The 288,358-nt window shown below is 47.6% G+C and overlaps 1 protein-coding gene and 1 long non-coding RNA gene across 2 annotated transcripts; one reads left to right on the top strand and one right to left on the bottom strand.

Annotated features, from left to right (window-relative positions):
* Positions 1 to 69,480: 69,480 nt before the first annotated feature.
* On the top strand, positions 69,481 to 284,463 carry Vang (Strabismus domain-containing protein Vang). Its single transcript, XM_075693698.1, has 6 exons — positions 69,481 to 70,020; positions 191,092 to 191,163; positions 251,786 to 252,849; positions 261,157 to 261,240; positions 263,072 to 263,270; positions 277,308 to 284,463. The coding sequence occupies exons 3-6, from the start codon at positions 251,845 to 251,847 to the stop codon at positions 277,733 to 277,735; spliced, it is 1,716 nt and encodes a 571-aa protein (XP_075549813.1). The 5' UTR covers positions 69,481 to 70,020; positions 191,092 to 191,163; positions 251,786 to 251,844; the 3' UTR covers positions 277,736 to 284,463.
* Positions 153,556 to 154,808, bottom strand: LOC142582017 (uncharacterized). The gene is made up of 2 exons (XR_012828360.1): positions 154,580 to 154,808; positions 153,556 to 153,657 (listed from the first exon to the last, which is right to left on the bottom strand). It is a non-coding gene; the product is annotated as an uncharacterized LOC142582017 (long non-coding RNA).
* Positions 284,464 to 288,358: the final 3,895 nt, after the last annotated feature.

The raw sequence follows: 288,358 nt of genomic DNA, 5'->3' as shown, positions 1-288,358 counted from the left end.
TGTCTGAAGACACGCTCCACCACTGCATTCGACACTGGGCAAGAAAGACATGCCAGCGCATACAATGCAAGTTCCTGGTAAGGCTTTTCCCCCATGACATACTTAAACTTGAAAATTCCAGCCCAGAACGTCGCAGAATCCTCAGGAAGTTTCATGTCGAAGAAGGCCTCCTCACTCCAAAGATGCATAACAATTCTCCTGCATTGCATTTCAATAATGTCCATGTTTTTTCAACCAAATGTTGAAGAGGAAGTTGCAAAACAGAAAGTCGTGCAGTTTGAGACAAGACTCGTGAAGGGTGAAGTCCACTCATGCCTTGAAAAATGGCTTGATTGGAAGGAAGACGCTTTTCCACTTCCTTCAGCAAGTCACTGAGAAAATCTTGGCAGCGTTACTTCACCCCTTGCACAGCAGCTTCGTTGAGGTTGGTCTCCGGGTGCTTGCAACGGAGGAGTTCACTGACAAACTGAGACCCAAAGTCTGTCACTCCCAAAGAAAGTGTGTGCCCTTGCTTGTTAAAAATTCTTGACTTCAGCGTTCGGTGAAGCAGATCAAGCTTTTTATACATCTTGTCTGGATCAATGTTCACTGACTGGAAGAAGGCATTGACCTTTTCAAATTCTTGGACGATGGGAGACAAAAATATGACATAAATGTAGTTCACATCATCATGGAGCATGTCATGGATCAATCGAGCTTTGAACCTTACTTCTTTAGTACTTTCTTGCATGGCTAACGTAAAGGAAGCCTTCAGCTAATTCCAATGTTCGATAAATCTCTTGATGACACGCCCTCGAACAAGCCATCGTGTGCCAGATAGCTTCAAAAACTGCATGTGGCAAGACTTCTTGTCGCTTTGTGCTTCTACTTCTTGCTCTTTCATGCTTTCAAAAAGTTCCTTGTCATCATGGCTTCGGAGTGTACTGTTTGAACACCATGCTGAGATTTCAGTTAGGAGGTAGCCTAGACTAGAAGGCAACGTTTCACAAGCCCTTTGCACGCAGAGGGCCAATGAATGGCATACACACTTGTTCAGGGTGCAATTAGGCGAATCTTCCTTGATCCGTGACCAAACACTGTTATGTTCACCAACCATTACAGCAGCTCCATCATAGACAGTGCCGACACAATCGCAAAGGCACATCCCATACTCATAAAGGCAATTTCTGACAATCTGAAAAAGCGCCTCACCAGTAGCATGAATCACTGGATAAAGCCCCAGGAATGCAGTCACAACTTCGCCGGATTTTTCGCTAAAATACCGGGCGCAGATTGCGAGCAACTTTTCCACCGTGACATCCGTGGTCTCATTCAGCATCAGAGAGAACTTCTTGCCTATGATATCAGACATAACTTCGTCTCAAAGAGAGGGGGACAAGACAAAGTTGATTAAAGCAGTGCACTTGGTACGGTGAAGACGTAGGTGCTCAAGAAAGCTTCTTTTGCCATTTTTTATCACTTCCCCTAAATAGTCAATCGCCAAGGTAGGGCACTGACAGCAGGTTGCAAGCGCTAACTCCAACTCAGCACGTTTCAGGTCGTCCGAGAGGTTCGGCTTCTTTGGGAAATTCAGCGTCTGAGAAACTGCATGCAGACTTGACAGCTCCTTTGTACTGAGCTCCCTGTGCACGTTTGGTTAGTGTGCCGTGGTGTCGTCAAAGAAATTTTCGACGTAACTTGCAGAATGGAAGCTTGGTACCTTGTGATGTCGCACTTGTCAGCCATGGGAATTCTTTTTCCCAGGATTCGAGGTACTTCCTGTTGTATTCATAGGACTTACGGGCCCTTTTTACTGTCTTGGCACAGTATGGATCACCATCTCCCTTCGGAGTCGACTTGCTTTCACTGCTCATTACGACAGTATGAAGCGGTTGAGTCTAGAAAAAGAATCAGGGCATTTGTGGCAAACGCTACGAAAAAGCAACGCAAGTAAACAATTACCTCCAAACTTACGAAATCGCGATGTGGTTTGCCTGCGAAGTCCCGGGTGGATCTTAGGTCACCGATTTCATGGAGGCTAAACGCTTTTATACTGCGCAACAGCTTTTTGTGAAAGCAAAACGAACGGAGCGTCCGCACGTGTGTTGGCTGGCCACTTGACGCGTTGCCGGTGGCCAACCGTTGCTCATCCCGCGCTTCCCGCGGTAATTTCATTCTTCCGCTAGAACATCCGGTGCCGCCTATTGAAACTTCTTATAACTATGCGTGCGTTGAATCCTGGCGCTAGCATTACACGCTAGCATAAACCTTAGTTACAGTAAGCTTTAGTTCACTGAGCCCTAGCAATAGCACCACAGAACACCTATACAAAATTAGAGAAGGGAAAATGTACCTTCCACAGTGCAACGGAAATAAGAGTAGCGGTGGCGTTGTGAACTGAAGTATGCGACCGAGATATGGCGCTGACAAAATGATCATCATCACTACGTAGTGAGCAATATGGCCGCTGCGGTAGCGGATGGTGGGGTTCGCTGTGCTGCTCGCTCGCTTGTTTTGGGTTTTTGGTACCGCTTTCGGAGCGGTGTTCGTGTGTACGATGCTCTAAAATGACTATCGGTACCTTTATTATATCGCCAGATGACCGAGAGGCCTCAACAGGCAAAAAAACACGTCAGACAAGTAAGCTTACGTTGTTTATTGTCAATCGTGAATGAAGCAGTACATGCCCACAATTTTCGTACAGGTCAGGTGGAGCTAATGCTGTCAGTTACTGAGTTTACAACGTACAGAAACACAGATAGTAATCTATTTAACGGAATTGAAAGCTGAAATCGAGCGAAGTTTTCTCATCGCGTTTGGCGTGCCGCTAAATCAAGGATAACGATATTGTGCTCGCCTGCACTCGTACTTGTGTTGCATACAGTGCTGTTTGACGTGTTCCATACTATATGTATGTTGTCTGCCTTCGATGATTTCAGCTAGATTAAAAAAAGAGACAAAAGAAGTGCTCAGCAAACATGTACTGTCAGTAAGGTAAGCTCGGGCCGCAATATCGCATTGTTTTCATAACACATTGGCGATAGGCGCGAAGTCTAGAGGGAAAAAACGTTATGCTAAATTTTAGAGCAGATATTGTGTGTTCTTGATATTTCTACTGCACATTTGGTGTTCAGCTGCAGCAGTAAAGGCTTTGACACGAGTGGAGTACTCGTAGGAAGGCAAGGAACGTTATGGAGACAGTGCTTACAAGGATCTCTGCCAATATTGTGTGTAAACAAGGACATTAAAGGCCTATTCGATTCAGCAATGTTTCTCTGCACCTTCTGCACCTATTCGTGGTGCACTGTACCTAGACCCTTGATTCCTCGCTGTGCAGCAGTGCACCCTGCACCCCCGGTTTCGATTGAACGGGGTGCAAGGCAAGGTGCCGCCGCGGTGCAGTGCACCCTTGAACCTTGCAGTGAGTGGGTGCCGCCCGGCACACCATGCAGCCCCTGCAGCTTTGCGTTTGTGGTGCCATGCACCTCTTTCTGAATCGAACAAACCATATAAGTATGCCCAATTACTGCTCACGGATCCTTGTAAAATGCAATTTACGGTTCCATGTTGAAAAACGTCTCTGTTTGCGTGTTCAAACGATGCACAAAGGTTATAAGGAGATGAACACGTCAGTTAAGTAACAGAGGTGAGCAAGGGAAGCCTCAGCCTGTAGCCAACGTTTGAAAAATCAAACATATTTGTGAGGGCGGTGACGAAGATAAGTTCCCACGCTGAGGCTTCCCTTGTTCGTCCACTGTTGATTGGCTGAATGTTAAGCCAAACTTCGAGTATACTTCAAGAACTTTTTGTGAACACACTGTCCCCACGTATGTCATCTGCTGTTTGAAGAGAAAGAAAATTTTATTTTATTGGTTATGTTTGAGAAGTGTGGAGTGGGCCAGTTGTGTGAAGCTGCCTGTTCTAGCCATCTCTTATGGTGCAGAGCTAGCCTAGTTACTGATTTTATGCAAATGAAAAATGCAATATCCATATCTAATTCTAACCCTATCACTTATCATCTTAACAATGTTCCCTTAAATTTTATCATGTCCTATATATATATTGGTGTACACATTACAAATAATTTAAATTGGACCAATATAGAGTATGTCATTAACAATGCTATGCACCTGCTCGGGTACTTACAGTGCAACTTTTTCAAAGCGCTGTCTACTTTAAAACTGCACCTTTACAAGACGCTAATATGCTCAAAGCATGAATATGCATCTGCAATATGGGATCCCAGTCGCGTTAGTCTTACTACTTCACTTGAACTAGTACGAAATAACTCTGCTCGTTTCATTCTAATTATAACTGTACTGCGAGTATAACCTTAATGAAGCTAACCAGCACTTATTCCCCTAGCTAGTCGCCATGTTTCTCTATTTCATAAAATTTTCCGTCATACCACACTTCACGAAGACTTCATACCGTGGCCTCAAGTACATTTCAAACTGCATCAATGATCGTAGTAACGCAGGGATTTATTTTTGCTAGACGAAGTCTTTCTTTCAATCTTTCATACCCCGTACATCTCAGGAACGGAACCACCTTCCCTCAAGTATCGTAGCCATCACCGATAACAAACTTTTTTGCAAAACATTAGCTAACATTGTATAATCAGGAGAATCATTGTACTACCAAAACTCAATGCTCTTGTTTGTTTTATTCTACTGCTTTGTAACCACTCCCCTCTTCAATGGCATACGGCCCTGAGCGTACTTTAAATTAAAAAAAATAGAATAATAAATTGAAGAGTGACTGCCAGAGTTTCAGTGAACATGAAGCATCATTTCCTCAAAATTGCATTGAGCGGTTTTGAAGGCTTTAAAATTATTTGCATGTAACCAATTAACGCTGTGAAGGAGCATGTGATACTTGTTAGTAATGCTCGCCAATCTGATTTTCAAATAGCAAAAGCCAGAATTTGTGCATTACCAAGTAGGAGCTTGCTACATGACAAGAAAAGAAACAACTTGGGAGTCAACTTGTTACTACTCCGATTGTAATAAAATGCCCTTAAAATCAAGCAAGCTTGTATCTCAAATTTTAGCATTCCCGCTCAGTACGATACCAAACTGTAGACTGTCTCTTTCCTGATAGGGCTTACAGCCCTCTAGCTGGTAAACTTGCAAACATTTGATGGTGACGCACGTAGTTGAAGAGGACCTGTTGTTATTATGGTGTCCGTTGAGCTTCTTATGGCTTGGCGTGGGCAGCTTGCAAACCAATAATCTCTCTTTTGTCCTTCTTCCTGAAAAGAGAAATCGTGAAGCCATAACAAACATGCAAGCAAAGAATAGTGAAACAAACGTTTGTCCAATAAATGAACAAATCACAGCTCTATTTGAAGTGTTCAGAAACATACCTTGCGAGGATTCTGGCTCTGTCGCGACACATCCACTGTTGACTTGTACGTTCAGAGACAATAGAGTCCAAAGTGGTGATCAAATATGAGCAGCATCTTGGAGGCTGGCGGCAAAAGAAAAAAGCCTCAATTACTATGGTGGAAGCGTGGGTGAGTTTGTGATTCATGTAACAGTGCAAAGAACGCTCCATGACAGAAAAGCACACACACACACACAACACTGTTTTGAGTGTGCATTTCTTTCAATGGTGTCTTTGTGCGGGCTGTGCTTAATGAAGCCTCGATTAAATTTTTGCCTGCTGCTAGGTAATAAACACAGTAATTTAACTATGCATCAAATGATATTAATCCTACTGTATCGCCGGAAGTACACTTGCACTAATGTACTGCGAATTTAATCGCAGTGTATCATTCATGCAGACACAGCCAAAACTATTTATGTTTTATACTGTACTCCATGTTAGAAATTTTAGCAACGTAGCAAAATAACAAGAGCCTTGTTTGAATTGCCTTTGAAGAGCAATAACATTATTATGATTTTCCACTTCGAAAAAAAGATTATACAGGAATCTGTTTTACCCGCTTTGCACCCGAAGAAATTGAAAGTTGAAAATGCGAAGCAGTATTTTTTTACTCACCGGTGCACACACCCAGCGGAGGCAAGGTTAATCCATTTTCTTAAGTAGTTTCCCGACAGTCTGTTCTCGGTTCCAGTGACGAGTTTTCACGGTAGCTAGCACATTTTTTTCAAGCAACCCGTCATTACGCCGGTAGACGCGGCAGATCACTGACGACGGAAGCCGTGTATGTGGCCGTTACACCAGTGAAACGCAGCAGCTGATAAAATTCACCCTCTTTAAACACGACCGCCTGGTAGCGGCTATCGAATGTCGGGTGCATAAACTGGCTGAGATATTATTGTTGGCTAATTAAGACGAACCTGCGTGATGCTGTACAATGGAAACGAGCACACCTTACACCGTTCGCAAATATAACGGCCGTACAATTTGAATCGATAAACCGCACGGACTGCGATCGATACCAGTGGGCTGCTGCTTATCACACGTCAGTGAGGTCTCAAAACCTTTATTCAAGTAATAAAGCACAGGCTTTGATAACATAAATTGAATAAAAACAATTGTCTGTTTATTTTGCTAAAAGTTACATGTTAACTATGTTTGACGGTTATTGTGTGTACATTTATAGATCAAATATTGAGCTGCGTTGAGCGCCTCTAGCAGAAAAAATACAAACTAAACTATGCGAACAAATTACAGTAGCTCCCCTTACGCGCTTATGTTGGAAGGCGCCGCGGTTGATTTTTCGCCCTCTGTGGCGATCGCTAGAACTTCAGAGTGTGCGGGGCCTGGTAGCACAGCAACACAGGGATTTCATGAGGAATATACGAATACAAATATAGGCCTTAGAATCGGGCGGCCACAGGCGCTACCTAGTGTTAAATGTTTGGATGAGCAGCGCCAGTAGACGGTAATTTTGGTAGACTGGTTTTCCCCAGATATCCCCAGATTTTGTCTGGTGCAGTAGTTTGCTGGCCTAGCCACCACGAGCTCTGCATTTTCACCAGATTTCCGAAATCTCGTGGCCAATTTCACCAGATGGCAACGCTGACGCAGGCCCCGCACACTCTCAAGTTCTAGCAATCGCCACAGAGGACGAAAAATAAACCGCGGCGCGTTCCAACATAAGCGCGTAAGGGGAGCTACTGTAATTTAGTCGCATATTTTAATTTGTATTTTTTCTGCTAGGGGCGCTCAACGTGGCTTAATATTTCGAGGGCAGGGAGGCTAGTAGCAAGGTAGCGTTTGAGGAGCGATTGGGAAAAATGGGGGAAATGCGGTGGGCTAGGAAGGTTTTCAGTTACTTATGCACGAGGAATGTTGACGCAAGGTTGAGGAAGCGAACTAGAAAATTGACAAGCAAATACTTGGGCAGCAGTGGAGGGACAAGTAAGGAATCATCCGTCAAGAAAAAGGTTAAGGAGACAGAGAGGGGTATGGGAAAAACAGAGATACAACCAAATCAGCATTAGAGAGATACAGGACGTTTACGCAAGAAATAGCCAAAGAAAATATTTACGATAACCCTAAGGGAAGCTCATTGTTGTTTGACGCCAGGACAGGTGTACTGCGGACTAAAATGTACCGAGCCAGATACCAGGAGATAGATTTGCGGTGCGGGGCGTGTGGAGAGAAGGAGGAAACGGCTGAACACCTGATACTTGCTTCTAAACAACTTCACCCTGCAGTTGAATGTAACGGGGAACTATTCAAAGCTTTGGGTTTTAAAGACAGTGAAAGTAAAATAGACTTTGAACAGGTAGAAATAACTAAACGGAGGCTATCTGATTGGTGGATAATATCAACGCAAAAGTAAAGGAGTAAATACATAAGTATGCGTGCATATATTACCATTCAAGGCTAGGTGGCGCGCGCCGCCACCACCCGATTCAAAGGGTTGAGCCTCTATCACCCATCCATCCATCCATCTATCTATCCATCCATCCATCCATCCATCCATCCATCCACCCATCCATCCATCCATCCACCCATCCATCCATCCATCCATCCATCCATCCATCCATCCATCCATCCATCCATCCATCCTATTTGATCTTTAAATGCACACATAATAACCGTCAAACGTAGTTAACGTGTAACTTTCTGCAAAATAAACAGACAATTGTTTTTATTAAACTTCCGTTATTAAAGCCTGTGCTTTATTAGTTGAATAAAGGTTTTGAGACCTCACTGACGTGTGATAAGCAGCCGCCCACTGGTATCGATTGCAGTCCGTACCGTTTATCGAATGAAATTGTACGGCGGTTATATCTGCGAACGGGCTGGTCGTTGCCTTTGAGCAGCATCACGCAGGTTCGTCTTAATTAGCCAGCAATAATATCTCAGCCAGTTTATGCACCCGACATTCGATAGCCGCTTCCAGACGATCGTGTTTAAAGACGGTGAATTTTATCAGCTGCGGGGTTTCACTGGCGTAATGGGTACATACACGGCTTCCGTCGTCAGTGGTCTGCCGCGTCTTGCCGCGTAATGACGGGTTGCTTCAAAAAAATGTGCTAGCTAGCGTGAAAACTCGTCGCTGGAACCGAGCACAGTCTGTCTGGAAACTACCCAAGGAAGCGGATTAACATTACAGCTTCTGGGTGTGTGCACCGTAGAGTCAAGAAACAGTGCTTCGCATTTTAAACTTTCAATTTCTTCGGGTGCAAGGCGGGCAAAACAGATTGCTGCAGTCATTCTTTTCAATGTGGAAAATCATAATAAAGTTATTGCTCTTCAAAGGCAATGCAAACAAGGCTCTTGTTGTTTTGCCACGTTACTAAAGTTCCTAACACGGAATACAGTATAAAAAATAAATAGTTTCGCTGTGTCTGCATGAATGATACACTGCGATAAATTCGCAGCAAATTAGTGCAAGCGTACTTCCGGTGATACAGTTAGATTATTATATTTTGATACATAATAAAATTACTGTGTTTGTGCACAAAGCACACCCTGCACAAGAACACCATTGCAAGAAATGCACACTAAAACAGTGTTTTGTGTGTTTTCTGTCATGGAGCGTTTTGTGTACTGATTTTAGTCACACATGAATCACAAACTCATCCACGCTTCCACCGTAGTAACTGAGGCTTTCTTCTTTTGCCTCCAAGATGCTGCTCATATTTGATCACCACTTTGGATTCTATTGTCTCTGGACGTACAAGTCACCAGTGAATGTGTCACCACAGAGGGAGAATCCTCGCAAGGTATGTTTCTGAACACTTCAAATAGAGCTGTGATGTGTTCATTTATTGTACAAACTTTTGTTTCACTATTCTTTGCTTGCATGTTTGTCATGGCTTCATGACTTCTCTTTTCGAGAAGAAGGACAAAAGAGATTATTGGTTTGCAAGCTGCCCACGCCAAGCCATAAGGAGTTCAACGGACACCATAATAACAACAGGTCCTCTCGAACTACGTGCCTCACCATCAAAAGTTTGCAAGTTTACCGGCTAGAGGGCTGTAAGCCCTATCAGGAAAGAGACAGTCTACAGTTTTGTATCGTACTGAGCGGGAATGCTAAAATTTGAGATACAAGCTTGCTTGATTTTAAGGGCATTTTATGACAATCGGAATAGTAACAAGTTGACTCCCAAGTTGTTTCTTTTCTTGTCATGTAGCAAGCTCCTACTTGGTAATGCACAAATTCTGGCTTTTGCTATTTGAAAATCAGATTGGCGAGCATTACTAACAAGTATCACATGCTGCTTCATAGCGTTAATTGGTTACATGCAAATAATTTTAAAGCCTTCAAAACCGCTCTATGCAATTTTGAGGAAATGATGCTTCATGTTCACTGAAACTCTGGAAGTCACTCTTCACTTCATTAGTCTATTTTTTTTTATTTAATGTACGCTTAGGGCCGTATGACATTAAAGAGGGGAGTGGTTACAAGCAGTAGTGTAAAACAAACAAACAAACAAACAAGAGCCGTGATTTTTTGGTAATACAATGATTCTCCTGAATGTACTATGTTAGCTAATGTATTGTAAAAAAAAAAAGTTTCTTATCGGTGATGGCTACGATACTTGACAGAAGGTGGTTCCATTCCTGAGATGTACGGGGGATGAAATATTGAAAGAAAGACTTCGTGTAGCAAGAATCAATCCCTGCTTTACTGCGATGATCGATGCAGTTTGAAATGTACTACATGAGGCCATGGTATGAAGTTCAAGTTCAACTTTATTCATCATCAACGATGTCAGTTTTACAAGAATTGTATGCAAAATTAGCACTACACAGGGGGTCCCAAAGTTACAAACTGTCAAGGGGACTCCCATACATGAACGAAATGAAAAAAAAACGATACAAATCAAGCATTGGTTACGGTGGCTTCACAGACAATTTGAAAAAATGAGAAACAGCGCGAAAAAACAAGAATATAAAACTGTTTAGTAAGACAAAAAAATGCGAAGACTTCAGTAGTGATCAAGAAATGCAAATGTACAATACAATAAAAATAGGAGTAATATAACATGTAGTATAATAGCTAAGTCAAGTATGATTACAATCGCAAAAGCAGTGGTTAGGATGAAGAGAGTTGCTGCATAAAGTATTTCTTAACTTGATTCTTGAATATATGCTCTGTGGGGGATGATTTAATGGCATGTGGAATAGAATTCCATAGTTTTATTCCCGCAAATGTGGTAGTGAACTTGCCATAGTTTGTGCGAACTTTATGCAGAAGACGATTATCGAGTGCAGAGAACCTAGTAGTGTTAGTATTTACAAAAGTTTCAATTACAAAGCCATCTATGTGTGCAATATTACGAAATAACTTATAAATCACGATTGTTAACTTTAATTGAAAGAGCTGATGAAGAGGATTAATGTTTAAACTGCTATAAAGTGGCGTTGCATTCGATAGAAAATGGCTGAAAGTCATGAGGCGAATCGCCTGATTCTGCAGGCGTTGAAGTTGGCTGAGGTGAGCGAGGTATGTGTTTCCCCAGGCTGATATGCAGTAAGATAAATGGCGGTCAATGTGTGCATGATAAAGGGAATGGATAATGTGTGGCTGAAAATATGAGCGGGTTTTGATTATGGCGTGCATTCGAAACGATATCTTACGCACAAGTGACTGCGCATGAAGATTGAATTTCAGATGCCAAGAAACTTAGTGCTATCTGATATTGGTATCAAGTTGTTTTCAAGACAAACCGACATAGAGTTCGAAATTAGTGTCGGGAAGGAATGAAAAACCATAAAAACCGTTTTTAGCGGATTAATGCGCAACATGTTTTTTGACACCAGGAAGTTATGTTATGCAGGTCAACGTTAACATTTCTCTGCAGCTCGTCGACATCGTTAGCACAAGTAAAAATAGTCGTGTCATCTGCATATAATATACAGTCCGTAGTGGTCAGAACATTAGGTAGGTCGTTAATAAATAGCAGAAACAGCAGCGGGCCAAGGATCGAGCCCTGAGGAACGCCTTCATATATGCTCTCAGGAGATGAGAGTTTGCCGTCAATCTGAACAACTTGAGTACGATTAGTTAGGTAGCTAGAAATAAGTTGAAGTGGTGGGCCAGTTATGCCTTAATATTCGAGTTTATGTATTAGAATGTTGTGATTAATGGTGTCAAAGGCTTTTGTTAAATCTATAAATACACTTCCAACCAGCAAGCCTTGGTCGATAGCCTTCTTGACTTTATCGGTGAAGGTTAGAAGCGCAAGCTCAGTTGAGCAACCCTGCCGAAAGCCATACTGTTTAGGTGATAGTAGATTAAATTTTGCTAGGTAGGATGATAAACGTGTATGACCTAGTCGTTCAATGATTTTACTTAAAAATGAAATACAAATAGGCCTGTAGTTATTCAGAATTTCACGATTGCCTTTTTTGTAAACAGGTGTTATTTTACCAACTTTCAGAGAACTGGGAAATATGCCTGTTTTAAACATTTTGTTGACAATATCTGCTATGATAGGAGACAGTTCATTGGAAACTAACTTGATACGATATGGGTGAACAGAGTCTAGGCCAGGTCCAGTAGACCTAAGCGAAGATATAGCATGAAGAACTTCCTTTGCATTCGTAGGTCGCAAGTAGAAAGAATGAAGATGACGAGGCAATGTCGGTAATGGGGGATCTGTTTGAGAACCGCAAGTACCACTAAAATACTCACTGAAGGCATTCGCGATATCAGCTGGGTGGCAGTATGTTTGTGCCTCAGTTTTTATTTTTGTTAAATGCTCACGGCATTTATTATTTAAGAATTCGTTGATGACCTGCCAGTGTGCCTCGTATTATTGCCATTATTCAAAATCTTCTTCTGAAAGTAATCTCGTTTAGCACACTTAAGTGCAGCTGCAAGCGTGTTAGAATATTTTTTGAGACGAGATTTAAGTTGACAGTTAAATGGCTCACAAATTACCCTTTTGTGGAGCCGATTTTTCTTCAATATACATCGGAGTAGCGCTTTCGTGACCCAAGGTTTTCGATGAGAACTGAAGAAACGAGTTGTGATAGATGTAGTAGTGCATTCATGAATGCAGCGTGTAACTTCAGCCAAGAACAGATAAGCCTCTTCAGCGGAAGATTCACAGAGTACTGCGGTCGAGTCATTTGACTGTATCATAGAGATAAATTTTTGAGAGTCAAAATGTACTTTCTCTTTCTTTTCAGTCGATTTAGGATTTTTTGTACCTAAAGTCAAAAATATAGGGTAGTGGTAGGTTATGGTGTGCTCGATGACTCCTGCCGTATAATCTGTAGTAAAGTTCGTTAATATGTGATCAATTAACGTATTCGATCCTGTCATCTAGTTGGAGAAGTAACTAGAGAAGCAAGGCCATAGCTAAGAAAACACGCAAGATAATCAGAACATGATGGAATATTAGGGTCGATAATGTTTATGTTGTTGTCACCGCATATAATGACATTTTTGTTTTCGTTCGCAACAGTGTGCAACAACTTTTCAAACTGTACACAAGACTCAGAGTATGACGATGATGGTGAACGATAAATGCACGCTAACACTGTGTTCCGGCCATCAATTGAAAAAACACTCTGATCAAATTCTAACCATATAGACTAGCAGAGCAAATTAGAAAAGGCAAGATCATTGCGGCGTTTGTATGGCAATGACGATTTAATAAATATGGCAGCCGCCACGTGGCGTCGCACGATAGCAGTACTCTGCATTGTACTCTGGTAGAGCATATAAATTTCTATCGTCCAGTGACAATCATGTCTGAAATAGACAGATAAAAGAAGTTGTGATTAATTATGGAAAGAAATGCTATGAGGCTGTCATAGTTTTTTCGTAGACTACGAATATTAAAATGTATTAGCGATAACTTGGGAGTTTCATCACTGAAACATTTTTTAAGGTCCTGACAAGAAAACATTCTTGCGCAAGTTTAAGATATGCAACCGCAAACACTAGTAAGCTAGGTAAAAACAGTAAGATCACCCGCACTAGAGATCCGGTAGACACGGCTGTCATCTGTCTTTCGCGCCTTTATTACCCAGTGGTCCGTCCAGAGGTGTTTCCAGCCTGTTGCTTTTTTCAGCTCAAGAGCTTGTGCGAACAGCCGCTTTCTTTCTTGCGTAAGATGTTCGTTTACATGTAAGAGCTTCTGATCCTTTTGTGGGAACCCAAGGGTCAGAGTGGTCAAGCGAGCCCTGCGTGCCTTTTTCACGAACTCAGTTTTTTTTTTTCTCGGGAGCAAAAGCGTGCAATAATATTTGTTTCTTTTTTAGCTGGTACACGATGTGCAGTATCGACATCCTCAGGAGCGATTTTGCATCCGATAGCATTACCCATAGACTCAACAACCGCAAGACAGCTTTCACCTTCGGTTGCAGGGACACCTTTTATTTCTACGTTATTTAGTCGGGAGTACTGTTCCAGTTCAGAAACCCTGTGTGCCAAGTGGACATTGTCATCTTTCAGAGCCCTGTTTTCAACAGCAAGATCTATATTCTGCTTCTTAACCGTCTCGAAAAGTTCATTAAACATGTTAAGGCTGTCATGCATCACAGCAACCTCAGCGCGTAAAGCGTCCATTTCTTTTGCCAACTCAGCATTGGTAGGCATTGTGTAAACAGCACGCAATTGGGCAGCAGCGGCAGCGGTATGCACAGAGAAAAATATGGTTGGAAAGCAAAGGAAAAAAAAAAAGACCAAACTGTGGCAAAAGTAGAAGTAGATTAGCGACTTGCTCGCGACCGCAACCGCCACTGCCAAAAGTGAGCAACAGCGTCAACGATGTCTGCTTATATGTGGGAGCTTGGCCGTTCGATGGGGGCGAAATGCGAAAACACCCGTCTGCTTAGATTTAGGTGCACGTTAAAGAACCCCAGGTGGTCAAAATTTCCGGAGTCCTCCACTACGGCGCGCCTCATAATCAGAAAGTGGTTTTGGCACGTAAAACCCCAAATATTATTATTAGAGGGCAGACACAGCAGACCAGTCACTGTAGTGACGAGGTGGTCAGCTGGGTACCGCACGAGTAGAGGTGATAGCCTTTCCTTGCTTCGGCTCGTGGATTGTTCCGCACATGCTGTGGCAAAAGTAGAAGTAGATTAGCGACTTGCTCGCGACCGCAACCGTCGCTGCCAAAAGTCGTCGTGAAGTGTGGTATTACGGAAAATTTTACGATATAGCGAAACATGGCGACTAGCTAGGGGAATAAGTGCTGGTTAGCTTCATTAACGTTATACTCGCGGTACAGTTATAATTAGAAATAATGATACGAGCACAGTTATTTTGTATTAGTTCAAGTGAAGTAATAAGACTAACGCGACTGGGCTCCCATATTGCAGATGCATATTCAAGTTTTGAGCGTATTAGCATCTTGTAAAGGTGTAGTTTTAAAGTAGACAGCGCTTTGGAAAAGTTGCACTGTAAGTACCCGAGCAGGCGAATTGCATTGTTAATGACATACGCTAAATTGGTCCAATTTAATTTATTTGTAACGTGTACACCAATATATTTATAGGACATGATGAAATCTAAGGGAGCATTGTTAAGATGGTAAGTGACAGGGTTAGAATTAGATCTGGATATTGCATTTTTCATTTGCAAAAATTAGTAACTAGGCTAGCCCTGCACCGTAAAAAATGGCTAGAACAGGCAACTTCACACAACTGCCCTCAAACATGACGAACCAATTAAATCAATCTTTCTTTCTCTTCAAACAGCGGATGACATACCTGAGGACAGTGTGTTCACAAAAACTTTTTGAAATATACTTGAAGTTTGGCTTAACATGCAGCCAATCAACAGTGGACAAGCAAGGAAAGCCTCATCGTGGGAACTTATCTTCGTCACCGCCCTCACAAATATGTTTGATTTTTGAAACGTTGGCTACAGGCTTAGGCTTCCCTTGCTCACCTCTGTTACTTAACTGACGTGTTCATCTCCTTGTAGCCTTCTTGCATTATTTGAACACGCAAACCGAGATGTTTTTCAACATGAAACCGTAAATTGTCCTTGTATGCACTGTCGTCTCCATAACGTTCCTCGCCTTCCTACGAGTAATACACTTGTGACAAAACCTTTACTGCTGCAGCTGAAAACTAAATGTGCAGTAGAAATATCAAGAACACACAATATGTGACCTAAAATTTAGCATAACGTTTTTTTTTTCCTCTAGACTTCGCGCCTATCGCCAATGTGTTATGAAAACAATGCGACAATGCAACTCGAGCTTACCTTACTGACAGTACATGTTTGCTCAGCACTCCCTATGTTTCTTTTTTAACCTAGCTGAAATGGTTGAAGGCAGACAACATACATATAGTATGGAACATGTCCAACAGCACTGTATGCAACACAAGTACTAGTGTAGGCGAGCACAATATCGTTGTCCTTGCTTTAGCGGCACGCCAAACGCTATTGGAAAACTTCGCTCGAATTCAGCTTTCAATTCCGTTAAATAGATTACTAGCTGTGTTTCTGTATGTTGTAAACTCAGTAACTGACAGCATTAGCTCCATCTGGCCTGTACGAAAATTGTGGTCATGTACTGCTTCATTCACGATTGACAATAAATAATGTAAGCTTACTTGTCTGACGTGTTTTTTTTTTTGCCAGTTGAGGCCTCTCGGTCACCTGGCGATATAATAAAGGTACCGATAGTCATTTTAGAGCATCTTACACACGAACACCGCTCCGAAAGCGGTAGCAAATCACCCAAAACCAGCGAGCGGGCAGCACAGCGAACCCCACCAGCCGCTACCGTAGCGGCCATATTGCTCACTACGTAATGATGATGATAATAGTGCCAGCGCCATCTCCAGGTCTCATACTTTAGTTCGCTACGCCACCGCTACTCTTATTTCCGTTGCACTGTGGAAGGTACAGTTTCCCTTCTCTAAATGTGTATAGGTGTTCTGTGCCTGACGTATGCACACGCGTCTGGCGTGCCGCTAGCTTGTTGCTAGGCCACGCAAGATAAATTAGTCGCAAAGTATAAGTTCATTTACAACCAAAAATGTTTTAGTTTTATTGGGAAACAATAAAAAAACGAAACGTTGTCTGTAAGTTCATTTCACATTCTTTTTTTCGCGATGCTCGCATCAAATAACGGATGGAGTTGAAACTCGGCTTGACGTGTTTCCCGTTGCCAGTTTTTGCTGAGTGTCCCCTCTTGTTGAATTTCTTTCTCTATGCTAAAGCTGTTATGTGCAACGAAGTTATAAGTGCGATTCCGGCATATACGAAGTAAACAAAATAGGAGAGGGCCTGACGTCACGTTTTTGCAGCCAGAAGTGCAGTCATGTTGGTGTGCCATCTCCCTCCGCGCCTCCAATCAGCTCGCCAGAGCAGACAGGCGCGAGCTTTGAACTTGCATTCCTGCGGGCTGCCGGATGTGTGTGCTGCCGACACGCATCGGAAACAATCCTACGATACTTCGGCAACAGTTGTAGTGAAGCAGCTGCGCTCTTGCGTTTCTCGTGGCGCGTTGAATAAGACGATGAAGACCCGCTCTTGTGATTCATTGAGTGTCTCTTTTGTTGGCGTGCACTTACACTCACATGCCCAAAATACAACTTTAAAGCTTACACACCACGCTCCAAAAGTCAGCTTGTCTCGCGAACAGAATGTGCTGCGAGAAAGACACGGGCCGAAAGAACTTGTCTCCCTTTTCAGAGGCCTAGAGCAGCAGCGGGAGATCCAGGAGCGCGGTTGCTATGGCAACGTTGACGTTTGGGGTACCTGTTCAGTGCTCTTTTGCGAAAAACAGAACGTGACTTCCGCCACACTTTCTCCAACGCGTCCGTGCTGGCCGGGGCCTCGCCTGCACTTCCTGCACGGATGGTGGCGATGACGTGAAACGCCCAGGCATGTGAAGGAACTTTGAGGAAGTGAAGGCACGTGCCTGCTCCTTCGCTCCGTCAACAAGCAATGACACATCCACACATGCAAATATACATGTCCCACCAGGCAATAGAAAAAATCTATGGGTACTTTACTGGGCTGAACTGCGATAGGCGAAAGCCTACCTATGACTGCCTCTGTTGCTCTTGTCTGAACCGTTCTGCGAACGGACGCCGCCGTGGCCGCGAGCATGGGATGCAATCACAGCCATACGGCTGCAAGGTTTGTCGCCGAAGTGCGCGCACCCCCACGCGCATGTCCGCGCTCTCCCACGCGACCTCTCGCATAGCGCTACTGGCATGATGCCTCCTCTCCTTGCTCCCCTCGCCGGTGATCACCGCTTTCCTGCGTCCACCATGGACTGCGCTCGGACACTAACGAGCCACTAAAGGCTTACGCCTTAAAAACGATGTGCACAAAACGCGTGCGGTGGATGAAGAGGCGGTGGCGCTGGCACTGTGGCCAATGCGGCTGCCGCACGCCCTTTACACACAAAACGTGTGTGTTCGAGTTCGCGCAGAGGCCCGTAGGAGCCGCCCGGAGCTGCCGTCATAGCTACAGTAAAAATGCAAGCATGCGCGTGAAATGGTAGTTGTGTGCAGCGCGTGTTCGGTACGCGTTGCTTAATATTGCAAAAGCATTCTTTGGCGAGTACCGCAGCTCCATCACACGTGAAGTCGTGCGAAAAGTGTAAAGCCATGTACCTGCAAGAAAATCCGATATTAGCGAAAACATTTCTTCGTTACAATAATGTAAGTTTACATGACTCGCGGCTTTATAAGAATGAGGAACTATTTAAACAAACAAAAATTCACTGACGATTACGATACTCCCAGAAGAGAAATTTGAGCGCAGTATACGTGTTTTCATTCCGAAGTATATCCGCTAACGCAGGCAATCGCGCCAATCGGACAATCGCGAGAGGCAGCGCGTGGGCGACGCGTGGGCGTGATTCAGAGCAGCCCCCGCAGACATGCGTCGCATGCTTTCATATTGCCGGGGGGGGGGGGGGGGGGGGAGGGGGAGGGGGAGGCTGCGGCCCGACTAGCTTTCCGAACCCTCGTTATGTAATAAACGAGAAGAAAGGGGGTTAACCGAGAGGCCCGATATTTATTAGTCATATCATAAGAAGCCAACAAACACTGACACCAAGGACAACATAGGGGAAATTTCTCGTACTTACTAAATGAACGAAATGGATGGATGGATGCAAAACTTTCATGAAGGTCCTGAGGTACGCGACTCAGCGCGCTGCGGGCCGCTCCCACGTTGGGACAGTCAGGCCATGCCCGACCGCCGCCTCGTGGGCCCTCTGGACAGCCCATAGTTGCGCCCCGACATCGGGACTCTTGATAGCGGAGAGCCACTTGTCCTCATTGATTTGTTCTGTGCCTCGTAACGAGGGGCAACGCCAGAGCATATGGCCTAGGCAAGCGATGTCATTGCAGCGCCTGCAAGAGCTGGTGGCATAGGTGTCGGGACAAAGCTTGTGGAATAAAGCTGGGCTGGGATACGAGCCTCTTGGCAATAATCTGAGACTCAATTCATCAAATTATAAATTAATGGAAATGAAAATGAATAAAAAGAACTGACCACGGATGGGGAATGATCCCACTTCTTCGCATTACGCGTGCGATGCTTTTGCCAACTGAGCTACCACGGAACCGTTTGTCCATCCATTTCTGGGCTATTTATGTTTTACTACTAGAACTAACCCTGGGAGTGTTAGCCAGCGCCACCACTCACAGAACTTGGCAGCGGATGTGGAACATCCTTTCTGCCGCAGGCGTAGAGACCACTGTTCCTTCGCGCTGCAGTATTTTCGGCTTTTTCCCGTGTTTTACTGGGTGACGCCGCTCCCATTGCCACGGCAATGGAAGTGGAGTCGGCAGAATGCCGACGCGACGTGACTGCTTCGGCAGGTACCGGCCCGAGGAAGAGAAATTGCCCACCGAGTCAAGCTGCCAGCGAGGACACTGCGCTGTACTCCTGCTCAAGCGATGACGCCTCAGATGACGAAGGCTTCGAAAGAGTGGTACATCGCAAGGCCAAGAGAAGAAACATCTGCGGACGGTCTTCGTCAAGTAAGTCTACCGTCATGCCACAGCGAAGGCCATCTGCGCACACAATTCTTTTTGTGCCGGACACACCTGCCGACAACCTCAACCGCCTTCATAGACAAGCGATTTCCGTTTCTCTGGAGGCTCTTGTCCCAGGAGAAATCAAGGATATCAGAATTAATACTCGAAAGAACGTCCTGGCTATTGAAGTCCACAACCAAAGCGCAATCAATACTTTGATGGCAGTAAAGCTCCTGGGCAACATCAACGTCCACTACCTCATTCCGAAGGACAACGAAACCACGGCTGGTGTCGTTTGTGATATTGGCGCATCGATTAGCGACAGCGACCTGCCAAATTTAATCAAACCTGCCACAGATGGTGTTGCCTTACTACAAGCTCGGCGCCTCGGCAAGTCGACCTGTGTAAGGCTCGTGTTTAAAGGTGACTGCCTACCGTCACATGTAAAGGTCGGACACTTTCGGCATGTGGTACGACCTTTCGTACCCAAACCACTTCAGTGCAGAAGGTGTCAAAGAATTGGACATGTGAGCGCCGTCTGCCGAAATACAGCGACATGCCCACGATGTTCCGAACAACACGACACTGACACTTGCCGTGCAACAGAGCTCAAGTGCCCTAATTGCCAAGGCCCACACGCCGCATCCTCAAAAGACTGTCCAAGCCTAAAGAAAGAGCAGAAAATCTTGCGAAAAATGGCCAGAGACGGATCATCACACAGAGATGCTTCTGCAGCGATAAGGCGACACCGCTCCCGGAAACGAAACTCTACGAAATTCTCTTTCGGTTCAAGGGAAAAGTCTCGTCCGGCAACGCCGTCTCCTGTTCCATCTGTCTCCAATAAGAGCACGAATGTGAACGATAAAAGCGGTCCTGCTATTCCTGCTTCATCTAGTGAGGTGTGGCCAGCACTGCCGAAGACATGCCACGCGCCAGAGCCACAGCACATGACTCGCCACCTAACGTCAAATGTCACTTCAGTTGACCAAATGCGAGACAAGGATTCACAAGTGATTGCTATGCTCAAATCCCTCACGAATGTCATGCGTCTACTACTGACAAACATGGACAATCCGGCTGCTCGTAGCGCACTGCAAGTGCTGGATGCGCTGACTCCAGTACTTGAAAGCATCGCATAGCACCATGGCCCGCCCCTCGCTGCCCTTCCACAAGGAAGTCAAGAAAGCATCTCTATTGCAGTGGAATGCCCGTGGTCTCAAATCGAGAATTTCCGATTTTAGACACTACGTTTTCGAAAACCGATTTCCCATACTTGTAATTTGCGAACTGAACGTGCAGAATGTACTACGCATTTCTGGCTATGAAGCATTCATGTCTCCTACCTCTGGTGATGCGAGCAAGGTAATTGTATATATTAGATGTGATCTGACATACGTGTTGCACCCAGTCCCGCCTCACGACGACAACCAGTACGTTTGTTTAATTGTGAAAACGAACAAGCTTACGTTCACACTAGTCGCTGTTTACCTTGCTCCTTCACGCGGCTTCGACTCTCAACGACTGCACGACGTGCTATCAGCGACACCCGACCCTACGATTCTTACTGGAGATTTTAATGCCCACCATCCGCTTTGGGGGAGCTTGAAGATGGACTCCAGGGGAAGGAGACTAGCATCCTTTGCCACACAGCATGACCTTTACTGCCTCAACGATGGTAGTCCAACATATTTACGCGGGCTTACATACAGTAGCTGCCTAGACTTGACCCTTGTTTCTCGGCGTCTTGAAAGAAACGTGCAATGGTTTCCAGACATTGAATCCCGTGGAAGCGACCACATTCCGACCTACCTGAAGATCAAGGGACTATCTAAATGCCCTTCCACGACACTCCGGAGAATTGACTGGTCGGCGTTTCGGTCGCACATGGAGGAAGTATGTCAGCAAGGGAACCATTCAAGTCTGGAAAGCGAAATTCAAAAAGCCATGCAAGATACTATGCGTGCTTGTAAGCCTTCCCCGAAATACGAAGAATTTGAAGCCGAACTGCAGCGACTACGAGCAGTTCGCCGGCGGGCTGAAAGAAGATACAGGAGAACCAAATCCATCCATGATCTCAGAGAGGCAAGGCGGATGCAAAAGAAGATTCAACGCCGCATTGATGCACTTCAATCTCAAAGATGGAAACGTTTCTGTGAGTCGTTGGATCCACGTCAGCGATTATCTCAGATATGGAGAACTGTGCGTGGACTTCGCGTATCACCGCAACAGCGTGTTCCTTTTAAGTCCCTCGCTTTGTAACAAGGTCGCAGCGAAATAGACATTGCCGAAGAATTTTGCGCAAGACTTGCCAGCTCGCAGCCTCAACGCGCCCTTACACCATGTGCCACTCCTGTGCCACGGGATTCCCGCATGGATGTAATGTTTTCGGTGGAGGAGCTTGAAGCGGCACTAGCGACTTGCAGGCGCTCTTCGTCTACTGGGCCGGACGGCGTTACCTATGCGGCGCTTGCCAATCTTGGACAGAAAGCACGACTCATGCTGCTAAACCTTTACAACGAGTCTTGGCGCAATTGTTTGGCTCCACGTGAATGGAAATGCAGCCGCTTGGTTCCGCTTCTCAAACCTGGCAAATCACCGTTAGATTTGTCATCGTACCGCCCCATCGCTCTGGCCAGTTGCATAGGGAAAATAATGGAAAGAATGATTCTGACTCGCCTGGAATGGTACCTCGAAAGTTACAACGTGTACCCAGATGCTATGGCTGGCTTCCGGCGTGGGCGCTCATCCATAGATAATGTCATCGATTTGGTCACGTATGTTCAACATCAAAAACGGATGAAACGACTCACTGCGGCATTATTCCTTGACGTAAAAGGCGCCTATGATAATGTAGCACATTATGCAATTATAGAGGCCCTGATTAAAGCAGGAATCGGTGGCCGCACTTTTCAGTGGCTATGCAGTTATTTGACCGACAGGCATTTCTTCGTGCTGACCGAGGAAGGCGCCACGACTCAACACCAAACATTCCGTGGAGTACCGCAAGGCGGAGTGTTGAGCCCGACGCTATTCAACCTAGTGCTCGTTGGCCTAGTCAGATGCTTGCCCAACACAGTTCAAGTATCAATCTATGCCGACGACATCTGCATTTGGGCGTCTGCTGTAACACGACTGCAGGTACGAGCACGGCTACAAAAGGCAGCTACCTTAACATCACTGTACTTGCGAAAACAGAACTTAGAGCTGTCTTCAGAGAAATGCTGCCTTGTTACTTTCACTCGGAAGGAAATGAAGCGTTATTCTGTAAGTGTCAACGGACAAGCAGTTGCAAATGCACGTAAACACCGCTTTTTAGGGGTAATTATCGACCGCGACCTATCATGGAGCCCGCACGTTTCGTACCTAAAGAAGAGGCTGCTGACAATAATACATCTCCTCAAATTTCTCGGCGGAAAGTCATGGGGCACATCGGTGCGATCAATGCTGCAGCTTTATAACGCCTTGTTCCTCGGTTTCGCAAGATACAGCCTCCCTGTGCTTGGTAACACCTGCAAAACAAACCTGCGTGTACTCCAGGGACTACAAGCTCTAGGACGTGTCTCGGTCTTCCGAGGTGTGCGTCTACAGCGGCAACGATTGTCATAGCTCGGGATCACCCAATATCAACGTACTTGGTAACCGACGCTCTCAGAGGGCATATTCGCCACGTTGCCCGACTACCTTCTCACCACCTTGCCGCTCTACCCGCAGAAAGGCCACACACAACTATCAGTCGTATGATTGTTGCCAATCGCACCTCATTGCCATTGAACTACATGCCTGCAGCAAGACCATCCTCACCTTTATGGTGCCTGCACAGACCTGAAGTACGCCTCACCATCCCAGGAATCACTAAAAAGGCTAACATGCCGTCGTTTGCCCTGAAGCAGGCCACATTAGAACTTTTACATGCAGTGCACAGTGGCCGCGTACACGTTTACATCGATGGCTCAGTCACATCTGCAAGTTCAGCTGCTGCTGTGGTGATACCAACAAGATCCGTCGAAATACAGCTAAAAACGTCGCATGTATCATCAACGACAGCTGCTGAACTGGTAGCCTTGCGTGCGGCTCTTCATTTCATTCAGGAGGAACCACCCCATGCATGGTCAGTCTTCTGTGATTCCAAGGCAGCCCTACAGAGTGTACTCTCAGCACTGCGCCATGGATCACATGAACAGCTCGTCGCAGAGATCAGAAAAGTACATCATCGCATAGTTGACGAAGGACATGATATCATATATCAGTGGTTGCCTAGTCACTGTGGCATACACGGCAATGATCGAGCAGACGCAGCTGCCCGATCTGCCCATGACGGCGTCAACTGCATTGCCATTCCTCTTTCGAGAGCCGACGCAGCGAAAAAACTTGCCGTACTGGCAAACGACCTGACATTAGCTCAGTGGAATTCATCCGATTTCACAAGTGCACGACTTCACACCCTGGACCCTAATTTACAACTCCGTATTCCGCCCGAGCTTCCACGACGCGACTGTACCCTTCTAGTTCGTCTATGGCTTGGAGTAGCATTTTCAAATGCGTATTCCTTTCTTATGGGAATGTCCGACAACCCACTTTGTAACTTCTCCGGGTGCAACGAAACAATCGCGCACCTTCTTTGTGAGTGCTCTCGTTTCAACCCGCAAAGAGCAGTCCTCTCAGCCACCCTAGACAAACTGGACAAGCGCCCACTGACAGAAAACAAGATCCTTGGATACTGGCCTACGCGAACATCAGCGCAATCGGCTATGAAGGCGCTGCTGCGGTATTTAAAAGACACTGGACTTTCTGACAGATTGTGACGCAGGATTGTACGGTGACACTGCACAACACTAGGAACACCTTTGCGGGCTGCGTGACAGTGCCCACAGAAACAGTTTGTGTGTACGTGCGTGTGTGTGTAGTTTTTTTTTTAATCCTTCTCTCTCTCTCACCTATCGCATCCCCTTACCCCTCCCCCAGTACAGGGTAGCCAACCGGAGATAATCTCTGGTTAACCTCCCTGTCTTTCCTTTGCCTTTCTCTCTCTCTCTCTCTCTCTCTCTCTTTGGGTGAAGGCAACTGCTCAACAAACCCACACATGCTACCTGAAAGCATTGACATTTCGTGGCTTCATATCTTAAAGTTGTTGTATACACAGTAGGTACAGTTACAACTTTTTAATGCTATGTGCATCTTGCAGTTTCTGTGCGTAAATGTTGCTGGAATAATAATTTCTCTAGAATGCACAGTCATCAAGTGTCATTTGCTCTTCTGCCTTACCTTTTCTGGGGCTTCCATTCCTGCCTTAATGCAGCCCTTGTAGTAGCCACATGGTGTATGTTGGTGGTTTTAGCTTTCAATTCTTTTTGCTGACGTGTTTTTTTTTCAGACATGAGGGCTCTCTCTTATGGGGGCTGGGACTTAAGACGTTTCACTGCGGACATCGCACCCAGTATTTTCGGACAGCTTGGGTGGAAACTTCCGCACTCAAGGCCAGTGGCAGAAAATGAGCTTCGGACATGTATGTCTACAGTGTCATGTAAGGTAACTTTAGAGGGCTGTTGTTTGACTAGGCATAAGTGCATTGATTCTTACTCCCAAAATTCATGGTGTTCGGAATGAAGCAAAAATTGATGGACACATTTTAAACAAAAAATTGTCATGCACATAGTGTAGCTGCAGTTGTGTGGACGTAAATTTGTATGTAAAACTCCTTCCACCTCGCAGTTCCATAGAACCGAGTTTCCGTAAACTTCATCCATTAATTGCAGAACTGCTCATATGTGACAGTGCTTCGGATATCAGCAAAAACTGCTGATACTCTTTGTTACTTGCATTGTTTGATTCGATGGTATGGTGTTCCAGAAGCTATTCGAAGCTCTTCCGCATGAGAAAAATGTGACGGCCCGTGCCATTTGCCAAGCAGCAGTCACCTAGTTGAAGAATTGCACATTGCGAACCGGTAAGAAGTTGGCATGCTATGTTATGCTTATTGTTCAGTTAGTATTCGGGAATTTAAACCACACTAATGTTATTAACTAAGTCAGCATTGTGTAGCGTGCTTACATTTCAATAAAATTGACTATTGGTTCTACATAAGAAGTTCGTGCATGGTATGTTTTTATTTTTTGTCTTAGGGTTCTAAACTGTACTTACATCAACTTTCATATGTAGTCTTCAAATACCTATTGACAATGACCAGATAACGTCGAAGGATCAGCTGTGCACGCCATTGCGACATCATACTTTACTGTGGTCATACAGAAACTTGTATACATTATGATATATTCTACTTTAGACATGATAAAGTTTGGGAACACCAAGTAGTGTAAGACATCAGTTATTGCAGTTGTTTTTCGTGTTCAGGGCCGCTTGCTAACAATGCAGAGTAAAAGAAAGATATAGTAAATTAACTTCAAGCATCAAAGGAACATGGAGATGCTTTGGGTGAACCTGAATAGACATTTTAAATTTTAGGGTGAATTATACCGGTCTTCTGGCATTATTCTATGCCTTCACTTTCATATCTTTGGTCCCTTAATTATAATGCTTGTTATTGTTCTATTTGTTTTTATGCCGCTGTTCAGCCTTGTGAGGACAGCCACTGAAAAGCGAGGCTTAAAACAAGCAACTTTGCATCGTTAGTGCTAATTGAGGTTCTATAGAATATTGTAACTTCATAACTAGCATAGAATCAGTTCCTGAAAATTGTGTGCGCACTGCAGAAACTACAGGGCTATAAACATACACTTGACAGCTGTCAGGTCGGAAACAGTATGTTTTTTAATAGTGTCATTGCTATTTTTTAATATGTAGAGATTATTTCTTAATCGTGTTTATATTAAGCATTCAATTCTTATCTGCTGGTCTTACTCTAAATGAGTGCTTCTTTTTCCTTTTTTTGACCGGCGCCGATTCTTCAAAAGCCACTGGGCCTGCCACCAGCTGACATGCCTTTCTTCGTCCTCCTTAGTCTTGTGCCTTAGTCTTAGGGTGCGGATGCGGGGTCAGTTTTTCTAGGCATGCCATTCATAATTATATATATATATATATATATATATATATATATATATATAGAGAGAGAGAGAGAGAGAGAGAGAGAGAGAGATAGATAGATATATAAATTTAGTCAGCCAATGCAAGGCAAGCAGATGTACATAATTTGCAAGAATAAAAATTTGTATTTTGCTGATTTTCTTGCCTCCTAAACATTGTTATAAAATGCTGGTTATCGAAAAGGCGTTCTGGAGTATTTTTTACAAGATGTCTTTCCGGTGTGTTTCATTCAACGCCCTTGTGTGCTGCGTGCATTATTCTTGTGTTAGCAGTACCCAAATTTCTAAAGTGCTGTTCAGTTGCAATGTGTTACGCTGTTGCGAGACTATTCATTCGTGAAGAATTTCATTTTGGTGCAGAAGTGACATGGCTGCCTTATGTAGACATGTTTATGTGTCATACATAGGCTCTCAATGTTATACCTTCGCAGATTTTATTCCAAACTGCAGAATCTATGCAGGTGTTTGCGCAATAACTTTTTGTGACAAGATTACTTTTTGTATGGACAAGATTACTCTTACGTGTATTGCGTCTACAATGCGCATCCGCATATTGGACAACGTGTATATAGTATCTCATTGTACCATAACATAATCACCCGCCACCTACCTTTCCCTGTATTTCCCACTTCCCCTTTCCCCAGTGAGGAGTAGCGGGCTAGAGACACGCTCTCCAGGCCGACCTCTCCTCCTTTCTATCCATTAAAAATCTACTCCTTGCCAAAGCATGCATTTAGTCCATAATAATGAATGTTTTTCAGGTTAGTAGATTCTTGCGTGTTTTAATTTTGAAGTTACAACCAGTCGTATTGAATACATGTACATTCACTAGAAATCCTGAATCATGACACTGGTTCCAAGAAAAGCATATCATTACCAGTGATCTGCATTAGCGCTTGATTAACATAGTTAACCTCTGCTTTTTTTTCCAATGAAGATTGCATACCGGGTGTTTCAGCTAACAGTTTCAAAATCTTTTTTGTAAATTGCCTGTGGCAAATAGCACATTCTAGTCCTTGAGCTGGTCTACTCGAAGAGGCGGACATTGCTTGCACAGAAAGTCTTAATTTATAATCGACTTATCAAGAATTTACTAATTAACTATTTAACTAATTACATTATGGCACATATTGCACTTTACCAATTCTAGCCGGGGAGTTTGCAAGTCCGGTCCACCTGGAAAGTATTCTCAGCATGACATCATTTCCGAGATATTAATTTCCAAACTTTGGGGAGAAACGCATCGGTGTTCCAATTACTTTTGAGCTTCGATGCATGAAACGACGTTTTGTTTGGAAATTAAGTGGAACGACAGTGCATTTTTACTGCAAGTTTGACGACGCATATCTCGTAAATGGCGTCATCCACACAATTCTTTTCAAGTGGATATGCCTTGCAGTCCCGCCCTTTGATATTTATAAATTACAATACGTGCCATAAATAAATTAGCTTAAAGCTTAATTAGTGATTTTCGTTAATTACTCGTTTATACATTTCAATTTCTTGTGCAAGTAATGCCCGCATCTTCGAGTAGACCGCCCATGGACTAGAATTGTGATATCTGCCCCAGGAATTTTTTTTTTAAGTTCGAAAGTGTTCGCTGAAGCACCCGGTATTTTCTCGGGCAAGCAAATTAAGCCTTCATATGCGAGTTCTACACATAGTACAACGGATAGCTTGCCAAGACTTCCCCGAGACGAATACGGAGGGAGCATTAGCTGGGCTTCAGGAGTGCTTGTGGACTTCTAAGGCTATTGTTCAGCTTGTAAAAGCCGGATTGTAGACAACGTTTTGGCTTGAACAAGCCCAAATACAGATGTCTTCTAGATGTGTTTGTGCTACCTGGGCACCTGTAATGCGGGTCATTTTGCCATTTCGTTCTTAAATGTTGAACCATGTTTACGGTCAGGAACCAGCGCTGAGCGTCAAGTCATGCATCAGGTCACAAGTGAAAGCATTGAAAATCATTCTAGGATAGTACAGGAGAGTAAACATCTTATGTGTCTCTGTGTATCTTGTGCTGGCTTTGTCACCAAACGGACAAACCTAACACGCAGGAATAAGAACACCAGTCCAAAGGCATATTCAAGTGAAGTGTCACTGAAATGTGGCAAGAGAGCAACACGATTACATCAACGTAAAGCATGCGTTATTCAATTACGCAGGAAAAAAATGAAAAGCATCAGGTAACGACATTGTTCTCACAACGCAAAACCATGGAACACCAAACTAAAAGTAGGAAAACGTGCGTGCTAGTATTACACGAACCTCACTGCACTACAGAGTAGGCGTACAAAAAAAAAAACGCAATCGGCATATGGATTGCTGAATCAGTGCGATGCAAAGTGCAAAAAAAAGAAAAGAAAGAAAGAAAAAATAGTAAGACAACAATTAAACTCTTTCATCTAAGATATGGTAGCGATTCAGACATTACTTGGCATGTGAACCCAAACACGATTTGTTTACAAAAATTAAACTAGTAAACCTAACATAGGAAACGCACAATAGGTACTATAAAATCTATGGATAAGGATATAAAATGGCTCAGTAAAAAATACGGGCACCAAAAGATTAAGCGGTTGCGACGGCAAAATGTTCTAGGCTGAGTCGCAAGATTGTTCGGGATGTACCCTCCGGAAATATTACGCACAACGTGAACAGAGAGGCAAATGCATGCGCCTATAGAGGCGCTGCCACAGCACTGGCCGCGATCGAAATAGGAGATGAGCCAAGTCTGAACATTGTCGATACGTATCATAGGTGCGAACATCTTATTATTACATGCCTAGCGTTAAACTCTGAGGCATCACTCTGGCGACAACCAGAGGCGTCTCTGCGTGCCATGCGGTGTGCCGCACTAACGTACACATTCCAATCCAGGTGACTAGCGAAGCTGCGAGAAGACACAATTTGCCAGCTTTCACGCTTCCGAAATTTTCCCCTGTACGATTTTCTAAGCATTTCTTACCTGGCACCCTGGCATGAAGCTTTACAAAATAAACAACTGTAAAACAATTCGACCGGGAGGGCCGTTAACGTGGATAAAACGACTTGATGACAGCGGCCACGGATGTGCCACCATCAACCACACGTGCGTTGAAATAATATGCACGCTGTTAGGGCTATAGCGTGGTGTCTGTGCTAGGACACCTCGCCCACAAGAGAGACCTGAAAAACGAACAACTACTCTTTGCAACAGCAAGTTTATTTTCTAAAGTAATGCAGCAGCACGCGATGCACGGCGTCGGACAAACAGCTCGCCGGCTAGATTCATTCGGAAGCACGGGAGATGCCGTGTGAACTATAGGGGGCGGTCGGCACGTGGTAGGCGCAGCTTTGGTTACAGAACGAAAAAGAACACACCTTCATTTTCTTTGTCGCCACGTACTGTTTTCGTAATACGTACTCGGTCTCCATCTGCACGAACGTTGGTCGCCAAGCATGACATTCTTAGAACACATTTGAACATAACAAATTTATTGTGCGTGCACAATAAATTTGTCCACTCGCACTATAGTTGACCGATTCGAATAAAGAACCTCTCGTTCATATCCCAGTTTGATCGTGGGTGCTCTTCATGGGCGCGCGCTCAGCGAAAACAAAATATCCTGAACGCACACGTGACGAAGCTGGGGGCGTCAGGTGATTTCCGTTTACGCTGGCAATCCGAGTCGGACGCTTGTCTGCAACCGCGGCGACGAAGTCCACAGAGTCGTCGCGGCTGAAGTTGCGCTTCACATTCGCTTCCGAAAGTTACTTTTGCAGCCGGATACGGCACAGTGGCAGCACGTTGACCTTGTGTCATTTGACACCGCAGCGATCACAGGCGGAACACGATAGAATCGCACTAATTCGCAATGACACCGCTACCGTTCCAAGCTGCCGCTGGGAGTAACGGCGATTCGCACATACCAGTGCGTAGGGTTACTGCATATGCTACCAATGCTACCTGCGGTAGCATATACAGCAACTATACCAGTGCGAGGAGGCGAGCGGGGCCGGCGCGCTGGCTCGAGGCTACGTTCCTCATCGCTGATAAAACGGTCTTAGATATATCTTTTTATGGTGCCGTATTAGCAGCATTGCTTGTGTTATCAAAATGATGTAACCACTACCCTTCATAAATCCTTTTGGACCGGTGGGCCAGAGGCATTGGTTTGTATGCCACGTGGCTTGTATGCCAGGTGTACGCTCGGTGGCAGTTTCTGGTGGTTGTTTTCGCGCTCGCGCGGTCTATCTAGTATTACGTGGCGTCTTCTAAGTGATAAAGAGTTTTGTGAGATGTATTGAAGTGGTTCAAGTCGGCATATAAAAATAAATAAATAAACTTCCGTATAGAAAGATAAGTTAGTAGATAACAGTAAATTACCTTTCTAGAATACAAAAAATGAAATACATTGTTACCATGAGAGGAAGTTGGATAAGCGAGAGAAAAACACAAAAACTAAAACGTCTGGCGACGCCACCTTCAAGTTCCCGCATCATCTAGCCGTGACGCAATAGACTTTCATGGTGCCTCCACGGGTGTAGTTTACTTTTCTTTGGTCGGTAAATATGAACTGCATTATATTAGTTTCGAGGGCTTTTACGAGAAATACGAAAAATTACTCTAGAAGATCACGACATCAGTAACGTCGCTTTGTCGCAAAATTCAAGAAAAGCGAGTTTGGCCTTCATTTATTCTTCTAGGAACAATCTCGTACCGCGATAAAGAAATATACTTAGCATGAATTATTTCAATCTTAATCTCTTAATTAAGTGTCCCTTAACCCTTTGAGGGTCGATTTTTTTTACCATATGCGACCACCCAGGGTCGATTTTTTTTATTGCACATTTAATTTCTTCAGAGGGACCTATTTCGAAAAAAATTTACCGTAATTTTTCTAGGGTGACCGTAAAGTGAGAAAAAACGTTTTGCGTTGGCATATATGTACGGTTTATTCATGAAAAACAGCAAAAGAATAGCAAATAAAGCTATAAGAATTAAAAAAAATTGGCGCATTGTTGTATGCAATGTCCACACGAGAAAAATACACAAGAAGAATGCGCACACGAAAATTTTTCGCAAGTCTCAAATGTTCCTCTTGCACTAATATTTCTTCAGCGTGTGGTAGTCCTTGAAGCGTGGCTCCACACAGAGCGGTTTGTTGCACTCAGCGCACATGTATTTTGTGTCCTTGCGACGTTTTTGCTGCCGAGTGGTGTTGGCGCAGACGTGGCACCTCCTCTGGGTACTGCTTCCCTGAGCAGCCGTGGGAGTGCCAAAAAAGGAAACGCATGCACGGCGGCATCCTTCGTATGCGGACCCCTGCGAGCAACAAACGAGCGAGTAACAGGCGGTCACCCTTTGAGCGATAAGAACGAGATAGCCATCAGTTTTGCGAGCGAAAGAAGCTGAAACCGCATGCGGAACAAAACCGAAACTAACCGCCGCGCGCCCGCGAGAGCGCCAATGCGCGAGCGGTAGCAGACGCTCCGGAGCAAAAAAAGAACTATACAACGAAAACCGAAAGAGAGAGAAACGAGAAAAAAATTCCATGTATTCCCACATAGTGGCAGCACATGCCAGGCAAAAAAAGTTAGGAAATTAGCGCGCGCTTTAAACGTACAGACGGCGCCGTAAATATACGGCATCGACCATTTTCGGACCTGTTCGCGGTGCCGTATATTTACGGAATCGACTCTCAAAGGGTTAATGCATCCACGTCGACGTGATACCTTGCGCGCGCCCACGGGGCAGAAATGTTGGCGCTTGCGTTACAGGCAATGTCACGCCTCTTTCCCTTTCCTCGTCTTCCGACGAGGCAGAATCAGTCCGACGAGAGGCCAGATGGAGAGGACGACCTCAAACTCGTCGGAAGTCGAAGGAAGACGACCAAGAACCATTCGTGCTGCTTCATAGTGACGCCTGTCTAGACGCATTCGTTGGCTCGGATTTATCGTTCCCACAGAGCGCTTCGCGGCTGCTGAACTTCTATTTGCATCTGTGCGCCTGCTTCCTTTCTTTCTTAGCTTTCTTTTGGCATATGGATTTAGACATACCTTGTCGGCGTTCTTGCAGTCATTTCGCTTCCTCGTCGCATGCGCCGAGCGAGCGTTTAAGCAGCGGCTTATATGAACTGGCCACATAATCGCATCGTACACGAAAGGCTGAACTCGGTTACCCCGAGCTTAGCCGGGCGTTTCGGCGCTTGGCGAAATTCCGAAAGAATGGCCCTCATTACTATTATCCCCGCTGTCTGCTCATTCTAGCGTCTCTGCAACGAGGAAGTTTGAACACGACATGATTAGCTGAAGTCGTAATTAAGAGATCACCATTTAGTTCCAACGCGCAGTCAAGTAGGCAATAACGTGCTAACTCGGGCCGTATGGTACATGTCCGAAGAAAACTGGTGACAGCGCAAACAACGGGACGTTGTTTGCGCTGTCACCAACGGGAGTTTCATAACGTTACCAAACTTCGGGTCACTGTTCTCGACCTTGCGGCTTTAAGAATGTATTCTCTAGTCTAGGCGCTGAATCTGTCTCACAGTCTAATTTTGAGCACCGTCAATTCTAAGATTAATCGCCTCGGTGGAGGACCCATGGCAGTGTTCTGCTTTCCGCTTCTGGCGCAAAAGCGTTTGAGCACGCACATTGCACGCAAACTATATAGAGTTCTTGCTACGCGGCTGTGTTTATGCTCTGGTTTGAGCCGTAAACGTCAAGCGTACGTTATCTAATATTTAGCTGGCCATTTACTAACACCGACGGCTTCCCGTCGGTTTCGTACAGGCACCATCAAGTTGCCGCATCTGCAACGGCACTGGCAGCGCTCATAGCGCCAGCGTTGTGAGACGCCTGGTAGCTCCAAGGGCGCTGTTCCTCCTGCACAGCAGCAGTTGCCTTATCGCGGCTGAGTTGCGCCAATATGTTACACCCGCATATAGTTAGAACATCAATAGTTTAAGCGCAACGTTAAGCCTACCGTTCACTGACAATGATTAGCTCTTCGAGCTAAATTGTCCATTCCTCTTTTTTTTTGTATATGTAGGAAATGTAAACATCGTGTCTCGTTTTGCATGTCGGTGAGGCCTGGATAAACAGGCGTATAAGCGCCTCTTATGTCTGATGAAAATAGAAAAAAAATAACAAGCATTTAGTAATCATTGTCAAAGTACGTAATTAATATACACATTTCAAACTTTCGGCACACAAAACCCATATAGCAAGGGCCACGTTATCTCGCAATAAAACATTTCTGCCAATTTTCTGGCTTTGCCAGTGCAGCGGGGAAATACCGTTAGCGTTTCACAAAACGTTTTCAAAGAGGCAGAAAAGAAGGTTTAGCAAAATTAAATTCTGCTTGAATTATTTTTTTCCAGATGGGGAACAGTAGAAATTAACAGGCAACCTTTACTAGAAGTGAACTTTGTAAGCAAAGTCAAAGAATTATTACTAGAGATAACACATGTCGACAGCTTCCACTATTTGCCCAATGGGAAATGTTCAAAGAGAGAGTAAAAAAAAATGAATCGATTGGCCATTTCATGCGAGCTGTCTCGGACAAAAAATGATGACAGACATCACCTTTATTATCTACTTCACAAGCTGCACGCTTTCGAAATCCACGAGCCAGGGTCGCGTAGTGATTAGATAAATGCAGTTCGAGCACAATTGCAGAAAGGCGAGACGGAAGTGCAGGTATGGACAGTGGTGCGTTCACCGCAAAACTCGTTTCGCAGACGAAAAACCCGCAAGAACAGGGATCTCGGTGGCGAAAAACGATTTGCGCTTTACAAGCAAATATAACAAATTGAGTCAGGTGGTTTCATATAATACGCACACACACAAAAAAATAACTTGCAAGTAAAACCGTATTTGAAGATCATTATAATAGAAATTCACTGCAGATATGCTTCACAACGGTTACGAAGAAAAAGCTGATCAATTCATTTCCCTTGTGCAACACTTACAAGATGATCGAGTAAGCGTTGACGGGCCAATAACTCGGGAAGAAATTAAGTTTGCGATTGGAACTCTGCAGCCCTGCAGAAAAACAATACGCCTGGCTATGATGACCTTAGTGCTGAATTTTATATAAAATTTCACGAATTCCCACGCGCTTTTCTTGAGCAGCTTTGTAAAACAGACTTCAAACATGGTGAGATTCCGCCGTCTTTCTATCAGGCCCACAAAACGTTAATCCAAAAGAGCACTGATAACGAAGTAATTAAGAAAGTAAACGGTTATATACTGGTGTCGTTATGGAACGTCGATTGCAAAACTTTTGCAACAGTACTTACAAATAGGTTGCAGACAGTTATTGCTAAATTAGAAGTTGAACATTAAACATGCTGCATTCTAGGACCCTCTGTACAGACGAATATTCATATAGCATGTTCAGTCCTTGAGTGCATAGAGAGTAGTATAGATCAAGTAACTCTTCAGATTTGCTTCCCCAAAGCCTTAGATAAGGTTCGGCATGATTTTTTTCACGACTGCTGAGGTTCAAATTGAACCTCGGTGTGCGCTTCCTTCTTCTTCTTTGTTCTTTTAAGGGGGATGTTAGGAGGAATCTAGACGGCGAGAAGCCGACCAGAGACCGACCGACCGACCAACCCACGCAAACTTAGACAACTCTAGTGGAATCTCTGCATATTTATTTTAGCTCGGATGTGCGGTGCAGCGGTGGCGTGGAGGTAGAGCATCCGCCTCGCGCGCAAGAGGACCGTGGTTCGAATCCCGGTGCCACGCAATTTTCCACCGGATTAAAATCCGCGTGTTAATAAAATTGCCCAAACAGACCTGGAGTGCGGCCTGATCCTGGTCACCAAAACCGGTAACGCACTCCCTCACCAGAGCAGGACTGGCCACCCTGGTGCAGTACTTGGCCACAACCTCCCATATGAATACAACAATCAAACCCCCGGCCCTCAGTCCCCAACAGCATAGAGTTTCTCACTACATTACCTAGAGGGAAATCTGGCGCTGCTGCGCTGTGGTATGCATGGGAATGCCGGTATATTGTGGATTCGGATTGGCATCGTTCTCGTAGAGACAGGACACCTTGAAGACGCGCTTGGCAAGTACCGTTCCGTCTGTCACAATGATTCATTTTCTACTAGAACAGCACGTGAAAAGCTGTCTTCGCTTTATTATTACGCGAAAACATGTTTTGTTTAACTATGAGAACTTGTTATTGTGTGTACGACTGCATGTTACGTAAAAAGTATCAGCGGGCCGCTAAAGTTGGAGGACAGACGACAAGGTTCGCGCTCGCTTTGAAACAGTTGGTCGTCTGTTCTTGCTTTTCTTCGCTTGGTCATGCATCGTGGGTGAGTAAAGACGTAATATGCGTGAATGGAAACATTTTATGAAGATTTTACTTTGAGAACGCGTTATTTGCGTAGCCATATCCACGTTCTAGACGAAGCCTCTTACAACACCAGCCAACACGAGCCTCGCAGACACATATACCGTCATTCCCATGACGGCACGGTGCCCCCTTAAGAAACTCCCATAGACGGTGGCGCCAGATTACCCTCTAGGTGTTATAGTGAGAAACTCTATGCCCAACAGCTGCGAAGCAACTGACCGAGGCGGCGCAGCAGAGGGCGCTGATAATCCCTGGTTCCGGACAGGCGACCATTGGAATCTGGACCTGGCAACGTTTAACGCTAGCACGTTGTCTAGTGAAGCGAGTCTAGGAGTGCTATTGGAGGAATTAGAGGGCAGTAAATGGGATATAATAGGGCTCAGTGAAGTTAGAAGGACAAAAGAAGCACATACAGTGCGAAAAAGCAGGCACGTCGTGTGCTCCCGGGGCTTAGCGGAGAGATGAGAACAAGGAGTCGGACTCCTAATTAATAAGGATATAGCTGGTAATAGACAGGAATTCTATAGCATTAGTGAGAGGGTGGCACGTCTTGTGAAACTTAATAAGAAGTACAAATTGAAGGTCGTACTGGTCTACACACCTACATCCAGTCATGATGACCAGAAAGTCGAAATCTTCTAAGAAGACGTGGTTGAATCTGCGATGGGTAAAGTGAAAACTTGAATGCCAGGGTAGGCAAGAAGCAGGCTGAAGACAAGGCAGTGGGGGAATATGGCGTAGGCACTAGGAATAGCAGGGGAGAGTTATTAGTAGAGTTTGCGGAACAGAATAATATGCGGATAATGAATACCTTCTTCCGCAAGCGGGATAGCCGAAAGTGGACGTGGAGGAGCCCGAATGGCGAGACTAGAATTGAAATAGACCTTATACTCTGCGCTAACCCTGACATCATACAAGATGTGGACGTGCTCGGTAAGGTGTGCTGCAGTGATCATAGGATGGTAAGAACGCGAATTAGCGTAGACTTGAGGAGGGAACGGAATAAACTGGTACATAAGAAGCCGATGAATGAGTTAGTGGTAAGAGGGAAAATAGAAGAATTCCGGATCAAGCTACAGAACAGGTATTCGGCTTTAACTCCGGAAGAGGACCTTAGTATTGCAGATATGAACGACAATCTTATGGGCATCATTAAGGAGTGTGCAATAAAAGTCGGTGGTAACTCCGTAAGACAGGATACCAGTAAGCTGTCGCAGGAGACGAAAGATCTGATCAAGAAACGCGAATGTATGAAAGACTCTAACCCTACAGCTAGAATAGAACTGGCAGAACTTTCGAAGTTAATGAACAAGCGTAAGACAGCTGACATAAGGAAGTATAATGTGGATAAAATTGAACATGCTCTCAGGAACAGAAGAAGCCTAAAAGCAGTGAAGAAGAAACTAGGAATAGGCAAGAATCATATGTATGCGTTAAGGGACAAAGCCGGCAATATCATTACTAATATGAATGAGATAGTTCAAGTGGCTTAGGAGTTCTATAGAGATTTATACAGTACCAGTGGCACCCACGACGATAATGCAAGAGAGAATAGTCTAGAAGAATTTGAAACGCCACAAGTAAAGCCGGAAGAAGTAAAGAAAGCCTTGGGAGCTATGCAAAGGGGGAAGGCAGCTGCGGAGGATCAGGTAACAGCAGATTTGTTGAAGGATGGTGGGCAGATTGTCTTAGAAAAACTGGCCACCCTGTATACGCAATGCCTCATGACTTCGAGCGTACCGGAATCTTGGAAGAACGCTAACATAATCCTAATCCATACGAAAGGGGATGCCAAAGACTTAAAAAAATTATAGACCGCTCAGTTTACTGTCCGTTACCTACAAATTATTTACTAAGGTAATCGCAAATAGAATCAGGAACACCTTAGACTTCTGTCAACCAAAGGACCAGGGAGGATTCCGTAAAGTGACCGTTACGTGTGGTGGTTCGAAACCAAGGACAGATTGACCAGTTATGCCGAAGTAACCAAGTGTTACCGCTTAGCTCGACGGACAATGCCGCCTCCTCACCCGGCACTCAGTCGGAAGGAGGCCGTAATCCTAAGGCAAACACAGACCGCGTCACTCCTCGCTCACGCAATGCTGCACGTGCTTCACCCAGAGCTCTATCCGAGTGAGCATTGCGGTGTTTGTGCAGCGGGTCCGGCGGACCAATGGCACATCATGTGGGACTGTGCCAGGTTCCCGACGGCAGCTACCTCCAGGACTTACCCGCCCGAACTTCAAGGTGCCCTGCAGTCTGCCCACAAGGGCACCCAAGTATGGGCCGTCCAGCAGGCTCGGGGTGCGCTCGAAAAGCACAAGCCTCATGACCCACTACAAACGGGCCCAACTGGTGTAGTGGAGAGTAGGGTATAACCCCGGGTCGATGCTTGGCCAGCGTCACGACGCGTTAAACCGTCGTTTGCCGGCACTTTATTAAAGTTATCCCTACCTTATCCTACACCATATTCACACTATCAATCAGGTGAGAGAGAAATGTGCTGAATATAACCAACTCTTATATATAGTTTTCATTGATTACGAGAAAGCGTTTGATTCAGTCGAAACCTCAGTAGTCATGGAGGCATTGCGGAATCAGGGTGTAGACGAGTGGTATGTAAAAAAACTGAAAGATATCTATAGCGGCTCCACAGCCACCCTAGTCCTCCATAAAGAAAGCAACAAAATCCCAATAAAGAAAGGCGTCAGGCAGGGAGATACGATCTCTCCAATGCTATCCACGGCGTGTTTACAGGAGGTATTCACAGACCTGGATTGGGAAGAATTGGGGATAAGAGTTAATGGAGAATACCTTAGTAACTTGCGATTCGCTGATGATATTGCCTTGCTTAGTAACTCGGGGGGACCAATTGCAATGCATGCGCACTGATCTGGAGAGGCAAAGCAGAAGTGTGGGTCTAAAAATTAAGCTGCAGAAAACTAAAGTAATGTTTAACAGTCTCGGTAGATAACAGCAGTTTACGATAGGCAGCGAGGCGCTGGAAGTGGTAAGGGATTACATCCACTTAGGACAAGTAGTGACCGCGGATCCGGATGATGAGACTGAAATAATCAGAAGAATAAGAATGGGCTGAGGGTGCGTTTGGCAGGCATTCTCAGATCATGAACAGCAGGTTGCCATTATCCCTCAAGAGAAAAGTGTATAACAGCTGTGTCTTACCAGTGCTCCCGTTTGGGGCAGAAACCTGGAGGCTTACGAAAAGGGCTCTACTTAAATTGAGAACGACGCAACGAGCTATGGAAACGAGAATGATGGGTGTAACATTAAGGGATAAGAAAAGAGCAGATTGGGTGAGGGAACAAACGCGAGTTAATGACATTTTAGTTGAAACCAAGAAAACGAAATGGGCATGGGCAGGACATGTAATGAGGAGGGAAGATAACCGATGGTCATTAAGGGTTACGGACTGGATTCCAAGGGAAGGGAAGCGTAGCAGGGGGCGGCAGAAAGTTAGGTGGGCGGATGAGATTAAGAAGTTTGCAGGGACAACATGGCCACAATTAGTACATGACCAGGGTAGTTGGAGAAGTATGGGAGAGGCCTTTGCCCTGCAGTTGGCGTAACCAGGCTGCTGCTGCTGCCGCCGCCGCCGCCGCGCTGCCGCTGCTGCTGCTGCTGCTGCTGATTATGATGATGATGATGGATGGATGTGTGTTGTGTATTCTGGAGCTACTGCATGTAAGCTTCGCCTCCTTGTTCTCCCGGAGAAGCAGGTCTTGCGACTATGTTTAGGGCTACCTAAATTTGTAACAAATAGTTCTCCATCTCAACGCTGGTATCCCTTCTCTTGTTACGCGTTTCAGGTTGTTAGCTGTACAATAATTTTGAAGGCTATATGAATCCCCTATGAGGTATCACAAACAGTTCACAAACACTTCGCAAAGCCGTCTCATTTGGTTATTGGCGTGTACTGGCCGCGATTCCGAACACATCAAATTATTTTTTGGGGTAAAAGTTAAACGTCTATATTCGTGAGGTAACCCCTGTTTATTGCAACAGCAATTCTATTAAAGTACAGTTCGATATTTTCCGTAAAAATTCAAAGGTACTACGTACCGCATGTTGACCTTCGTCTTAAATGATTACATTTTGTGCATACCGATCAAGACAGTTATTGCCACTGACACTTCTCAATGAAAAGAAAAGTGTGAAATCAGAATAATTTCTCCTATTTTCAACTGGTCGATCTCCCTTCGCCTCTGAGACTTCGTACTTATCTTACTAGCGGAATGTTTAGCTATAAATCTAGCCCTCCGTACAATAAATGCATCAGCACATTCCACAGTGGTCCTGACACATTCTCTGTCTTTGTGCTCCTCCCTCGCTGCCTCTATTGAGCCCCAGCTTTTTGCGAGATTTCAAATCATCAGTTCCCCCTCGTTTAGCTTTCATTTGATTGGTTTGGGTGTCAGGGCATAAGGGCCTATTTTTGAACGAAATGGCAGATTCACTGGCGAGAGCGTCCATGAATGGTCCGGTTATTCAAATCCTACCGGCATCAACTTCCATTACTGGGGTGAATTTCGGAAACAGATGATACTGAGTGAATTTTATGCCCCATTTCCAACACACTCCTCGGATTTTCACCACTTGTCACACCCCCACTGGAACAGTAAGCATCTGTCAAACACGAACACTTCAACTCACAATCACTAGACTACGCTGTCGAATTACATTTCTGAATATTTACCTTGTGGGGTCTCTCACACCCATGCTCTTGGGACAAAGGAACGACAACACAGTAGTGCAAACAATCACAAGGGCATTTATTGCACCTTTCATAGATCAATGCCTGCTAGCCGAGTTGCTACCCACAAAACATGCCGATGGACGCGCGACAAATCTAGAAGTCCGACTTACCGCGACCTGGTAGCGAGCGAATATGTTCGCCCCATGCTGGATCCCAACGCCTGGTCATTCGCGTGTAGGGTCACGCGGACGGTGTCCAAGGCGGCCACGCGAGACGGTCTCGCAGAAGCATAGGTCGGCGCACGGGCAAACGGCATGTCCGTCCCGCTTGTTTCCCGAACCCCAAAGAGAGACAGAGCGCCTTGTCTCCCGGCGCCCGAGTAACCCCGCAGCGGCGCGACACTCGCGCCATCTCTCGCACCGCGCTTGTACCACTCCGACCGCCGCGGGCGCCAGGCCACGCGGCGGGCGAAGCCGCCCTGCAGGAGACGAGCCATGCGGGAAAACTAGATCTCAGGGGAGGCGTGAGAGTCACGCATCCCCACATCCCCCCAACCTTAAATCACTACATATTCCGGCGAGACATGTGGCACGGTCTAACATCAAGCTGTGCTTCGCAAACAAGGTAGAACATTAAACAGTGGTCGCGCCGAAGAAATGTCCGCACGCTGTCCATAACATGCGAGCCGACATTGTCCTTGGGTGCACCGCTGGCGTCCGCCGGTCACAGCGGCAGCTATGCAGACTCGGCGGCACGATTACAGGCCAGGACTCCGGAAACGACGACGCAGTAGTCGGAACGAGCAAGCGACGCTCGCGCCGGCGCGCCCTGCTGGGAAGAGCCGCCGTAGCTGTCGGTGACCGCCGGCTCTTTTGTGCGCCGCCGAGGGTTGTGAACTGGATGCAGGAGGCCGCCGAAGTCGCTGCGCCGAACTGGCCACAGCATCACCATCGCCCGGGGTGACTCGATCGTAGTCCCGGGCAGCAGCGCAGACGATGTGCAGGTGTCAGCAAGCCAGGGGTGACTCCAATCACGCTGCGTACATTTAACACACTCGGCAAACCCTAAAGTAGTGCAAGGGAGAGGAATTATGCATGCGCATCGCCCACGTGGCACGATGTTCAACTCGGCCAGCAAAAGATCGGGCAGCTACTCAGATGCTAAGTTCACGTGAACGAAGCTCGCTTTCTTGAGTCGAACGAGTAATTTCAATTCGTGCGAGGCTAACTAGAATGAGGGAAGCAACTTGCAACACCTCAACGCCACGGTCCACCAGGTTGTGTCCCTTCACGTGCGACAGGCAGCTTCGTAAAGCCTTAGGCCCAAAGCGTCGCTACCCTGACAACAACCGGCATCCAAAAACAACACCCAAAATGAGCGCAAAACAGGCAGCCGCGAGGAGACGTCAGCTCTGTGAGGTGGTCCTACTCCGCTCGGTGCACACAGCATCCGAGTTGACGGCGCCCACCGTCCTAGACGGTGTCGGAGCGCCCGGTGCCAGGCCGCAATACCAGTCAGCCCGCAGTGGCACCCGTGGCCCGCGGCCACCCGGCTCCCAGAGCCGCGACTTCATCCGAGTCAAAGAGATAGAAGAAGCTATTTACATCAGAAATTCGGATCACCCACGAGGCTTCCGAACTCACTCGCTTCAGGCTTGCCACTGCTCCGCGGGCGCTCAGCCTCGCTCTCCCAGGATGCAGACCACGTGGCTCTCGTACTGACGAATGTCATTAAAGAAAAACACTTGCGAAAAAGCTTAGCATGTTGATATGTTCAAACACACTACAGCCACCATCACCTCGCTCAAGAAAGCACGCCGCCGACGCTAGCGATCAAAATCCACGCTAGGCCTACGCTTCGGTTCAAACAAAGGTCTCGAACGAAGCAAACTGTTAAAACTATCGTCCGATGCCCCAAGAGTCCCACGTTGGGCAGCCAGATGTGGGGTCTCTCACACCCATGCTCTTGGGACAAAGGAACGACAACACAGTAGTGCAAACAATCACAAGGGCATTTATTGCACCTTTCATAGATCAATGCCTGCTAGCCGAGTTGCTACCCACAAAACGTGCCGATGGGCGCGCGACAAATCTAGAAGTCCGACTTACCGCGACCTGGTAGCGAGCGAATATGTTCGCCCCATGCTGGATCCCAACGCCTGGTCATTCGCGTGTAGGGTCACGCGGACGGTGTCCAAGGCGGCCACGCGAGACGGTCTCGCAGAAGCATGGGTCGGCGCACGGGCAAACGGCATGTCCGTCCCGCTTGTTTCCCGAACCCCAAAGAGAGACAGAGCGCCTTGTCTCCCGGCGCCCGAGTAACCCCGCAGCGGCGCGACACTCGCGCCATCTCTCGCACCGCGCTTGTACCACTCCGACCGCCGCGGGCGCCAGGCCACGCGGCGGGCGAAGCCGCCCTGCAGGAGACGAGCCATGCGGGAAAACTAGATCTCAGAGGAGGCGTGAGAGTCACGCATCCCCACAACCTACGCAGAGCTAGTCTGGCAATCTCATCGAACTGTTCTATTTGTGGGGAACGTAAAACAATGCGTCAGTTTCAATGTAATGTCAGATTTTCAATTTGCGAAAAAGATCCTTAGAAACACCGTTCCGCGCTGTGTCAAACTAGATGTAAATGTTCCGAATTAACTATCTTTGGTGCCTCGACCAATGGGCACATCGAGAGAAAGGTTGGCAATGCCATCCAGGAGTTTATTGCAGGTCAATGAAATACTGACTTTAAAATCAGACCTTAAAGGGCCCCTGCAACGGTTCGGATAAATTTTGTAGACGCCTAGAGTACAGCATAAGTAGAACATTCGCACCACAATTTAAGTGAAGCGTTACGTAGTAATGGAGCTACAAGCGATCACAAGTTACTCTCCTCCCTAGCCATGCTTTTCCTTCTCAACTCGTTCGCCGAGCGATCGGGGCTAAGCTCCGCCTTCACTGGTTCTGCGTCACGATGCGACGTCACATCGTCCATTTCCGGTTGTTTTGGAGCCCGCCCCCACCCGCGCGAAACCTCTCCGCTAGCCGCTTGGCCGTCGACCCCAAGCGAGAGCTATCGAAGCAGCGTGCGTTGCGAGAATCCTGTCGCAACGCCGAACGTGTCTGGTATTCCGGTAATCACACACTAGCTGAACATTTCGACGGAACGGTGGAGCCATAAACTCAAGTTGATGAAGGAACTTTAGCGTAGACGTACGTGAGCTGCCTGATCGGTCTCCACGGTCCAGCCACCCGTGGCGCAGAGCTTAACCAGCCAAAGAGCTAATATTGCTCTGACCAAGTGTAAAACATTTTAAACATTTACAAAAGCAACGTGTTAACGATTACACTCCTGCGAAAAATTTACACCAGCAGCAAAGAAGAATACATTTTGTTACTGCTACTGTGTGTGTTTGAGCTCTATGCCACCAGGTGGCTGCACCATGCAGACCATTCACAGTTGCGCTTCTGTTCAGCCCCTGAAACTACACACAAGGGGACACCGCAGGCCCTCTCCCTTTGCGCTTGCGTTTACCCTAATACCGGACTCGCGAAACGCTATTGCGTTAGTAATCTTCCGGTGTAAAGTAACGGCCACAATCGCACCAATCCTGGCGCCGATCGGATAGCGGCAGGCCGATGTGCGGCAGCCAGTCCGCTCGTCTACTGGGTTGCAGAGGGACACGATGTCGCAGCTTGACATATTGCCAGTCGCGACGTTTGCAGTCCACAGTGCAACAAAGTCGAATCATAGCGCTAGCAAAAATACAAACCTGACACTGACGGCGGAGCTCTCGTCAAAGACGAAGCACGTTGTAACACAAGCAGACGACACTTGCTGTGTGCCGGAAGTGCTTAAGTGTACTGAAACATTGTTCTTGTGCATTCTCTTTATGTTACTTTCTTTTTATAAAAACAAACTAACTAACATTCCAACTATTACGAACATCATTTGTTTACGATAAGGTTGGAAAAATTATCGATCACGCGTCCTGGTCAGCCAATCGGATAGCTCGCCCCACTGACGTCATATGGGTGATTTCGGTCATATGGGTAGGGGCGGCTTAAAATTCCGCCGAGCAGCGTGCTGCGATTGGCAGCGATGTGCATTTTTAAAACCTTATAATAAATTACACGCTTTACGCGGAGCACTTAGATGTCTCAATTAATGATCAGAAGGACCTACTCTAACGACTCAGTACGTTTGTAGAAAATCGTCAAAATCGTTTCAGGGTCTCTTGACTATCTTGACTATCTCCACGACTGAATGATTGGACACTTCATTGTCAGATTGCCATCGTTATGCCGTAATGGTCGTTTCACCTTCGTCATTCTAACATCATCCTACTCTCGCCATGCCGTCATCACTACGTCATCGTAATCGCATGGTTATGAGCACACCATTGTCATCGCACCGTTTCCCATTGTCATCATTTCAAACATGTCATCTTATTGTCGTCGCCATCGTTGCCATGCAGTTGTTGCCGTACCCTCATCACAGTTGTCGCCATGTACTTGCATTATCCCATTATCCTCATGCTGTAGTCGTCACATTGTCGTGATTATACCATAGTCATCGTTTCAACATTGCCATCTCCTCGTCGCCATGGCGTTGTCGTCATGCTCACGGGCAACCTCGCCAAGCGAGTGCTATAAGAAAGTCAGCTGATACCGGAGACACCATATGTCGCCTATAGCCAAAGCAACGATAGTCTCAGAATGGCCACTGTAGATTTTTTAAATGAATGTGGCTTCAGCAATGTGGTGTGCTGCTATATTGCTTGAATGCTAATCACATTACATCGACAGTCATCATGAAATGGGTTCTGCCATAATTTTTTCTGCAATCAAGCTGCAAGATAACTAAAGAACAATAAGCTGATTTATTGCTAAGGGCATCATCTTCTGTTTCCAATATGTTACAATGAACAATCTAAGATAGTGCTAATGGACTATCACAAATGCAAATTGTACATATAAAATACAAAAAATAACTTGTCTCAAGTAAATATTAAATGAGAAAGCAAGACAAATCCGTCTTCACAGATAAAATACTTAGAATTTCGCCTTAGCAACACTAAAACCCAACACTGAGCTCTATTAACTATAACGATTAATAGAAGGTGGACGACATACTGAGCACTTGTGGATCTGCGTCTGACCGTCAGATATGTGGATACCGGCCTGTACGATGAATTTGAACATAAACGACACCACAGGTTATGCTCTGCCTGACTGCAGTGCATTAAATGTCCAAAAACCAAAATTATAGTCACTGAGCAAAGCCAGCATAAAGATTTATATTACATGCGGGACATACCAAGAGGTTGCAACTCTGTGAAGCTGGCAACTTCAGCATGTGTCGAAGCAGGCCTGCATAAACCACCTGAAACAAAGACGTAAGAGGATAGTTAGATAGGCTCAAAACGCGTGAAGTAGACAAAGAATCCTAATTGCATTAAAAAACTAAATATCTAGAACTACAGCACCATAACAAACATAGCAATGCGACATCAGAATGACACACCAAGCACATGTGGTTCCGTGTGTGGCCTTGTAGCTCCAGCACGGGGTGTGGATACTGGTGTGTATGATGAACCTGAACGTAAAACAGACCAAAGGCATTTAACCATAGCTAATAAATGTGCAAAAAAAGTGGAAACAATGAATGATAGCAACATAATGATGCATATCCCATAAATGACATACCGCGAGTTTGCAATTCCGTGAATGAGCCAGCAGCTTCCGACCTGTGCAAAGCATCTAAAACAAAAACAGCATGGATTAAACTCCACCTGCATAAATAACATAACATTGCATATTAATTACACACCGAGCACATGTGGATACGTGCGTGACCTTGTTGCTTCAGCAAGAGATGTGGATACTGGCCTGTAGGCTGAACCTGAATGTAGAACAGACCATAGGTTATGCTCCACATGAGCATAGTGTAATAAATGTACAAAAACTAATACTAGGAACAGTGAATCACAGCTGCACAAAGATGTATATCACATAGGTGACTAACCTTGAGTTTGCAAGTCTGTGTATAATCTTGGAGCTTCAGCGTGAGTAGCTACACACCTGTGCAAAACATCAGAAACAACAAAGACACCGTGGCTTACGCTCTGTTTGATAGCAGAATGCACAAGCAGACAAAAATTTAGATATGCTAGCTGAGACCAGCAAAACATTGAATGTGCCAATAAACTGCATGCATGACACACAAAGCATTTGTGTCATGTCCTGTTATGTCTTACGCTGATATTCGTTCAAAAAAGGCTCAGTAGCCTGTAAGTGGTCTAAATTTTTTTACAAAAGGTGCAGAAGCTGAGATGTTGGGGCAAGGGGGTATTCTGAAAGTGTCCACGCAGTGGACTGGACACTTAAAGAATATACCCTCTCTCCTATGATCTGTACAATGCGTCTTAGTCATAATACGCAGTGCTCCATTGCACAAGTATGGTACAAAGCAGCATTTAACTGCAATCACGTATGTAAAGACATACCAGGCACTTGTGCTTCTAACTGCCTTCTCTCGAACGGCATAGATGCTGGTCTGTACAGTACAGCTGAAACAGAGAGGCCACTAGTTATGCTTCACCTCAACACAAAATACATATAAAAAGAAAGAAAACGCTATGTGCCAACACAGAGGCATTATTTCACGGCTGGTAAGACAATTAAGAAGCTGCAGGAGAATAATTAGCTTTACATAGTCCGGTAAAGTTGCATTACAAACATTGTGCACCAGTTCGCTAACAACTTTGCCGAGCGAAATTTTTATGTTGGAGCGGCTGTCTTAAAAGGCCAGCTTAGAAACCTCGAAAGAAATGTAATATGGTACTGTAATTTGCTGAACCTGTGGATGACCCTTCCAGTAATCTGACAGTCTTAAGCAGATACTGTCATCACTGCCAGTTCAGAAAATGGATTTCATCCTCATGCTGGAGGCGTATACGGAAAGTTGGGTCAAAATAACTAGTTCCTAAGTCAGGAGCTGTAGGTAAAGTTAACGATTAGCACAATGCTCCACAGTGTGCATAAAGTAAAGGCCTGAGCCAGCAGACTCAGTTCGTCAAGCCGACGTTCAAAGTGAGGCATGGTATGAAAGATCTACAAAAACGGCGCACTAAGCATGTCGTAAAGTTTAACATCCTCAAGAGCCATAAAATTCACAGGCAACAAACTGTTTGTTGATCACAGAACTCAAATAGAACAGCTAAGTAAAAGGAAAAGCAAGTTTAAGTGTGCCTGGCTGAAGATTCGATATGGTGCGACCAGTGGTCCTCAAGCAAAGGTGTACAAAATGGTTTAATTAAATTTTGAGTATGATACCGGTTTAATTGCTACCACAGCGTAAATGACAAAGCAATTTAGGGTGGACGACTATCCTGGCAGTAGAGCATGCGTGCCTTTTGTTATTCTCTGTGTTAACCTGAATAACAAAAGGCAGGCATGTTCTACTCAACATCACAAACAATTTGTAACCCGTACTCATAACGTTGTCTATGCCATTCCACTTTCATGCAGAAGAACGTATGTTGGTCAAACCGGTAGATGCATCAATGAGAGATTAAAAGAGCGTCGATATAACGTCACTAGGGTAATCTCGGGTCATTTGGGTATTCACTGCCGAGATTGTTCCTGCAAGCCCATGTTTGAAAGTACTTCCATTCTCTATATATAGGGCTCATAGCAGGATGACGAGGGAGATTGCGGAGGCCTACGAGATTGCAAAACTAGAGGAAAAGTGCGCAAGCAAGCCTTCGGTATCGCTATCTGAAAAGGAGATACGATTCGTCGGTTTATCTTTGTGACCACTACAGTACATATTTTCCCCATGCCTTGCACACGTGTACGGTTTATCGAAATTCACCACTGAATGTTCTTTTTTTTTTGCTGTTACATTTGTTTCCGCTCGTACGGTATATATTTATCGATGCGTGCGAAAATAACATCTATAGTTGAAAGTGAAGCGCTGTGTCTATGTATCTGTTTCTTCCTACGTCCTAGTACAGTCGCGCTTATACCACTCTACCATGGATTCTAACCAGCTAGCCCGCCAGCGTGTTTTAATCCACGGGAAAGCTGTGATTGCTATGTATGTTGTCACCAGACTGGTCCACATCGCAAAATTCCTGCGCACCACCACAAATGCCGCCCCTCGCAACTTGGCCGAGCGAAAGGTTCGGAGGTGGTTCGTGAACTTCCACTGGCTGAAAGGAGGTGGCAGCGACACCAGGAAGATTCCCTGGGTTAATATGTTCGCCAGCAGCTGCCAATATTGCGCGCACATCGGCCTGCACGGCTTGGCTGACGTGACGGTAGGCAGTCGCTCTAGACATGGAAGCCATGCTGACGTTTACTGCTCGCTTGTATTTCTCGTTGTTCAGATTCTCAATCGGCAGTCAATTGACGTGTGCGTATTGTTTACGCGAGTGACATTGAGAGTATAGCACTGGACTGCACTTTAAAAGCGGCAGACTAACGCTACGAACACGGAGGAATGAAAAATGCGACGATAACTTACTTTCGTATTCGTTTTCCATGGCGCGCTTCCCGCCAACCGTAAGCTCTAAAGAAGGTGAAAAACAAGGCCATCACACGTATGTCCGCAGGCCAGACTGATCAGAAAGAGTTAGCAAATTACAACACTTACCTTCCATTGAAACGCAGGCTTGCTCCACGAGCCCAACCATAAGAACTATTTGAGAGCGCGCGCGAAACCACGAAACTATGTAGGACCTATGCGAACACGGAGCCCACGGGAGAAATGCGAAACCATGGCAACAGAGCAGCCATAGCCGCCATGCCGTATATAATGAACATATAATAAGGTCAAAAATAAAAATCTATTCGGTATTTTAAATACTAGTAATAAATCTTTTGTTTTATTGTGTGTTCCCCGCCTATTTGGAATTAGTTGTGGAGTAAAAGGTAAATTCAAGAAGAACTGAAACCGAAACTGCTGGCCGCTTCTCCGAGAATTTGGCAAGTAGGAAGTATGTAGGCAGGACTGGCGCGCGGATGGTTTCAATGCTCAATAATGTTTACGTTGAACTACATTCGTGCGCCATCGGAGTTGAACCGGTTTAGTGCGCAAGCTTGATGTATACATATGTGGGACTAACGACCAACGTAGCCTATCGCGCGATATTGTTCACGCACGTACGTATTGAGCTTGCTAATTAACGCGCGAACGGCAGAATTCATATGCAAAATTACAGTAAATAAGCGACATTTTCTGTTCTCGCCTCCGTAATGCATATTATGTGGGCAGGGTTACGCAAGTTTAATTTGAGCGCATATGTGTACTAGGATGGCACATGAAATACTCGTGAAATAAGCATATGTATTAATGTGAATATGTATGTATGTATGTATGTATGTATGTATGTATGTATGTATGTATGTATATATATATATATATATATATATATATATATATATATATATATATATATATATATATATATATATATATATATATATATTGAACCCAGGTGCCCATTCATGTAATATTCTGGGACGTTTATTGGACATCCGTTCGCTTAAGTCCATGGCACATCCATATTACTTCCTTTTTTGGACTTGGGACTTCAGTACTTGCTTGGGACGTCCTTAGGACATTTGGTGTTGTCTGGGTATGAGGCACATATATTCAAGTGTACGCTCATTCACTCGTTGATACGACGGGGACAGAGTGGGCGTAATGAAGTATCCGTGCCAGTTGGGGTAGATGTGTGTAGATACTGTGCGTGAAACTATGATAGTAAGCGGCGCTGCTCCCTTTTTCATTGTTAAACGAGCGGTACTCACTCTTGCCGACGTTCCGGAGCTGAAGCACTTTCTGCGAAGGCTAGCGATACAACGCTGGCAGATGAGGAAATTTCTGTATCCTCGAGGAAATCCATGCATCTCGAATTGCCGGTAACACGTACGGACAGTTGCAGCAGCGGGCCGCGAACATGGCCGTACAGATTCATTCCATTCCTTAATATGCCAGTCACTATTCTTGCAGCCAACTGCTGCACACGTCTTCAATCCACATGATTCAATCCAGCATGGTTGGAGCACAGTGCGTTAGCGGAAACTCACTTGCATTTCCGACAGCTGGCCGCACAGACGCAAGGCGGAAGCAGTCCTGGTTTCGTATTCGTCCGCTGTCGCTGAAAGTATACCGCGCCGCCGATAGCGCCGTCTCGCTTCTCTAGAACAAACTGCTCCGCGAAAAGGGTCAATAGACTACGTAAACGTGAGGCATTCAGAAAGAATGACTGAAAATTATCCAGCCGAAGTTGTCTGCCCCGTCCTTTCGCTGAGGAACTGGTACTCCTGCGCGGTAACTGCAGCTCGGAACGCAGGTCACTTCCGTCGTTCTCTCTCCGTTGAGGCTCCAGCGTACGTCTATTTGTCGTACAAAAATCCCTAACGTGACCTGATCCTAGGTGCCTAAGGACAGCATCGTTTAGGGATTTTTAAGAAGACACGATGCTGGCGCCGAGCGACGCCGTGGCGTGTTCGTCCTCGGCGTGATCGTTCTCTGGACCGCGCGTTGTGCAACATTGCTCATGTGATCGTGCGTGCTTTGCTTGTGTGTTGGTTGTAGGTTCAATGTTACTTGGCGGAAAGCCGTGAGTAGTGGCGGTGCGGCAGTGCGGCTTTGGCCTCGGTGAGCTCTGGCACTACAGAATCTGCGTTGTGTGACCCGTGCTTTCTTGAGAACCCGGCGGTGGTGACAATTGAAATATCGAAGTGGCCTAGCGCCTCGGCAGCGAAGTTCTGCGAACCGCGATGTGGCGTCGCCGTGTCCGACTTTGCTTAACCGACACCGAGGGATGTGCTGCTCGCTGCAAGTCATGTAAATGCGACTGCGTCGACCGCCCACTGTTCAGCGCTGAATGTGTGTTTGGTGTGCTGTGCTTGAAACGAGTGGTGCAGCCGTGCAGCGGGGGTGGCGGAGGAGCAGAGTGGCTTATGGTTTGCGCGTTCACAGAAATGTGCTCCCGTCTTGGTCTCATTAGCGGCTGTCGCGGGATTGTGGTGTGCTAGCTCCTTGCCTCGTATGAAGTTTACGGTGCTAACACACAGCATGTTCACGTTTTTCCGCGCTATATGTCATTTGCATGACGGCCGAGTTGAAAACGAGACATATAGTGTTCTTTGCGTTCTTGTATTGTAAGTTACTTTCTATTGTGGAAGTTCTGGGAGTCTTGAAGAAGACCACAGTGTCAACACCGGCTCGCGTCGGGCTCCGTAGTTTCGTGAGTTTTTTATGGTGTTTTCAACAGAAAACGACACGAAACGCTTTCACCAGCTTCCTAACGTTATAAGGACCGCATCGACGCCACCCCCGTGAAAATCCGACCACCGAGGGCCCCAGGAGGATTCTTGAAAGCTTCGTCACCACGGGTGAGCCGCTAACCCTAACCGGCGGCGGCAGCCGCTCGCTTCGCCGCCGGGGATTCCCGCGACGGCACTTGGCCTAACCATAGTGAACGAAGCGACTACGATCGTTGACCCCCTCCATACAACTTCCGGAGGACACGAAGAAGAACGCATGGACCAGACTACCGAACCGGTGAGCCAAGAAACTCTGTGTCATAGCACTGTGAGAGAAGTTCTCAATTGGCAATCCGTACGAACACAAAAGCAACGCAAGCAAGAAGCCTTGGAGAGGCGACGCGGTAGTGTGAAGCCCCAAGACCCCGAAACTACCACTAAGACATCAACAACGCCGAGAGTCGCTAGACCTCCGCCGCTTCCGAAAAATGACTACAAAATAATCATTCGTCCAAACCAAGGTCTGCCATTAAGAAACGTGCTCACTCATACACTTGCACGAGCGATCATCGACGCATGCCACAACGAGTTCAGGGATGACAAATTCATACTGAGAATCAACCCGGGATCCAACATAGCCATCCTATCGACCCAGTACGAAGAGGTCGCCGATAAAGCAAGGCACATCCACACCTTAACGCTCAGTGGCAGAAATCATGCAGTGCGCGCATACACCGCTCAAGGAGAAGGCGCCCTCAGAGGAGTGGTACATGGAATACCGTTACACACAACCACTGAAACCCTCATGGCCCACCTCAGAGTGAGAACACAAGGCGTGGAAATCCTTACAGCCAGGATGATCGGTGCCACTCAAAGTGCAGCGCTTACCTTTATTGGTCCCCATCTACCACGATTTGTGTACTATACTACGGAGGTATACAACACCTTTGAGGAGCTAGCAAGTGCCACGCTCATAGCGCAGAGGGAGCGCCTCAACAAGACTCAACAGGGAAGACACCTTCTTCAACGGCTAGGGTACCCGCTGACACCTCAGTATTGCAAAGAAGAAACACAACTCTTGCCTAACCACATTAGAGAGAACATTGTAGTAGACCCTATCCCCAAGAACATGCACCCCACCCACAATCAGGAGAGAAGAGCAGCGCGTGCCCGCATGTTGCATAAACGTTGTTTCAGAGACCCGGATACGTACTACACGGACGCTAGCCCGTATCCCTCGTCGCCACGTTGCGGGCTCAAATACACAATCGCCGTTGTCAATCAGGGGAACCTGGTAGCCTCAGCCTCCATCCGCGCCACATGCAGCGCAGCAGCAGAAGCAGCAGCAATCGCTCTCGCACTTCGCGACGCCGAGAGCAAGGGAAGGTCCGCCCGTGTCCTTACTGACTCACAAGCGGCTTGTCGTTTATACCTGAATGGAACACTCCCTATACAAGCCATTCGAATCCTGGGTCGCACACTGCAATGGACCCATAGTATCGTCTGGTGCCCCGGGCACGAAGGCCTGCGGGGCAACGAAGAGGCGGACTGCGCAGCTCGAGGTCTCACTAGCCGAGCGGCAGACCACACCGTTCTTCAGCCCCCGACAGACCGACGAGCGACCCACGAGTTATTAACGACAGGTCAACAAATACTACAGGACCAACGGCTCGGAAGAACGCAATACGCTCCCCCACACAAAGCTCTCAATAAACTCCAGGCAAGGGACTGGCGCCGCCTGCAAACTAACACATACCCACACTTGTCTCGTCTACACGCAATCTACCCAGACAGTTATACGTCCCGAACATGTCCCTGGTGTAGCAACCACACAGCGACACTCGCGCACATAACACACGAATGCACCGACCGTCCGGGCGACGCAATTTCGCCACGAGTCACAACACACACACTCACTACGTGGTCTTGGGAGGCGAGACTCTCCGAACTGGACCTGGGAAGCCAACTGGCGACCCTCGACCAGGCCCGGCGAGCCGCGATCGCCAGTGGAGCCCTGTCAGAGGGAACCACCCAGGAATAAACCGCGCAACGGTTTCTGCAATAATAAAGTTTCTCCTCCTCCTCCTCCTCTGGGAGTCTTATTACGCAAGGAGTGCGAACGTAAACATAAACACATGTGTGTGTCTGAAATTTTGAATTACCCATAATACCCTTTACGACTGATAAGTGGGCTACACGGCCTGTGGGAATCAGCTACCGTATGTTGCGACGCTCTTCCGTGTGGTAGACTGATGCATGCTGCGCGTTTATTTCTGTACTGTTGTAAAAACCATTTGTTTATTCAGTCAATATAAATGTACAGCTTCTTCGCCGCAGTACATTTTAGTTACGCGGTGAAGCATACTAAAAGTGAGTGGAGGTCGCTATCAGCAAGCATAGTATGTCCACTTACGCGACCTGAGAGGTGGCGGGTTCGCGAGTGTATGATTAAAGAACTCTTATTATGTCCAGTAACAGTGGCCCCTTTTCACTTTTAGTATGCTTCACTGCAGTACATTGCTTAGGCTTCACCGCGAAATATTAGTGTATTGCGAGAAAGATAATCCTAAAAAGTCTAATTATGCAAAGTTTCTTTTGTAGCTTGCTACACCGCAATACAGGGGTGTAAATAAGCATCGTGCAGCAAAGCATACTAAGAGTGGAAAGGGCACATAGGTTTACACTGTGCTCATTATTTTCAATTGTGACATAATTTGCAAGTGCATCTGTGCTCGTGGTAAGCTTCATTGACAATGCTTTGTACATTACAAATTCATATTGCAGGGAAGCTTACTAAAGCACATTCGCCATTATGGTATGTGTTATTCACCTTCAATGCAGGAGCACAATGCGGATTCTTGCCCCTGCTTTTTCTTGCTTCATTGTTCATAAGTGCACTGGTACTTTACTCTAAACTGGAGGGCTCAAGTTAATATGGAAGCACAATTTTTATTAAAGGGACAAGATGTTGCCGAGATGGTTGCAGCACAGCTTTTTTTTCTTCTAGGCACCTTTTCTACTTGAAGCTTCCATTGCAGTATTTCGAACCTCTTTGAACCAGCACCTATTGTATATAAAAATTGGACACTGATTGGGAACATCACCTAAGTTCATGCCTATCTATAGTAGAAAGATGTAGCACGGCCAGATAAAATAAAAGAAGGGGGTGGACTGTAGCAATACTAAGTGTTAAATGGTGCTTTATCCTTTCCCTTGAGTTTTCTGTTTTTGTGCTTTTTATGGATCCTCCGCAGTAACCACGCGAGTGCCGAACTTAGAGCTTGTTGGTTTCAAGTCTCGTGGTTATTAAGAGAACAGTGTGGTAAACGAACAAGGGCTTGGAGGCATCCGCTCACCTTGCTTGCCTCATGGTGCTGCTTCATAAGCACCGTGAGCATCCAGGCCAACTAGAAAGCGAGGTTTGTTGCAATTGCTTCTGAACTTTATTGCCACCAAACCAACAGTGCTCTCAATGACAGCTTTTGGACAGTAGAATGCTTGCACAAAGCAAAGTCTTAAGAAGGAAGCATTCAGGATGTGCAAAATGGGCTTTCGAAGCTGACAGCATTACTGAAAGGGCTTTGCCCGTCTGCCCTCTTTATGCATACACAAAGATGACTTCCTCTTTAAGGGGGATTGTTTCAGAGGTCGTTACATGGCAACAGTGTTGTGTGTTTAGTAGCTTGTCTTTGCCCACTGTTAATAACCTGTTCCTTCTCCAGTGCCCCTGTGAAGTGCCTACTTTTTGGACACAATGTGCTCTCCATGCATGCGTGCATTTTTAGCTTGTAAAGACGTCTATTACCCCTCGCCTCAAGCAGGTCCTTGCTGACGTCACCCAAGAAGGCATTGGGGAGTATGGCAATGTTCACTTACAAAACACTGTTGATACCAGTGAAACCAAATTAATGGAGCTGCTGTTCTTTTTTGTCCACTCCATTCTTGTTAGTTACAATGAGCAATGTCCGAACAGAAGGCATATGTAGTTGGTCGTGCATAGCCTGCGCACTAAGACTTGTTGGCATGTTATGACCTTAGCACAGTGTTTATATGTAAAAACCTGATGTGTTGATGACTTCCTTCTCTTTATCATACTTTGCCTGATGGAGCCAGCAAGTAGGTCAACCAGATGTTCAACAGGCTTCCCACTAGTTTTCCCAATCTCCTTTACCAAGGTGCTGCTCATAGATATCTGTTTTCTTGACCTTGCACTGCACTTCAACCATGGCCACACCTGCTAAACCTATAGCATGCGATCAAAAAAGTGCTATACATCATGTTGCTCCAAACTCGTGACATGTGCTACCTGACATGTGCTCGTGAGGGTGTTCCTTGAGGAACACCCTCATTTATTTACGCCCTCATCATACTGTTCGAAGCGTCGCATGATAAGTGCTAGAATTAACATCTGCTGGTTTTTCAGTGTTATTCCTGTCCAGCTTGCTGAAAGCTATCCTGAGTGTTTCAAAAGCAAACGATCCCTGCTGGACAAGAAGTGCTTAAAACAAGGGTCGCTATAACCACATATGTCACACGAAATGAAGAAGGCCACTAAGTATACAGGCGGTTTACTTCTTATCCAACAAGCTTGGTTCTCCCTTTGCTAGTGAGTGAACTCAACTTGCCCCGAATACATGGCCTGTGACAAACTATGCCAGATGCTGTGTCCCCTGCAAAGCTGAAGATGTGTATGAGATCCTGACACCCTGCAGCGGCTTCTACACTGGGCAAACAGGCTACTATAAGAACGACTGCCTTTACTAATATGCTAATAACATGAAAACGGACAGAAATTTGGCTATTCATTGGAGCCAGCTGCAGGTGCAAGCCACTCTTCCACCAGATGTCTGTTGTTCACAGAAACTGGAGCTGTACAAATGCAGATAAAAACAATGATGTTTCAAAGTAGTAGAGTTGAACTATATTCTGCACAAGCAGTGCTATCTGCAGCGCTGGTATCTTATAGCCACAATTCATGGCTGCACCACCATACAGAGGCATTATTCTTGAATTATTAACTTCTATTATATTTATGGTGACATATATTGCAATTACATATCATCCACATTGTGTGCAATATGGTTAAATGTCAATTATGATAGCCATTCCTAATCTGAAATGCAACAAAAGAGCAAATATAGGCAACAAATTGCAATTCAAAGAGACAAAAGACAACCAGTGCACAGGATAAGTGACAGACTTTCTTTTATTCAAAAAGAAATGTGACGTGTCATGCCACAAGCAGTGTATAGCAATCTTTCAAGCTTGGGTGACAGAGGCAAAACTTAGCAAAATGCTACAATCACGCTGTAAAACGGCCTTGGACACAAAAAACCGACATCATATAGTACAGAATGAAAGGGCAAGACTCCATCTAAGAACAGTCTATGGCACCACATACTTGAAATGGTGTAAAAAATGTTGACATGCCCTACCCATAAAGAAAAAGCAACAAACACAGAAAACACGCCTTAAAATGCAATGTGCAGAGTCTGAAACCAAGAAAAAACAACTTGAAAAAGGTTTCGCTAAGCGTTTCAACGATTAAAATTGTCAAACTGTATCATAACTTCTTAATGAACCTGCACAGCTGAAAAGGAAGGAAGGAAAGCCCAATAGCAGGGCTGCAGAAAATGTCACCGAATAAATATACCTTGCTTACCAACGATACCTGTGGTTTAGCTGTGGTCTGTGTATAAACTAATTGTGTATAAACTTTTCTTGTTTAGAATGGTTTAGCAGATAGGGAAAAAATGACCATAAGAGCACCAGGTGTATGCATAGCCTACGCACAAAAAGCCACTGCTTTCTTACTTTTTTTTCTCTCTACTATTATTCATGAGTATTTAAGTGCCTTAATAGCACTTTAACATCTTACTGCAAAACACAAAATTGGGCAAGTTGTGGCATAAACAAAATTGCAGTTTCTCATAATGTGAAACAATGATGCAGTAGCTGGTGAAATATGCGCAGGAAGCTTACTTCATGCAGTGTTTGTTGAAGTGAACACTTGCCAATGCAAGTCGGTAATCTCCTTAAAAAAGTAAAATAAGTAAGAGTCGTATTTATTTGTGGGAGTTGTGCCTCAAAGTGTTGAAGTGAAAAGACTTGGCTTTTCTTCCTCCTCTTTGATATTCGGACTTAGCCACTACACCAAAACAATCCTTTAGCTTCTTACTGCTGAATTTGTTTTGGTTTTCTCAAACCTATATTTGGGCTACCCATTGCTAGGTCTCACGCTTTGCTTGAGGAAAACAAGACACCAACAGCTCCATCCAGTAAATCTGAGAAGCCAAGCACTAAAAGAAGATTAATGAAGCAGATGCACCCAATCACTGTCATCACATGTAAGAAGAAAATTTAACATATGACTGCCTTCACAAGTGGGAAGATGATGTGTAAGAACTTGAAGGTGTGGATGCCAGCTCTATATACAGTACGCAGACACTGAGCAGGTGTTAGCCAATCATGGTACCTGTTGGCTAGATCACGCTCTCCGGGATCAGTATTCACCACGACTGTACCTTCAGCAGAGTGGCTGAAATGTAGAATTGTGGACTGCCACTCTTTTGATCGTATGTTTAAATCCTCGCAGAACAATGAGAAATTTATTTGCAATATTCTAACAAGAAATTCGGGAATTCCAGTGACAACACCAGTAGACATCAGAACAACCAGGGGAGTTAGCCCATAGCAGCTATTGCTGTAGAAAAGAAGACTGGCATAAGCACAAGAATTGAGATGGGCATACATGCCTTTGTTCTGGTAGTGTTCCACTACTTTGGTGCTACAGTTAATGATCTCCACTGTCACTGGACATAATAAGAGTGCTTTAATTATACAATAGCGCGCCCGCCGCCTCTCAGGTCGCCTAAGTGGACATACTAAGACATACTAGAGCGGGCACGGAGGCACGATGAGCGGAAGAACCAAAGGCTTACACACCTCTTTTTTCGTCCTGCAGTTCGTCGTTGTCTTCGCGGCCGGCGCATCGGTGGCTGGCCTTCGGGATAACCTTCCACCCTTGGACGAAATTTGTGATGCCGCCTCTGCTCCGGACCCACACCTGCTGGCAACAGCTCACGTGGACCTGACAGTGCGCATAGGGCGCCACCTGCAATTCCGCCAGTGCGCAGCTGCTACGTCAACGTCATCACGTCTGGAAAGGATAAAACCAAGCATCGAACAGTATCTCTCCAGTGGGCACGAGGGCACGATGAGCGGAAGAACCAAAGGCTTACACACCTCTTTTTTTCGTCCTGCAGGTTAGTTGCCTTTCTAAATTACCTTGTCGTAGCTTCAGATCAGATGACCCATTCGCTATCGTGCCTCCGTGCCCTGAAGCCGTCCTATTGCCTTTTTGCTCCTGGCTGCTTCTTCTTTGTGGGGATGTTGAAAGCAACCCTGGCCCCGATAATCTTGCAGTTCTGAAAACGATGAAGGACTTGAATGAGCGCACAAAGAGAATTGAATCAGCGCAAAAAACAATATTGGAAACAGTAGCTGAAGTAAAGCAACAGCAGCAGTCTGTTTCAGAAGCGATGTCCGAAATAAAGGACAGACTAGCGAAAGTCGAAACCCAAACTTCTGTTTTCCAGCAGTGCCAAAAAGCTATGAAAGAGTTGCATGCCACGGTAGAGCGCCTCAAAAAAGGCACGAGTGCGTTTCACTCACGTCTTGATGACGCAGAAGATCGATCTCGAAGAAATAATCTGATCTTTTATGGTATCCCGGACACCGCAGACGAAACTTCATCAGAATCAGAAAATAAGATACTAAACCTGCTGACTAATACATTGAAGGTTAACATAACGGGTTCTGACATATGCCGGGCGCACAGAATTGGTCGTTTTGATTCAGCGAAACTCGACCATTAATAACTAAATTTGAAACCTATGAAACCAGGGAGCTCGTCTCTTCAAAGCGAGGTTTGGTAAAAAACACGGACACAGCAATGAGTGAAGATTTCTGCCAAGCAACTCGTAACATAAGGAAAAAATTAATAGAATATGGCAAATCGAAAAGCACGTTTTTCAAACTACGATATGAAAAACTAATGTTGGATGGGAAATGCTACGCATATGACGAAGCCAGTGAAAGTATTTATGAAATGCGCAGTACGCATACACCTGGCACAACTCTTCGTTCTGGCCGTAAGTTACAGCCAAGTTAGGGCCATCCGAGGGGAGGTGCCTTAAAAAATTGCGGGTGTTCAGTTCTTTTTACTAACATTCGTAGTTTTCTTCCTAAGGAAGATGAATTATGTGCTGTTAGTAACGACTGTAATGCTGACATCATTGTACTCACAGAAACATGGTTAAATAGCAAAATAACAAACCCCGAACTGTTTGAGTGCGAGAACCAATACGTTGTTTACCGAAGTGACCGAACTGGTAGAATTGGTGGTGGCGTTCTGCTCGCCGGTAAAGAATGTATTAATTGTTTTTTTGTGCCCATTGATACCAATTTAGAGCTAATTTGGTGCTGTATAACTATTAGTTTTAAAAAAATAATACTAGGTGTGTGCTACCGATCCCCATCAAGCGACTCATCCTTTTGCGATGACTTATATGATTGTTTAAATAAGATTACCATGCGTTTCCCCGGAACTGAAATTATACTCTTAGGCGATTTTAATTTTCCTAACATTGTCTGGTCACATGTCAATCCATTTTCTAATCCTTCGTCGGCCGAGGCCAATCGGTTCCTTTCCATTTGCTCTGACTTCGGCTTATCGCAGTTCGTCAGACTTCCAACACGTGTAGCACAAAACACATCTTCACTCCTGGACCTGATTCTAACGTCATCGCCCGATAACTTTTCTGCAGTGACACACATGCCCGGACTGAGCGATTATGACATCTTGCATTTGACACTTACAACACAACAAAAAACATACCGACAGCGGAAAAAGTTCCGAGATTATAAAAAAGCTAACTATCAAGCCATCAACAGAGAACTATGCATATTTCTAGACACTTTCCTACCACCTTATCTGCAACGCTCCGTAGAAACTAATTGGTCTATTTTCAAAAATAAAATAAGTGAGCTTATCACCAAACACGTACCCCTTCGATCCGTCTATGCTAACAATAAAGCACCACGGTACAGCACATATCTGAATCGGTTATCGAACAAGAAAAAATGTTTATTCCGTACAGCGAAACATTCCTCAAAACAGACACATTGGCTAGCATATAAACACGCAGCAATTTCATATATTAAAGCCCTAAGGTGAGCCAAATTTTCATTCCTTAATTGTACACTTCCAAATTTATTGAAGACTAATCCAAAGCGCTTCTGGGAAGCCATACGAGGAAACAACCATAAAACTGGAATATCATTGCTAACAACTTCTGGGGACCCAGTACCTGACCTATTGTGTTCTACTGTGCTTAGCAATACCTTCACTCAGTCATTCTCATCACCTCAGACCCCTGATTCGATGCCCGAGATAAAATCAACTAACTACCATTTCATGGATCCCATCGTTTTCGACTCAACTGGTATCAAAGCCATAGTACAAAACTTAAAACCCAAAGCATCATGTGGGGTAGATGAAATTAACACTATATTCTTACAAAACACAGCGGAATACTGTTCAATCCTACTAGTATGCCTTTACTCACAATCTTACAACTCTGGCACCTTACCGTATGATTGGAAAATTGGCAAAGTAATCCCCATGCACAAAACTGGACCAACCCATGATCCACAGAACTATAGACCTATTTCACTTACATCTGTACCATGCAAAGTTATGGAGCATATATAATATACACGCATCTGGTTAATTTTCTTGAAAATAGCAACTTCTTCATATGTGCAGTATGGATTCCGTAAGCACTTTTCCTGTGACACTCAGCTTATCCTCTTCACTAATGCCCTACATGCCAATTTAGATTCTGGTTTTTTAACAGACTGTATATTTCTCGACTTCTCTAAAGCGTTTGACAAAGTGAACCATGCATTGCTTCTTCATAAATTAGATGTTCTAAACATAGACCCCTCCGTAATTAATTGGATTCGCGCGTTTCTGACATCACGTGTTCAATTTGTAACCACTAATGACGCTAACTCACCTTTAGCCCCAGTTGACTCCGGCGTCCCGCAAGGGTCTGTGCTCGGTCCTTTATTATTCCTAATTTATATTAATGACTTGCCCACTCGCGTTTCCTCGAACATTTGTAATTTTGCGGATGACTGCGTCTTGTATCGTAAAATAACTAATTTTTCAGATATTCTTCTAATTCAGGAGGATCTCAATGACATAAATGAGTGGTGTCGTACGTGGCGCATGGAATTAAACATTAGAAAGTGTAAGACTATGAGGATTTCTCGTACTAACGTCATCTGCCCCACCTATACGCTAAATAACACCCCACTAGAATGTGTAACGTCATATCTATACTTGAGGGTTCACATTGCCAGCAATCTATCCTGGAAAACTCACATTGATCACATAACATCTAAGGCCACTCGTACACTGGGATACTTTCGTCGAAAATTTTCTCAAGCACCATCATCACTAAAACTCTTATTGTACACAACTTACATTCGTCCACAACTAGAGTACGCATCATCAGTACGGGACCCTGGTCATGATACCTTCATACAGTCTCTAGAGGCAATACAGAATCGATCAGCCCGTTTCATTCTCACCAACTACCAAAGAACTGCGAGTGTCACTAACATGAAAGCTCTCCTTCACCTCCCGCTGTTATCAACCCGTAGAAAACTATCTCGCATATGTCTTTTCCATAAAATCTACTACCACAACACATATTTACGTTCTATCTTTGTCCAACCACCACCATACATTTCACCTGGCAGAGACCACCGCCGAAAGGTAGACATTCCGCACTGCAACACCGTTGGCTTTTCATATTCATTTCTTCCCCAAACGAGCAAAGATTGGAATAACTTACCCGCATTACTTACAAGCATAATTGACACCAATAACTTTAAAAGCACACTTCAAAGCTTCATTTTATAAATTAATGTTGCGTTTGCTTTTTCTGTATAATAACTGCTTTTATGCCATTGTTTTACAATATGGCTTGTATTTTTATATCGTATGTTCTTTCCTTTCTTTATTTTGTTACGCCATGTATTTTTGCCACGCTTACAAGTTTCTATTTACCATTCTTATTTTGTATACGATGTTTTTTGCCATGTCGTTTGCCTTCCTTCCTTATTTTGTGATTTGCCTCTGTATTTACTTTGCCGCTCCCCTCTGCAATGTACAACCGTACCTTGAGGGTATGATAAATAAATAAATAAATAAATAAATAAATAAATAAATAAATAAATACTATGCTGGCTGATAGTGCCCCCCTCCCACTTTTAGTATGCTTCACCGCGTAACTATGCTGTACTGCGGCGAAGAAGGCGTACATTTGTATTGAGTGAATAAACAAATGGTTTTTACAACAGTACAGAAATAAACGCGCACCATGAATCATTCGACCACACGGAAGAGCGTCGCAACATACGGTAGCTGATTCACACAGGCCGTGTAGTCCACTTATCAGTCGTAAAGGGTATTATGGGTAATTCAAGAAGTATTTTAATGATTGGAAAATGTAGAGAGGTCGGCCGGATAATGGAGCATCTGGCCTGCTACTCTACGTAAGGGAAGGGGAAGAGGGGAAGAAAAAGGGTCACAATGGGGGATGATAATGGGAGGAACGAGGTGAAGGACACATTACACAACTGGTATCACAGGCGTGAGTCCAGGCCCATGTCACCTAGGAAACGTGAAAGTGCACGCATTGTTTCTGTCGTCTGCCAACTCTGTGGCCATGCGCCTAGCAAGAGGCCCTCCGACAGTGGTCCATTGTGTAAATGTCTCAATGTATCTGCCATTGTCAGTCTTTCGCGCGCATACTCAGGGCACACCACGAGCACATGTTCTATAGTCTCTACAGCGCCATACACTGAACAGTCCGGGGAGTCTGTCCGTCCGATAATGTGCAAATATTTGCGAGTGAAGGCGACGCCTAATCGCAGTCTGTGTATCAGGCATGTATGAGGGCGTGGAATTCCACGCAGAATAGGAAATTTCCTATCGGGATCCAGACTTTTAAGGCGGACGTGACGAGCGTCTGGTTGGGCCCAGTATCTTCTCGTCGCACTCCTCATTAATTCCGACAGGAGGCATGTGATGTCCTGTCTGGAGAATGGCACTACAGTTCGCAGGCCATTGCTGAGAGCGCGCCTTGCTGCAGCATCGGCCATCTCATTACCGTTGAGCCCACAGTGTCCCGGGATCCATTGGAACACTATGCGGTGGTGTTTTTCTTGGGCGCATGAAAGTAGCTCGGTGATCTGCAGTGCCATAACCTGATACGCGGTGTGGCGCAGGAAGCATCCCAAAATTTGCAGCGCGTCCGTGAAAATGCACCACTCTTGAGGTCTTTCCCCGCAGTTGTGGCGAATCGTTTCCCGAATAGCCACAAGCTCTGCAGCGGTTGATGTAGAATTGTGGTCTAGTATGAAACCTCGAGTCATCTGTTGGGCTGGTATCACTACAGCTGCTGTCGATGCCTTAGGTGACGCGGAGCCGTCTGTGTAAACATGAACATATGTCTGGTATTCTGACCAGATGTACGCGAGAGCAAGTTGTTTTAGTCCACTGACGGGAACCAATAATTTCTTTAGTATGCCGGGGACATGTACGCATACGGAAGGTTGAACCATCACCCATGGTGGTTTGACGGGGTGATATGGAAGGGCATAGCCTGATGTTATGTGGGGTAGATGGCAGCGGAGTGCACTTGTGAAACTGCTGTCTGGCCGCTCATGTAGAACCGACGTCAGTGCATGGCAATGGTGTCGTGTCAGTAAGCGTAAATACACTCGAAGTGGTTCGTGGGACAGGTATATCGGTAATGGGCATACGTGGGCTTCCTCAATTGTGCCTTTGTTGGAGGCGCGCCGTGGCAACCCGAGGCATATTTTGAGTGCCTGCGCTTGGACGCTCTTTAATGTCCGTAAGCAGGAAATGCTCAAGTTTGAGAGTATCGGAAGGCTGTATCGAATGTAGCCTACGAAAAAAGACTGATAAAGTCTTAGTAATGAGCCTTCCGTGGGGCCCCATTTCATGCCTGTTGCGAAGCGAAGAACATGGCAAAACAGATTAAGTTTTTGCTTCAACATATTAACACGCCTCGTCCATGACAAACCGCGGTCGATGATAACGCCCAAGAATCTTTGGTGGGAGACATAAGGTATTATGACACCGTTAATGGAGACCGGGTAGCGGCAGACGGATTTGCGCGTGAATACAACCACAGCACATTTTTCGGCAGCTAAGCGCAAACCCTGACGCCGTATGTATCGTGAAGTAGATGACACAGCTGGGTAATTCAAAATTTCAGACACACATATGCGTTTATCTAAAAAATTCAAAATTTCAGACACACATATGTGTTTATGTTTACGTTCGCACTCCTTGCGTAATAAGACTCCCAGAACTTCCACAATAGAAAGTAACTTACAATACAAAAACGCAAAGAACACTATATGTCTCGTTTTCAACTCGGCCGTCATGCAAATGACATATAGCGCGGAAAAACGTGAACATGCTGTGTGTTAGCACCGTAAACTTCATACGAGGCAAGGAGCTAGCACACCACAATCCCGCGACAGCCGCTAATGAGACCAAGACGGGAGCACATTTCTGTGAACGCGCAAACCATAAGCCACTCTGCTCCTCCGCCACCCCCGCTGCACGGCTGCACCACTCGTTTCAAGCACAGCACACCAAACACACATTCAGCGCTGAACAGTGGGCGGTCGACTCAGTTGCATTTACATGACTTGCAGCGAGCAGCACATCCCTCGGTGTCCGTTAAGCAAAGTCGGACACGGCGACGCCACATCGCGGTTCGCAGAACTTCGCTGCCGCGGCGCTAGGCCACTTCGATATTTCAATTGTCACCACCGCCGGGTTCTCAAGAAAGCACGGGTCACACAACGCAGATTCTGTAGTGCCAGAGCTCACCGAGGCCAAAGCCGCACTGCCGCACCGCCACTACTCACGGCTTTCCGCCAAGCAACACAGAACCTACAACCAACACACAAGCAACGCACGCACGATCACACGAGCAATTTGAACAACGCGCGGTCCAGAGAACGATCACGCCGAGGACGAACACGCCACGGCGTCGCTCGGCGCCAGCATCGCGCCTTCTCAAAAATCCCTAAACGATGCTGTCCCTAGGCACCTAGGATCAAGTCACGTGAGGGATTTTTGTACGACGAATAGACGCACGCGATGCTCCAATAGGCGTTGTTATCCCTTGTGTATTCGAAAGAAACGGATATTCGACAATTTCGTATAGTGGATTCGCGAAACGAATATGGATCGAATAGCACGGACTATTCGACTTGCATTCCTCCAAATCCCGTATATTCGCATGCCCGTTCCGCACTCCAGCGAATGCCATATCTGCCGTAATTAATAATAATAATAATAATAATAATAATAATAATAATAATAATAATAATAATAATAATAATAATAATAATAATAACAACATCCATTGCGTATAACTCTTCCATGGCCGACAATGTGAACTTGTTTATGCGCCTGGGTCTCCCGTCATTTAAAACTTTGTCCACTCAAACGGTTGGGGTAAGACATTTTGGAACCCCGATATTAAACAGGAATATATTGCTCCCTGTGCCCTATGGAAAACATTGCGTTTTACAGTACCGCACTGCAACACAAGATTTGGTAAAGCTAGTATAGGTATGCTTATGTCCCAAGAATATTCAATGACCTACCTGATCATATCTTTACTGCAACAACAAAACGAAACTTGAAAAAAATTGTTGAATGCACTGTAAGATATGTATAATACAAAAGGATGTTCTGATTTTCTCGTTTCTTGTATTTCTGTTGCCACTGATTTCAGCTGATTTTCTGTTTCATTTTGTTGTGATGAGATTTACTAGCTTTTCATTTCTGTACATGTTGCCATTTTGTCTTTCTTTGCCGACGTGCCGGGCCAAGTTACGTAAGCCACTTCCTTGGCTTTGACGGGCCTGCCTTCTGATGTACGAATATTGTAAGATGGCAATAATAATAATAATAATAATAATAATAATAATAATAATAATAATAATAATAATAATAATAATAATAATAATAGCAGTAGTAGTAGTAGTAGTAGCAGTAGTAGTAGTAGTAGTAGTAGTAGTAGTAGTAGTAGTAGTAGTAGTAGTAGTAGCTGTTGTTTTGCAGGGGCGCTATAACGTAAAACTATTCCAAACTTTTCTATTCCAATTCTGCTATCAGCCCTCCACGATTGGTCAAAAACTTTTTTCGGACACCCCCACTTCACCTGTCTTTCACGCGACGTCACGAAAACCGCGATACCTCCCCATCTGATATGATGTGTACACACTGATTATGCATGGGTTGACAGAAAAAAGAAAAACAGTTATTTCTGATTCGACCCCTTTTCGCTATTAGCCCTAGGCTATTGTTAAAAAGTTTTCGGGCTGCACCCATTTCACCTGCCTGTCACGCGACGTCACAAAACCGCAAGAAATCACCGCGTCAAAGTGACGTGTACGCGATAAAGGTGCATTAATATGCCGAACAAAACTGAATTTTCTTCGGAGTAGCCGCAGGCTGCCCCGTTCCGAAAGGAATAGAAGATGGCTGCCGCCGATCGCTCAGACGCTGGCTACTCGCACCTGCCTGAGAGCATGGGTGTATTTGCGTAGAATAAAACTTCCTGCGTGGCCGTGTAACGTTTTCGAGCACTTTCGGCACGTTTACCCCATCATTCTGCCAACTCTTCTTTGCTGAGGGTCGGTTTTAGCGTCATTCTTGAGCTTCCGTTGCATGCCGCCGCGATTTTCGACCAGCCACCACAAGCTAAGTAAGGGAAAGCCGACCAATCGTAGACGCTGGCACCACCCTCTTCATCCTGTTATCGACTTTCAGTGCTGTGGCTCGGCCCCATCGAATCCCTCTCCACTTGAGCGTTCTCCTCGCCTCTTGTCAGCCAATTAGATATGACAAGCCGCTCAGTGTAGGTAATGTTATTCGTTTTTCAAGCAAATAAAAGTGACCTCCTATGAACGAGAAGAGCGTTTGATTGGTCTGTGCAGACAACCCTGCGGGTGACCGCCCGGTGCTTGCGTTGGCGGTTACGCAAATTTGACGTCAGGAGATTGGAATAGAAACATATTGGAATAGTTTTACGTTATAGGGCCCCAGACAGCCACTGGGTGGGGGGGGGGGGGAGGAGTGGAATGCAATTTCTGTTAGCGTTATCTAACTCATTATCAGCCACACGTAATTTTTAAAAAAAAGTGCCACTGATCGTCTTTATTGTTGATTTCATTTTAGTTTTATTTCCTTACAGGACGCTGATGTGCTTTTGGATAGACGTTTCTAGAATGTTTACATACGGCGGACCCTGTTTATTTTCGCAGTTCACGTTCACATTAATTCTTACCTATATGATTATATTTACCGATTTCTTTAGTCTGTTTAGTTCATTGCCATGCTTGTGATCACGAACTTGATGACTTACGCATACCCTCCCTCAAGTCGATCTCTATTGCTTTGTATTTATTGATATACATTATTTTGGTTACAGCTGCATCTTTCAACATTTCTTTTTGTAACGCGTCCACCGCTCATGTGAAACTCAACTTGCCGGGGCAGTTCAGGCACCTTAAATAGCCGAAACAAATAAAACTCTATCTGCCGATGAATACAAGTCTTCCGAGCATGTTGAGCACGACTACCTTCCTTGCTGTATCGCAGTGGCTCCAAAGCATCCTAGGAACATTTTGCGAGTCGCGTAGATCATTTTGCGCAACAAATGTACGTAATACGCCAGGCGACTTTTGTGCCGGAAACTCTTTGCGGCAGGCACGCATATGTAGCAAGATTTACCCGATACTTGATCTCATACTCACAAGGAGCGCTCCTTCAATTCGCTCGAGAAATGCCCGCTCATACATTGTAAAGAATAATCCCTGCGAAACTTATACCCCTGCTCGTCTAAACCATGGAGGGGCACGCCGAGTATCGCGGCTCTTTACGACCACATGCAGCGCCCGTCGCGACTCTCCCATTTCCCAAAGTCGCCGGTATCAGCGAACTCCGATATAAAACCGGCATCTGTCACGCAATTCCAACGAACCTTATTCTCGTATATCCACGTTGGGCGTAAACCGCCGCCTTCGATGACGTTATTATAATAATTTTCTTCTCAAGAGTAGCCCCTAACTTATCACCCTGTCAGCACCTTAGTCCTGAGAAATTGTCGGACAGGGCGCAGGACGGGCATAAATCAAGACCTGAGCGAACGTGCACGCCTGCCACTGTGTATGAGCACAACGCGGCAGCATTTGCTTCCGCCCCCCCCTCAACCCCCCCCCAAATAAAATAAAAGAAAGAAACGAAAGCAAAACACATACACAGCCGTGTGGACGTCGCAGTAGAGCAAATCCCTGCCATAAATCAAGCTCTTACCCATATGGACTTTTTCCGCTGCCGAAAATCACGCTCATGATGCCGCCTCCTTTCCGCCTGCAGGCCTTCTTCTCCACAGCGCACGTTGCCAGCTGGTGGGAAAGCAGACGCTCATTTCGAGAAAAACGAGAGAGCGCCAACCGAAAAAAAAAAAAAACCGGATGAGGACGACCAATGAGAAAGCACCGACATCGCTTGCGCCGCGCGCGCCCTCTTTGGTAAAGAACGCGAAGCGCAGACGCCGCCGCCGCAGACTTGCAAACAGCGCAAGCGATCGTCGAGCGTGGACCGTCCAGTTTGCATTGGCGGTTGTTGCCTGTCAAGTTTTGGCTTTGTGTTCGTGCGTCGGTGCTGTGATCCTAGCGTGTCGTCAGCGTCGATCGTGGGGTTAGAGCTCGGAGGATGCGAACAAGTGGCTGAGCGGCCGGCGAAAGTCTTGGCAGCGCGCCCGGCGACCGCCGGCGATGCGGCGGCGTCCGTCCGCGGCTTCAAAATGGTCGCTGGCGACCGGACGGCGCCGTTGTTAGGAGCGGAGCGTGCTCTGGATTTCGTCTGATCTGCGCCCGTCGCGTCTGCTCGCAAGAATTTCGTGAGCCTCTGCGGCCGCCGGCGGCAAGTGTGTGCGCGGCGACACCTCTTGGCGTGCACAGCCGTGGATTACGAGTGTGCGCGGAATAGTCGGCTTCATTTGTTGTGTGCGCGCGTCGTCTGCTTTTGGCGCATCGACTCCGAGGTCCGGCGGCGTGATATTTGAACTTCCGACTGCCAGTACCCGATGCCGGCGGGTAAGTTTGTAACGCCTTCTCTGCAGTGTTCGCGTGCTTTCAATTCCCGACGTTCGCTTCTTGAAAGAAGCGCTGTGCTTCCGTTGTCGCTAATTTACGGAGCGCTCCGCGTGCTACCGAACCTGACATTTCTAAGCGCTCAACGCGCGCAGTCTGGGGAAAAAAAAAAGAAAAAAAAAACTAGGCTGACCAATCACACTATCTTTTTATGTCCTTTTCCCTGCGTTCGTTATTGCCCGCTCCTCAAAGCGAGGATCGCACTTTGTTGTCTAACCAGTCTCGTCCTGTTGGTAGGTTGTCTGAGCAGCCACTCGTAATGGCTGACTTGCACGAGTGATACGAATGGGGGGCATTTCCACGGGGGTGGGCGTCAGCCAACGAGATTAGCAAGCGCGGCACGGACTGCAATTGGCGGGTACTTTCGGTGTAATAGCGCGCGTGCAGTTTGGCGCACGCTTCGCATCTGCCGTGCCGGACGCGAGACAGGTGCACGGGCTCTTTCTGCGCGTGATCATCGTCGGGCGAGCTGTGCCCTAGATATAGTTTTTTGTTCCTCACTGGCCGAGCCATTGAGGGCTTCCAAATTATTCTCCTCTAACGCAGGTCCGACAAAAGTTTGTCGCGTAATGCATGTTTCACGTGAGCCGATGCTTTGGGCTGCGCCTTTTCGGTGCTGGTGATTGCCGCACGTGTACCTGTGATTAGCGCGCTTGCGATTTTCGCGTTGGCGAGCGCTTGCAGCGAGAAGCCGTCGAGAAGCCGTCTTGTCGTAGGCTTAATCAGTCCAGTCCACTTCGACAAACGAAACAAAAAAGAAAATCCTTCGCAGGTGCATGCAAAGATTTTGGCAACGAATACACAAAGTGAGCGCAGCTATATCAACCAGAAAAAAATCTAAGGGTTTCTTTAGCAACTGTGCGATTATTATTTTTTTTATATATGGCGTAAACCGATGAAGTAAGAATGGTAAGGAAAACATACCTGAAATTTTACCAAGTGTTTCTCAAACTTCGAAAGCGACTTCAAGATGTTCTGCTATGTCTAGTGCTACTTGTACGCCATACCCGAGATGCACTGAAACGTTTCGTCATCTGCAGTGTACTCGTAAGTTGCACTTGCGGTCTGGTTTGCACACCTTATAGGAAATACCTTTGGATAGAATTCACGAAACTATTTGCTCGTAAGTGTTCTTTGCCATTGGCCGGTCGCCTTTGATAATAATACGTCCAGCATCAGGATTGCCCGAAATTCGCTCTTACGAAGAACTCTGGCGTAAGAGCTATTTGTGAATAGCGACCCTCATGTCTACTTCAGTCTTTGCGAATGCTTCGCTGCATATTATGCGAACACTTCGCTATACCGTAGGCATTTTCGCACGCTTCGCTATTCCTAGCTTAGTACTTATGCCCTCCACTATATCCGAAGCATGATCCCGTAGCCTGCAACGCCTCCGCACGGTTAAACGCTTTACTGTAAACGGTGACACTACTTCCTATACTGAGGTCGTTTGGAAAGTTTCACTATAAACGTGCAGTGTATTCCTTCGTTGTACGGGAGGTCTTGCGCACGCATAATAAATTATTGCGGTATCTACCCAGGACTTAAAAAAAAAGAAGCCCTTCACGCTATCCATTTCAAGCCATTCACTATATCCGAACTGCGTTATATCCGCCGCATGTTCGTGTATATGCTGCACGGGCTCCGCTCTGCTTCCTCGATGACGTCAACGTCGCCACACGTTCCTGCCGATGCACGAAAGCCCTCGTGAAACTGAACTTTTTTTTCTTTCGTATGTGCTGCTCGGGGCAGTGGCTGGCCGCTTTCGCAAATGACATGTCCAACATAATGTTAAGCCATGGCATATGCTGTTGCGAGCAATTCTGGCGTAAGAACGTTTCACTGAATAGGGGCCTCCAATATTCCTATCCCGCAAAGCAGAATAAAAAGTTGGCTTTCTTAAATGTCTTTTTTTTTTATTATTCAGATTTCATTTTTATCATGAAAAAAAGAAAAAAAAAGAAAAAAAAAACACGAGCGGGCACGCCATCCTGATGCGTCTGTCGAGCTCCCGGGGAGCCCTATGATTATTCATCCCCCATGCACACTGCATGTGCGATTTCGCTGGAAAATTCATCTTTCCAGAACGCCGAACTCTCTTACGCACGAAGAATGCGATGGTACACTTCCCGCACCAACGGCGTCGCGTGTGCGAAATGTTGCGCGAAATCGCCCCGTGTCGAAAGGGCCGAGGGCGACGCATACATCCATTCCGCAGTACTTGGCGGAATTCACAGAAAGTCTTGTTTGTATGTGCTGTTTACCACTGGCCGGTCGCCTTCGCTAGTAATAGGACCAGCGCCAGGATCGGTTGCAATTTTCTCTTACTAGCAATTCTAGCGTCAGAGCTTTTTGTACGGGCGCTGGCTTTCTTTCCCGCCGGAGCCTTGCAAGCGTTCAAGTCCTAGTTTCTCTTTCTCTCTCTCTCCGCCATGCCATATTACCGTACGGATAAGTGCCTGACCGTGCATGGTATATTTCTTTTTTATCGTCTGGCAAGACAAAGCATGTACGAGGCCAATCAAAACCTGTCCTTGCGAGAATTCAGCTCGTTCGCCGTATAGGTGATCAACCACTTTCGAAACGAACCGTTTTTAGGGTGACTACCGCACCAGCCGTCGCAGTACAGGGTGCTGCGGTATGCATTGTTGCACTTCTTAGTTAAGGACGATATACACAAGTATATCGACGGCTGTTTCTTTGCTTAGAGGCATGTATGTTAGAGCACGCAAAACGTTTGCTTGCCGCTTGCGTACACAGACTGCTTGGGTACAAGACCGAGCTTGCGTTCCGTATTCTGAAAGTCTCGTCTTTTCTGTCTGCCTCTCCGTAGACAAGGGAGGCAAACAAGATTTTCTGTCTCCGCTAACGCCCCTGCTTTTTCTCCTTTCATCTCTCTCACGCATAGGAACTGTTTATGTGACGAAACCAGATACTAACGTGAAGAGTTTTCTTGTTTTGCTTTCTTTTTTGTCTGTGCGGGTGGAAGCCCTAATTACATTAATGGCATGTCAAGGGCTTATATCATTCGCATATTGTGCAAGAGCATGAAGACGCAGGGGAAGGCAGTCTCACCCACCAACCATGAGCAACGGCACTCGCAGGTTTTCGACTCTCGACGGTCAGTTTCCGTGGGCCCGCGGGCTTATTGTACTTGGCGAGATTGGCCAGTTCGAACGAACTTTAGTTCATTACCTGCTTTTTGCCTGTTAACGGAAGTAGGTAGTTGTTTTATTGGATATTTGTTTTCTTTTTGTTCTTTATCCGCCCTTGTCCTTGCAATATGGGTGATGGGTCCACCCCGTATACCTCGCGAGTTCAGTTCCGAGTTCTCAGATTGCTTTTCTTTCCTTTCTTTTTTCTTTGCATAACAAGACGGGGTCGGTCGAACCCTTTGTACTTGTGCGAGATCAGTGCACATGTTCTTCGAGCGTTCTCAGAATAGCTAAATCTAGTGCGTGACGTAGGTATGCGCAGAGTGTACTTTACTGCAGTCCCTCCTTTTCGCGCAAGTCATCGGACAGAGCAGACGATACACCGTTAGCCCCAAACGCCGAAGCGCCCCACCGCCCACAGCCTTCGTGCTCGGGAATTACGCCGGACACTAACTTGAAACACGACGGAACCGAGTTGCACAAGCTGGAACGAGGCGAGCGTCTCCTCGCGGACGACGAATATTGCACGAAACTATGGTCGGTGTACGCTACGCCGATTGAATCGCAACCGCTGTTCGAACCTGTGACCTTGTGTCTGAGCCCTATTGTGCCACAGCCCTTTGATCCATCACGGAGGGAAGTGCCAATTATGTGACCACGTGCGCTGATGCCGTCACTGTGCACGTTTGGGAAGTGGTGCCAGCTGAAGAGGCTCTGTAGCAACACAGAAGGTGCCTTTCTTGTTTCCAATTTTTAAAAACAAGCTTTCTTTACTTACATCCCTCTCCCGACATGTTCCAAATGCGTTGCTATCCCGACATGTTTTATGATGAGGCTCTAGAGTGATATGCACAGGGGGAATTAACGACAACCTTATGACATAGTCTTATATAAAAATTAAGTTGTGGCGTTTTAAGTACCAAAACCACGATCTGATTATGAGGCACGCCGTCATAGGGAACTCCGGAAAATTTGGACCACTTGGGGTTCGTTAACGTGCACCTAAATCTACCTGAAGTACACGGGTGTTTTCGCGCTGCCGAGATTCGATTCCCCGACCTCGTGCTTAGCTGCCCTACGCTATAGTCAGTAAGCAACCACGGCGGGTTAGTTTTGGGTAGGCATTGCGGCATCTTATGTAGTCCAGTTTGCGTTCTTCAAGTTCTTTCTTGCCTATACATATAAACCACAGTCGGTATCGGTCGAAAGCGTGAAGCCGTAATTTTATAGACACGCTACTTTCTTTAAAATCAAATCCTGGCCGTCCGGCCGACCGGGCCGGTGGGCTAGACCTGCCGGTCCCGACGTGGGACTAGCCGGGTGCGCGACGAGTTCGCGTACTCGCCGGACCTACAATAAAGTTTATTCACTCACTCACTCATTATAGACACGCTACTTGAACTCCGTGGACAACCTATGGGATTTTCCGTCGCAGAGCAAACCGTGTGCAGTGGGAAAAGTCCCTGCAAAGGGCTCCGGGGTAACTTTCACCACCTCGGGTCCTTTATCGTGACACGTATAATTCGTGCATGAAGCGAAAAAATTAACTTTTGGAAAGCAGAGAGCAACGTCGACGTCATACACTGCATACTGACTAATCAGACTCTAAGTAACCACGCCACGCAAGTGACGCATTTTTCCATTTTGCCTAAAGATTCTTCTTTGAGAGAGAGAGAGAGAGAGGGAGAGAGATAGAGAGCTGCAGTACTGCATAAAGGGAATAAACGGGAAAAACAGTATGATCACTAGAAATTGGATGCAAAATACATTGCACTACTTTATAGAAAACACGATAGATACCTAGTCTCACAATAACACTCGCTATATATATATATATATATATATATATATATATATATATATATATATATATATATATATATATATATATATATATATATATATGAGAACTATTGTCGAGGAAGCTTGATATAACCAATGAGGTTTTAAAGACCCCTTGGATATAACTTACATCGAAGTAACTCATTTTAAATAATCTTTTTCTCCTATCCAGGTCCGTGGTGTCACGAGGGCGCAGATACCTAACGATTTTGTCCCAATTCCTTTTGCGCTTCGTCAGTCGTTCGAGCAGCTATGTTATCGCCGGGATCGGCTGGTCGTGAGGGGATGGATTATAAAAGTAAAGCCCCAGAATTTAAGCCAAAGGAATCGCCTTATTGTAGTCAATGGCGTCTCGGAGTTGGCGCAACCGTACACGCAACTGGAAGCTGGCGTGGTCGGCAAACTTGGCGCGTCAGCCGGTGGCCGACCGAGGACGCATCGTGGTGTCGGAGTGGTTCTACACCAGTCCGCGGCAGCAGCGCAGCGGCGGCGGCTGTGTTACTGGCTATGGCGGGCCTTTATTCTCCCAGCCCGCAGTTCCGTGGTCGAACGACTGGCAGCAGCTCGCCGCCGGCTGCGAGGGAACTGGGTTATCGTTAGGCCGGGAACAGCGCGCGGCGCGCCATACCGTTGCTCATATGCGCGTCGTGCACGTCGAAAAGTCGGCTGCCGCCTCGAGATGGGGGGCACGGCGCAGCCGCAACGAGACTGATGGCGGCGGTGGTGGCGATCAGCTGCTGCCGCTGTTGGTCAGCCAGCGGTGGCAGCCGTTCCTAATCGTCCGAGTCTCTCTCTCTCTCTCTCTCTCTCTCTCTCTCGGTGTTGCCGCTCCTTCCGCGGCGTATGCTTGTGCGCCAAGGTGCGACCACTCTCTCTCTCTCTCTAGCCGGAGCGCGTCGTTACCTGGCGCGACTTGATCGATGGCGCCCGGGGCCTTGTTCGGCGCTCCCGTGTGTCGGCTGTAGCGGCGCCGTCTTTTGTTTTCCCTCGCCGCACCGCGTGCGTGCACACTGCCTTCGTGCTCACGCGGTGACCTTAGTCCGAACCCCCCCGCGCCACTGCCTTGGTTGCGCGCGGCGTATTAAAATCGGCCTGCCCGAGCGGTGCGTAGGTTAAGGACGGCGGGAAGTTGTTTTTCGCCTTATTATGTAATAATGCCACCCCGTTGCAGTCGTGGTTTGTTTGACCCAGGTGGTCAGACAGAGTAATCCGCAGTTCCCCACCACGGCCTGCCTCGTATGCAGATCGTGGTTTGTGGCACGTAATACCCCCGAATTGGTGAAAAGGAACTAACAAAAAAAGGTGTGGGTGTTCTCTACCGCTAAATACACGAATCTCATCAAGCACCATTACCGCGCCCACAATCTCGCCGCATGCTGAGTGAAGACGTCAGCCCCGTCCGTGGACGTCTCAATCGACGCGCCTGCGAATATAGAGCTGCGAGGGTTTCGCGATGAGTCGTTGGCCGCCCGCGTTATATACAATGGGCCATTTTCGCGTCGACGGCCACTGGTCAGCGGTCATGTGGGTCACACGAGTGGCGGCCGCCAGGACGCGATGCGTGCGCGCCCACTCTTGCGGTGTCGTTACTGTCGAGTGTACATGGCGAGTGTGTGTGTGTGTGTACGAGTCGTGCGGCGCCTGCCCTAAAAGGCCGCTCGAATGCGTGCTGCACTCGTCGTCATTTTGTTATTTATTGCATCCTCGGTGGGAGGGGGGGGGGGAGTGGAAGGGAACGCTTGTTATACCTAGGAGCGGATAGACTGGCGAGCGCGCGCTGACTGATTGGCCCCGCAAAAAAAAAAAAAGAAAGAAACAAAAGGAACGCTGAAACATCGTCGTAATTATAACGGATTCGCCGCGCGTGTACGGCGACGCATTGTGTCGTGCCATAATGGGACTGCGGCATTAAAGCCTGCGGCATGTCCTGCAGATGCCCTCATCTGTTCAGGATTTACTGCGTTTTGCAGTCACCGACCAGCTTTCGTTGAATATTTTTGCACGATGGCAGGGCGGGGTGGGGTGAGGGGGGGGGGGGGTGTTGAGTGATTGGTTGCCGCAGAAAACGATGCTACAGCAAGACAGACTGTCGTAAATTATGGCTTTCCCAGACGTCAGCGCCGCATATATTGAAGGGTTGACGGAAGGAATTATCAGAACTTGTGTTTCAGAACGAGCGGCTTATATTTTTTTTATTCGAGACGGAATTAGCGCAGCAGAAAGGCAGGAAAGAGGACGACGGACGGACTAGCCCCATAGTTCCATCTGCGGTTTAGTCTGTGTTGCCCCAGAGGGCACCGTGGGGATATATAGTGTCTACATACCCTAAGTGCAAGTTTTCGTCCTTTACCCTGCACCACGGGAATGACAGTCAGAGTGTGTATTTGCCTCAATTTGTCCTTCTCGGTTCATACCGCTTTTGTTGGTTTACCGATTGCTCATTTTCAACATGAGCGCAACCTTTCGCAAGGACTACTCGTGTAATCTGTGTTAAAAATAACTTCAACAAAAAAAAAAAAATCCGACGATTCCTGTAGGTACGGACGGACAGGCTCAGTCACGCGAATGCTGAAGTAACTGTCGGAAACGCGTAAACAAACGTACCGATTGCAGGCATATTTTTTCAAGCGCTCCAAGGGCAACAAAAAAAAATTGATAAGATAATGTATTTAAGGCATCCAGGGAAACGAAGTGCTCGCGTTAATCACAATGTTAATTGATTATTATTATTGTTTCTTTTTTCACGCTGTGGAATGCATTGCCCGAGCATGTTTTCATATCTAATTGTGCGAGGATATTTGAGAGTGAAGTCCAGTCACTCTTTGATGTGTAATTCTTTCGTACTTCGCTTATTGCACGTTAACGCATTCGCGCAAATTGGCGAAACTGCGCAATTTCTTTTTATAAAACCGGCGTGTATAAGGGATGATAATTCCTTCTTTAATTGTTTCCATATTTAGCGTTCTGCAAATATCCGTGATAACTGGGTTGATCCTGTGTGTGTTGGATTACTTATGCTTTGATTAGTACTACTGGTTTATTAACATGGGTACAATGTTGTAATGCATGCTCATGTGCAACCTCACCTGCTTGCTGTACTTGACCGCAGTATGTTATAAATAATAATAAAAAATCAACAAGAAGTTATATTACACAGCCTTACCTTCCTAGCAGTGATGCGTTACGCAGTTACTTCTTGTTATTTTATTTTTGTCGGCCGTGGCTGAACTGCGTGGCACGTTTCTAAGCTATGTACAGCGAATACAAGTAATGTTCGTGTATTTTAACTTCTTTTAGTCCTGTGTTTGCAAGATTATGCGGAACCTTGATGTCTCTGTCCACCTACAGTGCATGTTTCTTTTCACTTTTTTACCATCCCAGTAACAACCCTCGTAGAGGGATGCCAGTAATGAAAAAAATAAATAAATATGCGCGGAGACTAATTGTCTTGGTGTGTTTAGAGAACTATGAGTGCTTGAGAATTTAAAATCATAAAGTGTAATGAATGATGCTGCAAGAACGTTTTAATCTAGAGCCATTTTACCCTAATATTATGTGAAAATGGAAAGCTGGTACTGAAGTCAAGCGGCGTAACAGTGAGTGTTCGCTTTCTTAAGTAGATTCGGATAGTGTTAAACATCCAACAAAGCTTTCTGCCTGGCTATGGGAGGGATGTCGAAGGGACGGCGGGAAATTGTGGCTCGACCGTTTTTGGGGAATTCGGACGCTTCGAGCAAAATGATTTTGGCTGTAGAGCCTAGCTGCCAAAGTCTCCCAAATTTTCCGTAAAATTTACGAATTCGGGCTCGTTCTACGGTTTTGCGAATCTTGCGTCAAGTCGTGCGAAAAGCAAATTCTATTTCCGACAAATTTTCGCTGTCGGTATGCAACCCTACCATAGGATATATTTTAATGGTAGAACGACGCCACATGGGTATGAATAAGCTGTCTCCGACCTTAAGCTGGGAAAATGCGTAACATCACGAGAGAGAGAGAGAGAGAGAGAGAGAGAGAGAGAGAGAGCAAGGACAGGAAAGGTCAACCAGAAGAGCACCCGGTTTGCTACCATGCACTGGGGGCGGGGGAGAAAGGAATAGTAAGAAGAACAAAGGGAGAGAGTAAGCACTGAGTGCGTGTGGGATGAACACTATACACAGGGACACTATCAACAATCTCTTAAACGGATGCAAATTCGCTGAAAAAGTATACGTTGGGATCTGTTACTTGTCAGTCATGGCTGTTCCAAGTCTGTGCCTGCTTGGCGTGCGGGTCTCGGGGCAAATCATTGTTAATAAAGTGCGCATGCATCCCGAAGGCGCGTTCTCAAAGTGAGCTTTAGAAAACAAATGAGTGCTATTCCCCGCTACTCCGTCGGTGTCATCTGTTTCGGGTTTCTTACAAATCTTAAAGTTCGCAGGCTGTCTGGTATATGGTCGAGGGTCGGCTGCCCTTGACGACGCAGAATTGACCTCGCCGTGCGTGCTTTCTGGAAATGCGGCATACAAGAGGACCACGCAGGACGAGGCTCGTCATTCGAAATGAAAATAAGATTGCAAGACCCGCGTGTACTGTCCATAGAGCCGTTGTATATCTCCCGAAGCATATAGCGCCGTGTTTGTGTGTGGTGAAACCTCGAACTTCGAGAAATGGCTTCCGTAAACTTGATGCTCATATATATATATATATATATATATATATATATATTACTCTAGATAGGCATGTCCGCGGCAAGAACCGTTAGTATTTGGTTCGATATATTAACGGCCCTTTCTAGGTATAATAACCGCAGAGGATGGACGACACGGCTTTCGTTTCGTAGGTGCACGGCATATATTTAGAGTGGAAAAAACTTTTATAGCAAAATCAGATATGTCAGCCGTATTTAGTATCGTCTGACCTGCTGTCATATACACAAGCGGGAGTAGGAAAGGACCCAAGAAGAGTGCTGAAAAATAAGGACCGGGAAAGGGGGGTCCGTACACGCAATTTAATAACATAGTCGTCTCCCTAAAGCTTCGAGTCTAGTCCAATCGTCTGCAAATAGCACTCGTAGCTGTTTCTGGCTGCGGCGCGGTCGCGACCAGGACCCATAAATTCTGCATTAATGGCTTGGTAGCCATGGCGTTGGGCTGCGGAGTGAGCGCAGATTGGCCTAGGCCTACAGCACGGGCTCGCTGCTTCAATGTCCGGCCGCTTCGTTCGGATTCAGACTGTGTCAAAAAGGCAAAGAAAACAGCCGATGTAGCTAGTTCCGGGCACATGTTAACAACAGCGGCATAAAATCGCAATCTGCCGCGTCACATCGCATTTCTATAGCGTAAAACGCGCTACGAAGGCGCATCGCATTGATGAGACAGTCGTCTCACGCGGCGCACGTTAACGCTGGCGCATCGCCTTTTTGAGGGAGAGATGAGGGGGGGGGGGGGGGGCGCTGCCGCTGTTCGCTAGCTCTCTCCTCCATTCACAGGCGGAATGCAGATCGCCGGCAGGAGGGTCCGGCTTGTTTCGTCGGACGCGGAGGAATGCTGAACGTGTAAACGCCGTCGCGTCGCATAATTAGCGCGGTACGCTAGAGAACGCGACACGCTATATACTGTCGCATTCACGTGTACGCGGCTAAAGAAGCGGAGGTTGGTCAAGCTTCTCCTGCGCCGTCGCAACGTCCTCCAAAACCTCCTTGTGCCACCAGCACGTGAAATCAATCAATCAATCAATCAATCAATCAATCAATCAATCAATCAATCAATCAATCAATCAATCAATCGAATACTAGAGAGCACTTCTGCAATGCGCGGCCGCGGATGCAACCATGGCAGCATTCGTGCCATCAGCACGCCGATGGCGGTCGCAGCAAGCAGGGGCCAGGATCGAGTCCGAGCGAGAGCCCCTCGGCGGATCACGCGGACTCGCGTGTGCGAACAAGCCGCCGATCGCGGCCTCGTGCGCGTCCTTCTCTTCTGCTCCCGACGCCCGTGCGTGCCCGGCGAGCGTTCTACATACAACGGGGAGTGGAGGAGTCTTGACGGCCGAAACCCGCTCCTCGGCCGGAGAAATAAAGCTCGCGCTATAAAAGGAAAACCGAGAGGTCCCGCACAGCGCGCGTAGCGGTCCGCCCCAGGCTCGCGCGGCTTCCCCCCTGCTCGAAAAAGGATGGCTGTGGACCTTCGCGCTGCGCACAAAGGGGGTCTGGGGCGAACGAGAGGCGGAAAACAAGCGCGGACCACGCGTTGCGGCAGCTGCTGTTTGTGTGGCCCGTAGCGAGCGAGCGCTGCTGCTGCCTCGCTGGCTCACGCGCGGGCATGCCGTCCCGTAGCGTGGCACGTTGTTGTTGTTGCAAGGATCTGCGGGGTCGAACTCTGGACGTCGTCGTCGTCGTGGCCTGCTTACTGCGGCCTGTTTATGGCGTCGAGCCGCTCCCTCCCCCCCCCCCCCTTTCCCGCATGCATGTGCTTCCTCCACTTCTCATTGCGGTGCTTCTTCCTTAGCAGTGAACCGCTACAGCAGCGCGCGCGTGCTTCATTGCCGTCCCGTGTGCAACGCGTGCTGCGCTTTGTTCGGCGCACGAATACGTGGCGCCTGTTCCGAGACAACACGTGGCTCCTACGTGTACGGGCCCTTCTCTCTTTCTGGCCTTCGAGGAACGCTGAATCAATTTAGCCTGTAAAACGCGTTCATTCGAAACTGAATATTAATTAACTGGCCTGAAAGTGATCGGTTATACCAGTGGTGAAAATGGTTAGCGGTCCCTCCCCCCAACGTCTGTCTCTTTAATTATTTACTTCTATATAATTTCGCGCCGAAGCTTCAGTACCCAGAGATCAGTGTGTGGCGCCATTAATTTCCAAATAGTTTCTCTTATTTCGGCGGCGTTCCGGCTTTAGCACATTCTCGAGACTTGCTACGTTTCTGCCATTCGGAAGTCCTTCTTTGCGGACAGACGACTGAAGCTCGTGCTGTCAAAATCCACGGCGTCACAGACGGCTCGGGTGGGAGCACTATAACAGGGTGACTCCGCAAGTCCGTTTTGGCATATTTTCTGGCTTACCCAACCTTCCATTGCGGTAAGAGTGGTCTTCTCGCTATCTCTACCTATCCAACATGCAGGCGTATAGAGGCCCCCACCTCGGTGGGGGAACTGCGGCACAGACACGCTGCACATACTCGGGCATTGTGGAACACCGCCCTCATTCCTTCCTACGGGCATCTAACCTCACCCCAACCGCCAAGTGACCGACGTTAGCTACAAACCACCGAATATCAAGAAGGACTGGCCGCTTACATCGACGCCTCCTTCGCGCATGCAACCAGCAGGTCCCTGGACTGATGGACCCACCAAGATACGAGCTTTCTTTCTTTTATTCGATAAAGTTTAGTCTATTTCCCTTCTAGATATTGCAGAGCCGTAATTCACTAATGCGCGTTATCTAAACATGTATCTCTGTGTGGTCTCTTCAAGCAATACATCTCCGGGAGTTATGAATTACGAGCACTGAATGCAAGAAAGCTTGCAGCGGACGTGCTCTGAATATGCATGGGCGGGAGGCGTTGCCGGACAAGTCCGATGACGGACGGCGCTCTGTACATGCTACGTGCATTGCGCGTCGAACTAGGTCTACCGGCGAGAGCCACGCGTCTGACAGCGCACATGCTCTTGCTGAGTTCTAGCCCCATGGTACTTCAATTTCGGCAGCAGATCTACCGACTTAGTGACGAGGACAGAAGTTGCTCGTAAGGGTTCGATGCCCCCGTGTCTTTTGCAGGCTGCACTGTGCTTGCCGTCGCAAATTGTCGGCCGGCTCGTTCCGCACAGCGTTGGTGAAAATAACGAGTTGGAGAAGTCGCGGGGGTGGTTGATTGTGCGAGACCTACGGAGACACCGTAGGTGCGAGACCTGCTCGCGTCCGCTCTGCTCTGTCCGGCGAAGCTGACGGGCGTCGCTGAATCTTTCTCCGTCGGCGCGAACAGAGGCGACGCGTCGCGTTTTCTGTCTGGGCGCTCGGAGTCGTCGACCGGACCTTCGCGCAATTTGTGCGCCGGCTCAACGCCCGTCGCGTTGACCTCTCCACCCCGTCCCCGCGCGAGGTGGCCACGATGTGTGCGTTTGTTTGCTTCATCTCGCGCCCGACTCCGTCGTCGTCACGACTCCGCCGCTCTTCCGTCACGCTGCGACGGCGTGTGTTTGTGTCTCCGTCGTGAGAGGGGTTCGCACGTCCCCGGAGAGTCCGTGCGGACTGTTTGGACAGAAAACCGGGCAATAGAGGGAGAGAAAGGGGTAAACGACCGCGGCAAAGGAGGCGACCGCGCGCGCCTGCGGCTAAAGTAAGCAGCCAGGCGGACCGACCGCACCGTAATCGGCCCGTCGTCTTCGTCTCGTTTTCCCTGGGCCTTAACGTTTCCCGCTGAGTCTCCGTGTCCACCTCCTTCCATTCTTGCGGGCCTCGCTGTGTGTGTTTTGCCGCCTTTCGTGGAAGGCACGGCGCCGGGGCCAAAGGTCTCGTTCACTTCCCCCCTCCCGCGCCCCCCCCCCCGCCGTCTTCACCAGCGGGTCTTCCCCTTACGGTTTCGCTTTGTTTGTTTGCTCACTCGCTGGCCTGCATGCGCGTCCTTTCCCTCCACCAGCCTCGCTCCTTCTGGATATATCTCACCGTGCGAGCCACGTCTCGGGCTCTACTCGCTCGCTTCCTTCCTCACCTGCCGGTGGTCGTGTGCTCTACGGGGCACGCGCAGTCGTCGGAGAAACCGGAAGAGAAAACAGGGAAAAGAGAGAAAAGAAAACGAGCGGTCGTCCCCCAAGTTTTGATTGATGACCGACCAATGGTGCTGTACCTGGGCATTTCTTTTTTTCTCTCTCTCTCGGCTATCGCTGTCCTTTTGCAGTGCCGTTCCTTTCTCGAGCCTTCCTGTATAGTTAGACCTCCGCAGCGGGCGTGTGCTAGGAACGTCAGGGTCATGACCTTCGGATCGGAGCAGCCGGAGTAAGAGAGGGAAAAGAGAAAAAGAAATGAAGAGAAGAAGAAAAAAGAGGGAGAATTGGAATGTTACGATAGGCTTGGAGCGTGCGCGCTAGGCTATAATGCAGTGACGGCCACCCGTTGTCAGGGCATGCGGCGCGCAGAAGCTGGTCTGTTGCCAGATGTATGCCGAGATTTCGCTCGCTTTCGCGGCCATTTCTTCTCACGGCGCTCTGGCAGCGGGTGATTGGCAGCTCTCTCTCTCCTCTGTTTCTTTCTTCGCGGCTACCGAGTCAATGTCCAGGTCTTGCGCTTACTATTTGTTTATCTCACGGCATGTGTTCGGTTCTGGCTTCTGTTGCGTGCGTAGCTGCGGCTGTGTCGCTTCTGCAAGGGTTCCAGCCAGTGAGGATCCCAGCGACAAGTATCAGGCGGTGGAGTAGGCTGTGCTTTTTCTTTTCTGTTTTTAATCGTTGGATTAGTTATAGTTAAAAAAACAAACGACCAAATAATAACACACGCAATGCTCTACAATAAAGCGACACTAAGGAAGAACGTTATGTTAATGTTCTATGAATAAATCACGCTTGTATAGTAGCAGAGCGACAAGAAAATTATTAAATTCTGCCGCTTGACGTACCAAGACCGCGGTCTCGTTATGAGGCACGCCGTAGTGTGGGGCCCCGGATTAATTTTTTTTTAACTACCTCGGGTTTCTCTGGTTAGCGTAAACCTCTGGCGCACGGTACCCAAGGCACGTTTTGGCGTACCGCGGAGAGCAACCGCCGCGGTCGGGACCGAACCCGTGACCTCAAGCTCACGGTGAGAACAAGCGACGAAGAACGACAGGGACAGAAACGCAGAGGAACGGGACGGACGTTTTGTCACTGCGCGTTGCTGTCACGTTGCTGTCTGGCGCCGCGCCTGTTCTCTTCCGATATTATATGACTGACCGATATTAGCTCAAACTAGTGCGGAAGCTCGGTAAGGCTGGGAAAAGACGCAAAGGCCGTCGACGTGTAGGGGGTGACGCTGCCCCGAGGTTTGCACCAGGTGGCAGTTTGGGCCAGTTGGTACTGGAACTACTAGAACTCTCGTTTGTACCCGTGTCCCCCGTATGCCTCCCAGCCGCTCCCCTGTACTGGTTAGTGCTGCACGTTGCACTCTGAATAGGCGTTAGACCTTCGTTCTGGCCCACTCCTGGGATGCCTTTGTAGAGGGCGTGGTAAAGTAACTCCGTCAATACGATGTATATTGAGAAAACAAGCGGTACAAGTATGTAATGATAATAATGAGAACGACAACAGGTTTCTTTGGCGTTATATGAATGCATGGTTGCCACGGTGCTGAGGTGGAAAAGTGACGACACCAAGTGCTACTTGAATGCAGGCTGACAAGAACTTATCAGGATATTGACGAGAGGACAGCATTCTAGCGGACGGATTTCGGCGCCACAATACGAGTTGTACTGGTACACGGACTGCGCGCTAGAACTTTACGAAATTACAAGTTTGAAACGCGATCACAACGAAAGACAACGACGCTGGAGCCATTGCTGATGATGATAGTTTTTTTCCCACACGCGGTCACGATACTGGCTAATTAAGAGTGTGCGTATATATATATATATATATATATATAATGATATCTGTTAATACAATCGCAGCAGGTCTCCGTTTTTGAGGCTCGGGACTAAAATTCCAAACAACAACACAATACTAATAATCTTAATAATAATGGCAGCCGCTCATGCGCACAAAATACGCGGCGGCTTTTCTTTCGCGTCTCGCGCTATTTCCACAGGCCGACAAAGGAGCGTGCCGAGAACAGAAAGAGAGAGAGAAAGGTAGAGCTTGCATGCGTATAACCCCAGCGGCGACGTCGTTGCCCGATTCATTATTCTATCGCCGCTTCCCTGTTGGCGATTCAGGCGAGGGAAAGTCGTCGGCAGTCGTAAGTTCAGCCAATTATCCGTGCATAGAGAAAGAGAGGATGGTTCGATTATTTTCTATCAGAAGGGCCGCTCTATTCGTAAAAAGAGTATTCCTTTATAAATGAGGCGGGGGGGGGGGGGGTCTCTCTGTCTCCCCTTTTCTTTTTTCTTTTTAGGTGTGCACGTCCAGCTTTGAAGGGTGGACGCGCTGCCGACGGCACGGTTCGAATTATATATATATATATATATATATATATATATATATATATATATATATATATATATATATATATATATATATATATATACACAAGCCGGAAGTTGAACACGGCTGTATGAGGGGTCGGTCATGGACGTTGATTGATGTTGTCGTACTCGTTCTGACAACATAATAGAGCATACCCAGAACAGCGGTGGAATATCCAACATCACGGCTTGGGCACACGGAAAGACGCATGCCTTAATTAGCGGCATTGACATTGCCCGATAGACGTCAGAAACTAGGGATTCACTAAAATTTTTAATCTCACGAGCTAACTCAGTACTAACGCACCTTGCTCGGCTACTCCATTAACGACACCTTTCTTGAATTAGTTATAAACACCTGAGTTTAAACATTACTAATGGCTTCGCACGGAATAAGCACTTCGAGTGCATAACAGCCAAAGCTAATCACATGCTTGATTGCTTAGATCTCTATGTTTCTCTTGCACCAGCTTCTATTAAAAAGCAATTGTATCTCACATACACACGACCCAGCCTGAAATATGCCTCTTAGATCTGAGATCCTGGTCGCGATACATTAACAAACTCACTTGAAAGTGCAAAGAACCATTCGGCCCGTTTCATTCTATTGAAGTATGACCGCATCGCCAGCGTAGCAACACGAAACTTCACCTTAGTGTGCGATCTCTCGCAGGAAACTACCTCGTCCTTGCCTCTTGCACAACATCTACTACCGTAACATTACATGCATCTCTTCTGCTCCTCATGCTTCTTCTCGAACTGATCATCAGCATAAAGTAGGCGTTGCCTGATATAGAACGGTGACATAAGGTAATTGGTTCCTGCCAAAAACATGCCCAGATTGGAATAACCTGCTTGGAGCTTTTGTCAACATCACCACTTCTCATCGTTTTCGCACCGCTGTTACTGATGCCTATCTAACACATACCTTACGTCAAATCCTCTCTCCCACGTGTTATTTATTTGTTGCATATTACTGTGTGCGTGTTCCGCAGCGCTATGATTTACTAAAGTGTCACTGTTTTACATCGTTATCATCGCCTTTGTTCCGTGGTGTCCTTTATCACGCGCATTTTGCAAGCTCTCTCGAAGCTTCCTCCTGCACCAGCGTAGGACGGCTCTGCCGCCGTCGCCGGTCGTGTGTCCCCCTTCCGGAACTCCCTGTACGCCGCTTAACCCTCCCCATCGTTCTTTCTTCTTCCGGGCGGCTGTTTTTCCGCGGATTAGTGCCGCCGGGGAGTCGGCTTTCGTCAAAGCTGAACCGGGGGTTGTCAGAGCTGTCGCGGCAAGGCGCCGCCGTCGCCTGCCGCCTCGTTTGTCTCCCGTCGTCTCGCGGATCCGTCAGCGCTAGGGAACGCCTCGCGAAACGTTCGAGGACCCCGCCGCTGCCACAAGAGGGAGCCCCTTCCCCCTCCTCTCGCCCCCCCCCCCCCGAAACTCATTCTTCCCGGAAAGAAAGAGAATACGATGGCCCGCGGCGAAACCTTTCAAGACGATGGCTTTGTTGCGGCGGTCCCTTTAATGTGGCCTGGCTGCCGCCGAGGAGGAAATGAAGCTCGAGAAACGTATGGGAGATGAAAAGAAAGTCACCGTTCTTCCGCTTGCGTGAAGAGGGGGCAGGTGTTTGCCGAGGGTGTTTGCGCTATATTGGAAGTGTTACTGCGTGAGGCTTGATAGGCTAGTGTGTGTAACGGGCCTGCTGCCGCTTTTTGTCACTCAAGCCCTGCGACGGAGGTTTCTCTCTTTCCCTCTCTTGACATTCACAGTTTTCTGTTGAGCGACGTGCGAGCCTCAGGGACACTACGACAATTGATTGGATTGCTTCTTGCGGCTTCTCTATTCTTCGTTGCTGTCGTGTGTGTGCGTGTGTGCGTGTGCGTGTGTGCGTGCGTGCGTGTGTGTGTGTGTGTGTGTGTGTGTGTGTGTGTGTGTGTGTGTGTGTGTGTGTGTGTGTGTGTGTGTGTGTGTGTGTGTGTGTGTGCGTGTGTGTGCTGGATACTTTATTATCAACTAACGGTTTATATGCCTGACAGCAAGGGCCGGTACCTGCCATTTTGTCCCCTTTTCAATTTAGAGCATTTCGATGTGGAGAAGAAAAGAAAAAAAGCTGAGAACAGCGCGCAGTTCAGAATAACGCAAGAGCTGCTGCGGTGTTTCTGAAAACCTGTTGTTTCGGAAAACAACTTTGCAGACAGTCTGTCATTCCACGGTTTTAGTTGCAGTGCCTAACGTTGGTGGCACATACCCACTCTGTGGGAACGGTTTTATAGTTGTCCGGTACATTCCGCTGGAATGTGGCCTTCTCATCTTTTCCAACCTGACTGCACCCGTCCCAGGACGCAGCTACATAGCAGCTGTCCGGAATGTGCCGTCGCCACTGGAACTGGGCACTTGGGACACGTCCTATGGGCGTCGACCTGTTGTCGTCCGAGTAATGTCAGGGTCGCTCCAGCTCCCTGAGGGAATAATACTTCGTCCGAATGGGTCACAGGGATAGAAGCAGATATGCGGCCGGGGGGCACTGACTGTCGTGTGACGTGGCTTCGATCGTGAAAGATTTCTCTTTTTTTGAGTTCAATATTTCCTGTTTGGCATATTCAAGAGGCGGGGCCACCTGGTCGGTGTAGTCCAGCCTCTCGGCTCGGCAGGCGACATCGTTGCGCGAGGCAAAGTCAATGCCGGTGAAGAAAAGCGCGTTAAAAAAAAAATTCAACGGCGAGGCTTTCGTCTTTCGATTCCTATCGGAACACTCGTGCCCCCCCCCCCTCCCCCTCCGGAGCTCTCGCGCAGGCAGACTTGTCGACGCGCTCAGCGGCGCGTGTTTTATGTGCGCGCCCGTGTGCATATCGGCGAGAGCTGCTTCGAAGCGTGGAGGTGATGGCGGGGTGGGGAAGGGAACGCATTGTTCCCCTCGCCGAGGGTAAGCGCTGCCGATGAGCGCACTGTTGGCCACTGTTCGGCGAGCACCACCGCCGCCGCCACGCACGGCTGAGCCCGTGCGAGTGGCGGCCGACGTCGGGGCCTCCTGCTGCCTTGATCTGCGCCTTTCTCCTGCACGACGTCGATTCGAGAGGCGCGTTGCTTGCCACCGCCTCGTCACGTGGTCGGATGCGCCGTCCCGGTGCTTGACTCGGAAAGTGCCCCGGGTGAGACTCGAGCGAGTGCACTCTGGTATTCGGCGGCATTGACCGTTGATGTGGCGTCGCCTCTGAATTAAAAAAAAAAGAAAGAAACACAGTAAAACCCTCGTTATGACGAAATCGCTGTATTTCGATTGTCGCTTTGTACGAACACTTCTCGCGGACCCCGCCGCAGTTACATGCGTTTTAGGCTTGATTATTCGAAGTGCAGTAGCTACGGGTTCCGCTTATAGTACGAAGTGTGGAGCGGTAAACACGCGTGGGACTGCCTGGTGCAGCATGAATTTGCAGTTCTTCGTTGTGTATGAAGCTGCCGAGGGAACGAGCGCTGCGAAGGCCGCTTCAGCACGTGATGGAAGCTCCTTGCGACTAACTTTATCACGTGGTTGATAACCGACATACCAAACAGCTGTTCGCGGCCTCCAGCAAAATTGTACCACCGTGTAAAGTCGTCGCTGTTGTTGAGCGTAGCTTTATTTCAGCATTCGTTTTACGAGCCCACGTGCTGTTGAAGTGTACACGCCGCTTTACCGTGTCACTTTAACAGCCCCCCACCTTTAACGAAATGTCGCCTATGACGAAGTCAGCTTCCTATACCGATGACTTCGTTATAACGAGGGGTTTACTAAAGCGCCACTTGTATATTTACATGTACTAGGTAGACGGCGAGCCTGACGTATTGGTGCAGTCTTGTATCTTAAGTACCGAAGAATTTCGTCATCGTATTTATCGTCCCCACGGCTCTTCCAGGCTTCACGGACCGTATTGGCACACGGGCAACGTCTCCTTATAGAAGGACGTACATTTCCTAAATGACCCATGCTCGTGCGGCTTAACACTGGGCGCGCCACAGGCGGAGAATGGAAATAACAACAATGGGCAATTTCTTACATGAGCGCATCGTTTAGAAATGACGCTATTAGTATTTGTGAAGGCACAAAGAAGACTAGAAGCCCTCGCTGCCGTGGCGTAGGGGTTCATTCTGCTGCCGAGCATGAGGTCTCGGGTTCGATTATCTGCCACGACCGGCGCACTCCCGTGGGGGCGGATTAAGAAAAAAAGAAAAAAGAACCCGTAAAACTAAATTTGTAAGCGCGCGTAATAGAACCAGAACTGGTGCAAGCACGACATGCAAAGTTCACACTTCAGTACAGTAACATTCGATCGGACCAGGAATGGTTAGGAATAGTAGAAATGTGTATAACAACAGAATAATTTCGGACGAACCCACATACGCCGCTAGCAAACATCTGCTCTCGTCGTGTGCAAACCTTCCCCGTTTGTCGGCGTGTGGTTTATAGCCGCCTCGCGTAACAGCGTTCACGCCTCACGTCTTTCAATGGGCTAGTTCGCAGCGGCCCCGCGCCCTTCTCGTTTTTATCGTATTTTCTTTTTTATAGCAGATCACCGATATGTAGGCGTCGTGCGAAATTTATGGGTTTGTGCGATAGTCGTTGCGGAGCAGCGGTTTCGCGCGCAGTAAAATCTCGCAAGGGGTCAACGTGGGCTCCATGCACGCAAAAAGACTCGACGCGACGTGGACTGTTCGACTAGCGGGCCGACGTTTTTTTTTTGACTGGGCCTCTGATTGCTACCCCTCGGCGTGTCGGTCTTCGCCCGTATACCGAGCAGTTGTATTTCTTGGTCTTTCTCGTTCCTTTTCTTTTTCCCGCTCGCTCTTGCACACTCACACGCGCGGATGACACGGCGGGGTCATCTCATCGTGTGTTAGCGCGCTGTGATGGGCGTTCGCGGAGCGTGTATTTTTGCAGGCCCCTGTATCACACTCCCTCGCGGTTCCCGTGACGGGATTGAGAGCCGCTGACTCGCAACGGGGCACGCCGCTGGCACGGAGGTTGTGCTGCACCCGTGTATGCACACGCACTTCGCCAGGTGCTGCCCACATGGCGAGGTGGCGCGCGGTCTGTGCGAAAGTCGAGCCTCTTCCGGGCAACGGTCACGCGCCGCTTTTGCCCGGTCGCGACGCGGCGAGCCGAACTCCTGTGGGCGGCCCACAAGTGGACGAGGCGAGCAAAGAAATGGCGAGATTCACCCGGATGTAGAATCCTCCCGAGGGACGGAACAGTACGGAATGAGTAGATAGATGCATGCAAAAGGGGTGCTTGAGAATTGGTGGAGGATATGGACATTTTTCGGTTTGTCAAGCGCAACGAGGAGGTTCTGGTTGCATAATTTTCCCGGTATTGAACGGTTAGATGTCGGACCACCTCCTCCTCTTATATCTTAAGCCTCGATTTCGCAATGACAACAAAAAAATGTATGAATGGGTAAAATGAGCCGCAGTTGCTGACCCTCTACGCCCCCTTCCCCCCTTACGGGCACACACACATGCACACACACACACACACACACACACACACACACACACACACACACACACACACACACACACACACACACACACACACACACACACACACACACACACACACACACACTCTTTCTCTCTCTCTCTCTCTTCGCGAGCCCCCTAATAACGACACCCCATTCGACTTCAAATTTCTTACCCCCGCATTCAGAAATGCAACTTAAGTTGAAGCCCATGCTTGACTTGATCTAAGCGATGCCTATCGTGAAGGCGTCGAAATAAACGCAGTGAGCGTCTTTGGGCAATTTAACGCCATGCGTCAGCTAAATCTCAGTGCTCCATCAAGTCCACTGCCACCCCGCAAAATTTGTTTTTGTTTTGTTTTTTTCCTGCTACAGTCGTGACGTTCTGGTGACCTGATCCATACTCCGTTCCCTACATAGCACTCAACGCTGTGGAAGCCACGCAAGAAGCTTGGCCAAGGAAAGTTTGACCAAGCTTATTCGCTGCGCGCCAAACAGCGTTCGCTCGCGCGCGAGCATGCACCTGAGGCTCCTCGCGACGGGTCGCTAATGAAAACCCGAAAAGGACAGCACAAATTAAAATTTTCTAACGGCGCATTACCAGCAGTATACCACAGCGTGTTTGTTTCTAAGGATTCAAACTTGTTTCACTCGATACTGAGCCTACATAAACAGTTACGCACCATAGCGGTTAAAAAAAAAATAAAACCATCGAACTATATTGAAGTGCGAACGAAGCCACTGAACGAAGTCTCTCTGGCCTCCACAGCTTTGACTGCTATGTGTGGAGCCTGCCCAAGACGCCCGTTGCGTTTCCTTCGGCGCCTCCATGCGAGACGTTATTTCGAGCAAATCAAGCAAGTGCTCGAAGTTAAGGCGCATTTCTAAATACTGGGGTGTGGCGTTGTTTGGCGTGTAATGCTGCCTTCTCTTCCTACACGATTATGACGTCAAACAAGAGAATGGAGGAGGCGAAGGATGCGCTACATACAGTATACGTGGCTTCAGAAAGCAGCGCGCTCTGTGCGAAAAATGTGAGGCTGAGAGAAAAAGCAAAGCACAAGCCTGCCGAGGCGAGGACGTTCGTAATAGAGGACATTTAAGTACATTGCAGTGCAAGGCCACCTACACGCGACGTTCAGTGGGTTCTCTTAGTTTCGTTCTGTGCGGAAGGGCAGAAATATTGAAGGCGCACTTGCAGCCAGCGTGCTCTTTGTTGCCGCGTTAGTGCGGGGAGAGCTCCTTCATTTGTGGCGTTCCAGAGTGTTATGCACTCGAGACCCTGCGACAGGCCGTTATCGTTCGCGATGCGTCTTCGCGGTATTTTTGCCAGAGGCCGTACCGTGAGCTCCACTGCTAAACGGAACGCGCGAGTGCGTACCATGCTCGATTTTCCCCCTCCGGCAATTGCCCACCTTCACAGCGGCCGCATGCAGTGGATTGATACAAATTCAGCCGGCATTGGCAACGAGAGCGCCTGCAGCAAAGTGACAACCGCGCATCAAGGTGTTCCCTTTAACGAGGGACCACGCTGTACATGCGTCACATCATTCTGGGCCATGCACGCTGTTCCTATACATACATGCCACGCACACGAGTCTCTGCTTCCGAGCGGCCGTCGTGGATTCCGGCTCTCGAGATGACGCGCGCGCCGCGGAAGGGGGGATACGAGGTTCGCACCCTCCCCGATTGGTCCGATACGGGGTCGGCGGTATGTGCTCGTACGCACAAGCACAGCAGCAGCAGCAGCAGCAGCAGCAGCAGCAGCAGCGACAAAAAGAAGAAAAGCGCCCGCTTTCCGGGGTCGTGCGCTGGCCGGCAGGGATGGTGCTTCTCCTGCTGGCTCCATGCTCCCCGTAATCAACCTGCCACACTGCCACACGCCCCACGGCGTCACGCCATGCGGGACGGATGCGAAGACTTCCGCGGAGGGAGACAGCTTTGTTCCGCGAGGTGGCGTACGAGTCGCCCTCGCGCCATGCGCGCCATCTGTATACGAACGCTCGAAGGCGGCACCTGTGGAGATTCTATTTAGGGCCACGTGGGGTACCCTTTATGTGCTACAGTGGTTGTTGCGGTTGTGTTGTTGTTCTGACATTACGCGTACTTATTGCGAGGAATTCACCATTGACCCGAAGACAGAAATAAATTGTATAAACGAAATTCAAAAACAAAAATACACTTCTTTCTTTTTTCAGTCTCAGACTTTTTTAAAATTCTGGACCGGTCCTTTTCCTGTGCAATACTATGCATTTGCGTCTGCGGCTCCTTGGCATAGCAGCGGAGGTCTTTCAATTATGCTTTTCATGACTCGGTCGATCGGAGGTCGCTGACACGGACGCCTTCGTCTCTCGACATGTTTTAATACTCAGCAAAATGGCGCAGTTCAGAAGCGTAGACTCTTGGGCCAGTTGCATCATGTAGTGTCGTTGTGTGTCGTTTGAGCGTCTGCCCTGTCCACTCCGTTTCTTTCCGCCCGTATGTCCGCTCAACGACACTAAAGGACGCATTGTTTTCTTTATTACAGAGAGACCACCAGCTTTATGAAGGGCGAGCGAGGTAGCGACGTGACATAGCAGCCGTTTATTGGTGAGGGTTAATTATGACGAAAGGCGATGCAGTTAATTCCGGCTATCCCCGTCAAAACTGTTAAATGGACGCTGAAAAGCAGTAAAAAGTGAAAGTGCATTTGTAAAAGAACGCTTCCGAGATACCAAACGTATGAAGCTTTCCGTGAACGCAGGCCTCTTCAGTCAGAAAATGAAGGACGCGTGGCGACGCCACCGTGAAGTTTCCGCACTATAGCTGCATGCTCTGCGCACCGCGTTACACTAAAAGCATTGGCTGTGGACATATTAATCGTTTGTCGATAGCAGGGATTAACCTGCATACTAAAGGAATCGAAGACTGACGCCAGCGAGCTCTGAGAACATTTTCGGCGCAAGAACGGCCAGAACACGCAGCGAAATGCGTGACGTCACAGTGTCGCTGCGGTTTGCGTGCGCAATATTCAAAGATGCAATGTTTATTTTGTCTGCATTCCGTTAGTAACCATTGCAACATTTTTAGGTCTTATGAATTCAGTTTATAAAGAGCAGCTAAACCTATATTAGCGGGTTTAGTGTAGTTCTGCACTGTCACTTCAATTAATGCTTCAAGAACCAAAAAACAAATTCCTTCAAGTTTAGTTTGCCATTGTTCGCGGCTGATTTCTGTACGTAGGTATGGGGCCCTAATTTCTACCTTTCAGCTTCACGACAGCCTTGACAGTATGAACGTATACCGTTGTACGATTATGCCTGCCTTGACTAGTTGCTTGTTTGCTCGGTATAGCGAAGCGCTGCGCCGCCCCACCTCGCTATAGCGACGTCGTTGTCTGGCTTTCAGAATTTCTCAGGGCCAGAACAGCGAAGGAGGGGTCGCCTCGCTCGCTTTCCGACTTTTCATTCACATACACTCAGCGTCTCGCAGACGCAACACAATGGTGACGGCTCAGCCGTCTGATCTGTCGTGGCGCCCTCTGCCGTCGGCGCACAATGGCCGGCGGCTGAATGGCCGGTATATTATGGTGCTCTGTGTAGCGAGCGCAACTGCGCGCCTGCGACAGCGATCCAGCGTCACGTGCGTCTCGTGGCTCGGCGACGTCGGGAGGCGTTGTCGCGCGCGGGAGCTTTTTGTCGCGCGCCACTTTTGCCGTGCTATTGCTGGCGACGGTCCAAATGGCCGGGTAATGAGGTCGCGGTGGCCTATGGTGAGAGCGCGGAGATAAGGAGCGCTGACCGGCAGGCAGTGCGACAGACTCGTCAACTGCGCGCAGAACTGCCCGGAAGGGGGCTTTTATATAGGCCCCGCCCTGTGGTTAGCTAGCCGCATGGCCGCCGTCGAAGGGGCCGCACGAGCTTGTTTCTTTCTTTCTTTCGTTCTCTTTCTTTATTCAGTTTATTATTCTTTCTTTAATTGTTCGGTTGTGTTTCCGTATACGTTTCACTTGTTTCAGAGCAAAAAGAGAGAGAGAAAGAGAACATTGAATAGTGCGCGTGCACTATTCAATGTTCTCTCTCTCTTTTTGCTCTTTCCAACCCCTGTTTCCGCCACACATGTGCAGGGTAGAAAACCGGAAATTTGAGTCTGATTAACCTGTCTGGCTTTCTCTCTCTCTCTCTCTCTCCCGCCCGTTGTGTTTGCGACATTTTAGCTAAAGGAGAACTTAACGCGAGGAGTGTTAGAGCACCAGTTGGCGCTGGAATTCCGATGCATGCACACACTTGACGAGACGTTCGCGCTAGACGAGCCGCCACTGCCATTGGCTCACCGCTACGTCACGTCCCTTACAGCACTGAAAGAAGGGCCAATCGTAGGCGGCTAATTCTTGGGGCCACATTGGCATTACACAGGTTCACGTTGTCCTTCCCTTAGGCCTACAGCGCTGGCTGACTTTACAGTGCTACTTGAGAAAGCGAATGTTTCAGATTTGGAAAAGCCATTTGCGGGCTGGCCGCAGGTTGCTTGCGTTCTGTGTGTCGTTAATTTTTCTCGAAGGTTGTCAATGCCCGACCGAGTGCGGTGGAGCCAAGCTAGAAACCGTAGAGGTAAGTGTTGTTAAAAAGACAAAAAAAAAAAAAATGGACAGGGGTTTGGCCTATACAGTCGAGTTGTGCTGCGTATAAGTTAAACATGCGGTGCGGTCCTGTATGATGTCACAGGGCCTCTAAAGCTATAGCATATACCACAATGCTTCTGAGAAGCTAGCAATGCCTCTAGCTGTAGCCTTGCATTGGAGAACATTTACCCATATACAGCAAACAACGCAAACCACGCCATTTAATTAGGCTGGGTTGACGTGTTTCCACAAAAACGCCTTACCCCTGTTGTCATAGGCCATACTCCAGTAGTGGAGTAGAAATTAGTATGCGGTCTGCCTAGCCCCTCCTTCCTGTGTGTGCGTGACAACTTTATTAGATGTACTGCAAATTGATGGCCTGGGTCAGCAGAGAGACCCTGTCTCTCGATAGCTTCCCGGGCTTGCTGGATGGCCCACATTTGGCCTTGATCTGAGCTAGTCAGTGCGGCTCTTCACCGCGCCTCTAATTCAGCCGGGGGGACTGCAGCTCTCCTCTGAAGTATTTCTCGTAAAAAAGAATTCTGCCTATACTTCACTGGCTGTCGTGTACCATGTTGACCACATTGCCATGTCGATCGGGATGTGTCCCATATTGTATCCGGCGGCCAGTCCACTACGGTGCGGGGCTCCCTGTCTCGTATACTGTCACTCGAGTGGACCGCATACGTACGCTGAATTCCTGGCTACGGTCTCACGGCATGTGAAGAGGCCGACTGCTGCCATCTGAGCACGCGGGAGTGCCGACGGTTGGCGTGTGCAGCACTTGAACGCCGGCGGAGCGTGACGTGCGCAAACGGGTGTCGCTCTCTCTGCGTCCCACGCGACGCGTCGGCGCGCCGCCTGGCGTCCTCTGTCGGTGCGCGTCGCCGAAGGGATTTTCTGTTTGCACAACCCGCGCGGACCCGCAACAGGCCGGCTTACTGACGCGCACGGTTGACAGGTTCTACGGGTGCGCTCTGTTCGTGGCCGAGGCTCTTCGCGATGCAGGCCAGCACGACTGCTCCCCGCGGCCATCGGCCGCGCATTGTGCGAAACAAAAGAGGCTGCTCTCGCGCGTTCCCGAACGCGCAGTACTGCACCGCTTCCCGCGCGCCTCTCGTGCATGGCAGCACGCCTTCTGGGCGCGTGGGAATCGCGCGTCTATAAAAGATATAGGCCACAGCGCTGGTCCGCTGCGCTCGCCGATAAGGCGTCATCCGCGCGCGCGCGCACCGGTTTAGGAAGCTCGGACGCTGATGATGACGATGCGCGCGCATCGCCCGTTCGCTGCAGGCGCGTCCGAGATCAGATGGCTCCTCGAGTTCCGTTTGGGCTGCCGCGCTGTGGTCGTTGCTCTTGGCGAGTGCGCGCTGTTTGCATTGACGTTGCGCGGTGAGAAGTACCTCTTCCCGACCCCCCCCCCCCCCCCTTTTTTTTTTCTTTTCGAGCGCGCACAGGACGGGCCTGCGTGTTTTTATCTTTGACATCTAGCCGAAGGGCTATAGACCGCTGTTGTGGAACGGAAGACACAATGCGCCTCGGCTTCTTTCCTCTTCTTTATCGGCGCGCAGATAGACTGCATATGAAGGAAGTCGTTCTGCGTTCCACATATCGTTCCGCAGCTCATTGTTCGACGGACAGCGGCATCCATTCACTCTGGGCGGACATCGTCGGTCAATTAGCGCGCGCGGTTGGTTAGCGGTTCAAGATACTAAGTGCGACCTTAGCTCGCATGCTTGTTTTCTTTCCTTCCTCCACCGGCCGCATTAGCTCAGCCGCTATGGCGTTGTGCGGCTGAGCTCGAGGTTGCAGGTTCGATTCCCGGCCGTGTACTCCATGGGGCCGGAATTGAAAAACGCTCCTGCATTTGTAGCTGTACGAACGTTTGCCGTACATGGGAAACTTTTTATTTTGAAAGAAATTCACGCGGCCGACATTAATCCGGAGCCTCTCATACAGCGTCACTTTTTAAACGCGAAACATTTCTTGGCCAACATTTGCCGCTTGACAGTATGTATCTATCTAGTCACTTACGTCTTAGTCCTGTCATGGTCGTTCAGTTATCTTGACATGTACCAAAATCGGGATAGTATGATAACGGTTTAGGACGAACGTATACATGATAGGTCGTGACAGGAATGTCACGACAGCCTGTCACGTGGGTCAGGAAACAGCCGCCTACGTCTTGGTGCTCTCGTGGTCGTTTCGTTAACTTGGTAGGCTTCCCGCATACTGTTTTGCCTAACATAGATTCCCACAGGGCGTGGGACCTGGCGGCTTTCTTTTTATTTATCGTTTTGTTTAAACCTTCCGTACGATACCATATGCAGTCGGCTTTCATAACCGGCTACACCCGCCGCCGTACACCTGCACTTAGCTAAGCACGCGTCCTATACGCGGCGTATACATACGAAACGGAAGTCCTGCACGCAGTGCGCTATAGCGAGCACCAGCTCCCCTTGCGGCTTCGGCTAAGCGCTCGTCTTCTCGGAAGCCCTTCTGGCGATGTCTGTCTCCAACGTGCGCGGGCGCCGCCCGTCTACGCTATGCGCCGAGCGCACATATAGCGTGGCACTATGCGCGTAGTATATACGTATTACGCGCGGAGTGCGCGCATAATAAGTTGCAAATCGCGGAGTGCCCGAGAATCTTCTTCGCGGCCAGCTTATACGGGAGCGGCGTGGCAGCGAGCGCCTCTTGCTTCGTCGTCGTCGCGGTGTCATTGCACCCGCTGCTCGCTCGGCCTCATGATAATGCACGCTCACCACCCCCCGTGGGCGCAATGCATGCCGCACCACCGCACGGCAGTGGCGACCGTACGGTGGCGGTGTCCCCGCGCAGTCGGCCGCGCCCCGTCTCGTCTCTTGTTTATGGCCGCGCTTCCCGTTTTGCAACTTTTTCCGGTCGGTCAGCCTTCTCTCTCTCTCTCTTCCACTCCGCTGTGCGCTTCGCTTCTTCGAGTTGTCCTCCGGCCGTTTCATGCGCGTGGCCTCTTCTGTCTTCCGACTGGAGGCCGTCGGTCGTTTTTGATTTCGGATAAATTGCGCACCACGCACAACCGTCATCCGCACGGAAGTGCCACTAGAGCGCTGCCTCACTTTTTTTTCCGAGCTCTACGACCAGTGCCTTCGATTGCGGGGTGAACGCGCTGTTGTGTGGGTGCGCGCATCACTTATTGTTCCTTTCCTTTTCCTCTCAAGTCGAAGTTTATTTGCCTCTAAGCGCCAGTAGATGTGCCAGCCAGTTTAATAAGTACAGTCATTCGTACTTACGACGAGGGCAGAAATTCTCGAAGAAAAAATAAGGATAATCTCCAGAAAACAGTTGAGCATGTAAAGAAAGAAGAATAAATAAAGCAAGCGGGCTCGAATACCTTTGGGAAATCATGACTTAACTCGTGCTTTCGCGATGGTGTAGAAGACGTGATATGTGCATGTTGCTGATGTGCCTATTTTGACACGCTCTTGGACAGACAGTTGAAGTTTTGTAATTGAAACTGCATATTTGGGGCCCTTGGCTAGACCCTGGCTAGCGCTTGACGACTGTGTGCAAAGCACTCGCAAGAGGGTGGACTTATACCCCCACGGCAGTAGCGATGAAGTTGCCCTCGCACCACGTGCGCGTATGAGCCCTACAGGGATGGGCGGTGTGGGTTTTATACAGCTTAATAATCTGCCGCAAGGCTAAGCGCATGGCAACCGGTGCGACCAGTCGCTCGAGCTAACACAAATGGTGCGCGCTCGAAGAACGGCAAAGAGAAGCTGAAGAATGAGGAAGAAGACGAAGGCGGGTCAATATATTGAAGCCCTGTCATTTTCAACCTCATCGTCGCGATCATTTACACTCCGTATCACTTTGCGCCTCTAAAGCGGAGTACAGCTTGCCAGACCTTGTACATAGTCCCCGACAGCCGCTGAATTTTGCTCGCTCTCTCCCCCCGTGAGAGCGGCGAATTAACGCTCGGTTTCGGCAGCGCGTTCGCCGTGTCGTCGAGCTCGATCTTCTGTTATACAATGTGCCTCCTCTGCTAAGACGCTTCCTTTGCTGTTTGAGGGGACGCGAACTGTCAGACGCTGCTGCTATACACGCACTACTGGCTTGCTTGTGTGTAGTGATTTTTAGAAGAAAGGAAGAGAGAAGGGCAGTGCCGTAACTGTCTCTCAAAGGAGGACGCTTGCTTGCTTCGCTCAGTTACGATGGCAAACGTGGTTCGAGAGAACGGTTCATACGGACCTACATAAACGCCCAGGGCTACTAGCTGGTGTGCGGCCTTTCTTATTTTTTGTTGTCGGCGACTGAGCAAGCGCCGCGACTACTCACCACTGGAGCACGCGTAGTCGTCGCCGCGCGTGTTTGGATGCTCTTCGCTCAAGTGGCGGGCGCACGAAGCTTACAGCGCGCGGCGTCCTCTGCTGCCTGAAGGCCTTTCTCTGCTACATAGCCTTCTGTGCAGCTTTTGAGAGAGAAGGATAAGTGTCGCCTCGGCGTCGCGGGTTGGCCGTTGAAGGATGACGGCGCGGGCCATAGTATAGGGCCTCGCCGAAAGCCGGCAGAACCCTCTCAGACGCAGGTGCGTGCGCCTCACCGTCATGCAGTGGGTAGCCGGCTGTTGTATGCAGCTGCTTTCTCCGTCGGGCCCCTATGCTTGCGTCGGGAAGGTGTGCCTGTGGGGGACGCGGGGAGGAAAATCAAGTATCATGTGAGCAGGCAACCGGGACATCACCGCGGGAAGAAATGGCGCGAAGACATGCGCCACGCAGCTGAAACGAGAGAACTCGCCAACCGGAGTCGGCCTCGTGGCCTGTTTCCGAGAGAGGGTGCACTTTCGGGGAAGCCCTTGACGGCTGCGCGCTGTCTGAAACCGCGTGGAAGTGTTTCAGACACTGTACATATATATGAGTGGCTGGATTTGTTTTGCGCATTACGCCTGCATAATGCAAGCACCTTGTCTGCGGTGGTCGTCGCTCGAGTGAACGCTGCGCATTCAAAACGCGGTTGCATAGCAGAGTCGTCTTTAAAAAGTGCCGCGAGGTTGTTCTTGCCTTTCAGGGGGGATGGCGGTCGCGTCCATGGTCCCAATGTTTGTTTTCTTTTTTCCGAGGACGCTCTGTCGTCCAGACGGCGTAGACGATGGCGCAATGGCTGTGCTTCGTTATGAAAAGGAATGAATCGAGGTTCGTCTTGACTGGCGCTATGTAGAGCATGTTTCTGCCTCGCACAGCATGTTTGTTCGGCATATGCGTGGTTATTTAAGCGGACCTTTCCACTGTACTTGGAAACAGGCTCGCATTAAGCAGTGCCCGGTTTTCGGCTCCTCTTGATGCGTTATATATGTGTAGCTGCATCGCCACTGCGGTCCGTACTGCGTTTTGTGCCGCTACAATAAAGCATGCCGTCTCGCTTCACAGGCGCCTCAGGTTGAAATGTTGACCCCAGTCGTCACGTTCGTCACGGGGATATTTACGGCAATGATTTCCGCATGCATGACTAAACAATCCCCCCCCCCCCCCGTGCTCAGGCGGTGTGTTTTCACCGGATCGGCCGCGCTTTCTCTCTCAAGGAGACGCGTGGCCAGTGCGGACAGCGTTGAGCATTTGTGCCGGCCGCTGCCCGTTTATCACGGGGCGCACACCTGTTCGCACGGAGGCTGGCGAAAGCGATCGCTCGTCTTCGAGACGATCCGACGGTGCCGTTGCAGCCGCCGAAAATCGTGTGCACGTGACCGGGGGAAAGTTCGAAGCAACGTGCCGGCGGAGGGAACACCGGGACCTTTGCACTTTGCGCGCCCTCTGCTGCGCCGCGTGCGCACGCCAGAGGTCGCCGACGTCGGGCAGGTGGCGCTTGGATCGGGACTCCCCCGCACCGTGTGTTCGAGCAGCGAAAGTTTTTTTTTGGCGTGCCGATCGGTGGCCTACATACTCCCGGTGCGTGACAGGCGCTAGCACGTTGCCAGCGTTGCCAACCGAGCACAGCGCAAGCGAGACCGCAAGCGTGTCTATCCGGCCGCACTTGAGCGTTCGCGCTGCTCTGTAGACAAACGGATCGGTTCGCGGTTCATCACGTGCTCTGCAGGCTGCAAACTGCCGATCGCGAAGTCCATTACCGCGTTCGGGCGTGCGTTATCGCAACCGATAGGGGTCGAGCCAGAGGTCGGTCGGCCATCATTGTCCGCGTAATTGGCGTTTCCTCTAAGCGCATGTCAACATGCCCAAGCTATATAATTTTAAAGGTATGCGATGATCCAGACCCGGTTGCTATCCGAGAATGGGTTTAGCATGCTTTGGGACGTGCATATTTGGGGCACTAAAGTGTGGCGGCTGGCGCTCCCCTTATTACACTGCCTTACCCGTATTCGCGTAGTGCGCGCCGATGGACGCGCCACTGGTGGCGGCCTTGTGCAGAACACTCGGGAAAGGTGCCAGCCGCGCGGCGTAGTTTGCTGCGTCGTTGATCGTGCTTCTATGTCTTATTCTCGTTTTCAAAGCAAAATAAGCAACACCCTCAGCATGTGGGGGTGACCAAAGCTTCAAGGAATGTCGAAGAAGAATTGTTGCGTGTGGGGGGTGCTCAAATACCGGCAAAAACGTGCCGGTGATACGGTTCTAATAGTTTCTCGCAAAGCATCATCAGCGGCAGCAACGGTAGCAATGGATCGCCGCCGCTCGGCGCGAAATTTCTTCTTCTCATCCTTTCCTTTGTCTGTCAATGTTTTTTTTCCGCTCGGTCATATTTAGACTGGTAAGCGACAAAGTTCGTCTGCAGTGCAGCATGCGGTTTAAAGGCATTTCGCTAAACTTCGGAATGCCGTTTGCCGCTTCTTTACCGCGTCGCGCTAGCTAGGCAGCACGACTGCACGAGCGCATTGTGTTCTATGTTAAAGGGACACTAAAGGTTACCAGAAACTCAAGTTAAAGTGGTAGAGCAATGTTCTAGAACGTCTAAGGCGTCAATATAATCGCGAACAGAGCTTTAGTAACCGAGAAATTGAGGTAAATGCAAGACACGATTTGAGACCCCCCAGCGACATTCCGGTACTAGCCCGATGACGAAAGGACTCCTCATAATTTGCGTTACTAATACTCAACTACTCGTATTAAAAATATCATTTCATTCGATTATAAGACGGAAAAAATGCTACTTGTCTACGTCTATTCGATTCTAAGAAAAAATAACATTTTGATGTTACCCTTCAGTAATATGGTGTTCGAAAGGTTTCGTTTTCGCTCGACTCTGCGCCGCGCACGCTTTGGAGTTTCAGTAGTTTCGTTATCGCGTCGTGCTGTGAGGGTTCTCCTGGCTCGCGAAACTTTCATTTGGAACAAGCAGCGAGAATGCCACGTCCATGTGATGTCGTGGGAAGCCCTCGTTGCTTTCCCGCTCCGGAGAGCCGGTGTCGAGGCCGCCGTCGTAGTACGCAACGACGCCGGCAGTGCGAGCCCTCAGCAGCAGGTCGCGCTCGTCGGTGCTCAAATCGCTGAAGTTGAGCCCACCATCGCGAGCCAATCTGTCGGTGTCAGGGTCCATTGCGACGAGCGTCGAAGTTAGCGTCATAGAATGAAGTACCAGCTCATGGGCGTCTTGCGCTGGAGTTTGAGGTATAGTAGCGGCGCCTGGTGGCGGTGCGGGAAACGACATCTGGGTCGTGCCAGCTTGGGTCGTATTGGGCCCTGGCTGTGGCGAAGCACGTTTGTAGGCCGAGTTTTGCGTCGATTCGCACATTTTTATGCCCTGTTGCGAGTGCGAAAAGGCTCGTCGCTTCTCATAGACTACGCCGACCACGCTGCGAGCTCGCCGCAGCCTATAGTTTAACGAAAACGGACTCTCCGTGTGCCGTGGGACGTAATGTGGGACGTAATTCGTTTCTCCTTCCGCTAGCCACCATACTCCCGCTTTCGCTCTGCTGTCGGCTCTGTCTTGGCTCTGTTTCTGGCCGCGCGTTCGCGTTTTGCGCAGAAAAGCCGTAGCGCCGTCTGCGGACGCCGTTCTACTCACCGATGGCGCAACGTCACTATGAGACCATGATGTCAGTACTCCTCGATCGGAGGGCGGGCGATTTGAACTGCGCTAGAGGTACGCGGACGCTTCAGAACGCATTTTCTCTTAAAATAAGTCTCTCCTTGGCACGAAACAAGCGTTTCGAGGTTTCTGTGATGGTATTTCAACAGTCCACGTTGACTTAATAGTAACCTTTAGTGTCCCTTTAGCTAATGAAGCTTGCAAGAACTGAAATTGTTGGTGTTATGCGGCCTGGTAAATCCTCGCACCAGCTGTCGCGCACTTCATGTTTTTACATCTATTTTATGCGTGGCTTTGCACATGTTTAACTGCTGCTATATAGTTGCTCCATGCATAACTGTTGTCGATTCTTTTGAGCTGCGAAGTTTTCACACTGCCCTGTTTGTAAAGGGTATAAATCACGCTGTATCTTATCGGAATGATACCAAGCGAGTGCTCTTTTAACAGCTTTATTCTTTTCGGTCGAGGGTATCTTCTTAGATGTTGTGATTTTTTTTGGGAAGTATGTTTAGAAGATAGGTAGTTCAGGGCGAGAATTGCTAATAGTTGCTGCATATGGTATTTTTGTACATTTTCGCTGAAACGTTCGGGTCACGTTTGGAAAGCCATTACACTTCGATGCTGTCTGAGCAGACTTAACGCGCCGAGTGATTTGTTTGTTTCACAACGTAGTCCCTATTTGCGTGTGAATTTTGTACTCAATTCTTTCTTATGCTTACGCCGCGGAGGACTAAAACCGGCCTTGCCGTCAGCGCTCATCTACTTTGACTGGCGCTGCTCTGCCTTTTAATATATCGTGTGGCACCTCTCTCTAGTAATATAAAAAAGAAAGTACTGATAAGTTAGTCAGTCTTTAGCGTTGTACGTTTCCAAGCAACTCCCTTGGGGAATTTAAAATTGCAAAACCCGCAGTGGGAACGGCAGTTCATCGGCGTATGCAGGAGAATTGCATCGGCGGTCGCTAATACGCGCTGTTATTAACCCGCGCGCTTGGTGACTTCGTTGGTAGCTGTACGCGTAATTCCATCAATAAATTCGCAATTACTCTTCTTGAGGCAACTTCGACAGCACTTATTCGGTGATGTCACATGTATTCATCGGCAGAAAGATCACAACAGCATGTGCACACATCGCACGGTGCGGATTATAAGATCTAAGTCTTAGATGCACTCTAGCAGCACACTCGTAAACCGTTCTCCAGAGCGAATTGTTCGCGCATCTCCGCGAATCTTCTGCTCAACCGATCGCTTGCGCAAGACGCTACGAGTCTTATCCGAGCGAGCTATATCGCTGCCACTTTGGGCCACTTTTTGCGGTGTAGCTGCTTATTCCTCCTCTCCCTGTACGGGACATGTGCCAGGCGGAAAGAGGTGAACACGAGAGAGAGATTGAGAGAGAAGCTCTATAACGGAAACGTGGCCTTCGAGAGCGCACCTGTGCGACTTTGCCATCTCGGAGGCGCCACGACGGGAGCTATAGGTTGTTTAGCACCCCGGCACGGCGGCGCATCCCAATATGGATGAGCCTGTACGAGTGCGAAGATTGATCAGCTGTGGCGGCAATGGGAAAAGCTGAGCTCGCTACATCTAAATGGGACACTCGTAATAATAGCGCGCGCGAATGTCGCGATGGACGAGGACGACCGTATATAAGCAGGCACGACGTGGCAGTCGTGTACGCCATATATCGGGCGCACCTACGGTCGCACGCGTCGTGGAGCAAATGACCGCAGCGCGCGAGAGAGTCGTTCGTTTGCCGGCAGATCGTGCGTGATGCCTTCCCTCTCTCCCACTTAAAAAAAAAAAAAAATCCGCTTTCGCGACACAGCGTTTTTCGCGCGATCGTGAAAAAATACTGATGGATACACCTGTATGCGCAACCAGTGCCCGCTTTCTGTACACGCGACAGGGCACGTCTAGCGTGTGCGCTTGCTTGCGCCTGAGGACAATTTCTGTCGCGCAGTCGCTCTTTGTGAAGAAAGAATGCTGGTTGTCCGATGCGGATGACGGATCGCGGTGAACGAGGAAGACGGGAAACTTAAAAAAAAAAACTAAAATATAAGAAGGCGGCGCCGCGAAGCGCGCTCCCACTGCATGGAGCTATACAGGGCGCACGTGATGGGAAGTAATAAGTGCAGCCCGCCCACTGAAATTCTCGGTGGGTCCCATTCGCGAACGTGCCTTTAATTCGAGTTAGCCAACAACGCAGCCCGACGTGAGCGTAATCGATAGATCTGAGGTGTCCGGTCGGGGTGCGTGCGTGCGTGCTTGCGCGCCCAGGCGCGAGCGCTCGTTCATATCTGCACCGGCGCATTTGTCGCCGCGGGCCCGAGCCTGTGATGAAAACTGACGGGGTCTGGTCCCGAGATAAGCTTCGCGCCCTCGTTCGAGCTGGTCGGAGCTAATTGTCGAGAACAATGTTACACCCCACGCGCCGCGAGCGTTCCGGCAATTATTGAATTTGCAGTTTTACCCGGGTCGCCGTTTTTTTTTTTTTTTTTTTTTTTTTTTTGCGGCCCACATTGCTTGCGGGCGCGCAGCTGTCGTCAAGGCTTCGCGCCTCCCTGCGTTCGGTCCGTTTAATATCGTGCAGTGCGAGGAACGGGCCCCGATTCGAAGCTTCTCCTTTGCTCCGCGATGGTGAGCGTTAATTGCACACCCGCTTTGAATAAGGGTGGTGAAAGATAATCACACAGCCTGCTGTGTGAGCTACATACGTTGCACACCGTGTCGCGCGATCTTGCGGGTAATCTAGCACGTTCTAGTACGGAGATGCAGGTGATGTGTGCCGCGTTAGGGACGCTGCACGGACGACCACTGTCCTATATCGGAGAAACGTACTTGGGACAGTGGTCCCCACGGACGTTCGCGCTAAACGCAGCCAGGGCACTGGTTTGCTTCCTGCGGTCTGCACGGGCCTGCGAGTTTAGGCTGCGATGTGGTGACGCGTGCCACTTTAGTTTTGTGCGCCGAATTACCGTTTCTGTGCTCGCCTTTCTCCCTCTATAACCATGTCTCTTTAAACCCCTTTACCCTGGTGCAGGGTAGCAAACCGCACTTTTTCTGGTTAACCCCTCCTTTCCTTTGTCTCTCTCTCTCTCTCTCCAGCATTCGCTATATGTCTGTATTGTTTCGTCAAATTACGTATGCTTGTGATCCCCGCCCTCATCTGTCCTCGACTTACCTTGTTTTTTTTGTCTTCGCTAATACCCTGAACGCCTGTTTCTTGTTTATGCCTTGACTGCCAACCTCTTATAAGTCCCACTATATTTGAACCTCAGCCCTCTTGGAAGGGGGACGGTTGTATGTGCGTACAGTGCAGTATGCGCTGTTAAAGGAAGCGCCGTTGATGTGCCGCGCTCGCTTTGGATTCATGCTCCAACGTGCAGGCTGAGCTTACGTCACGTGCACTGCACAGGCGTGCGTAAAGAGAGGCGCCACCACCGACCACGTGCGAGTCACGTGCGGCAACACCGGGCGATATAAATTTAGTGTTTGCGGTGAACAGTTTGCGGTAAAGCCATGGCAAAGAAATAAATTTTCGTGTGCCGTATACATATAATGGGTCCTTTTTTTAACAGTCGATCACTCGACCTGACTGTTCTATTCTAGCAATATTCCAAGCCGAACGTTCTATTTGTTGTTACTTTGCCTGACGTAGTTTAATTACTAACGTAGGGTCCGATGACCAAAGCTGTTGGAATTTCTCGCTGAAGCCGCAGCGCCTATTTGACCGCTGTGCGTGAGCCACAGTGGCCGCGCTCTGCACGAGTTCGGGAACGCGTGGGTGTATACGGCGCATGGAACACTGGTTCGTCTGACCGACGTCTCCAGTTGTTTATAGTTAAAAATTCTGCGGTTTTACGCACAAAAACCACAATTTGATTGCGAGGCACGCCGGAGAGCTCCCGATTAATCTCGACCAGCTGGGGTTTCTTCAACGCGCACTCGATGCAGCTATACACGAGCTCTTATTGTGTCGTCTGCCACCCACCGGCATTGCGGCCGTCGCGGCTGGGGCCTGAACCCGCGAATTCGAGCCCAGCAGCGCGACGTCGTTAGCCACTGCGGGCTCTCCGCGTCGGGTGCCCCAGCAGCGCCTGTTCAGTTTTACCTCGTAAAACTGAAAGCAAGCTGCGCGTCGGGCTTAGAGGCGTGCAGTCGGCAGCGCAGGCATAAGGGGGCGTGTCCGTAGGCACATCGCGGAGACGCGCGCGTCCGACGGTCAGTGCGAACGCGCGTGTATGCCCTGTATGCACGTGTATGCGCCGCGGGGTGTACACTGCAGAAAAGCAATGTTCGCTCGCGCCGCTTCGCTGATTAGCGTGTCTGCGCGTGTGGGCATTCACACACACGTGCTGCACGGCGCGGCTGTGCGCGAAGAACAAAAAAGAAAAAAAAAGGCCGCCATTTATTTTCTCCCTAACCGCGGCGCTGTCGGCACGTGTTGTATATATGTGTGCAGAGGGAAAGACGAAAGAAAGGAGAAAGGCGGGCAGGTCAACCAGAACCACAAAAAGAAATCCGGTTTGCTACCCTTAGCTGTCGGATGGCAGAAAGATAAAAGACTCGCGTAGAGAGGAACACCGCGCACACGCACGCACGCCGATCGTATAACCGTTCACAGCGCACGTTCGCAGCACGTGGTGCCAGTTAAGTAAAGTCGTTTGTGCGTGCTCGTTGCCTTCCAAAAATGTGTGGCGATGCTTTTGTGGCGCACTGCTGCGACGGCTGGTGAGACCGCCGACATGCCTGGATGGTTCGGTCATCAACGCGGAGCCACGGCGGTCAATGTGTAGCCACGGGCGATCCTTATATGTTCGCGCACTGCATGCACGCTAACATTTTTTCAAACATATATACGTGATCTGACGGCACCCGCCGTGGTGGTGTCTGCTGGCTACGGCTTGCTGCTGCTGAGAACCAGGTCGCGTGTTCGATTGCCGGCCGCGAGGGGGGGGGGGGGGGTCGTTTCGATGGAGAACACGCTTGTGCACTCAGACTCCAGTGCACGAAACCCAGGTGGCCGAAAGTACTCCCCCTCTCCCTCCTCCCTCCCGCTATATGGCGCCGTCCAGCTTCGAAACGTTAAAATCCCACAAGATTGCTTGGTACGACGGTTCATCGCTCGCACTCTGCTATGTCCGTGCGCGCGCTGCTGTTTCCACAGTGCCGGGGCGTTTATTTACGCATGGCGAACGCGAAGTGGTCGCATTACGGTCATTTCCGCTGCTGCGCCGTGAAGCTCCAAATTTACTTTTCCGAAAGGCGGAGGACTCTGGCTTGTCGCAAGCATTTGTGTACCCACCGTTGCCGATTGACCGCGGTTGCGCTTTCGTTATAGTGCTCTTTCTCGTAATCGCCTCGTGCTCGTTCTAACGAATCATCCTTGAGTGCGCGAACTTCGTTAATACGGGTGCAGTACAGAAACGCGGCAGTGAGAGCCATGAATGGCCCTTGCTGCGCCGCGGACGATGTATGGGCGCTGTATTTTACGTGCAAAGTTGTTGTATGACAAGTTCCGCAGCGGTTTCTCGTGTGGCCCCGTGCCATGGTGGAGTCTATATCAGATGTAAATACAACGAAACGTCCGTCACAGCCGGGAAAATTTGCTTTGAAATGTCATGACCAATGATTATAAAATCATAATAGCTTGTGTATATCTCGTTGAAATAGAATACAACTTATGTATGCGGTATTTTTTAATTTTTTTTCTTGCCCCAGTAGTCCGTAACTTCTTTTTTGGCTAAAGTCTATGTTATAAGTGCTCCGCGTTGTAGGTCAGCTAAGCGTTAGTGCGGCTATAACGATGAACGCCGACGCCGACTTAATTGCTGCAATGCAGCCTGCGTGGAAGCCGTCAGTAAGGACAACCAGCCACGAGAATTGCTACTGCGTTCACGCGAAGCCGTGAGCCAGCAAGCAGAACCCTAGCACTTCCTAATAATGTGAGAACTCGCTTATACGAGTATACAGCTTCGCTGTCTTTGATGTATCAGTTGTCAGAGCGGCACGTACATCTGTGAACGTGTTTTCTTTTTTTTTTTTTGCCTCCATTCATTTCTTTGATGTCTGCGGTGCAATTGCTTTCTCTTTGGCACCCTTATGCACAGCTAGAAGGATCACTGTGCACTTAATCACGTTGGACATAATGTTTGTATACGTCGGGTATTATAGAGTTGTGGTCTGGAGGCCGCCGAGCTCTTTCAAGCCCCTCTTTCAGCGACAAATCCACCGATCCCCTATACTGGCTTGGCAGTATCCTTGAAGCCTCTCTTGACGCATACTGCATTGTCCGGAAAGCCTAATCCACTGATGAACCTGACGGCCTGTAAAAAGGCGGCTTATGCAACGTATTACTTTAGGATATTATTTTTTTTTTCTATACGGAGAGGTTTGTCGGGGATTATCTGCGCACTAGTGGATGCTGCGGTGCGATGGCGCGTTTGTCCTCGTCGGGCGATTGTTCCGAGCAGATCTGTGGACCGAGTTGGCGTGTATAGGCCTCGCTTGCTTCGTAAGCCGAGAAGACAGCCCCGGCAGCTGCATGCGATGGCGGTCACTTTGCGGGCTCCGCCGGCATCCTCTAATATCCGCTGGTCTAGTATTATTAGGTGAAGAAAAATGCGAAGGTGGGTATCTTTAGGACCGCCTGTCCCAAATCACTTGTTAGGACCACCTGTCCCAAATCCGTTGTAACTTCAAAAGACGGCAAGACAGCAGCGTGCACTAAAGAACGAACGAGAACAGCCCATATTCTGGTGGACGTTAAGAGGAAGAAATGGGAGTTGGTCACTTTGGAGGATCCAGGAGGGAGGGAGTGAGGGAGGCCTAAGTGGAATGACGTCACTGTCGCCCAGTGAAACAGACCTTAGGTTGTGTAGATTCATCTTTGCTCGAGTACTAACGCAGCAGTAAAGAACGGGACAGAAAAGAAGAGGCGGAACTCTATAATCTGATGTCCTCCTTATGTAAACGTCTTTTTTCGGTGTCTGTCAAGTTTTAATGTAATTTTTTCTGCTATAAAAGAGCTACCGTGCTTGAAACATTTCAAAGCACTTGCAGCGGAAAGCCGTTCTGTTAACTCCGGATGTGACAGTTGCGCGTTCACGTAGCACAGTCGCCGGTGAAATGGTTAATAATGTAAAATAAAAAATTAGGCTGTATAAGTAAATTATATCTGTTAATGACTTTGCAAATCGATCATTTTTCACATTATACTCAAACGCCTTTATAACGAAGTGCTTGGGACCTCCGAAATGCTTCGTTATACAGGTCACTTCGTTGTAAAGGTCGCGCACCGCAGCACTCGCAATAGAGCTCGCTTAGCACGGTCAAAAAAGAAAGCCTTTATCTAATGTGAATTCAATCGATACTTAGTGAAGTAAGTCGCGAATTCCTTTTCTTCCTTTTCTGCTAATTTCGTCTGATAGAACAGTTAGCTCGTTAATTCAGCGACTGCAGCGGACCCTGTTCCGCGGCCAAATGCAGGAGCTACGCAAAGTAAAGAGGAGGGCCACCGCTATCGCGCCTCCCTTGCCGTCAAAGTTCTCGGTTCGTTTAGAGGATCTTTGTCACTTTTGCATTCCTTGACACTCGCGTCCTTGCCGCCCTATACACCTGCTGGCTTTGAAGACGTCGACGGCCGTCAGTTGCGACGACCTCATCCCGTCGTCATTGCAACTGCGACGCTTTCGTCAGCAGTCGCATATCCGTTTACGCGCTACGACAAGCAGCGTGCGATCTAAGCGGCTCTTGGAGCAGTTCGGCAGGACCATGTCATACGTTCGCCAAATGCGTCGCTATAGCGGTGCCGTTAGCGCTATAGCGCACAGCGCACGTCGATGACGTCTGCGAAAGGCAGTGGAGGCGCCGTTATACGCGGTGTTCGTTCAAAGCAACTGATCAGCCCTCGGGGACACGTAAATTATTTCGTTGTAGAGGCAAATTTGTTATAGAGGTCTTGGTTGTAGATTCGTTCACAATACGTATCAACGGTAGGAGATCGAATTCTGCCGGGACAATAATCAACCCTTCGTTGTACAGGTTATTTCGCTGTATAGAGGCATTCGACTGTTTTGCGTTAAAAGTACAACAGTCGACAATGATGGCGCATGTGCGCATAAACTTTGCATTGATTGCATTGTTCTGTTTCTTTAGAAAAATATGAGTGCTTGCAAATTTAGAAGCCAAAGCGTGATATATTAGGTCACGTAGACGCTTGAAGCAACGAGCGGCAATATTGGACGAATCCATGTACGCATGCACCAACTCCCATAGTATAGGTGAACCCTCGCAACGCCGAGTTCTCTTTTGTAATTTTTTCATAGGGAACTCAACTTCGAGGACACACAGTACTGCACGTCAAGCTCCCGTGTCACTATAGAGAGGGATGGTGGCAAGGGCTCGAGCTATACTGAAGAAGAGTGCGGTTCTTATTGTAATATACAGTTCGCAATCGCGAAGCACTTCGTGCATTAGAATGGCTAGTAAGGGTATGCGTCGTCCAATCACGATAGCGAACACAGGTACAGATAGCGAAGGCGGTCCGTCGGTGATGTCTTAAGTTCCGCAAGTGTATACGGCCGAGGTGGTCGGTGCTCGAAAATCATTACCTCCGATTTTTTCTTTCTCTCTTTGGTGAGTGAGCGCTGTCCAGAACGAGGTATATTTCTCGTTGGCTACCGGGTATGAACACCTTTATAAAACGGGTGCGCCCTCTAGATTAAAGGGTGCTCCGCCGTGTCAGGTTGGTATACGGGGATAGTTAGGTGAGGCCTTCATTCTACAGCGCATACAGCACGTTAGGGCTGTCGATGATTGTGTACAGCGCGGTGGTGCCGGTGCGTGACATTAGTGATTATACAGTTAGGCCCGTGTCTATGACAGCTAGTGATTTCGGGTTACTGATCGTGAACGGTTAAACACAAGCAGCGGTGTGAAATAGGACGTAATAATGTGTTGTCCAGCGCGCGTCTGCACGATGTGTCATATTTTTCCGTAATTGATTATGTGTACGTTGCACGTTTGATCACGCAGGCAAAAAAAAAAAAAGAAAGAAAGAAAGAAGACTCTGTAGCGAGTTTGAGTTTACGCTGTATGCTCTATAGCGCACTATAGTTCTTGAGCACCTACCTACTCCGTCATGTCGGAGTGCAGGTATACGACATACGCACACGCGCAAGGAAGCTGTAACGCAAACCGTTATGGAAGTGCCGCCCGCGACCGTTCTGGCTGGCATGTGCCTCATTCGAAGCCTTGGGGCTACTTGGGGCCAAACGTGGCCATCATTAGTCTTCGTGATTCCCACCGCCCTTCGCTGCAGATGGAGGAGCCGCCTTTGTTCATTTGCTCGATCGAGGCTGAGAGAGAGGAGGGTTGATCCAGGCCTCTCTGGAGAGAGAGGAAGAGAGAAAGAGAGGTTAAACACAGAAAGAAAAGGAAAACAAAGAATAGTGATGAAGCTTAAGATGGTCGGGCCCGGTTCGCTACCCTAGGCTCGGCAAAGGAAAACGTGCAACTAAATATAACAGATTGAGTCAGTGTGTATGCCTGTCATTATCGGCCGGCCTACTACTTGCTGTCGTATTGAACGACAATGTTGCTACTCTGGACACTGCTCCGAATTCCTCTTTACTGACAGGTACCTTCAGTGCATTTCCGTGTGTTGTGCGGTTACGGTTTGATTGGGGTTTCTTTTGCACGCCGTGGAGCATTCGGTGAAGAGAGACGGGGACGACAAAAGAGACGTTCTGCTCGATCGGAGCTGTTCTACTGGGCGGCCGGCTGTTGCTTGTCGTGCTATTACCGCGGCAGAACTGGTGGAGGTGTCGGGTGCCATCCTCTGCACTAATCTGACCTCCCGACGCGTCAAGTTCCCGGCACCAATTGCACAGTTCTAGAGGAAAACCGGCCACTTCGCCACAGCCTCCGTTTGCAAGGGCTACCTCCTGAATGTGGCCCATTGAGCCCAGTAATAAAATGTCCACCACAGAAGTAAGTGATACTCATGAGGGCGACGGGCAGTCCAGTCCACTTTTACCCCGAGTGTCGTCTGCGCAGCGCGCCTCCGAAGCCATTTCTTGGCGACGTGTTCGAGGACATGGAGGTTTGGCTCGCACACTTCGACCGAGTCGCCGCAGTCAATGAGTGGGGTGACTCTAGGAAACTGCGCTACGCGTACTTTGCCCTTGATGACTACGCTCGCACGTGGTTCGAAAATCGTGAGGGCTCCATCACTGTAGCTCGCAATTAAGGACGCCGACGACAGCCTCCGCGAGACATACAGCAGCCCCGCACTCGCCGTCTCATCGGCTCTGATTGGATGACAGGGTGGCCCCCCGCCCGATTGGCTCAAAACGCAAACGTGGCGTAACTCGGCGACTAGGCGGAATTCGACAGTTTCCCGAATAGCATCTATACTCAACCTAGCCCTGCTGTGTGTGTGTGTATGTGTGTGTGTGTGTGTGTAGTCGCTACTGCGTGTAGGAGCACGATGTTCAGCGACTCGCGAGCGATGGCCTCCGTCTCCGCCTAGGCGGTGTCACGGGCCGCCCGCCCGCCGCGGGCCCACCGCCGTGGCGACGGGCCGCTTTCAGTAGTGCTGCGCTTCTGCGGCCTGACGCTCGTCACTCTCGGGAGGGCTGGAGGACCGCCGAAAGTTCGCGGAGCGGCGCCCGAAATTAACTTTCCAGACCCGTCTCGTAGCGCGGGGCTCTGACGCCGGCTCGAAGCGCCTTAATAGGCGCTCCCGTTGCCTCCGGTTAACTCTCTCCTCTTTACGGCGCCGTTTTCTGTCTATCCCGCCCGCAACCCTGGGTGGCGACAGTTCGCAACGCCTCACCACCGTCATGGCCCTCTTCCGGCACCTCTGCCACTATTCCAGTTTCGTGACTGTTTCCTTCGCCATCTCGTTATTGCTCGTTTCTTGTATTTTTCACTCTCGTCAGTGCTTTTGCTGCTTGCCGTGTCACAAGCCGTCCGTGCGACGCGTCAACGCTCGTCGCCTCGAAGGGTATAGCCCGAACGATCGAAGGAAGTGACGGGGAAAAAACAAAAACAAAGAGGGCTTTTAAAATTTTCCCTCAGGGTCGTCAACCTCCGTATACTTCGCTGTCCGAACTCGCAAGGAGCTTCCAGCACCTTAGCAACGCACGCGCAGATGAATGGCGGTCCCTGCTATGAGTTACACGGGGGGCTAAAAAAGATTTTTTTCTCAGACGTCAGTGGGGCGCTTTGAAAGCCGTCAGCGGAATTTCCTCCCCTGAAGTGCCGAAAGCGGCGCTGAACGGCTCTCCTTGTCGTGTTTTCTTTGGAGCGTGCGTTCGTGTGTGCGGCTGTGTGTCGCGCGAGCTTGCTTCGAGCTTTGCACGAGCGGAGGAACGTCTATGTTCTCGGTACTTCCATACGATTAGTATTATTATTATTGGTATTATTATTATTGCTATTATTATTACTATTACTGTTATCATCACCTTTTTCTCCAGCCTATCTTTATGTTCACCGCAGAAGGAAGGCCACTCCCAAAGATGTCTTAGAGAGACATCTCTCTGTCTCTCAGAGAGAGCGCTAGCTGATCCCAACTTGTGCCTGCTATACTTTCCTCATTTCATCACCCCACCTAATTTCCTGCTGTCCTCGACTACGCTTCCCTTCCCTTGGCAGCCGTTCTGTAGCTCTAATTGGCCCACCAGTTATCTGCCCTACGCATTACATAACCTGCCCATCAGCCTTTTTTTTTTCTCTTTCTGTCAGCTAGAATATCGGCTATCCCAGTTTGACCTCTGATCCACACCGCTCTCTTCCTGTCTCTTACCGTTACCGCTAACATTTTTCGTTCTATCGCTCTTTGCGCGGTCCCTAATTTGTTCTCGCGCTTCTTTGTTAACCTCAAAGTTTCTACCCCATAGGTTAGCATCGGTAGAATGCAATGATTATACTGCTATGCGATTATACGACGCAGTATTGCTTATTGAAGCAGCCACCACATCACCTGTGGGTTCGTTGTAGACGACTTGTGGACCAGCACGTAATATATCCGTTGCCGTGGTGCTTGCGGACTAATGGCGGTCGTATATAGTTACTCGCCGTGATCAACTTGAGTGAGAGATATAAATACTTTAATTAGAAGTGGAGACTTTACCCTTCTGAATCTTTTTTCCGGTGCGGAACAGTTAGTAATGCTACCCAGTGCGACTGCCTGATAAGCATCTTATGCAGTTAAACTGCAACACGTAACTAGTGTTTACTGAGTCGGGAGAATTTTAGTAAATTTTTCTGCACTTGTCTTAGACGCACATTGCTCTTACAAGTGTGGTTCGTTTAACTTCGATCTGGTATCGTGTCAGAATCGCATAAGAACTTTCTGTGTTTCCTTTCTTTCTCTAGATTGCAGCTCTTAGGCGCCCGTTCTTGCGTTGAGCATCGGCGTCCTCGGCGTAACCGAGCGAACAAGCACAACGAAGGATGAAAGAGCGACCGCGGAGCGTAGCGGTGGATGAAAGACGGCGATAGCAAAGAGTGCGAGGAGGAAAGCGGAGGATGAGGGTATGGCGAAAGCGTGCGAAGAAAAGCGTAGTGCCGCGCAAGACGGGCTCTGCGGTGGCGACCGCTACGAGATGGCGCCAGAGTAGCGCGCCGTCGTCTGTTCATGACGCAATAGATAAGGCATGCGGTGAGCGCGTCCACCGATGCCATACACGGAAATGAAGCGCTGCATAAGCGGAGGTCTGTCTGCGGCGGCTGCATGGTTAGGGTGGATAGAAGGGGTGACACCATGCTAGGGTCGCCTTCTAGCCACCCTAGCATGGTGTCAATCGGGCCAACGCGTCACACACGCGCTGCCTCTCGCAATCTCCCGATTAGCGAGGCAGTCGCGCCACACTTCGCTCCGTTTACAACGCGCCGCACGAGACAGATTGTCCGCGCCAGCCAATACGTCGCGAAATGAAAACACGCATAGAGCTGAGCTGAAATTTCTAGTAGAGAGTATCGTAATCGTCGCTGACTTTTTTTTTCTTTTTTTTTAGAGTAAGATTTTAGGGATGCAAAGAGAGGCAATGACAGCAGCTAAGTTTTCGCTATTGGGGATCTCATTAGCACAGTATAAACAGCCAAATAGTCCTTCCTGCCTTACACAAGTACCAAAGTTTGCCGGCGACATGGGCACCAAAATGACTCCACACCGGTGGTGCATGGGTGCCATACGGCTCCCACTTACATACGCCACGACAGTTGCAAGCTCAATATCTGTATCCGAGATCGGGGGCCACGCGCATCGCCCGATCTCGGGGGCAATGTCTCGTCGTTCTGAAGCCCGTAGCACAGGGTGCGGATTTGACTGCGTTTTCGCACTTGCGAATTCGCAGTTACGGCAAATGGGTTGTCGGACCCTCCGGGCCTCCGATTTTTGCTGTGTTCGGAGCGCTGAACTCTGCGAAAACGCAGGTGCGGCAAAGACAGAGAACCAGTCACAACGTGGATCGTAGACACGCCATTGTGGTCTGCCTACTTAACTTTTTGTTTTGGTAAAGTAACGCACTCAAACGCAGACAACTGTCACGCGAAAACAGTTTCTAAGCTGTCTTACTTTGTTTACGCCGAAGCGGACGGACGTGAAGAACAATTCACTCCTCCGGTAGCCGCTCGCAAACGCAAAAATCGCACCTGCCGCGCACGGTGCGTGTGAAAGGGTAAATGCGAAGTTCGCATTTGCGGAAATCGCAGCTACGAGAAAAAAAAAATAACAAACGCAGTGTAAGATCGCACTCATATGCGAAGGGCGCTCGTCTCTTAACGCCGCGCGTTCGTGAACCGCGTGACCGTCGGCTTCCTAACAGCCTTCTTTTTTTCTCCCTCTCTCTATTACGCTAATAAGGCATACGCGAGATGAAAGAAAAGTAACGAAGCGTAAGTAAAGCTCAGGGCGTGCGTACAAACACGGCACCGAAACGAAGCATATCGCTGGTGCCTGCCTGTAATAGGGCGCCCCCCTCCTTTTGTTCCTCCCGTGCAACCACTTAACCCAGGCGGGCGAGTCACGACTTCTGCTTGTTTCTTTCGGCCGGCGCCTGTGGCGCGGCATAAGCCAGATGAAACGACGACGTCGAAGCAGGGAAAGGCTTCCAGGGGCCAGCGTAGTCTATCACCCCAACTCGCATCCCTCCACCCCTGACTTTTCATTTTTCTCGTTCTCTTTATGCCGTCACCGCGCCGCTGCCGGAATTCGTGAGCACGCGCGCAAGGAATTGAATGTAACGCCGCGCGCAGCGTGCTTCCTTCAAGTGCGCAGTGTGAGGCCGTGCTGCGAGAAACGAGCGCGGGTCCTTTCTGTAGAAGTGCGACGCGCAGCCGGAAACCAGCGCCCGCGTATGTGAAGAAGAGCCGCACGTGCGTTACACGCACGGAAGCTGCAGTCGTCCTCCTCTCGTGGTTGTCAGAGCGCGCCCGCCTGCGTGACTCGACTAAAAGCCTCGCGCACCCGCGGTGCCGCGCGCAGAAGCGGGCGCTACCGGCCGGCAGCGCGATTCAGTGTACCTATGTGCACGCATTCTGGTGCGTATTCGTCGTGCGAGCCTGTCGAGGTCCTTGGCTGGCGCCAACGGGCGGCTTCTCCTTTCGGCGTTAGGGTGACGGTTTATCATTACGTATCGCGTGCCTTTCTGCGTGTACCCTAAATGAATTCCGCCCCCCCCCCACCTCTGCGAAGGTACACGATCGCACGAAAAAAGAAAATTGCTTCGGGCGACTGCATTTTATTTTTGCCGATCGCTTGCCTCGGAGACACGAATTCCTGTACTAATCGCGCGTTCCTTTTCATGTTATTGCTTCTTTTTTAATCATTATTCCCCCCCTCTCTCTTTCCCTCTGCTTCTATTTCTTTCTTTATCTCATTCTTTCTTTTTTTTTCGCAGCTAATTGAACATTGCATGGGCTCGAGTCCTGAGTCTTTAATTGGCAATTCATTTCGCAGCCCCGAGGAAATACGCGCGTCGTCTGCGCCGGCATCTTCAGAAGCTCCGAACCCATGCACGTAGGCAACACCGTGAGGAAGGTTCATCGAGTGACCTTTGCCGCAACGCACTGGGCGTATACCCGCTATTCGATTAGGAAAATTTCTATTTATTTTGCCGAAGAAATGGAACCCACTGGTGGCAGGTATATCCCCCTTCAGTCACGGCGCACACGCGCTGCTAGGTTGTGCCTCTCCTGTCCAGCATTAGCGAGAAATGGAACCTCGTGCATTAAGGTGCGCGTAAATTGAACCCCTCGATGACCCAGTGTGGCCCAATTTGGTTGCACTCTGCCGAGTATATACTTATGCACATGACCCCTTTGTGGGAGGGGCTGTATGTACCATGCTTAACGGGGGGGGGGGGGGGGCGTTCGACGTGCAGCGTTCCGTCAGCAATGATGAAAGATTACTTTTTTTTAAAACCATGAAGTGCTTTTAGCTCCCGTTGTCGGCGATCTTCAAGCCACCTTGAGCCAATAGCTACAGCAGTTATACGGACACTCAAACGAGCACATCCGGGCAAGTTGCGAGAAGAAAGCGAGATCATCGGGGCAACCAGTTTTAAACTTAAATAAATGCGCTCTCTCGCCCACAAACCTTTGTACAAGACCGCATTACATACGCTAGTTACTGCCCAAACAAGCTACAAAGATATTCCTAATGTCTGTTCATAATATCCCTCAAGTTGTAACTTCTCGATCGTACGCTGAACTGTGTTTGTCATTTCCAATAGCGAGGTTTAAAGGGCAGATAGAGGGCACTCTACATTTCTTGTTTATCTTTTGGCGCTGAGCGCTGAACAAGGAAAGGCGCTGAGCAAGGGAAAGGAAGCGTAGCAGGGGGCGGCAGAAAGTTAGGTGGGTGGATGAGATTAAGAAGTTTGCAGGGACGACATGGCCACAATTAGTACATGACCGGGGTAGTTGGGGAAGTATGGGAGAGGCCTTTGCCCTGCAGTGGACGTAACCAAGATGATGATGATGATGATGATTATGATGATGATGATGATGATGATGAAGACGATGTATTACGAGGCTTCGGTCATGTTGTACATTCATGTCGATGCGCGTCACCATAAATACACTATACAACATGACCGAAGCATCGTTATATTCCTTTCAGGCCACGCTCTTAGCATCGACTGTCGACAAACGTTTACAGTACGCAAATATATATATATATATATATATATCTATATATATATATATATATATATATACACTCACGACTACCGCATTTTAATAGATGGAGGCGAAATAGAAAATCACGTGGTCAAAATGAATCCGGAGCCCTCGTCTGCGGCATGCCTCTCATAGCCCCCACTGTTTCTTTGGTGCGTAAAAATCAATCGGTCGGTCGCTCGGTCAATAAATAAATATAAATAAATAAATAAATAAATAAATCATCGGCACCATGCCACCGCCTCCTGTTACTTTTGATGGATTTTGCTCCACAAGAACGGCTCACTCGCTAAGGAAAGACTGAAATCTGTGACGTCACACTCACGCATCGGCGCTTATCGCCATCGGTGTGAAGTTCAGCAAATCCTTTCCCCACCCGTAATCAATGCTTTGGCCCTAGAATGCAATTTTCAATTCGCACTGCACCAGTCTGAACGGACTTTTATAGCCTTGATCACTGTCGCCCCTTTTAACGCTGAGCTGGCGTCGTCTTGCCGTCTGTACTAGGAGCTATAGGATAGTTTATTTCGTTTAAGGAGGACACCGCTCCCCCGTCTCCTCCCCTTCCGGGTTTTTAGACCTGGCCTATGCTATCTATAAGCGCGCCATTAAGGACGTCGTGGCGAAAAAAACCGAGCTGCTGATTAATGCGGACGAAATTTTCTTTCTGTACTGCGGGATGCTTGGACGGCGGGAAAAGGAATGTTATTTTATGTTTTTTCCTCACCTTACTTTTTTTTCCCCGCCGTCAAAAACCACAGCAGAGAGAAATCAAATGGCGGTCTCATGCTCATGAATTGCAAAAGAATACACATATGCATGTATATGTATATGTACTAGCGAGTGGGTACAGTGAAGGTTAACAACCTTGTGTATCTGATAAGCTGTTTATTACTTAAATAGATAACTTAACGCGCCTCCTCTAGTCGTTGCATTCTTTCTTTTTTTTCTTTAAATTTACACGAGCTGACCCTTTGCAGTCCACGTTGAATAATACTACCCTCCTTTCCCTCGCACAGTCTTTTATATCCCGGAACGCGTTCTCGCGGAAGGGTGGTCATTAAGGGCGGACTGGCCATCAATTAGAAGACAGAATCCACGTCCGAGAGAGCCCGGGCGACTGTAATTAATTTTACTACCACCTGCGGTGCATGCCTGCACCTTTTGTTCGAGAAGTGTGCGATGGAGCCCCCTCGTAATCCTTTTATGCCTCCTCCGCGGTGGCCGTCACGTGATGAATCGGGGAACCGCCCCTGTCGTAACTTCTGGCCTGCCTCCACCTATAGTCGAGCGCGCGGGCATCGACACGGGGCGACCGCGTAGATGGCGCTATTGTGGGGTTCCGTCGCCTGCGGGACGGTCGACAAACAGATAACTTTGTGTCGAGTTAATCGCGTACGTGACATTCTGCGCAATTATATGGGTACAGCATTGTACGCAGTTCTGTCCGCAAACAGCTACATAACACACACACACACACACACACACACACACACACACACACACACACACACACACACACACACACACACACACACACACACACATATATATATATATATATATATATATATGCATGCAATGCGAGAGAGGCGTTCATTCCGCAGCGGACTGAAGACGCCATTGTTATAACGATGATGATAAATTTTCCTTTCGAACTATGTGTAATGGGCGACCAATAAACACGCCTAAGAAGTAAGAGCGGTGAATTGAGGGAACGCCCTGATGTATGAGTATTATATGCGTTACACGCACTGCCTGTCGCAAAACGCTGCCAGGCCAGAGCGATTCAACCTGGACCGGGCATAGATCTGCAGATAGCGCTGCGCCTATGCGGACGTTTCTTGACGCCCGGAGGCGCTGTGCTTCCTTCGGTCACTCCACCTCTGGCAACGGCATCCCTTCTGCGCAAGGAAGCGGTGGCTGCGCGGTCTTGAGAACGTTCGCGAGACAATGGCGCATTTATTTGCCCCGGCCCCCTCCACCTCAAATCGCATTTATTTGCACTCCGTGATGCGCTGTGGACTCCTAACTTCTCTTTGCCGCGTGTAGAGTGAGTTAAAACACAGTCGGAAGACGAGGAATTTCTAAGGTTGCACGCCCTCGGGTGTTACCTGAGCTGGCTATAGCTTTGTAGCCTGGGCTAGCGCCAACAATCGTATAGTGATAACGCAACAATGATTAACGAGAAACGGGGGTTCGCGAAGTGTAATGGCGACCGTGTGTTTCGGGAAATGAGTTTTGCCGTTTCACTTTGCACAGTCGAGCTGATCGCCGCAAATGAACGAGAGCACCGCTGGGACGAAGAACCGGAAGCAGAGAGAGCGTCAGAGTCTTCCCGCATTGTAGCAAGCCACGTTTAGCGTGATTGCAGCGAGTAACTGGTCGCGGAGGCCGTGCCCGATCTCGGGCGGGCGTCTTCCGAGATGCCTGGAGCGAGGTTTCCCGCGCGCCTTTTTGGAGATCTCGGAGATAACGGTAGAAGTATTCTTTGTCCCCGGGCAGAACTTCCGTCAGCAGCAAGGGCGGATTTAATCAGCTCGAGATATCGATGTTCTCGGTTCATTCATCTTCCTGTACACTTCGACACCATGCACTCAAACGGGAAGCGTGGCTTATATATAACACGCGAATTGCGCAAAAATGGAGAATGTTGAAGCTGCGGGCTATCGGTCGAACGCCGCATTAAAGCTCGCCGGGGTATCTAATAGCTCATCGACATATGATCGCAATTTCCGAACATTAAGTCTCCGAAAATTACCTCATTAGAGTCACGTAATGAGGGACCGAGAGTATACGTATACTTAGACGAGGAGACGCATTTACACGAGTACGCGGTCTGCCGGTTTACATGTTGTGTATTACTACTTTTCCAGGAATGGGACAACTCGGAGAAGCAAATGCTACGTGCCGACAGTGCGCCACGCTCAGAGGCTTGCAGATCTTCGTTCGAGAGACTCGGTTTCGAAACCGGCGCTGGCGGAGCGTTTTGGGAGCGTGTTTGCGCAGGCCTTGAACGTAATACCGCGCGCGTCTCCCGAGGCTTTCTTTCTTTCCAGGCGGCGTCGTAGGAGTCCTCCAGAGTGGGAAATTGATTTTTTTTTTTTTTTTGAGAAATGGTTGGGCGGTTTCAAAGCTGCCCCTTCGCTGCAGGCCATGTGCGCATGCGCATTTGCGGGAAAGAGACGCGCCACCAATCGGTCGGTCGGTCGCTAGCATAGAGTTTCTCACTACATTACGTAGAGGGAAATCTGGCGCTGCTGCGCTGTGGTATGCATGGGAATGCCGGTATGTTGTGACTTCGGATTGGCATCGTTCTCGTAGAGATAGGACACCTTGAAGACGTGCTTGGCAAGTGTCTCAAGTACCGTTCCGTCTGTCACAATGATTCACCTTCTACTAAAACAGCACGTGAAAAGCTGTTTTAGCTTTATTGTTACGCGAAAACATGTTTTCTTTAACTATAAGAACTTGTTATTGCTTGTACGACTACATGTCACGTAGAAAGTATCAGCGGGCCGCTAAAGTTGGAGGACAGACGACAAAGTTCGCGCTCGCTTTGAAACAGTTGGTCGTCTGTTCTTGCTTTTCTTCGCTTGGTCGTGCATTGTGGGCGAGTAAAGATGTAATATGCGTGAATGGAAACGTTTTATGAAGATATTACTTTGAGAACTCGTTATTTGCGTAGCCATATCCTTGTTTTAGACGAAGCCTCTTACAACACCCGCCAACACGAGCCTCGCAGACACACATACCGTTATTCCCATGACGGCATGGTGCTCCCTTAAGAAACTCCCATAGACGGTGGCGCCAGATTACCCTCTAGGTGTTATAGTGAGAAACTCTATGGTCGCTAGAACCGGCGTACGTAATCTCGTTGCTCTTGGGCTTCGGGTGAGATAACAGGGACTCGATAATAATAATATTTGGGGTTTTACGTGCCAAAACCACTTTCTGATATGAGGCACGCCGTAGTGGAGGACTCCGGAAATTTCGACCACCTGGGGTTCTTTAACGTGCACATAAATCTAAGCACACGGGTGTTTTCGCATTTCGCCCCCATCGAAATGCGGCCGCCGTGGCCGGGATTCGATCCCGCGACTTCGTGCTCAGCAGCCCAACACCATAGCCACTGAGCAACCACGACGGGTAGGGACTCGATCGTCTGACAATGTGTACGGCGTCGCTCGCGCGTTCGCGCTCCGGTGTAATTCGCCGCGCGTGCGTTAATTCCCGCCCTCGTCCCCCAACGTCTGCCCTTCTCCTTCTGTGATTTAGCGAAACATCGCCAGCGTGATTATTGTGCGTCACATCATCCGCCCATTTGTGACGCGTATTTAGTATATAGGTACTGAAGCAAACCTTGCCCACCGTTCAGTACAATCGCGGAGCGCCACTTTAATTACCGAATCGTACCTCGTTGGTTAATTTCACGCGGAATATAGCAAAATCAAAGAAAAAAAAAGCTTATTAATCTTTCGGCGAGCTCTTACAGCTTGTTGAGGTCCGAGCTTGCATGGTGCAATTAACATCGGGTTACGATGAGTTCGGTGAAATATGCGGCAAGTTGAAGGTATACTGCAAGAGGTTTCGAACGCGGGACCGAAGTTAAGGAGGAGTTGAAGTTCCTTTAAACCACTTATTAAAAATTTTTGTAATTGGCTTCAAGCGCGCAGTCATCGCTGGGGTGGCAAATCTCTCAACATTTGCATATATTTTCGTTTTGTATCTTTTCCTTTACTTCAGCTTCGAGAGATCCAATAAAAGGCCCCGCCTACCAGAATCAGCCGGATCGGAACGACGGACGGAATAGAGTCGCGCTAAAAAGGAACGTTTACATTCTGTATGCCAACCTGTCCGGCTCTAAAACAATCGTTCGTATGCCGTATATTTTACTGTTGACGCATTACACACACACACACACACACACACACACACACACACACACACACACACACACACACACACACACACACACACACACACACACACACACACACACACACACACACACACACACACACACACACACACACACACACACACACACACACACACACACACACACACACACACACACACACACACACACACACACACACACACACACACACACACACACACACACACACACACACACACACACACACACACACACACACACACACACACACACACACACACACACACACACACACACACACACACACACACACACACACACACACACACACACACACACACACACACACACACACACACACACACACACACACACACACACACACACACACACACACACACACACACACACACACACACACACACACACACACACACACACACACACACACACACACACACACACACACACACACACACACACACACACACACACACACACACACACACACACACACACACACACACACACACACACACACACACACACACACACACACACACACACACACACACACACACACACACACACAGGGGGAGATGAAATACAACAAGAAAACAAAGATGAAACAGGAAACGATTGCGCCAGCCGGAGGTGTTGATAAGACGCTAAAGCACATTAACGTCGGGAACTTAAGTGCGGCTAGCAACTGCAACCGCCTGGCGCGGCGTGCATGCGTATACAGGTGTATATGTGTACGCTGAGTGCTACGTACTTTCTTGCCGTATTTTGCGGATTGTCTTTCTTTGCGGAAGCCCGCCCGTGTAATGCGCGATATATACCGCGTGCAAAGACAGCGAACTGTCGGATGCCGTTCGGCGAATGCAGGGAGGCGGTGTGCCGTCAGGGCGTTCGTTCTGCCACTGCATGCAACACGCAGTTAACGGACCGGTCGTCCCTGTGGACGCCGAAAGCGTTTGTTTCGGAGCAACGTGTTCCGGAGCTCTTCACCACCAGCCGTTGATAGCACTCGCGTTTCCTGTGTAAAATCTAGGAGGAATGAGCTGGAACCGATTAAGTTGCACGGGAAATGCGGCTTCTCGAAGTTACGATCGCTCGTTTATCGCAAACTGGTCTTAAGCTTTAACGGCAGTTCACGTAAGTGTCCGTTTTAAAATGTGATCTCTTCTTTCTTTTTTTTGTCCTCTTTATTCTTGTCCATTTTTTTCTTTTCATTTCTATTTTTTCGCACTGCGGCGGTAAAGTTGGAAGTTTTCTCTTATTGCTTACTTGACGGCGGATCGGCGATTGATCAAGAAATACATCGAAGGGCTGGTAAATTACGTTTCCGGAATGCAAGAAACTCCAGTCTTATCAGGAAGCGAGTTTTGGCAAGCAAGAAAGAAAATAAACGTGAATACGATGAACGGGATTCAATTAGCTTCCGCGCTAGATCGTCGCGACGTCGTGAGGGTTGCACAGCGTCTGCTTGAGGCTAGTTAATAGTTAATCAAATGAACAAAGGTTGGACGGCATCCTAAGAGAAAGAGATTCAACATAGTGAAGCTTAAGAACTCTCTCTCTAGGAAGTCATTGACCGGGGAAGGGGGGAGGGAGGGGCTGGGGAGCTGGCGTACTATAGTGCCCCCTCACCCCACCCCCTGCCTGGTGTCGTCGTAAGCAGCGCTCGACCTGTCCACTTCTTTCCTTGTATACGGCTCTTCTTCGCTGCCCATTTGTTCATTTACAAGTCGTATACCAATTGACTGGCGTTTGTTGTCAATGGAATTCGTTTTAAAGGAGGCTTTACATTTCTCTTTTAATTATTATTATTATTATTATTATTATTATTATTATTATTAAAGATGGTGCCGGCGGCACCTCTTTAGATAGTCATGCGCGAAGATTGAATCTATTTTATCCGCTAATAACAAAATCTGTCCTGCCCAGAAACACACCCATCGACCATTGAAAAAAAAACAAAACAAAAAAAAGGCTTCAGCAGAATTATAGCGTCCATTTATTTAGTTTACTTAGTGCTACTTACCAGTGCTCCAACAAAGCTTCGTTCGTGGGTTGGCTTCACCGAGTGTTCGTGCCGCGGTCAGGCACTGAGCACGCGTGGAATCTTTGCGTGAACACTCGCAGACTTTAATAGCCGCTGCTTAGGCCGAGCGTCGCTCGTGTTATTTCGCTCTCTCTCTTTTTTTTTTTTTCAATTTCCCACCGGCACGCTTCTTCCAACCGTGCGCAGCGACAACTTTATGGGTAGAGCTCGGGGGGCCCGTTTTTTACTGCGACTTCGAGCCGCTCCCGTTCACAGCCGCGCCTCCTGTCGTTGGCGGTTCGCGCGTGCCGGCGCCCCTTTACAGTCACTCGTTCTAGGTCTCGCTCGCAGTATATATATATATATATATATATATATATATATATATATATATATATATATATATATATATAATCTACGCTCTGCAACGCAACGCCGTTACCCAGCCTGTAGTGCGCCTCATAAAAAATTTATAGGCCTGCTTGCGCATTCGTCGAACCTTCCGTTAACCGCCGCTCCACTGCCAATTACCGCGCGAGACCGGAGCTACAGGTGGCGCTCCCAGCGGTCGCCTCGCCGTATGCACGTACTCACGCATTCAAAATGGCGACCTTTCTGTTTTGGTTACGTTGCGTTACGCGCGCGTTGCACGTTAAAAGTCGCACGGTGACACCGTTTAGCGGGCGATCGTACGATAACGTATGGCGCGTATTTCACGCTGCACGTAGTAAAAGAAGACGGGCCGTGAATATTACGCGCGCAACACAATCTCGCGCTCATCGGAGGGTGGTTCGGCGGTCACCTGAAGTAGCGCTCCTACGTATATATATAAAGCGATTACCGCGCGCACACAAATAAACCTTCGATGTAAGCGCGAGCAGTTCGTCCCCGCACAATGAAAGCCGACGTCCTTCGTTAAGGCGGGTTGGCCCGACACGGCGCAGACCCGATGTGTGCGGAAAGAGGGAGCTGTCAGCCCGTACTCTACGCAGTCGGCTCGTCGTGCTGGGCCCTGAGTAGAAGCAGCAGCTCGCCGGTCGTCCACACGGCGAGGTCTCCCGCTAACGACGCTTTACGTTGGCAAGATATAATAATGGCCGCAAGGAGTCCGCGATAAGCAGCGCAAATGGGGAGGGGGGGTGAAACGCCTTCCCATATACGCATGCGCGTCCTGCCGTATAAGTATAAATTTCCCGCGCATTTCGCTTTTGTTTTGTTTTTTATGCGCGTATATATACGTGCCTGCGAAAGGCCGCGCACGTCCGCGCGGTTCTCGTTGCCGCAAACCGCACCGGCCGGTCACACGGTGCTGCCCCCTGGAGGACGGGGCGTTTTTATTTGCATTCCGCGGTCTTCTTCGGTGGCTTCTTTCGTTTATCTCCTGCACTGTCCGCAATGCGGCCCCTCTCTCACACACATGCACACTTAAACCTCCTCACCCTCGTACACCTGTTGCTTCTTTTCTTCGCCCTCGTCGAGGATCCATTGTGGGTTCGTGCTTGCAGCCGGCCATTTACCTTTCTCCGTGCAGCTTTTGTTGTGGACGTTGTTGGCCCGCGGCATATAACGCTTCTCGCGTGCTTCTTTCTCGGCAATAAAAAAGGAAAGATGAATGAACGAGGGAATTTGTATTTTCTGGAGAAATTACGGTCACGTTGATCCATTTTTTCTTGGGGGGGGGGGGGCGGAGACAATGAAATGAGAACGGAAAATGAAGTCGGGAAAAGTAACAACAAAGAGGGGGGGGGGGGGGGGAGGCGATAAACCCAGCCGGGGTGCGAAAAGACGATCCAAACACTCTCTTGATTATTGTGATCGCTCTTCTCTACGCGGTTTTCTTCTTATTATATTTTTTTACCCCTCCACAGCCGCAGAGATCAACACGGTTTTCGTGCCGTTTGCATTGCGTAGAATTTTAAAGGAGCCTGAGCAGCGTGGTGGTCTCATCTACGAACAAGCACCGCTGCTATGAAGGACCGAGCAAATGGGGCTTCTGCAAATCAGCGACCGAAAGTGCGTTATGGCGCTGTGACGCGGCTTCCGAGACCGCATTTGCACGCCTTTTCCGCTGCGATCTCGGAGGCCATGGTTCTGCTGCCGAGTACGAGGTCACATTTTCGTTTGCCGGCCGCGGCGGGCGCATTCCCATGAGGGCGCCAACGTTGTAAACGCGTCTGCATACTCCATTGGGCTTTGGTTTACCCGACAAAGCTTTCGTATCATATTTGATACGCTGAGTTCGATACCTCGTAAGGCTGATCTAGGTGCGTTAATGCTAACGCCAAATCTGTACTAGTGATTCTGTAACAACCTGTAAATTTGCAGTTGGGGATAGCTCAGCAAAGCACTTACTGAATGATTCGTTATACTTCTTATTAATTTACGCAAGTAGCAGTTGTTTGTTTATTTATTTGTTTGTTTATTTGTTTGTTTGTTTGTTTGTTTGTTTGTTTGTATGTATGTATGTATGTATGTCGTACTCTTTATGGTCGGAAGTAAAGGTTATCAAGTGTCATTTTACTTGATGTGGACTGGTGTTAGGGCTTTCTGGTGTTTAAAAGGTTTGGCGTTGTCACTCGTTGCATTCCTTTGGCCCCTGCGCCCTTGTTGATCTGTACTCAAGAATAAATATAGATTCGTTTCAACAAAGTACCCCAGGTGGTCCAAATTTATTCTGAGCCCTCTGCTTTAGCCGTGTCTCGTTCATTGACCGTGTGCCGCTCTGCGACGCCATCTATCGATCACCACAGCCTCCCATCCGCCACGACGCCGTTTGCTTAACTTAACAAAACAATCCCTTCCTGCATTGTCATCTAGGAAACGAATTGCCCTGCAAATCTAAGTACATCTGCGAAGTTGTTTTTTTTTTTTTTCGGGAAGCATTTTCGCTAAAAGTTGGCACACAGGGCATTGGTGGTCGCGAGAGCGTGCTGCAAGTACTTAAAGCTATTCGTCCGTGAGTTGATAGTGCATGAAGCCCATAACATGCTTTGTACACAGGTAAATTTCCATTTGACACTTGGAAGGGCGCTTCATTGCCATGTGTTTGTTATTATTTTCCTTTCTTTCCTTCCTTTCTGTTTTTTGAGCCATCTGAGAGAATGTTAAGCTAGGGGGCATAGCCAAAGAGCACAGTTGGGCTATAGTAGGCACTGTTGCTTCTGCCACGACGCAGTCTCTAGTTCTAAAAAAATTTTAACATCAAAAAGAGAGGAGGCAATACGCATCGCTAGACAGAACTCAAACAAAACTTTGTCATTCGTAATAATGTAATAGGGAGATTGTAAGGTCGCTCTGATTGTTCGTGTTCTTAAGTGTCACGAATCGGCCACGTGCTGTGTGTATAGAGAGGGGGTGCACTCCGCACCCCGCCATTTCAGCGGGGCAACCGTTTCTGTGTTATGTGGGGTCACGGACCGCGCGGTGTTGGGTGACGCGTCGCGGCAGGCGCCAGGAGGGCGAGTCCCGATTCCGGGAAGTCGGTATTGTGCGCACGGTGTTGGCAGTCCGCCGACGGTCACACGTGTCCACACAGACCAGCCTTGAAAGGGACCGCTGTACACGGTATTGTGGATCTGGCGCCCGAGTACCTGACTACGTGGAGGCGCCGCCGAGGTTAAGAAGGGCTTAGCAACCGTGCCGCATGCAGTGAGCATGGACCTAATCTTCTACGCGTCCGGAACGCAATCGCCAGCCTTGTTGTTGGGTGCGACTGCCTGTGTGGTGTCGAAGGCCAGCTTACAGTGCACGCTGTAGGAATGCTGTGCACACGTAAAGAGTGCGTTCGGACGACGGCGTCTTGGAAACACGCACTCGGACAACTTTGTCTTGTAGACAATAAGTTTGAAGGACAAGGAGGGCCATCAGTCTCCCACGCGGACAAACTTTGAGTACGGCCGCACTACGTGGTATCGATGCCCCTGCTTCCGAGACATTTGCGGCCTAGACGCCGTTGGGATTTGAAACGGTCTAGCGATAACTTGTTCGGGCCTGGCGTGTTTTGCTGAGCCCGTCACTAACTACGGAGAAATGAGAGGGCAACGGAGTTTTGGCGAAGAAGGAAAAGAGCTTTGTTTTCCAATATGTTTATTTTTTAATGTAAGCCCATCCCTGTGGGTTGTGGCTTAACAAACGGTTGACTCTGATTGGCAACTGAACCTGTGGGACGGGCCAACGGCCCTACCGCCTTTTTTTCTTTGTATATTTGGGCTATAAAAATCGGGACGACATGCTGTCCCTCAGACTTGGCTGAAATCAGGATTGCTGATAGATCAGTGAGCCTCCGTACTATGTGCGTTAAAACGAGTCTGGGCTCTAACAGTCATTGAGACAGTCGAAGAGTGAGACTTTGTTTCTCAATTGTTCAAGTTTGTAATGTATTTGTTTTACCTGCCATGTATATAGAAAAGTTTACCTATAAATATTTCTTGTACATCTGATCTCATCGCTTCCTGCCTGCGTTTGATCAACAACTGCCGATCATCGTCCTAGAAGCTTCAAGTTCCAGCGGTGAAGCGAGGACAGAGAACGAACGAAACTTTACTGAGATATCCAGCTCGCCCGCGCTTTTCAATCCTTCTGCAGATGGATATATATCTGCACACGTATTGTTTGACCGACACAACACGGCGGATGTTGCCGTATAGGAAGCGGTAGTAAAGCGTGAGCTAACGAGCATTCGCCACTGTGCCAGCCACCAATCCTCACTCTTTGCAGTCGTACCCCCGGTTCAGTGGTTCCGCAAGGTGGAGGTAGGCCGTCTTGTGTGGGGCAACCGAGTAGTGCGGAAAAGCCTACTTCCATCTTTACCCATATACCTCTGCAAAATGGGACTTGGGGTATGTGTGTAAAAGTGCGTCGCACGTGATCACACAGCCCAAACCGTGGTCCTAGCAGGCTGGACATGGCAGTGCTCTGTAGCGCTTCAGTCATATCGCCTGTGCCGGGGGGTTCGAAATCACAGCGACACTTGACCGTCGCCCAGTAAAGATATGGGTTTACACAGTTTATAGTATATTGCCTGTTGACTTCCTGTAGAACGACATGGCTTCTAGCAACGTTCACACACTTCCTAATTAATGGCTCTTTGGCGGGGACATTTTTTTTCTTTCCTTTATTTCTCGTCCTCGTTTCCTCTTCCCTCATTTTCTTTCTTCTATCGTTTTCCATTCCACTAGTGCGGTGCGTCCAACCGGATGTTTATTCAGTTTAACCACCGTATGATAAGTTCGAACAGTATGGCTAGAAAGTACGGGTTAGCTTCTGGGTTACGACGTCACATATAAAACACGCTATGAAAAAGGAAGACACGGCCTCAACGAGCTTCATGTGCCCGCGTGTTGCTATATACTCTGCCAATTCTTCAAAGCTTTAAGTTATGAGAGCCGGCGTTTGTGTTCACTGTGTCTTGCTTTCCGTCTCTCGTAGTGTTTATTCAGTTATCTGTGCCGCCGTTAACCAATAAATTAGCCTCCCTACCTTTCAAATGCGATTCCTATTTCTGTACATCTTATATAGCTTTCCTTTTGGCTATACAATGACGGAATATCTATAGAAATATGAACAGTCTATATAAACCGTATAGTTTTGTTCTTTTCATTGGTGTTTCATTTGTTTCGGTAATCTTTTTTCAGTGTAATAGGAAGTGCAAAGCAGTACGAGCATAAAGGAACGAGTGAATCTTTATTTCAAACAATGAGTAGCCTTGTGGGCGTTTGAAGGAGGGGAAAGGAGAGTGCCAGTGGTGTTCGGGGCCGCTGACAGGGTCCCACGGTTAGAATGGCGTCTCCACGACACAACCTTGGTCCCAGGGTGTGGTCAATGACCGCCTGAGCCTAGCACGTGTTTGTGCGGTAACGGGCGCAGGCTCTCCTAGTCATAGTTCCCTACAAAAAAAAAAAAAAAAAAAAACCCACCAGAGCGAGCACTGGCGCCAGTGCCTGCGGAAGCTGCACGTACGGTGGCTCAGCCAGCACGGGTTAACGGTGGGTGGTTACACAGATTTGCCTCAGCTTCGTCGGCTTCGAACGGCTTTGTGACTGTGCAAGTTGATCATATCCTCAACAAATTACCGCGTTACAATGCAACAGTCCACAATTATTCGTACATGTGCGTAGAAGCTTGATGCATTGACCTCATGAGTTATATATATATATACATATATATATTATATATATATATATATATATATATATATATATATATATATATATATATATATATATATATATATATATATATACTGATTTGTTGGAAATTTGGAATGGTAAAGCGTAATAAATGACACGGCAATGAAGGGTCTAACTCTGCAAGTACGAAGATTATGCTCATCCGTTTGTGACGAAGAAGATCAACGCCTACAACAGCAGCATCGACAACGCTTGTGCCAAGACTCACGCTGAAGCTGTGTGATATACAGCGCGCCGTCCTAAGTCGCCGATCTCTGGCAGTTTGTCCTGCAGGAAAAACATATTGCAATACGAGGTACCGATCTTTTACCGTGGTAGCTTACTACTCCCAGTGCCCGAATTCTCCCTAGCGATTTCTGTAGGCGATTCTGCGCTCGCAGTCACAGTGGGGGGGGGGGGGGGGGGGAGTGTTTTATTTTTCTCGAAGCACGTGACTTCCTCGGCATCTTCTTGGTCGCAGCAACTGGCCTCCGCCGCCGTCTCTTGCCGCCTCTTCCCTCCCCTCTCTCTCTCTCTCTCTCTCTCTCTCTCTCTCTAGCTATAGGGGGTGTCGTCGTGGGCAGGTCGCCCCGCCGGCTCGGCACCCTCGGTGATGGGCGAGACCCCGCGGTTAATCTGGCGTCGACCTCGTTTTTCGGGAGCGACTGCCCCCGTCCCACGACGACTCGCCGGTGTACTTCGCTCGGCGCGGTCACCTCGCGTAGCAGCGACGCTGCTGCCGATGGAGGGCTTCCAGTATCTATCTGCTTCGAGAGTTGTGTCGCAGTATCCATCCAGATGTAAATGGGGACGCACAGTTAGCCTGCTCGCGGCCTAGGACTTTAAGAGTAATAGAGGAAAGGTTAATCGATAAGCATCGCTGCAGAATAGTAAAAGACGGCGTATTGGCAGCGCAAGAACGGGGAAACTGTACACAGTGTTAGGAGGCAGCCGGTTTCTATCATGTTTGGTGGCCTGTTAACGCGAATCGTGTGCCTCACATGCACCTATAGTAAACGCAGAAGAAAAAAGTTAGAATAGTGAGCTCGGTGGCACCACACGCCACCCTGTTTCAAAGTGAATCCTGCCAATCATCCATCCGTCCGTCGAGCATCCGGCCGCGCGCGCGCCGGGAGCGTCGCGTCGCGAGTTCACATATTTAACCTAATTATAAAGTCGAGTACAGAAACCGAAACTTGTCCTCTGTAAGATTTAAACCAGTAAAAAAAAAAAAAACAACAACAAGACGGAAGAAGAGAGGAGAAACGTGGCACGCACAACGACTGGGCGTGTTCCTCTGTTCTTGCGTCTTTTGACTGGTTTTTATCGCAAGCATATCTACCGACCGACCGGTGCAGATCGCGGCTCTTCTGCAATGCTCGTCTTTTGGGTTCCTTCGTGCGAAGGGTGCCTATAGCGTACGCCAGGTATGCGCTGTTTCTCGAGCTTGCAATTTACACGGCGAGAGCTGGTGCGGCCCTTACTTGAATACTTATACAGTCGCCAAATACGGAGCACACGCAACTCGACTCGGTAATCCTCTGTAGCGGAACGTGGATGCCACCGTGCTATGTAGCATGCCAGACGCCCTGCTTTGGCTTGCCTGCCCCGCGATGAAACACACCGTGTGGCGTTGCCCGGTCTTGAAGCTGCTCGGGCGCTATACCGCGCTAATGTTCTAAACTTCGCCCCGGCAACAAGCCAACGCAACTCGAGTCGGCGGTCGCTACGGGATTTCGACCGTGAAGCAGCACGCTCGCGAGGATACAGTTTTTGCCCGAATACGAAATTTCCCCCCGACACAAGCTGCACGTTAGCACAAGCTACCTTAACACGATCCCGATACACTCGGGTGGAGTCGGCTTGCATGCCGCGCTGATATCCGGTCGTCGGATTTACAATAAACGCTATCTAGTCGCACCGAACGGGCGCGTCGAGGCGCGAGTTCTGGCTGCCCCGCGCGTCGACTCGTTAACACGCTTGACAAGGACGTACGTTGCAAACGCGATCGGGTCGAGTCTAGGACAGGCTCGACTTCCCGCTCGAGCCCCTCTCGTAGGGCTTATGCAAGCGAAGCACTTGGCCAGCTGACGTACGCCGACTTCTATAATGAAGCTTTTCCGTGCGATTATATTCTTTCCAAGCACTGCACACCCGATAGGCTATAAGATCGGCGCGTTGTCGCTTGCCTTGCTATACTTTATCCCTCGCTGCTTGTCCGTTCGGACTTTGCGGAGATGCATAATCGACGAGGTATTATCGGGGCCGTGTGATACCACCGTGGGCAGTGCAGGCGGTTCTCCGTGCAGTGGGTGCGCGAATATGTAACACTGCTGCGCTCAGCGGGGTTCCTCGTCTGAGGCACTGGGAAAAGCAGTCCCGCGGGGTCGCTTTGCCAGAGAAGCGGCGCAGCGTGATCGGTTGGCTCGCTCCGGAGCAATGGACGAGGTGTCGAGCGTAATTGAATTGCCGGAAGCTTCTGTAGCGCGGATATTACTTGACCGATGTGGAGGGCGGCGGCTTGGAGTATAAGAATATAGCGCTGCTGCAGCTTCGCAGGACCGTTTGCCCGCTTCAGCCTGTGCAGGGGCTTCGCCTTTTTAGGCTGCAGAATAACAGCTTGGGTCGGACCCGCTGCTCGCATATACGTTTACTGACCGTTCCTGCGCGACACTGCGACCGTCGCAGCTTTGCCCGCCATGTTGTCAACGAAGCCACACAGGTGCCACGTATATCACGCTTGATGCCACGCGATGCCGATTACAAGGACACGATGAAAAAAAAAAAAGAAACCTAATCGCAGCTACGCCAAGTGTATGCCGTATTTAAATTATGTCAGCAGCAGCGGCTGTTACGCTACGACTAGCAGGTACAAGATGCGTCGCCATTCACGTGGTACGATGTAAGACAGACGTATGCATCTAAGTGACGCCTTTTCTGAAATATAATCAGGGGCAGAATGGCACGCAGCTTTTCTTTCGTAAGCGCTCTTTTGCCATGGGCTGGCTGCCTTCGCTGTCAATGTGTACGGCATCAGGACCCGCATTCGCTGAAAGCGTTACGCTATGCTTGTTCGTAAAATTTTATCCAGTGTTGGTGCTGGACAGATCATTAGCGAAGGCAGCCGGCCAACGGAAGACCCCCTTATACGAGGAAAGAAAGGTTGACGAATTCGAGCCCCAGGATTGGATGGAATTTGCTCCAGCGAACAATTTTATCGTAAGAGCCTTTTGGGGATATGGGTCCCAGTAGTGTACGCCAGTCTTTGTTCACACGTCTTCCTTCCTTCGCTCTTTCACGCGGAGCCCCGACTTCGCGCAACTTCAGAACGATTTAAACAACTAGACGTGACCAAAGTTTCGTTGCAACAACAGTCCTGGCTACGCTTCGCGGCATTTGTGCAACGAAGTAGTATTCCGCGAACGCTACCGCCTTGCATCTCGGAAGGTGCACGCGAAGCTTGCGGCGGCGCTGCCGTTCGAGCCGCGAATAAAGAAGCCACGTCGGACGGCCGGGAGGGGCAGCCGCCCAGCTTGGCCGCACATGCCAGCGGCGGGCGCCCTGCATCCGGCGGCGCCTATATTTACGGCCGCTTGCATGCCTGCCCTCCTGGGCTCTGTGTGCGTTGTCGGCCTCCGCGTGGGACGATACGGTGCCTTCTTCGCCGCCGCATCGCAGCGGTGCAGTTGCTTTCACCGCTGCCGAGGCTGTGCGTGCGAGCGCGTGTCTGCGCCGGTGCGTTCTGCCGCGCCCGAACCGATTGCGATTACTAAGGCGTTGCTGCGTGGCGTAATATAAGTCGTGTCGTTTAACGTCTCGAAGCTGCACATTTTGGGCTATCAGACTCGCACGTCGGTGAAGGGCTCCTGATGAATTGCGACCACCTGGGGTTTTTTAACGCGCATCTAAACCGAAGTGCACGATTGTTTTATTTATTTGTTTATTTATTTTTTTCATCTCGCCCCATCGAAACGCGACCGCCAGTTTCGGGAATTGAACGCGCGACCTCGCGATCGGCAGTGCAGCTCCGCGGTCGCCACTGCAACTACTTCGTAACGTTAAAAAAATAAAATCTGGGTTTTAACCTCCAAAAGCAACTCGCGTGCTGTCAGACAAGATGTGGTGAGCAACTGTGAATCGCGAAACCGCGACTTCGTGCTGTTGCCCAACTTCAACGTATATAACGGGCCCATCTGTAAAAGTGCAATGCCGTTGGACAAATGCTTTCTTGGAAGTGGGGTCAGGTGTAAATGAAACGTTTCTTCGCAAGAGTGTATTCCTTCCTTGCCGCACACCGTTCACGACCAGCATGTCTCGGTGATAGCGTAGAACGGAGCTCTGCTCGGGCCACTAAGAAAACGCGAGGAAACAAAAAAAAAAAAAAAAAAAACATGTTGCAACCGAGTCGCCGCTATATCGCGGCCCATTTATCGTTTCTCGCAGATATCGACGCATGTGCGCTTGGCATTAATCATTGCACGAGGGTAAGCGGACGACTACTTGCGGCGTCCTGCTCGAGCAAACGCTCGCATTTCTTATCGGTTGAGGCTGCCTTTGTTTGTTTAATGACTTCACACCGATCGGAAACTAGCCTATCCGCAACAGACAGTCGAGAAATACGCTCACAAACACGTTTCCCAAACGCACAAACGTGCTAAGTTTACGAAGAATAATTTTAAACGAGCGAAAAAACAAACAAACGACTAAACCAGGCAAAGCGGTGCACCCAACACTTCATGTACCCTGTGCAATAGGGGCGCTGCGCATAACAGACGCTGTCCGCGCCTTCCTCAACAACGTAGGGAACTGCAGAGATGGGGGAGCAGTGCATGTAGCCGTTAGGAGGCTCGTGTGCGTCGCGCAGCTTGCGATGTCGGTTGGCTCCCGCCGCACCATGCCGCACCCTTCGCGGTCTCTCGGTGCGGCAGGGCTGCGTTGTGCGCAGGGGTGAAAGGGTGCGTGCAGAGGAAGGGAAGTAGAAAGGGAAAGCGCACTGCTGGGGCCAGCGTGGGCGCCCCACTCGAGACTTGCGCGCGGCCGTCCATTCGTCGGGCTTTCCTTCCCCCCGGTTTTGTTTTTCACGTTCTGGCAGGGCGAAAAGCGCAGATGTGAACCGACCGCACGCGAAATTTTTAAATGGCGCCGGATAAGTGTCTCAAGTGGGACACGTAATGAGACTTTAGTTTGCATAACGTTACGGGGAAAATAGAACGTTGAGACTAGATGCACATGTATGAGATGCACGAAAGGATCGAATGCACATGTATGTACCTTAGTATACAACTGAAATGCGAACTGGTTATCGCTATCGAGAACGCGTCTTCTCGCTTCCGCTTTCGCCAACGTATGAAATAATCAGCAAGATTTCGGCTTCTCCAATTAGTCCGAAGCCCTAATATCATATTCACTAGTCTAAAGTCCTTCAAAGTCCAAGTTATAAGGCTTATTATGTGCTGTTTCTTGGGCTCATAGATAAATAATTCAATAAATGCAATATTTAAGAACGTATGTAAGCAGCGGTGGGTGAGATTATGCGTTCGAGTTATTGCCTGCGAAAGGTGTTCAACATTGCGATTGCTTGCGCGCGTTTCGCTAATCCGCGACTGTGCAAAACACTGTGCGCGAGCGCTTGTCTCTGTGCCATTTTTCCTTCTTATTCTCATGGCGCTCTGTTTTGTCAGTGAGAAAACGCGTCGTTCATGTTTTTACGCAAGGTCCCATGCACGTGGACTTCGTAAGCAGCTCGCACACTGAGCGCGCTGAACGAGCTCGCGAATGCATGCATCGCGACATCAGCGTCTGTATTCACGCCCCCATATCGACGCGCTCTTTCAAGTTCCCCCGAGCTGCGACAGAGGTGCGTAAGGTACGAACCTGAAATGCCGCTACAGTACACAGTATAACACCGCGGGACGACAACGTGCGAAACAGCCCCGAGCGAGGTCTTTCGGTCGTTCAGAAAAAAAAAAAAAAAAAAAAAACAATAAAAAAAAAAACCACTTTACCTGCGTTTCGTCGGCGATCGACAGGATTTATGAGTATCCACGGTCGGGTGTACGCCGTGCTTTACCGCGGAGATTTAGCGGTGCCTGCCCCAGAGGTCGCGGGCGCGATTTCGCAGCGCACGTACAGACGGCGCCCTCTGGGGTTCCGCGACCGGTGGACGCGCGCTCTGCATACAAACGGTCGTCTGGAACGGCGGAAAAAAAAAAGGGGGGGGGGGGGGGGTCCTGCACGCGTCACAGCGCCGCCAAACGAGTTCGAGAACAACTTTGCGCGAGTGACTAGGGGGCCGTTTTGGAAACGATAGTCGTCTAAAAGCGATGGCCTCAAAAGAGGTGTGCGGGGCTCTCTCGAAAATGACGGTGTGCGATTGGAATGCCGATCTGTCGTGAACACTCGGCAGTTTAACCTTAAAGTCTCCTATAGTTCCTGCTCGCTGGCACGTATACGTGTCCCAGTTGACGTCAGCGTGGGCACTGTGGCTAACGAGGTATACAACCAGCAGAAGGCGCAAAGTAGGATAAAGCTGTTGACGGGCTTCCGCATTCATTCCGCTTCGTGCTGGTCTGTTGTAAAGGTCTGTTGTATTCCAGCGGAGAGGGAGAGAAAGCAGTGTTCCCAGATGTTCTTTTGAATCTTTTCGTGGTCTCATAAACAGCGTAGACTGGAAACTCTGCGCAGTCTCTTAAACGTGACAAAGGGATGTGCGACGTATCGCTAGTTGGCTGACGTCATGAACAGATGAGACGATTGAAAAAGAGGACATAAAAAATGACAGACGAGGACGTTATGTGTCTGTTCTTGCCCGAGCCCATGCGTACTTTTCTTTTTCTAGCTTAGTTTCTCCACAGCATGTGTGCAAGTTGCGCTTTGTTTCACCCAAGAGTCGTCTCCCGGATACTCCCGAGTAATTTCTTCCAAATTCTTTTTAAAATAAATTGCGTCTGTTTCGTCTATGATATGACACAAATTGGTTCAGTTACGTATGGGCGAGTCTCTCGTCGATCTTCTGTATCCATTTATTGTCAATGGAAGCATCTGGCTCTAGCTCCAGGAGCCAACACCTTCTGACAATCACGTGATACTACTGCTACTATTAATAATAAGAACAATGAGTAGAGGAAGAACAAGGAAGACAGGAATAACAGTCTACAAAGAGGCCGCATTTCTTTTCGACGACTTCTCGCGCCGCCATTGAGCAGCCCTTACGGTAAGTGTAGCGGCTGCTTTCTCCTCCTCCCTCTGCTGGTGCCTCACATTTTAGCAAACCACACGCGCATGCGCACGCGCGAAGTAATAAGGAGAGGGGAGGTTTGGCGTCTGTGGAAAAATAAAAAGGCCGCATCTGCAAAGTTCGCCGGCTTACGGCGTCAGCCCGAAGCTTTCACTGGCGTGGCCACGATGCGCGGCGGCTACATCACCGAGAGAGAAAATCCGTGCGCGCGGGTGATTGCGCGCTCGCCGTCATGAAGCGAGAGCGAAAGGAGGAAGAGCGTGTCGATGCGCGACCGCGTCGGCCCAGGGCAAAGAGGGAAAAAAAATACGAATAAGAAAAGAAGGAAAGGACTCCGGGTCCGTCACCCTCTCGACGTTCATTCATCATCGGTTCAATCCTCCCCGGCAGAGAAAGAGCCGCGGTTTCGCACGACTGGGCCGACAGAATGCCAGCGCTGCACCGTGGAAAGGGAATCGCTCTATCGCCGATTGAGCTCGCCCCCTGTTGCCAACTGCTCAATCCGCCCGTAGGGAAAGGAGAGCGAATCGCGCGGGCCACAGCGGCGTGACGACGCCGGAGTGATACGATGCCGGTAAACATCAAAAAGAAAAAAAAAGAGGACGCCTTAAGGCTCTGCGGTGTAGCATGCGTACTTGTTTCCGCTATTGCTCGTCATGTTTTGTTCGGCGCATCTGTTGTTTCTCTCGCGATCGGGCGAGCTCAATCGTGTCTCGATGTTCCGCGATGGTTGTTGGGAGCAACATTACCCCGAGGTTGTCGCGCTTTTCCTTCTTCGATTCTTGTTGTCCGTCTAGTTCTTGTTCCTCGTCTTTACTTTGTCCGGGAAGAAAAGGGGAACAGCGCAGTATCCGGCGGCGTGTTTTTCGCCGGCAACTAGCTCGCTCGGTATACGTCGTCGCGCCCCCTGGGAAAGCGCTTCCTGCGGCGCTGTGTATCCGTGCCGTGGCTTCGCACGGAAAACTCCCAAGGAGGGGGAAAGGAGAAAACGGCAATTCGTCTCCAGTACAAACTGCAGCAACCGCCGCGCCTGATGGATGAGGGCGAGCGAAGTCCACGGCATTGTTGCCCCTGCCCGCTTCGCACTGCGCCATTTATTTATTTATTTATTTGTGTGTGTGTGTTTGTTTACTACCGCATGCCCTGATAGCGCTAAGAAAGAGAGAGAGACAGAATGTCCCTAAAACAAATATGGCAATGGTTTAGCCATCCGTATACCATGAGAATGTGTGAAAGTACATTCTCGTGGAAGCAGATTAAAAAGCCACCATGTTGGCCAAGCGCAAAAAAAAAAAGAAAAAAAGTTATCGGGTATCCACTTCTGCACCAGTAACAGAACCTGTGTATGTCCGATTAATCCAGCAGGTCCGAATAATCAGCCTAAGAAATCGATCGAGGACTGTCTTGATTATTTAATAATGTGAACTGGACGCAAATGAAAAATCGTAAATGTATTAATGTGCATACGACAGTCTTTAACGAGCTTTAAAGATCGGACAGCTTGCGATAGAATCGTAAAAGTTGGCTGGCGTGAAAAATAGGTCCAATAACGAAGTAACGATTAAAATAATGAAAATTTAGCAGGAGAGGCAGATTAAAAACGAACGCCGCAAGTTTGTTCTAGCTCGAAGATAGGGGATTTACTTTCGTTGCAAGTTCGTGTAGTTTTGCAAGACGCACGCTACAAACAAAATGCTAATTCCAGGGTGTTTAGAACTTTGCTAATTGTTCCTCTCGCCATAAACAACTAATCCACTGTCTATTCTTGCTTGTTTGAATTCCAAGCTGTGGCCTTTCGGAGAATCGCGATAGCACTTTTTTTTTTTATTGAAATGAAAATAAAAGAAAGAGATGGTAGTCACCTTATAGCGGTGACGGCTACTCCTTTTCTCATAGCAGAAACAACGATATAAAAAAAAATATGTTGGAAAATGAAAAAAAAAGGAAACTCACTTAATAGGGTGAAAAAGCCACAGCACAATCGTATACGTCTATGAACATCACAGTGTAAAAGTCAAATGCAAGTTGCACCACAATGAGTTCATAAACAGTCACAAACACGCACAAACGGCCATGATGTAGAGTTCGATGAGCATATAAACAGATGAGGACTTACAGTGTTAAAATAATTCATGTAAAACAACAAAAAATGTATAACACGTAATGTGCAAGCACTAATAATCACGCACAACAACAAAAAAATGTATAACACGTAATGTACAAGCGATAGCACTTTAATGTCAGGCGGCTAACCTCTGCGGTGCCATTTTGGTTTCGCGTTACCTCATCCTCAACAGGAACTTCCCTCGATGGAAGAATATATATATATATATATATATATATATATATATATACATATATACATTTGGGGCTTTACGTGCCAAAACCACTTTCTGATTATGAGGCACGCCTTAGTGGAGGACTCCGGAAATTTTGACCACCTGGGGTTCTTTAACGTGCACCTAAATCTAAGCACACGGGTGTTTTCGCATTTCGCCCCCATCGAAATGCGGCCGCCGTGGCCGGGATTCGATCCCGCGACTTCGTGCTCAGCAGCCCAACACCATAGCCACTGAGCAACCACGGCGGGTTATATATATATATATATATATATATATATATATATATATATATATATATATATATATATATATATATATATAGAGAGAGAGAGAGAGAGAGAGAGAGAGAGAGAGAGAGAGAGAGAGAGCGCGCAAGGACAGGAAAGACAGGGATTGAGACCAATCAGACGACTGTCCGTTTTGCTATCCTACACTGGGGGTAAGGGGAGATTGTAGAGAGAGAGAAAGAGTGAACCCTGCGTGCACGTGGGAGGATACACAGGAGTGATTATAAACAGTCGCTCACGCCGGTGCACTTCAAGAACTGTACTGTAATAGGATACAACTGAAAAAAAATACAGCAGTTGGCTACCAAGGCATACGAACTGCGCGGGGTTTGTGTTACTCCGCCAGCCAATCAAAAAAGCCAACAAAATCGTCGTCGTGCTACCTTTTCAAGATGGCGTCGTACCTCCGGAGCGTCTGCTGTTTTTGAAGAGCCTTTTCATCGGCGGAAGCGATGAGGTGTGCAACAGACATGCACATTGTGCATGGCGTCTGAGCATATATTTCGCTCTTCAAAAGTCCGCAGTACGGTTCATGTCACTGCTGAGCCCGTTTCACTCATGAAATTTCACTGCCAACTGAAGTGAAACTTGATAATAAATATATAGTTGCAGCGAAGCAAGCGTTTCATTTCAGCTGAATGAAGAATTAGATTTTCACCGTTCCACTATAATAAATGAGAGATAACATATAAAATTACGAGCTTATCATTTCATTTTTGTGGTTACCGCCTTATTTAGGTAGCAGGGAAAGTTTGAAGTACGAACTATATTGGCAGCCTCGCGGAGGAACCGTGGCTGGCGGTTATGAGGGCGTGGGCGGGGCTTCACTGCAGACCTACGTTGTATCCGACTATAGTGCGCGGATATCTTTTTCGACCGGCGACGGAGGTGGCCACGGTGCCAGTATCTTTCACTCAGCATACGGTCTAGCGCATACATGCGCTTTAAAGGTCGTTTGCAGAAGGCTTTGGACGTTGCGCCGAGGAAAAATGAGGACAGGTGCTCCACGGTTTCCGCGCACCTGCAGTAGTCGCACATATCGGGCAGTCGGCCGTTCCAATAAACGGCGGCAGTAAGCGTCCGCAAACGCCGCTCACAATCATAAGTCGTACAGCGACGTTCATTCGAAGCGGCAGAGGCTTGCTGGCACTTCTATAGCTGTACCGATCGAATGATCCTGTTTACGCAGGCAGCTTTGCGCACCAGCGACGAATGTGGCCAGAGGCCCGCAATTTTCATTTCAGGAAATGTTCCGGCGTCTATAGTCGGTTTGTAGCGCCTTCTGTATACAGATAAACGCGCTAGACGACGTATGAGAGCTTGTGCACAGCCCGTCGGCGCTTCAGTAGTTTATGTGATGGCTGTTCTCGCTTTTTTTTTTCTCCTCCCTATATTACGCTGACCTGCGAGGGAGTGCGTTGCGCAGGAAGAATCGGCATGCATATATGCCACGTATCACGACCGCGGCCCCCGCTCTCATTGCAGGGAAGCATCGCGCCGCACGATGCCTAGCTCTCGGCAGTCCGCTCATTTACAGTCAGCCGAGAACAATTTGACAGCTCCTTAAGTGCCGCTTCCCCCGCAACGGCACCGCTGTATACCTTCCTCCATTCACGTGCCAATGGGTGAAGGACTGCGCGCCCTCACAGGGCATATTCGCACCGCGGTCTAGCACTGTGCCCGACGATCGTGTACACGTTGTCGGGCTTGCTATGCGCCGGCAGCCGCATTATTCATTCGAACGCGCAAGGCTGTCTCGCGCGCATGTTCGCGCGGCAGCCCCGCGGTGGAATCACGAAGCTTGCTAGGCGGGTCAAGACTGTGCATGCTCTGAAGACCGCTGTGAGCGACCGGATAGACTACCGTATAGCGTACACATATTATGCGACCAGCGGTCGCAAATTCGGTGCAGTGTGCGCATCCGATGGCCCCTGCCGCAGTGCTTCGCTTTGATTTCGAGGTCAGTTAAACGGAGAGGGATGCATACATTTATGTAGAGCGCGCTGAATCTGCGGCGACGACGGGTAAGAAAGACACGATGGAGCACTCTTTCGTTATAATCGGAACACTGCGACCATGCTGGTGAAGCCAGCCTGTCGCACAGTCTTTTCAGTAGACATAAATAATTGATGAAGTAAACTTAGGAACGAGGACGAGCCCGGTTATCTACCCTGGGAAGGGGCAAAGGAAAAGGGTATTGATAAGAAAATACGCACTCCTCGAATGCTACTCACGAGAAACCTAGCTGGTTTGTTGGCGTTACGGAACAAACTACCAGTGTTAATAAACGGCACGAGAAATTGGGAAGGGGATGTATGCACAGAAAGAGTAATCGTTACGCGCATCGCTAGCACTTGCTGCCTGCCGTAACATTTTTGTTTTGCAGCGTTGATTTTTTCTTTACGTTATGTCTTGCGTGTTGTCTCGAACGCGAGTAATAGGCCGCGAAAGCCCCTCAAGGGTTACACTGTGGAACGTCTGCACCCTTTCATCGTGTAGGAAATTATTTCGGTGCAGTAAGCAAACCTATTGCGGGCGGGCGTACTTGAACGTGCGCTGCCTTCCACAAATTAAAAGCCAACTGCAGCGAAGATTTAGAGCATGCACGTGAAAAGTGAAGTTTTCGAAAGCGTATGTATTAAACAACATCCGTGCGAAATTTCGCGTTTGATATTCGCTTCACTAAAACATCGCAAAAATAGACGTTTCTCTTGTTATGCAGAAACTCAAAAAAAAAAAAAGGGGGGGGGGGGGGAAAGAAACGCCGCCACTGTAACTTGTCCACGGAAGTGAAGCAACGTCGTGAGCCAGCGCAGCGCCTGGGCATGACCTCCGAAATCGGGCGACGCGCGCGGCGTGCTGAAAATCTCGGAGGCCATTTTCTGCGATTTATTTCATATCCATTAACCACCATTTGGCTGCGTCGTCTGCTTGGGTGATATACTTGAAAACTGTCGGGTAAGAAAAATAGACAGCTACCAGCACCAACAGCTTTGCCAAGTCTGTTTTAATAGCGCATATAATATACTACTCACTGATAACCAAACTTAGCGAAGGTGACATTTTCGAATTGCCATTGGCCACTAAAAGCGGGGCTCCGGCAGGACGCACCGGTTGCCATTTCGGTGGCAGCGGTGGCTCCGACCGCGATGCGAAACGACGGCAACAGGGAGAGAGGCCATGCACCGGTCGACGACGGCCGCGCGCTCTTCTGCGTCGGCGTCGGAGAACCGTGACCGGAATGCGTAATGGGCTGTGCGTGGCCGTAGACCGCCCCCGTGCTCACTGGCTACTGCCTCCCCCTCGATCCCCCACTCGACATTCCGGGCGATAAGCCGGCGGCCGTCAACCACCGCGAGAATCGCGGTCATTCCATGGAGGGTGGACACTTGTTTCCGTCCCGTCGGTGAGCGACTCTGCCGCGGTGCGCCGTTCTCGTTCCGACGGGCTGTTAGAAGCGCGAGACTGGGCTCGCGTTGTCCGTCCGTCCTATCCATTACGTAGCCCTCGTAGTCATCATCATCGTCGTCGTCGTCGTCATCATAATCGTGATCATCATCATCATCCTATTTCATGTGCACCACAGGATGGAGGCCTCTCCCAGCGGTCTTCAATTATACCCCGGTCTTGAGCGACCTGGCGTCATCCTATGCCTACAAATTGCCTAATTTCGTCGCACCGCCTATTCCTCTGCCGTCCTTGACTGCGCATCCCTTCCCTTGGCCATCCATTCCGTATAACTCCAATAGACCACCGGTTATCTGCCCTACGTATTACACGGCCTGCGCGGCTCCAATTTTTTCCTCGTAGCATCAAATATAAAATACTGCCTATACCCCTGTTATTTGCAGCGCACCGCCGTCTTCCTGTCTGTCTCTTAACGTTATGCCTAACATTCTTTCGTTCCATCGCTCTCTGCGCGGTCCTTAACTACTCTTACTTTTCAAGCCGAATTGTTCATCTCAAGCTTTCGGCTCCGTATATTAGTATGCCGGCAGAATCCAATGATTGTGCAATTTTCTTTTCAAGGATAGCGGTAAGCAGCCGCTCATGACCTCGTAATGCCTGCCGTATAGGCTTGAACACATTTTCATTCTGTAAGTTTCCTTCACGTGATCCAGGTCTCATGTGACCTCGTCATGGCCAAAAAATACCTCCTAATCTGCAGCTTTACCGCGATCATGCGTCGCAAAAAGAACGTTTTTCCCTGTAACCGATATACCGGTAGCATATATCATGCCACTGCGGCAAAATGCAATTCGCCATGACCCTGCGTCTTGACCACTGCAGCCCAAAATTGATGTATAGATTGTTTTCTCTCTTTCAAGGGAGCTGCTTAAAGCATAACACGTCATAACATGCAAGAAAATGATGAAAATGGATACAATCCTGCATAGTGCAGGAAGTCCAGTAAGGCTCCGAAATGAAAGTGATCTTCAATCCACGTGTTGAAGCCACAATGTATGTGACTGCAGATTCCCGACCGTCTGTCCAATACCTCCCAGAGCATAAAAGATGGCACTAGGAGATGTTGAATTGTCGCGTAGCAATATGTTGTATACATCCAAGTCTGTGCCCCAGGGGTGTTTGCATCTGAGTAACAAAAACGGATTTCGAAGGCCACGCTCTTGCTAACTGCTTGAAATTGCGGAGCTGGAAACACGTTGTAGACGCCCTGTTCTGGACACTACAGGTGGGGTGCAAAACATGGGGACCATGACGCGTTTCGGTCTCCTGAAACGGCTTCTGTACTTTGCAGTACACGAAAGCGTGGCCTCCGAGATTGGCTTTCGTTACTTCGAGGGAGCCGTCGCTAGGGCTGCAATTTGGACACCACCTTTTTTCGTGAATGTTTGTCCGCCGTGCAGACGCTTGAGAGTTTCGGCGTCTATGCTTTTATATTTCGGACGCCACTGCAGGCAACGTAGCAGACGAAGTCGCGTGCGTCGCCGAGTGGTTTTGAAAAGATTGTGTGCGCTCTGTGAATCCTGCGGCTACTTAGCGGCTACCGCAGCGAATGATTTCAGAGCTGAAGTGAGTGCCGAAATCCGCTCATTAAAAAAAGAAGCGTTTTGCTTGACAATATCATAATTTTAATCTTACATCTTCTTTGTTCACTTGCGAGTGACGGCGCTAAGTTTTCGAAATCGCAAGCACTCATGGCTTGAGGACCAACTTTTTGCACGAGGTAAACATGGGACCACGAACTACAGGCAGAATTCCAATTGTATGTGCAGTTAGTTCGTCTGCGCGTTCGCTTTGTACCGTTAATTACGAAGCCATATTTTTTTTAGCCAGCTTTCCATCATGCGTGAGATTGAATACATTGACAGAGCATGCCACTTTTAAGTTTCAATGGGAAGCGTAGGGAATTATCGAACCGCTTAAGGCTGGGCCGGTACGCGAGAATTAGTCGACGCTTTAGAAGCAATCATGGAAGAGAGGCAACAAGGCAGGGACTCAGCTCCACCGGGATTGGCGCTTGCCCTGCTAGGTAATCTGCTGAGCTGCCGGAAAGCAGCTGGCAGCTACTGCAATAGCAAGTTAAGCTTCATGTCTACTCAGATTCGTGAAGGATCTTGTGTGAAGCTTTCTGCGTGTCATACGTGCCTCGGAGCTTTGTGATCACGCAAAATTGCTGCTAGTTTTACGTACCGCTTGCACTGGTTAGTGTGATCCCTTCTAAAATTAAATTTTAACGTCCCGAAACTGCCCAGTCGGTTATGAGGGACGCCGCAGTGGAGGGCTTCGGATTATCTTCGACCGCCTAGAGTCTGTCTTAGAGTCTAAGTCTTAGTAGGCTTAGGTCGAACCCTAAGCACACGAGGGATTTTCGCACTTTGCCCCCCATCGAAATGCGAGCGCCGCGGCCGGGAATTGTCTGAAGCGTCTTGTGTGTCATACGTTGAATAAAAAAAATGTTGGCGGCCACAGCCATCATTCGCCGTGCGCATGCAAGATGCACCCGCGGCACTTCGGCGCAGCAGACACAGTGGTTTCATCAAGTATAGTGTCTGTGCCTTGCGAGTGTTAAGTTCGTCACTGTGCACCAGAAACGGCGATTGGTGAGCGAAAGCACGCAGGTGTCAAAACCATAATCTGATTGTGAGGCACGCCGAAGCCCCGCCTGAGGGACTCTGGATTAGTTATGACCTCCTGGGGTTCTTTAACGTGCACCCGATGCGTGGTTCCCGCGGCGTTCTTGCATTTCGCCCCCATCGAAATGCGGCCGCCGCGTCCGGTATTGGATCAGGCGACCGTCGTACTTAGCAGCGCAACGCCATAGCCACTACAGGCCACCGTGGTGGGTCATCCTGTGCGCAAGAGATACCGGAGGTTGCAATCGCAGAACCTTTCAGCCCAGTTTTGTGCGAAGAGTTTGTAGCTTTCTTTCTTTCCTCTTTTCGTGGACTCTTGTTGGGGCCTTTTGTATGTAGCATCGGATGGCCACTACGCAACCGACGCTGACATACATTAAAGATGCGCCACGAGTAGACAGCGTCGTAAAAACACGCGTAATGAGACATGAGAAATGGCCGGCTCTGGAGTTGTCATCTTCTGGTTTCCTCAAGACAATGCTAGTCTTTAACATGGTGATGATATGCTGGAGTTCTAATAGCTAATCCATGTCGGACTCACATGTTCGAAAAGTTTCCAGATTATCTTCAAGTTTTCACAGATGCATCTGTACACAACGACGGTCAAGGCGCCTCTGCAGCTTTTTTCTGCCCATCAACTCAAGTACGACGTATCTTTCAAATAACTCATCCAACTTCGTCAACAGCTGCAGAACTAGCAGCGATTAATGTTGCAGTGAAATACGTGCAAGAGGAGTTAACTGCATCGAAGGTTGTCATCTTTACCGACTCCCGTGCTGCCCTTAGCAAGTTACAGCGCAGTGAGCTTGACTGTCCACTAGTGCGTAGCATTACTGACTCTGCGAACAAAATTACATCACATGGGGTATCTCTCGTTGCTCAATGGATACCTTCACACGTATACGAATCGCCGGAAATGAAGAGGCTGATCGGCTCGCTTCAAGTTGCGCTCATAACACCTGTGACTGCCCAGAAATTTTGTACAAGCTTGATGACGCTCGTCTGCTGATTTGTCGCCACCTACTCAAGCAGCATCCAGATCAGCGTGTCGCAAATGGAACATTCCCGCCCCGTGTTCGTGGTCGAGGCTTGCCTCGTCGCGCTAGAGCACAACTGCTCAAGCTGAGGGTTGCTTGCGTGAACGTGCACGAACGTTTATACAGACAAGGGCGTGTGGCAAGTCCATAGTGTACGTCTTGTGGCTGCTACGAGACACTTCAGCACCTTATATTTGAGTCTCCCGCTTTCAATACGCAGCGTATGTCGCTAGTGAGAAACTATCATCTCCTTGGCCTGCGGTGTGCGACACTCGAGAAATGTTTAAACCCCAGTGGTTGTGCTTCTAAACGTGATCAGGCCCATCGCGCCCTACTAACCTTTCTAGAGTTAACTAACTTAGGTTCACGTTTATAGCGTGAACATTCAACGTTCTGTAGTAGCGTGACCTTCAGTGACCGGCCCTACTGTGTGTGATCTGTACTGTGTTCTAACGCTTCTTCCTTCGAAGATTGGAGGTGGCGGGTTCAAACACCTTGTAGTGTATATTGTGAACCGACTACCGGTGAAACCGTGATTACGTGCAGCTGTACTTGGCGTCTCATCGTGGAGCGCACAATTAGCCGCTTAGCGAACTAGCCATGGATGTGATTGATAATTGTGGAGGCTGTTCGACGCGGCGTCACTTCAATTCCGGCTGCAGAGTCGAAACTGGGCAGAACAACGTGCATAGTGTACTGTGTTCTATTTTAGTCTTTAGATTTGTCCTGTTGCTCTTCCTTTCCTCTCTCCTCCCCTCCTTGCTATCTTCCATTTCTGTGTTGCTGTCACTTCCCTTCAGAAGAGTAGGCAGGCGTTGTGCCCCTTCCGGTGGCAGTTGCCAGCCTGCTCGTCGCGTTCCCTTTCCTGTAAACTGTGTATATCTGTATATGTGTACAAAACAAATAATAATAATAATAATAATAATAATAATAATAATAATAATAATAATAATAATAATAATAATAATAATAATAATCCATGTCGGGCAACCAGCGAAGATGCACTAACTGAACGAACAATCCTATGTGCGCGTTTCCTTGTGGTTTGTGCGCTCTCTGCGCTGATTGCCTGCGATAAATACGCTATTACGGCGAAGTGCTCGGCGGCTGACTCGCTTTCGGTGCCTGTGACGGGCGACGCTGTCACTGCAGTTAACTTTCAGTCCTTATATAGGCAATCACGTTCACGTCGAGCAGCGTAATTGAGGCTCCGACGAGGCGGACGAGTGGTTTGTGCGAATCGTACGACAGCGCGTGGAAAGAAGGAAGCGAAAATGTCCAGCGATTGTTTCTCTCTCTCCGTGTCGTATCCATCGCCCCTCGTCTCATTAAAGTGTCCCACACAACGTAAAGCGCGCGCCTATACGTAAATCGCGACGGCGCACAATTTCATTTCCTGCAGCGCTCATCTCGCAGTAATGACGGATGGGGCCGCACACTTCGGGGAAGGCGATCGAGGGGAAGGGGGGTTGCAACCGCGCGGATTGCACGCCTGTCTGGCTCGGAACTGGTAAGACGGCCTCGCGCGTGGTCTCCTTTCCCCCCTTTTTCCCGCGCGGTGCGGTTAATATTCTCCCGCGCGCGCAGTCGCAGCAGTGTCGCGTTCTGCTCGTTTTTGCCCATAACTGGCAAAACAAAGTACCGCTGTCCGCCGGCGGGTGTGAGGCCATAAGTTGCGACGCCCTCTGCCGCAGGGCCCCCCCAGGAAGAAGAAGCGCTCCCTTACAAATGAGCCGCGGCCAGTGGGGAGTCGCTGCCCTTTCCGTCTCGGCACAGTTACGTACAGCGCGGTCGAGTCACGGAACGAGCGATGAGTCCTGCACGCCTGCAGACGCGCTTTTACGCATGCCGAGGTTGCGCCTGCTGTCACGCGACGGTCTTGTACGTTTCGTTTTTTCTTCGGCTCTCTGTCCCTGCCGCGTAAGTGTCGGCAGCGACTGCATTCTCGTAGTCGTATTGCAGCGATCTTTAGCCCGCTCCTGGGGAGCCTGAGTGCGCATGCGCAGTTGGTACCTTGCCGCGGCGCTGGGCCTAAATCGCTTTGAATAGCCTGCGCGGCGCGTCGTTAAAAGGATGCGTAGAATAGGCAGCACCCCACAGCGCAGTTTGAGCTAGTTTAAGCTAGTGTTCCTGTATATGCTCCCGCAGGGAGCAGAGTTGCGCATAGGTCCGCCGTCGTGATCCAGCTCTGCAGCGAAGCCACTCCTGGTGCGCGCAGGAGCCAAATGCCGCGCGGTGTTCCGCCTTTTTCTCTAGTGGTCGCGAGCTACAAGCGCCAATTGTTCGCAGGCGCTTAGCAAAGGGCACTTCTTAATACAGGCTATGCTCAAACGAGTCATTCGTGCAGTCGTAGGGGGTGGGCTTCCAACCAACCGAAACCTTGTATGTACCTATGTAAACACGCATATACAAAAACACACACGAACGTACAAATAGGGGGTAGGACCGCCTTCCATTCCCCAAAATAAAATACTCCCGTGGCTCGAACAGCTCCAAAGTTCGCTCGCAAACGCGCAGTACGTTGCCACAAAACGCGGTGCAATGATTTTCAGCATGCATATGAAGTTGTCTTATCACTGTCAGAAAGCAAGAAATGTTTTAAAGAGTGTTTAAAACTCCACACACGTAAGGTGGACACTAAGCGCATTTTGGCTGTTGAAACCAGCCGATTAATGACCGTCGCCAAGAGAGCTATTGTGCCTGCAGTTATGTCAGTGACCGTTAACAGAGCGTCATTTATCACTAACCATCGTTCACAACAGCTGCACGTTTTCGATAAATGCGGTGCAGACACAGATTTAAGCGCATTTCAAATGTTCACATGCGCACATTTTAAGCAAAGCTTGCTTTTACGATTCAATCATACCGCAGACTAATCAGCTATATAGTAGCAGCAAATCTGCAAGTAGAAAAAGATTCAAGATGCAAGAGCTTCTAGATCAAATTTATTTCATACAAGGGAATGCATGAACGGCTGCTGGCAGCAGGCCAAGTGTGCTGGTTCTTGGAACCTTGGGGGCAGAATTCAAAGAAACTGGAAAGGCAACAAGCTATTAAGAGTAGGTTATTTTTATTGCACTAATCACATCAAGATGGCAAACTTGCAGAGTAATTATTCACACAGTGCAGACTGTAATCTGACAACACATTTTTCTTGATCTCTTACCACTCGGAAAAAAGCCCGTAGTTGAAGACACTGTATCAAATCAATGAAATCACTGAAGCAGCTTTTGGCCAAAAAGCCAGGTTACAAAGCTTTGTGACCTATCGCATCAGAGGCAAGGAAATTCTACGTCATTGAACAGTGCATTCACTCCACTCCCGCCCACAGGAAACAGCATTCACCAAAGCACAACGTAGATTTCTAGCGTGTTTAAATGAACGACAAGTTTTTGTTCCACTGGCCGATACATGATGCTCACAAGCTAGCACACATACTGTTGCGGCTTAGCTTCTATGGCAGCAATTAGTTAACAAAATAAATAAGCCTGTGCACTTCAAGACAATACATTGACTAGAATCAATTTTACTGTTCTCAAAACTTCACACGGAGAATGAATATATTACAATTATCACAGCTCCAGAGCTAAATATGCATATGCCAACTTAGCACCCGTTTTATCCTTGTTCCCTTGTGTGCTTTCTGCAACGATGTCCTAGCTCTTCAGAAATTGCGGTTGACGAGAGAGGTACATATTATTCATTTCAATTTTAAACTCTGAAGGGTGCATTCAAACTCAAGAAGCCCAGACTTGTTAGCAACAACACTCTCACTATAGTATCAGTGTGTCTGCAGCTAGTTTGCTTGGCTGAAGCATTTACTCCTATGGCTGACTTCCGTGCGGTTTGTGCAGTGTGGTGCGCCGCACCCCGTCATACTGGAATACAAGTGCCAGTACGATGTGTTTCGTATCACTTCACCAAGGTCCTTGACTTCACGTCGTCGAATACCGTACCTGAAACCCGCAGCTGCTCCTCTCAACGCACGATCGACGGTCCGCTGATTGCAATGGCGATGGCACTGACGGAAACGACAAATTCGCATGAGTTGGCGATGCGCCCGTAAAGTTGGCTTCGCAGCAGCGCGGATCATTTGACGTCATTTTTCGCGCTCGGCCAATAGCGGTGCGAGCGGCGCCGGAAAAGGTATGCGCAACTCTGCTCCCTGCGGGAGCATATACAGGAACACTAGTTTAAGCGAAACCTGCGCGCCATCTACAATTGAAACTCTGCGGCGTGCCGGCCTTGCTATGGTGGCTAGAATGTTATGGTGGCCTTCTAGCCACCATAGGTTATGGTGGTCTTGGTTATGGTCTTGGTTTTGAAGCTTATGGTGGCCTTTTAGCCACCATAGCCTTGCGCTGAAGCCTTTTTCATAGTTGACAGCAGCGCCAGAACACACAGCGTAGCGCATGCGCAGCGAGTGGCGCAAGCAAAACTGGAGAGACGCTGTACACGTTCGCCGCGTGTGCTTTCGATCGCTTATCACGAGACAACACTTGTCCGAGTTGTGAAAGTGCGCGGGCTCTGCGTGTGGCTGCGCACGTTCGCGATCGATATCAGAAGCGCGAATAATTGCGAAGCTCGATCTCGTCTAAGCGCAGTGCGTAACATTCAGACGAGCAATGTGGAAAAGTAAGCCACTGTCGTTAGGAATGGCGTGTCATTTCTGTCGCCTCTCTAGCAGCCGGTTTCGGCGATATTGGCACAAAAAAAAAAAAGAAAAAATGAAAGCCTCGTAGCGTCCTCTGGGCTGTGCAAGGCTGGCTATGAATGTAATTGTTCATGGTGAAAAGTAAACTAAGAACAGCGTAACGATTTTTTTTTTCGGTATGGCTCAGTATAATGACGTACCAGTCTTTTTATATGAGAAATTATTGGGGAATTCTGGCGCGAATCATATGTGGCAGCTTAAGGGTTACGGGCGCGGTTAGACTACACCCCCCTTATCCCTGTTTGTATAACCACTGTAGCGCGGCGTTATGAAGGCAGCGTGCGATAACGATATTGTGTCTGACATGCTCATATCAAGTCCGGCAATCAATGCAACCAAAAATGAAACGACAAATTACGACAAACGTATTTGACAGCAGCGTGCTTGTACATTGAGGTAATTTCGACTTGTGAAGAGGAAAAATGCACCGCATGGGTTCACGCACGATCCGTGTGTGATCCTAAGGCAGTGTCTGTTTTGTGGCTGCCTAGGTGTGCCATGTGCATTAGAAAAACACAAAGCTTACTGCCGGGCGCATTGGAATTGCACTGCGACTTATGCCCAAAGCTGTCTGCTGACTCCGAGCTGATCTAATCTCGCACTGGTTTGCGTTTCGTCCTAACGTTCCTTTCTCGATTTGTCTTTAAACACGAACGATCTGGTTTTGTGCTCGCCTCCGCCTCAATTTCTGCGTTCCCATAGTTACTTTCGCCCCCCCCCCTTTTTCCCCCGAGTTTCTTATTTTGCCACATTTCCTAAACAGGTAATGTCGACTAGGACTTATCATTAGTCAGTTGTGTACGAGTAGCACGATGCCATCGCTTGCAGCCATGCCAACGGCTCATGTGAAATACTCAGTTAGGCTGTATACATATTTCAACTGTATAAAGCATTCATTCATTCATTCATTCATCGCTTCGCGCGGAGAGATACGCGTGCCGTTGACTTCCACGAAAGGCGCATCAGCGGTGACGTGACGGATGACCGGACGTTCGAAGCCATTTCGCTTGCCGATCGTGCGCGGCACTGCGCGCTCGCACTGAGCACTGCACACAACTATCGCGAGAGCGCGCGTTTGCATTGCAGTGGCCGCGGCGGCCGCCCTTCCGTTGCCGTAATAAAGCGCGCACGAGACGCAGCGCGGCTTCCTTCTCGGCGGCGCGTCGCAGTGCGCTTGCAATCGCGTCGGGTGGAAGAAAAAAAAAAGAAAAAAAAAGACAAGCTGCGTGCAGGTTTCGGCGGCGGCGCGCGGGGGCCAACTGGCGATAATTACGCCAGACGCAGGAAATTAAGAGGGGACGAGTGGGAGGGGGGAGAGAGAACGGCCGCTGGCCTGGTGAAGAGGGGGAGGGAGGTGCGTAAGACTAATGCGCAACCCGAAGCGAGGAGGCAGAAGAGTACGCCGAGGCATGCGGTGGTGCTTCTTCGGTTCAGCAACCTCTGGCCCACCCGAGCCACCGTTGTTACGTGTAGTGGCCCCCAAACTCGGAGCGGCTGAATGTGATGGGCGAGCACTCGAGGTGGGCTCATGCCACCCTGAGCTGCCGAGCTGGGAAAAAAGGCACGCGCCGCTGCTAGCGCTGGCAGTGAGAGAAGGGGAAGCATATATATATCGCGACGGACTCGAGTCTCCACCTTCAATTTATGGCTATCTAACGCCTTATGGAGCGAAACGGCTGCGTAAACAGTTCCTTCGCTCGTGAATCTTATCGGCGTTGCCCTACATGACGGTGCGTGCTATTAAATCGGGAGAGTCAGTTGGCGTCGTTACGCATAGCCTCGCCTCGAAGCAGCGCGATAAAGAATTGGCATTCGCGTGCGAGGCGCTTTAGGCAACGTTTGTGTCCCGAGATAGATGCACTAAACGAGCTTCTAAGTTACGAGGTTCTAAGCCCAAAGGCACTGAGCATGGAGAGACAACGCAGTGAGGTACCCTCCGAGAGAGAAAAGGATAAATGAAAGGCAGGGAGGTTAACTAGCACTGAGCCCGATTGGCTGCCCTGCACCGGGGGGTTATTATTTAGCACCCGGGGTTCCACGGCGTGCGAGCGGAGCTCCGTATGTGAGCACTTTGTCGTTGGGGTTCCATCCAAAAGCGACCGCTGCTGCCGCGGGCATCGAAGCTGCGATTTCTTGCACCACAAACCGCCCCGTCGTGCGTTCGATTCGGTTGCGCCGATTGTAGCGTTCTCGCTTATCACTACGTGCCTGTTGTTTTCAGAGGGGCGCAACTTGCTCGATTCGCTCGCCCTTGAATTCAGCGCGTGCTTGCGTTGAAGGCCTTACCTGCGGTCTATACGGGGCTTCACGATAGACTTTAAGAATGCCGCCCCTTACTGCTCTATTGTGTACGCGCTTTGTTCGTGCTCGTCCCTCTTTCTCTCTATCACCCCGCCGCACTCTCTTTCTCTTTTTACCCCCTTAACCCTTACCCCCGTGCAGGGTAGCCAACCGGAACTACCTCTGGTTAACCTCCCTGCCTTTCTCTGTATTCTTTTCTCTCTCTAGTGTGCGGCGTGCTGTAAGGGGCAAGTTGCTTGCTGCAACCGAGCAGCTTTGCGAGACGATGGACGAAATCTGGAATCTGGAATCGCTTGCTCCAAACAACTTGCCAACCATGCCAACCGGCGGCACGTCCGCGCGCTTAAGCCTCCGTCGTGGCTGTCTATATATACAGGATGTCATCGTTGTCGGAGGACGTCATTTTAGGCCCTTGGCCAGATGCTCTGTCGAGTTTCAAGGCCATCAAGGCATTACTGAACTTTTTAAAAATTACGGGCCTGGATTGCAGACTTTGAGCAAGCCAAATTGCTTGCCATATATTCTACATCTTCCTTCTATCGTCATCGTCACCCATCATGCGCTTCTTTCTTCCCTCTTTCTTTCCCTTTTCCCCTTCCCGCAACGCCGAGTAGCTGGCTAGAGGAATATACCTCAGGCCGACCTCTCGGCATTTCGTGTCATTAAACTTCTCTCTCTCTCATGTCTCAGCGGACTTTAGCCAGAGTTTAAAGATATGTGAATGCCACGTGAGCTGGACAAAACCAATGTAACGTCGTTTGCCGTCGCTTGGGGATGCTCAACATATTGCGTTTCATTCCGCCTAATTATATAATTAGTCTTAATTAACCAATCAGCTCACCATATGTTATTAGGTGAATAGTGTCAATGAGAAAATTGTAGAGCAACATGGAAAACTCCCCATACAGATTTCTGTTGCTCAATACGTGCTACATAAGCGTTTTTCCAAGTCTGAAAGAAGCCCGCGAGCGCCTCGAGCGGCCAGTATAGCGCGACAATGTTGCGTGCATCTGCGGGCTTCTTTCACGCTCGGAAAAACACTTTTATGTAGCAGGTATCGAGCAACAGAAAGCTGCATCGGGAGTTTTTCATGTCGCTCTACAATATTCTCATTGACACTTTTTTGTATAATTATAATATTTGAGAAGTTGAAGAATTAATACTGGTGATCTAATTAGGCGGAATGAAAAAGAAATAAAATCTATTTTGAGTATGTCCAAGCGACGGCAAACAACATTGCCTTGGTGCTGTCCAGCTACGTGGCGTTCGCACGTTCTTAAACTCTGGCTAAGGTTAGCTGGGACACCCCGTATAGCTATCCCGGGGGCTGGAAAGAAAAATGAAAGCCTAATCTCTGAGAATCTCTTGCACTTGCGCTCTCACAAGCGCATGGCCGTGTGTGGCGCTGGCTAACACTCCCATGGCTTATTTGTATAGTACGCATGCGCGAATGCCCGAGAGATTGGGCTGATGGATGGATGGATTGTCACGCGGAAGCGTAATTGGTGTAGAGAAACCCACGCGTAAAGCAGAGGACGAGGCTCCGGGCTCCCACCTGGGGCGCCAGTTATGTTGTCGCCCACTTTCACTTCAATTTGCGGAATAATTTCTACATTTCAAAGAAACATGACGGTAACTTTTGCCTGTGCTTTTTCTGGCTTCAGTGTGTTCCTTCGTATGGTCGTGACTAACGAGCCCCCCCTCCCCGAACCCTTATTCGTCGAGCCACATTGCTTTGGAAGTTTAGCGGGCTCGTTTATACAGTTGTGCGCATATGCGTGAGTAAATACTGTATTATTATTATTATTATTATTATTATTATTATTATTATTATTATTATTTGTCGTATATCGCTTGGCTTCCACTGCCCTGTTGTCTTTTTTTTTTTTTTTTGAAATTGTATTCTACATCGCACTGCGACAGTTATGCCTTTCTAGTTTGAAGCGTAACGTGCAAATCTAATCGTAAGTGCGCTGAACGCACCCCGGATAAATTGATACCTATATTCAAGCACCGCTTTCGCCGTTCTATCGACAATCGTCCAGCTCTCTCAAATTTACCTGAAATCCCAGCTATAAAATGGAAACGTGTTAAATCAGACCTTTGGTACTCCTATAGGTGGTCCATATAATATTAAAGGTTTCCCGAAGCTTCTTGATCACGTGCAATTTTCAGTGCCACGATGTATATCGGACAGAATTCCGCGTTTTCTGTGCGGCCTTGTTGCATTAAACACTGTCCTATGGCTCGACTATAGTCACGTAGTGTGTTTAACTCTCTTTTACGTCCGCCTTTTCGTTTTTTCTCTTTCCCCATTTGTTTCTCGATCTCACATTGTTTTGTTCACCACATTTGTTTTTTTCTGTACATCTTGTCTCGCGTATTACCTTTTACAAAAGTGCGCCAGTACGAATGCTCCGTATTAGTTCGTGGGCATTATAATAACGATTTAATTGAGCGATAGATTGTTTGATTGTTCGGTAGTAGATTCCTACGAGAATTCTTTAGGTCTATAGAACTACACCTGAAACCTCGAACCTGCCCTCACATACGCGTTTATATATGCTTCGTTAATATGCTTCTTTCAGCGACGCGGCGTTCCATCGATCTTGACAGAAATTACGCGGACTGTATGCGCGCGATTGCTGCGCCGTCTTTCGTTTCGTGGGTGACCACGCGGAGTGGACGTCGCAGTCGCCGCGGGCTCCTCCCGCACCGACCGTCTCGAAACCTGCTCGTGGAGGGCAGAATGCAAGCGAACTTTATTTGGCTCTGTCGGAGATCCCGAGTCCGTATCTCGTGCGCCCGGGAAGACGCACCGGCCGCCTAGCGGGCGGCCGTGATGAGCTCATTCAGCAATTACGGTGGTTAGGCTTGCACACAAACGCAAATTACAGAGCGTTCGCGCCGCCCATTTCGGAACGTGCGGTTCTTCCCGGCTCGGTGACGACGCCGTCGTGGGCGAGGGAAGCTGACGCAGCGGGTGCGGCGAACGCAATGACGCCAGGGGATCGGCCATGTAATCGCCGTGGTAGTCAAGTCGAAGTGCGTGTGTAAGCGCATATATATACGCGATGGTCGGGTCGGAATAAAGGCCGTTTTAACCAGTTCTGCGCCTGTTGGCTCCGTCGTGCAAAACCCGTCCATCACTGACGTGCACGACCAGTCTGCGCACTCAAATCTGTTTGATCATACCGCACCTCGCAAGACTCGTGTTTCTGGCCTGGCACTGATTGCCCGAAAGTTCGAAGATCTCTCCCGTTGACAAGTAAAGTGCCGTGTATGAGAAATTGCGCTTCTGCGAGCAAAGTTACGCGACAGCGGCTACGCTGTATGCACGCAAGGAATTATAGATATATACACGCGCTCAGCTAGAGGCTTATAGTAAACAGCATAAGTAGGCAGAATAAGCGCGTACTCACTCGACAATATTTTTGTAGGCTACGATACTCACTCGCAGTCATATGCGCTCAGACTTGTCTTCACTCACGATCACGCTGTCACTCGTGCTCACCAGCACTCACTACCGTTCATGGTTGCTTCAATTAACAGCGCGCTTGCATCCACAGACGCTCACACTCGCTGCAGCTGCGATTCACCGGCCCTCACTGGGATACACGCTCACCTCCACTTAAGCTCACCGTCACCGACTTTCGTTTCGAGCACACGTTAACCGGTTTGTTCACGTATACTGACGTCCTCTCAATATACATATACATATACACATATACTGACATATCACATATACTGACGTCCTCTCAAACTCACCAGCATTCACTCCCGTTCGTGCGAACGTCTACTCACACACTTCGTCACCGAGTGACGTTCTATCTCGCGCCTGTGGAATGAGTGGGGATCGATTACTCGTGAGCAGGTGTACATGTCGATCTTGCGGTAAACGGCGCACAAGCGAACAGTTAAGTAAACAAAGACAGAATACAGCGTCCCCAACGGGCACTTCTTTTAGTCACGTTTCTGGCGACCGATGACGGTGCTTGGAACTGCCGCTCGCTCATGGCCGCGCCTCTCTGGTAAGTTCACTCGGAACCCTCCTTCTCTCGCGCACAACTGCTGCTTTTTTTTTTATAGTTGTGCAGTAAAGATCACTTGAAGTTTCCCGCTCTGTATCTCGCCGTGTCACGTCTAAAATTCCGCCGTAAAACCATGTTTCGTAAGACTCGTGAGATGAAGTATAGTTGGTATGGCACGACTATGTCGCAAGGTCCGTGTTCCTTTCGTGTTTTGCGTGTCACCGTCTTTGTGTGTGCCCCGCTACCAGCGCAGCCGCACACCATACAGTGGTGCAGCTTCGACAGTTTATTGCAACTTGTCGCTTTTGTCGCAACGTGCGAAAGCCTCACGTTGCTGTCGCACCCGTTGTCTTGTTGCAAGACTCTTGCGTGTGCTTAGCGCTGGTAGAGCGGCGGCCGATGACGCTAAAGCTTACCGCGACTTGGTCACATGTTGGGCCGGCTTTTCACGGCTTCAATTTTGCTACGTAATGCTCCCTTCTAGCTCTTTCCTACGAAGCTTCATGCTTTCAACCCATTCTCTTGGACAAATACATGTCGTTACTTCCGTGATTCTGCGACTACGCCAGCAGATTTTTTTTTTTTTTTGCGTTTTCGCAGAACAGAAAACGGGGCAAGTCGGTTTAGATTGACCGTTTTGAACTGTACCGCAATGTTGTTGCGTTTTCGATGGGCTAGCAATCCGCCTGCCGAGCTTGCTGCATTCTGACACGCATCCTAGGCTACTCCGCATCGTTCTGCGCAGCACGCGTTAAAGCCCCGTGCTGCGAGTGACACGCCTATGACGTCACGTACCTCGGCACGGCTGCGCAGGTGCATTGTTGTGAAGGGACGGACGACCGAATGCGTTCTGGCCGTCGTTTAGTTTGTAACTGGCCTTCGTGGTAGAGCCAAGTTTGGGTTCCTACTTTTGTTCAGATTGACGTCTTCACTGCAGAGCGTGTCGTGATGCGGCGGAGACGCTGCATGTACGCAGAACAGCGCTGGTGGAGATGGAGCCATCACAGGAGCGTCACTAGCCCGAGCGTTAGGCCTACCGAACTCGCCGCACAGAGGACATGGGATGGTTGCGAAAGAGCTAACAAATGAAAAAAACGATCGGACGAAGGCACCGAACGAACGGAAAATTTCGGACCATCATTTGATATCCTAGAAATGCTAGTCGCAAGGTATTGTCGAAACTTCGCACGTTCAGGGACGTGTCCCTACGCTTGGAAATACTGACCACCACCACCACCACCACCAGCAGCAGTGTGTCCGAGAAAGTGGTGTCCACGGTTCAAATCCGATACACCAGTCCAACCGCAGTGGCCCCCCTCAAGGAGCGGTGAATCGATTCCGACGGCCACTGCTGCTGTGCTGCTGCGAAAGATGAAACGGGCGGTGCCTCCCCCCCGGCTGGTCCTGCTAGTCTTTAACTCGCGGACGTCTTGCATCAGTGCGCGTCGCACCGAAAGGGAGAGCAGCGGCCCGAGCAAGCGTGTTTGCTTTCTGTCGCGAGGGCTGGCTGGCCCGTCTCGAGACGGTTCGCTGCAGCCGCCTGGACGGAGCTGTGCGAGGGAGCCGAGGAACTGGTTTCTGTCCGGAGAAAAAGCATCTGCCGCTCTTCTGCGTCCTTTCATTTTGTTCTGCTGTTCTTTTTTAATGCCAACTCGGTCGTTTCGCGTTCGTCTTGCGGCGTAATATTCTGATGATGCGTTATATTGCGTTAGGCCACCAACACGGTTTTCATTCGTCCACGAGTTGTCCCTTTTGCCTTCTTCATTTTCGTTCGTCCTCTATTCATTCTTTCCCTCCTTCGTACGTCCTTCTTTCTTTTCTGAATTACTGCGTTCATTCTTTCTCTTCTTCCTTCCTTCCTTTTGACTTCTTCGTTCCTTCTTCCTTTCAATCCGTCTTTCTGTCGTCTTCGTGTCCTCCTGGAACCACGACCTTCGGGGACCGGTGGACCGACTCTCTCCATATTTTGCACAGCGAGGGAGATGTCTGCTTCCCGTCTCGCGAGTGAGAGTGGAATGGCGAGAATGATACGTGATAGAGAGCGAACAGCTTGCCGAAGCGGCGTTGGAGAGGGGAGGTTGTTGGTTTGCTAGTGGTTGCGGCGGTGGTCAGACGCAACGCAGGCGGCGACGGCGGCTGCACGATGTACTATACGCAGCTGCGAAGGCTGCACCAGACGCGAGGTTATAGGAGGAGGCAGCCGGCTCTGCCAGTTTCTGGGTGGACGTCGACGCAACTGTCTGCCAAAGGACGCGTCGCCGGTGACGCTATGGCGACGTTGGACGGGGCGAGCAGGTCGACGGGAGGTCACCGGAGGGCGCGGCGCGCAGAGCGGCGCTAGAGGGACCTCAAGCGGCGCCGTCCGATGCGAGCGCTCCGAGCTTCCCTCTCGAGCCAACGACGTGCCGGAAGCGCCGGGCTTGTCTTCGCTAATTATGAGATATGGCCCGTCGCTGCCTCCTCTCCACGTCCCCCCTCCCTCCGCCACTCTTTATGTGCGTGCTTGCTGCCGCCGCTTTTACTCCGCTGCGCAAGCATCTTACACCTCCGTGCTTACAAACGGGCCCCGATTCATCCTGTAGCACCTTCGAGTGGAACACAGGGCCGCATTTCGATTGGAGAAGACACTTATCTTCACTAACACTCCTCGGCGATTGCCTTACGACGAGGAGCTAGTTAATAGGAACGCCTTCGATGCAGTGCATTAGAGTGTAAGCGGCAACAGCGCCTCGTTAAGGAATTTCTCGCTTGGGAACAGCTGTGTGGCCAGTCACTGAAGCGGACCACTTCAGTCGTGAGGCGGCATTGCCATCCAGTTTCTGAAGTGGAGGTGAAATGTGGAGTGAAGAGACATTATTCTGTATGTCGACTACGGGAGCGCGCTGCTTTCGTCCCTGGTCGATTTCTCGAGGATCTCTCAGGATCGCCCGTCGCGGATTTTCAGAATTGGAACCCCGGTAGATCGTTGTGCGCTTCCCAGTCTTTAGTGTTCGACGCCGCATTTCGATTATTTATTAAATTCATTACGTAATTTGGTGTCTCAAAATGACTATGGCGGCCTTTGATTTTAGAGTCGCCTCACTGGGCGGCTCTGGATTGAATTAAATTGAATTTATTTCCACGTTGACGGGGGGAAAGCCCGAACTTAAAGTACAAATTAATTCACTTGGCAGATGTTCGGGCCCCCATTACAAGGCATGCAGTAGGAGAAACCAGAAATACAGCTCCTAAAATTACAAACATTATGCGAGCGCAAGAAACATTGAAAATGAGACAGCATCCAATTCATTGTGAAAATTTATCATTGTCGCTATTGTTTAGTACAGTCTGTGTTAAAAAAATATAATACCGAAAATATGTATGATTGCAGGGGCGCGTAAATGAAATGCACATTAATTTTCTGAGAGGACCACCTGGGGTTTCTTCAACGGGCATCTAAAGCGCAGTACACGAGCTGCTTTTCACATTAGAATGTCCGTGACCGCTGCGGCTGGGAACCCAACCCGCGACATCGTGGCACAGCAGCAGAACCACCGAAGTCGCCCAAGCGGGTCGCCAATGAAGTATATCGCAGCAGCAAACGCATCCAGAGAACAGCAAACTCTCGTTCGATGGCTATAATGTGCGGACGCGATCGCGCACGTCTGCTGCGTCCATCCAGGTCGTCGTCAAACGGGGCAGTGCAGGAGAGGCTAAGAGAGAGAGGAGGAGGGAAGGATCGAAATTGCGCGCGCTTCTCTCGGGTCGCACGTTCCGACAGAAGGGGAGGGGTCGCCTCTGCAATTTGGACTTCATTAGGCGCGCCTCCCATCCCTCTTCTGCGCCCTCTCCCCCCCTTATTTATATCTGGGTGCTGTCCCCTCGGTCTCCCTTTATTCGCCGCTTGTCCCTTCCTCTGGTCCTCCTTAATTTGTATTATCTTTTGTTTTCCATCCTCTTCCGTCGTTCGATGGCTTCATGAGACTGGAGCTCGTATCGACTCGCCCTGTTAAGTTATGCGAGAGAACAGGCGCGGTACGGCGTTGTTCGCGTGCTGGCAGTCGTTCTGCCGTCCCGCGTCGCATTCCGCGTGCGCGACACCAGGGGGAGGACCGCGTCCTTTCCGGTGGGTGACGCTGGTTTCTCGCCGTTAGTCGTTATCGTTCGCGTGTCCATCGTGGTGCCGCGCGCAGGCGCGTAGTAGCTCGTCGACCATCCTCTAGATCGTATCGCGGGGGCAGACCCGTGCATAGGCTATGCGCACGCACTCTCTGAGACGCGTTGGAATTTGATGGGCTTTTACGGTAGTTATAGTCGACCTCATCAACGTAACAGTGACTGCTTTGTATCATAACGTAGATGTTCTGTACTTTGCAATAGCTTGAGGCAGACCTACAGCTTCTAACATGCGTTTGTTGTCGGTGTAGTCGCAGTCACCCGTGTATAGGCACATTGATTCAAGCGTGTGCCAGTTCACTTATTCTTGATACGTTAGCGATAGACTGCAGGCGTAAGCTTGCGTATGAGTTGGAGTGCGAGAGAGAGAGAGAGAGAGAGAGACGGTCTTGTCGTTTGTGTTCTTCTTCAATCCTGGTCTCTTGCGCCTTGCTCTTTACTCATTCAAGCATGAACCAACTAGCCCAAACAAGAGCTTTACTTGAACCTTGTGAAATAGGTTTTAACCCACCCGTGAGGCTATCGCGCAATGTCACTCACAGTCCACAAGGTCCGCGCTGAGTAAACTCTACATGGATGGATGGATGGATGGATGGATGGATGGATGGGATGGATGGGATGGATGGATGGATGGATGGACGGACGGACGGACGGACGGACGGACGGACGGACGGACGGACGGACGGACGGACGGACGGACCGATGAAGCAAATATGACACTTGCACTCAATGTCGAAACTTATTTGAACACGTGACTTGTAATACCTATAGCCCCCGTAGCCCGGAAACGGTACGTAGTGTCTGGACGGTTGTCGAGAGCTTAATTAGCCGCAAATCTTTCTACTTATTAACAGCACCCTAATAGCATGTGTACCCGTGGTATACGCGAAGAAATGGTGTGGCCTACATCCCCGAAAATTTGGCATGATGGGCTGAAGGCAACTAAGATTGTGGCTCTGTTGTGATTAGCTGTAATTAGCCTGAGCAGTTCGACAATCTTTGGTGGCTCCAATCCGGACAGCAGGTTCGCTATAGGCGAAGAACCGTCGGCTCATTGCATGACTGCCTGAGTAAATGTAGAGGGACAATATGGGTCACTGGAAATTGAATAAAGCATGTTGGCTGGCTAGATTCTTTTGTTTTCGTTCTGATTTTATCAGTTGTATGCCTGTTTTATGATTTTGCTTACATATACGAATTTCATGTTTCCTCTGCTGTTTCCAAAGTTGTTCTTGGAGGGTAAGAATTCGTGAAGGTCTGTTAATGGCGACTTTTATCTCAAGCACATCCATTTATTTTGTTTAAATGGAAAACAAATAAAGCTTGATTTGATTCATACGAGGGTGGGATTACTGCGCCAATTGCGCCATATTGACAGAAACGCAAATTCCTGCGCCAAAGAGAGAAAACCAACCCTAAGTGTGCCACGCTGCGCCAGAACGGCTTCGGCATGTGTGCTCCGCCAGTGGCCGCAAACAGCGAGCTGATTCGTTCTCGAAAAAAAAAAAAAAAAACATGTGCAGCCGTTCACATTCTGCACACTGCATGACGGCGCCTCCCGCACAGTTTCTCGCAATCTTCGACCTATACTAGGATTTTTCGGCGCTTACGGCAAATGGTCGGCGCGCGCGTTCGCGGCCACTCGCGGCTGTTGCATAGAATAAAGAACCAACTTTAGAGAAGGGAAACTCTAACTTTCGCAGTGGTAAGAAAATAAGCAGCGCCAGCGCATGGAACTTATCTCGGTGGACGCCAGATGGCGGTGCTTATCCCGGAAGCGGAAGTCCGTTTCTAATTCAATATGGCCGCTTTTTGCCGGTAGCGTACGCTGGTACGCACCGTGCTTGCCCTGCCGGCTATGCGGCATGCCTCAATGCCTTCGCTGCCGCGTAGCTGGTGCGTTCTAATTGCCAGGAGACCAAAGAGCCTCTACTGACGCCCCTACAAACAAGCCACAAGTGAGTGAACAGAACGTGCGAGTTTATTGGCAGAAGACAAGCAGTGTACATTGTCGTGCAATAGCAGAAATAAAATTTGCATGTCGAGATACGCTGGAATCTTTGACGCGAGCTCGTAAACGGCTCACCGTCGTCGTCGCATATGGCGGTCTAGTAACTAGCGGCAACCAGCGGCGCAAGCAGATTGGACAGAGTGTCCCGCCTGTTTGCAGCGGCAGTCGCCGTTAAAGATGAGCAACTTGCATTGCGACGCTATCGGGTGATGCAGGCATCGGCTGCAGCAGCCAACACAGCGACATGGACTACTAGGCATGTTAGCGTTAACTCCTTTCCAACCTGCGCGTTACTTTTCTTTCGGGGGCCGCTAATGTGTGACTCACACTTGGTGTCCCACATTGTCCCAATATGGACAAGTCGCTTTCGTGGGCATCACCTTCGGCAGCCATTTTTGCGGGCCTTTCCACCCATACGGCTATCAACTTCATACACTTCGAACCATGTAAGCACATATGCTGGTCTCTATTCTGAGCAAATCATAGCCGAGGTAGGCCACAAGCACAATTTGCCCATGGCTGCAGCAGGAAAGAACGAACGGGAGCACCAGTTACAGTGCGTGTATACTGGGAGTCTATGTCGCTGTGTGGACTGCAGGAGCAAATGCTTACCTCTAGAGACTGCTTACCAACGCAACTGACCAGGCCTCCACATCCGAGAAACGTAACACGGCGACCACAACCAAGTGGGGCAGCAAAACCCAATTCTGCAATCAATCATTCAGTGTAGCTTGCGCAAAGATCCAGGCTGTTGAGGAAGAAGAGCAATCATCAACGAGACTAGGAATACGGAAAATGAGAAAGCTTGCATTCAAGAGAGAAGCCACTCTGCTCTGCAAGCATTGAAGGCTTTTGACTGAATCAGAAATTGAAAAAGCACACTTTTGCAACATGAAACGCAAAAAGGTGGGACATATATATTGTAATGGTTTGCGACTACAGAACACATGCAAATGTACACTGTCTGTTCTAGGGGTCTTAAGCTGCATGTTCAATAAATATTGCTATTGTCCACAAGATTGATGTCTGCCTAACTATAATGCATGTAAACAGCTTAAGTATTATTAAGATCACAAATGAGAACATTTATGCGTTCATTTATACACTGGAAGAGATCACACTGCTGGTTCCACAAGCAAATACATGAAAGTCATGAAGCTATTAGAACTGATGCATTATTTTTGTGCACGAACGTGATGCACCGCTTCACTGCTATAAAAATAAATGCCCTACGGTAAACCAAACAGAACAGCAAGAACATTTGGGACCAACAAGTACGAAATATGGGTGAATTATCAGGCTTGTAACTGTTTAATACATTCAATTCTGTACTTTCACATCATTTTACCAAAGGATTATTTGGTTTTGTGGACGAAAGAAGTTGCCGGTGGACTCGCAAAAAGGTTTTATATGTATATTGTTAAGGCTATTCATTCACCTATGGCCACGGCTACAATAAGATGAAAAATGAGACGCGCGTTCCGATATTGCTCTTTCTTTCCTGCTTGTGTGTGTATAACGACAGCCTCGCGAGCAACGGTTTATTTAGGAAACAGCAACGGAGGATCCTGACTGCGCATATGTTGTGCAGGATCTAGTTCATTAACTTGTCTCCGCCTGTAAGTTAATGAGATGAATATTATATAGCGATCCAAGCAGCGGTGTTAAACGACTCACCGTTATTGCCGTTGTCAGCCGCAGCAGAATCCAGCTCCCGTTTCGATGCAGACGTGTTCCGAATGGCTCACGACCGAAACCCAAATTTCGGGCGTACGTGTCCGCTTGCAAACACGTCACTTCACCCCAAATTAAATAACGCGAGGCATCGAAGCGCACTAAACTAGTTTTAGCAAAAAAAAGAAGCAACCAGTCCCACGAACGAATGAATCCGTGCTGCCATGCACGCGAAAATACCGGTAAAAATTTTAAATCCACCCAGAGGTCATGTTAAAGATCGATGATGCTGAAGGCTATTTGCGTTTATAGTGACAGAGAAACAATAAACTTACTTACAAAGAGTACAATATCTAATTAACAATGACAATTTTGCCCTCTTTCTCATGTAATAAAAATGCTTCGGTAATTGTAAGAGAAAGTCTGTAAAATAAAATTGAGCTTATTGCGGCGCCTCTAGCGGGAAATGTTGGAACTAACGTAAGCATCCCGAAGTGATTCTACTATGCTGGTTTTGTTAGCAGCAGCGCGCGGTCGATTTTTTCGCCCTCTGTGGCCATTTCTTGAACTTGAGAGTGTGCGGCAAGGTCGATCTAAATAGGTCGCGAAGCTTCGGGCGAAAAGCGGTTCAGTACAGATTGTCACCGACATCAACATGGGGGGTTATGGGAGCTGCGATTGAAGCGCGACTATGTTTGGAGGGAACAAACATTGGGAAAGAAAAACGCGTTTCTTAATTCAAACGAGACACAGTTAGATTCATTCAACGAAAATAAAATTCTTAGACAGTTTTATACATTCTTGACGAGTTAAGAAAATACAAGTTTAATTTTATTATTATTAATAAATGCATTTCTTTTAAGCGCCCATCGCTACAGGGGGCGTTGACGCCACTATCACTCGCAATGCAATGCACGTCTTGAAATGGGCAGAAAGGCGCACTCGTATCACCTGTTGAAATACGCCCCCCTCACAGCTTGTGCTTTCTTGCTTGTCAAAGTTTGTCTGAATTTGGTGACGCGGGTAGCTTCATTGCTTTTTAATCTGTTCAGCCAAATGTAGTGAGTTACGACCGCCAGATAATTGTGTAGTTGTCTTCGTGCGACCGTGCTGGCCGACGGGCTTGGCATCCAACAATAGGATCAGCACTCTACACCTAAAGCTTTCGTCGGCCTCCAAAGAAAGTATGTTCTGTGCAGGGATGCGATTTCGACAACCGTACGGCTGGCCTTTTCCTGCATCGCTTTCCACGCTGAAAGCTCTAAACGCCCATCAAGTCGAATGGCGGGGCATTTGAATATATAGCTCCAAAGGAAGAACAACGAAACAAATTTCGCGCCTTCGAAAACAAAATGACGTCACTTCTGCGTTTAACGGGCATGGGGTCACATTATTGTTTCTTCCGCCGGAAGTGTTCCCACCACATACAGATGGCGCTAAGCCCCATGGACCGCCGATGGACCGCCATGTTTTGAACGTATGGGCTCCTATGGAAGCTTCGCTACCAGGTATACATTTACCTTGTGTGCGGTGCCTGGCTGTTGTCGCTGTTGTGTGAACGGCCAGGGCGGAGCGGGGCGGCTGTATTTTGGCGTGTTTTAGGATACGGCTAAGTGGGCCGAGTGGTGTTACGAAAAGTAGGCTGAGGTCGCTGCGAGCGAACTAGATATTAGGGAGCCGCGCGCTGCAGCAGCAGGAGCGAGCTAATTGACCTTCGTGCTACCTCTCGCTTCGACGCGAACTAAGCGGCGAAAACACAGCGCACACGAAGCTATCAGCAATCGGCACACTCTTTCCCTATCGCAGATCGCTTTCAAGATAGGGCCCGCTCCATATGCCGCAGCCGCCGCAGTAAAAAGACCTCCCCCCCCCGCCACCCCCACCCCGCTTTCCTTCCTTGCGCGCACGAAATTGTGTCGCCGACAATGTTATCGCCCCTGGGCTTTATAAGCAACATGACGTCGAGGCCAGAAATGCACCTGGGGTGTCCCAATTGTTATCGCTATAAAAACAGATTGGAATAGTTTTACGTTATGCCAGTACAGGCTTGACTGCGGCTCTCTAAGTCTGCGGTGTCATATTTGAGCACCGATTGAATGGCATAATTTCAGAACATTTTGCTATATATCATTATGGCCGTCGGGGCAGGAATATCCAGCTTTATCGTAGTGCCACCGACGTTTGCAGCTTTGCAGGAAAGGTGACCAAATTATTCCTCCATATACGCTATGTACGCTATAGCTATAAAGCACGCTTCTACTACGCGCTTCCTGTTGGTTTATTCTGTTCTTCGTCGTGGTTTCCAAGTGCGCTGCCGTATTCCATTATTCCACCATAATTTACATTTACCCGCTCCAAACTGCTTCGAAATGAAATTTTATCTGCTCCAAATTGGTCTAAAATGAAATTTAACCTGCTCCAAGCTGCTCCCAAATTCAATTTTGTGTGCTCCAAAGTGCTTCAAACGCAATTTTACTTGCTCCAAAGTGCCTTTGAGCAGTCGACTTCTCTTCGTATATTTACAATGCGCAGTGCGATTGGATGAAGGCAGTGAAAAAAAACGACACACGTACACAATGCCACTACATATCTTTAGTTTCGCAGGTGCGCAATATATTGCATACCGGACGAACAAAAGAATGTCAACTTGCAAAGATGCACATCGAATAACCGTATACCCATGTGCACAGTATAATCAAATTCTAGAAATTCAAAGAGCTATAGCGATGAGTAAAAAAACACATCGCTCTTTCCGGTGTTGCGTTTCGCCTGCGACACGTGGTTTTGCCGGCGCGACTGCGGCGGGGCGGCAGACATTTTGGCCCGATCGTCGTCGCCGCAACACTCATCGCCAGGTGTTTCCAGGCGCGACTGCGGCGGTGCGACCGCCTAGGGATCATCCTCGCATTCCAGTCATTGTGCCCGAAACAGGCGATGCCAAAGCAGGGATCTCATTCCAGTCATTGTGCCCGAAACAGGCGATGCCAAAGCAGGGATCTCGTTCCAGTCATTGTGCCCGAAACAGGCGATGCCAAAGCAGGGACCATCCTCTCATTACAGTCATTGTGTCCGACCGGCAGCGCCACGACAGGGTGCTACGAGATCGTGCTCGACATGGTGCTACGGCATCGCTACGACAGTGTGCGTCACCATTAGCCCATTGTACATTCACGTGCTCGTCTTTTGAGGGGTTCCTTCTTGCCCTCAACTGCGAGAGTATAAAAACAGCTGCCCCCGGACGCCAAAGGGAGGGCTCCGATTTCTTCTGTTGAGTGAAGTGCTCTCCCGTCTCTCTACTTCGGTCAAACCTGACCGCCAACTCTTTGCGATGTTAAAATAAACAAGTTGTTTCGTTGTTACCAGTCGACTCATGCTTTGCCGGGACCTTCGGATGCTTCCAGTTGTACCCCAGGCCGCCAGGCCAACGCTACCCTTGGGGCTTGCGACCCAGGTACAACCACGGGCGTCAGCGCCGAGTTCCCAACAGATCGTACCAGCAGTCCGATCCAAACATCTGGTTGGCAGCGGTGAGATCGCCTCCGACTTCAGACAACTGTCTGCCAGCGGTGAGATCACGACAACGGAGGCCAGCAGCGAAGAAATGCAGTTGACTGTATGCTGAGCAGCTCAACGACGATCCGGGAGCAGTGCAACGAGCCCTGTGTGATGACTGGTTGCCTGCAGCGGAACGACTGCGCGGAATTCCTGCCTGCGAGGTTTGGTGAGTGCGGGACTTTCTTCTTCTGAGCTTTGCCAGGCTTTTGTTAGTGTTAGAAACAGAGCTGGTAATTGTGGTTGTCGTTGCTGCCGGGTTAGTTTGCGGCAAGACAATAGTAAGCAGTAGAGAAAGCAGCATTCAGAGCAGCCATGGATTTGAAGTCGTTGCGCAAACCGAAATTGTTGGAGCTTGCAAGAGAGTTGGGTCTGGATGTCTCAGACAAACTAAGAAAACCTGAACTGCTAAAGGCTATTCTTGAGTTAGAGGCTGAGGATGACGAGCTGTCGGAATGCCTTGAGACTATTGAGGAGAGGTCAAAAAGACAGGAGCGCGAACTTAAAGAGCAAAAAGAGAAACAGGAGCGCGAACTTAAAGAACAGAAAGAAAAAGAAGAGCGTGAACGTAAAGAACAGAAAGAGCGAGAGCAACAAGAGAAAAAAGAAGAGCGCGAACACGCTTTGGAAATGAAGCGTCTCGAGGTAGAGATGGAACGCGCTCGTAATGGAAGTCAGGCACACGGTGCAGGAGAACGCGTATTGTTCAAAATGACGGACCTGATGCGGCCGTTTAAGCTTGGAGAGGACATTGGTTTGTTCCTGGTTAACTTTGAGCGAACGTGCGAGAAGCAGGGGTTCTCTCGGGAAACGTGGCCACAGCGCTTGCTCACTTTGTTACCCGGCGAGGCGGCCGACGTAGTCGCTCGCTTGGATAGAGAGGAGGCAGAGGATTTCGACACAGTGAAATCGAGTCTTCTAAAAAAGTACCGGCTGTCTGCGGAGGCGTTCCGTCGGAAGTTTCGGGAAAATGAGAAAGGCAGAAGTGAGTCATATACAGAGTTTGCGTATAGGCTTATGTCGAACATGCAGGAGTGGCTCAAAGAAGAGAAAGCGTTTGGTGACCACGATAAAGTTCTGCAGTGCTTCGGGCTAGAACAGTTTTATAGTCGGTTACCGGAGAACGTGAGATACTGGGTCTTGGATAGGCCAGACGTTTGTACGGTGGCTAAAGCCGCTGAGCTAGCCGAGGAGTTTGTGACGCGTCGGGCTCGCGGAGCTAAGGACGGTCAAAAGGGTGAATTTGGCTCGAAGTTTGAGAGGCCGAAGTTCACACCCATGAGATTAAAGGGGGACACGCGTAGTGAGGATGCGAGTGAAAGCAGTCCGACCAAACGTAAAGAGACGGCGGCAGCCAAACGCAGAAAGCGGTTCGAGATGAGGCGAGCGCGCTTGTGTTATACGTGCCAGAAGCCGGGTCACTTTTCGGCGCAGTGTCCGGAAACAACACCAAAAGTTGTGTTTTTTTCAATAAGCAGCACTGACGAGAACATGAAGCTTCTCGAGCCTTACATGCGAGACCTCCTCGTGAACGGGAAAGAGTGCCGAGTGCTTCGCGATTCCGCAGCTACGATGGATGTAGTTCACCCATCTTACGTAGAACCCCATATGTTCACGGGCGAGTGCGCGTGGATCAAGCAAGCCGTGGAAGCTCATAGCGTGTGTCTGCCAGTAGCAAAGGTGCTTATTGAAGGACCTTTCGGAGCGCTTGAGACAGAGGCGGCAGTGTCATCTATGCTGCCACCCCAGTACCCGTACCTATTTTCAAACAGGTCCGATCACCTCCTGCGCGAGAAGGGGCTTTTGTTTGGTGAAGCTAGTGTTCAGGCCTTAACCAGATCGAAGGTTCGGGAGCTCGCTGCAAAGGCGGTAGTTGCGGGGCCGACGTTATCAACCAACGAAAAAGGGTCAGAGGCGCAGCAAGCTGATATTCAGAGCACGCCCGAACTGAATAAACTTGAGTCTGTAACGTTAAAGGCACCAGATACCGGAGAGGAAAATCCCGATGCGGGAAAGTTAGAAGAGCTATCTACTGATTTGCTCATCGCGCCTACGTCAGACAGACTTGATAGGTTGCTAAAAGTCAGCCGGTCGGCTTTGATAGCCGAGCAAAAAAAGGATGGCAGCCTGGAAAACGTGCGCTGCAATGTCAAAGAAGGTATCGCCAGGAAAACTGCGCGTTTTGTGGAAAGAGGTGGAGTCCTGTACCGGAAGTATCTAGACCGCCGAGGAGTGGAGTTCGATCAGCTGGTCGTGCCTCAATGCTATCGTCAGGATCTGTTGCGCTTGTCACATGGGGGTTCGTGGTCCGGACACCTAGGAGTTAAGAAAACTAAGGACCGTCTCTTGCAAGAGTACTATTGGCCAGGGTGTTTTCGGGACGCAGACCATTTCGTGAGGACATGTGACACTTGTCAGCGGGTGGGCAAACCAGGGGACAAATCAAGGGCGCCGTTGAAATTGGTACCTATCATAACGGAGCCTTTTAGACGGCTCGTTATTGATACAGTGGGACCTCTGCCGGTAACAGCCACGGGGTACAGACACATTTTGACTGTGATCTGCCCAGCGACAAAGTTCCCTGAAGCAGTGCCGCTTAAAGAACTCAGCTCAGTTGAGATAGTTAATGCACTACTGTCCATATTTGCGCGAGTTGGTTTCCCTGCGGAAATCCAATCAGATCAGGGCACAGTGTTTACTAGCGCTTTGACGACAACTTTTCTCGAAAGGTGTGGGGTAAAGCTGTTACACAGCTCAGTGTACCACCCACAGTCAAATTCCGTTGAGAAGCTCCACTCCGTCATGAAGCGCGTGTTGAGAGCGTTGTGTTTTGAACATCGAACTGACTGGGAGCTGTGTCTGCCTGGGGTGATGTTTGCTTTACGGACCGCGCCGCATGCGGCTACGGGGTTTTCGCCAGCTGAACTGGTGTACGGTCGCTCGCTTCGATCTCCGCTTCGCATGCTTCGAGAATCGTGGGAAGGTAGGGGCGACGACCCAGTCGTGGTGGAGTACGTGCTTAAGCTCCTCGAACGCTTAAGAAGGGCACAGGAGTTGTCAGGTGAAGCAATGACAAAGGCCCAGCAGAGGGCCAAGGTTTATTATGATCGGACAGCCAGGGCCCGTCGTTTTGAGGTTGGCGATGAGGTCATGATATTGCGCACATCGCTAAACAACAAACTAGACGTGCAGTGGGAGGGCCCAGCACGAATTGTTCAGAAACTGTCGGACGTTAACTACGTGGTAAGTCTGCCAGGAAAGCGGAAAGCACAGCAAGTTTACCACTGTAATCTGCTCAAACCTTAGAGACAAAGGGAAGCAGTGGTGTGCATGATGGTAAACGTTCCTGAAGAGCTTCCGGTCGAGCTTCCAGGACTAGGCTCAGTGACGAACAGGGAAGACACCGGTCAAGTCATTAGTGACCTTATCAGTAAAGCACCGCTGTCGCCTGAGCAGAAAACCGAACTACACCAGCTATTACAAGAGTTTGAAGGTCTGTTCTCTGAGAGGCCTGGTAGGACTTCTGTACTTACTCATGATATAGAACTTACCTCCCCAGAGCCAGTACGATCCAAGGCGTATCGGGTGTCACCCCGCCAGAGCGATATTATGGAGGCTGAGGTAAAGAAAATGCTACAGCTCGGTGTTATTGAGGCAGGTGAGAGTGATTATACCTCCCCTTTGATTTTAGTTGAGGTACCGGGCAAGGAACCTCGTCCTTGCGTCGACTACCGCAGGCTTAATTCCATCACTAAGGATCAAATTTATCCGATCCCTAACATCGAGGAGCGCCTTGAGAAAGTTAGTAGCGCTCAGTTTATTTCCACCCTAGATCTTGTCAGGGGTTATTGGCAGGTTCCACTTACAGAAGAGGCTAGTAGGTATGCGGCGTTCATTTCACCAATGGGAACATTCCGTCCTAAAGTGTTGAGTTTTGGTTTGAAGAACGCGCCATACTGTTTTTCAAGCCTCATGGATAAAGTGTTGCGGGGACAGCAAGAATTCGCTTTACCGTATCTAGACGACGTAGCGATATTCTCCGCATCCTGGTCTGAGCATATGGCACACTTGCGGGCAGTGCTAACCCGCCTGCGCGACGCGGGCTTGACAGTCAAGGCTCCTAAGTGCCAGTTAGCACAGGCCGAGGTTGTCTACCTCGGTCACGTGATTGGTCAGGGTCGTCGCCGCCCCTCTGAAATAAAAGTGGCCGCTGTGCGAGACTTTCCGCAACCGCGCACAAAGACCGATATTCGGTCGTTCTTGGGTGTCGCCGGCTACTATCAGAGGTACATCCCTAGGTACTCTGATATCGCGGCTCCCCTGACGGATGCTCTAAGAAAGACAGAGCCTCAAACAGTCGTCTGGGACGAGACCAAGGAAAGAGCTTTTAGCGCCCTAAAGAGTGCCCTAACAAACCAGCCTGTGCTACGATCGCCAGACTATACAAAAGGGTTCGTTGTTCAGTGCGATGCTAGTGAGCGAGGCATGGGCGTTGTACTGTGCCAACGGGAAAATGGAGAAGTAGAACACCCCGTCCTGTATGCTAGTCGTAAGCTGACCAGTCGTGAGCAGGCGTATAGCGCCACCGAGAAAGAGTGTGCATGTCTCGTGTGGGCCGTTCAGAAATTGTCATGCTATCTAGCCGGCTCAAGGTTTATCATTGAGACGGATCACTGCCCTCTCCAATGGCTGCAGACCATCTCTCCCAAAAATGGCCGCCTCCTGCGCTGGAGCCTCGCTTTACAACAATATTCCTTTGAGGTGCGTTACAAAAAGGGGAGTCTCAACGGTAACGCCGATGGCTTAAGTCGAAGCCCCTAACGTAGGAATCAGCCTCAAAATTGTTTGTTACTGATGTTTTCTTCCTGAGGCAGGATTTTTTTTTTTAACATATTGCTTTTGTTTAGTGTTTCAAAGTGATGATATGCTTTCTAGTGCAATTTTTCAATTTGTGGACGCGTTCTGAGTGATGCTAGACTACTGTAGGGAACTAGGCAGTGGTATAAAAAGGGGAAAGAGCCTGGCAGGGCTTAGTGAGGGTTGTGCCGTGCTTGCTGACTGAGCGGTTGAGTTTCAGCGTAGTTCTAACGCTTGCCGGGAACGAGAACAAAAATGTGAACTCTCCCGAAGTCACTTTGCAGTGTCCCGTGCGAACCTGAACAAGAGAACGAGGCCTTCTCTGTGCGCTGCGCTCAAGAAACGTCGAGGGACGCCCGACTTCGGTTATGAGCATCATCGAGCGACATCCCTCCGGACAGCGGATGCAGTCCCCTGTCCATCGGGATCTCCTTCCCCCGGCGGGGCGGTCTGTTGCGTTTCGCCTGCGACACGTGGTTTTGCCGGCGCGACTGCGGCGGGGCGGCAGACATTTTGGCCCGATCGTCGTCGCCGCAACACTCATCGCCAGGTGTTTCCAGGCGCGACTGCGGCGGTGCGACCGCCTAGGGATCATCCTCGCATTCCAGTCATTGTGCCCGAAACAGGCGATGCCAAAGCAGGGATCTCATTCCAGTCATTGTGCCCGAAACAGGCGATGCCAAAGCAGGGATCTCGTTCCAGTCATTGTGCCCGAAACAGGCGATGCCAAAGCAGGGACCATCCTCTCATTACAGTCATTGTGTCCGACCGGCAGCGCCACGACAGGGTGCTACGAGATCGTGCTCGACATGGTGCTACGGCATCGCTACGACAGTGTGCGTCACCATTAGCCCATTGTACATTCACGTGCTCGTCTTTTGAGGGGTTCCTTCTTGCCCTCAACTGCGAGAGTATAAAAACAGCTGCCCCCGGACGCCAAAGGGAGGGCTCCGATTTCTTCTGTTGAGTGAAGTGCTCTCCCGTCTCTCTACTTCGGTCAAACCTGACCGCCAACTCTTTGCGATGTTAAAATAAACAAGTTGTTTCGTTGTTACCAGTCGACTCATGCTTTGCCGGGACCTTCGGATGCTTCCAGTTGTACCCCAGGCCGCCAGGCCAACGCTACCCTTGGGGCTTGCGACCCAGGTACAACCACGGGCGTCAGCGCCGAGTTCCCAACAGATCGTACCAGCAGTCCGATCCAAACACCGGTCACCCGCCTCAGTCACTTGTCCGCTTGTCGTTGCGGTCTTGAGCACGAGGTCGCCGGATCGATGCCTAGCTGCTGCGGCCGCATTCCGATGGGGCGAAATGCGAAAACGCTCCCGTTTTTTTTAAACCCCTGGCGGTAAAAAATAATCGAGAGTCCCTTTCTCCTCACACAAAAACACGGCGTGCCTCATAATCGTATCTGGCTTTTTGGCACGTAAAACCTTCAAATCTAAATTAGAAAATTTTCCATAGCGAAACCGAAGGCATTCTCACGCACTTCTCTGTCATTTTGACGATGTCATAAGCCTCAATAAGTTATCTTGTCATTTCACTTCGGGCCTGATTTTAAAAGAAAGAAAGAAAAAAGAGGTACTTATCCTAAAATAATCCTAAAAGTTGCTCTCGGAAAGCAGGAGGTCTTTAGAAGTTCAAATTCTGGAAGGATATAGCGCTTAGACGAAATGCGCAAACAAGAACTACACACGCATCGCGTTCTTTTCGGTGTATTTCGTCCAAGCGCTGGTTTTCTGGTATTTGAACTGTTCTACACCAAGGCTCAAGTTTCTGCCGTACGGAAGTCCTCAGATGTATCCGTCGTGGGTAGACCCATAACACTTCTTCGCTGCTCCTGCACTGTGCCGGCCACGACCTGACCTCTTTCGAGTCAGTGAAGTCTTGCCCGACTCAATGTCCCTCGCGAAAACGCGGGCTGTGCTTGATTTATTCCACCGCATTCCCTACGTGGAAAGTCCAATTTCTTGCCTAGTGCTCTTCTCGATGGATCATTCGCGGCCTCGCTCGCTTTGTTATCCGGTGAGCTTCTTCCAGCGCTTCAGTGAGGCCGCACTCAACTGAGGTGTCAAGGAGCCCGGCCGCTTTTTCTTCTAGCTCGCACGATCCTGACTCGCAGTCGCCACGAGCGTATAAGTGTCGCGAGACCGTGAATTGCATTTATTAAGCGCTTCGCGACGAGCTGCCGCGTTCACGGGCGCCCGTTCATGTGCGATGGGAAAGCCGAGTCACGCAGCCCGCAACTGCTCGCCGCCGCATGATTCGCGTCCAAGCGAAATAATAAATGCACAGAGCCGCTGATGGCGCCGTGGGCTCGAAAAGTAAGTCGCGGACGACGTACCATTAGCCATTACCACCCTTTGCCCTTTCTCACTCTCGGCTACTTTCTCTTTCACCCGGCATCTCTCGTACCGTAGCAAGCAATGGCTGCGGCTACGACGAGTCGGCGAGGTGTCGGGAGACACGGATCGTCCCCTGTGGTTAAGGCGGCCAAACGGAGCGCAAGAAAACTCGATTTCGTGATGGGAGGATGTAGTACGCTGGCAGCTTATGTGGCTGTTTCAACGGTACCGCGCAATGACACGGGGCCCACTGACTGTGCTACGCCCACCGCAGCTCGGCTAGCGAGCGAAGAAAAGAGAGGAAGGTAAAGGTAAAGAGAAGTCGTGCGCGCGCACGTTCGTAATTTGACGAGAGAGGGAGGGGGAAAAGACATTACCGATATGGAAGGGGGGGGGGGGGACCGCGGGTGATTAGACGCTCACACATGCCGCCTCCAGCGATATTCCCGTGCCCCGCCATCCGCTCATTATACGTGCCGTACCACGCATAGTACAGTAACCGCGCTAATGCTCGCGAGCGTACTGCCGCCTGGTGTCTCCACGCGCTCCTCCTCCCCTAGTGCGCATGCGCGGTGGCCGGCGAAGTGAGCCTGCCTGCCTAACCTGACTGCGCACCTGTCGAAAAAAATTTTCGAAGGGAAATGACTCGGGCAAGCACCACGCTCTGCGCTCGTGTACGCTTCACAAGTTCGGTTCGTGCGCGCGTCGTTACCAACGTAGGGAGCAGGGCAAGCAGCAAAAACAAGCTATAGAAGTGCTGAGTTTGCTCTCTCTCTCTTTCTGAGCCTTTTTTCGTGCAGCTTGTGGAGTTCTCGTTCCTTTCTGCGCTGCTTTTGCACAACGGAGAAGCTTATTTCTTACGCCGACACTGCGGATGCAGCCTGTGCCGAGAAGGAGGGAGTTGCAGTGGTGAGGAGGTCATTATCCCCCCCCGGCCGCCTGAGGGCGTCCCGTTCGCAAGGCTGTAATTTGCGGCCCTCTCACCGACCGGGGTTTGTTTCTCCTCTTTCCCAGAACTGAGTGATCGCCGCCGTTCGTCCCTTCGCTTCTCTCGTAACGTAACTCGCCCGGCCACAGCCAACCGCCCGCGCTTCTCGGCTTCGATCTGGGCAACATACGCGCTCGCCGTCAAGCTGGTCATCGCTACGCTGTCTTCAGTGTGTGCCTGTGGCCTTGGTGGTCTATAGACAGCGGAATGGAGAATTGGCTAGCTACTGGAGGGGCTTATAGACCTGACGGGCATGCGATGCCCGTGCGTGGTGTACTCGTCAGGAAAATGGCGTGCCGTGTTCGACTGGCTAGAAGTCATTCGTGCGCGTTGAGCGCCGAACGCGTGCTTGTTGCTTGCAGTGCCAGGACTGCATTGCCTGGGGAAGAAGTGAAGGACAGTCGGCCTTCGCCGTCCTTTAAATGACGTCACAAGTCGTGGGCATCCTAGATGTGTGACGAAAAGTGCACCGCTGCTCAGCTCGAAAATAACTTATGTAGAAGCGCCAGCCGATTCCGCCCGCTGATATCTATGACGTCACCGTGGAGATAAACTTCTCGCAATGTCGGTGTAGTGAAAGGATAAAATTCGAATCCACGTGCGCAAAGCTACTAAGGAAACCCTTGAAGAAACCCTTTGAAAGGAAGCTTCGAAGTTGCAGAAAAAATTTATCCTGGTCCGGGCAATCGAACCCGGGACCAACGCCTTTCCGGGGCTGTCGCTCCAGCATTTGAGCTAACCAGGCGGCTAGCTGGTGGATGGGCGAGACTGCATTCGTTCACCTCGAAACTCGGCTTTGTCACTCCTTGCTACTGTCCAGGTTGAATGCCAGTTTTCCCCTTTCACGAAACTTCCGCCACCTTGCGGGCTTCCGCAGATGGAATATGCATTGTGTGTGTGTGCATGTGTGTGCGGGGGGAGGGGGGGGGTTTACGGAGCGTGTACTGAATCCTCGGGCTGTCTCCCAGTGTCGAGAGACTACTCCGATGCCCTTCTCTCCCTCTTTTTTTTCCTCCTCGCTCAGGAACCTCTCGGCAGGTCGCTAAGAATTTTGTTTTCTTTCAGTTTTAATACTTAAAAGAACCGGAGGCGACGTCCGCGACGTTGGACACTGGATCTGAGAAGGATATGACCGGCCGTGTACGGGCATATTCTGTTGCAGCTGCACTATCATCGACAATAACGGGTCCGCTTGCGTACTTCTGCGGCGTGAAAAGAAAAAAAAAGAAAAAAGCCGCTTCTCCGTAAAGAAGGGTTCTGAGAACAACGACTTGTCTCGAAAACGGTGATTAGGGGAAAGACAGGGGCAGACGAACAATGCGGGTGGTTGTTTCCCTGTCGATGCCGCTATTCCAGCGAACTGGGGCTGTGCTTTGCTGCCGACGGATGAATGAGGTGTGGGGACGGAGATCGGAATTCGGGTACCGAGAAGAAATAAGTAGCCAACTGTATCCGACGCTACAGATGTGTACTCGCCACTGAACGTATTCTGCGTAGGCTATACGTATACAGGCACTGCGTCGGGCGGCACTTCAGTTGGCAGTTCGTTTTTTTTCCCTAGGAAATGATCGTCTTAGGAATTCTGCCCGCTTCGCCGTTTAGATTTAACGGCAAAGATGGTGATGGGCCGTTTTCCCGTGCTTTCTGACGCTGCCTCGTTTAGGGACCTCGCATGTTCGATAACCCGCTTATATGACGACCGTATGAGCTTTGTACTAGGCCTTATGTTATGGTATAACGTGCCTTCATTTGTCATACCATCCCTCCGGATAATCGGAGTTGGTATCAGGGCGCTGTACCTGCATTGTTACTGCAATTACGCGAACACGTACGCACGCACACACTAATAGCAAATGAAAAATAGCTGCAGCTCATAATGGTCAACAGAGGTAGACGTCAACATAATTTGGGTAAATTAAGTGCAGTCGGCTAAACAGAAACGACACGTGACGTCTGCAAAAAAAAAAAAAAAGAACGTCGATGCTGAAGGAAATAGATACGTACGAAAACAATAATTAGCGTGTTACGTAAGACATCGTGCTCAAGATGTGTGAAGATGGAAAAAGAAGTAAGGCATAAATGGGCTTGGAAAATAAGGTAATGACTCTTATTTCTCCGTCATTAAATGTTCTTAAGGGGCGGCTGACTAGTACGTGGTAAAAGCTACCCCACGATATGTGTATATAGATATATATAAGCGCAGCTTCAGGTATGGGCGTTGTTTCTTTTTCCCTCGCTTTATTGCTGTCTCGAGTGCGCGCTAAGTGCCAAGTGGGCGCGTAAACTGCACCTCGAAAGTACGCTGCCTGTCGTCGTGCTCGGCATTTCGCGCAGGTCGTCCGAGATGAGGCGATTTCACCGGTTCGAGAGGCTGCAGCTATGGAAGCCCGGCGAGCCAGACGTATACGGAAGGAATTCGGAGCACTTTTACGCGGTTGGCTTCTTCAGACGCACTTAGTTCTCCGGCGTATGTTTAAGTGACAGAGCAGGTGGACAAAGAGGTGCGGCAGGACGCGTCACAAACACACGCCTTGTTTTAGCGCCGAGCGCAGTTCGCGGCCGTATAGGCGGCACAGCAGAGTTATCGACTGATAATGATCGAGCCGTGAGAGTGCCTGCTCCTTCCCGCGCTGCCGCTTGCGGCTCTTGGGCGTTTCGACGGGATCACGTGATACCCGCCGCGGTAGCCCATGCAGCGGCTATGGCTGAGGTTGCGGGTTCGATCGCTGCCGCGCCGCGGTCCGCAATTCGATGGGAGCGAAATGCAAAAGCGCTCTGTAATTAGGTTTAGGTGCACGTTGAAGAAATCCAGGTGGTCAACACTATTCCGCAGTCTTCCACTAATGCGTGCCTCATTATCGCATCGCGTTTTTGGCACGTGAAACCACGTAATTTGTTTTTAAAGACCAAGCCTTCTTTGCCGAGTTGCCACCACTTTTTTGTATGCGGTAGGTATGTTTCTATAGCCTGTTTCGAAAAATAGATTTTCTCCCGGTGGTACCACCGTACGGTACCCGTGGTATCAGTGCTCCCCGGGGTATCAGTTGCTCTCCGGTTGCTCCCTGTGGTGTAGTTCCGGCTATTCGCTTACATTGACTACCGTCGTGGATGGTTTCGGCACAATGTTTTTTTTTATCACGTGGATATAGCGGAACTAAAACTGCACTGTCCCTGGCATTGGATCCAGCAAGCACATTCTGTATCGATGCGTTTAATTTTTTCGATCGTTTTGCCCTTCGTGATTGGCACGGACGTCAATACATGGTGAATGGTGCTGTGAAAAGTCGCACTAAACACCGCGGGCTGTGGGAGACTGCGATACTCTAGCTCCCATGATTGAGGTCCGCAAGTGACCTGTAGTCGGGGCGGGCACCAGATGATAGCGCTATTGGAGTGGCTGCAAAACATTTGGAGGGGGATTCTATTGTTCTTCGCCGTCGATCGGGCAGCTGTCATCGTTTTTTTTTTCTAATTTTTATTTGCGAGTGTTTCAGCGCGCACTTTAGCAACGTGCAGTTTAACCACGCCCATGAACTGAAAAGTCTAGACGGCTTGTTCTTCTTCAGTATGAATGCACACAAGTTAACAACGACGATAATAATAATAATAATAATAATAATAATAATAATAATAATAATAATAATAATAATAATAATAATAATGCGTTTTTTCTGTCTGTTTCTTACCACCACTTACGTAATCAGCTCCCAGCAGTGTATGCGCCCGATAGTGTTTAACGCTGCAACGTCGCTGTACTCTGTGTAAGTCGCTATCTGCTTTCGACACAGCGAGTGCACTGGATAATCACCTGTGATATACACGAGGTCTCGGTCAGGTCGGGATCAGTGCATACCGCTCGCAAGGTCTGAACTGCTTGGTCACATACGGATTCGCGCCGGCCGCGCCGGTTTTGCTTGTGATATCAGCTTATACTTAGCGCCTGCGCTGGTTCGGGCCACTTTGCCTGGAGCCTCTTGTGTGTCGTATGTATGATCGCGCGAAAAGAAAAAAAAAATATAGGGAGGCAGAAAGTGAAAAAAAATCGTAATTTCGCCCGAAGGCGAATAATCATTGAAAGCGATTGCAAGGTGCCTTGCAACGCCGAAGGCATCTCATATATAGCTGGCGGGGTAAGGAGCACCGCCGGGGGACGGGGGGGGGGGGGTCGATGTACCATGGTGCGCACGAAATGAGATCCAAAGGAAACCCATCGGCGTTCGTCAGCGACCTCACCCCCCCCCCCCTCAAAAAAAAAAAAAAAGATAGATTTGCATCGACGTTTACGGTCCGTTCCGCTCACACCAGCGTATGTGTGCACCACGCCGTGCGGTTTCCGCACAGCTGCTCAGCAGGAAGGGTAACGTGTGAGGCATCTCGTGGCAGCAGCGGCATTTTTCCTTGCTGAGTTACAGCGTTGTAAACTTGGACAGTTTCGTTTTCAGAAAATTTTCAATTTTCGCCAATCTTTAATAAAAAAATGACGACCTAAATCGGAAATTCGAAGCCAAAAGTCACTAGATCTTAAGTTTTTCTTTTAAATGCTACAAACCTGGTCAAATTTGGTGCAGTGGTTCCCGATAAAAAGGAATTCACCTTTTACGTGTATTTAGATAGGAGCACCCGAGCTAAAGCTTCCTCTTAACAGAGCCGCGTAGTATAGTTCGCTCTTACAGAAGGCAGTGTAACGTTAGGATAATGAGCGGCGAGAAACCTTCTAATCTTATGAGCGTGTCCCGGGTAAATGTTAGAGACAAAGAGAGAATGGTTTGCAAGCAAATCGCGACTCACGTTAGAGCTTTGACGCTCTTACGTCCTGGTAAGAATGTGTAGAGTCTCGGGTAATCAGCAGTCGCGCAAGCGATGGCGTTGTCTGCGTACCGTCAGCGATCGTCTGAAAGCAGGGCACAGTCATTTGTATAACAAGAGCGTGCACGTAGTCAGCTCGTCCTTAACGAGCTTGCGAGGATGCCCGACGAACGCGACATGACGAGGCAAAAACAAGCAGGGTGAAAGAGGAAGCACAGGGGACAAGTTCGCTCTAGCGATAACTGGTTGTTAATGGCGCGCATCGTTGAGAACTTGCTATTGTCTTGTTTGCTTTCCACGCCCACTAAAGAGCCGCTACAAAGTGGCAGTCGTTTGTGGTTGTCCCGTATAATTTTCGTACTTTTGTTTTCTTTCGTCTTCCAGTCGCTCGTCCTCACGCGCCTAATGGCGCTACCTGTTCAGGTATTCAGGTATTCGAGCATTTGCGCCGTTTACAATTGACAACGACCGTGCCCCGGTATCGAGCAGGTCTCGACGTCGTTGCGGCGACCGACACTGTGTGTTGCGCGCGTGTGTGTGTGTGTGCGTGTGTGTGTGTGTGTGTGTGTGTGTGTGTGTGTGTGTGTGTGTGTGTGTGTGTGTGTGTGTGTGTGTGTGTGTGTGTGTGTGTGTGTGTAATCGGGGGCCCGAAGTTGAAACCTGTAGGAATGGCCGGTCTTGTTTGCAGCAGCGCGAGCGCCTCGGGCGAGGCGCCTGGTAGCTTAAGACATTAAGTCGTTAAATGAGCCCTGGCCATGATGACGCTGGGTCAAACATCTCAACGATTCGCGGTGCACGGGAGCATCGCTCATTAGGCGACGCTTAGGTGGAGCGCTCGCGCGCTGTTCCGGGAGAGAACCCGGGCGAAGCTTCGGGTGCTGTGGTTCCGCTGGTGGCTGTGGTCACGTGCAAGACCAGGAAGCACTACATCGAGGACACGTGTTCGTGGGTTGGGAACACGCGTCTTTTTTTACTCTTAGAACGTGTAGAGTGTACGTATTTCGAGTGCAAAAAGCTTGACGTACGTTCGGGGTCTGCACTCTCAGCCAGACGAGACCGACGCAGCACCTGGTGACGAATCTGTTGCCTACGTACTGGGTCACTTTCAAGGGCGCTGCTATTTGCTCGTTTTGTAATGCCGCGGGTTTGACAGGGAATGTTTCCCGTGAAGTTATGTCCGAGCTGTCATTGCGATGAGGCAAGCGCGGAGAATCAGGTGCAGCTAGTGGGCGACTTCGGACCTTGCTCTTTCTTCTGTCTGACGTCTGGTGTATGTGCGTGCGTGCGTGCGCGGCTGCAATCTGTCGTTGGGGATAACGTTTCCGCCCTCATATCAAGTCCGTAGCCTGATGAGATGGTGCCGAAGAAACAAATGCTACGTTGCGTGTGCGCTGGTATAGCTGGATGGTGTCCGCTACTTGTGGTACTTGTGCTGCCCTGCATAACTGACTAAATGTTCGTTCGTTCATTCACTGTCCGGCTGTCGCACGTGCCTGCTTCACCACTTCAGCTTATCAATGAGGAAGCAACTTTGATGCTCGTTCCGTGAGGCTTCTGTCACCGCTAGTCCGGCTCGAGTGGAGAACCGCATCCCAAAGGCACGATAAGATAGGACGCGCCTCTGCGGACTCGTGCCCTGCAATGAGAAGGCGTTACGCATGAAGTTTCGGATTGCTCACGCTGCGACGACATAGCCGAGACACTCGGACTCCGGTGCCGCCCAAAACTTGAGCGCTCCTGATAGCGGTCTTCCCATGGTCGGTCGCTTCGGGCTGGCCCGTTCTCCGTTTAGTGCGCGCACTCGCGGCATGAAAAAAAAAAAAAGAAGAAAAAAAAGAAAAAAAAAAAAAAAGGCGAGTGGGGAGTGGAGAGCGGCGGTATACGTCGTCAAGAACGATCCATCTTGGCTAAGTGGCGGTGTCTCTGCTCTGCGAGCGTAGGAAAGGATTCCGTGCCTGCCGAACCACCGCGTGCTCTGCATGTGCCTGCGGCGCCGCAGAAGGCGTTCGCGATCTGCTGAACTGGTAGAGCCCAAGGCACTCGTGCGTGAAGTCGCTGTATACGGGAACGTCACATGCGACTCGAAGGTGTGTCCCCTATCCCATCACGCGCGCATACAAACAAACAAGAAAGAGAAATGGTCAAGGTTACTCCTACGTACGCTCGATGACGGTGGGAGCTGAGTAAGCGTAGATAAATAACGTTGGTGCACATGAGAGGATGTTCTCGATGACCGTTGTATGGCCTTCCGTGTTATCTCACTTGCTTATCATTATTTCTTTGTTTATTTCAATACCTTAAAGGTCCGAGGAGACATAGGGGAGGGGGGCGTCAAAGTAAACACGTGCGACCGCAAACATACTAAGCGGGAGATCAAAAAGGTTTCGAAATGCGATACGACAATTCGTGCTCGTGTGTGCAAGCATGGTTATCCCCCGAAGCAGAACAGCTCTAGCGTCCAAAGATGGGATCTCGTCGCCTCCTGACGAGATTATAACATCGTAGACGGTGAATTCGAGCCAGACACTGCGGGCTGGCGGTGGGTATATTTTGAAGACATTACGGAATCCATAAATCACTGGTCTCCCGACGAAAATTGGCTGTCGGCAAGGTGCGGCTGACAGAGGCGCAATGTTCTATTCTCGTCTTTGCTGCTGCCGTTAAGCCGTTCTAGTTCTCGAACTCTCGGTACACTGCAGTATAAGCTGGACGCTTCAGCGTGAACGCGCGGTACGCCTCTCTTTCAGCGTATGACGTCGGTTAAGCTTAACCATGGGACAAATTTTAGGGCTCCGTTCGTATCGTCTCGGCGGTGGCATTATGTCCCGTTTAGCGACGGTGTGTGTATGTGATGCGAGGACACGCAAGTTATTTTTGTGCGTTCTAAATGCGATGACGCGCAAGAAATTTTGAATATATCGCCGAATGTGAATGTCACTCCTTTGCTAGCCGCAAACAGCTTGATAAAGGCGCTTGACCGAGGATAGTAATGAGAAACTTCTATTTTGAGAAGGACGTTGTTATACCTGACGGGTAGGTCGGTGCGTTGCTCTGTGTCAGCGTAGATAAGAACGCTTAGTTCTCAAAACAGAAGGTCGCTAAACCTGTTACTAACTGGAGCGCTTATACTTATAGCAAATATATGTGCTTGTTTCGTGAGACAATGGATCACCTATGCATGAGAGCGCCAACACCCTAAATCGGTTACATTTCCGCAGTTATGACGATTATACATGGCTATAGCGCTCACCTAATAATTCGCGCCAAGAGCTCGAATCTATTAAACTGAAGCTTTGTTTGCCTATCCCGAGATTTGGCGTAGCCGGGTTATTCGTCGTGCCTGTATAGACTGAGCCGATCCCGGAAATGGTGTTGTCGAGGAAGGGTCGGTGACGGATATTCTGTAGTCGAAATTGGCATAACGTCACATATTTAGCATTAACACAAAACATCGAACAAGCTTCGCGCCCACTGGCTTCCACAGTGCGTGGGAACCGCGTAATTCTTTCTTTGACGTCTCCACTTTGTTTCCTGAAGAGAGAGAGAGAATAAGCAGAAGAAGGCGATACGTGAATTTGAAAGATTAAGCAACAGTCGGTCATAATTCGTGTTCGCAGGCAATCATATATCGATACATCGGATAAAACATCAACCGCTGCTAAAAGCCGGTGAGGAACCGCGAGGGAAGCCGAGGGACCGGCAGACGATCGGCTTTGGCTCGGCTGAGCAATCGGCTTCTTACGGCCGCTGACGTCATGGTGGTGTCTGTAAGTGCGCACCATTTTAGGTACTGGCTTTGCAAACATAGTTTCCAGTGGGCCGACCCATTTCGAGCGAAATGTTGAAGCTTAGTAAAAGGGCGGCCGCGCCTTGAAGTCGGTCTTCTTGAGGTAGAGATAGATATCTCTGCGCGCACCCTATGTATATACGTCAGGCTGATTAACTTTAATCCCGGCAGTCCTTCTTGCCGCTCCCGTCTTAATTCCCTGCCTCTGTGTATCCGCGGGCGCAGCCCTAAATAAGGCGTCGCCCGTGGGGGGACACGGAGCTCGCGTGCGGTCCGTTCGTTGCTCGGGAGCGTGTAATGGAGACTTCGTTCGCTCGGTCCACTGGCTTCTCCGCTCCGATGATCGCGCTAGCAATCAGTCCTACTCACGACTTTGCCCATTAGGTAAACAAATGACTCGCTCGCGGACGACGCACGCTACCGGGGAGCGGCTATATTCCGCGCAGAGACAAACAACGCTGTGCCGAGAAGCAAAGTCGAGCAAATCGCGCCGAGGCGGCGTGCTCATTGTAGTGGACGCGCGACTTGCGAGTCTGCTGTCGCCCCGCATTGGACCGTGAACGATTCCGAGAACAAAACGTCTCAGTTTTTACCTCTTGCTCTATTTATACCTGCCGAATGGACCGAAAAAACGTTGAAAGCGCCTGGCTGCGCTTTGCGCTTGCAAACTTTGCACGTTTGTATGGTGGAGCGTAGCGATATGGGCGCCGACGCGAGTAGCAAGGAAGTGATTATAATCGCCATCATCGTCAGCCTATTTTATGCCCACTGCAAGGACGGAGGCCTTTGCTGGCGTTCTCCGATAATTAAGCCTGTCTTTCCGTCAGCTGACTCCATCGCATATCAGCCTGATTGGCCATGTCACCTTATACGGGTCGTCATTGTAGTAGTGGGTGACACGCTCTCGAAGACTTAGATCGCTGGCCGTCTGGCCATGTTATATATGAAGCACGGTTATATTGAAACGACGTTTTGCACGCACGGGTATCCTGATATACTTCATCGCGGTCGGTATAGTTAGCGCTCGTCTGGCAAGCACGAGAAATTTGCATGACGGTTTGCGTACAGGATGTGGAAAGATATTACTGCTTTACAAATGTTTGATGAGCCGTTTGCTTTAGTTCTGTGTGTACGCAGTGCTTGCCACCCCGCATTTCGCAAGCCAGCAAAATGTTGCGGTTAACTTCGTAAAGCCGAGAGCGTTTGGTAACCGCGATCTCATTCGTTGTTCCGTTCCACTTTTCCAGGACCGAGTATGGAGCGGATGACGCGCCAACTGCTCATGGAGGACGAGGCGCCTCCGTTTAGACTTACGTGAGGTGAGAACGCTCGCATGCGATACGCGGCGTGCTGCATTGCTTTCCGCGCGGCACAAGAGCACACGCCTGCGCTTGTTGCCTAGAATCAGTTAGTAGTAGTAGTAGTAGTAGTAGTAGTAGTAGTAGTAGTAGTAGTAGTAGTAAACTTCAGTTATTAGAAAAGAAGTGCGCGCTGTATGGGGGCACCTCAGTCCAGGTGACCGCTGGTCGCCTGCCAGGATCGCTTGGTCGTCGAACTTGCGTGGGGGCTGCAGTAAGCCGCTCAACGGTTTGTTTGTTTCTTTGCATCAGGAAGTTGGGAGATGGCCTTGGCGAAAAACAGCAAATTCGCTTGAAGGAATCCTAAGTCCCCCTTGTACACGGCATACAGCAAAAGCAAACGTTGAACTATGTCTATATACAGCAATAAATGTGTAATTAAATAATGAACGCAACGAACGGAAATAATGAATGAGCAATAAATGAACGGAACGAACGTGTATAGTCGGTGTGAAAATTTTCCTGAATGCGGGTATCGCGAACAAGCCGAATTTCGGAGCCCAGTTTCAGGCTGGAAACAAATAAAGGAAACATGGAATTGGAAATAAATAAAGAAAAAAAAGAAAGATAGAAAAGAAGAAAGAAAGAAAAAAAGAAAGAAAGAGCTGCAACATGTAAAACTGTACAACACCATGTTCGTCGTGTACACTAGTGCATGCATGCTGATTGCAAACCTAAAATCCAGGCTGTCTGCCCGAGGCGGAGGAAATGTTGTGCTTTTTATCGGATCCCGCGCATCCCCGGATCCTACAAAGTTTGAGACCCACTTTGAGTATAGAGAAGGAGGTCGTCAGACAGCGGACGAGCGTCATCACCGAACATCGATCGCGTCTTCTTTGCATCGGTCGCCGTGGAACGCGTTTGTATAGAGCAGCGACACTCCGATATGTTGTGTGGTGCCAGTGCGAAGGTGAGAGATCTCAGCATGCTTCACTCCGACACGCGGCTTGGTAGCCGACTTCCGGTGCTGCGAAACTTTTACCTTCGGGACCGACTCGCACTCGTTCGCGTAATTTTCACTTCGCGCCACCTTTATTGTGTATATATATTTTTTTTAAGCATGCACTGCAGTGTTGAACGCTTAATTTGCCACAATACCACGGCCCTGCATGCCTCGGCCACCGGGTGCGGGTGTGCAACCGGTGCAGTTTCGAGTGACCCAAGCGAACTCGTTGCGCGCATCCGATTCTGCGCCCGAGCCGCGCAACCCGTGCGTGTGCGCCTATGTATACCGAACGGTGAACCGCTGCTGATTTGAGCTCTCTCTCTAGTATATATAGTCGCGATAGCCGAGCGGGTCCGTCCGATATCGGCGCTGCAACGTCGACCTTCTTCCGCATGCCTTGCTCGGAGCTCCCGGCTGGGATCGCCGGTCTTCGGTTTGTTTGCCTTGACCGACGATAAGAGCGTTGCCGCTGATCGATCCCTCCCCTGCGTCTGATTAGTTAGCAGCCGAACGTCGCCGCACTTCGTTGAGCGTGCGCTATAGTTAGAGGCCAGGCCTTTTCTTTCGGTTGGCTTCTCCCCCCCACCCCCGTTCTTATATGCACATCACGTTGCTTTATGCCAGTGTCTCCCTAACGCAGCTGGTTCGCAGGGATGTACGGATGCCATTCGCGCCGATCGTGGAAGAATGTGCCTCAGACCGCCGGCTTAAAGGCTCAGCTTGATCGGATAAGTCACGGCTCAAGTATAGCCTCGCCGGGCCTGTAATCGCTAAGATCACCGAGCACTGTGCTGCAGAGAAAACAGTGCGCGATGTCCTGCCATACCACCGGAAGAACTGTCGCTGGAAGCGGGGCGTGCGTATCGTGCTCCGTGAGTTAGCGAATGGCGGCGCAGTGAGTGATTTATTCGGGTGAAATTGGAAACGAAGGCATCGATTGGGTCGCCCGTTTCTCCCCAAATAATGAATCCTTCGTTGATCAAATGTCGATAATATGAGGTCGTGTAAAGAACGTTCCGACGATGAGGCCTATTCGGAAGCTTTCTTAAACAGTGAATATCGAAAAAAAAAAAAAGCAGCAACCCTTTCTGCAGTTAAACGCAACTCAGTCAATCGACTCAATTCGAGTAACGTAAAATAAATAAATAAGCGCACGCGCACATGGAAAATTTTCATACACAGATACAATATCTCTTTCAGTAAAGGACAAGGACATAACAAAGTCTTAATACAGCGATACAGTGTCACTTCTAAAGAAAGTTGTTAAAACGTTTAGAGCTGATCGCTTTAATGACGGCGCGGCTTATATCGCTCCTGATAAACAGTTGTGTTTATTCTTAATATCATTGAAAACGAGTGAATATCGAAACGCAATTTTCGAGGCTTTGGAAAAGTTTGAATGCCTAGAAGCGATTAAAAATCCGTAAGTTTCGTTTTCCGCTTAAGCTCAGCGAATTCTGTTTCCACATCTGGCCAGAACGGTGGGGCAGACCGACTGGAAGCACTGAAATCCAGATGCGCAAGCGTGCAGGAACATAATTTTTTTAAATACATTTAGTGAAGTTTATTCAGAACCGGGAAAATTAAAAAAATAATAACGTAAGAGATAAAGTCATCGAAGACTCTCGATTGGCTGTTTCTGAGCACGCCCTGCAGATATTCCAGCACAACATATACCAACTTATACCAATATATATATATATATATATATATATATATATACAGGCACGTTACGCAGGATCTTTTGTCGGGGCGGGGCCCAAGCCAAAGTAACTTTTCTATGCAAATGAGGGGGAGGGTACTTTTAGTAGTACAAATGTGAATAATCCCACCATTCGCCGTAAACACCAGTAAACCCGCAAAAGAGAATTGAAATAACGTGTATCTCACAGATACGCCTGTGAAATGTTCTCATCTCCTTCCGACTCTTGTTCCCAGTTGCGAATTTCGCTCGAAAAGTTCTGTACAATTAGGGAAGAACCAGACGAGGTAACAGGTGACAGTCATATTGCTTATTGTTTGAACGGTTATTGCAATGTCTGAAGTTGGACGCTGTTTCGCAATATTTTGTTTTCCACCTTATCTAACGCATATCGCGGATATATGGTTCCGAGGATCTGCCGTCGCCGAGCCGTCACTCGAGGAAATAATGAAGCAAAAGGAAAAGTTAAACGCAATTGTTTTCTCCTGTCACAACTCGTTCCACAAGCATACAGACCAGCTGACTATGAACCGAATCCCTTTCCTGGCCCCTGGATCAGTCTAAACAAAGAAGGTTGAACTAGCGAAGCAACAGCGTTGTGCGTGATCGTTGAATAGATGGTGAAATAAAAATTGTGTTAGGCATTATAAATGAAATACTATAATTAAAACAATAAACTACGCCCTGCCTGCTGCAATAGATGGTGACAACTGAATTGAACTTGAGTTAATCGCGCGGGCATTGAATCGATGAGAAAACTGGCCTTGACAGAAGATGCCGATAACTACCGCCATCCAGAAGGAGTGAAAAAAATTGACAGCTATTCTACTCTGTGAAGATGGAATGGCAGCGAAAGCTGGCAGTCAAAGCTCTCAAACGAAAAGCAAAGTGTTTCACATCCGCTGCGGGTCGGCCTGAAGGTTGTGCAATATCGCGCCGACCCGTGGCAAAGGTTAAGCAGGCGTTAAGCACTTCCCCTACGTGGGCCGCTCCCCAAGATAGTGCAACACCGGGCCGACCCCCTGCGGATATGAAGCAGGCATTATAAGAACTCCCCATACGTAGGCCGATCACGAAGATATTGCAATGCCGGGCCCGCCACGCGCGCCGGAGGTGAAGCAGGCGTTAAGCGCTCCCCATACGTGGGCCCATCCCGAAGATTCCGAAGGGCGCGTTACAGGTTCCCGAGTCCACAGGGGTATGTGCCATTGATCTTGGACCCTTTTTGCACTATCACCAGGATCGACCCACATGATGATTTTATTCTGTTAACGGACACCGAAAGAAGCTACGGAAGTTAGTCATACACTGTTTTCGCTGTAAAAGGCAGCAAAATGTTGACCGCCGAGTAGATTGATTTGTCGGCGCTTTAGGAATTAGGAATGTGTGTGAGGAGTGGTGACGTGGGCGGATGGGGGGGGGGGGGGTATGCTGCTTAATTTCGGGGGGGGGGGGTCCCCGCCCCTCCTGGGTACGTGCCTGTATATATATATATATATATATATATATATATATATATGTATATATACACAATTCAGCCCATGCAGGTAATCTTATAACGATAACCGCACATCAAAAAGTAGCTGGAGTAACTCGAGATGACTGCGTACTCTCGATCGCATGAGGTGCACTACTTTTGGTTAAATGTTCCGCTTATGTTACGTGAAAAGGCGAACATAAAGACTCGTACGTTCCCTAAATTATCTGGAATTACTCGAATTTGGATTTACGTGGCGAAGAGTTCTTTTTATTTTCGATAAGGATGTTGGTGTTTACCGTCCCGATAGCTGTGGCGCACAATCGCCAAATCATGTCTCTCTTTCTTTTTATTTTGGCTCAGTTCATAAGTAATCATCGTCGCGATCTCAATCTACTGCGAAGGCCTTACCCATCCCTTGTTGGCGCGTCTATCGAACTCCATGGTGAGGTCACCACAGCCAGCGCTCGACTGCAGTTTCCCTGGTGCGCATTATTGCTCGTAGCCCAGCTGTTCATTCCTTGAATTACGTGGCCAGCCCCACTTGACATGTTCCTTTATCCCAGTCTTCACTGTACTATGAAATATCACCTGATTCTGTTTGATCTAAAGCCACACTATATATCCGTTGTGGCCAAGCCTGTCATTTTCCTCTCCATCACTTCCCTGCGTCGTCTTGCGTCATCTTTCTCAGCCTCCTTATCATACAGCCTCATCAGTTATTGCCAGCAAAATGCGGTGTTATGACAGGCTTTTCTTTCATATCGATCAGCTCCGTTTGATTATATGCTTGTCAGTGTCCGCCCAACGGGCGCAAACGCTCTCCCTCTCTTTGTATAGGTACGTTCAACTGTTTCAAGGAAACACGAAATCAGTATCGCAGAACTTATTACAGCTTGACAGTTTTAACAAGAATGGCCTGGCAATACTTCTTTAGCGGTACGCGTAACTTCAAGCAATTTATTTCCCTGCGAAGCTCACGAAGCGTTCAAGTTATGTGCGAAAAAGAAAAGTGTAAAGCAATATATAACGTCCTCAAAGCTGAGAGTGACATCGTTTTCCTGGCGTGGCTCTTGAGGGGCGACATATAATGGCGCCTGTGCGATGTCATTGCGGGGTACACGGCGTCTTGAAGCTTCTTAAGGGTGCCAGAAATTTTGGCGCACCCGTATATATTGCGTCCGTGCTAGTCGGACCTTGTGAGTAGTTCAAGTTTGAAGAGTCGAGTCGACTCGTTATGAGTCGTTCCAGTCGAGTCCGAGGAGCTCAACCCTGCTATCGCAGTCAGTGCTTCGCCCTTCGTGCGAAACTGCCAGTTTCCTCAATTACAAGCTCCTCAGTCGATTAGACGGTCAGTTGCGAATGGAATTACGTGCATGTATCGAGTAATGCGTATGAGCGTTTCCCCCTTCGCTCTCTCTCTCTCTCTCTCTCTCTCTCTTGCAAACGGACTCCACGAGAACTTTAATTTCACTTTCTTCAGAAATGTGAAAGACATGGATAGTGGATTCAATATGCGGAGGTCATTTTTCCCCCCCGAATATTGGTATTTGAAAGAGGGCTTGCCCTCGACGACGATCACTCCTGAAAAGCACTGCAGTGTCAGCAGGCAACACGGGGCTGCGTCACAGTCACGGCACGGGTCGTCGACTCTTTCTCCAACGTGACAACGAAACCACAGGGCACGTCATCTTCAGCGCCGTAGTCGATTCGATTCGCAATTTTTTTTTACTCGAGTATCACTGCTAATGAGCTGTTCTATTTAAGAGTCGACCATGTGCTGCATAGACCTCGTGTCATCGTCTTATTTCCTTTCTTCCAATGCGTTAGCATTTTGAGTGTCAAAGTTGACAAGATATCACCGACGATTACGATACTCCCTATTGCTAAATTTGAGTGTATCTCTTATGCGTTTTCATTTCGCGGTATATTCGCACTGATCACCGCACCGACTGGCAGAATCGCGACACGCAAAGTGCCTCGAGCGGCCGGTCGCGGTGCAATTTTGCGCCTATTCGAGGGCTTTTTCTTTGTTTTTTAATGCGGTACTTCGGAGATACTGTCGCCTTCAATTGGCGCCGGCTTTTCACATGGAGATTTAAAAACAAGAGAATGAACTCAAGCGCATTAAAACTAAATGTATGCTCCAAATGATGATAACATAAAGTCCAGTCACATAAGTCCACTAATTACACATTAAAGCTGAAAGTCAGCTAACAAACACATCAGCACAAAGTCCGCTCACATAGCTACACTAAAATCAGGGCACATGGGAAAGCACGGATTAGGTTCAAGTGAAAGTACATCAATGCAGGCTTCGAAGTGGGAAAAGTAGGTAAAAAAAGAAAAAAAAAAGAAACAGCATGGAATGAGCTTATCGCATTTAAACGCTCTACTGAATAGTTTCTAAGAATATTGCTCGCTTATAGAAATCTTTGAAGGGCCAGTAACGCTTGTTCTTGCAATGAGTATATGTTGGCCAAGGACCTAACGCTGAAGGGCCTGTGATGTGATGCCGCTAAGTCACGTGCTAAACGTTGTCTGTGAGTGTCGTATCGCGGACATTCTACTAGAAGATGCTATACGTCCTCATCCGCGTGGCCACAAAGTGCACTTCGGACTATCAGCTCATGACATTTTATGTGGGAATTGTTTTGTGTACGCGGTACAGAGCCGAAGACGGTGAATGAGCGTTTCGAAGGCTCTAGGTTGTATCTAATGTGGACGGGACTTTAAATTGAAGCGATGGGTCAGTCTGAAATAAATGTGAAGATTTCGAGTTCTGATCAAACCGTGTCGCTTTGCAACCGCGGGCTGAGATCTGTCTTAGTATGTGCCGCAATTCGCCTTGTGTTATAGCGAGGCCGTTTGTGTCGTTATTAACACGCGCTTGTCCGTCGCCTTGTCTGCTGTAACATTGCCAGGGTTATTGCAGTGGCCAGGTATCCACTAGAACCTTATTGTGAGATTCCCTTCGCTTGCGTTTGCGAGTTTCTTTGGTGTCTAGTAAACTAACGCCATGTTTTGCGAATTGCAAATGCCTCCATGAAGTGAAGACAAAGCTGCCTGCGAGCCTCAAAGGACGTACGAGCCACTGTACCCATTTTTGCATTGAATTTATGTATCGTAACAAAGACAATATTGTAAAAATATCTGCTGCCGTTGACGATGTCGTCTGAGGTATTGTAAACGTCTGTATCTGGTTCTATTCTCGAATGACAAAGGCAGCTGTAGAAGAATTTGTTCGGCAAGAAACATCTGTGTAAGCGTGAATATAGCCAGGGTATCGAAAGTATGTCTGGTATAACGCTAGTTGTTGTGCTGCTAGCATCCGTATTCGCGGGCTTCTTTCAGGCTCGGAAAAATACTTTTATGTAGCACGTATTGAGCTACAAAAACCTGCATCGGGAGTTTTTTCTGTCGCTCTACAATTTTCTCATTGACAGTTTTAGTCTAATTATAATATTTCAGAAGTTAATTAGTTAATACTAATTATGCAATTAGACAGAATCGAAAAAATAATTTGGGTGTCTCCAAGCGACAGCAAACAACATTACCTTGGTCGTGTCCAGCTATGTGTCATTTTCATATTTTTGAAGCGTGGCGCACGATAGTTGAGACACCATGCATTTAGACAGGCCACACAGTTGCCGCTTCCGGACAACTGCAGCTTATGCAAGCGTAATCTTTACCGCGGTTAACTCTTGCGGCGAACGCTATGCGCGAAGGCGAGCTTCCTGGTTCTTCTTTTTTTCTTTTTTTTTAATATACAGCGAAGCTGTTTACCTCTACCTCCAGTATGCATTCCCCGCACGCGTTTCCAGCTAGGGGCGGTATCACGGCGCGTGGACAGGAATGCGTGCACCGATCCTGGAGATAGTGCAATACTGGGCCGGTATATGTATCTTTGTGCGCTTTATTTGTTTTAAATCCTGTTTGACGAACAATGAGATGGGGAAGGGGTCTGGCGACGGCGCCTGTGCACGTGGCCGGCGCCTCTGTAATTTTACCGTCGCGCGCGTCGGAGGTTGCCGGTGCGGCTGCAGCAGCGGTTGCGGCAGATGCATCGCGGAGGTGCGGTGACCGCGGCGGTGCTTGCGTCGGCGTAGTATGGTGCCGTACGAAAAAAGAAAGTGTACGATTTCTTAATGCATGCAGGCCACGTATGCAGCCTCAACAGCTTCGCTGCTAATCCGTCCCCACATGAATGTTGCGACACCGCGAATTTTCTTTCCCGCCGCTGCCGCGGAGGCGCCGACGTGAGCGCCATCTGGTGGTGTTTCAAGGTGGCTTCCTCCGCTTTCCTTCTCGCGCTCCTCTTCGTTATCGCACTCTTTCATCCCACGCTGCGCTCCGCGTTCGCTGCTTTATCCTTCGCTGTGGTCGTTCCCTCGGTTACTCCGAGGTAAGCCGACGCTCACCGCAGGAATGGGCGCCTAACAGCAGCGTTCTAATAATATTATATATATATATATATATATATATATATATATATATATATATATATATATATATATATATATGCTTGTGTGTGTGTTAAGTATGGGAAGCCGGTCACGTGCTAGAAGTAGAATAGGGATGGGAGAGCTTAGAAGAGCCTGTATGTGTGTATGTTTATGTCACATACAGGGTGTTTTATTTTTTTGATGCACCAAATTTCTTGAAAATTGCCTGCGACAGGTAGCACAATTGTAACCCTTGAATAACTTACTCGATGAGGCGGCTCATTACCTCAACGAGAAGTCAAAATGCTTAATTCAATAATCAACATAATTATGCTAATTAGCCGTTTAAATAATTGCATTACGGCACATATTTCAGTTTACGAATTGCAGCTTCTGAGTATGCAAGGAATATCGCCTTAAAACGAATTGTCATAACTAGGTCAGTATCGAGGCATTAGTTTTGAATGTGCGCGACAAAACGCATTTGCATTCCGATTACTTTAGTACTTTAAAAAAAGTGTTTTCTTAAAGAAGAGTAACTGGAACAACAGTACATTTTTTGGCGCTTTTGACGGCGCATGCGTATGTCGAAACCAGTGCGACCGTCGGAATTCTTTCTAGCACAACATTCGTTCTGGCTATGTGTATATAACATTCGTTATAGCATGTCCATTCTAGCACGGACGGTGGTCGTGCTTAGCAGCACCGCCAGTTGCGCTTCGCTCCTCTAAGAGGTAAAGCCCCTTACTAAGAGGTAGGACGTGTGCCTAATGATCCTGAGTGCAATATGGTGAGCGCGGTTTCGGCCATGGATCCGGGCTCCTCAGAGCGGTCCGACTTATAACGCTAACGCACTCCTCTCGAATTTGCCACACTAACTTGCCCCTGAATTTTCATTCGTATTTCTTCTTTTTTTTTTTTCGCGTGGATTACTGCAGGAAGACAGTCGCGGGCCATAATTCTTTGTACCTCTAGAGGGCCTAATCGTGTTCTGCCCTCAAGCAGCATTACTCTTGACATCCCCGTTCGCGGTTTGTGCGCTCTCTCTACAGCTACTATAGAGTCGGGGAATGTGGAAGAGGAATAGCGGAAACGCGGCCCACGCGGTGCTCGTTCGTATATCGGGCTCGGCGCGTGTTTGGATTCGAGTGGTGCTTTGTCACAGGGTGTTACCCCCCCCCCCCCCCCCTCCGCTCAGCGAGCTGGCGCGCCGAACTCGTGGAACTCGTGAGCGATGGCTGCTTGATGAGCTCCCCAGGGAGGAGAGTCGGGGAGAGAGCCGCGCTAATTGTCCCGCCCGGCTACTACGCAGTGTGCGCTCGCACCCTGTATACGCCTCGTTGCTTAAAAGCGTGCGGCACTGCGAGAGCTGTACTCCCTCTCATACTTAGCAGGCGACGCTGAGGAAGCTAGATGCTATAGGGTATACATAGAACCGTCGTATAAAGTCTAATTCCGCGCTCTTCGCGGTGAAGTTGCTTTTGTTCGGCGACGCTTACTTCCCGCGGAATAACTGCGTCACACGTTATTGAAAAACAAGTTGCGGACTGTGGGTACGTCAAATCACGTCATATTAGCGAACCTTCGTGCTACCAGTACGCGAAGTATACTCTGTGACCTAACAGAGAAAGGGGCGGAAGAGGTTGATAGACGGCACGTAGGTGTTTTCTATATACAAAATTAAATTATGCGGCTTTACGCGGCCGAAGTCACCGTACGGTTATGAGGCACGCAGTATAGTTACGGACTCTGGGTTAATTTTGACTACCTGGGATTCCTTCAACATGCACCCAATACACAGTACGCGGGCGTTTCTGCATTTCTCCCGCATCGAAATGTGGCCACCGCGGCCGGGATTCGATCTCGCAACGCCAAAGCCACTTGGCTGTTTTCTACGGAAATTATATACAGACAACCTGTGGACCTTATAAGCAGGTGAACGTCTAGGGAAATTGTCTGTAGAAAGGATTTTCTTTTTTTGTGAAAGTTATGAGCGTGTTGGGGGGGGGGGGGCCTATATAAAAGCAGCGAGCGGTGGAGGACGAGGAAAAGAAGGAAGGAAAGGTAGGGTACGGTCAACCAGACGCACGTCCGGTTTGCTACCCTACAAGGGGAAGGGCTTTAATGGATGTAAATAAAGAAAGGAGAGGGAGGGAGAAGCCAGCCGCAAAGCTATCAACACGCTGGGGCTGGGTCATGACGACTTCGTAAACGCACATGTCATAACAGGCTCGCGGATTCGCCCACCTGAGTGGCACACGTCAGCCGTAGCTTCCACTACACTGCACGGTAATGTAACGGGGCAGAGCGTGCGCAGTTGTGCGGGTGCCTAGTGCGCACTGCTGTACAAAGCCGCACGGAGGCGCCCCGTTCGCAAGCTCTGGCGCGTCCCTCTATCGACCGCCATCGGACACACGTACATGCGCGCCGACTGTGGTCCACGAATGGGACAGTGATGCATCGCTTTGTCCGTTATCGCGTCCGAGCGGGTACGTACGAACCGCGCGCCCCATGGGTGTGCCGTGCAGCGTTCTTCCTCTCGCTCGTGATTGAGAAGGGTGCGCCGTGCTCTTAATGTGCCGGCGTCCCTTCACGAGCGCGCACGCGCAGACACGCGCACGTGTACACGGCGCCCCCGAGAGGAATATACTTTGTGCGTACAACCTGGGTCTCGGTGCTGCCATGGCCGGCTGCCTTTCCGGTCGTCACTCCTGTTTATAATGACGCGCATAATTTAGACGACGCGGCAGTAGCATTACCGCGCTCGCGGAAGGCTGGAGGAACGACTCCGGGAGGCGAACAGTGCAGCCCGTGTCCGGGGCGAGTGTAATTCGGGTGCAGTCTCTCTCTGCTGATCCACTGCGTGTTGGAGCAGTCGCTAATGGCCAGCGCTTCTGAGCGCGGCCGTTGCAAGCTTGCGCCAGCTGTATGGCGTATGGGCTGCGCGGTGCGCTGCCATTAATGGATTTAGACTTTGAAAAGAAGTTAAGAAAACTTGTAGATGAGGTTGAGTTTTCGTTCCTTCTTTTTTTTTTTTTTTTTGACGAAAGCTCCTCCGGTCTGGATTAGTCAGGTGGTCACGAGATCTGGATGCTCGAAGATTACCGCGACCAGTTTTACACTTACGAAAACAGGACTGACGAACGTGAGAAGCTTTGTGAATTCAGCCTGCGGTGATTTGCAGGCTGTTTTAAGGACTTGAGTTGCGTCGGTGTTAAATTGCGCGTTGTCATTGTCTATATTGATGAGAAAACATGTTTGATCGGACGCTCTGGTTCGATAACTACAGATCGAAAAAAAAAGAGGGGGGGGGGAACTTTGTGCAAGCACACGTAACGTCAGTGCGCGTGTCTTTTGTTTGCCGAGCGATTATTAAGAGTGATCTAGAATTGGATGCCCAAAGAATTAGCGTCGTCACCGCTGCGCGTGGTGCAAAGAGCTTTGGAGTCGTCGAGTCCACTAATTTTCAAACAGCATGCCGGCCCAAACTCGGCCCGAAGGCGCGGCAAAAGTGCCGCGCCCACCCTTACCACCGACCTCCTCATCCATGGGGCGAAGTAAAACGGGCCGCATTAATATATATATATATATATATATATATATATATATATATATATATATATATATATGTATATATATATATATATATATATATATATATATATATATATATATATATGTTTCTTCGTAACACGGATTCCTAAAATTTGATCTTGCCGCAATATTTAAATCAGAACATAGCAGGGGTAAGCGCAAAATCTTCGCGCCTTTTGTTTTTTTTTCTTTTCTTTTTCGGAGTATTAGGCATATCCCTGTGGAGTTAGGAGTTGGCTGGACACGCCAACAACTTCGCTGTCGCGCAGCCATTTTTCTTTTTCGCTTCAAAGAATGGAGAACACAGTTTTTTTTTTTCGCTTTGCTAAATTGCAAGGGGGTTCTACCGCGCCACATCCGACAGAGGTGGTGTCCCAGGATGCATTTCGGAGGCCACAACAGGCAGTACGTTGCAGCGGACGAGGACGACTTCCTGCGCATTGCATTGCTCTCTTTTTTATTTGTGTGTGTGTGTGTGTGTGTGTGTGTGTGTGTGTGTGTGTGTGTGTGTGTGTGTGTGTGTGTGTGTGTGTGTGTGTGTGTGTGTGTGTGTGTGTGTGTGTGTGTGTGTGTGTGTGTGTGTGTGTGGGAATGGCGGTGAGCTCTCTGAAAACATTGCGCGTGATATGTCTCAGTAATTCAATTCCAGTCACTGAAGTCTATTGATCTTTATTTCTTCGCTTTCTTTCATTCTTCCGTTCATTTACTTGCTTTTCTACGAAACGATTTATCTGTGTATACGAAAAAAAAATAAAAAAAAATAAACACACACACACACTACAGCATCAAGGAGCCGTTGGCTGTCTGACTCATCGCGTCTTTCTTTTTCGGTGGCCTTGCGACGTTCAAGCTGAGGCACAAGAGAGATTGCGTCGGCCCCCGGCCCGGTGTTGTCGCGTAATTTGGAAATGCCTCGTAGCCTGGGAAATGAAAAGCTCTGCGCGAGCTTTTCATTTCGTGAATATCGAGAGACCGCGAGAAGGAGGGGGGGGGGGGGGTGTAGTAAAGCGGGGACGTGCTCGGCTCGCACTGTGTGGCCATCGTCTTTTCAGATCGGACTCGAACATTGCGCGCACAGCGGCGTCACGCGTACACACTGCCAGTGCAGATCAGTTATTCTACGATGGCTATACGTCGACTAGGCGATCATACGTTTGTTTTGCGCGAGGACGTCCGGGAAGTACCCTCAGTATATATATATATATATATAATATATATAGAAAGTTCTGGGATAGCCCGCGTAGGCTATTTCCTGTGAAGGCATAGGCAGCTAGGATTACATGGAGTTAGATCAGAGAGAAGAGAAACTTCGGCGAGTTGGCGGTAATTCATATTTCGGAAATTAACAGCGCTAAACAGACAAGGACGAAGGAAAAGATTGGAAGCAGAACGTCTCCTGCTGCTCCCGTTCTTACCCGCGGATTTCGGACGTTGCCTGTATGGCAATTTGTCGAACTTCACCGCGCTGAATCAGCGCAGCTCAATGGGCAAGATTTTTTTTCAACAATAATTTTAACAACTTTCAGTTGCCAACGTCCAGAAGGGCACTCCGTTCTAATAACATGCGCATTTGCGGCAGTTAGTCGTAACTAAAGTTGTATCGTTTCGGTCAGGATTGGAACACTGCTATAATGAACCCAGCAGGGAAGATACGACAAACCGCCGTAACTGCACATGTTATTAGAAAGGCCTACCCTTTCGACGTTGCCGACTGAAAGTTGGTAAAGTTCGGCCGATCTTCTGAAGTAGCATTTCTTTCTTTCTTTTTTTCTGAAACGCTAGCGGCCCATTGAGTCATGCCGGACATAGATGCCAAGTCACCCCCCATAGTTGTAACGAAATGCAGAAGAACGAAACAAGATTGCGCCCACAATATAATGGGCGATTTGATCACGCACACACGATTTTCCGTTCACTTGAGTCAGAGTCAGAAGTTGCTTTATTTAGGCATTAAAAGAATTACAAAATTTGTGTATACAGCTACCCTGGTGCATTGCTGTGTTGCGCTACTGTAAATGTGCAAAATTCCTGGACACGAAGTTCTTTTAAAGATAAATAAAGTAAAATGAAACGACAGAAGAAAGGGGGGGGGAGGGGCGGGGACAGCGCCACTTACAAAAGTGGGTGGTAAAATACACAATAACAACAACGAATGCTACTCACTGCATGTGCATAATTTCGTTCCCAATATTTCGTGCGCATGTCCGCACTAATACTGAAGTCTTTCATTGCGATCAAACCTGTCTTTTCAAGACCACTTACGGGCCATGGTCCAAGTATTGTCCCAAGTGACAAAGGATGGCTGCCCAGCACCTTAAGTTTGTGGTGTAGCTGTTGCAGGTTTCGTACACAACATTCGACTCAAGATACAAGCACAATTGGTGGATTTCAACGATGACAAAGGCCAAACTTCAAGGAGTGGGAAACAAACCTTATTCGTACACATACACTAGAAAATGGTGAAATCTCTTTCTTCCTAGCTGAAATTTCTTGCAGCTAAGCAGCTTCTGAGTCGGACACATGCTTCAGGCTCTTCAGGTCGCTTTTCTAAGATGGCTTTCTCATTGTAATGATGTCAATCGGCTCCTAGCATGATGGCTAGTGAGTGGCGTCCGGCTTCAGCCAAAGATAACGATATTAGAACCAAATGGCAGAAAATTTACTCCAGGCATTTCTAGAACCTAGGGCTCGAAAATGGAGCCGTGATAGCTGCTTTGTGAACCAACCAGCAAAACAACAAAAATAGTGGCACGGACTTGGTCGCTTGATCTGGCTTTGTCTAGCTCCACGGGGGCAATGCTAGTTTAAACAAACCTGTCAGTGGTGACTTTGGACATGCCATATTGCATCGCTTAGCGACACTCTGAAATGAAAGTATATGGGATCGTTTCCCGATAGGCAGTGTCCATGGCATATTCCTGGTGCCGAGTTTGTCACTTTGAATGTTTAAAAGTCGCCCCCAACCCCAGGGGTGGTATACTGTAAGAGTCCACCTAGTGGACTGTCCACTTCCGCCGCTGCTCATTGGCTAGGGCCGCTCGTCTCCTCCTCTCTCGTACAGCTGCATCCAATCAGCAGGGGCCCAAATGAACATTAGGTGGACCCTTACAGAATACCTACCCCTCCCCCCCCCCCCAGTTCTCATAAAATTCATGGAGCGTATTGATTTTCAAGGACTTGAAAGGGACCTTCAATAACTTTTAACGAATTCAAGAGTTGCTCAAGGATTTCAAGGTGTATGTACGAACCCTGCTGTTGCCTTGCGCATGAGCGGCAGTCCAGCAGCACGTGGACCCTTTCCTCGTCCTCCTTTACGCACGCACACTGTACGCGCGGTTTGCGTGATGAATTTCGTAAAGAAACTGCTTGTAGTCTAGGAAGCACGAAGGCGGCAAACGGTGAAAGAAAGCTTCGTGCTAACTTCACGTGTACAGAGAATTGTAGCCCTTGGTCCGCAGTATTTAGAGAATACAGGCCTTCTGGCCTCTTCATCGAACCATGCCGCAGATCAGCGTCGCGTTTAAGAGTTTTCTACGAAATTTGTTTATATTATCCATAGGCAGCCTGTGACAAGCGCTGAGAACTTTTGTTACGTCGGTGAGTCTCGAACATGCGCTTGACTTATACTCTCCTCTTTTTCCTAGTACAGGGTAGCCAACCGAGCGTAGACCTGGTTAACCTCCTTGCCTTTCATTTAACGTTTCATATTTCTGTCTGTGTCTACATTTTGTCGATTAATCTTGCGCCTTTCCCCTGCGTAGGGTAGCAAACCGGACGCGCGCATTGCTGACCTCCCGTTATTTTTCCTTTCCTTTCCTTCTTCCTGTTCCTCCTCCTAATTTCTGTAGACTTTGAGCAATGGACCACATGAGCCCAATGTATTCGAGGACCCTGTCATTTCTGCGAACAGTACATAGACTTTATGTATATATAGCTATAAGGACAAGTCTGTAAGAAGGCAAAGCGATCTGCAAGTATTCTATATAGACAACGTACAGTATTGTTCAAATATGTTTTTATTAAGTTAAGTTAACGTCTCGCAGCTGCACCGTGTGTTTATAAGGGACGCCATAGCCGAGGGCTACGGAGTAATTTTGACCGGCTCATGTTCTTTACAGTGCACCCAAACCACGGTATGCGAGCGTTCTTGCACAATTCCTTCACCACAATAGGCGTAAAACGCCACCGCGGCCTGATATTGAACCTGCGACCTCGGGCTCAGAAGCGCAGCGTCATAAACAGCGATCCTTCGCAGCGAGTTACACAATAAGTGCTTCGATTAAAAAAAAAAAAAACAGCGGCAGGTTCGCATGCGAAATTTCGATTATTTGCATGTATACCCGGCCCTAAATATTATCGAATCGTCGTAACGTCTGGAACATATTCTTGAATACTTGTGAATATATTTCTTGCTTCTTTTACCCCGCACCTCCACCAAAAATGTTACGGGGGTAATTAAGAAAAAATATTTACAAGACATTTACAATAACTGTACGTAGCAGTTGACAAGATGACAGACGGCGCGCGGTGTTAACAGCGTCGTCGTCGCCGGACTAATCTTAAAACGTCTTCTTCGTCAGCCTGTCCCAACATGTTCCATTGGTGGCGACAGCGCCGTTGCGGATGCCGTCGGAGCCCACGCAGGCGCAAATCTTCCTTAATGGCGGGCGACAAACATGCAGCCGCGCTCGTCCAAGGCGCGGCAGGCTTGCGAATGCGTTTCTCAACTGCGCTCGCTATTTCGCGCGTCGTTCGGCTAAGCGACGAGATTGTCGCGTTGCGCGCGAAGCTGGTCGTCATGGTTTCCAGCGGGCCGCCGCGCTCGCTTTAAAAGACGTCGCATTGCGTGTCCACGACGTGACACACGCGCACTATACGACACGCTGGGACACTCGCGGCCATTGTCCCGAGGCGCGCGTTTTGACTCGCCGGCGAGAGACTGGAGACGTACGCGTCGCCGACGACGACGACCACGTGAGAGAGAGTAAAACATCTTTATTAATAATATTTGCATGGCGAGAGCAGTGTGGGAGGAACCCTCAGTCCAGAGTCCCTAAGATGATTCCGGCGATTTTTCGAGCCCGTTGTATCACAGCTCGGAGGACCGTGGGAGGTCCGTCGCGGAGGGCATCGTCCAACAGCTCTTTGTTGCGTAGGGGGTAAAGGAGAGTTGGCAAGGGAGAAAAGAGGTTTGCAGTGCACTCAATCGTGACGTGGAAGATTGTGGGCGAGCTGCCACAGCCAGGGCAACGATCTGCATAACAGTGTGGGTAGAATTTATTGAGAGAGACAAGATTTGGAAAAGTTGCGGTTTGTAACTGGCGTAATGCCACTGCTTCCTCCCGCGAGAAGGACGGCGGTTGTGCGGCGTGGGTGCGATGAATGCGTGTATAATGACGGAGTATGTCTTTGTAACGGAGCAAGGGATCCCCCCACTCTGAACTAGTCGCCTCACCACGCCGAGTCGCCTGGAGGGAAATTTTTCGGGCAACCGCATGTGCGCGTTCGTTACCCGGCAGCGAGGTATGACCAGGGGTCCAGAGTAAGTGGATGCGGGGAGGTGTGGTTAGTGTATTTTGCGGGATCTGTTTGAGAATTTGGTGCGCCGCTCTCGGGATGCCATGTCCTGATAGGAACGCCCGGCATCCCTGTTGCGAGTCCGCCAATATATACACTTCCTCAGGAACACGGATGGCGTATCGAATTGCAAGAGCAACACCGAGAATTTCTCCGTAAGCGGCATTTGTTCCGCGCATTGCAGAAGAGTCTCTGAGGGATTCGGTGCCATCCAAAACTACCGAGGTATAGCCCTCTTGAGTGCGTGATGTGTCCGTGTATAAAGTATGTGTTTCCGGGATGTTTGCAAGCATGCGGCCAATGTATCGTACACGGGCTTTGCGCCGCCCTTTGTCATGCTCGGGGTGCATATTACGTGGCAATGGATGAATACTTAGTGCTTGGCGTATCGCTGATGACAAGATCGTTGGACGGGTTTCAGACTCAAGGGGTGGGACAGAGTATCCTAGCCGTGTGAGAAGATGGCGGCCAGTAGGAGTGAGTAGGAGGCGCTGGCGATGGCTGACCCAATGTGCCTCTAGCAGCTCGCCTAGTGTGTTATGTGTCCCTAAATTAAGGAGACGGTGTGTGGAAGTATAGTTCGGGAGGCCATGGGCCAGCTTCGTCGCTTTGCGAATCATTGCGTCTATGCGAAGTTGTTGCGCTTGGGTCAACCGCTGAAATGGGAGATGGTATGTAAGGCGGCTCATCACGCATGCCTCCACCAAGCGCAGCAGGTCCTCTACTCGAAGGCCCGAGCACCTGTTGCAGACCCTCCGGATCATGGCCAGAATTTGCTCAATCTGTCTGCATAGAAGGGAAACAGTGTAGTTTTACCTACCATCCGCTTGGACGTGTAGGCAGAGGATACGAGCACGGTTAACCTGTGGTATCGGTGTGCCATCCACGTGCACAGTGATAGGGGGAGTAGAGGAACGGCTCCGGGGGCGAATGATTATGAGCTCCGACTTTTCCGGAGCACATCTTAAGCCGCATTTTCTCGCGTACTCGGAAACTGTATCGACTGCTTGATGCAGTCGGTCCTGGATGGCTCCGTCGGAACCCCGGGTCGACCAGATAGTAATGTCGTCCGTATAAACAGCGTGGCCGACATCAGGGATCTGGTCGAGTAGTCGGGGGAGCCCTGCGAGCGCGATATTGAATAAAGTAGGGGAAAGAACTGAGCCCTTGGGTGTCCCACGTCCTACAAGGCGAATCGTACGGGATCGATGCGGTCCCATTCCTACGGTGGCTGTGCGATCTCGAAGAAATGCGCGGATATAGTTGTACGTACGAATTCCACAGTGTGATTGTGCAACATTGCGAAGGATGAGGTCATGTTCAACATTATCGAATGCCCCTTTTAGGTCTAAGGCGATGAGTGCTCTCGTTTGGGCGGACGACGGAGGTCCTATGACTTCCTCCCGCAATTGTAAAAGCACATCTTTGGCAGACAGATGAGCCCGATATCCGAATTGAGAGTTAGAAAAGAATGATTTTTCTTCGAGGAAGGGCTGCAGACGCCGCAAGAGTACATGCTCCATGAGCTTACCAATGCAGGATGTTAGGGAGATGGGTCGTAAGTTTTCAACCTTAACAGGCTTGCCCGGTTTGGGGATCAGTGTGATGTCGGCGTGTCGCCATGCTTGGGGAAGCATGCCCTTGCGCCAGGAATCATTGAAGATATGGGTGAGGTGGTTAATATCCGCGTCACTGAGGTTACGAAGGGTGGCGAATCGGATGTGGTCGGCTCTCGGTGCCGTGTTGCGGCGTAGGTTTTGTAAAACCACCCGCACCTCGTCAGATGTGACGTGAAGAAGCGCGACGCTCACCTCCTCGGCTCGGAGCCGGGCGGAAAGTTGTCGCCGTTGGCGAGTGTGTCGGCCAGCGCAGCCTGCGATGCCGCCGCTAACGACCGTTTCGAAGATGCTCCCCTCCACTTCCTCTCTTTCTCTCTCAGCCCTCGTCGTCTTTCTTTTTTCCCTTCCCTCTACTCGTCTTGCGACCTGCCTCGAGACCACGCATCGCAAAAACACACGCACACGCCGAGAGACGAAAACAAGGAAGCTCGTGCTCCGAATCCGAAGGCGCCGCCTCGTGCTGGTCGCGCTGGCCCCGCACCCAGCGTCGGTTCGCCTTCGAAGGCCGGCGGGCTAAATCGCGCAAGCCGAGCACACGCACCGTTTATTACGACAATAATGGCGTAATTGTTGCTCGTCCACAGAGGGGGACGTCCGCGTGTTGTCCCGGCGACGCGGTCTCGTTTTGGATCGCGCGCTTGCGTATATGTAGGGACAAACGCGCGTCTGTGTGTGTTGCACGCGCGAATGGTTCAGTCTCGTGTCGCATACATCGCAACTGGAACGCGATGCGGCACCGCCTGGCTGTCACGGCGCGGGTGCGCCCTTGCTTACTCGTCCCGTTTATTTCCTTCGTTTCCGAGGATTAAGGTATCGCAGTCCCGGGCAAACGTCGAAGTTCTGCAGCTTCTGCAGCACAAATGTTTCGAAGGACGGTTATACGAGAAAAAGAGTAAACGAAGATTGTGTAAATACCGTGGCGCCCACTTATATGTTCATAGAATAGTGCTAGAGAAATAAGCGAGATGCGAAAGTCGGGGAGGTTGACCGGAAGTTAAATATCGAGTTTCCTACACTGCAGTGGGGAAGGGGTAAGGTTGTCCGCATTCTCAAAAATCCCTATCCGACCTGTATCCATAGACTTATGACTCAGAAAAATGTGCACAAAACACTTACGCTAGAATTATTCGTAAGAAAAAATATCCAGCCAATCATGATACTGGAGATACTATTATCGAAGGTGACCGGCGAATGTCGAACATCGCTTAGGAACGGGGGCCCGTATCTACAGAAGAGTCCTTACGCAAAAAAAAAAGACGAAACAAAACTAAAGAAAACGCATAGAGAAACATACACAAAAAGCAGTTGTTCTTCGAACATGCGCGGAAATGATTTGTCGAAAAATAAAGAAAGAGTCCTTAAACTTCAAAAACTTAAGGCTTGAGAACTTAAAACGCATTCAGTTGTTCTGGCAAGCCAATCTAGAGACTGGACATACCTCTAACGAAGGCGGTCAGCCAATAAAAACAGTGCTTACGAACGTTTGGGCATTTAATGCTAGAAGTTTTGTCAGTTTGGGCCCTGCTTACACGCACAGTGCAGGGATGCGATATGACCATCTGGCCAATCTCTACAGTTCATATTAATGAGACCCCCTATCGCTCTCTGAAAGACGCGGACTGTGGGTGGGACACAAATACGTATATGGAAGCGCATTACAAATTGAAGTTTGTTCCATGCCACGTGACGCCCACCGTCTATTAAACATGCCGTTTATAGGAAGCACGTTCTTTTTTTTTTTCGACAACAAAACAACTGGTGTATCGACACACATTGGAACCTTCACTAATTACGGCTTTTACTTCTATATTTTTGTACGATAAGTGTTGTGGCACACTTATCGTACAGCATCAGTAGCGCTATCTTGTTACGACTCTTCCGAGACGCCGCTTAAAATCCGCTTGAATCTGCCTTGTGTGTTTTTGTTTGCCCGTTTGTTTGTTTGCTCGTTTCTTTGTTTGTGCGTGCGTGCGTGCGTGCGTTATTTTGTGCTTGTGACTACGCCAAAATTTTTTCACGCGCAGCTTGAACGATCTTAAGCACGTATTTAATTATACGACAACTCTTTTAAGGCCTACAGCGTTTCAGCACCGCTCGCTCTACAGGGCAGCGTGCAAAGCGAGCTCGCAGCACCGTATGCGCGTGCGCCAGGTTTCTCTGGGCGGCAGTGAGTGCCCCCCCCCCCCCTCCCTGTCGGCGGTTTCAGCCACACTGCGCTCTGCCGTATCGATCCGCGCCGGACCGACGGTGAGCAACGCAATTACGTATACCTTCCTCCGGTCGAGGCCTTGCACCCGCGTGCACCTCCCGCAGGGGGAAGGTGCTTCTCCGCAATGTCTGGAATGGAGAGACGGGTTGCTAGAAACCCCCCATGGCGCTGACTCACCCACGGTACTTCCCATGCATGGAGGAGGGTCGACGCAGTGGCGTAAGAACCACGACGAGCGACGGCAGGCTGCGCACGCTCGATGCCCGTTACGATGATATCCAGAAGCGGTCACAAGGCGCACTGTAGGTATGTGCGGTAGGTCGAGAATCGAGCGATAGTATGAAGACGGAAAAGATGAATAAAATGTGAAGGAAGCCGACCATGCTTCTGTGTGTAGTAAAGGAACGTGCAATTGAGCCGTCGGCCTTGTAAAAGTAAGCGAAGTAAAAATTATTGGAATGAAAAGGAGTTAATGTAATAAAAAGAGAATCTCGCAGATGTTGAATGCAAAATTCTGAATTTAGGCTTCTGTATATAGTTAGAATTTTAGAACTTTGGGAACAAGAAAGGAACCGTGGTGATTATTCTAGAGTCCCCAATCGCGAATCAAAATCGGGAACGATTGACACGGAAATTTTGTTTTTGTTTCGCAGAGATAATCGAAGTGCGGCGTCCATAACTTGTATTCACATCGGCTCCATCTTCTTGAAATGTTTTCGCCGCGATTTCTGTGGATACCAGCCCTAATTTTGTACCATTCGAACCGTGATACCACCAGGACTCTGTAGATACCAAGTTATCAGGTGGGACATTTATTTTCCCGGGACTGCGACCACTTTTGTGTTACGAGCACGCCGTCGCCACGCTAAGGCTAAGCGCGTGCGCCAGGTGCTCGGCCTACCAGGCTACCTGGCACGTTCCCGCGCGTGTCCGTGCGAGCTCTGCTACGACGCACAAGCCCCTGGCCAATTCTTCGAAGCATGGAAGTCCAAGTATGTGGCAATTTAGCGCTGGCGGCTAGGGGCCAGGAACTGCTGGACGCATATGGGACCTGAGAAGAAGGTTCCACCCCATCTGGTGCCAGCGCGCACCAACCGTCACTAAGGGCTCAGCACAACAGTTGATTCTCTCTCTCTCTCCCCAGAAGAGTTAACCGCCGAGATGGGCTGGTGTACGCCCGTTCCCGTCGGTGTACCGCCCGTGGCCCAGACGAGCAGCGGGGCCCCAAACTATCGCAAGAACAACAACCTAGGACGCAAGACTCTCGCTCTCGCTATAGACCCAGGCAGCAAGCTAGAACTCAGGTTCTCAAGGCCGGGCGCATGCTCCCACTACCAGCAAATGAGATCAAGATCATCGTCAGACCCAAAGGAGCACTCAATATTTCCAAGGTCGGCAGCCCTACAGTGACTGCAGCTATTCTTGAAGCAGCGCAACTTAGCTCAGAAGACAGTCAAAACTACACAATATGCTCGAACAACCAGCAAAACATCATGGTGATCAGCACGCCCAGCCCGCAAAATGCGGACCGGTACGTAAGAATCAAGTCCATCCAAGTCAACGGGGTAACCCACGAGGTCAGCGCGTATTATCAGGGGCGTACGAAGCCGCCCCTGATAATACTACCAAAGGAGTCATGAGAGGCATCCCTCTCACCGATAACGCCAGACAAGTCGATGCTAACATCATAAATGATCGTAATCCTCTAGCCCTGGCCTAACATGGCTAACAGCCCATACGAACGAAGAGCTTTGTGAATTAGGCGCTGGTCTATGCGAACAAAAATTTAGCTGACGATGAGGTTGATGGCTTGTTGGCATCCTCTTTGTAACGGTGGGCGGTGACGAATAGTCAATTAGCCTACTTGAGCTAATCAGGTGTGCTAGACATGCTTTTCATTCCAGCAGTTTTGCATACATATCGATCTTTTTTCTCTTGCTCAAAACTTCTCTCTCTACTTTGTATCGCTACATATGCCTGTAACAGATCCGGTCGTAACAACCTCTTCCCTGAATTCCCACCAATACTCCAAACGTCTCTTACTTATCTCGACTGCTGACCGGTTGATGCTTCCATCCACTTTAAATCCAAGCGCTTCTGGAAGATGTACGTTGCCTATGGGTGTGCCGCTCGGTGAATCCCTTCGCATTCATTAGGATATGCTGAGTGGTCTCCGGATTTTCGCTGCAGCGTATACGCATGCCTCATCTTGTTGCAAGTATCTTTGCACCGGTATGGTTTTGTCCTCAGGCAACTAGCTCGAGCCTCAAACAGCAAGGCACACTCCCCCTTATGTTATCGCACAGATTCTCTCTTCCCATTCTTGCAAAGGAGGTGAGCAGCGCCGACAACACGACAGCACCGCCTGCTAAAAGAAAGTTTAAAATGTCAGGCTGATCTGTTCTACAGACCCTTTTCGCAGCGAGCCTGTGGGCGCGTCCATGATTGATCACGTGGTGACGCGTCCATTGCTTGCCTCAGCTGCCTCTGTTATTACAATGGATGTGCATAACGCGGGTGCGGCTGAGGAAAACTCTGTTTCGGTGGATGCCGTATTCATGATGACTGGGTGGACGACACGGGGATTTGGCCGCAGCTTCAGAGGACACGTAAGCGCTTTCGGAGCACATTGCACCTTGCCCAAAAGGCGCGAGCAGCGTATGCGATACTTGTACTAAAAGCGGTGCTAGAAATGTATTTCAGGCTGTGCAAACTTTCTGGTTATGAATTAAATCAGGATCAGTGTGTTTTGCTCTTCGTTCTTTATTTGGCAAACACTGAAGCAGCGGCTTGTCACGTTTCTGGCTCAGTAAAGATTCCCGGTGCGAGCGCTATCCGACTGTTTATTTTCTGCCTAATCACTCGCGGTAGTGTTCAGGTCGCTATAGATTTGTTCTGGCTGTGCATAAGACTTGCAACGTAGACGTTCTGTAATTTGTAATAGCTTGTAGCAAAGACGTATTATCGCTAGTCACTCGCTTACTTTGTGAACCTTCACTAAATTCACATCTTCGAACATGTGCATTCATGTGCTGTTGTTGTAGTCGCCGTCATCCATGCTTTGGCGCATTGATTCAAATATGCGCCCACTCACTTATTCTTGATACATTGGAGATAGAGTGGGCGTAAGGTTGCGTGAAAGTTGGGGTAGATAGCGTGCAAGAAACGTATACCACTAAGCGATGTCAATTCCTTTGTGACTGTGTAACGAGCCGTAATTACTCTTGATGACATTCCGGCGTTGAAGTCCCTTTTTTTGGAGGTTAGCGATAGTACGCTGGCGGAGGAGTGATATTTTTATTTAATCATCGGGGAAAGCCGTGCATCGCCAGGGTCCGCAACACAAGCAGTGCTTACTCAGCATGTGGTCCGTCAACTTGGTCACACAGATTCATTGCATTCTTTAATATGACATTCACCATTCTTGCAGCCAACTACAGCACACGTATTCGCTCTACCTCTCCACATTTTGCAGCATGGATGGAGCTCGGTTCATTAGAGAACATCCAGTTGCACTTCCGACAGCTGATGGCACAAACGCGAGGCAAAGGCGACATTGGTTTCGTATTCGTCCGCTTTCGCCGACGTACGGCGCGCCGCCGAAAGCGCCATCTCGTTTTTCCGGAGCAAATTGCTCCGCGAAAAGGGTCCAATAGACCTGCTCTATAGGCCATGCCGTCATACAGGTAGTTGCCTACCGCTTCCCGTCGTGAATCTGCCGATTCTGGCATAGACGCGCATGATTGTACTGGTCCTGAGTCTTTTGTCGTCGTACAGGAAACCACAAATTATTGCGGTCATGAATTAAAGTGGCTAGACGAGAAATAGGAAAAAGTATTTACTTTTCATTCACACCCTCACTTGCCTGCGCACTATAGATATGTTATAGGTTTTATAGCGAAGCTGTTAGCCCCTAGTTGGTGGGCATTTTTCGTGTCCCTGCCCGTGGGCAAAAATGTGGGCCGATCCCGGAGGTTGTGCAATACCGGGCCGACCCGCGGCAGAGGTGAAGCAAGTTTCAAGCATTCTGCAAAGTGAAGCAAGAAGTGCGTATATTCTTGGGAATCACGCATACAACATGCAGAACAGCAATCGTTTCAATAAAGAACAAGCACAAAACAAGCGTCCGAACCACATAATTGATTATAAGGCGCTCCTGACAACAATGCGAAGCACCGTAGCGCTCCCTGCATACGTTTCCCGTAAAAATTACCGTTGCGCAAGCTGCCGCGGCGACGGCAGCTTGCGACGTGGAGCGTGACGTCACTAGCCTTTCGTACATAACAGAACCAGCCTAGTAACTGATTTCACTGTTGCAGCAACGCTATGAGTAAGCAACGCGCAGCGTGAATACGAGGAGCGGCGAAGGGAAAAATAAACGGCAATACGCACAGCGGCGGCGTGCTGTCAAAATTACCATTAGTGTCATTACTACCATTACTCTAAAGCAATAAAGCATCGCATACTCCCCCCCCCCCCCTCAGCACTTGTAGTGGTGGTTTTCAGCAGCTGCGCTGGACGTCAAATTTCGCAGGGCCGCGATGGCGAGTTAATTTTTGTCGTTTACAAATATGAAGCTCGTCTAGGAATAAGAATGATGCTGAAATTTCGTGAACCGTTTGAGCAATAGCCTTCTTTTGTTCTGAATGCCGATTGAAGGAAAACTGCCATAGTGACGTCACTCGTAAGCGCAGAGACCATATACGCGGCGAACAAAGCCCGCGCGCTCAACCCTGCATTGCCATCCCTAGTTGTGGCGTCCGCAGAAACTAGAATACGAAAAAAAAAACGACACTCGTTCATGGTTCGCAAGTGCCGCACCATGTATGAAGACCTCCTTGGTGTGCAAATTGCGTCCGTCTGCAGCTTTGAAACACCGGGTTATTTTTATAGTTCCATTTTTTCACGCACAGCTAACTGCCCGGACAAGGAAAAAAAAAAAGGAAAACATAGAATTACGTGAAAACGCTGTCTGAAAGTTCGAGTCATGTCACCATAGCAGATAAACCAAAACACGAAGGAAGGTCTTTTAACTTTGTCCGCGCGCGCGCGCTCTTGTGTGTGTGTGTGTGTGTGTGTGTGTGTGTGTGTGTGTGTGTGTGTGTGTGTGTGTGTATGTGTGTGTGTGTGTGTGTGTGTGTGTGTGTGTGTGTGTGTGTGTGTGTGTGTGTGTGTGTGTGTGTGTGTTGCAAAGCGAGTTGCGCTAAGAGATCCGTTACGGACTTAGCGCGGAGACGGGGCACTGCGAATTAAGGCCACGAGAACTATGCGTCAGCGCCGGGACGTCAGTATTTATAATCTCCGACGCGTCGTTTTGCGGCCTAGCTCACCGCCGATTAGCCCGCGCGCCGTTAAACGATGTAAGCGACGCGCACCGTAGGTCTTCCTCGGTCTTGCGTGCTACATAGCACGATGTCGCAACACTCGGCGTTGACCCTGCGGTGTCAGGCTGTGGAGCCCGACAACTCGCGAAGATTTTGTGGCTGCTCTTGGCTTGACGCTCTTAGATCGCGCTTGTGAACTTTGCGACTATACTCGGGGTAAAGACACTACTACGCATGTCTTCACGCTGTACTTAGTCCCTAACGGCGTGCATGTCCTGCGCGGAGCCGGTGAGCTCTGTGAAACTATATACAGCACTGTCTTCAAAGCCATGTACAATGCTGTGCGACTGCATATACAAAACTACACGTGCACTGTCATGCAAAACCAATCGCAACGACAATATTGCCGATGCGAGGTGTTAATGCGTAGAACTAGTCCAGCAAGCGCGCTGTTTTCAATGCCTCTTCTACGCCCTTTGCGTGCACAAAGACAGAGCGTGGTGCAGGGAACTAACGCCCGCCTCCTAAACGCAACGACGCGAAGCCACCAGCTCCAGCGGCAGTTGTCAAGGGAACTGCCGACACAGCTCCAAGGTGCATGGGTTATTTCTCGAGTCTCTGTAATGCCGGGCCGACCCGCGGAGATTTTCGTTCTGGCTTATAGTGCCGTTGATGTTCATAAACCGTTTTGTAATGCTTTAGAGTGCATACGGACTGTTTGCGACTTTTTTTTATGCATATGCCATTTGGAGATTAAGCTGCCTGTCTCTATCCCTCCCTCCCTCATTCCCTCCCTCCTCTCTCTCTCTCTCATTGCATGATGGTCTTTTCTTTTTTCTTTCTCTTTTTTTCTTTTCTATGTGTTACATGTAGATCGCCACGATCTTCCCATGATGACCACGGAAATTCACTGACGAAACGGAAGGTGCTGCTGAGCCAGCCGACGCTCACTTGCCGCGACTGTCACTTTATAAAGCAGTCATTCTTTTTGTGAAGCAGCCGTGGCGACTCTGCATTTTTTTTTTAATCAGCCGAGCCAGCTTATGTGACAAGAGTAGTGGATTGGCTTCGCACATTTGTTTACATAGACGAGGCAGCTGCCTCGACCTTTTGATGCTTTGGCGACGTTACACTAACCCATTGTTACGCGAAATGATTCAGCGCCGTATCTCATTTCGTTTTGCGTCCTCCCTTTGTATCCTCCTGTATGGAAAAGTGCACGCTGTACGCATTCCAAAAGGAAATAGTTGACGCTGCTGTATTTCTTCAAGCGAGGTATTCAATGGCGTATTTTGCTAGTATAGTTCGTCAGTGATGTTATTGATGCATGTTTTCCCATCCCAACTGCTATACCGTGTCACATTGGGAAATCGTCACTTGTCAGATGTTTTGCTTTTGAATCGAACTGAGAAAATGTGTGTCTCCGGGAGCAGATATCTGCTTCAAACTTCATACCTCGACACCTCTTGTTAAGACGAAGCGAACGACCGAGGGAATCTGTTCTCCGGGACAGAAACCGGAGATAATCTAAAAAGTAGAGTGATCATTGCTTTATCGATTATCTGGAAGCAGTACTTTGGGAATGTTTTACAGCGAACATTGAAAAACAACGTAGAAATCAATCCAGTCGGTATCCGGTAGGTACTTTCATGTAACAACAACAACTGCAACACCTTGAGTATGAGCAATTTATACTTTTTACAGCGAAGATGTTAAGGTCTGGTTCCCCCGGTATCGTGTCCGTGTGTAGACACAAAAAAAAATTACCGACGATTACGTTACTTCCTAATGCGAAGTTTGAGCGCAGCAAATAAGCTGCTTCACCTTTTCGATAGATTGAGGCAAAGAAATCGAGCAACACATGTATGCGCTATCACAGAATTTTTTTTTTATTTTTCACACGTATTCCTTTAACAAAGACTCCACTAACAGTTCTTGACAGTCATGAAGGAAGCTTTGTGGTCGGAGAAATAGACTGATATATGTTCGACTTGGTACACCAATGCTTGATTCTCAAAGACGAGATGTATACAAGTGCCTCGCGAGGTTGTCACAGCCGTGGGACGCGTTACGAGCGAGAGGAACGGGATGTTCTCCCGCATAAGTGTTAGGAAATTGCTGTTTGTCTTTATGTCAAGCCGCCACCGATCTGGCTCTCTGATTGCCACCGCACAGGGCGAACGGCAGCGGCAATTTCGGCTCGGGCGGTGCACATATACAGATCCGCCGCCACCGATCTGGCTCTCTGATTGCCACCGCACAGGGGTTGCATTGGAGGAGGAGCGAAGAAAGGAATTAAGTTCGAGCCGGCGCTTTGACAACCGGAGACTCGCAGGAAGAGGGGGGAGGGGGGCGGCGTGTACACCCAGCGGCAAACGATGGGGGCAGAAGCGCGCGCAGCAAGCGGACAACACGATAAAGGGAGGAGGGAAGAGATAGCAGCGACTGACTGATGCCGCTGACGCCGATAGTGAGTCAACCCCAGCTGCGGAGTTGGTTTCAGGGACAACGAATAACCGGCGCGTCGGCAACTGAAGAGCACCCTATCCGCCACACAAGAACAGGGGGGGGGGGACCCTTTCCTCCTCTTTCTGCATGGCGGCGACGGTGTTCTATGCAGTCACGTTATCTTGACTCTCTAGCGGCGTCAGCGGCATCCAGCGGTATCAGTCGGTCGCTGCTAGCGCTGGGGGGATGAAAGGGGGGCGGAGCTGGTTACGAGGCCGACGACGACGACGACGCGAAACCCAGGAACGGACGCCAAAGAGCTGCGCTCTAAAACTATCATCATCAGGATCGGCTCCAGCGTCGTCGTCTTCTTCCACAGCTGGCTCGTTGGCCCCCCACGGTGCTACCGCGCTCGTGTCACAGCTCCCGCGTTCGTCTACGTAATTAATTCATGAAGAAACGCAGAGATGTAACCAATTTTACGACGAAGCTGTTAAGAGCTAGTTCCCCCAGGATCGTGTCTTTGCGTAGAAACAAAACTCCCCCCACGTGGGCCGATCCCGAAGATAGCGCATACTGGGCCGACCCGCGGCGGAGGTGAAGCAGGCGTTAAGCACTTCCCGTACTTGCGCCGGTCCCGAAGGTAGTGCAATGCCGGGCCGACCCGCTACGGAGGTGCAGTTCGCCATTAAGGGGCCCACGTACACAGCCTAGGTGGTCATCCTTCGTTACATAGCGGAAGGGCAGTGAGTTTATTTATTTATTTACTTATTTAATATTTCATAGTAATTGGAGGGCAAGAATGGTACCTGGTTGTTGTTAACGCCGGAGCAGCGCGAACAATCAAGAGGATCTTCCAGGAACAGATAATTCACATATTCATGTATACAAGGATTCTAACGGCGGTCTTCGTTTTTTGTTTTTGTTTTTTCTCTTAGACTTCTATTTTAATTTTTGTGGCCATTGCTTTATGCAGCTTTCTTTTCCTTTTCCTTTTCTGTTTTCTGTTCTCTCACATATGTGTGTGTGCTATTGTAAGTTCTTCGGTTTTGGCTCCTTATAATGCAGAAAAGAAAGAAAGCGCCCATGGCGTAACGGTTAGAGTGCCCTCCTTCGCATCGTCTGCTCGATCGGCACACCCCCTTGTGCCGATACCTTTTCTTTCATTCTACGCGCCCTCTATGCCTGAACCAAATTGTGACGAACGAACATGATCGGCCCATTTCCCAGCTGATAACTACTCTTCAAAGTAAAACAAGAGAGGCTGCCACCGAGATACGGGGAGACGCTAAGGTGCGGCCGGCGCTGCAATGTTTTGGGTGAGCATCGCCGCCATTTCGCAAGGCGCGAACAGCTCGCCGAGGCTTCACCGGCGGCGCGATAGTAGCGCCGCGCAGAAGCCGCCGAGCAGAGGCCGTGCTCTCAACGTAGCGCGGGACTCCCCTCGCCTCGGCGAACGATGATCTCTGGTACGAGAGTGGCAGCCTCGCGCAATCTCGTCGTTCATCCGTAGAGGGGGCGTGCGTCGCTGGCTCGCTCGCTATGGTCTCGCGTGTGCGGTCGGGGTCGGACGCGCCTAGAGTAGACGCAGGTTCTTTATTCTACGGTAGACGCACCGAAACCGCTTCGTTTCAGCGGCGTCAGATCTTCTTCCCGGTGCTTCGTCTCTCGCCGAGCCGGGCGATTTACTCCAAATGGAACGGTCGGCTGGCGCGTCGCCGTCTCGTGCGCAGTACACGCGTATATGCGTGTATACGAGGGAGATGAAGAATGACCTAATAGTGTCGGTCGCGGATGAACATGGAGCGTGCGTACCGCACACGTGTTTCGAGGAACCGTTCGGCAGCGCTTTGCGGTTAAATCAGCTGCCTCGTCACGTAGAATAGAAAAAAGAAAGATCAGTAACAGCGACGCGCGTACGCGTGGCAAAATGTGAACTCCTCGTCGCGAATGTAAACATTTTCGCGTTTTCTCTGTACGCACGTCACGGTCCGTCTAAACGGTGTGGCACGTGCGCGAGCAGTCTGAGCAGTTTGCGCGTGATCAAATCAGCATGAGCGAGCGGTCTACCACCTGTTCTTGCTTTTTTAGTGGCACGAGCATCGAGTGACGCTCTTGTTTCTTACGCAGCACTTCCGGTTGACTTCCTGAGACGACCCGACAGGAAATGCAAAATAAATTAAAAATAAATAAGAAAATGAGTACAGTACAATATTCATGCCTTTCATTATGCGTATGGTATCAGAGCATAAGTTTAGTTACAAGTTGAGTTACTGAAGTGTGTGGAATAATTAGAATTAGAAATCACTGAGACGACCGGAGACGAAATTCAAAATAAATAAGAAAAAAATAGAAAAAGTACATTATAAAATTCATGTGTTTCAGTATATATATGATATCAGAGCATAAGTTTAGTTATAAGCTGAGTTACTGAAGCAGAAATAACTGATTATGCACACCAAAGCACAGAATCGTAGACATTAGAGACCCGCCACGGGAGCAATACTCTGCCGAAATTCCTGGAAACCCGGAAGTATAAAGCGGAAGCAATGGCGTCATACACAAGAATGTGGCACGATACTTAACCGGCTAATTAATGGAAAACAGTTCCCTCCGCGATCGGTTCGTGCGTTGCGTTCGCCTGTAGTTAACCTGAAGGACACCAAAGCCGAGGTGCGAGTGCCACTAAGAGAAACCTAAATACCTAAGTCAAAGATTAGGGTCGTCTACCACTTTTTTTTTAAATTTCGAACGGATGTTTTTAATCGCCCGTGACGTTTTCCTCCTTTTTCACAGTCATTTCTGGAAGAGGGAGACATTAGTCCAGCGTAATTTTTGTCCAACGCAAATTGCGTTAGAGGGCCGCAAGTGGTTTCTACGTCACCTCGATCCAAAAGTTCACAAAGTACGAATAAACTAGACTTGTACGTCTCAGGGTTCGTACATCTCCTTGAAATGAAGGAAGCCCCTTGAACATAGAAATAAAGATCCAGACGCCCTTAAAAAATCCTTGAAAATAAATGTGCTCCTTAAACTCGTGGAAAAATGGGGTTAGGGCGACTTTTTACCATTCGAAGTAACAAACTCCGCATGGGGCCTATGCCTAATCACGTAGTTCCACCTCTATACGCAATATAGGACCGTTACGTCATCCTTGGCATCTAAATTTGGCCGCCATCTTTGATTTCAAATTTCTAAACCATGCCGCATATCTTTTATTATGACGCCATAATCACGTGGATTCACTTCCATCCGCCACATTGGATTACGACGTCATCATTGGCACCAGAATTTGGCCGCCATCTCGGATTATGATGTCACCGTCCCGTGACTTAGCCAATCACCAATTGGGTCGCTGTTGATTTACTATGGGGGCCGCCATCTTGGATTTATGGGTGACGTCATTAATTGGCACCCTGCAGCATCCTCAGCCTTCTTGTATTGTCCTTGAATTTTGAGTCGAATGTTCTGGACAACCCCGCGTCATGAATTACGCGTAATTCATCATCATCATCGGCCTATCTTATGTCCACTGCAGGACGAAGGCCTCTCCCTGCTATCTCCAATAATCCTCTCCTGCGCCAACCGATTCCAACTAGCAACCGTGAATTTCCTAATTTCATCGTCCCACCTAGTCTTATACCGTCCTCGACTGTGCTTCCCTTCTCTTGGTACCCATACTATGCCCATGCACAGGTTAGGTACACCTAACCTGCCCATTACATGACCTTCCCAGCTCTATTTTTTTTCTCTTCCTCTTGATGGCAATTAGAATATCGGCTATACCCGTTTGCTCTCTGATCCAAACCGCCCTCTTTGTCTTGTAACGTTATGCCTAGCATTCTTCGTTCCATCGCTCTTTGCGCGGTCCTTAACTTGTTCTCAAGCTTTGCCAGTCTCCAAATCTCTGCACCATATTTCAGCACCGGCAAAATGCACTGATTGTACACCTTTCTTTTCAATGATAATGGTAAACTTCCAGTAGGGAGCTTCCGTATGCCATCCAGCACATTTTTATTTTTCTATGAATTTCCTTCTCATAATCAGGGTTCCCTGTGATTAATTGACCTAGGTAAACGTACTCCTTCACAGACTCTAGAGGCTGAATGGCGATCCTGAACTCTTGTTCCCTTGCCCTGCTATTGATCATTATCTTTGTATTCTGCATATTAAGCTTCAACTCCACTCTTACACTCTCTCTTTAGGTCCTCAATTATTTGTTGTAACTCGTCTGCAGTTAGTAAAGCAATGAAGGGGGCTAGTTGGTGAACGTTCATGGTTATATTGCGCTCAGTTTTACAAACACGATATTAAGGAAGGACAGGACGTGGACGGACGAAGCGCAAACTACCAACTGATACTGTTAAAGAACGCGCTTATATACAAGGAGATATGGTGCGGGGGGGGGGGGGGGGGGGCTACATATAAAAAGATATGACAAGGTGACGACATGTGATTATAGTTTGGGTCAGGCATACATCCTTCACATGCACCCGTTCGCCCTGGCAAACTCGACCTCAGCTTTGATAAGCGCGATGGACGGAGTGCTTACGCACGTCTCTTTTTCTTTAGCTATCGCAAGCGCCTCCCATATTCCACTAGACTGCGGGAAAGTATACATTGGGCAAACTGGACGTTGTCTAAACGATAGGTTACGGGAGCACAAATACACGTGCCAGCTTCTGACAGCACCTAGCAACTTGGCCACACATTGCAAACAGTGCAAATGCTCCCCGCTAATAGAAAGCACCACAGTCATCGGAACATCAAAAACAAAAACGGAGCGAGAAATATGGGAGGCGCTTGCGATAGCTAAAGAAAAAGAGACGTGCGTAAGCACTCCGTCCATCGCGCTTATCAAAGCTGAGGTCGAGTTTGCCAGGACGAACGGGTGCATGTGAAGGATGTATGCCTGACCCAAACTATAATCACATGTCGTCACCTCGTCATATCTTTTTATATGTAGCCTCCCCCCCCCCCCCCACACCATATCTCCTTGTATATAAGCGCGTTCTTTAACAGTATCAAACAGTTGGTAGTTTGCGCTTCGTCCGTCCACGTCCTGTCCTTCCTTAATATCGTGTTTGTAAAACTGAGCGCAATATAACCATGATCGTCTGCAGTGTTGCTGAATAGAACAATGTCATCTGCAAACCGAAAATTGCTGAAATATCCGCCGTCGATCCTTACTCCTAAGCATCCCCATTTACGCGTAATTATTTGCTTGTAATTAATTACACTTTTGGCAGTTTGCAAGTGATCGAGTAATCATTTGCGGGCTGGATCACGGACATCGAGTACTTTCTTTTTATCTATAGAGTTTCATTATATCTTATTAATTTTTCTTTCTTAATTTTTATTTATTAATTTGTTTATTTCGGTTCACGTGTGTGCGTTAGTGATGTGAAACGTATGAGGGGGGGGGAGAGCATAGTTATTTCTAACTTATTCGCAGGAGCGCTGAAAGCCTCGGTATATTCTCAACTTGATGTGCCTGCTCTCTCTCTCTCTATCTCTCTCGCTCTCATTTTTGCTTGTTTGTTTACTTGCATGTGGTCTTTTCTTTTCCGTCTTTTTTTCCCCCTTCCCAGTTCTTTGGCATCATGACCACGTTGCCCGATCTCGAAGTTGATTACCTCCCAGTGCCTGCGCATATTTATTCCGTTCTCTCCTACAATACAGCTAGCATAGGCGCGAACATAGAAGAGAATATTCCGTTCGACATAAAGGGCTTGTTCAGCGCTTAGCGTCCAGATGATCATACATCCGCGCGATTGCCGTCGTGATAACGAAACAATTCGAGTTCAGAGCGCACAGCTTTGTTTCCCCAGGGGCGAGTGCCGTGTGACGGCTCGTGCGGACAAGGCAAGTTTGAGGTCACGGTCCACAAACTTGAGAGGCGCGGCACAGTTTAAGCCAAACAAATAGGAAGGAAGGAGGGGATCAGTGGGACACGGGTACAGGCGAAAAATAGTACGGCCACGATGTTTGGTCGACTGCGAAAGTACGCAGTTATCCGTCTGCGTTCACTGCGCGCGCTCACCCGCCGTGGTGGTCAATTGGCTACGGTGTGTGTGTGCGTATATATATACTGTAAGCAATTTGCGACCGAACTTATTCAAAGAACATTGGGGTCAGGCAATTTGGATCGAGAGCCGATGAAGACTGCAGTTGCTGAACAGAGAGCGAACAAGGCAAGCCGCAGTCAACGTTCTCGTTGACGACGATACGTTAGGCCGGTGCTTCCATGCTCGTCCAGTGTTGGCCTCTGGCAGCAAACGAGCTCATTCAGAATACTTGCGGAGGACTGAATGTTGGGCTAGTTCTAGCAATTCTGACCATGGTGAGTTAGCGCGAAGCAGCGGACTGCCCTCGTCGTTGTCTGTTGTTGTTTTGCACTCCCCCCGCCCCCGCAAGTATTGTTATGGTGCATTTGGACAGGTCCGTGCGCGCAAGAGGGAGACGTAAGAGACAAAGGTCATAGCTCCAGGAGACAGTCTGCAACTTCCTCTGTAACAGTAGACACTTTGAATCCTATTTGCAAGATGCTTATTTCATTTCACCCTGATTTTTTTTTAATGCTAACAGTTCTTTCACCGCCCGATTCATCGCCGATCTCTCAAAGTGGGTTGCGCCATTTCATTGGGGAAACAGAACAAAAACTTCCTCTTCGTCTCCACTTGCGCGCATGGTGCTGTCCAAATGCACCGTAACAGTATCATTACCAGAGTTCGGTCGCCCACGTCATTTGAGTTTTCTTTTTAGTTGCATATACCTCTTCGCTTAAAATCTTTTTTGTAGCTAAAAGCTTACTGCATCATTGTTGGCGCGGACGTACATGGCGTTTAATTCATAATTTCGCTTTATTTCTGCGAATCCTGACACTAGGGCTAGCGTATTAGGAGCACCAGCGGTAGCTTCGTCATCCGTATTTTTCATTTCAACATTTCTTCTCTTAATTTCTACTGTAAACACCATGCACAAGCACAATATATTTAAGTATACACAAAGGACGAAGTTTATTATATTTTTTTAAAGGGAAGGAGGTAGTGAACTAACATTTATTTCTTGTACAATGGATATCCTATGCCTAGCGAATGAGTATCTTACTTGAAATTCCTTTGCGTCCCCCCTCCCACTTTTTTTTTTTTTGGACACTGAAAAAAACCTGCAAACTTCAGTGACCCCTCCGGCAGAGTCTTTTATCAACGTCGTGTGAAATACACGTGAACGATATGTGTCTCACTGTCGCTTCTCTTCACACTAAGCAATGTGAACGACTCATGAAAAAAAAAAAGACGAAAAACTCTTGTAATAATTTGCAACATTTATTAGGAAGGGAAACATCGCCACTTGCATGAGGTCATAAATATATATATAATTCACTCATAACTGAAGTGAGGCCAAGCCGGAGTCACTCGAAATTAGAGTCAATAGCAGCCCCGCATGATTGCTAAGCAGTCAGTGTAATCATGGCAATCATGACATATACAATCATGACAATCATATTCTGAACTTGCTGAATGAAGATTACACCACAGAGAGACGCCAGATTCTTGGTGGTGCGAGGGGACTCAGGCTGTGAAATTGAACTGTCTTCTACTGTGAGGTCTTGTATATAAATGCTCATATAAGGCCGTCATTTCAGTGAACAATTATTCGACGTCACGCGAAGTTTGATCACGTGCAACTCTTGTTAAAAGTGATATATATAAAGCTAGTTGGGCCTCAGCCCCCTCCGAGAAAAATGCAAATTTTTTCGCCTATGCTTCCTTGAACCTTGCAGTGAGTGCGTGCAGCCCAGCGCACCACAGGTACGTTCGATTCGCCTGCACCACCCGAGCCAGTTCACGAGGTGCGCAAAGCCCGTTCATTTGTTCGTTTATGGATGGATAGATGGATGTTATGAGCGTCCCTTGTGGAACGAGGCGGTGGGTTGCGCCACCAAGCAATTGCTACTATACTGCCTGATGTCCTACCTAGGTTAAAAAAAAAAAAAAACACACTATGAACTCCCACAACCAAATTTTCTGACCCCCTATTGCGAACTGTGCTTTTGTACGTCTCCGTTTTTTGCCGTTTCCCTACTTTTCTTCCACCAATCCTCCAATCGCCTATTGCGGACGCGTTTATTTTTCCACTGCTCTCGCTGAACCTAAGGGCTTCAAGGAGGCCAGTGGTGCATTAATCGCCCGCTGGGTAGACGTCTTCACATACTAATAAAACTTGCTCCATCGTATCCCTTTACCGCAGCACTCCGCCTCTTTCATGTTCCTGTGCTGCCCTCTGACGCACGTCGCTGGAAACGTTTCGGAAGGGTGCCGGGGATTTCGCCGGTTGATTTGTGTACCTGCGCCCATGTTGAGTGCGCGTCGGTTGTGCGGTTCGTGGATCGCGATTAATTAATAATGGTTCCTCCGGGGCAGCATGTCGTTCGCCCAACTAGTAAAGTGTGTGAACAGGCCCGAGTGCGCTGTTGTGGTAACAGCGGTAACAGCACGGGCCGATAAAGGCACGCTGAGTTCCTGCCGACGCGGCTGCCTTGAGTTCGTTGTCGCCGTAGTCTGCGATTGCACATCGCTTTTTGTATTGCTTTTACACATTCACTAAACATTTCGCATAGTCGAGAAGCCTTCGAGCGCAGCCTTCCACGTGCGTGTTGCCAAAGCGGTGCATTTGTTTGCATCTACAGCTTCAGATCGCTGTTAGCTCTTCCAATATTGTAGAAACGGCGCATCGCTAATGTGAAATAATCTCAAAATGTAGCGAAACATACGGACGTGTCAGTATGAACGGCCGAGCTCCTTAAACTGCTACTATGATCAAGACGCATATATATTACGGGCTGTTACTACTGATTCTCGGTTTTGTTTAACTTCATCATACTTACAGTTTGCGCGTGCTCTAAAGTATTATTAGAGACAACTGTGCTCGGCATAAATCCCCACTTATATGCCGTGCAGTTCTCTCGCGAGAAGGCGGCTGCCATCGCTGACACCGTTGGCAACTGAGCGAGTTTATGCTGCTGTATCGAATGCACTGTCTCTTCTTTCCTTTTTGACGCAGAGGTAAACAATGCTTCTTTGGAATTAAGAAATGTCAGCAAAAAAACCCACACAGACCCACCATTTACGGGAATGCGACCGGTAGCAATCGGGAACGATGACCAAAGTACTACAAGATGTTGGCACAGCGCTGTGTCGCCGCTTGCCGCTTGCCGCTTACTGTGTACGTGCCGTGCGAAATGAATAGTTATCAAATCGCCATAGGGCCGCAACCTAACTATAAGAGCGGTTTCCTTCGTCCGGACTGCTTATTTTTTAAAGTCCAGCTCCATCGGTAGCGGGTACACGAACTCGACGGGCTCAGCCCTAACCCAAACTTCGCTAAACAGGATCAACATTTACTCAGACTTCACGTGCACGGCTTGAGAGGACTGAAGCTCGTGCATTTCAACTTCGAAGGCGTGTCGACGCATGTTGAGCGCGAATAATTATATGTACAAGTGAATGAGCTGCAGCTATTGCGTTGTCGGTTCGACGGCTAATCACGTAGGGTTCGGTCAAGCTATCATGGTCGACACGGAAGCTCGTCGCGCTATATGACAACTCGCACCCATCGGTTGCGTCGTTGACGATCAAATGATCTCACTGACACAGTGCTGAATAGTCGGCCAATCTTCGGCGTCAGCGTCTTGTCGGTCTCGTATCGACCCAATGTTACCACCCCTTAAAACTGTACATGAAGTCAGGCACGCGCTGCCACCACCAACAACAGTGGGCCGACGCTGTAAGAAGAATGCGTCAGCAACGTGAAGTGTCGCCCAGGTGTAACGCAGGGGTTTATCGATAAATTTGACAGCCGTCAATGCAAGGCGGCAACTACGTGGTTAACTGTGCAGTTCGGACTAAGCCCTGGTCCTTTTCAGTTTCAAAGTGGAGTTGCAGTCTTACGCACGTTTTCGGCACCGCACCGACGCCGAGCTACCAGTAGAGTTTCAGCGCGTTAAGCGCGGGATACATGGAGCGTCCTTTCACGGCGAACATCGCGCGGCGGAAATAGACGCGGCGGGACGACGCCGGTGGTTCGCTGGCTTCACTTACATGCAGCGACAAACGGGCGGACGCCGCCGCGCGCCCGCCGCATTGTTGCCAGACTTTACGAATGTGTTTCTGGATAACAAAAAAAGAATAAGCAGAATTTTTATTGTATTATTTATTGTTACTGACTAAACAACTTCGAAAAAAGTTTCATAGAGGCGCTTACGAACGATTTCTACACATTTCATTCAGCTGCAAGCATTTTAGCGGGCTGGCTTTGCGCCGTCTGGCAGGTCTGGCTACGTTGAGTGAGCGGGCACCGCGGACTGCAGGCGTTGCAGAAGGTTTTGTGGATCTCCAACAGCGACGTTTACTTTGCGTAAAAATAAATTGTGGTTATTGATGTTTACTTCAGTGTCAGCTCCTGTTTTAAAGCCTCCTCCAAGAACTAGCGTTTTGTACTGCAGCTGGAGAGGATAGAATTATCGATATTTGGCGTGAAATGGGCGGCTCTTGTTCTCGGTGCCCCAGGCATTGCGTGCGCCGCCTGGGCCCACACAGATGCAAACAGCCAGGAGAACAGGCATGGTCGGCTTCAAACTATAATGTGTCGTTCCTCTTTTTCCTCGAGGCATTCGAGCAGAAGGGACTTTTGGTTGCTGTAGAGCAGGGGTGATTTCTCTCCGAAGAAGCGCAAAACCAAACTTTACGAGCACGCGTGCCGACAGCGGAAAAAAAAAAAAAAGGCAGCTTCGGGCGCCGCCAACGAGAAACCGTTTCGTCCCCTATACCCTAGCCCATATGGGCGCTCCACCCCACCCCCCTCCCCCAAAAAAGGCAATAAGAAAAGCAGTACAATGCACACACTATTTTGCCCCATGGAACCTTGGATCGCTTCGTTTGTCATTGGTTGTCGTCTGCTAGAAAAAAAGCGTCGAGCGCACGAGCTCCCGCGCGCCTTGACGCTGTTGTGGGCAAAGGGGTTTGCTCACGCGACGGGCCGCTCGTGCAGGTTCCGGGACAAAACCTCTTGCTTTTCAACAACGCAGTCCTTTTTCTCGTCGCTCTCTGCTGTTGGAAAATTAGTATCCTGAAAAGCACCGCAGGGAAGACAGCATTTCAACATTGCCATGGGAGTTATCCGTCGTTTGCTTATTTTGAAGAAGAAGCTTATACAGATGAGGCAGCTGCAAGAGCCTTATGAAAAGAAGCGAAGGTTCTGGGTACATCCCGTGTGGCGACAGAAAAAGAAACAAGGGGAATATTACACTGCGGTGAGTAACTTTTCCTGCATACATACGCTTTCTGTCGAGAACTGCAATTTTGCTGCCTCTTTCATGCATATCCTACCTGTGTCTAGTTTGACGCCCAGCAAGAGGTGATAAACACAGCACCAAATAGTCTAGAGTACTTTCTTTGAAACTGTTCGGATGGCTGAACTGCGGAGTTGGTAATTCTGAATGTAAACGGTATGTCACCTGTCAGAGCTGCATGCGCGCACTCCTAAGTCGCAGCTGCACCAGCGCTGGGCGTCTTCCTGAGATGCAAGGGTGTGCAGCCGACGTCTGTGACTCCACTCCCTCTATACTTTTCAGTCAGTGAAACGACGCTAGCCATCTACATCAGGCTGTAGCTTGTGAATATTCGTTTTGGTTTTCATTTTCCAACTTCATTATTGGCTCAAAGATGCGCCACCGTAATCGCACAGATGGTGCGATGATGAAAGCATGAAATTAATCGAATAATATCAATACCAAGGCCTTAGATTGGACTGTACTTCGTGAAATTCATTTTGAAGCTTCGTGACGCAGTTAACGAGGAGACAAATGTTCGATTTATTCGCTCTAGACGATATATTCTGGACAGTTTAGCAGATCTGTTTAATGCACGTTATTTTACAATGCCTTTAGTTGATGCTCGAGCCTAGAACAGCGCTACTGAACCTCCGCCAAACTGCAGATGTGCTCAATTGCTTTTGAACAAAAGCGATGCATTTAGCAAAGATTATGGTATTATTGCAGTTCCGGGTAATGAGGAAGGACCCTCCCATGTTTTTCAAGTATTATCGAATGACTCCTGATATGTTCGACCATCTTCACTGCCTTTTAAAAAAGGACTTGGCCAAGAAGTTCCTATGCAGGGAGCCGGTATGCTCAGGAGAGAGACTGGCTATTACTCTCAGGTACACCTAACCATAATTGCAACATCAATAGTGTGCACACATATCAGAGTTCAGTGCGCGTAAACTCCCTACTTTTTCTTGCAGGTACCTGTCTTCGGGAATGGCCATTAAGCAAATTGCCATGGTCTTTAAAGTGGCACCACCCACTTGTCGTCTGACTATTCACCAGACGTGCAGAGCTCTCTGGAAACGCTTAAAGCCACTCTACATGCCTGTAAGTATGAGTAGCATATGTCAAGACATAACTACTTGAAAACAATTGGTAAACACTTTTAACATTTTTGTTGTCTCGTGAAGCATTAGCCAGGACATAGGAGTATCCACGGAAAATCAGGTCATAATGTTAGATCAGTGATGAAGAGTGCAATGGCGGGGATGAGCCAAGCTAGAAAGTAGCATATATCTAACAAAGGTAGACTTTTTGTGTAATGTAGGTTCCAGGTCCAGAACGTTGGCAAGACATTGCATGTGGCTTCGCCAAGAACTGGAACTTTCCGAACTGCGTTGGGGCAGTAGATGGAAAGCACGTGCAAATCATGGCGCCAGCAAACTCGGGCAGCAGCTACTTTAACTACAAGGTAGGGGTGATAAACAACGGCTATACACGAACAAACTAGCATCCGTCATGAGTCATATACCATCGATGCTAACGCGTTTTCTTTACATTTTCAGGGCACATTCTCCATCGTTCTGATGGCTGTAGTGGATGCACACTACAGATTTGTGATGGTCGACGTCGGGGCTCCAGGGCGACACAGTGATGGGGGTGTCTTCAAAGCCACATCTCTTGGAAAACAAATGGAAAACAATGCCCTCGCCTTACCATGCCCGGCACGCCTCCCAAAGGCCAACATCGTCGCACCACACGTCTTCGTCGGGGACGAAGCATTTCAACTGCGACCAGATTTTATGAGGCCCTATCCAGGAAAAAGCATGGATCCGAGCCAGAGAGTGTTCAACTACCGGCTGAGCAGAGCAAGGTAAAGAGAATATGCTATAGAAGTCTAACCGAGAAGCTGGTATTTGTCATGGAAAATGAAACATCAGGAAATGCATAGATTCGACAAGTGGTGTTAGATAACTAACCAGTGAGGTCTGTTATGTTTCAGACGCATTGTGGAAAACGCCTTTGGCATTTTGGCTGCACGATGGAGGATCCTGCTTGGCCGCATCAACCTTCAACCGGACAATGCAACATTTGTAGTGCTGGCATGCTGCGCAGTGCACAACTTTTTGAGTGCGTCACGTTCACGTGATATGACATACACGCCACCGGGCTATGCAGACTGCGAGGACAACTACGGCAACGTAGTCCCTGGCCAGTGGAGGAATGAGACCCTGTCAAGTGACCTCATTGACTTGGAAGCCACTCTGTCAAGAAAGTACACCAAAAGTGCGGCTGATACACGAAACATTTTCGCGGCATATTTTATGAAGGAAGGTGCAGTTTCATGGCAGTGGGCGCACACCAACCTCCCTACACCACAGAACGCATAGCAGACTCCTGTGGTGATGTGAAATGAATCTTTATTTTACAGTTCAAGAAAGGTGCAGGAGCTTAAGGTACGCAAAGCCTGACAGAGGCTCCGGTACCCGTACAATATAGATATACATTCCCTGATTATAAACAAGATGTTGACAGCTAAACAAAGAAAACGTTGCATACTGCAAGATACTTTACATATGTTACACAAAATATTTCCAATAACAACAGTTTAAACAACTTCACAGTCACAAAAATTGTAACAAAAAGTATCTACGTAACGAAATAGAGCTTTCACAAGTGACTTACGAACATACACTCAAATAATTTTTCATTTACTGCATCCATATGGGTATCGTACACAAAACATGATCCAAACACTAATAACTCTAAGAAAAACGAAAGAAAGACAGAAAGTAGATATACACAGGCACATATAAAACCTTAGCCATTCCCGAATGCCTGCCATCTTTGAAAAATGGGAAGAAAGCAATAAACAGAAAACGCCTTCCTCATTCCTTTCCGTCAACCGTCTCGTAAACACTGTTAGAAATAAATTCGAGTATTTCTTGAACGCATTCTGGAATCTCATTAAATAGAGATAATGTTCTAATCTATTTTGACTGTTATTTCCTATCTGACTGTATGCTTGCCATAATTACACCTTGTTTTCAGTGTCTGTATTTTTTTGTGTCTCGTAATAGGAAAAGAACTGCGGTTATCGTGCAATCAGAATGTTTGCTATGTATATGTTGCAGTACGTAGTTTATTGAAATATTAAACTGCGCTTGTAACATGCTATATATGAAAGTAGTTGAAAGGGAGCAAACAGCGCGAATGATTGGATATAGGGGAGATGACAGACACAGCATCTTCCCTCCCGTTGCGTCTTTGCGTTGCTCGATCCCCTTCGACATGACCCAACCAGCCCAGTCCAGCACACTCCTGCTGTTCAAAAATCGTTGTGACGTATGTAGATAGTAAACTGGTCCCTGGTAGTTTTCATAAGTGCGTTATGCTTTTGTGAGACAATTAGTTGTATTAAATTTCATCGAATGTGTACTTCTTGAAAAATTCTAGGAGCTCAAACTCCATTGTTTTTTTGGATGTCTTCGGACACAGACGCAGTTTGTGGGCTAAGATTTGTCCATACAATGAAGCCTGATCTCTGTCATCATTGATCAGCTGATCTATTTTCCCCATTTCAAGTTCCCAATGATTGCTGCCTTTCGTGGTGCGCTTCCTCTTGGGTGTAGGAACACCGCACTGAAGTGTTGGCGCAGGGCAGCTTTCGTGGCTTGAGGCGTGGGGAGTGCTTGGCTCAACATTGCTTATTTCTTGACTCCTCATTTGTTGGCAGCTAGCTGGTACACCATGAGGCAGTGCTTCACCCGAAAGCTCTCCTTCTGGCACTTCCAAGTCTAAGAAATTGTGAGACAGCAAACAAATTAGAGTGCATTAATTGTGCTACAGTGCAACATTTCTAAGCAGAATTTCCCAAAAACTTCAAAGGCACTTCTGACCAAGCAAGATTGTATAAGAATACTTTATATTTATGCAAGCAAAGCGCGAGCTTTTCAATTTAGCTGATGATTTTATAGTCATAGATCAGAGAAATGACCATTACAGTTCTACATAGCACTACATGCACACAGCACAATAAGTGACCATACGAAACGTTATAAAGGTATAGCTGTCAGCGATCTCAGCAATACGGCAGCGGTACATAAAGTGCCTTTGCGAGCAACATTTTTAACGGTCATTTTGTTTCTTTCTGTGGGATTATGCTCTGTCTAAAGAGGCCGAAGTCACGAAAGCTAGCAGTAACCAACTATTCGCTTTTCAATTCCGGGTAGATTGACAAGTATCGCTATTCATTAAAAATGTCATACTCATTGCAGTAATATGCCAGTGCTGGCATGATGAGATCATTATTGCAAAATTCTGATACGAAAGTTTTTTTTTTACCTTCTTCGCTGTACATTCCCTGCAGCAAACTTTCTGCCGTGTCTTCAACTGGTTCCCACATGTTGGACATGGTCCTTAGAATAATAAATAGAAGTGTACAAAAATACAAACGTAAACAGCACTGCACAAACAAAAATGAACAAACCATGAAAGCTTCAAGGCTATCATACACCTAGAAACTAAATTTATCTCTTTGACAGCGCGAGCCTTGCCTGGCCTAGACAGGAATCTGCTTATTCTTCGATATATGATACGCCTCAAACATTTCCCTCGTGTTTTGATCGCGATACCTGCACAATACAACAGTATTATGAAAAAAAGGAACAGATCCCCATTCTCGGCAATGCAGAGCTCAGTGCAACATTGCTTTATTTTTACTGCATTTTCATGTTCATTAAAGCGCACATTAACACATCGCTCTAACAGGCCAACATCTTTACGGCCGCATGACAAGCATTTTTTGCCTCTTCATGACCCATCTTTTCGAGTTCTTCCAAAAATGAACCAACATTAACTCACCCAATTTTCAATATACAAATAGGCAAGAGACAATGTTTTGCAAAGTTGGGAAACTGAGTGATTTTATTTATTTATTTATTTATTTATTTAGGAATACTGCAGGCCTTAGAAGGCCCAGGCAGGAGGGGAAAGGTACATATAAAAAGTAAACACAATAGATTGACGAAGGAGTAAAAAAAGCTCCGGAAAAATGTAATAGAAAGTACAATTACATAATGAGTAAAGCACCTCTAAATAATGCATAGAGAGTGGCAGATACAAATTGAAACGCTGTTTCACAAGCACAATTTCAAAGCACAGGAAATGTAATAGAAAAAAAAAGGAGGAGTGCATAATTCAAAATTACTACAACGCGCCAATCAATAAATATTGCACAACGATACAAATTGAAACGAGATTTCGTAAGAACAAGCACTAATATTAGATAGTAATGGACGCTATTGAGTCAGTGCTGAGAAGTTTATTATAGGCTAGGCTGTTCCATTCCGTTACTGTTCGAGGGAAAAAGGAAGACATAAAGACATTGGTTCTACCATGTGAAAGAACGAGTATACGGACATAAAAACACACATCGTCGTGTGTTACCATTCTCTATCAACCTTGTCCCTTTAGCTCAACTCAGTTTCCCTAGCTGACAGACCAACTTGCCTGATTTTATTTCTTGGTCAACAATGCTGTCTATCATTTGACAATCAAGTGTTCAATAGCCAGCAACGAAATAAGTCAACATCGCAAATATTATGAAATAATATCAGGTGCCTCATCAGCATTTGTATCTGATTAACACATACCACCCAAACAATAAATGTACACACCTGCCAATATCCATCTGGTCCTTCAGGAACATTAGCTGGTGGAAGTACGGCCAGCGCACATGCTTTGACTCGCTCGCTCCAGAGCCACTGGGTGCGCCATCCTTCCAAACGCGGTATTTTTTCCTGAATGTGTCCCTGAGGCTCTTCCACCTTGCTTGGACATTTGAACCTGGATGCAGGGACGCGTTAATATTAAGCGTATTTATAACTCATCACAAGTTCACAGCAAAACAACATGTGGCCGAATGGATATTTCCCACTCTGATTAAAGCTAAACTTTCATCGATTTCAACTGTGGTTTTCATAGAAGCGCATCGCTCATCTGTTTGCGCGTCGCAGCCGAGCGTGATCCTAAAATAACTTGGTAAAAAAAATTAGAATAGTTACTAATCTAAACGCGCGGTGTAAACAGCGCCTGAAGCTGCTGCACCCATACACTCGTCCTGGCGCCCAAAACATTCCGTGCGTGCACGCACACATAGATCGCACACTGGTTTTGAAAACTATATACTGAGATAAAGGGGAATGAAAAAGAAATAAAACAACAGGAAAGCAGAAGGAACGAGTTTGATGGGACATCAAGGGCGCAAGAATTATATAACTATCCTACAATTAGAACGACAATAAGGGGGCGCGACGAATATGCAAATCAACGCGGTCGTGTACAGAAAGCACAAGGGGTGGTATCATCGGGTGATCACTTCCGCATATATATTTGTTTTCATCAGTGCCAACATTGTGAACTTACCTTCCGGATCGGTTCCGATATCGGCGATGATCTCTGCCCATGCCGCAGCTTTCTTTCGCTGGTCCTTGTAGTCCTGGCGACCACAATCCCAAATTATGCCACGTATTTGTACTGCTGAAATGAGCTTATCATTATATTCTAGTCTCGCTGCTTTCGATGACTTTGCCATGGTTACAGTGCTGTCCCTAGAGCACTCGGATCCGCGCACCTCTGGTATCCGCGAGAACCGTATACCGAGTGGGCGCTTTCTCTTCGTACCAACGCTTGGCTTGTCTGGAACACCCGCTTTCTCTGTAAACTATTCTCATGCCTTTCGGCATTTCACGTGGAAACAGAATGCTTTGCTATCTTCACATGTGCGCTCCTTGGACGCTCCCCGGTGCCGTGCGTCACCATATGTGTCTCATTAGTTTCGTCTGCCGCTCACCTCAGGGCATACAGCTTGCCGTGTACCCTTCTGGATTTCATTAGGCTTTTAGCGTAGCAGTTTCAGTTGTCCCTTTGTATGCTATCTTTGCTAGCGTCGCCTTTTCTATACGTACGCCGACAGCAGTATGTGCAACCTGTGACGCGGAAGTCAGCAATTTATAAAAGTTACATTATTTAGTGTACGCATTTTTTTTAATTTACTTTCGTACGTTTGATTTCTTTTTTCATTCTTGCTACCGGCCATTTTTGGAAATAACTCTTGGCAGCGGTTGCATTAATAATAGTGGGTTGTTTCTGTGCGTCACCGTACGCGTTGAGCGCTCTGTCTTCTCAGACACGATAAGTGCAAGATATTTTCAGTGTGCGGGCACCGACAGGAGCGAGTGGTGCCTGAGCACGAGTATTGCACAACGACATAGTCTTTTTCGCAGCACTAAAAATAAGATACTGCAACAACGGGGCCGAAACATCAAAGGTGGTGACAAATATTTGGATGATGCCACTGTAATCTGCGAGCGATGCTTAGAAGCGTGCTATAGCCAGTCGATATGCCACGCGATGTGCCTCAGTCGAAAAACGATGCGGTGCCATTAACAATCTTCCCCGATGTTCCAGAGTATGAATAGAAGCCTGCTACTTGGAAAAGAAAAGAACGCAATCTGTGTGATCAAGCACCACCAAGAGTTGCGAAAAGACGAAATATTAGTTCTGATTAGCCACTGCTAGCTCATAGCACCCACGCGACGGTTATAGTGACGTTGGCGTCACCAGTGATTTCAAAGAGTTTAATACCCCATCACCCCCGACGAAAGTTAACTTCTTAAAACGAGGAAATGTTATTGAGCACATCGGCAACAATTCTTTTTTTTTAGACTTCCATGATGTACTTATTGGAGTCCGCCGAGTTTACTGCAATTTGACGTTGTAAATATGGGCAAAGTTTACCTTTGCTGTCACTTATTTGCCTGCATTTTGAGTAATAATCAACACTTACGCAGAATAAAGGTTTTAAGCAGGATATTTCACAGTAATTGCAATTTTTGAAAGGCTTGGTAAGAAAACTGTACCGCATATATAATTATCTCTTTCGTGAGCACGTCACTTAAGTTTGTAGATGAAAAATATGTATACACAAATTTGTACTCTTCATTTAATGCTCTGAAAGATTCAATATTCGGCTGTAACGATCGCTGGTGTCCTTTTCACGCGCAGAGAGACCAAAAGTGCGCGTCCAAACAAGCGCAAACGCCCACATTCCGTCGCTCCAGCGCGGCCGCGCGACGGACGCTCCCACGGAGGCACCAGCTAAAAAGGAAAAACACACAAAAACGTTCGGCGGATACCGGAAGTCGGTGGGAGAACGATCGTCGCGACGCCTGGTGAGCACGAGAGGCACTCCCGCCACTTCCGCCGGCGTCGATCGCCGGGCGTCGGTTTTTCCGATCGGTCCGGATAGCCGGCGGGAGTCAAATTTTTGGACGCCGAGGGGCGAGCGTTCGACGCCGGGCGTTTTTCGCCGCCTGGACGCCGGCTTTTCGCTCCATGTATCCCAGGCTTTACATGGCACGAGCGTTTGCAACAGCGCGCGTCCAAGCGCTTTTTTTTTTTTCCGGGGGTACTTTCCCCCGATATCTGGCCGCGCGGCCGCGCGCGCGCGTCCCTTCCAAAACTTTTCGCGACTAACCCGCTAGGGCAGGGCGCATGCGCCGTCGCGCCGTGAAAGAGGCGGATTGTCAGCAGACGGCGCCAGGGAGCTAGCGCCGTCTGCTGACAGCTTACAGAACTATCGTACGTGCATCACGGCTTCCGAGATCCTGCACCGCAGTCTCGAATGCGATTGGCGCGCACGTCTTGGAGGTCATGGTTTGATGTCATGCCGAGTACGGTGCTCCAACTCAGCGCGTTGTGTCAAGAGTTTGTGCCCTTGCTCATACTGCTGGCCATGACATGCGCGCACGGTATGTAAATCTGAGTTGCAGCTTTTGTTTCACAAGTTCATGCACGAAAGGCCACTCCTTCGATTGTGAGGCTGGGACGAAGTTGACTCCGTAGCTACATCAGTAGCGTGCTGCGCTGTGGAGCGTGAGGTCGCGTGTTCGATACCCCGTCCCCACAACACCGCTGTTACAAATTCCGGATTGTTGGCTTTTACCGCTATCCGGGCCAAACACAGCGACAGTGACGCCGCATTACCGCCGCACTGCTCCTTGTGGAAGCTTTGTGGCCAAAAACTGTGGCTACATTTTCGCGTCTCTTGTTCTGCGTAGTTCATTAAGAACGAGAAGGGGGTTAACCGATGGGCCCGATTTTTATTAATTATATCGTGAGAAGCCAACAAAGACACCAAGGAAAACATATTTACAAATTACTTGTACTTACTAATTGAATTAAAGAAATTATAAATTAATGGCAATGAAAGTGGATGTAAAAACAATTTGCCGCAGGTGGGTAACGATCATAATGCTATCTTCGGCTGGTCGTTTCTGAGCGCTCTGGAGCGCTCTCGCGAGCGGCGTTGTGTTCGGCTGGTTGAAAGAGGGTGCGCGCCCTGCGGTTCGGCTGGTTCTCGATTGCTCTCCTCTATCTTGGAGCGCTCTGAGGCGCTCCGAGCCCTGTCGTCGGAGCATTCATCGAGATTGAAACGTCATCTCAGCGCCGCGTCGCTGCTGTTGGGGACGGCCCACCGTAACCTTGGCAACCTAGGCCACTGCATGCTGGCGTCTCGACGAACGTTCGTCCCGCCGGCACGTCCGCCAGTTTTTCGGGCAGCGCCGGGAGCTTTGGATAGGCGAAACATCGGACGTTGGCAGTAGTCACGTGGTTTCGCAACAGCAATTTCCTCCTCCGAGAGCGAGTCGCACGTTCGGCTTGCACGCTTGTCCCCTACCTTTGAGCTCGGGAAACGACCGATCTACCCGACTCTGCTTCGGGGCATACAGGCGACCAGTCGAAGATACCATAAGTCTTCGCATTACGCGTGCGATGCTCTAACCAGTTGAGCTACCGCGGCGCGGTTTCACCATCCACTTTCTTGGGCGTTTATGTGTTGCTACTAAAACTAACCTTGGGAGTGTTAGCCAGAGCCACCACTCACAAACCTTGGCGGCGGATGTGGAACATCCTTTCTGCCGCAGGCGTTAAGAGTCCATGATCTTTTTGGGTGAAGGCAACTGGTCAATAAACCTGCACATGCTACCTGAAGGCACCAATGTTGCCGGATTTGAGACCCTCGTTATGTAAGAACGAGAAGAAAGGTAGTTAGCAGAGGGGCCCGATTTTTATTAATCATATCATGAGAATCCAACAAACAAATACACCAAGGGAAACATAGGGGAAATTACTTGTACTTACTGATTGAATTGAAAGAAATGAAAAAATAATGGCAATGAAAGTGGATGAAAAAACAACTTGCCGCAGATGAGGAATGATCCCACGTCTTCACATTACGCATGCGATGCTCTTCCCATCACGCGTGTGCGAAGTTCAGTAAAATCACCTGGAAGGACAGAAATCTCTGCTCACGCAGCGGTAAAAAATGTCATGGCTGTCTGTGAAATTATGATATCACTGTGTGTGTAGAAGAATGTGTGTTTATTGTGAGGACATGTAGGGCGATGACAACATATATAGCTGGGAATGATATGTGCTATCTCACCAATATTAGCGTGATCAATTACTTGTAAGACCTAATAGGTACATACATCATGCAGGAATGAATTCTATATTTTTTGAAAGCTTACTACTGGTAATGTAACCAGATCAAACCATTTTTTGAACTTCAAAGAGAGTACCATTACGGCACTCCTTTTTTGCGAGCCGTGGTAGAGCCTGTAAAGTGCCACGGAATTCTTAGTTGAAAACTAACGAACAGTATATTCTTTGCTCTTCAGCCCCACTTTGTTGGTGTTGGTGACTGTTGTCTTGCCGAGTATACTTGGACCGCTGGATATATGCCCGAATAGACAATTATACAGTATAGCATGTGCGGGATCCTCCAATTTTTCTCTCTCTCTCTTTTTTTTTCTTTGCATTGGTACAGCTTCAAGGTGAGGTAGCCAGATTCAGAAAAGTATGTGAGGGTGTGCAAAGAAATACAATCATATTTAATATTCTGGGAGCTTTATGTGTGAGCATGCTGCTCTTCATGGAAATTCACCCTGGCAACCTTTAACAGCCGAACTCTGTCGAGTGAGGCTAGCTTAGCAGCACTCTTTGAGGAACTATATCAGACATTGTTTGGGATATCATTGGCCTTAGTGAGATTAGAAGAACTGGGCCTATACATTGCTAAATAACGGACGTCTTCTGCTATCATCATCAACAACAACCTGGTTATGCCCACTGCAGGTCAAAGGCCTCTCCCATACTTCTCCAACTACTCCAGTCATGTACTAATTGTGACCATGTTGCCCCTGCAAACTCCTTAATCTCATCCGCCCACCTAACTTTCTGCCGCCCTCTGCTACGTTTCCCTTCCCTTGGAATCCATTCCGTAACTCTCAATGACCATCGGTTATCTTCCCTCCTCATTACGTGTCCTGCCCATGCCCATTTCTTCTGCTATAGAGGTCCCCAGATAAGAAGCAATACAGGGTAGGGTTCCTAATCCATAAGGACATAGCGGGCAACATTGACCAATTCTACAGCATTAATCAGAGGGTAGCTGTAGTCGTAATCAAACTTAATGAGAGGTATAGATCAAAAGTAGTACAAACCTACGCTCCGACCTCCACTCACGACGATGAGGAAGTAGATCAGTTTTATGAAGATGTTGAATTAGCAATAAGAAAAGTGCAAACTCAGTATACTATAGTAATGGGCGACTCCAATGCAAAAGTGGGGAAAAGGCAGGCTGGGGAACAAGCGATTGGCAACCACGGCATCGATTCTAGGAACTCTAGAGGAGAGATGCTGGTAGAATTCGCAGAAAGAAATAAGCTTCGAATAATCAACACTTTTTTCAAGAAGCGTAGCAACAGAAAGTAGACCTGGAAAAGCCCTAATGGTGAAACAAGAAATAAAATTGACTTCATACTTTCTGCTGATCCCAGCATAGTGCAGGATGTAGAAGTGATATGTAAGGTAAAGCGCAGTGACCATAGGTGAAAGAAGTGGAATAATTCTATACTGGCCTGTACAATACCCAGTAAGGCAACCAGTTAATGAGGGCTAGGATTCACCTCAATTTGAAGAGAGAAAGTGCAAAATTGGTCAAGAAGGAACAGGTCAACCTTGAGGCAGTAAGGGTAAAAGCAGACAAATTCGGGCTGGTACTTGCAAACAAATATGCAGCCTTAGAACAGAGAGATGATGCTGACGTAGAGCTAATGAATGAAACTGTAACTAGATTGGCTTCAGAGGCAGCAATTGAAGTGGGAGGCCAGGCACCAAGGCAACCAGTAGGCAAGCTCTCCCAAGTAATAAAGGACCTAATAAAGAAACAACAATGATTGGAAGTGTCCAACTCAAGAGGTAAGATAGAATTTGCGGAACTATCAAAACTGATCAACAAGGCGAAAATAAGTGATATTCGAAACTATAATGTGAGAAAGACTGAAGAAGCCGTAAGAAATGCACGCAACCTGAAATCAGTGAGAAAGAAACTTGGCATAGGACAAACCAAGATGTATGCATTGAAAGATGAGCAGGGTAATATCATCAGCAATCTCAAAGATATCGTAAAAGAAGTGGAAGAATTCTATACTGTCCTGTACAATACCCAGAGGAGTCGGGATATCTCCATGAGAAACAGTAATTAACAGGCTACAGAAACTCCTATAACTAGCGATCAGGTTCGAAGGGCCTCACAAGACATGAAACGAGAAAGAGTGGCAGGAGAAGATGGAGGAGACATAATGCTTCAAAAACTGGCGGCTCTCTCTATGAAGTGTCTTTTCACTGCAAGGGCCCCAGAAATCTGGAAGAATGCAAACATTATACTAATCCACAAAAAGGGAGACGTTAAAGAATTGAAATATTATAGGCCCATTAGATTACTCCCAGTACATAAAATATTCACCAAGATGCTCTCCAACAAAATAAGAGCAACACTGGGCTGTAGTCAACCAAGGGAACAGGCAGGTTTCAGGAACAGATGCTCTACAATGTATCGTATCCTTGTCATCAATCAGGTAATCGAGAAATCCGCAGATTACAATCAGCCTCTCTATATGGCTTTCATAGATTACGAAAAGCCATTTGATTCAGTAGAGATACCAGCAGTCATAGAGGCATTACGTAATCAAAGAGTATAGACCGCTTACGTAAATATCTTGGAAAATATCTACAGAGATTCCATAGCTACCTTAATTCTAGACATGAAAAGTCAGAAGATACCTATAAAGAAAGGGGTCGGATAACGAAACACCATCTCTGCAATGCTACTCAGTACATGCTTGGAAGAAGTATTCAAACTATTAAACTGGGAAGGCTTAGGAGTAAGCATCAACGACGAATACCTTAGCAACCTTCAGCTTGCCGATGACATTGTTCTATTCAGCAACACTGCAGACGAGTTGCAACAAATGATTGGGGATTTTAACATAGAGAGTGTAAGAGTGGGGTTTAAGATTTATAGGAAGAAGACAAGGATAATGATGAATAACCAGGCAAGGGAACAAGAGTTCAGGATCGCCAGTCAGCCTCTAGAATCTGCGAAGGAGTACGTTTAGCTAGGTCAATTAATTATAGGGAACCCTGATCATGAAAAGGAAATTCATAGAAGAAAAATATGTAGATCCCATGCACTGTGATAATCGATCTAAGCGAAGCTTTCCATGCTGGATGCTTTCATTGACAATAATTAGTGGCAGTGTTGGCAGCTAAAGCTTAATTTCTTCAACATTTAGACTAACACGAGAGTGATGAGTTGATGTTAAATGCTACCTTGCGTGCACCACTGTTGTTTGTCTGCGTAGTACACAGAACACGCAGGGAGAGGTGTTTGCTTGAGATGTTGTTGTGTGCCATATTTTATAACCTCTTAAAGGGTTGAGCGTTGTCATTTCCTCACATGGCACATCGCATTGTGGCAGAAGTATTAGACACTCGGATTATGAGGCAAGCCATAGTGGTGGACTGTGGATTAATTTTGACACTGTGATCTCCTTTAACATGTCCCAAAATCTAAGTGCATGTGCATTTTCTATTTTACCCCTGCTGAAATACAACGTACTATGGACGAGCAAAGCGGTTACCTTTGGATTTCCCAGGTACGTCCCTTGGACGTACGTCAGACATTCATCGATATCCAGCGGACAGTCTGAATATCCGGATAGGACACCCATCGGACGTTGGCCGGATATCCATGGTTACTTGGGCTATCATTGAAAAGCATGGTCTACAATCAGTGCGTTTTACCGTAGATGACATATGGGGCAGAGACATGGAGACTGGCAAAGAAGCTTGAGAACATATTAAGGACCACACAAAAAGCGATGGAAGAATGCTAGGCATAATGTTGAGAGACAGAAAGAGAGCAGTTTGGATCAGAGCGCAAACGGGTATAGCCAATATTGTAATTGACATTAAAAGAAAAAAATGGCGCTGGGCAGGTCATGTAATGTGCAGGTTAAATAACTGTTGGACCTACAGGGTTACAGAATGGGTATCAAGCGAAGGGAAGCGTAGTAGAGGATTGCAGAAGACTAGATGGTGTGATGAAATTAGGAAATTTGCGGGTGCTAGTTGGAATCGGTTGGTGCACGACAGAGGTAATTGGAGATCGCAGGGAGAAGCCTTCGTCCTGCAGCGGACATAAAATATGCTGCTGCTGGTGATGATGACGCTGCTGTCATTATTGCAATTAGCAACCAATTGTGTGCTGCAATAAACCAAGGCTACCAGCAAGGGCCTTTCAGTGTTTCAAAGCCAAAGACATGCCGTACGTGAACATAGTGGTGTTATAGTGCTACCTTTAAGCCACTATGTCTTTCGCTCATGTACATGTATTGCAGTTGTAACACATTGGTTGTGGCAGGGCAAACCAGATGCTTGCACAAATGCTGAAGGCACCATAGTATCAATCAATCAATCAATCAATCAATCAATCAATCAATCAATCAATCAATCAATCAATCAATCAATCAATCAATCAATCAATCAGTTTTGGTTTCTGATACATGTAATGATACAGGCAAGACCCCAGAGCCCATGAAAGGATTGTAGCAGGGGTCTGTTTTTTTTTTAACTAAATGATTACAAGTGAAGCTTAGAACCACAGACATTTGAGCTACACAAACACCCTGTATGTTATCTGGTCCTCTTGTGTCCGTGTCTGCATGTCTTGCCTTCTTTCATGATTAGAAGTGAATTACAAGGCAAAACAAATACAAATATTACAATGGCTTTATTACAAATGCAGGTGAAAAATTTTTTTCTTCATTAACATGGTTACTATTGTAAATTAAGATGATGAACTTGAAGAAGTTGCTCTTGTGTATAAAGCTGATGTGAATGATGTGATGTTATATGGTAATGTGTTCCACAGTTTCGCAGCAATGTAAGGAAATGAATATAATCCGTAGTTAGTCCATATGTAGGGTAAACATAATGGTACAGTCGAGGTAGACTATAGTCTGGGCTTTGTGATATGTTAACATTATTAACGGGTATAGAACAGTGTTACATAAACATTTATAAGCAAGTAGTAAAACATGATAATTGATTCAAACTGTTGTGGGTTGTATGTTTAGCAATCCATAAGTATATATGAAACAATATTTTCTTTTTATAAGAAGAGCATGTAGTGCTGTGTTCCATGCTGCTCTAAGGGGTTTCACCATTGTCTGATAGGTTAATCCTTAAATTGCCATCGCATATGTAGTGTGCGAAGGTATGAAAGAATAATATGATGTTAACAATCCCTTTAATAGGAAAATGTAATGTAATTATAAAGATAAGGTATATTCCTCTAAATCTTAAAGTGTTGTTTCATGCACACGTGTGTGCACGAAAGCTGCCTGTTGAAGTGGACACAAAAATGTTGTACAATTGACTCTTTCTAATGGCGTGTTATTCATTACAAGCGAGTTATTAGACATAAAATTAGTGTCTTTAGGGACAGAGATAACATGGTTACTTTTGACAGTGTTAGCAAGAAGTTTATTTGCATGAAGCCATAATGATAACTTTTTAGGGTTGTCGTAGCTTTACCGTATAGTACATTTTCGTTTCTCACTGTTATAAATATGTTAGTATTGTCTGCATAAAGGATGCATTCTTCAGATATAACAGATGGTGGATTATTAATGTAAGTTAAGAACAAAAATGGCCCTAGAATTGGTCCTTGTAGAATACCATTATTCATTGTACATTGTAATGATGACATGCTGTTTACATGTACATATTGCTCTCTATTAGTTATGTACTTAGACAAGAGTGTTATCATCCTGCATATTCTGTAGTGTTCTAAGTTCGTTAGCAACATGCCAAGGTTAAGTATATTGAATTCCTTTGTGAGGTCAACGAAAGTACCTATTTTAAGTAATTTATTTTCTATTTTTAACTTGGTTTTTTCAACATTAAGTAGGGCATGTTCTGTTGATTTTGCCGTCCTACAGCTGTATTGATAAAGTGTGTATAAACTATGTTTCTCAAAAAAATTATCGAGCCTACAATACAATGCCCTTTCGACAACTTTGGCAAATGCTCACAGTATGGCAGTTGGTTGGTAATTTGTGAGTTTTATCTTGTTACTTTTTTTAAAGACAAATTATTTTGGCAATCTTTAATGTTAAAGGAAACCAACCAATTTCAACAATATAATTGATAACATGTGCTAAGGATTGAGCTAAAAGTGTAGAGAAGTTATTTGCAAGTTCAAGTGATGTGCCTTCGTCACCTACTGACTGCGTTTTCTTTTTTGTTCAATCCAAGAATTATTTTTTAATTTCATCATTAGTTGCAGGGTGAAGGAAAAATTAATTCAGATTTTTTGCGCCTGAAAGAAAAGTACACGTGTTGCTGCAAAAAAATTTTGTTTTGCTAGTACCTATGTTAGCAAATCAGTCATTAAAACCATTGCTTATAGCAGTATTATTAGCTGTAAGTGTAACATCATCAGGAATTCTTGGCACAGTGTTGTCTGTCTTTCTTTTATTGAGGGCTTCAATAACTATCGACGTTGCCTTACTGTCAGTATTCACTTGTTATTGAATTGAAGTAGTTTTGTTTAGAAATATTGAAATTTTAGTTAGGTGGTTGTTGTAATGATTATACCTAGCTTACCTAGCTTCGAGGTTAGCGTTATGCACTTGTCGCTTTAACTGTTTATACATGTCATTCTTGTGATTAGCACAAAAGGGAAGTAGTTATCTATTGTTTGTGTTTGTAATTAGCTCTGATAATTATGATAGTGGTCTCCCTAACTGTCCTGTGACGTTGCAAAATGTTTATGAGTGCAATATATTTATCCTCAGTTTCATCCGGCAGAATACATTTCTTGGCAGTTTTTACATGCTAAAGAGTGGAAAATCTTTTTCTTGTTGTAAATTGAGCATGTGCCTTTAGATTTTATTTGATTAGTCGAATTTTATATTGTAAATAATGGCAAATGATCAGTAATGTCACATGAGATGGTGCCTGTTACAAATATTGGTGATGAATGACTATTTGTGATGTGATCAAGTGTACTTTGTTGCGAGCTTGTTATACAAGTGGCAAATGTTATTAGTTGCAACAGGCCTCGCAAGCAAGTAAATCAGTTTAAGAATATTTAGTAGAGTTTTCCGTGACATCAGTATTGATATCGCCCAATAAAATGACGTGTGTTAGTCTCATTGTAGGTCTCGAGTAGCTTTCTGAGTTCTTGTGAAAAATGTTGTTTTGTTAAGAGGTGACCTATATATGACACCTATCATCATTTTTTAGTCTTGTATAGTAGCAAGCCTTTTGTGGTACGATCAGGTTGAATTTTAATAAACAAAGTTTCATATAAGTCTGACATAATGGCAATGTCGCACCTGTCAAAATAAGATATTGATGCTTTGATATAAAGTGCTACACCTCCATGCAACGGCACAGGGCACACTTTATCTGAGAACGAAGTTCGATCTGTTTGTCATTTCAAGCTAGTAGCCTAGTTTAGGATAAGAAATGTCAGAGCAGTTACTGAGCCAAGTTTCGAATAAGGCAATCACATGGAATGCGCACTTTAGAGATGCATTCAAATGAAGCAGTGCGTCATAGTGGTTCTGCAGGCTGCGAATGCTTAGATGAAGTAGGGACAGATCAGATGATGCCTTCATTTGTTGACTGAATTGCTCAGTTGCTCATGACACATTTCTCACGGTCAGCAGGTTGGTGTGTACGTGCCATGCATATATATATATATATATATATATACACACATATATATATATATATATTTATATATCAGTCCATGGAAGAATGCACTTTTGCGTGCACCCCTCTTGAGGTGAGGCAGCTTCAATTGGCCCTTTCAATCATTTATGCTGATGAGCTGTTGAATCCTAAACTATGTTGTTGCTCTGAAAAAGTCGCATTCTTTTCATCTTATGTTTGCTGCCTTTATACTGTCAGTCATGCACCCACCTTTTAATAATCTCTGCCACAGCTTTGCCCATTTTGTCCAAGTATGTGGCATCTATCACTGAACTCACTCGTTCATTAGCATTGCAGGCATGTATGTAAATGTACAGAGCTTTCAGGATAGGACATTTGCTGTGTGCAAAAAAGCAACTAAAAGATTTAGCTAATGCCTACCTTCAGAGTGAAAAAAAAAAATAAATCTGCTGGTTCTGTTCTGTTCTCATATGGTAAAGAAGGTTCACTTCAGACAAGGAAACTTGAGCTGGTGAGCAAGAATATCAAACATGAAAGCTCTGTATTATTGCGATAACCTTAAAGCCCCATGTTGCAGAAAATCCTGTGTCGGTGTCCAGCATCAGTGTCCTGTGAGTGAAAATTCGTGTAAATTTAGGTATATGTATATGCCACGCCTTGCTATATGACATGCAGGATATGTGGGTCATACTGGCACACATTTTATCACTAAAGTTGCTGATACCTTGTCTTACATTCTTGACAAAGTTATTCCTCAGAATTTTGAGAATGACAGCCCACAAAGAAATGTTATGAAACAAAGCACCGGCAGTGCATGCCTTTTATGTTAAATCTTCTCAGACTGAAATACTGAAAGTGTGGAGCAATAACAGAAACTTGAAAATTATGTAAATTTCTTGGTGAGGCTGTACACTACCTCCGGGATCGGCCCACCCAAGAGGACATGTTTCTGCCAGAAAGCTCTCCTCCGTGCATAGCTTTCGCCGCCAGCGTTTCCCAGTAAACATTACGGTTACATAAGCGGCATTTGCCGGGAAGCATGAGAAGCAGTCAGGGATCCTTCAATAATGTGGGCATTCCACTCTTAAAGGCAAAGCTTAAAGGGACCCCGAATCGATTTTGACGATTTTGTACAAACATACTGAGTTGTTAGAGTAGGTCCTTCTAATCATTAATTGACACATCTAAGTTCCCCGTGTAAAGCATGTAATTTATTATAAGGGTTTAAAAATGTACATCGCTGCCAATCACAGCACACTGTTTGGCTGAATTTTCAGCCTCCCCTACCCATTTGGCGCAAATTGCCCTAATGACGTCAGTAGGGCAAGGTATTCTATTGGCTGCCCAGGGCTTGTCATAGATAATTTTTCCAATTTTATGGTGAACAAATGTTGTTCGTAATTATTGGAATGTTAGTTCATTTGTTTCTATAAAAAAGAAACAAAGAAAATGCACAAGAATAATTTCTCAGTACACTTCTTGCAAATATTGCATTTGATGTGCAATGTTCTTGTAGTATGCAGCTGTAAAAATTACGTTGTGCACATCTGTCCCAACACATCTGTGATTTGTGACTTGTTGCTTTTGTGACTTGTGCAGTTACCATCATAACCTTTGTATTCTCTTAAAATGAAGTGCTATTGCAATTCATTGCCGCAAGGTCTTGCACCTACAGCATGTCCTTGTTTGTGAAGCACAACGCCTAAAGTATGTGAAGGAGAAGCTACACAATTTCACTTGTTCAACCTCTGCAGGAGTGCAGCTGAGGCTGCAGTAGCGGCTGGGCTGACAGTGACGGCCCGGTGGCCTGGCCATGTCCCTCTGGTCGGGGGACGTCCATGGTGGGATCCAGCTGCCACCAAACTACAAGATGTCACACGACAACGAATCCGTCAAATCAGGCCCTAGTGAGCGGTCGCGGAGGTCCTCGTCTTCCCGGCACCATAACCACAGCAACAACATCCAGAACCACCACCAGCAGCACCACCAACAGCGGCAGCAGCAGAAACAAGACGACGGCCCGCAGCATTCGTACCGTGCCAGCCGAAGGCATTCGCATCGCTCCACTAGGTCATGTCCCACACAGGTTAAGGTTGGTGGGGACCGCAGGGATGAGGTCATCGAGGTACAGATCCTCCCACAGGATGACAACTGGGGCGACAACACGACGGCCATCACGGGAAACACGAGCGAGCGCTCAATCAGCGCTGAGGACGTGTCGAGACTCGGCCGGGAACCTGAAGGCACACCCGGAGGCTTCTTTCGCTGTCATATGTGGGCGGGGACCGTGCTGACGAGCATCCTGTCCTTAGCGGCATTCCTCTCCCCTATAGTGATGGTGGCACTACCACGAATCGAGATGCTAGAGTGGAAAGTGCAGAAGTGTGGACCGGAGTGCGACGGCCTCCTCATCAGCTTCGCCTTCAAGCTTCTCATCCTTGCGGTCGCCACTTGGGCCCTGTTCGTTCGACGGCCTCGGGCGACAATGCCGCGCATATTCATCCTGAGGGCGGTGGTGCTGGCCCTTGTCTTTGTGTTCATCTTCTCCTACTGGCTTTTCTTCTGCGTCCGCATCTACGAGCGACGCCACCAGGACTATGAGTTGACGTACCTGAGCATAGTGCAGTTTGCTCTGTCCCTGGTGGACTCACTCCTCTTCATTCACTACATGGCCGTCATCCTCGTAGAAATACGGCAACTGCAGCCGCAGTACTATGTGAAGATTGTGCGATCTCCCGACGGGCAGAGCAGGAGCTACGCGGTCGGGCAGCTCAGCATACAGAGGGCAGCAGTGTGGATGCTCGAGAAGTACTATCAGGTGGGTGGCAACTTATAACACTTAGAAGTGTGCAAATAATTCAAACTTTCAAATAACGAATTGAATATTGCCCTATTCAGTTTGGTCTTTAGATTGAATATAGTTACTATGTTTGTAAATGAAAATATTTTAAAATCGTTTTTTAATACTTGTAATCATCAACTAGGCAATAAATTTCATTGTTACAGCCATCGTAGACACAAAATACAAGTTACGTAGTTGAGCACACTATATGTCACTCAAGGAGCCAGACATTTTAGGCTAAGCAGCCATCATTCACACTCGCTAATGAGTAATTAGTATGCTAACAAACCTCTTGTTTGCTCCTAATGCTCCATTTGTGCTTTTAATAAACAGTACTTCATAATTAGCATGCAGTGTAATAACAGAAACTTGCTAGCATTGTGAATATTGTTGGTATTAAGAGTGGTCAGCTCAATATTTGAAAAATATTGAACATTCACATCCGATTTGATTCACTTTTGACACTATTCGATTTGTACGCAATTCAGTCTCAGAAGTGACTATTTGTACACCTCTAATAACCATTTTCATTTTCAAGTTTGAATGATATAGGCCATCCAAACTTATAATTTCACAGGCCACGCAGTTTGACAGTAGGAGGTTTTGTCCACTGTGTCATGCAATAATGTAAACATGCGATGGGATCAGCAGGCACGTGAATTGTACTTGTCAAAGTGACACTTCTACTTTTTCTGAGTGTATGTTGTAGTTTTTCCTGTACAGTCATTTCAGTTCAACTAGCATTGGCGTGATTACACTTTCTTAAGGTGCCTTAAATCACTTGGGGAAGGAAAAAATATCTTTTATGCTGGTGAATACAAGGCACTCTTTAGTGAAAATCTTCAGGTAGCTATATTCAGAGTTGACAAAGTGTAGCTTCACAACTTCAACAGAACTGGAGTAGTGCAGTTGATGCCACCTTTTCCCAACAATGTGAATTGAATTCAATTGAATTCTGGGGTTTTAGATGCCAAAATCCCAAATAATTTTGACCACTGGGGGTCTTTAATGTGCCCCCAATGCATGGGAAATGGGCATTCTTGCATTTTGCCACCATCGAAATGCGCCCTCTGCAGCCAGGATTTGATCGCTCGACCTTGTGCTTAGTAGCACAGCACCACAGCTGCCAAGCAACCGCGGCGGGTCCCAACTATGTGTTCCTTACAGAGAACAAAAGCAGATGCTATGAACACCCGCTGGCTCATGACTTGTACCAGACCTGAAAAAGTCACAAGTGCTGCTATTTTCTCTCTCCCACTTTGTTTATTTACTGTACGAGCTACTGGAAGAAATATATATATATATGTAACGAACCGCACAAAGATTGTACAGTGCACTAAAAGAGAAAGAGGTAGACGAAGAATAAAGGCAGTGTTCGGGCGACCATGTGTGTTTCCGTTCGGAACCTCCTGCTCGCGTCACGCAAGTCGACAGGATAAAGACCTGGCAGCCACCTCATTGGCCTCACATCATCATGCAAGTACTCAACACCACGGCGTGAACCAAGAGCGCACAGCTCCACCACCGACACTGATCAGCATCATGACCGCATCACTGCAAGCCTTGGACATGCCCAAGTACACTGGATGAGCGGACGATGGGCCCGCAGAAGACTGGCTTTGCCTCCTCGAGCGCCGTGCATCTGCTGTATCGTGGTTGGAACAGGTTGGAACTTCAATGACTACACCACCGGTGAGGCATTTCACTTCTACCTAATGCACATACTTGATAAGTATGCATCATGGGAGAAAATCAAGGAAGAGATGATCGGTGGATTTAAGGTATACGCTGCAGACTCCCTCATTATCCAACAGCTGGAAACATTACAACTGGGTTGCCGCAGTCACACACAGTTTCCACGTAGCGGTCATCATCAGTTCCAACCAAAGTTACGTGTGACCAGATCAATGACAACTATCCTGAGAAGAAGCGTAAACGCATACCACGTAATGATGACGTCCGCAGAACCATCCTCACCATCTGCACTCTCTACATTTGACGCCCTCGCACTGTTGTCTTGTACGCGCGGCCCGCCAGCGAGTTTCTTGTCACATAACACTTTAACGGCTGTCATACAACGCCCCATCTCCAGTGCAGCTGATACTTATTCTGATGAAACGAAGCCAACTTGCTTACTGCCAGGAAGAAATTGGAATACAAGTACCAGCACCAACGCACATACGTTTCAAGGTGAAGACAAGTTAGAGCCATATACATCTAGATATCTGGCTGCTTCGCGACTCTCAAGCCTCCTTCTGCGATGCTTCAACAAGATGCTGCCAGTGCAGAAGCATCGCACACGCAAAGCAGCATCACGCACTGTGTAATTAGTGAAGCGCCCTTTTGTCATGTCGTTGCGGCAGCCTCAGTGCCGAAAGCACAAAAAAGAGCGGCACCGAAAGCACAGATATGATGACAAGAAAGAAGTCAATGTGCAAGCCAACACAACCCAAGCAGAACTGAAAGACGAACATTTTCCCAGCAATAAACGTCGCCGAGGATGACTTTGGCAATGATCAAGACTGTGCCTATACCGAGAACTTCAACGGCGAAGCCACAGAATACGATGCAAAGGATACGGACCGTTTTCGAGTAAGATAGTCCAACAACCATTGAACCAAGCAGCAGCACATGTCTACCAGCCGCGAAAAGTGGACTGAGGTCAAAATAACTTGACAAATAACATACATGACACAAGTATAGGCCACACCATGTACCATTCAGTCTCTGAAGTCATCAACTGTAAGCTGATCTACCGATGCTATGTGGCACGCCTGCCTCATTCATTTGCGACAATGGCACACGCTGTGACACCAGTAGTATTCACGTGCGGGGCACTCATATGTCGCCCGGTACGCTACAGCCAGCCTCACCCACCAGAGCTGTGTTAGATGTGGTCGGGCAGCTGCACTTTTCTGTGAAGCCGATAAGGTTACCGAACTAACGTGTGAAATTAAACTAGCTGCGCATCTTTATTTTTCATTTATCAGCATCTCCTAGTTCTCTCGTATGTTGCTTGTTGCTCGCACTCTCTCAGGGGATGGGGGAAGCCTGTTACGAACTGCACAAGGACTGTACGATGCACTAGAAGAGAAAGAGGTAAACGAAGAATAAAGGCAATGTTCGGGCGACCATGTTTGTTCCCGTCTGCAATCCCCTGCTCGTGTCACACGCACGCACGCACGCACACACGCACACACACACACACACACACACACATTGTTACGGGGAGAAAATATATCTATTTACAATATATACAGTTAGAAGTTTGTAGCTCAGTAGCCAGGTGTTGTGCCATACTACGAGCACCACGTGGCGACCACGAGGCGACGGGAGCTGCCATACTACATGCACCACGTGGCTACCACGAGGCGACGAGAGCTCCCATTTCTCCGCAGCGAATCAAGAATTCGACGTGGGCGAGGTCATCACCCTGCCCCACCTGGTTCTTGGCAACGAGAATTCGCCCTAACCGGTTGCTGCCGATGAGGGGTCGCCGAAGGGATTTAAGGGAGAACCGGCCCATTGTAAGGACAGAGAGTCGCTTGCAGTCGCCCAGGCGGTCTGATGCGCTCCTACTGCTATCTGTACGCTATCATCCAATATCTGTAAATATTGTATAAAGTTTTTTGTTTCTTCTCCGTCCACGTAACGAGTTCGTCTTTCGTCCTCCACCCCAAAGTCACAACACAGGGTAACACCATCAACCAATGGTCCAGACACTTCAACCTCCTCTTCACCTCCCAACGTCTTTTTGTTCACAGCGGCGCAGACTCGTATGTGGCATTAACCCCCGGCGGCAGAAGCATTGTGTCGATGCTTCCTAGGGTGTTGAATCAGTGGGCGAGTTATAGGGCTTTAGTCTCGAAACGTGCACAATATCATTTCTTGGAGGGGTAGAAGACGTCGAAGTCACAGGTGATATGTCATATGTGAGTCTGGTGACTTGGCAAAGAACTCGGTATGGCCCGACGTATCGCGGCAGCAGTTTTTTGCAAAGGCCGACGCGACGGGAGGGTAACCAAAGCAGGTCAAGTGACCCAGGGCTGAAATGAACATTCCGACGACGACTGTCGTAACAATGCTTTTGGATAGCCCGAGGCGCTAGAAGACGGTCACGGGCAATGTGACGTGCTGTGGCTGCGCGAACAATGGCCTTGTGAGCATAGGACATGGTAGTGTTGGCATAAGAAGGGAGCAGCAGGTCAAGAGGTAGGAGTGGGTCACGGCCATATAGTAGATAGAACGGAGAAAAACCAGTGATATTGTGACGCGACGAATTGTATGCAAACGTCACGAAGGGTAATGTGCAGTCCGAATCCCAGTGATCGTCAGACATGAGCATTGATAGCATGTCCGTGAGTGTACGATTGAGACGCTCGGTAAGTCCATTTGTCTGTGGATGGTAAGCCGTCATGAACTTGTGGGACGTGAAGCAAGAGCGAAGGAGGTCGTCGACAATATATATATATGTATGTATATATGTAGTAACACATAAATACCCCAGAAAATGGGTGGGAGAACGGCGCCGCGGTAGCTCAAGTGGTATAGCATTGCATGTGTAATGCGAAGACGTAGGATTGTTACCCACCTGCGGCAAGTTTTTTTTTCATCCACTTTCATTTCTATTATTTTATCATTTCTTTAATTCAGTTAGTAAGTACAAGTAATTTCCCCTGTTCTGTCCTTGGTGTCTTTGTTTGTTGGCTTCTTGTGCTATGAATAATAAAATCAGGCCCCTCGGTTAACCCTTTCTTCTCATTCATTACATGACGAGTGTCTCGAATTCGGCAACATTGATGCCTTCAGGTAGCACGTGTGGGTTTATTGACCAGTTGCCTTCAGCCAAAAAGATCACATACTCATGACGCCTGCTGCAGAAAGGATGTTCCACATCCGCTGCCAAGGTTTGTGAGTGGTGGCGCTGGCTGACACTCCCAAGGTTAGTTCTAGTTACAGTAGCACGCGAATACCCCAGAAAGTGGATGGCAGAACTGTGCTGCAGTAGCTCAATTGGTAGAGCATCGCATGCGTAATGCGAAGACTTGTGATTGTTCCCCACCTGTGATAAGTTGCTTTTTCATCCACTTTCATTTCCATAATTTATCATTTCTGTTATTCAATTAGCAAGTACAAGCGATTTCCCCTGTTTTGTCCTTGGTGTCCTTGTTTGTTGGCATCTTATGATATATATATATATTTGAACGACCTTTACTTGACCGTCGCTACACATGGATGATTGATAATTTGGCATATGAAATATTGAGATTGCAGAAAATTCCACATGTGAGGTCGCCGAGAGTCATCTCAGTTTTTGAATGAGAATGGTGCTGGCATAATTGAAAGCCACACGCACATCTATATTTTTAATATCTTGTGGGTTCCCTGCATTGTTATGCACTCCAGTGCAACAGATATTGTTATGATCACTTGTTCATTCAGAATGCTCAAATCCATTTGTGCCCTCTTCAAAATGAGCTATTATAATCAAAATATCTGTCAGCCCCTTGCGTATGGGAAGCCACCCCCGAGGTGGTGAAAAACAATGCTGCATGGAATTCAGTCGTGCTGATCTGTGCTCTTGAAAGGGCTGTAGAAAATAATGCCTCTTTCTCTCCACAGTCACCCTCTCTCTCACCAGTACAGTACTGCACAAACGAATGTGTTTCCTTTGGGCTTGAGAATTCAGGGAGGAATGATCAGACTTTGACAGTTGGTACAATAATGACTGCTACATGCAATAGGCATGAAAATGTTTAACCAAGGATAGTGGGCATCTTTAAGCCACAGGGGCAAAAAGCAAAGGCGTTCATGTAATGAGACCTTTGGCTGCGTGGTAAAAAACCCCAAGCAGTTAAAATCAATCCACACTTCTCTGCCACAAAGACGCTTGTAAGCCTTGCATTGGTTTTTGTGTGTTAAACCTCACCAATTAGTCAAACCTCCCGACTTGGAGAGGCAACGCTAAGTTGCAAAAGCACTTGCACATCAAACATTTAGCTAAACGATTGTACTGGTCATGGCTTGAATTCTTGCTACCATGAGGGCTATTAACCTTTTTTCACAAACGCTAGGAACACTCTGTTTAGAGCAGTTGCACAAATTATGAAAACTACAGCGACTAATATAAATGGCTGGTACTTCCTTTTGATACTGCATTGTACACAAATTAAGGAATTTATTTGTAGAGTGCTGTATAATTTATTTTCTTGCTGTTCCTTCTTCACCTTAGTGTGCTCTATGCCTGGTTTATTAAACAGTACTCTTTCACTTTGCATTGCCTTATATTTTGGGTAATTTCAGCTAAGCTAAGCATCTGATAAGCTGAATGCATTTATATAACCCCGATTATGTGGGGAAAACATGAGGAAGGCGGTAGATGCAAATTCAAGACAATGAGCAAAACAAGAGCCAAAATAAGCGAGAGCCAATGTTTCGACAAGTGGACTTGCCTTTTTCAGGGCCTTGAAAAAGACAAGTCCACTCCTAACATTGGCTCCTGCTTTTACCTTGTTTTCGTTTTGCTCATCTCCCAGTTATGTGGGCCTCATTAGCCAAGGTTTGGCTGATTGTCAGTTGCAACCTGCCACAGTTTTGCAGTCCAAGACAAGACAGAAGTTAACAGGAAAGTGGAGGGTTTAAATGTACAACTCTTGTAGAACAACAAATGCCACTGGAGCCAATTAATGTTTTGAGAAGGGGCCTTGTCTTCATCAGGTTGCTTGCCCTAACCTAACGAAAACGTAGACCCCCTGGTCAGAACGTTGGCTCCAGCAACCTTCCTTGGTTGATCACTCTTGATCACAGTTGTACAATATTACACAAAGGTCTGTGAGCAATTCTTCTGTTGAAACGTAGTAGCTGCTTATATATAAGTTTGGTTAGGTTATTCATGTAACTGCACATAACTGTGGTAGTTTGTAAATAAGCCGTAATTTCACTAGATCATGCAGGGCAATGTTTTAGTTAATGATCTAGCAAACATTGATGGGGATCCATGCTATGTAGTCTATGCCAATGACACTGTGTTATTCTTTTTATCTAGCTGCCCTGCCAAATTGATTACAAGAGGTAATGAACTTTTGAATAAAAAGCACACATGGTCACTTGATAACAGTTTGACTGTTATTTTGGAAAAGACTAAAGTGCTGTTATTTTGCACTAAGAACAGATAAATTACTTTCAAGGAAGATTTAATAATGGACAACACTAAAAGTGAACTTGTGTAATTTGTAGGATCTTTCGGTGAATTTTTCTCATAACCGAAAATTCTTTATTCCTTAAACTGCTTTTCTCATTCCAATAAATACTTAATACATAATTCATTTTTTTCTGAGCCATTTAAATTATTGTCGTCTTGTCTGGGGTACAACTTGGAACTGAGTCAACAGATTGCACATTCTGCAAAAGAAGGCTCATCACACTATTTGCAACAAACCATATGGCTTTTCTTCAGCATCTTTATTTTATGAACTTAAGAGACCGAAAGCAAATGCCCCTTTTAAGTACTGTTTCGTACTTGCGTATAAAAATGAGCAGAAAAAAAGTATAAACGAGATTACTTGTATGGCTAACTTGAAGCAACACGAAGCTCCCTACAATACAAGAAGTCCAGAGTATTGGCACATACCACAATCAAACATTAACTGTGAATTTCAAATGTTGAGCTCCAGGCTACCTTGTTCTTTAAAACTGAAGGTAGCGCTAAAAAGGACGAACAGTCGTTGTGTCGTCTTTTCACAGTGTGTTCGTCCTTTTTAGCGCTGCTTTCAGTTTTAAGGAATGCATCACCAATTAGCCCAGCACCAAGTTTTATTGAGGCTACCTTGGTTCCTAAATGACCTTCTTGTTAACGAAATTGATATTGTGTGTTGTTCTCCTGATATTCTTGCTTTTTTTCTCTCCTATGTGAGTTGTGCGCTATCATCTTAGCTTAGGAAGTGTATTGAGATGTCATGCTTTTTTTTCTTTTCTTCTTTATTTTATGCATCTTGATTTGTTTTTCTAATCTGTGATGTTTATGCATGGTATGTTATAGTGCTTGAATTTTAAGCAATTACAAAAACTTTATTTATGCTCTGCTGCTCTTCTTGTGTTATGGGTATTTGGGGCTGGTTCTTCTGCCATGAGCAGTTATTTTCTCAATTTTCCCTCCACAGTACTGCATTTTGTTTTGTGGAAATAAAGCATGCATGCATGCACATGCACGCACACACACACTTTGAACTTTGCCGTGTGCTTTGTTGTACTTCTGGAACCTGAGCTTCTCTTTTCATAATGCAGGATTTTCCAATTTACAACCCTTACCTGGAAACTGTTCCAAGTCGCCACCGAAAGCAACAACAGCAGCAGCAGCAGGCTTTCAAGGCAAGTTAATTTCCCCTTTGCACCATCAAGTCAAAAAGGAATTAAGACTGCTTCTTCATTTTGAAGCAGAAAACACAGCAAAAGAACTGGACATAATTAAGGAAGGGACAGATGACGGCACCGTGCTGTTTTCTGCTTAAGTCTTGTTCATGAACCAAGTCGTGAATGGCACACGCTGGAAGTGGTGAACCAAGCAGCCCACATGTGTATTATGCTTCTTCAATCTCACTTTGCTTGTGGTTTTGATTTTGAGCACGATTCGCTGTGTTCTATTCCAGTGCCACGAGTGTAGGGGAGAAAAAGGAATAACTTCGTGTTTTGTTTATTTATGTTATTATATGTATGTTATTTATTTATTTATATTATGCAGAATATTACAACATTTATTCTTTCTGTCTTGCTGGAAATCAATGACGCTGTGTGTTGCCTCAGCGCACATTCAGTTATAACTTTTATGTGATATGCTGCACGCTGCTCGATTTCTTCAACATTTTGCCTAAATTTTATACTTGTTTCCACCGTCAAAGTAACAATATAATTCTTCCATCTTTGAGTATGTGTACATCAGCCACCATATAAAAATGTTGCAGTGTGACAATGTGAACTCATTAAGGTTGCAGTTAAGGCCCATCCAGCATCATTATAACATTGCTTTTTATTTAACTTTGTGTGATTAATGGAAAAGGTGTATTGTTGGAATGTTTAAAAGAATTCCATTATAGTGTTCAGTTTATTACCTTCTATTAAGGCAATTGACACTTGCACAATGTGAAATTAAACTTTCAGAGGTAGTGTCCACTCACAAATTTCTCATTGGACTCACATTCATTGCTGTGTGTGGGCAGCGCAACAGAACACAGACAAAAGAGAGATGAAAACATAGGGCATCCGCTGTAATAATATAGTAGTATAAGCATAGTAGTACGTGCTGTAGTACAGCTATGGATCCACAACAAACTTGCCTGCTTTCCAGTTCTTCTGTGTTCTCTTTCATTGCTTTAGCCACTCAGCGCACAGTCTATATTTTGTTTGAAAGCAGACATTCCGCAACATGGATTCAGGTTTTCCTGCTTTCACGAAGTTTGCAGTTTTAATATTTTAGAGACAGAGAACATATATGCATGTATTCTTGATTTATTACTTTTACTGAAATTGCTTTCAGTGGATGTTGATTGGCTAAGGCAAACCAGCATAGCAAAAATCTTCAATGTAAAGAAGCACTGTTTGATGGAAAAAAATTGTGGTGCACCTGTCAGTAGCACAAAGAAAAAAAGAAACCCGTGTAGGTTTCTCAGAAAGCTTTGCAGTTAAAGAAAAATTCATCCTGGTCTGGGAATCGAACTTGTTGCCAATGCTATTCCAATATTGTCACTCTACTGTGCGAGCTAACCAGGAGTCTGTGAGATTGCAGAGCAAGGCCAGAATAATTGCCAACTTGAAGCAATGATTAAATTAATTGGGCAAGGAGAAAACAGAATTCCTGTCGCTCCAGTGAGGCATCATACCAGATGTCATCCCACACCGAAGTCAAAGTGCCCCCAAATGAGGTCATTGAAGAATAGCAGCCCTGACAAATTTGTTCAAATTTGAAAGCTGTAGCTAGGCATATCTTGTCAGGTATGGTTCTTGCTCTCTCTTCCCTCTTTTTCTGTTGCTTTCTTGTTTGCACTTGAAATGAGCTTTTGGAAACCACTTCAGCTATGCAGTTTGTTTTTAAATGACATTGAATCTGTTAGCGCCAGAGGGAGCACCTACAGTTAGGTTTCCACATGTGGTTGTACTGGAGTAAAAAAAGCACATGTAATGAAATGTGTGGTTCTCATGTTCACAGGTCTACGATGTTGATGGCGTCGCAGAAGAAGACCAAGCTCCACTAAACCAGACAGTTCTGCCTGGACGGCGATCAGGCCACAATGATCGGTTTTACGAGGAGTACGAGTATGAGCGGAGGGTGCGGAAGCGCAGGGCCAGGCTTATTTCAGCAGCCGAAGAGGCATTTACTCACATCAAGCGGATGCAAGATGAAAATGGTACGTACCAAGAACATTCGTTTGCATTGAGACCTGCGGCAGCTTCACTTCACCACGCAAGCACACTTAAAAGGGGGAATGCACAAGGTACATAGTTAACACCAAAGAATACTGAACAGAAAGGTAATAAAATCCAAAGATGATAGAAACCAGAGGAAATCCAGAAAACAGCACAAGTTGTTCACCATATGTGCAAGGAAAATGAGCTTACTCACTAATACCTATTCGGTGCAGAAGACATGCTACTACCACGGCAAGGTGTGAATGGGAGCCAGACTTGTTAGCCACTGCACCATTGCTCAAGTTGCTCATTCAGCAAGTCTGTGCAGGGTGTACCATGTGTGGTACACCCTGCACTGGTACCCAATATGCGATGTGTGGTACCCTGCAGGGTGCAGGGTACCATGTGTGGCGCCACCTCGAAAGATGGCGTTGTGTGTGCATGACGATGAGCAAAACGAGAACAATGTGAAAGCGAGAGCCAAGGTTCCGACAAGTGGACTTGTCTTTTTCGAGGCGACATATGCTTTCCCCGCCACAGTATATATAGGTGTGGTTCTTCTAAAGGGTAGAGGGGGAAGGCGGGTGGGTGCGGCAGCGAGCAAAGGTTTGTTAGCGGCGAGGGTGTAGAATTAAAAATAAAAGGAGTTCTGTGCACAAGGCCGGTGACACGGCCATCTGTCAGCCACGGGTCAATGGCCATGTGTCAGCTGGTGCGTCAACGGCGTGCACAGCAGCCCTCTATTATCTGCTTCGCTGGTGGTCGTGGGCTATCGTGTCTCTGAAAGAGATAATAGAATTAGCGGCAGAAACCGGTGCTCGTAAAAAAAAAATATTTAAAAGATATACTGAAATGAAATAAATAAATAAAGGGAAAAAAAGGAAAGAACGGAAAAAAGCACGAAAAAGCACTAAGCAGCCAGACTAAGTGTTGTTGCCTGTAGATTGAAATTTAGCATAGAGAATAAATTCTAACCCTCCCTTTGAAACGTTTATGCCTATTAGTTGCAATGTTTTGAACTTATGGATAACGTATGATTCTCTGTATTTTCTTTCTCGTTCAGAACGGAAATTTGACTAGAAGATGTAGAGTTTAACAGGGTGCCTACCAACCAGGAAGACCGGGAAAACCGGGAATTCTCAGGGATTTTGCGTAGTCTGGAAAAACTCAGGGAAAGCTCAGGGAATTTGTGCCTCTATCAAGGAAAATTAGCTGTAATTTTATTGAAAGGGAACGAAAGTCGCGGTAATGCTGGCTCGAGTAACAGACAGCAATCGTAACTAATAGTCTTTGACGCCCTGTCGTCGGCTGGAGGAGTTGCCAGTGTAGAGTCAACGAACGACTTTCGGGATGCCCAATAATTCGGACAGCTTCACGGCACCACTCCCGTACCCCATAGAGTCAGTGTATCAGAACGTCTGAAATTTCGCACTCAAGAAGCCTTCGCCGTCCGATTTTCCGGACTTTTTGCCACGACCGCAGATCCGAAACGGCATAATCAAAGCCACCACTGCTGCCGTTTTGATTACCTCGCCTCCTCGAACCGGCGCTCTCTCACGCAGATTCGCTGGCAGCTGTAGCCACCAATGCAGCAACACTAGACCTAGCTATTAAGCTTCTTGTCGTTGGGTGCCATGTTTTTCTTTGAAAGAATTCGCTGCTGTCAGCAATGGCACCAATTTTGTGGTCCTCGCGATTGGCTTGGAAGCTTGGAAAGCATGGTGCGTTGCATAATAGTGGTTCCCAAAAGTCAGCTTCCCTTCTCTACAGAAATGTTGCTTGGTGAAGCATACTCAAAAGTATTGCAGTGAAGCATAACAAGCGTGGGAAGGGGCTATTGCCACAGGACACAGTATCTATTCATTAATTATATACACGTGCACCCAGTATCTCCTGTCATAGTATGAGAACCGATATGCCTAATATGTGTATCGACAGGCCTTCATAGCGTTTTCGAATGTGCCTGTGGCGGTTTGAGCCCTTAAGGACAGTAAATGACTTGCATTTATTTTTTCCAACTGGCCGATTTTTTGGACGTTTTCACGGCCCCTAGGGAGTTCGAAAAATTGGATGTGGACTGTGCAATTGACCAAGAAGATGCTTCAAATGGTCCGTGGGACGAACAAGTGGCGGAAGGAGGACAAGAACAGAAATGACCTATGCATTGAGGAATGAACGAGAAAGGAAGCATGCTGCCGCTGTTTTGAAGGAGCTTGAGCTCAAAAAGCGGAGTGTCGCCCGAAGCCGAGATGCAGTTGTCCCCCTTGATCTAAACCAAAATAAACTACTTAAAGCAGTGAAACATAACACCGAGGCATCGTGCGTGGGCTAAGAGTATGTCAGGACAGTTGAGGTTGACTTACGAGCTGTTGAGAGAGAATCTCAATTGTGACAAAGTTCGGGCCTCATGCCACTGAGCTTGCCATCAATTGATAGAAATAGCTCATATTCGAAAATATTTGCTTTTGTATGCATCTCCTTTTTATTCGTATTTGAGAATGTCCGACTTGATTTGCAATTTTTCTTCGAAGACATTTTATTTGCTTTGCATTTTACAAACCCATCCCTTCTATTCTCATTTTTAATAACATGAACATTACTGCTTAGTATTCAAATTGGATTAAGTTGTTTTTTTAATTTTTTTCATATGTTTACTAGAGAGTGACAGTATCGGGCGATATGGTTTCAGCCTGTCTTGATGTAAAACATAGTTCTGCATCACTCAGGGAATTTCGCAAAGGCACTCAGGGAAAACCTGGAAAATTGAGGGAATTCGGAGATGTCAACTTAGTTGACACCCTGTTTAAGTTCATCAAAGTTATGACCTGGTTGGTTGAAATGCTCGGCGACGGCTTTGAGAAGCTTTTTAGCTGCGTCCGCGCAATGTGTTCATTTATTCTGACTTTAATTGATTGTCCCGTTTCACCGATATATTGTTTCTTATGGAAGGAATATTCAACCATATCAATCAAATCCAAACTTGTACAATTAAAGCTAGTTTTGACTTCACGTGTATAACTATTTGCGGTGCTTTTAATTTTAGTGTCACTTTGAAGGTGCCTGCAGGTCTTGCACCTAGGGAAAGAACATGCTTTTATTACAGGGGACTGACTTTTGGCTGACTTTTGCATGCAATATCAATTCATTAAAGTTTCTTTTGCAGCGATAGGTAACTCTTGCTACATCCGGGAACACTTTTCTCAGATGCTCGTTACTTGATAATATTAGGTGGTATTTTTGTAGGATGTTGTTTATGTTTAGGAGTGCATTAGAATATGTTGTTATAAAGGCTGGCGGTCTGTCAGATTCTGGTGTAGGCTGTTTCTTAGGTAATTCTGGCTGCTTCTTCAATCTTGACACGGCATCATAAGCTCTATCAAGAGCAATTTGTGGATAGTTTCCTTCTACTAGCGTTGTTTTAAAGTAATTTAGCTGGTGGATATAATCATTGTCTTCGCTGCAGATTCTTCTTATTTGCTTCGCTTGTCTGACAAAAATTCCTTGCTTGCATTGTCACAGGTGATGACTGTTGTAGTCTAAATATTGCTGGCTATCCATAGGCTTTCAGTAAAGTGTCGTTCTCAGTTTTCAGTTTTCTACGTAGACCGTCATGTCAAGGAAGTTGATTTGACCAGGAGAGTGGTGAGCAGTAAATTTAATTCTCGGGTCAAAGCGATTCAAATGGCTAATTAGGCTGGTTAACACACTGGTGCTGTGTTCCTATATTATAAATGTGTCGTCAATGTAACGAAGACAGATGTGGGGTTTTAAAGGGTAGGATTTCAGCAGGTATGCTTCAAGCTGTCCCGTAAAAATGTTCGCATATCTGGGAGCGAATGGTGTTCCCATTCTAGTGCCGAAAGTTTTCAGGTAGTGAATAGAATAGAATTCGAAATAGTTGGGCATGAAAACTAACCTAAGGAGCAACAAGTAAACTTCAGGAGCGTGCGCTTGAAGATTGATTGCGAGGGATTTTGATACGGCTTCCATTCCTTCACTCATGGGTATGTTAGTGTAAAAGGCAGAAACATACAAAGGGACTAGAATAGCACGGTCAGAAAGGATTTGGTTGGCTTTGATGCCGTCGGTAATTCGAAGGAAGTGCGGCATGTCTTGAGCAAAAGATGGGAAGGCGGTGGGGATGTTTGACAGGTTGTGATTTAAGAATTTAGATAGTGACTCGGTAAGTGTGTTGTTATAAGACACAATAGGCCGACCTGGGATTTCTGCTGTAAATATTTCTTCGGCAGGAACTTTTTGTATTTTAGGAAGAAGATAAAAGCGGCCTGCTTCTTTGTTCTTGGGCATCATTAAGCGATATTCAGATTGTGTGATTAGTTCCCTTGACAGGAGCTCCTCTATTGTGCTTTGCACAGCATTGCTGTAGTCTGAAGTTGGGTTAGTGGAGTTTTGTGTAATGGGTGTCGTTGCTGAGTTGTTTGGAGGCCTCATTTTCGTACTTTTCTATAGCCCAGATTACAGTACTCCTGCCTTTGTCTGCTGGTTTTATTACAATATCATTCCTTTCCGCAAGTTCTTTAATCCTTTGAGGGCCGATTTTTTTCGCCGTATGCGACTGCCCAAAAACGATTTACTTATTGCAGATTCCAATTCTTCTGAGCGACCTATATCTAAAAAAAGTTACCGTAATTTTTCTAGGGTGACCGTAAAGGGAGAAAAAAATATTTCATGTTGGTATATATGTACTGTTTATTCATGAATAACAACACAAAAAAAGGAAATAACTTAAATAATAAGAAATTTGATGTATTATTATACACATAGTTCAAGGCTTAGAAATTGCACACACGAGAATATTTCGCAACTCTCAAATGTTCCTGCTCTTAGACTAATATTTACGTACATAACGTAATCCAACTGCGTAGATGAGCGCACTCAAGAAAACTGTGTGGTTGCGTACCCATCAAAAAAGCAAAACGTGTGACAAACGTCTGCTGATCTTCATCATATCACCAACCAGAGGCTATTAGTTTTCGCGCATCTCCAAAAAAGAAAAGAAGAAAAGAAAACGCACACACAGTGGCATCTTGCTATGCGCACCCCTGTGAGCACTAAACGAGTGAGAAACAGGCGGTCGCCCTTTGAGTGATTAGTAACGAGATAGCCTCAGTTTTGCGAGCGCAAGGAGCCGAAACCGCCCGTGGAACAAAACCCAAACTGCCACCCGCCCGCGCATGCGCCAACACGCAAGCGGTAGTATATAGACACACCGGAGCCAACTAGCTTTAAAACAAACCATGCAATGAAAACCGAGAGAGGGAGGCACGAGAAAAAAAAAATGCCCTGTATTCCCACATAGTGGCAGCACATGCCAGAAAAGAAAAGTTAGGAAATAGGCATGCTTTTTAAACGTACAGACGGCGCCGCAAATATACGGCATCGACCATTTTGGGCTTGTTTGTGGCACCATATATTTACGTCATTGACCCTCAAAGGGTTAAGGATTTGGTGCTGAGCGGGGGACAAATTTTTGCATTTCCGGCAATGCCATGCTGACTCTAGCTTTTCCTTTGAGATTAGCTTTATGTATAAATATCCAGGTCTGGGCACTGTTCGGCTTCCGGGGTCCATGTGCTAGGTGGTCTAAGAGAGTCTCTATCTTGTTTTCCTATGTCTGGCCTATCGAAAAAGAACTTGGAACGACAGAACGCTGAGCTAGTTGGTAAGGATTCATTATGCAGAAAGGTGAGGCATGCAGACAGGACACAAGAGAAGTGGACAACACGAATGCCTTTTTGCATAAGGAAAAAGAACTCCTTGATGTGCATCTATCTTGAAAACTCTGTTTTATCTTTGTGGAGTTTGCATTCGTTTATTGCGTTGTTCATGGGACAAAATGTTAGACCACATTTCAGGAGATCAACTTCACTGGGGCTTAGACTCTGGGATATGTCTACTACATTGCTGCAGTGCTCTGGATGCTCACCTGTAGCACTATCAGTGGAGCTATGTGCTTTGGAGGTTACATTAGTTTTCTTGGGTGGATCTGCAGTTCTAATACCTTTGTGCTGGTATTTATTTAGTAATTTTTCCTCCCTAGTTTGGACATATTGTTCAAGTTCTCTTTTTTCCGGTTCGGATAAATTTATGCTGTCAAGTTGATTAGTAATTATCGTAAGTTGTTCCTTGCAGTGTTCTTCGAGGATATCAATTAAAGAGAGCGATGCACTTTCTTCGACAGCATTCCACTTCAATAATAGCCTGGAGGGTAAAGAGCCGAGGGCACATCTAACCTTAATTCTGAAACCTCTTGGGATTTTCCTCTGTTAATGCAGCTAGTGTAAATTTCTAGGTGAAATCTGTAATTTGTTTGGCGATGAGCTTGCGGGATTGGAGGAAAGGGCGTAATTTGTTGTTGCGTGTACTATCTGTAGTGAGCGGTAGCCATTTCTGTTTGGTTTGGGCAGACCTCCGGGGCGAAACATCTTGAGGTGATGTTTTTTTACGCTTTAATTTCTTGTGGAGGCCTGCACCAATGTCTGTCTGTCTGCTTATTAGTGTTTGTAGCTGTTTGTGTGGAGGTTTCATGGGTGGCTGTGGGCTTCCATATGAGCGGGTGTTGTTCAGGTGGTGTTGGTTCCATGTCCACCATCTGTATAGATGCTTCTTGAGTTCTAGCTTTGGTGGAATGTGCATGTGAGCTCACGTTGAAGATTTCAGGCCTGTGTTTCTGTGTTGATGCTAATTGGGACGCAGGCTTTACTGGTGTTGTTGGTTGCATCGATTTCAAAGAGTTCCTGAGCCTGTACTTCATATTGTTAGCAATTATCTTGACACCACAAAAATTGGGGTGTAGTCTATCCCGGGTGAGCAGAATGTTGGGGTCCTGGTGTATTTCAGCATGGTGGATGACATGGATGTTTTCGGGTTGGTTTTCAGTGTCCAGAAGAAAATCATTGAGCTTATGTGTCCCTAGTGCATGAGCTAAGAGTGTCTCTGATTGTTGAGAAAGTGACCTGTGTTTTTTTGCGATCCTGGGAAGTACTGTTGTCAGGTTGATTTCTTCATTTGTTCTGTTGGTGTGCAAATAGTTTTTGAGCATTTTCATGGCCTTAGCTGCGTTTTCACCGGTGTCGTAGTTAAGGTCATTAGTCCCACAGTGAATTACATGTGTGACTTGCCGTGGTGTTGTGGCAATGAGGTCTCGGATGGTGTGCGTTGTGGCGCCACCCTTAAAGCTGATGTGTGGTGAGTGTTGGCCCGGTGGGAAGTGCTTGGGAATGTGCTTGTAGTGACTGTCTCCAATTAGTGGTATGAGTGACAAGGAAAGCAGAGGGCACTCACCTTAACTCATTTCTACACCCTTGCCACTAACACACATTCGCCCGTTGCTGCACCCACCTGTCTTACCCATTCTCCCCTTTAGAAGAACCCTACCTATATATACTGTGCCGAGGAAAGCATATGTTGCCTTGGAGAAGACAAGTCCACTTGTCAAAACGTTGGCTCCTGCTTTCACCTTGTTCTCGTTTTGCTCATCATGTCTTGAATTTCCATCTACTGCCTTTCCCGTTTTCCCTCATTGTGTGTGCGTGTATTTCAGAGCCAACAGCAAATTGTCCATTCCGGCACAAGTGTCTAAAACCTGCAGAACTTGAATTGCTGCTGTCTGTGTAATTATTGATGAGAAGGTTTGCCATGTGATAACTGGCAGGCACAGAGATGTTGGCAGATCCTATTAAGGGAACCACCACTTCCAGGATACAGGTCTCACCAGAAAGGTCTCCCATGTCTTTGCAATGTTGTAATGTCTCCAGTGATCACAGCTTCTCGTGACTGCTTAAGTTGCCTAGCCTGCTGTGTCCTGTGGTGTGCAGGGGGCCTACAGATGCTGGTTCAGCTGCTTCCCACATAATTACTGTATTGCAATATTGCTTTGACAAACATTGGCTCATCATGCAGTGGGAGACATGAAATGAAACTACAATGCTGCTGATGTTCTAATGAAGAAGTATCTCTATATACAGGATAGGCCAACAAACTTGCACCTCCACCTAGCTTTCGCAGGCAAGCGAGGAAGCTTACTCTCTGAATATAAATTGTGTGCATGTTCAGGTTTACCAAATCATAGGATAAGCCTTTTGCCCCGGTTGCATATTGAAACACTCATAGCACCATAAATTTAGCAGTCCAGGACGCTCCAGGCAAATTTCCGGCATTGTCATTTGCGTCACGTACAATGTTCCGTACAAAGTCCAAGTGCGATAAGGTCATGGTTGCACCCCGTGTGCCGTAGGAACGAGTGACAGCATGCTAGGGTGAGCTGAGAAAGATAGGGCCTTGGTGCAGCGGCCTCTTCTCGCACTTGCAAGGTGGGAAGGATGCGCACCAACTCCTTACGCATATTTGGGGGGGGGGGGGGAGGGCAGGGTAGTGCAAGTCTCTGCTTGTGCTCTGGCTGCAATGGCACGGCTGAGCACGGCTGCTCATGGGACGACTGAACACAGCCACGTACATTCTATCTTGGAGGTATTATGCAGTGTGTACGAAGGCTAGCAGATCTGAAAAAGCTGATGGTTTCATGCGCGCTTCGTTCTCGCACACCTGGTTGCCACTGAAGCGAGAAGCCGCGTGAATGGGAATTTGCTCGCTGCTGCTGCTGCCCTTATGTTAGTGTCACCATGTTAGTGTTCTGACAATGAATGTCCACGCTTATCAAGTGAGATGTGTTCATGTTTGCCTGTACGTGCGTGGCACCGTGATTGTAAGTTTAATTAGCAATTGAAAGTTTGCCGCAGATTCTACAGCTGACATAACTACTAATCTTATTGCGTATAGGTGTCTAATAATTTGCTACTGCAATCAGTGCTTTGCCTTTCGAGTGAAACTGCGACTGTTTGGACAAAATGGACCCCCAACAATCATGTACAGCAACCCTATGCGTAAAACCGAAGTGCGAATGAGCCAGCTGATTAGCTGGAAAAGCCATTTATATACCTGGCTCCATAATACATCGGCACTGTATTGTATTTAAACTGCTAGAACTGATGAATGCAGCGGTGTGTGTACAAGTGCTTGTCAGAACACCAGTGCATTACAGAAGAAAAGACCAAATCCAAAAGGCTTAGCATACATCCGTAGACTGAAAGTGGTGGCGCCGGCTCTCTTAGGAGCAGAAGCCATCATTGTGCCATCACCGCAGGCAGACGAAAGTATGGTTGGCACCATAGGCGCCGACTACAGGGAGGCGTCGGGGCCCGAGCCTCCTCCGGAGCTTTCCAGGAGAGAGGGGCTGAGCCCCCCCCCCCCCCCCTACGGCCGATGCTGAAGCCCCCCTCCTCCCCTTCACACACATACCTCAAGTGCAATTACCAGAGCTTTGTCACCAACATCATTTGAGGTTTCTTTTGACTTTCCTCGACCTTTTAACTTGAAATTTTACTGGGGCCTACTGCATCATTCATGGCACAGACGTGCACGGCTTTTAATTCATACTTCCACTTTATTTCTGAAAATCTTGACAATAGGAGGACACACGCATTAGAAGCACTAGCGGTGGCTGCTTGATCTGTATTTTCTCACTTCAACATTGTTTTAAATTTCCACTATAAACAGCATGCACAGAAACAATATATTTAAATAAATGCACAGGACAGAGTTTAATATATTTTTAAAAGAGATGGAGGTAGCCAATTAAAAATTATTTCTTAAGTTATAGATAGCGTGTGCCTAGAGAATGAATATGTTGCTGTATGTTCACCATGCTTAAAATTGCTCTTTGTGCTTTTTTGGCCGTGAAAAACACCTATAGACTTCAGTGAACTCTTCACCAGTCTTATCAGTGGTGTGTGAAATGCGCGCAAATGTTGTGTGTCTTAGTATTGCTTCTTTTTCCAGTAAGCAATGCAAATGACTCATAAAAAAGCACTTTTAATAATTTACAACATTTATTAGACATGAAAACATAGTCAGTTGCGTGCAAAGGGCATGAGTATATACAGGGTGTCCCAATTAACTAGCCTGCACCAAGATTTTAAAAAAGAGCAATGCATTACTCCAAGAAAACCTAGTGCATTGTTTACAGTACAGTGGAGTAGCTGCCAGTGATTTTTCAATTACTGAGATTTAATTAGGTAACTGTAGTTATCTAGCTCGAGACATACTATCCTAATTATCAAAGTGCCACCGAGGCATTGAAAGCATAGCCAAGGGACATCTAACTGCGGTATTTTCAGCGACGTACTAATTGCGTACAAATTTTTTCCGGACCGATAAATAAACGTCGCGAAATATGGAGAATACCACGTGACTGTGCTCCCACCCGGATCATAAAGCAGCGTCCTCGAACAGGCTCCCTCTGAGTTATCCAGAACGAAATAAAGGAGATAACGAAAAACATAGTGGTCGAGCTGGTGCCTTATCTGCCGCACCCCGTCCAAAGTAACATGTCGCATTTGGTGTTAGTTGGAAACAAGCTGTGATAGCTGCGTAGATAGGGTGCACAAAGGTTCTTTTTTTTTTTGCCACTAAACCTATCACCACAACAACAAATTGACAACTTCAATGCAAGGGTTTAAAGCCTCATTTTGTTTCGTCCCAGTCCCCATGTGTCTCGCTAATGAGCAGAAGGTAAACATGATCCTTGCCTTGGAATCTGCAAATGGCAACAAGAGGAAAGCCGCATATATACATACATCTATATATATATGTGTGTGTGTGTGTGTGTACCAGTCATGGAAGTGTGGCGGTAGACTAAATGCATCAACCATCATCAGAAATTATTAAAACCTGATATAAACTGGCAGCTTCAAGAAACAGCAGCAGAAGACTCCATCTTTGAGTCCTAGCCTACGCATGGATGTTCTAGCATTTATAGCCTCAAACTGTCATGCTAGCATGCGGGATGTGGCCGCTGAGGTACCAATTTCCCAGTCATCAGTTTGGAGGATTCTAAGTGACAGCCTTTCACCCATACCACCTTAACCAGCACCAATGCTTATAAGATATGGATCTGTAGAATCATCCAGATTTCTCAAATTGGGTCCTCACAAAAGCCGATGAGTCACCGGACTTTTTGAGCAACATCAGGTGCACAGATGAAACCAATTTTTTTGCAGAAATGCCTAGGTAAATTTGCATAATGCACACTATCGGAGGGACTTCAATCTACACTGGGTCAAGCACAATTGGCACCAGTACCAGTGGTCGCTCAGTGTGCGGATCGGAATTTATGCCGGTGCTATAACCGGTCCCATCTTCTTCGATCACACACTGACTGGACAGCGTGACATGAACGAAATCCTTGAAGGAGTGGTGGATGAGTTTCTCAGTAAAGTCCCACTGTCATGCCTTTCACTTCTATGGTATGGCAAAAGATGGGGCACCTGCACATAGCAGCAGTCGAGCACGAAACTGGCTGGATGCGACTCTTCATACGTAATAGATTGGAAGGCACGGGCCTGTAAATTGGCCGGCTAGGTCACCTGACCTCTCTCCGCTCAATTTCTTTCTTTGGGGTTATGTGAAAAATCGTGCTTACATGATTGAGATGGACGTCAGATTAGTTCAAGGCAAGGATAGTGGATGTCTGCTGTATAACTCCGGCGTCGGTCATCAAGAAAGCCACTAAAGATGTGATAAAGTGGACTTAATACTGCGTAGCTGCAGAAGGAGACCTATTCGGACACGTCCTCTATAGGCAACTGCTGGTGTTCAATGGTGCTTACGAATTATAGATAATATGGGCACACTGAAATATGATGTTTTCTTCTTCTTTTTTTTTTGCAGGCGTCCCGATTGCCAATTCAGCTAATTTAGAAGTGGTACATTTACTTTTTTGAAAGCATCTGTTTTGCCTTTGCTCTACACGTGGGTCGCTTCCCGGTCTGTTTATCTCGCTTTTATTTTACGCCACAAACCTGTTTTTGCAGCGGGTATACATTCTAATGAAAAATAAAACCCGTCACGTTATATTATTTGCTTTGGTCCGAAGCAAGTTTCTGGCGCGAAATATAGCTTCGCATGCACTCTTTCAATGCGGTGCGAGCAATGCTGGGATATTGAAACATTCTATGCCTATTCCATTGGTTTTCGCATTTTGTGCATGGTCAGAGCGATGCTTCAACCGTGTTATCAAGGGACTTTTGTTATCAGTGTGATCAGTCGGCCTTGAGAGATGGATAGTAAGTGTGACATAGAAATGAGAGAAAGAAATAGCTATGAAGCCACAAAGCTTGCTGTTGATTCTCCTTCCGTACCATTATCAAGGTGACGCGGTGTCTATTGGGTTTGCAACAGGCAATGCAGTTGCTTTCAATAGGCTTATTTCAGGGTGCTGCTTTATGATGCGGGCGGGAGCGCGCTCACGTGGTATTTTTCTTACTTCGTGAGGTTTCTTTGCAGCCTGAAAAAATTGTATGCAATTAGTACGTCGCTGAAAACACCGCATTTATGTGTCATTTTGGGGTGCCTACAAGTGCCTCATCGACACTTTGAAAATTAGGACAGTACTTCTGGACTTAGATAATTAATTGCAATTACTGAATTAAAGCTCAATAATGAAAGAATTACTGGCAGCTACTCCACTGTACTGGAAACAATATGCACTAGGTTTTTTTCGAGTAATGCAGCTGGTTTTTTTTTAAGTCTTGGTGCGTGGGAGTTCGGGTACACTCAGCAACCGAAATGAGGCCAAGCCAGATTCTATCGAAAAAAGAATCAATAGCAGTCATGCACAGCAGCGCTTATACTTGGACTCGCACAAAAAGAATAAGAGAGAGAGAGAGAGAGGGAGGCTGCAGTTTTGGTGGAAAGGTGAAGCAATAATAGTGATAGCCAAGTATCCGACAATTACACGAAGGAAAGTTGCATCACCGAGAGGACTTGGGCTGTGAAATTGAACTGTCTCCTACTATGAGGTCTTGTATATAGTACTCGTATAACGCAGTCACTTCAGTGCTTAATTCTTAGAGGTCACACGAAGTTTCTTCAAGCGCAAGAAAATATATATGTGGTTCGGAAAGGTGGTCCCCTCCCCCCCCCCCTCCAGATAAATGAAAACTCTGGGCCTATGGTTGGCACTTGCACCAAAGCTGCCATACTTTGGCACCATTGAACCAATGCTTTCCCAAATCAAACAGTTGCAGCTTCCATTGCCATTCTGACTCTCTGGTACTTCCACAAGAAGCCAAGAGAAGCCTAAAGTATAAATGAACTGCTCATTTATTGAATTAGATAATAAAGTACTAGGGAGGGTTAAATCGACAATGAAGTAATATTCTTAAAAGGAAAAGGGAAATGAATGTAAAAAAAAGGAATGTTGCTGCTGGTGGGAGCCACACAATCTCCCCCTGATGTGATTTTCTACCACTTGAGCTATGATGACGGTGATCTCTCCGTCCACTTATCTTTCGTATATGCATGCACGTACCACTCATGTACAGCCACGACAGCTCATATGAAACACCGATTAAACCACAGGCATCACATATAATATATGCATTCTTAGGAACAGGTACCTTGCAAATAAACCCTCGCATGCTAAGACTGGCCCAGTCAAGACCCCCGCTATACAGTGAATTGGAAGAATAAAGAGGACAAAGGAGCTGAGCTTTTAGTTGCAACCATGAGAAATCAACAGACAATCATGTCAAGGAAAGCACAGGCAGAAATAACTGCTTTCTTTGTCGAACTGTATAATTAATTAAAGGTTAGATTGAAAACATTAATTAGCACTCTCTGCCCTTTCAAGAAATATGAAAGGAAACACGCAAATTGTTTTTTTATAGGCTGCAGTGGTTAAACACTTGTCACGCATAAAAGTGTTTGATGAGAGTAAATGTTCAAAGGGAAAACTACTTCTCACATATTTTTAAGTTGTCCGATTTTAATTCATGCAAGTGACAAGTAACCATTGCTTAAAACCTAATTCGGTGTTTCCTCTCACATTGCTCACAAGACTGTACATGTTACATATTCCTTCTTCGTCGCTTGTACCTTCACGCTGGTCCTAGGATGAGCTTCAAATCCATAAATCAACTAGAGTGCTCAGTGTTTACCTCCCTTCTTGCATGCAGGGCCAGCCATTCCGATGGACCCAACAGAGGCTGCACAGGCCATCTTTCCATCCATGGCCCGTGCCCTGCAGAAGTACCTGCGTATCACCCGCCAGCAACCCCGCCACACTATGCAGGGGATTCTGGAGCACCTGTCTCAGTGCCTTCACTACGACCTCAGCCCGAAGGCCTTCCTCGAAAAGTACCTCCAGTCGACTCCCGTGCTCCAGGATGACCGGGAGCTGCGCCCAGTCCAGACATGGGCGCTCGTCTGTGATGTGCTCCTCTCGCGGCCGCTGAAGCCAGGCGTCACGTTCCTCCTCAGGCAGGGCGAAGTGTCCTTGCTGGTCAGCATTCACGCCCTGCCCCACTTCAACGTCACTGAGGAGATTGTGGACCCGAAGTCCAACCGCTTTGTGCTTCGGCTGAACTCAGAGACCTCAGTGTGACGCCAGATGTGACTGACGTGCCCTGGTCAGTCAGCTTATCTGAGAGAGAAAAAAAAGACTCGTGCAGACATCAACTCCGAGAACTTGTGACGCCAGGCGCAACAGACGTGCCCAGGTCAACCAAACGCTCTGCAAGAAAGGCTTGAGCAGCAGTGTTATCAGCTAAGAGACGTCAGTGTGATGTTTGTGACAGACACGTGCCCTGGTCAATCAGAGATTTTTTGTAAGAAACACTCTGGCACCAATGTCCGAAGGACGAGCGCCAGAGAGACGGTGCCGTGTGTTGTACGTGCGGGTGACCAGGCTGAAAGTGTTGCATGCTGATGTGACGTGTTGCTGTTCAGCCTGTGATCTCTTTCCTAAAAATTGGACGCCTGCTTGACCCTAAAATGCATGTTTCCTGGTGAAAGTATCGAACCAGCCTGGATGGTTTACAACACTATTGCATATCAAGCCATCTTGGTAAACTTGTTGCAGTTTGGAATTACACTGTGGAATGTCAGGCCAGAAAAACTACCCAGCTGGCTCAGAGCAATTACACAAAGTGTGCATCATTTTGCAAAAAGATATATATATATTAGATTTTTTATATGTGTAGTTACTGTTTTCTGCCGAACAATGCTGTAAAAGCCGCCAATAGGGCACCTGTGAGCGCTCTGAGTTCTGTGTTTTGTTAACATGCTTTCCTAATTTTAACTTTTCAAGGCACTTGTAAAGGAAACCACTTAAATCAGACATGTAGGCTGGGTTTAGAATTTTTTGAACCACATGCTTTCGCAGTCGTCACTTACTCGCATGTAACAACATGATAGATAAAGACGCTTGCATTTTGGGGTATGCAAATATTCGAAACTTTTGAATGATGAATTGAATAGTGACCAAATCGGTCTGTGAATTGTATAGTCACTATTTGTAAATGCAAACATTTTTCAAATAGTTTTTGAATATTTGAAAACGTTAACTGCACCCAATTAACACAGAATTGAAGCAAAAGTATGGCAAATTTTCATTCCAGTGGACAAAGTATAGACATAAAACACAGGAACATGCGTAATGAAGCAGGCTACGTTGCTTGGGTAGCCATACCTTAAGGGTGTACAGCAATCATTTGCACTCTCTAGAGAGTCCTGTGCATGTGGAAAAAGTACTTGTTTTCTGCTAATGCTCCATTTGTGCTTTTATACTAAACAATGCTTCAGAACATACCATGTAATGACAGAAACTTGCTAACTTTAAGAACACTAGGATGTGAACATTGTTTTATACTACAGTCGAATCTCGATAATTTGAACTCGAAGGGGCGCAAAAATTTGTTGGAATTAAAGGAAGCTAATTCTAATTGAATGGAGGACTTGCCTGCATAGGCGCATGTGCACTGAGATAATAGATGGGTGGGAAGTTCCAGAAGATTCATTCACACGTATTTACCAATTACAGTCAACATCCAATTTTTTGGACTCCCTAGGGGCTGCGAAAACATCAGAAATATCAGGCGGTTCGAAAAAATAAATGCATGCCCTTTACTGCCCCGAAGGGCTCAAATCGCCACAAGTACGTCCGAAATAGTTCTAAAGGCCTGCCAGTACATTTATTAGGCGTGTCAGTGCTCGTATTGTGATAGGAGACGGCGGGTGCACGCGTGTATAATTAAAGGAAACGTATCTCCTGTTACAATTGCCCCTTCTAACTTTTGGTATGCTTCACCGCTTAACACGCCTGTATTGAGGTGAAGCTGACTTTCAAAAACCAGTGTTGTGCAACGCGCTAGGCTTTCCACGCTCCGAAGCCATTGGCAAGGATTACGAAGCCGGAGTCAGCGCCTCTGCTAAGAGCGACGAATCGTTTCACTGAAACACGCGACACCATATAGCAAGAAGCTTGATGTAGCCAACGTCGAAGTAGCTAGGCCTAGCGTCGCCGCAGTGTGGCTGCTTGTGAGAACGCCGGCTTGAGGCGGCGAGATAATCAAAATGGCGGTGATGGCGGCTTCGATCAATGGCGTTTCGGATATGCGGTCATGGCAAAAAGTCGGGAAAATCGGACGGCGAAGGTTTTTTTTACGTTCTGAATGTCAGACGTTCTCATACATTGACTCTGTGATGTACATGACGGTTCCGCGGAGGCGTCCGAATTATCGGGCATGTCCGAAAAATTTAGCGTCCGGAAAATCGTGGTCGTTGACTGTACAAGACACCCGTCACTAACAGAAGTAATTGGTGATGCGCGCCTGCAGGCACCCGCGCACAAATTTTCGCCACATTCTTTTTTTTCTTCGTGTGCAGCACTGAGGGGCCTCTTATAAGCTTTTCCTCTGTGGCGGGGTCAGAGGAATGCTGGTCGGTGGTGCCACTGCGTGATTTGGCACGCTGCTATACGTGAGCATTGTCGGGGTGTAGCATCTTCGAATTAACTGTCACAAATGTCTGCGCGTACAAATTACCGAGCATTTTTGCTCATTGGAATACAGACAACTTTGATGGCACTACAGCGTCAGTTAGAATAAACTGAAAGTTTGAATTAAGCATCTTCAAATTGACGAGATTCGACTGTAATTGTGATAACAGCTGTTCATTATTCAGAAACCATTCAGAAGCTAATCAATTTGATTTCATTGGCTTCAGGCTCTATTCAATTCGATCTCAAAAATCACTATTTGCACATCCCTACTTGCCTTAGTTGCACGTAAGTTGCAGAGAAAAAAACAAAAGAAGGAAGCACAACTGGGACTTCCTAAAACTACTTAAGTAACAAAATTATGTTTAATGCTGCTCAAAAACAAACTGCTATTGTGGACCAAGTCCTTTCTATAGTTCCAGAAAATGCAGTTGGGAATTTCAAGACACATATTTAATATGTTCATGTACCTATTGCTCTTATAGGTTTGATCAGCTGTCAAGGTGCAGTGTTATTTTGGCATGTGATGTGATTGCTTACATTAGCTGACAACTACAAAAGAATTTAATGCAATGCTTTGTAATGGTGTCATTCATCAGCATCAGTTTTGCTACATTTCTCAGCAGGATGTGTTGTGTCCTCTTCTCCCCCGATTGTTACAGCTGGTACAGCGACAATCTTTTCACTGGAAGTTAAATAACCTATTTAATTTTTCAAGCAACAGAACATGCATCACAATGCTCTGCGACTGCAATAAGCTGTTCTAGTATGCCTCTGAACACACCTGAGGAAAGTATATCTCCTTTGTATTGAGCCATTATCTGTTGCATACATAGCATGCGGTGCTACGAAGGCTAGATAGACGTCTCTCCATGCTCGCATTCCTGATTCGCAAGGAAAATTTATTTTGTCACATACAAAGAAAAGATATAGGTATAACTTAAGTAATCTCGTACTCTGTTTTCACAAGATATGACTTAGCTGTTACAGGAAAGGCATTGCAGATATGAAACTATTTACCAGCGAATGAGCAGTGTGATATGTTTCTACCGAATAGTATGCTGCATACTATAAGTGCAAGGGGGCACAAATAATTTGCAATTTGACATAACATTACTGCCACAAGTTGTAATGTACATAAAGTAGTTATTCCACATGAACCGCCGATTATAAAAAACGACTGCACTGCGAAATGCATGGGCTAAGATTTCTGTGACTACACTACTTGTGTAGCTTCTGTGACATTGCCTGCTAAGCATGAGACGGCGCTTAGTAATATGGTTACAGCGCTAAGGAAGACGGAAATAAAACGCAAACTGCACAGAATGGGCCCTGGTTGTGTCTGACTTTGTCTGTCTTAGCGCTGTAACCCTGTTTCATAACGCAGTAATCAGGTAGCCCAGCTTCCAGCAGAGTATAGCAAGTTCATCACTTCAGTTTTATAAGTGTGTGATAAAGGTAACTCTTTGTAGCAGTAGTGAACAGAGCTATTCATGCCATGTAACTGCGTGCTTTCAAACTGCCCGCATTTAGCCATGTTGCAGGTACGTTTCATGCGAACTCAAGTGAAACTTGCACTCATGGCCTGTCAGTCTTTACATGACGTATAAGTAGTTCTGTGTGGCAGCTGTCTTTGTATGTTGTGCTATTTGCCAGTGTGGAGTACATGTGAGTGACGTGAATGTATATTATGAAAGCGTGCATGTATGTATATATATAGACAAAGGATTGCTTTCCTCGCCACGGAGCAACGAAGTGCTTAGAATGCAGAAGTGAAATGTAGTGAGCAGTTGGCAATAATGCCATCTCGGCAGAAAGGTGGCCCGTAACATCCTGCCGCCTTTTTCTTTCCCTGTGAATTGTTTTCAGTTCATGCAATGCCAAATTGCACTACGCAGCTGCTCCACAGCAATGCCATGTTTATTTATTTCGCATTTACAAATTCAACATACAATGGTGATGCTGATGCTCCATTTCTGTTTGTCTTCTTTGTGGCCGTTATTGGAATATAGAGTAAAACTAAAGGTGTAGGAGAAGGAAAGCCACAAGAAAAATTTTGAGTTTCCATATGCTTGATAAAAATTGCAAAAAGGAAATTCTACACATCTCACTTCCTTTTGCATGTTAAACATCCAATGAGAGAGTAAAAAGCATATTTCTTAAAGCCCTTGCAAGTGCACTAAAAAGGAATTTTTGAGATTAATTGCATCGTAAGTCAAATGAGCAATCTCTGACCCCGTGTGTCAGTGATTATAGCTTGTGGAATTTTTTACGAATGCAGCTCTTGTGCCATGCTTAAGAAAAGCACCAATATCATGCATCTTGAATCCTAGGGAAAATCAGGGATCCAGTCGTGTGGCATTTTAAACATAAGACACTTAAAGACGCTGTAAAGTATGCATATGATTTCTAATATTTTTCAGCATTGCTAATTATGTTTGAAACTGGTAGCACGAAATGCATGCATTGTAAGTGGGCATCGTATCAATTCTTGGAAGTTGCATCATGCCGTCTTGCATTGACAGCGAAGTCATTCATGTTTGACTAAGGTGGAACCACTATGTTTAGGTCACACTATTTTTCCCCGAATACTCAGTATGTGCCACAATTTTATTTTTCCCACTTGTTCTTTTGAACTTTTTTTCTTCCTTTCTTTTAAGGCTCACTGACCACACCGTTTCAGGGATATGTCTGCTCTGACAACAGTAGTTTTGCTGTGTCAGTGCAATTGCCATATTGATGTCTAGCACATTTAGGCCTAATTAAATGCGCACATATGATATCAGTGGTGCACAGTTTGTAAATTTTACTCTCGAGGTGTCACATGAATGAAGATTTGCAAACGTTGGTGTACAGGCTGCCATGGGTAAAAGTTTACGATTCTTTTGTACTCTACAGATTTCAACTGTAGCGATAGCAAAAGCAAAATTCCATGTTACGGTAGAACATGTAACTGCAGGAACGTAGTGATTTGAAGACAGCAATATGTACATATAACGTAACGAGGTATTTCCATTCATTCCTTCATAGGAAGGAATATGGTCAATGGCAACCTAAAAATGCTTTGGCAAATGCGCTGCTGTTAAGACCAGAACATTTGTATAGGTGCGTGCCCCAGCCAGTTGCATTTTCTTATTCCCTTGACATCACGATGGGGGCAGACTTCTTTTAATATTGGCATCTCTCAGGAGCTATGTCTAGAAGCGTGGAGGCACATACGGCAGGTACCGTGCAGCTTTGTGGGCAGAATTTGTCCTGAATTTTTAGGTTGTCATTGTGTGCCAGTGTTCTGTGTCACCTTCCTGTTCTTCAAGTGCTGGAACTTCAGCATGAGTTGTGCAAGTTCATATTTGGCAGTGTTGCAAGAAGCATTGCTGCATGAAAACTTAAAAGTATGTCATGGTATGGGGAAAACTTGAAAGTGTGGTGAAAGTCAACTGGGATTTTCATTTTCAACGACACACAGAATTCAAAAGTGCCCCATTTATGCTGTCACTGAACTGATGTGACTGAAATTTATTGCATTTAAAAGAAAGTGTTATAAATTCTGGTGACTGTTGTTAGCAGGTTGTTTATTTTTATAGTCAGATGTTTTGCAAGAACTCACAAGAATTGGTAAATCAAAGAAAGAAATAGAAAGCTGCATAATAATGTGTACCTATTTGTGTTATAGTGGAAATGCATATCACAATTTTTTGAACAGTTGATTGAGCATTTAGAGTGGTCAAAATCAAAATATTCATTTAAAAATTGCTTTGCTTTGCGTATCTTTGTAAGCTTCAACTTTGCTTATGCGACTTTTGCAAGTGTTCTATTAAGAAAAATGGAGCACTTTGCATGACCATGTGAACATAAATTCTGTCTACTTTGACTGCTCTAAACATGTTGTTTGCAATGTCGCAGCATCTGCGATTCTTGTGGCTTTCTGAAGTTGTAAACATTAGTGTAATTTGCCTTTTTAAGTAAATTCGATTTGTGAATTCTTTTTATTTCTCAAAGCATGAATTAAAAGATCAGCTCTGAACAGTCACTAGAGTGTTGCAGCAATTAATTATTTAAATCAGTTCCACAGTTTCCAAATGAAGATCGTGTGTCCATGTCTCACATGCTTTCAGATTGGAAGGGCAGTTAAGATGTTAAAACGTTCTCTTAAAAGAAGCAAGCAATTTCTCCCATATGTAGGCAATCACCTCCTGTAGTGCGATGTTCTCAGCTCCCAACCTGTTGTATTGCATGTCTCTGGTACGAACATTTACATTCTGCAGCCATTCAGGTGTAGAAAGCACACTGCCTCTTGGAAAGGATGCAATAAATGGATATGATTATTCTTGAAATATGTACCGGCCTACGTTACTTTCTTCTCTGCTGGTGAAACAGCAAGGATTTGGACAGCAAATGTTTTTGAGAACCATGACATATCACTCGTACGTGTAAGTGAGAAGAACATTAGATGAGCACTGACATATTTTAGCAGGTATTTTACAAGTGGTGTGAAAATTATGCAGCACTTCATAATATTTTAATTTGATGCTAAAGTTTGCCTCGAAATGCTGAACTTAGTGTCATCAACATCATTGTGTCATCATGACCCAAAGCAAAATTTGATCCAGTAATGTAGCAATAAGGCAGGGTATGATGATGTTGCTCATAAAGAAGAGTGCTGACGTGTTTCTTCTCATGCTTGGGTACCGAAACACTGCTTTGCAGGAACAAGTATTCTAGTAAGTTATTTAGGGTGCTGTGGCACTTTCCAGCATATTTTCTAGAGTTTAGAGGGTTTGGATCTTCATCTAACTCAAAAACAGAAAAGGGAGAAAAGACAAAAATGTCATGTCAATTAACATTAACAGCTGGATATGTTAGCTTAGCAAAATGCTTGACATGGTGTTGCAGATGATTACAGTTGGAAGATGAAATAAATATAAAGGAGAGCAGAAACACTAATAAGTGAAAGAAGAACAAAATGAAACGAAGTTAGAAAATAAACTCTTAACAGAAAAGATATGGCAAACTAAGTAAATTCTTCAAAATTTGATTAAAACAAAAGCACCTTCATCACATGCAATGCCAAAGTGATGCTGCCCCAATAACATTTTGCAGTTCAACACATGCCTTATAGATGGAGCCTTAGCTAGCTGTTTCATTCATTTCCTTATGTAAATGCTGTCCTATCAAATCAAATGAATATGAAGAGTGTGTTGCAGTAATAAAGAAAGCCATCGCTAAGCAACTGGCTTTTCCATAAAAAAGTTCACATAGAGATTACAACTCTCACTGTTTTTTGTTCAGTTCTATGTTTAGTAGCAGCACTTGATGATGTGGTGTTTTATGACGCAAGGGCCAGTTATGGCCAAAGAGCGCCACGACGCATGGTGATATTAACTATGTATTGCGTTGCGGATATCAGAGACAATGAATTATCATGGTGGATGTGACATGGCTCTAAATGGGCCAGAAAACACTCGCTGTAAATTGTGCAAACCATATAGGTACTAAAATAATTACACGGATTAGTTAGTGATGTGGGCTGTGGCAACAGGGTTTCATTAAAAACATGATGCTACAAAGCATAAGAGTGACACAAGAACTTCAAAAGAGCTCTTGCATACAAGGGCTGCTAATGATCTGCTAAAATTAACTGGCCAAATGATTTTCAGGGTGTCCATTTCAGTCAAGAACTCCAAGACGACTTGAAGATTAAAAAGCACTTCATTGCTAAGAAAAAATGCCGGGTGTACGGGTATATTTTCGCGATATGCAGAAGGGAAATATTTTTTCCTCTCTGCTTTCCTTGCAGGGCATTGAATAAGAACATGGAGAACTGTGAGATTATCGCCACACTTACTACAAGTCAGAGGATCGCTGCCAGTCAAAAGGTAAGAGTGAGTACTGCGTGTCCTATTCTTAATCGACAAAGAAGTACTTCCTTATGTCGTGCTGTTTTTCCACTTATCCAGTTTCCTAGTTTTGGTTTTATCATGTGCAGCTTGTTCAATACTTGGGTATTCCACTGTTCTTGCCAATGTTTCCTTAGCTTACAGCGTAGAAAAAAACTTGAGGTCTGGAGAAGCGATAGGGATGGTTGCATCTGTGTCGTTAAAAGTTACTGACGTAGCGCTTTCGTCAACAGCCTCATTGCTTTTTATACCTTTGTGACCAAGTACCCAGCATATGACAATAATTTTATTGCACATATATGCGGAGCACAACAGACTGTACAGCTCACTAAAAACTGAGTTCTTATGTTTTCTTGGACTAAGTAGGGTTCTGACTACACTTAATGAATCTGTAAACACAACAGCCCTGGCGAGACTTGTGAGCTGTATGAGTTGGGCAGCAGAAAGTATAGCACAGGCTTCCGCTGTGAAGATACTTATGTGTGGGTTTAGTGCCCTGGATATTGAAAACGAAGGTCCAGTAGGTGCATAAGAAACTCTATTGGAGAACTTGGAAGCACCTGTATAGTATTCTGTACAGGAGTACTTCTCCTGAAGTTCACAAAAATGGGATTGTGTGTGTGCTTCTGGTGCATGCTTTGATATTTCTACGAAAGAGATGTCACATTGAATGGCCTGCCATTTCCACAGTGGGGGCAGATGAGTGGTAGCTATTAGGACATTCTCTGGAACTAAAACAACCTGTTTCTTCTACCAGTGCTATGAAACGAAGATTCAATGGAGCCCTATAGCTTGGTGGTTACGAAATAGCCTGGCAGTAGACACATCACAAATAGATGAGTGACATGGATACTCCATGTCTGATTTAAGCTTGAGAGCATAGGAAAAACTTAGATATGTTCTTTGGAAATGTAATGACCATTCATTAGATTACACATACAGGCTTTCTACGGGACTTGTCCTAAATGCACCTGTAGTCAGGCATATGCCCAAGTGGTGAATGGGATCTAAAATCTTCAACACACTAGGTGAAGCAGAGCTATATACTATAGCTCCATAGTCGAGGCGGGACCGTATAACACTTTTGTAGACGCTCAAAAGGCACCTCCTGCCACTTACCCAAGATCTGTGGGACAAGAGCTTCAGTAAATTCATTGTCTTAAGATCACTCTCAGATACCTAAGGTGAGCGACAAATGTTAGTTTGGAGTCTAAGATAATTCTTAAATATTTGTGTTCGTGGCTGGCAGCCGTTGTCCATTAAGATCGATAGCAGGGTCAGGTATTATACCTCTCTTTTTCGAGAATAGAACGCACATGCTTTTTGGGAGGTTTAACTTAAATCCATTCTCGCCAGCCCACTTAGACAATTTCTTTAGGCCAAGCTGTACATGTTGCTCACAGATATAAATATTGCATGATTTAAACCCTATTTATATGTCATCCACATACAAAGAATAAAACATTGTGCTTGGTATGACCGTACATAGGGAATTCATTTTTACAATGAATAGGGTGCAGCTCAGCACACCACCTTGTGGCACACCGATTTCCTCTGTAAATGGACGAGGTAGCATATTACCAACCTTCACAGGGAACGTATGATTAGAGAGGTAGCTGTGAATCACGTTCAAGAGGTTGCCTCGGACACCCATGCCAGCCAGATTACGAAGAATTCCAAAACGCCAAGTTGTGTCGTATGCCTTCTCCATATCTAAACATACCAATAATAAAAAGTGCTTTTGCACGAAGGCATCTCGGATATTCACCTTGATGTGGACAAGGTGATCTGTTGTGGATCTACCCTCCCTAAAACCACACTGCAAGGGGTCTAGTAGTATTTTCTTGCTTTCAAGATAATGGATTAGGCATCTGTTTACCATTTTCTAAAAGAGTTTGCTTATGCAGCTAGTAGTCAGAGCTATATAGGCCTGTAGCTGCTGGCCGAAGTCGGACCCTTGTCTTCTTTGAGAATAGGAATTGTGACTGCTTGCTTCCAGGCAGATGGAATATAACTGGCAGAGAATATGACGTTAAAAAGTGATAGTAGTGTTTTGTGTGTTAAGTATTCAATCATCTCGTAAGCTATTCGATCGTTTCCAGGAGCCGATTTATTGAAACAATTCAGTGTAGCCTGAAATTCCACCATGTTAAATGGACGGTTGTAAGGTTCATCTTTATTTCCTTTTCGATCCAGAAGCTGTCACTCTGCTTGTCGCTGGTATCTTAAGAATGTTTCGGAGTAATGGGATGAACTAAAGACATACTGAAAATGTGCCCCTTGAGAACCAGCTTGGTCATCAATAGCGTCTCCTTGTGTGTTTACTAAAGGT

The sequence above is a fragment of the Dermacentor variabilis genome, chromosome 5, assembly GCF_050947875.1.
Source record: "Dermacentor variabilis isolate Ectoservices chromosome 5, ASM5094787v1, whole genome shotgun sequence".
Taxonomy (NCBI): domain Eukaryota; kingdom Metazoa; phylum Arthropoda; class Arachnida; order Ixodida; family Ixodidae; genus Dermacentor; species Dermacentor variabilis.
Note: the sequence above shows the minus strand (reverse complement) of the source record. Positions and strands in the feature narration are given on the sequence as shown.

Coding starts and splice junctions, on each gene's coding strand:
- Vang (XM_075693698.1), top strand. CDS start 251,845: ATGTCCCTCTGGTCGGGGGACGTCCATGGTGGGATCCAGCTGCCACCA. Junction 252,850..261,156: donor TGCTCGAGAAGTACTATCAG/GTGGGTGGCAAC, acceptor TTCATAATGCAG/GATTTTCCAATTTACAACCC. Junction 263,271..277,307: donor GCGGATGCAAGATGAAAATG/GTACGTACCAAG, acceptor TCTTGCATGCAG/GGCCAGCCATTCCGATGGAC.